The sequence below is a fragment of the Falco cherrug genome, chromosome 8, assembly GCF_023634085.1.
Source record: "Falco cherrug isolate bFalChe1 chromosome 8, bFalChe1.pri, whole genome shotgun sequence".
NCBI classification, from domain to species: domain Eukaryota; kingdom Metazoa; phylum Chordata; class Aves; order Falconiformes; family Falconidae; genus Falco; species Falco cherrug.
Window position 1 is genome coordinate 44,849,526 of NC_073704.1, and position 265,743 is coordinate 45,115,268.

General features: G+C 48.8%; 13 protein-coding genes across 28 annotated transcripts; 10 read left to right on the forward strand and 3 right to left on the reverse strand.

The window, feature by feature from the left end:
- Positions 1–496: 496 nt before the first annotated feature.
- On the reverse strand, positions 497–4,435 carry DND1 (DND microRNA-mediated repression inhibitor 1). 2 transcript variants are annotated; one of them, XM_055719433.1, is made up of 5 exons: positions 4,337–4,435; positions 3,187–3,304; positions 2,605–3,066; positions 1,454–1,849; positions 497–1,179 (listed from the first exon to the last, which is right to left on the reverse strand). In XM_055719433.1, the coding sequence occupies exons 1-5, from the start codon at positions 4,352–4,354 to the stop codon at positions 1,163–1,165; spliced, it is 1,011 nt and encodes a 336-aa protein (XP_055575408.1). In that variant the 5' UTR covers positions 4,355–4,435; the 3' UTR covers positions 497–1,162. The 2 variants fall into 2 exon arrangements, with proteins under 2 accessions (XP_055575408.1, XP_027654937.1); XM_027799136.2 differs by lacking the exon at positions 4,337–4,435 and having other exon boundaries at positions 3,187–4,261.
- Positions 4,436–4,747: 312 nt separating this feature from the next.
- HARS1 (histidyl-tRNA synthetase 1) lies at positions 4,748–19,622 on the reverse strand. The gene is made up of 13 exons (XM_055717966.1): positions 19,480–19,622; positions 18,559–18,648; positions 16,047–16,166; positions 15,761–15,856; positions 15,061–15,186; positions 12,851–12,958; positions 11,261–11,359; positions 9,199–9,292; positions 8,916–9,043; positions 8,571–8,813; positions 7,173–7,289; positions 6,247–6,393; positions 4,748–5,258 (listed from the first exon to the last, which is right to left on the reverse strand). The coding sequence occupies exons 1-13, from the start codon at positions 19,555–19,557 to the stop codon at positions 5,199–5,201; spliced, it is 1,506 nt and encodes a 501-aa protein (XP_055573941.1). The 5' UTR covers positions 19,558–19,622; the 3' UTR covers positions 4,748–5,198.
- Positions 19,623–19,745: 123 nt separating this feature from the next.
- Positions 19,746–25,345, reverse strand: LOC102054778 (histidine--tRNA ligase, cytoplasmic-like). 2 transcript variants are annotated; one of them, XM_055717965.1, is made up of 12 exons: positions 25,084–25,345; positions 24,870–24,989; positions 24,388–24,483; positions 23,514–23,639; positions 23,260–23,367; positions 22,984–23,082; positions 22,557–22,650; positions 22,274–22,401; positions 21,929–22,171; positions 21,006–21,122; positions 20,597–20,743; positions 19,746–20,356 (listed from the first exon to the last, which is right to left on the reverse strand). In XM_055717965.1, exons 1-12 carry the CDS (start codon positions 25,291–25,293, stop codon positions 20,300–20,302), a joined length of 1,545 nt encoding a protein of 514 aa, XP_055573940.1. In that variant the 5' UTR covers positions 25,294–25,345; the 3' UTR covers positions 19,746–20,299. The 2 variants fall into 2 exon arrangements, with proteins under 2 accessions (XP_055573940.1, XP_055573939.1); XM_055717964.1 differs by having other exon boundaries at positions 24,388–25,341.
- A 3-nt stretch (positions 25,346–25,348) lies between these two features.
- Positions 25,349–35,258, forward strand: ZMAT2 (zinc finger matrin-type 2). Its single transcript, XM_055717967.1, has 6 exons — positions 25,349–25,488; positions 28,475–28,568; positions 29,081–29,204; positions 30,360–30,433; positions 32,727–32,872; positions 34,405–35,258. Exons 1-6 carry the CDS (start codon positions 25,471–25,473, stop codon positions 34,546–34,548), a joined length of 600 nt encoding a protein of 199 aa, XP_055573942.1. The 5' UTR covers positions 25,349–25,470; the 3' UTR covers positions 34,549–35,258.
- A 9,864-nt stretch (positions 35,259–45,122) lies between these two features.
- LOC102051862 (protocadherin-10) lies at positions 45,123–51,289 on the forward strand. Its single transcript, XM_005434831.3, has 4 exons — positions 45,123–48,220; positions 49,329–49,387; positions 49,492–49,580; positions 49,829–51,289. Exons 1-4 carry the CDS (start codon positions 45,734–45,736, stop codon positions 50,086–50,088), a joined length of 2,895 nt encoding a protein of 964 aa, XP_005434888.1. The 5' UTR covers positions 45,123–45,733; the 3' UTR covers positions 50,089–51,289.
- Positions 51,290–68,885: 17,596 nt separating this feature from the next.
- LOC129736656 (protocadherin alpha-2-like) lies at positions 68,886–71,678 on the forward strand. The gene has a single exon (XM_055718822.1). The coding sequence runs from the start codon at positions 68,941–68,943 to the stop codon at positions 71,545–71,547; it is 2,607 nt and encodes an 868-aa protein (XP_055574797.1). The 5' UTR covers positions 68,886–68,940; the 3' UTR covers positions 71,548–71,678.
- A 3,254-nt stretch (positions 71,679–74,932) lies between these two features.
- On the forward strand, positions 74,933–80,162 carry LOC129736657 (protocadherin alpha-2-like). Its single transcript, XM_055718823.1, has one exon. It carries the CDS (start codon positions 77,510–77,512, stop codon positions 80,087–80,089), a length of 2,580 nt encoding a protein of 859 aa, XP_055574798.1. The 5' UTR covers positions 74,933–77,509; the 3' UTR covers positions 80,090–80,162.
- Positions 80,163–85,876: 5,714 nt separating this feature from the next.
- LOC129736655 (protocadherin alpha-3-like) lies at positions 85,877–92,428 on the forward strand. Its single transcript, XM_055718821.1, has one exon. The coding sequence runs from the start codon at positions 89,688–89,690 to the stop codon at positions 92,295–92,297; it is 2,610 nt and encodes an 869-aa protein (XP_055574796.1). The 5' UTR covers positions 85,877–89,687; the 3' UTR covers positions 92,298–92,428.
- Positions 92,429–97,529: 5,101 nt separating this feature from the next.
- Positions 97,530–101,001, forward strand: LOC129736654 (protocadherin alpha-3-like). Its single transcript, XM_055718819.1, has one exon. It carries the CDS (start codon positions 98,261–98,263, stop codon positions 100,868–100,870), a length of 2,610 nt encoding a protein of 869 aa, XP_055574794.1. The 5' UTR covers positions 97,530–98,260; the 3' UTR covers positions 100,871–101,001.
- A 9,383-nt stretch (positions 101,002–110,384) lies between these two features.
- LOC129736679 (protocadherin alpha-2-like) lies at positions 110,385–113,088 on the forward strand. Its single transcript, XM_055719221.1, has one exon. It carries the CDS (start codon positions 110,394–110,396, stop codon positions 112,980–112,982), a length of 2,589 nt encoding a protein of 862 aa, XP_055575196.1. The 5' UTR covers positions 110,385–110,393; the 3' UTR covers positions 112,983–113,088.
- A 5,426-nt stretch (positions 113,089–118,514) lies between these two features.
- Positions 118,515–121,188, forward strand: LOC129736632 (protocadherin alpha-13-like). Its single transcript, XM_055718441.1, has one exon. The coding sequence runs from the start codon at positions 118,603–118,605 to the stop codon at positions 121,186–121,188; it is 2,586 nt and encodes an 861-aa protein (XP_055574416.1). The 5' UTR covers positions 118,515–118,602.
- Positions 121,189–128,801: 7,613 nt separating this feature from the next.
- On the forward strand, positions 128,802–135,450 carry LOC129736696 (protocadherin alpha-2-like). The gene has a single exon (XM_055719432.1). The coding sequence runs from the start codon at positions 131,034–131,036 to the stop codon at positions 133,641–133,643; it is 2,610 nt and encodes an 869-aa protein (XP_055575407.1). The 5' UTR covers positions 128,802–131,033; the 3' UTR covers positions 133,644–135,450.
- Positions 135,451–138,003: 2,553 nt separating this feature from the next.
- On the forward strand, positions 138,004–234,998 carry LOC102052239 (protocadherin alpha-C2-like). 14 transcript variants are annotated; one of them, XM_055718106.1, is made up of 5 exons: positions 142,331–148,808; positions 195,953–196,011; positions 198,265–198,353; positions 233,073–233,174; positions 233,614–234,998. In XM_055718106.1, exons 1-5 carry the CDS (start codon positions 145,905–145,907, stop codon positions 233,682–233,684), a joined length of 3,225 nt encoding a protein of 1,074 aa, XP_055574081.1. In that variant the 5' UTR covers positions 142,331–145,904; the 3' UTR covers positions 233,685–234,998. The 14 variants fall into 14 exon arrangements, with proteins under 14 accessions (XP_055574090.1, XP_055574091.1, XP_055574085.1 ...); XM_055718111.1 differs by lacking the exon at positions 142,331–148,808 and adding an exon at positions 183,195–187,256; XM_027797268.2 differs by lacking the exon at positions 142,331–148,808 and adding exons at positions 183,199–187,256; positions 187,416–187,445 and having other exon boundaries at positions 233,073–234,998.
- The last annotated feature ends 30,745 nt before the right edge of the window (positions 234,999–265,743 follow it).

Below are 265,743 nucleotides of genomic sequence, written 5' to 3' on the forward strand. Positions count from 1 at the left end.
CTCTGCGCTCAGGAGGCACCCAGGTATGCCCTGAAACACACTTGGAAGCCCCGCAGAGCTCATCAGAAATCACTTTTACATCACTGAGCATGCTGAAAGGTGCTTGGAGGCCCCAGAGAAAAGCATGATGGTGTTATGATGTCCCAGAGGTGCACCCCCAAAGACCACTGGGGCATCATCAAGGGGGGCCTGGAGGAGCCTGGGGCACACCAAAAGTCAGGCAGAAAGACTCCCATGACCCCAGTGAGAAGCTGGGGACACAAAGCTCTGGGTGCCAGGGGCTGCTGCTTCCTACAGGAGTGACCGCTGTTTCCAGGGGCCCAGCAGGCTTTGGCTCCGGAGCCTGGAAGCTACAGGATGGATCCAAGTCCCACACTGTCCCTTCTCCTGCCACTGGAGAAGACAGGCTGCCTGGTGTGGGGGGAGAGCATCGAGCAGGTGCTGGAGAGGCAGGGAGCCAAGGATGTGGGAGCAGAAGACAACACAACACAGCCAGTCCCTTCCAGGCTACTTTAATACCAAGTGAACAGCATGCGGCCGGACCTCCTGGTCTCACGGAACCATTCATGTGCAGCCAGTAACCCCACAGCTACTTCCCCGCAGCCCAAAGAGCCCTGCGCCCCCCAGAGCCTGCAGGCACTCCCCTCATTAGAAACAGCTCCATCAGCCCACGGAATGTCCCCTGTCCACCAGGACAGTCCCCACGTGTGGCCTCGTCCTCACCTGAGGCTGTTCCTCAGGAACCAGGCATGCCAGCAGAGGTGAGATGGCCCCCAGAGGTGCCCAGGTGGCCCCCACTGTCCCCTCTCCCTAGCCACTGCTGGCAGTCTTTCCTAGCAGCTTCTCCTTCTCCCAAGACCTGCACCAGGCCTGTCTCCACCACAGCAGAACAACACAAACCAATGTAAAAGCCAAACTGGGCAGGTAAACCTTTGTCCCCAAAAAACAGAACGAACCCCAAAGGCTGGCAGGGGACAGGCAGCTGTCACAGACCAGAGTAGCAGGCCTATCCTCCACACCCAGCTCTCAAAACAAACTCAAACAAACTGAAAGCCTGGAACAGGACCGGGTCCCCAGCAGGGCTCACACACTGCTCCTGCAGCTGGCGACACTGAGGCTGGCAGCTCAGGTTCAGCTCCTGGTTTGGGCAGGACACAGCTGCCTATGTCAGCTGGCTCTCTGCAGCGGAGAAGAAAGCATCAGGCTCTGTGCAGTGCTGCAGGGAGCAGCACCCCAAAACCCCCTCCCCTTGTATCCCCTGCTGCCAGCCACAAATCCCACCCGGAGCTCAGAGCCACTGGGGTCACATCCAGCAAAGGAGTGACTCCTTCAGCCCTGCCCGCCAGGCTGGCTCCCCCCATGCACTAGAAGCACCATAGCTCCACACTCCCAGAGACACTCCAGGACTTTGGGAAAGGCAGGGGGTTGGCACTGGCACCGCTCAAAGACTCACCTAGCATCTGAAGAATGCGCAGCGCCGCTGCAGCCTTCGCCTCCTCGTGCCTGCTCCTGCCTGGCCCATTCTGCCAGACCCACGTGAACCCACTGAAGGGCACAGAACACCCTGGGATCACCACTTGGCACCAGAACCTCAGCCACCCACTGGGGTCTGCCTGGACACACTTGGTGAGGAACATGGGGGTCCCCCGGTACTGCCTCCAGCACAGCGTGTTCAGGCGGTCCACTGCGCTGCACAGCAGCGGAGACAGGGGTGCCTGCGTGGGGACTCCCAGGCACTTGTCCCCTTGGACCTGGCTGAATGATGGCTTCTCCCTGCATGACTGCAGTTTCTTCTTCAGGTCGGGGTTCAGCCAATCCACCCTCACATATGGGCCACTGAGCCTGTTCCCTAGGAGAGATGGGCAGCAGCTGGCAGATGTTCAGACACTAGCCATCCAGTACCACCCACCCCCCACCCTGTCCTGTCCCCCACCACTTGGCACAGCGACACCCTGCCCACGGGTGGTCTGGCACCGACCCACACTGTATGAACTGCACAGGACCCTTTCCCCTGCCTGCACAACCACTCACACAGCCACAGGATGGTTGCTTCTCCACCCCCGGCTGCTGCCAAGGTGGCCTTGGGGCTGCAAAGCTCAGGGAATTTTAGGGGCAGCCTGATTTTAGGGACAGGTGCAAAGACGTCAAAGCCAAGCACTTCTCTGCTGGGGCAGAACCAGGTACAAACCAGGACTCTGGAGGTTCTGGTTCTGTCTGGGAAACACATCCCATCACAGGGCTGTGCAACCGCCGGACGGGGCACTGAGGGGTAGGGCATATCCCCGAGGAGGGTTTAATAACTTGGTCAACACTCTGCATGCACTGGGCTGGTATTGGTGATGCTCCTGCTCTGAGCAGGCAGCTGCCTGATGACCTCCAGCAGCCCCTTTACCTCAGCACCACTTGGTCTGCAAAAGGGCTGCCGGGGATCTGGACCACTGAGGACAACGGGCCTCCCATGGGACACAGGGAGAGAACAGGGGATGTCTCAGGGCTGAAATCACCTCACAGCTGAGTCTGGAGGTGGGATCGGTCCTTCCTTAGAGATACCAGGAAGACCAGCATCCCAAGCAGCGTCCCACAGCACCCCAACCTCCCACTTACCTTCCATCAGGGTTTTCTTGGCCATGGCAGCAGCCTGGTGTGAGCTGTATTTCAGCACAGCAAGCTGTGCCCATTTCTGGCAGGGGCTGGTATGCAGGGTGACCTTGAGAACCCCCTCCGTGACCTGCCGCAGCATGGCCTCCACCTCCTTCCGGCTCACCGAGGTGGCCAGGCCATCCACGCTCAGCTCGCACTTATCCGTGCTCTTGCACACCATGATGGCACAGCCCTCCCGCACCTCAAAGTTGTTGAGGGCAGCGATGGCCTCTTTGGCGCTGCGCCGGCTACTGTACTTGGCGTAGGCAAAGCCCCGGTTCAGCCCACTGAAGGTCATCATGAGGCGGAACTCGTAGAGCTTCCCCGCGCTCTGGAAGAGTGGGATCAGTGTGTTCTCATATATGTCCTGCGGCAGCTTCCCAATGAACACTTCCGTGCCCGCTGGTGGTGCGTCGCCCACCCAGCCTGCAGGCACACAGCAACACAGTGCACGTGGGTGAGATCCACCTCACCTCCGTGCCCGCCAGGCACCCTACGTGCTGTGCTCCCAGGGCACCATGGTACTGAGATATTCTTCTCACATACCTGGAGGGGGGCCACCATACCGCCTCTGCCCGTTGGTCTGCACCAGGTTGATGCCGGTTTCTTTCGCCCAGGCAAGCAGGGCCATCTTGTTGGCCTTATTAACACTGGTAATCCATGCCTGAAGAGGGAGATGATACTGGGGCTTGCTGGGGCAAAGAGTTTCCAGCCTCCCAACTAGGGGCATCCCAAACCCACGAAGCAACTGCAAGGCCTAGCACCGACCGGCACGTGGAGAAGCAAACACTGAACCCCTCTGCCCTGAGGAAACCTGAGGGGCCTCTCAACACTGCACATCCAAGGAGTACCATGCCCACTGCCCAAGCCTGCTCCACGTGACTAAGTCCAGCAACTTCAGCAGAGCACAAGGACACCAGCAGCTCCCCTGTGGCTGCCTGCAAGGGCTCTGAGAGCCAAGGCCCAGATGGCTGCTCACTGGTGCTGCAAGAAGGGGCTGGAGCATAGAGTCAAGGTGACCATCAGGCCGTGAGATCCCACACAGGCTGGGACCCCAAGACAGCCAACTCTCTTCTACCAGCATCTCCTCAAGCTTCTGAGGCCATCACAGAGGGTTTGGAGACACCATCTGTGTGCCAATGCCATCAGGGTTTAGCTCACTAAGGTCTCATCAGGGCCTGTGAAACCGTGCCTTCACCTCGCCCATCACCCCCGCATCCCCAGGCACCTCTCCCCCTCCAAGGGGTTTCATCTTTCCTGAAGACAAAAACCCACCTTTGGATGACAGTGGGGGTCAAACCGAGGCAATCTTGCTGTGAGGAGCAGGAAGGCCAACAGCATCCCCCGCCACGGCCCTGGGCTCCCAGGGCCGGGTCCCAGCACAGGGCACCACCTGGCCCCCCCGGTACCGGGGGCTGCGGGGGGCGCCAGGGCTCTGGGGGAGGCATGACAGGGCCGAGCCCAGCTCAGGCCCCACCGATGCGGTGCCAACACCCCCCCGGTCTCCAAGCGGCACGGGCTGCCCCGGGCCACCGCGGCGGGCGAGGGGCCGGACCGGGCTGGGGGCCGCACCACCCGCCCGCGGGTCCCACAGCCGGGGCTCGGGGGCTCCGGCCCCCGCCCGACAGCACCGAGGGGAGCCGTGCCCCGCACCGCGGCTCCCCTCGCCTCCGGGCCGCCCCCCAAGGGCGCTCACCGTCTCCACCGTCTCCATCGCCGCTGCTCCTCCTCGCCGCCCGGCCCGCGGCTCTGGAAGGTTCCAGCGCCGCCGCTCCGCCCCCCACGCCACGGCTGCCCCGCCCCGGGCAGCGCGGGAGGGACCCGCCGGCAGCGCCCGCCCCGCTCCCGCCGCCCGGCCACGGGAGGGAGCCCCGGGCTTAAAGCTGCCGCCTACGGGGAGAGGGAGCCGGGGAGGGCGGCTCAAGTCGCCCCCGGGCGGCCTCGCTGGCTGGCGGGTCTCTGCTCTGCCCAGGGCGCAGGGGCCGGCAGCGAGGGGGGCGCATCGCAGCTGAAGAAACGTCCCCCCGCCCCCTCCAGGGCAGCTCTCGCCCCACAGCAGCCGAGCAAACCCCTGCCCTGGGTGGGAAGTAGGGACAGGAGCCACGGCCTGGGAGGGACAGATTTATTGTGTTTCTGGGAGCAGCGCCTTTACATTTTACCTTGGATAAGGTCACCTCCCCGCAGCCAGAGCAGCGAGATGGGGTGGGATGATTATTCAAAGCGACGGGAACAAGAAGCTGTAGCCAAGACCCCGGGGCCTGCTGACAGGACCGGGCTCCATGTGTCACCACAGTGACAGCGGATGGGAGGCCAGCATTTGCCAGAGCCACTTGCAAAACATCTTTGCAGCGAAGTACTAGAGAGTCAGGGCGTGTCCCAGGGCTTGGTGCTGCCTCTCTGCTCCCACCAGGAAAGGAGGGGCATGAGACAAGAATAAATACAACTTTCAAAAGCCCCCCCAACCCCGTGCCCACTGCTGCGTGGCCTGGTGAAGGCATTTACAGAAGGAAATCTGTCATCCAGAATCCAACAAACAAGCAGACATGTCCAGAAGGGATTTAAGGCTGGCTCGTTCGCATCCTGATCTCCTCAACCAGGCTCTCCCTGCGAACGTTGACCTGCACAGGGGGAGCACAAAGTTGCTTCAATACAACACAAGCAGCTTGACATAGCACAACCTTCTCTGATGCCCAAGGGATGGCCTGCACGTTTGTGGCCCTGTCTCTTGGGAGATCACAGCAGTGCTGGCAGCAGTCCCTCTGTGAGGACTGAGTGGGCTGCAGCACTTGTGGAGCTGAATCTGTGAGCGCAAGAACCTGCCTGCAACCCTGCCAAGCACTTTCCTGCCCAATCATCAGGAGTAATACTCTTCCCACTGTTTCCTACTGGTTCCAGAGCCAGGACCAGTATGTAGATCAGTGCTGGTCCTGCACCCTGGATGGAAAGCACAAGCAGCCATACAGCCCACTGAATTGCCCCTCCATGTTCCAGGCTCCTGAACTGAGGAATAGCTAGGGATTCAAGGAGGCCACACAACTGGAAACTCTCCAGAACTGGAGACAACCATGCTTCATGGCTCCAGGAAACCGCATGGCGTAAGGAACCGGAACATGAGCTGTTACAGAAGTTCCTGAGGAGACCACTGCTTGAAAAGATCAATGAGCAAGCCATACTGAGAACCTGTTATAAGGGGTCTCGGTGGCAGGCTGACATGAGGGCATGTGCTCCACAGCAAGTCAAGATGGGCTGAGGAAACTCGCCTCGCCCAGTCTCCAAAAGTGCACCCACAAGGCCACCACCATCAGTCTACAGGCTTCACCTCAAGTCTGTCAGCCCTGGTTTGTACCTCTCTGCCTACAGCGTGGAGAGCTTTCCCTATGCCACACCTTCTGTATGAGCAGCTTTGTTATGCCTTGGAGGCTTTTCACATCAGGTGGAAGTGCCTTACTCCTCTGATCTCCCCTTTGGGCACTACACTGAAAATGTGGGCCAGCAAAGCCACCTTGCTGTGCACACCCTGACGGCACTGCTTCAGAGCACAGCACAGATGGGTCTGGAGGGCTGGGATCAAGTAGCCAATTCCCCTCACGCCATGATGAGCCTCACCTCCTCCCTGGTTGCCACGACCCGCAGCTTGACAACTCCATCCTTGAGCTCCTGCTCACCCACAATGGCCACAAGAGGGATGCCCGTGTCCTCACAGTACTGCAGCTGATTCAGCAGCTTGGGATTCTTCTTGTACAGCACCTCTGCCTGGAAGAGAACCAGAGCATACCACCATGATCAGCAATGACCTGTCTCTCAGCAGACTGGCTCAGCAATGCCTGGTTGGGGGAGTGCAAACTGCCATCTGGTGAGTGTGGTGGTGCATGGTGGAGGAGAAGATGGGCTAATGGAGAAGGCTGGGCATTACAGCTAATAAGTAATGCAACTCAGCTCAAAGATACTCACAAGCCACTGCTTATCCTCAGGAAATAGCAGGTCATTAGTTCTAGTCCATGTCAGACCAGGGCCAAACATCTGTGGTGTCCCTACAGGGTCAGGAGCCCGGCAGAGCACCCAGGCACTCTCCTCCATTCAGCCATCACGGGAGTCTGCCCGCAGCAGGCAGGGAGCAGGGCCCTGCCACACAGCTTGCCTTCAGCCTGCAGAAAACAGCCCAGGCTCCTCCCTGGCCTCACTCTCCCCTCCTTGAAAGGCTCCATAGGGTTTTTTTGCTTTTTATTGGAAGTGGCATGGTATCCCTGGTGCCACGCAGCAGGGGCTGGAGTGTGGCCTGCTTTGGGAATCTGTCCTGAGATAACAGAGTAGCCACTGCAGTGTTACAGAGATAACCAAGCCATGCTGCCCAGCCCTTCCTGGAAAACACCTGACTCAGGACACTGAGAAAAGGCAGGCTCCATTCAGGAGGGCAGTCTGCTGCCCACCTTCTCCCCGTGACTCCTTCCTCCCAAAGCAAAGCCAGATCTCATCCATTCCTTGCACACAGTGCAGGCCAGGCAGCCCCTGACTTTGCTATCACCTGGTCATACCTTGATTCCAGCATCCCACAGCTCAGAGATGAGCTTCAGCCGCTCTTCAAGGAGCTTCTTCTGGGCAGAGGCCACCAGCACCTGTGTCTCTGTTGTCCTGATCTTTTCCTCAGAGGCCTAAAGAGGGGACAAGACTCAAAAGATGCCATGGACATAACAGAGATATCCGATACCCTACAAGCAGGATGGGTCACCACCCCAGGGCCATCAATTTAGCGGTGAAGACGACCAGGCTCAGTGGGATGAACAGCATAAACTCAGTAGATTCAGGGAGGCCCCCCCCCCCCCATTGAAGCAGAATCATCTTCTGCAGCTGTTCTATGACAGGGGATTAACAGAGCCTCCCTCCTGTGCTGCAGGTATGTGCAGATTAAGACACACTGAGAATGAGCAATTTCCCTGCCAGCTTCTTCCTGGAGGCTGTCCCTCCATACCAGGGGCCTCCCAGAAATCTGCTCCAAGCAGATCCAAGAAGCTGGATAGAGGCAGTTGCCTATTCTACAGCTGAGCTAGCAACTGTGGGTTAGATTAACAGCAGCAAGCTGAGATGCTGCAGCACTGTCAGGAGCTACCTGCTCCCATGGCAGATGCTGGATATTGAAAGCAGCATTTTCCTGCTGCCCCTTTCGCTGAAGGGAGAAGCCTTTAAAAGGTCACCTGCAGAGAAACAAACCTAGCCAGAACTGCAGGTGGTAGGGAAGAATACATTCTCCATTTAGCATCTAGACACAACTGGGATTTCTAAGAGAGGACTCCACACAACAGGTCTCTGGGGGACAGAAACATGCAGCAGTGTTTTGCAAGCCTACAGAGACCTATTTAACATCAATTGAATGGGACAGAGGACAACACATTGGTACAGCAACCCTAAGGAGGGAGGAACAGGAGAAAAAAACCAAAACAATCAAAAGGATCTGGGACACTTTGAACATTTGTTCCCCATCTGGTCTCTGTAGCACCTTGGGCAGGAAGACTAGGTGTGGGGGGCTGCCACCTCGCCAGCCTTGCAGAGCAGAGCTGCCTTGCCAAGGAGCATGTGGCGTCACGCGATGGCTAATGCAGTGGGGAACACTAAGGCACCTGACCTGGGTATCTGGCACTGCTGAGGATTAAAGTGCCCCCTCCAGCTGCAGCTGAACAAGCCGTGTCTGAGGGCTGCTGGAAGAAGGGTCTTGTCTCCAGTGCGAGTCACAGAGACCATCCTCCCAAGCCAGAGAAAATTGGAGCTTATATCCCAGTTCTGACTCCTGCTGCAGAGCACAGTAGAGGCCCAGCTGGCTTCTCCATCAAAGACTGCAGCAAGGAAAACTCACCAGCATCTGCTGGACTGGGGGTACATGGGGAAGATGTAAATTCTTGCTCTTTCTCCATGCTTAGTTGAGCACCAAAGGCACCTACCTGCACTCTCTGCTCTAGGATGGAGAAGATCCGCTCAATCCCAATGCTGACTCCCACGCAGGGCACCTTCCGTCCCTTGGGATCAAACATCCCCACCAGCCCATCATAGCGACCACCTCCAGCCACGCTCCCAACGCTGACTGGCTCCTCCACATGGTCATTCTCCTGCTGCAGCAGGACGGCCTCAAAGATCACCCCCGTGTAATAGTCCAGACCCCGCGCCAGGCTCAGGTCAAAAGAGATCTGTAGGACACAAGGGAAGCCCCGTCACTGCGTGCACTCGGGGGGCCCAGGCTGCCCAGCCACGAGGGCAGCCCCCCCCCTCCTGCCTCTGCACCCCCTCACCTGCCCTGTGATGCCAAACAGGGTCAGGTACTCAAACAGCAGCTTCATGTCCCCCAGCCCCTCCTTGGCCAGCTTGTTCTGTGACAACTTGGGGTCCTGGAGAAGCCGCTCGATCAGGTCCAGGCCACCTGTGGGAACGAGCTGTGCCTCACGTCTGCCAGTGCAGCAGCACCCGCAGCGATGGGCCTGGCCAGCCTCGTGCGCGCCTCGCACCGCTCCGCCGCTGGCCCTCCCTGCCTGGCCTAGAAGAACAAGGCCAAGGGCTCCAACCCACAGCGCTCACCGTGAAGCTGGACATACTCCCCGATGCGATCTGCAGCCTCGGGAGAGAGCCCCTTCTCTCCTACCATCTCGCTCCTCACTTCTTCCCACGGCATCTGTGAGGGGAGAGATGAACATCAGCCACTGCTCCAGGGATGTGGTCTCTCCTGGGGAAGGTCTCTGCTGGTTCTGCCCAATACAGGTGACCATCTGCCCTGAACAGATCTCTACACAGCAGAACCCCATCAGTGTCAGCATGGTTAAGAGGTGCACGAGAGAAGCAGCATATCAAATGCTCTCAGACCACGGCCATATATATAGTCACAGCTCCATTTCTTGTACCTCTGCACAGTCTGTTTGTATGCCAACGCTGCAGTCAGCAAAGCCGTCCCCCAGGCCAAATACTTTGGTTTTGATTTCTGGCCAGAACTGAACATCCATACTGTAAAAGCACCAAGTTTGAGAGATGTCTTGCTGCTGTGGTTTCCCTGGTTAGGTACTCTAGTCATAAATACTAGTCAAGAAAGTGTTGCTGGTCATGGCTACCACCTGGAAAGGTGTGAGGACATGCAAAAGCCCAATGTAAGCAGAACACACTGCAGTTTTCTCACCGACAGAAGGGTCAAAGAGAAGTAGAGTCTTGATCACATGCAGCTGCACCGAGATAAATCACAGTATTTCCATATGAAACCAAGGCAATTATCCCATTCTAAAAAAAATCAAATCCTCCCTTCCTATTGCTTTTCCATGCACACACAGCCCCAAAACCTACACTTTGGTCATGCCTTTGCAATAGCTGTCACTACTAACAGGACTGTAAGTGAGCCCTTCCTCTAGCTGATTTCATTCAATCATCACACGAGGCCTCCAAAGGAAAATGCTGTTCATCCTTGAACAAAGCAACACAAATACAAGACAACGTACAAGGGTGCTTTGTTAAGGGTTTTATAAGAAGGTTAGGAGCGCTCCTTTAAGGAGTCAGCCCACAGTGTCCCCCACATGACTGAACATACACAGAAATTCACCTCCAAATTCTACTGTGAATCCTGAGTGAAGAAAAGTGAATTTTTAAATTACACTTAATTTTAAGGTTCCTCTTCCCTAGCCATTTAGCGGAGGACTATATATACATGTATATACTGATCTCCAGCATCTTTATATCTGACTAGGGCCTACAGTCAAGACAATCAGCTGCAAAGAAAAAGCTGTACCTAACACAGGCACCTTTCCCTCTTCCCAAGGGGCCATATAAGGGCCTGAATCCCTTACAGATCTTCACAACAGCCAGTGCTCTTGAGACAGCTTGCTGAGCGCAGTCCTATGGGTACCTGCTGCCTTGTTGCCCTGATCATGCTGAAACAGCCTGGCCAGCAACATGCACATGCTGTAGAGTCTGTGGCATGATCATGAACAGCACCAGCTTGCAGGACAGTATTTAAGAATAGGGTCCTGGACAACACAACAACTCTAGCAGCCTACCCACCTGTGGATTTCCATTTAACTCCACTCTGTCACCTGCAAGCCAACCATCTTACAGACTATCATTTATGATTGCACTTCTCTACTCCTGCATTACCACAGAGATTTACTGTTTATGTCATGTTTGCCATGCAGCTGAACCAGATGATCTTTTGAAATCCCTTCCAAACTGGGCTGCTTTATGATTCCAGGACACAACTGCGATTCCTCACAGCACCCAACTGAACCTGATATATTTTAAAAGGCTTTTCAATGTGCTGGCCCAGACTGGGGGCAGGCTTTCATGATCCTGGTTCATAAGCAGCAGCACCTTAATAAGGCTAAGGTTTGGGATGTTGAACCTCCCACATGAAAAGCTTTTTTCCTTCCCTCCTTTCCATTTGTCAGGACCTCGTGGGATACTGGAGAAGAAAGCACAGAATCCAGTTTGCCTATGTGACTGTGCTCTATGTGCCTCACCTCCAGAGAAAGACAGAAATCAGAACTCAAAGTTGATCAGCATTTTCCAGCCAGTTCTCATGGACCATGGTAAGAGCAGCCCAGAGGGACAGAGACTCACTGAAACTCCAGCAGCAGCAGTTGCAGCCCAGGGCTCCAGCCCGTACCTTATCCAGTTTGTCAACACTGGAGCAGATCGTTCGGAACTTGCTGTCTGGGACACCGCAAACTGCAAACATCCCATCAAGGATGCGCCGATCGTTGACCTGAGGGAGAGGGACCAAGTCATTAACTATGAACTCAAATAGATGCTTCAGCTGTGTACAGTTTCTCTCATCTGTAGTTTTAAGCATGAAAGTGAAACTAGCAGATAACTGCCAAGATTTTTTGTTGTTTGCAGTTTCTGTCTCTTCCCATTCCTGTGGAGCTAAGCTGTCTCTCTGCCCACAGCAGACCAGCTACCACAACTGACTCCTACAAAGCCTAGGTAAAGCTATCACATTCTCCTTCTAGAGCTACAGACACCTCCACGCAACAGAAGAAAAAACATCAAGGTCTCTGAGTCCTCTCATGTGGACATGTAAATACAGCTCAGGAAAAGATCACGGACAAAGGAGATTAAATCAGTGCATTACCCTGCTCTCTCACTGTAAGAACAAAAGGACATCTGGTTATGTTAAAACATCAGTAAGGAATTATTTATTTTGTTATAGTATAGTGAATTCCATAGTTTAATTATGCTTTGTAATAGTAGGTAACTGAGGCCAAAGGCTCACCTGGATTCAACATTTCGAGAACATTTACAATTAAATTAGACAGAAACAAAATATGCTTGGGAGCTTGTAATCTTCCAGCATCAACATGAAACAGACAGTGGCTCACGGAAGACAAGAATAACTGCAAGCAGGTTATTCTGCTGTTCCCCACTGCAAGGGTGTGTTCTCATTCTCAAAGGCATCCGCTTTCACCACAGCCCAGACACATGGTAGCTGGGCAGGCTGTTCCTGTGCACAGCTCTTCAGCTCATCCCAGACAAGTTCAAGGTCTAACTGCCCCACTAACCAGTGGGGGCTGCACACAGGAATGCAACACTGAGCTTGCACTGCTCAGCTCCCCTGCAGAGCCCAGCAACAACTCGGCTCTGGGTCCCCCTCAAAGACCCCACCACCCTCCGGCACACTGGGCACTCCTACCCATCACTCTCCTACTGGTGTAGACCCTTCCCCATCCTGCCTAATCTGCACATCCAGCACCATTCACAGCCACACCAAGGTAACAGCCATTTTCAAGCAAATAGCAAGCTCAACCTATAGCAGGGCATGACCCTTCCTGAAAAGGCCTCAGCCCCAGAAAGGACCCGGGGGGAAGGCAGAAGTCTGTGAACACCACAGCGCACATACTGAGTGACTGTCCCTACTAAGGGGGAGCTGGGGCAAGGGCAGGGATCCTGGGCCAGCGCCTGTGTTTTACTGCAGGCAGGGAACATGACCCGGCTGCTGGACATTTTGCAGGGGACCGTAGTTAGTCCTAGAGAGAACTCTGCTAACTGCAGCCTCAGGAAACCTCCTTGCATTCCCAGCTAAAGGCAAATCTGAGCTGAGGTCCAGCCTTTTAGCATATACACCATGAGGAGCCAGGATGAACTTCTGGATCAGACCTTAGCGGGCACTGAGTAGCAACAGGTGCTGCTGCATAAAACTGCAGAAACAATGACCACTGCTTCCCACCATGGCACAGAGAAACCCACCCAGTCTCACCTTAATGAGAAAGTCCCCAAGCTGCAGGTCCCTCAGGATCTCGTGCACGATCTTCAGGCACTCAGCATCGGGAATCATGGGGTCAAACTGGCCGGCGATGTCAAAATCCTGGGGCACAGGAAAAAGCAATTAAGCACCACTGGCACGGCTGCAGCAATACAGCTTCAACTCCGCCAACAAGTTTCTCTACAAAAAGCATCAGAAACCTGACATAAGGGAGCACTAGCCCTTGCCAATAGGATGCAGAAAGGATGGAATGTGGGTTATGACCCTCTTTTAGCAAAGGTAGTAGTGTGCTCATGTCCACTGCATTGCAAAGAGTTTGTATACTGCATTGTGGCCAGCACAGACAGTTTGCAAGACACCGTTCTGCTCCTCCCTGCTTTCTGCTTCTGGAGTTGCATGACCTGCTCCCTGCCTCTGACACAGCAGTTTACTATGTGATACACTTTGAAACAGCGATCTTTGAAAACAATAAAGAGGAGACAGCAGAGCAATCAAACAGTAAATAAATAGAACAAAGGAACCAGGAAAGGAGGAGAAAACTGCTTATTATTTGGTACGACCTAAATGCCAAATGTTTCACCTTGATTCTTAGGAATTAGTGTTCCTTTTCTTAATACACATGCCAATCAAGTTAATGATCAGGGAAGAAGACAAGAGAAGTGATCTCAGTGGAGGCAAACCAAAGCTTCAACTGCCAAGACAGACAAAGAAATCGGAAAGCCTGAGTGGTCTCCACCAGAGACTACCAGATGAACTAGCACACAGAACTAAAGCCCAACAGCAAGATGTTTTAATAGGCTGGTACCTCATGACTGGAAAATAACAAAGATAATATCAATGTTCAGAGAAAAATAAAACACAGAAGTAACAAGAGACCTCTTATTTGACTCCCATTTATGAATCCCAAATGCAAGGCCTTTTAATGAGATTTTGAGCACAAAACAATTTTAATTAAGTGGATAGATTTCAACAAGGCTTCACCAAGCTTCCAAAATAAATTGGTGCAATGGATTAGGAAAAAGATCACATCAAATAATCCCATTAGCTGAGTGCAAGAAAGGCTGATGCAATCCTCACGGAAGTTGAGCAAGGTCTGGTACAATCAGGAAAGTGCTGCTACCACTCTATGTGGCACAGGTGAAATAGAGACCGGTGAATTATATTTGAGAAAAGATGCAGAAAAAGCTACTAGGCGGAGCAAAGAGGCAAAGCATCTCCCAGGAGAGAAGGTAACAGAGCTTTATTTATGTGGCCTGAGGGGAAGATTTCTTTTAAGTATTTCACAAATGTTTATCTGACAAAGGGGAAGAATCCAAATCAAGGGATGACGGCTACCATTTAAAAGAGCTGCACTGGCACAAGGTGAAGTAAATAATCAGACAGAAGTAAGTTTAGCCTGGATATTATAAGACTATTTCTAGCTATCCTAGGAGTAAGATCTTGAGTAAGTCTTTCAGGAGAGACAGCAGGCAAAGACCCCAAGCTGCCTGGAAATAGGAATTCACCAAGCTAGAGCTGGCAGGTATCCATAGGGGTTGTGTGATAAAACAGGAATGTTCTCAAACAGGAATTTGTTTGCAATATGAGGCCTGGGAACTGTGTTAGTACAGCGGAACATAAGCCATTCCTCCGGGCTACCACACTCATCTGAGAAAGCCACAAAGGAAATTGCTTTCTTACCTCTTCTATAATTTGACCTCTGGGTTTTCCCCTTCCTTTGAAATAAAGACTGACTATGCATGGGACAGAAGTACCATATGCTACAGCTGAGTCACATGCTCACCTGGTTCATGTGTCCTGCTGACACTTCCAGGAGTTCAACAGTTGCAATTTGGGATCAGAAGGAAATTCTTCCTCTCCACCAGGCTGGCAAGCACTGTGGGATGGAGCAAGGAGCTGCCCTCCTCCACAGTGCACAGCAGGCCACATACCTGGGCACCTGGGAGCTGTATCACAAAGTTCTCTTGACACACCAGCAGCCTGTGTCACAGCCACTGTCCTCACTCTCCCACTCTCAAAATGGTTTTCATATCCATAAGGGGATGCTAGGGAGATTAGAGGATCCTCCTGAGCTTTCCACAGCCCAGGGAAGGCTGCTGCAGGGTAACACAGCCTTGCTCCTGTTTTCATGGTGTTATGTCCCCACAGGTGCTACCCAGCCTACAACCTCATTCAGCAGCATCCCTGTCAATGGCCAAACTCACACACTGGTAGAACTCCCTGTAGCGGCCCCTGGTCATGGCTGGGTTGTCTCGCCTGTACACCTTAGCGATGTGGTAACGCTTAATATTGGTGATCTTGTTCATAGCCAAATAGCGAGCAAAGGGCACCTGAGACAGTAGAGTCAAGGATGGGAACGGATTTGGATCACCCCACCCCATTATCAGTCACCAGCAGCGCTGGGTCCCTACTATCTCCCCAACACCCAGCACAGTGTGGTGCACACCCCTGGGGCGAAGCAGCTGCCAAGAGACAGCTGGGCTCACCACAGCTCCCCAGGGTCTCCACAACTGTCCAAGACATGGCCCATACATGCTGCCATTAAGTGTCCCCACAGGCATCTTCCAGCACCACCTTTGGCTGAATCTCAAGTTTCACGTGGGCTGTGTAGCACAGCAGCCTAGCGTGGGTACCCTGCTGTAAGAGAAACCCCACTCAACACAGATCTTCCTTACCTCCACGTACAAGTGTTACTTCACTGAACAGAAGCATTGTACAGTAAATAACTGAGTGGGGGTTCTGCACCCACTGAACCACACTGCCTGCTCACGCCCTCCCTGTCAGTACAGGGTCAGAGCCAAGAGACTGTCCTCCCTCCTCTTCCCTCACCCTCTGGACAGCACCGCCCCAGAAGGAGGGCAGCAAAGGTGACAAGACCCCTCAGTGCTGGCTGTGGCAGGATACTGTCAGGTCGTAGCGCAGAGACAGCAGCTCCCCTCCTTGATCTTTCAGATCGTAAATGAGCTTCGAGTCTTCACCGTACTTCCCTGTCAGTGTCTCCTACAACAAAAGGACACACGAACAAACAGCATCTTCAGTGACAGGGGATCAGCCCTAGAGCACACAGAAAACAAGGAGAGAAAGGGAGGACACTAGGAGGTGTAAGATGAAAACTCAGCTCTCAACACATCACAGGCTTTCAACTGCAGTATCTTCCTCAGCTCAGCCAACTTGCTGTGTCCTCACTCACCTTCAACTCAAACACCGGCGTATCAATGACTTCTGCTCCATGGCGCTTGAAGCAAGTGATGATCGCATTGAAGACTCTCTCGCGAATGGCCATTTGCTTGGGACTGTAGTCCCGTGTGCCCTGGGAATAGGAAAAGATAAAAAGATTCCTGGGATAAGGAGAAGAGCAGCAAAGGATGTAGGGCAAGGCCTCAAGGACAAGAGTCCAAGCACCGTTAGCCTGATGAATGGAGCCTGTTAGAACTTGTAAGGCATAAGCCCTGGGAACAAAGGAACAAGTTAACCACAGGCTCTTGAGCCATAGCGGTTGAGATGACAACCAGACAGACAAAGAAGAACAAACAGCAAGATAAGGGAATGGGTAGTGCTGATGAGGAACTTTGTTATTCACAAAAGTCACTAGGAAAAAAAAAACCCTAATCTTAGAATAGAGAATGTTGCTAGGATAAGATAAACTTATCGGTACCTATTGTTTAAATGATGTGTCTTAGAAGATAACCAATCAGTGTAGTTCACGCTTAAGATTTAACCAATCAGTGTGTAACATGCAGAAGGTAGAAACATATATAAATATAAGAGAATCACTAATAATTCCACATCTTGCTTGCATCAAGCTACGTCCTGTCTCTTCATTCACCACAAAAGGACACATTGAGTTAGAGGCACACAGTAGGACAGACGTGAGAGGCAATGTGAAGCTATCGTATTGCTAGCAAAACCAGAGATCAAGTCCAGACTCCAGATATCGGGAGAGGCAGTAAAAAGCAGCACCAAAAACCACTAGAATACATCAGGACACAGCTCAATCTGCCACGGTCTGCAGAGGTAAATTTAAGTCAGGAGTTTTACAATACAGGAGACAAAGGAGCCGACACAGATCTAACAGTCAGCGAGTTCAGTGCTTCTGAGCATGACAGCACAGCCAGGATCTGTCCACAGCTCTGATTCAGACATATTAGCCAGACCTCTGCACAATGAGCCACCCTGAGAGGTGGAATCAGAGGAAAGGTACACTTTGAAGCTGTGGAACAGCCAGCTGCTCTACTATGTCTAAACATACATAAAGAGATATCATCTTCTCAAAGTGCAATACCTGTGAAGTGCCCATCTACTGTTCACTGGGATGTGCTCCCTTTTAATTTCTTTGCTGTTAAGAGTCACTGAATTATTTCGATGGCATAATTGAAATTTAGCTTTAGGCTCTCAACAACACATAAATCACTGTTAATTAACTAGACCTTCCACTTTCATTTTCTAGGGACTGGCAGTTAGGCAGGAGGAAGCAGGGAGCTGGCACTTCGTGACACCCCACCTGCAGGTCGCACAGCAAAGAGCAGCTTTCAACAGTACGCTGACATGGCTGAAACAGGCTGGACACCCAAGCCGTTTCCCTGGCACTCACAGAGCTCCAAAATCCTCTCTCCACATCTTTAAACAGTGAAAAACCCTTCCACTTTCCAGACCTCACACCACAATTACATTTACCAAAACATAAAATAAAGGAAATGGATAACGGAGAGTTTTGAGACATTTCCTAGTCAGTGGCATTAACATAACCTGTTTTATTTGTCAGCAACACTCACAGCTGTCTCCCCCACCCAGCATGGAAGCACAGCTGGTCTCCAGTCAGCTGCTAGTGATGAAACATTCAGGTTACAAAAAATTTCAGCATAAATTGCATTACGGACACTATTCTCAGATGCCTGGAGACTAAAAACCTACCCCTGAAGGAAGGGTCCTTCTTCAAGAGAACAGAAATGTCAGCTGCTGGCCAGACCTGCTCAGTAAATGGGATTACCCACCCCCACAGACTAAGGCAAGATCAAAAGCCACGAGACCTTTCTTGCTCCCCACATTTCAACATGTGCTGAACGTTCCTGGCAAACACTGCTGGGCCTCTGGGTTTCTCTGGCTGGCTTCTGCTTTGCAGCTTCTCCACAACGGGCCTTGCACCATCAGAGCTGCACTTCCCAGGACTCCGTGCTCACCCAGCCTACCAGGCAGCTTCAGCCACCCTGTCCGGGTCAACAGGGAACAGGACCAGTCAGAGGATCCTCAATCCATGAGAGACAATGTCTGCAGGTACTAGTGGGGTCAGCGCTATAAAAGCTGAAAAGCCCTAGCCCTAAACTCATTGGGGCAACGGAAGTCACGACCTTACTTCAAATACTGCAATCCAAGAATACAGGAGACCTCTCATGCTGGGCAGCTACAATAAAGCTTGACCAAAAGGGAATTTAATTTCCTGACCACAGCAGCTAATGGGTGGCTTGCCACAAAAGCACAAAAAAGCCTTTAAGTTAGCAGGGTATCTGGGTTAGATGCCGTCACAGACATCTTCACCCCTCTCCCCCCTGCTGCTAAAAGCAAAAAGGGAAACAGAAATGAGAACAGACAGGTGAGTCTGTGCTGAGCCTCTGCACACAGCGGTGCGTGGGGCAGGCTCTGTGCATGCACAAGAGTGGGCTGTGCGTACAGAGGGGCATGCAAGTGCGTGTGCTGGGGGAGCTTACCTTTGGGGTCTTGAGCACAAACTTCTGTTTCCCCTCATCTCCCCCTAGCTGCGCCTTCATCTCCAGCAGTTTTGCCACCTCCTTCGCGATCTAGGGAGGGACCGGGGAGGGAGCTGAGGGTAAGCTTACCTGCCAAGTCCAGCCCGTAAGCTTTCCCCAGTACCTTCAGCCTCAGCATTACTTCAGCCAGTACATCCAGACTTCTCGACCTCAATACATCCACTATCCCCAGTCTTGCACAGCAACAAGAGGAGCACTCCCTGCTCCTCTCCAGGACTCACCAGTTCGGCCAAGCACCCCAATCTCAGCACCCCCAACAGCCCCCCATTCTCTGGCTTCCACAACCTCCACTGCCCTCAGCACCTGCCTCCCCAGCCCCCACACCTCTCACCCTGTGCACCGCCTCAGGCCCAGCACCCCCAGCTCCTGCCACGCATGCCCCAGCATCAGGAGCCTCCAGCATCCTCCTCTCCAATCTACCACCAGTATCGCCAGTTCCCACTTCATCTCCCACAGCCTCTCCCCAAGCACCTCATCCTTCCGCCCAGCACTCCCATCCCCCGCCACACTCCTCCCAGTGCCACTGCCCCAGCCCAGCAACCCCTTTACCAGTACTCCCAGTTCCCCACAGCACCTTCCCCCTAAGCACAGCAACCCCAACCGCACCCCGATCACTTCTGCAACCGCTACACCTGTACCCCCAGTTCCCCCCAACCTCTGCTTCCCCATCCTAACGCCCCCCGCGCCCCACTCGCCTCTCCCCGGGCCGCCTCCCCCCGCCCCAGTCACACCAGCCCGCCGCTCCCGGCCCTACCCCAGCACCCCGCCCCCAGGCACCCCCGCGCCGCGCCGCCCCAGCCCCGCACCCGACGGCCCCCAACCCCTCCCCAGCCCCGCACCCGACGCCGGGGCCCCCCGCACCTCGTCGGGATCGGCCTTGTCCTGCTTGAGCCGCCGCACCGCCTCCGCCTGCGCCCGCACCGCCGCCTCCTCCGCCATTGCCGGCCCGCGCCTGCGCGCTGCGCCTCGCCCTACGGCGCCTGCGCTGCCACTGCGCCTGCGCGCTGCGCGCCACTGCGCCTGCGCGCCGCCCACCCATTGCCACAGCAACGCCCGCGCCCTGCCGCACCGCGAAGCCAAAATAAGGGCCCGACGGTGGGTTTTTGCGTTTTGTTTGTTTTTTTAATATATAAAAATATAGAGCCCCCCCCTCCCCGCGCTCGCCCAGCCGGAGCCTGGCCGCGCAGCTGCGCCAGCCCGCAGGCCGCACCCCAGCAGCAGCCCCGAGCCCGGCTGTGGGGCAGCCCCGTGCAGGCTGCAGAGGGGCGCGGGTGGCCTTCGGCTGCCACCCTCCCTGTTCTGAGCCTGCGGGCACCCGGCACACCACGGCTTCCCCCCCGGCCGCCACTGCTCAGCCTGATCCTGCTTGAGCTGCACCACATCCATCGTGCCCGTGCCGTCCCCTACGGTGGATGGAAGTGGCCGTACAGCTACAGGTACTGCAGTATTAGGAACCCACAAGGTTGACCCATCCTGCAGAGCAGTTAACCAGAAGGTTAACCTGGTGACTGCACTGTCCATATCCTTTCCAAGCAGATACTCTCTGTTAACACTGCCTCAGCCCAGGCAGATGAGCCTCTGGTTAAGATGGTCACCAGACCAGTGGAAAGTGAATAGCTAAGGGTGCTGGGGGGTCCCGGTTGTACAGCAGTTCAACCAAGCAGCACTGGCCAGAAAAGTCCTAGGGCTCCAGCCGCCTCCTGATCTCGTCAACAAGCTTTTCTCTTGGGATATCAACCTACAAAGCAAACAGAGAGGAGGAAATAACAGCACTGGAACCCTGAGCAGAGCATGGCTCAATCTGGCCCTAGGGGTTTGCTGTGGATACCAACACAGCTTGTGACTGACTTTCTAGAGCAGTCACCTGACAGATCTGTGCTACAGTTCCCCAAAGGAACAACATCACTGAGGGAAAACCTTTCGGTAATCTAGATTTTTGGAAGCACTTTTGAAACCTGGTGTAAAAATGCATTCTCACCTCCTCTCTTGTTGCGACATTTCGCAGCTTGATGACTCCATCTGTCAGCTCTTGCTCTCCTACAATAGCAGCAAGGGGGATCCCTGTGTCCTCACAATACTGCAGCTGCTTCAGCAGTTTAGGATCCTTCTTGTACAGCATCTCTGCCTAGGAGGGAGTAGAAAGGGTGAATCATTAATGCAAAATTTGCTCTGATGGATCTTGGAACAAAACAGCCAACACCAAAACCTGCAGCAAGCAGTTGCCTTTAGTATTCTCAGCTGTTCTCCCTCTCTGCCTGTGCAATCTCAGACAGGCCCAGATCTTGAGGAGACAAACAACTAATGGAGTTGGCCTTGCTGTGCTACAGCTCCCTTCAGGCTCTCCCTTCCTCACCCATAGCAGTGCCAAGCCCATGTCCTTACTTTACCTTGATCCCTGCATCCCACAGCTCGCAGATGAGCTTCAGTCTTGCAGCAAGTAAGTGTTTCTGAGGTGTAGCCACCAGCACTTGTGTCTCAGTTGTTCGAACTTTCTCCCCAGAAGCCTGCAGGGACAGACACACTCATGGGAGTGACTGGCTCTAAGGGAATCTGCAGCTCACAACAGAAGTTTGTCTTCAGATCTCAACTTAGCTCCCCAAAACAAGTATACTTAAAAGCTAACCATGACCATTCACTGAATGTTACTCAGCAAGGCTAACCTTCCAGAAGCTAAAAGTGTGCGCAGATAAGACAACCTGGGCACATTTAATGACTGCTCCAGAGAATATGCCTTGTGACATGCTACTTTGTTGTGTCCTGCTGTTCCCGTGGGACCTTGGCCTTCCTCCATCCCAGGTGGGACCTGGACAGCTTTCCAATGTCTCCTTTGATTCCTTAGGTACAAACACATCGCCTCAACCCCACTTGCTATGAATCACAAGCTCAGAACTATACACAGAGTGATTAATTTCCTCACAGGCTTTCCTAGGGTACTCAGTACAGAACAAGTGCAACAGCTGTTACCAATCCCAGGGACAGAAATCACAATCTCAGGGACAGAAAACTTCACAGGTGAGAGACAAGAACAAAGTGACTGGAGCACAAAGTTCAGAGCCAGTACCAGAGCTCTGGGGCTGTCTTTAATACTTCCTTGGTGTCTGCTATGAAATGCTGGCCTCACCTGCCCATACCTGCATCCTTATGGGCCGCAAGAAAGGGCTCTGTCTCCTGTGCATGGACATTCAGCCATGAGAGGAACCACATTCTACCCCCAAAATTCTTTTCCCTCAAACAATGGAGCTGTAGAGCTCTATAATAGGCAATAGCTGGCTCCTAGAGCCCTCTCCCATGCACTGCCTGCAGCACCTACCTGCACTCTCTGCTCTAGGATGGAGAAGATCCGCTCAATCCCAATGCTGACTCCCACGCAGGGCACCTTCCGTCCTTTGGGATCAAACATCCCCACCAGCCCGTCATAGCGACCACCTCCAGCCACGCTCCCAACGCTGACTGGCTCCTCCACATGGTCATTCTCCTGCTGCAGCAGGACGGCCTCAAAGATCACCCCCGTGTAATAGTCCAGACCCCGCGCCAGGCTCAGGTCAAAAGAGATCTGTAGGACACAAGGGAAGCCCCGTCACTGCGTGCACTCGGGGGGCCCAGGCTGCCCAGCCACGAGGGCAGCCCCCCCCCTCCTGCCTCTGCACCCCCTCACCTGCCCTGTGATGCCAAACAGGGTCAGGTACTCAAACAGCAGCTTCATGTCCCCCAGCCCCTCCTTGGCCAGCTTGTTCTGTGACAACTTGGGGTCCTGGAGAAGCCGCTCGATCAGGTCCAGGCCACCTGTGGGAACGAGCTGTGCCTCACGTCTGCCAGTGCAGCAGCACCCGCAGCGATGGGCCTGGCCAGCCTCGTGCGCGCCTCGCACCGCTCCGCCACTGGCCCTCCCTGCCTGGCCTAGAAGAACAAGGCCAAGGGCTCCAACCCACAGCGCTCACCGTGAAGCTGGACATACTCCCCGATGCGATCTGCAGCCTCGGGAGAGAGCCCCTTCTCTCCTACCATCTCGCTCCTCACTTCTTCCCACGGCATCTGTGAGGGGAAGAATATGTATTCCTGCAGGACATTCTCATCACCCACTGTCTCCACCAGCCCATGTATTCACAACAGGTGCAGGAAGACAGCAGTCAGCAATCTCATTAATGATCCACGTCTCTCTCACAGGAACTGTTAACAGAAACCACTGGAAACACCAGGCTTTACCCTTAACCACGCCCAAGAGCAAGAGCTCCCCAAATCCTTTACAAACACTAGTGGCTCAGCTGCTGTGAACCTTTTTATGGTAAGAATAGCCACAATACTGCCCAGCCCAAGATACCCACCTCTTAAGACTGGAAGTGATCTCCCCATGAGCACAATACTTACTCTGTCCAGCTTGTCCACAGTAGAGCACGTAGTTAAAAACTTGCTCTCTGGGATGCCACAGACAGCAAACACACCATTCAAAATCCGACGGTCATTGACCTGGGTTGGGAGAGGCACACTTAGCTCAGGGGACGCCCACTGCAACACCGTTTCTTCTTGTCCCAGAGGTGCGGGACGCTGCAGCTGTTGGCGTTCCCTGGTGCCTTTTCACCAGTGCCTCAATCCCATGGGAGGCGAAGGCACACAGGTATGAAACCCACTTGGCTCTGATCTCACCTTTATGAGAAAGTCCCCAAGTTGCAGGTCACTCAGGATCTCGTGCACAATCTTTAGGCACTCGGCATCGGGAATCATTGGGTCGAACTGCCCAGCGATGTCAAAATCCTGGGGAAAGAAGCAGCAGAGGCTCCTGGCACAGCTGAGGCGCTTCAGCTCCGCAAGGCACGCCACACAGCCCTGCAGCAGCTGAGAACAGTCGCAGCGCCCCACATGGTCTCGGCCCCTCGCGTGGCAGCAGCCACAACACTCACGCACTGGTAGAACTCCCTGTAGCGGCCCCTGGTCGTTGCTGGGTTGTCCCGCCTGTACACCTTAGCGATGTGGTAACGCTTCATGTTGGTGATCTTGTTCATAGCCAAATAGCGAGCGAAAGGCACCTGGAGGGCCAAGGAGTTAAGGACAAGAACGTGGAAAATCCCTGCGCTGCAGAAAGCTAAACCTCAAAGCTCCCAGTCTCCCTTTCTCTTTGCCAGCCACTCCACGATCTCCAGGGAGATCATCAGCCCAGGCTGACGATGAACCACGCTGTGCTCCTCCGACACTAGGACAACCCCATTTTCCTTCTTCTGAACCACAGTACATCAACACCTCGCAAACACCAACCTTTGCTAGGTCATTTTTCCCTCTTAAGGTGCAATCAGAGAGAATTCAACACACAGCACAGGCATATGGACATTAAAGAGAAGAGCTCTTTAGTGAGACATGGAGACGGATATGGCCTGCAATGGACACCTGCTGCATACCCACAGCAAACAGGACTGCTCTCAGAGCTACCAAGGTACTGGAAAGGTGGGATGGGCAGGACAGGAATGCAGAGGTGGGGACTGTAACTGGGAGGAGGCGAAACCAGTACAGTGGCGCATACTAGTGGATATCCACTACTCACGGAAGAACAGGCTGCTTTGTTGCAGATTCTGGACTGGCTGTGTGGTGGTTTGAGGTGAGGTCACACCAACAGCAGCCACAGTGGCTGGGTGCCCACTGCTCGGTGGGAAGGGGGTTTCCATTGCCCTGATGGGATTTGCAGGCAGGGCAGGGCAAGAGCAACCCAACAAGGCAGAGGTGGTAGGACCAGGGCATGGCACCTTCCCCTCCACCAGAGCTGCTGGGACAAGTGCAGGATACAGTCAGGTCATAGCGCAGAGCCAGCAGCTCCCCTCCCTGGTCTTGCAGCTCGTAGATGAGCTTGGCGTCCTCTCCGTACTTCCCCATCAGTGTCTCCTGGTGAGAGGGGAAGGGGCTGGTGGGGCAGCAAAGGAGCAGGGTGGCTCTGGGGCACAGGGTCCCTTGGGATGGGGGACAGAGCACGGAGTCTGGCCCCCCACCCCATCCCAGGAGTCGAGCAGAGATCGCCAGGGAGGGCATGACACATCCCCCCTCCAGCTCCCTCTGACATGGGGCAAAAGCAGGGTCCACATTCACGTCCCCCCACGCCGTGGGGACCCAAGAGGGACTGGTCACACTTGCCTGTGCCCCCCGCCATGACCCACACGGGGGGACCTCCCAGCCCTGCCCCAACCCTGCCCCTTCAGCCCCAGGGAAAAGGGACGCTCCCCAGTCTCGCAGAGGAGGGGGAGAGGGGGAGGTATGTCCCGGCGCCACCTCACCCGCAGCTCCAGCACGGGAGTGTCGATGGCGGCCGCCCCGTGCCGCTTGAAGCATGCCACCACGGCGGCGAGCAGCCGGTCGCGGAGCGCCGTGCGGGCGGGGGGGTGGTCGCGGGTGCCCTGGCCCGGGACGGAGAGCGGCCGTCAAAGGCGGGGCGGGTGAAAGGGGAGAGCGGCCGGTAACCGCCGACACAGCCCCCACTCCCGCCGTTACCTTGGGCGTTTTCAGAGCCAGGCCCCGCCCGCCGGTGGCCGAGCCCGCCGCCGGCCGCACCTGCCGATGCAGCAGGCCGCAGTCACCGACCGGACGAGGCGGCCAGGACCGGGAGAAGCTCACCGGGCCCGCAGCGAGACACGGCAGCCCGAGGCGAGGGCCCGCGGGCAGCCAGCGCCCAGCAGCGGCGAGCGGCCCCAGCCGCAGCATAGCCGGTCGCGGGGAGCGTGGCAGCGGGCGGGCCACGTGATCGCCCAGCGCCGCCGCCTCGCGGCACTCTAAGCCAGAGCGGCGGGCACTCGTTGGTACTTGGGCGGACTGCCTCGCTTTACGGCCCGGGCGCCATCGCGCGACAGTTTCTGTTCCCTTGTCGCCCTCACCCTCGACATGGCGTCGGGCAGCGGGGTAGGTGCTGGCGGCCGCTGAGCCGTCCCTGTCGCTTTCTTTTGCTCGGTAGGCCCTGGGCCGTGCCGAGGCTGGAGCCGCGACGGCTGGGGCCGCTCGGGAGGGGCAGGCGGCGGGAAGGGCAGCGCCGCTGGGGCTGGGCCGCGCTCGGGACCTGCTTGCTAGGCCGTGGGGTGAGGGACCCCTCGACTGGGGACGGAGTGGGGTTGGGTATGCCCGGGTGGGCAGGAGCATGTGGGGAGGCCACGTCCCTGATTTTTGCACTGCTGAGCTCTCCGTGTGTGGGCGGTGGGAGTTCTGGGACTCGCCGAGAGGCCCCGATTCCTTCAGGGCTAGGGGGGGGGGACCTCGCGCCGATCTTCCCTTGCTGAGGCCAGGCCTCCCCCGTGGGAGCCCCTGTTCCAGCCGGGTGGCGTGACTAGATCCGAACCTGCCCCAATCCCCAGAGGGGGGATGCCCACCTACCTTCAGTTTCCCGGGGGGGATCAGCCCATCACAGCGGTCCCCTGGGGCTGGGCAATAGCTCGTGCAGGCAGCCTCCTGCTCCTGTTCCCTCTCTTGACCTGCCCTGTTGCTTCTCGGCTCCTCTGGGAAAGGGTTGCCTGTTTCCTGCCTGGCTCTCACGCTGTCCTGCTGAAGTTGTTGCTGACTGCTCTGCATGGAGAAACTGCCCTTTCTGTGACGCTGATTCTGAAATCTCCAGTGGTTCCTCTGTAACTTGGTTATTTTATTGGCGTTGCTGGTTTGTGTAGTGTGGCAATGAGGTCTTTCTGCCTTTATGGATCCCACAGGATTTGCTGTTAGGAATGCTGAGATCAGATGCCATTGGTGTAGCCTGACTGGAGAGCCAGACTGGTTTAAACACCTCCAGTAATACCTCAGGCAGCTGTCAGCACTGGGGGAGGCTGTGTTTTCCTGCCTTTCTTGGCCAGTCTTTCCTTCACTTGAAGCCGCCGGCTGAGAAGTGAGCAGTGCTGAGAGGGGTCAAGAGCAGATTATCTGCCTGGGCGTGAGATGGGGCCTGTGGTTCATTCTCAGCTGCTGGTGGTTGTGTTCCTGTTAGATTGAGCCAGATTTGAGAGTCCTTTGGTGAGCTTTGATGCTCATATGGGGCAGATCACTTGTTGTCTGACTCTGGAGGGAACAGGAAGCTTTGGGGCACTTCTGGCTTTTAATTATTTTTACTTATTTCATCAATACTTTCTGTCACCCAAAGCAGTTTTTAGATAAAGATTTTAGGGCTTACTGCCACCCCTGCCTCCACCAGACCAATTAAGAAGAGTTCCTTCAGATAATTTCTAGCCAGGGTCTTGTTACACAGTTGGGTTTGATTTCTTTGCCTGTCCCTGGACAAGAGAGGTTGGTAAAAGAGCAGCAAAAGACATTTCCTTTTATTACAACAGAAGAGTGAAGCAGCAAGTAAATTGCTTCCTCTCCAGACTCTCACCAGCTATGATTTGTGATAATACACTGGTATGCAGGAATGTCTAGATTCTGGAAAATACCCCCAAATGTTAATTTACAGTCGGTGATATTTTCTTTTCTTTGGCTCAGGGTGGTTAATAAAACCTGTTATGACATGCTTAAAGTGCTTAAGAAGCTCTGGGAATAAATGAGAATTTTTCTATACCTCCCTAGGGCTTTTTCATTCCTATCAGTAGTTGTTTGTTCCATTTGAAGGATTGCCAGAGGAGAAAACATTAAATGATTGCTGCTGCTATAGCTTCAAATGGGATTTATTTCCTTTGGATTGTGATTGGATTCTTGATTTGGCTGAACGGAGAAGGCAGTGAGGTGTGAGGGGGTTCCTTCCTTCCCAGAGGTGTTTTAAAACACATCCATGCTTTTTCTGATATGAAACTGAGAGCCTCTCACTGCAGTGCCAAGTTAAATGCAGCTTCTAACCACAGGAGAGTTATCTTCTCAAGAAAGTAACAAGTGTCTGAGTTACAAGCTGTGACCGATACCAGGTGCAGGGGCCTTAACTGCAGATGGGGCAGACACTGGGAAGAGGCTGTGCTCATTTGGTGAGAGTAGACATGAAAGGAAGTGGGATTCTTGTCCTGTGACCTCTGCCCTCAGTGTTGGTGACTAGGTAAAAATCCCCCTGAAAAGAATAGTCTTTTGTGTCTATAGTGCCAGCTTCACCTGAATTCAGCTCCTCTTCATGCAATTTATCCTGTTGCTGCTAGTGTAGAGTGCTGTGGGGAGCTGCCGAAGGGCCGGTCTGCCTCAGAGGTGTTTCTTCCCTTCTCTGCATGTCAACAGCATGAAGCTGCAGGAGCAGGACAGCTTACCTTGCATTTGGTGCAGGTGCTTCCCTGATATCTCCACACCCTACCTTGACAGATGGAGTTTCAGAGGTTTTTTTCTGAATTGCTTGTACACGTGTCTCACTTGAAAAACCCATACTAGTTCCTATGATTTCATAGCAAACTTGGTGCTTTGATTCCTGCAATGTGTAGACATGCTGCTGAGAGTAGGCATACACAGCCTTCCGTGCTCCTGCGTTTTAATCAAACTCTTTATAGCTGGTGTTGTGTTTCACAGCTTCCTCATCTGATATTTGCAACTTGGGTTTAATTGACTTTTGGAAGAAGTATGTGTGATCTGCTAATGACTGTGCTGTGTTTGCCAGGTGGCACTTCTGAGGTCTTAGGTCAATCAATTTAAATGCCATTTGTATCTGATTTTTAAACCAAAAGCCTGGGTGATCATCTCAGGAACTATTAAGATAAACTCATTACTTTTCTCAGTACTTTGAAATCCTTCTAGAAGAAGTAGGTGTAGGCCTGCTGAGTGTTATTATCTTAAGCTGCATCTTTAATTCCTAGGTATGAAAACAGAGGATATAGGGATATAATGTAGTGCCCCTAATTTACTGCTGTGGATGCACAGGCCAAGTGATTCCACCTCTTTCCCCAGTCTCCCCTCAGAGGTAGTGAAACTATATTATAAATGTTAATACACTTTGTTTCCTTCTCAGACTAAGAACTTGGACTTCCGCCGAAAGTGGGACAAAGATGAATATGAGAAACTTGCAGAAAAGCGGCTCACAGAAGAGAGAGAAAAGAAAGATGGTGCGTAGTGTACTGACTCCAGGCAAACTTTGCTCATTTGGCAGCGAGTCACCCAAACCCTTTGAGTCTGAGAGGAAGAGAACAGCTAGAAGTGAAATCCTGAAGGGAAATAGCAGCAGTTCAAGGCTGCTTCCTCCGATCCTTTTTCCTCCACTTGCCACTGAATATATGTTTTTGTCAAAAGTAATTACTGAGAACCTTTTCCTCTATCTGCCTGTTCTTTGGGAAGGAAGAGGAGCAATCAGCCCTTGGAAACAAGGACCTCTCAGAATACGACCCAAGTCAGAGCTGGAGGTAGCTCACAGACCTACCTGGTTCTAATAGGAACCAGGAAATAGTGAGGAGGAAATTATATCCTTTACTGACTTACGAAAAAAAAAAAGGTGCACTTTCTGCATGAATCAAGTAATTCCCAGGTCATGGCAGGTCCCTCTTCAAGGGCAACATGAAATCCAACATGTCGAACTTGACCATCTTTTGGTAAATGCTTTGCTTTTTTGTTTATATTTTAGGCAAACCAGCTCAGCCTGTCAAAAGGGAACTTCTGCGGCACCGAGACTACAAAGTGGACCTGGAGTCGAAGCTGGGGAAAACCATTGTTATCACCAAAACTACCCCTCAGTCAGAGATGGGAGGGTAGGTTGTGGTCTTTTTGTTAGTCTCAGAATTTTGGTGGTGGGACTGGGGGTCTGTTACACAGCAGGGAGCCCTTACAGTGCACCAGGTGGATTTCCCCCTGTGTTTTGAGCCTGGTGCAGTGGTGCTGCACTGTATTACACCTAAACTGGGTCTTCTCAGGTAACATATAGAAGAGATGGCAGCTGGCTGAGCTCCTTCTGACATTATTTCTTGATATTGGTGTTGCCCAGCTGTAGAAACAACTGAGGCAGATCTCTGCTGTCCACTTGAGTTTCTTTAGCCAGAAGGCCTGTTTGCAGTGAGAGCCTATCTGCTGTTGATTTGAGTTTCTGATCTGGATATATGTGTGCTGGGAATGGGAGAAACATCCAGATACCTGTCCTTAGGAATGGTGTTTGGCCACTGTTTGTGTGGATTGTGTTTGACCAAAGGCTGAAAGGATTCTTAGCTCACCCTAAGCCGTCAAGAGCTTGAAAAGAATGCACTGAGTTTGTGTCATCTCAAGGGTAAGCCTGTTAGTGTCTCACTGTCGTAGCCTAATAGCCAGCAGTGCCAGGAAGATGCACAGCCCTGAACAGCATCCAGGGATGGAAGTGCAGACCCTGGCTGGATTTTTGCAACAGCTCTTAAGATGGGCAGAAAGCCCTGCTATATAAATCAGGGAGTTGTTCCTGTGAGGTGATAGGGCCAGGAGGACTCACCTTTCAACCAGGTGAGAGCCTTCAGTAGGCTGCAGTCCAGAAACCAGGGCTGCATGGCCAGCGCTGCCTTGGAGGAGGGCAGTCGAGCCCTGCAGTGTCACAGAGTCCATCCCACCCTGTCGGTTTTGGACTGGAAGGGGAAGATGCTGCGGCTCACATATTTATTACAGATCAGCTCATAATTTGGTTTCTGTCATTTGTCAGAGTGTTGTCAGCATAAGAGTTGGTACCTCCAGTGTTAACCCAGGCAGCTCTGTCAGTCAGGTGTGCTCTTGCACATTTCTTTTCACTGGAGCTCTCCATAATGGAAGTAGCTTCCCTCTTGATGTGGAGAAAGGACCCATATGTCAAGCAATATGCAGATTACACATTGTCGATTATCTCAAATAGTAGTTCTGTGAGATGAGGTTTGTCTCATGCTTTGGAGTTAATTTTTTCTCTCTCCTGCCAGATACTACTGTAACGTATGCGACTGCGTGGTGAAAGACTCCATTAACTTCTTGGATCACATCAATGGCAAAAAACGTAAGGAGAATTTTTCTGCCTTGTTGGAGGGCTGCTGCAGTGCTGTGGGCTGTTCCCTCCGTGCACCACCAGTGCCTGAGGGCTGGATGCTTATACATGTATGAAAGTGTGCTTTGGAGATCAGGATGTAGGCAGTGTTTGCTCGTGAGAGCTGTGGAGGTGCTGCCTTTATCTCCTGGCACCTTCCAGGTTGCTGGACCATTTTTATGGAATAAGCCCAGAAGAAACAGTGATCAGTGACTCTGGTTAGGTTGGTCATGTTTTTCCCTCTCAGAGTGCCTGTGCTGCAAGAAGCCCAGAGTCAGCAAATCCTGATGTCTCCTCTGCAAATCTGGAAGGAGGCTTTTTTCGCAGCACCAAGGCTTTAAAGAAGTTCTTAGATAAGTAAAAGGTATGGGACTAGCCCATTTTTGGATTGGAAGCTTCTCTTTGTAGAATTTGAGTATGAAGCTCAAAACTAGCTAGCCCCTGAGCTCCAGAGTACGGATAGAGTTGACAAGGATGGAGGCTGTGGTTTGATGAGGATGAGGATGAGTGGGAATAGGAGTGGGGCAGTTTGACCCTGGAGTTTAGCAGTGTGGTGATGTTACTGTCCTGTACCTATCTGTGGTTCTTCTCTCCATTGCTGTAATGATGCAGTCAACCTAGGCCAAGATAAAGGCAAGAGAAAATAATTCCTGGTTTATCAGTCTGTTCCATTACTGTGTTTAACTTGAAAAAGAGGACTGTACCCTCGTTGAGCTGACTCTCATTTCACAAATGTGGGTGCTGCTTCTCCTTGACATGTTCAGACAGTGGGGAAAGTGGAGAAAGTAAAGGAGCAGCAGGATGCACTGACACACTCCTGCGATGTTGTTCTGCTCCTGAAGGTGATTTGGCTCCCTGTGGAAGTCAAGGAATGGCCCTTTTACAAAAAGGCAAACCAGACCTGCACACTTGGCTGTTTGAACCGTTAAGACATGTGTGTGTGTGTGAGAAGAGGACCTGAGGGCCAGTTTTCTGTAGCTAGGAAAAGAAAAGCCAACGTGTTAAAGCCCTGTGCTTTTATGTGAATGGGAGGAGGATACTGAAATGCCTTGTTTGCCATGTTGGGAGATCAGTAGTAAGTCTGTATGAGAGCATCTGGAATCAAAAATCCTGGCATGACTTTGTGCATGGGCCTGAGATGAAGAGTTAAGCTGGGGTTGGAAAGTGGCTTCAGTGTAATATGATTTACAGAATAAGTTTGGGAGCTTTTGATCCAGTCTGTAAATCTGGCTGAAACCTGCTTGTTCTTGGTAGCTCTCTTACTCGTTCTTGGTGTGTAGGTTGAGCTTCCAAGGACTGATGCATCCCTGGGACAATGTGCATGGCTGCTGGAGACAACAGCCTGTTTGGATTCACCGGGCAGTGCGGGCTGGACACATTGCAGGGGGGGGCCCTTCAACCTAGGCTTACTCATGAGCAGTAACCTGGGAATCTGCTCTAAAGAGCCACTGAATCAGAGGCCTGGCTTAAGATTTCATGTCTCTGCTTTAGCTAGAAATGTCCTGTGTAATCAGGATCTCTGAGTGAGTGCCACTGATGACTTGTTTAGCTTCTCCCACAGCTGAGTGATGCCAGCCTGTCAGTTTTATTCCGGCTCCTCTTTCCACACTCCAACCCTTTTTTTTCCCCCCCGTCTAAGATTAAATTTCCTGAAGTGTCAGAACATCAACATGATGGGGAGCATCCTAACAAGGAACCTTAAAAGAATAGGCTGCATTCTCCTTCTTGTTACAAGTGATGCACGGGTTGTTGTAGTCAGTGGCTTGTTTAGGTTATGTTGTCTCTTTAAAGCCCATCCACTCTGACATAAGAAATCCCAGTCTGTGTAGGAATATGGGATCAGATGAGGACACAAAGTGTGTGCCTCTCTGTGAGAGGAGGCACTGCTGTGTCACACTCCCCGGGCTGGCTCTGGGTTACCTGGCACGTTCGTGGTGAGATATGGTGTGGAGTCCCTGAGGGCTGGGCTATACCAGGCTCTGCCACTCGGGAGTATGGGGGGACAGTGCTGCTCCCTGCACTTGGAGTGGTGGGCAGCCTGCGAGTCAGTGCAGTTAGGTCAGGTTGGAGCACTGAGCCTTGTGGGTGTATGGCCATGTGCGTGAGTGTAGTCTGGCCTGGAAGCTGCTTTGAGAGGATGGATCATGGGCAGGAAGATGCTGCTGTACTGAAATGCTTAAATTGGCATTGGGGACAGGGACTATGTGCAGACTGTCAAAGGCTCCAAGTATTGCTGCACATGGCTGATTCCACTCCTGTTCTCTAGACCAGAGAAATCTGGGCATGTCCATGCGGGTGGAGCGTTCCACACTGGATCAGGTGAAGAAACGCTTTGAGGTGAACAAAAAGAAGATGGAGGAGAAGCAGAAAGATTATGACTTTGAGGAGAGGATGAAGGAACTCCGCGAGGAGGTGAGTCTGGGCAATGACTGATGAAGCAAAGCTCCCTGGAAACATTTTTTGTGAGGAAATCAACCCTCGTTCCTAATCTTGTTCCACGGAAGCCTTGTTGTTGGTATCATGGGCTTATCTGCTGCTGTGAGTGGGTTTTGTTTCTTCATTGTTTGCTTTTTAAAAAGTTTGCTGCTGCTGTCCCTGGAAACCTTTTTCCCCTATTTCTGTGTGAGGATAACTTCTGATGCTTCAGGTTTCCACTGAGAGCAGCACAAACCTGACAGTGGACCCATTTTTTGTCTCCTATTGGCTGTGTTTGAACTTGTGTGCTCTGATAAACAGACCTGTGTCTTTGTCCCTTATCTTTCATGGTTCTTAGGATTGCTGTGATCCTCCACGTGGCACATTGCTTCTGTGTAGCCTCCCTGAATGTGGAAGGACTTCATGAGCATTGTGCTGTGGTGTGAGATGTGCATAGAGGCAGTGAAAGACAGCAGATTCCTCTCAAACCTGGGCTTAAGTGTCAACTCCCTGACATGAAGATCAAGTTTATTTGAAAACCTGACAAAGTTCTGACAGTTGAGGAGCTTCCATGGGTGCTTCTCCTCCATCAGCAGTCGCATAACAATGAAATGTTAAATATTGGGGCCTGTTTGGGTGTCTCTGCTCAAGCCCTAAGCTTTGCTTCACTGCAGAGGTGCTCTGTTGGGGTGCACACAGAGCAGCCCTGTGCTCTGCTCTCGAGCAGTCTTTGGTGCTGCTGAGCCTGATCTGTTTGGGGGAGGCAGAAGACGGGTGCCTTGGCAGGGCAGGGAGTGCTGTGGGTTGAAAAGTTACTGCTAGTCGATGTATGGCAACAAAGAAAGCAGCAGCAACTTTAGGTGTAGGTTTCTGCAGGGCATGGCTGTCTTCGGTAGCTGCAGTGCAGCGGGCGGTGATGGGAATGGCAGGAGCAGTTGCTAAGTTGGGAGCCGAAGCCATGCTTCTGTGTCACCCGGTACAAGCCTGGCGCTGTTCCAGGGCTTGTGATCCTTGCAGAGCAAAACACTTTGATTAGAGCAGCACAAACTCTTTGATGCCAAAACCCCCCAAAGCCGCTCAGAGCTTCAGCTTCTGTTCCAGTGAGCAGCTGTCACTCTGCCAAGCTGAAAGCCAACAGACAGCAACATTCAGCATCACGGTCACTGGAATGGGGCATTGTATGAGGGAAAGGCCTGCTGCTTTAAAAACAGCTCCTTCTTGCCTCAGTGTTGATTCCAGACGAAACTTCTGAAGTTTGTTTGGAAGAGAGCATTCCTTAACGCTTATTTTTGGCTACATTTTGTGTGTGTGACTCTGCTCTTGGGTTGGTAGGTAGAGTGGTCTGGAAACAGTGGGAAGCCTCCTCCTCAGAGACTGCAGACCAGGATTTCTGCTGGCTATTTTACTTCCTCAGACACGGCTTGGGTGCTGTTGGTAGGACTTGGGTTAACTGTGCTGTGCCAGGTGTCTCAAAAGCTTACTTGGCTCTGGAGGTTCAAATTGTTTTGCTGTTCTGTCCCTTGCTGCAGGAGGAGAAAGCCAAAGCCTACAAGAAGGAGAAGCAGAGAGAGAAGAAAAGGCGGGCAGAGGAAGATTTGACATTTGAAGAGGATGATGAAATGGCAGCTGTGATGGGTTTCTCTGGTTTTGGTTCAACCAAAAAGAATCACTGAGCAGCTCTGGACTCTCCTCTTTCTTGAAACAGATTGTTTTTACCAGGGGACTCTGGATAACTCTTAAAAAGACTTGATTGAGGACTTGTATGTAAATCTCCCAGTAGAAGTTGGCTGGAGGAGTCAAAAAGCGATTCCATGCTCTACCTGTGCTACAGAACGAGCTCCACCTGTCATTAGCTTCCTATCTCCTTCTGTGTCCTAGATCTGGCTGCTCATCACTGCTCTGTGGCCTTGTGCGTGCAGGGAAGTGTTCTGCTGGGTACGTTTGTGTGTCAATAAAGTGCAACAGTTCTTTACAGGTGGCCTGGTTCAGGATTAATCTAGTTGTCAACCAGGCATTGTTGTTCTGGGCCCTAGTTTTTCTAGTTGTCAGTTGGGCTGTGTGTTTGAGACATGGAGTGATTCAGTTTCTTTTTGGATCACATAACTGAAGGAAATGTGCCACAACAAGCGGTGTTGAGTGGTACAACTGCATCTTTATGGCTTGTGCTGATCAGAGCTGGTGGCTGCATGGAGCCTGGGTTGCCGAAACTTTTCTGTGTATTTTATCTGCAAGGGATACCTCCCCGCTTTTCTTTGTGTTTCATCCCATAACTTTGGTATCTTTAAGGCAGGGGAGAAATTCCTCCCCACAACTGATCTAGGATAAAGCGAATGAAAGAAAGGTGTGTGCAATTTTCCAGAAATAAATGGATCATTTTAATGGGTCCTTTGGTGAGAGTTTGATTCCTTCTTTGTTTCGAGAGCTTCTGCTTCCCACCTCCCAAGCTGTGCAGAGCTGGTGGTGGCAAAGGCAAGGTTTGTTGCCCCCTTCTGTCATGGCTCTGACAGTTGCCCTATGCAGACAGTTGACATCATTCTTGGCTTTTTTAAGTAATTATGGAGATGGCTGTAACAATGTGGAAAGGGGAAGGGAAAGGGAGGACAGCACTGGGGACCTGCATTTCCAGCAGGTGATCCAAAAGCAGGCTGGGCTGCATTCCAGATTTTACCAGCTTTAGTATATTAGGGGCCATTTTTTTCCTGTCTACTGGCTATCAGTGTCTTTTCACCTCTGCCCTTCCCTAAATCCACTTCATTTCTGCTTTTATTTGCCTCAGTCAAACCTTGTGTGACTCATTTCCGTCTACAGTTAGGATTTATATCTTGCGTGGCTGGGTTTTCATAGCTCTGTCTCACTCTCCTCTCTGTTTATGTATATTGATGAAATCCTTGCTCTTGCCCTTCTCTGTACTCGTATGAAATTTCCAACCCAAGGAAGGCTGCAGTGTGTTTAGCCTGCTCTTTCTAATACATCTAGAACAAATCCTGTAATGTTGTGCTGCTGTTTTAATTCCTTAATCTTAGACTGCTGACAGCTTCATTGCCTCAGGTCTTTCCGCTTCAATTCAGATTATAATCCCCGTTGAAGATGCTATTGAAATGATATATAGCCAGTCAGATACAACTGTCCTTGGAGGTTTGACCCTTTTAACTTGGCAATCCTTTGACTTCGGCAAACGCTCTCTGAGCACACGAGCTGCAAGGGCAACTTTCATTCCAGCCACGTACCTAGCGCTGTTCAGACTGCAGCACGTGGCTCTGGCTGAATGGGAGAGAGGAGACGCTTGTGCCTTTGTGCCCTCCGGGGTGCGAAAGGGATGCTGCCGTGGTTTCATATGCATTAAAAGTTTAGGACGTTTCAGAGAAGATTTAGCAGCAGCCATTTTATCCCAGCCACCAGCTCTGCAGACAACCAGAGCCTTGCTGCAGCCTGAATTTGGTTTGCGCTGCTGGGGAAGGGGCGGAGGCTGCCCTGCACCCTCCCTCTGTCCTGGATTGTGGCCTTGGAGCCAGTGGATGCTGCCTTGGTTTCCCTACAGAGCATCCTGCCGTTCTTGTCCATTCTGGTGCACCTGAGGGGTGAGGTTTGAAATGGGCAGCACCCGAAAAACCTTCCCGGGTAGGTGGCTCTGTTTGTGCAGCCTCTCGCTGCTGGCTGGAGCCTGCCCAGGCCTGTGCCCGCTTTTCCAGGGCCTGCTGCTCTTGGTCCCTGCAAGATGGGGAGGAAACCCCTCTGCCATACAGCAGCATGGGAGAGGGCTTTTATTACCGAGATTCCTCTTTGTTAAAAAGCCTGTCGTACCTGCACTCCGTCTGGAGGCCATCTGCATCCTCTGGGCTTAAGCCCCAGCCCCAGCATCTCCACGCTGCTGCTGCCTGGGCCCAGCACTGGGGAGTGCAACTCTTTGTCTCGGCGGCTTGCTGGGAGCAGTGGTGTGTGCGGCAGCAGATACAAGCTCTTGCTGGACTCCCAGCAGCGGGAGCTGCCTCTAGCCAAGGATGAAAAGCTGGTTTCATGGGAGGAAATAGTATTTAGAGAAGAGACAGATAACATTCCCTGCACCCACCGCATTAACCCTTTGCTTCCACTGCTGCTTAGTGCTGCTGTGGGGTGTTAACCCTTTGCTCATGGCCCCCAACGCTGGAGCAGTGGTTCTCCATGAGTCTTCGCTAGCACTCGCCATCTCCGTGCTGAGTTGTAAAGGCTGTTGGTGCTGAATGTGCCCGTGTGGGTCAGGGCTTGGGGATTTAATTGGAGAGAGGGAGCCCCAGCCCTGCAGCTCTCCTTGCTTTCCCCCACCAGCAAACAGGGCTGGGGTGCTCTGTGCCTCTTGCCTAAAGGGGATGCAGCCCTTCCACGAGTTAAAACTGGCATCTGGTCGGGTAAGGAGGGGTGTTTCTCATGGTTCCCACATCAAGGCTGGGGTATCCTGCCTGGTCTCACCATGAAAGTGTTTTGAGGTGCCTGGAGCTAGCTTGGTCATTGTTCTCAGTGCCTGGGCAGAGGGAGGACTCTGCCCCTGTCACAGTGCAGTTCCTCACTGTGTGCAGCTTGGAGGACCTGTAGGAGGCATCTCCCAGTTCAGCAGACCTGCCTGCACCCCGTCTGTCCCAGCTGGGCTGGGGACCATGCTCAGCCTGCTACAGCCCCTTCCCATTGAACATTGATGGCAATGCTTTGGAGAAGCACTTGGGTGGCACAGCAGACCCTAGAGCAAACAGAAATCTCTCTTGTTCCCACCACTTCTCTCCCCCACCACTTCACTCCCAGCTGCTGTCTTCCCTGGCCTCATCCTGGGAGGGAGGGCTGAAGCCTCATGGAGGGGGGGGCTGAGCGCAAACATCCAGCTGCTTTTCCCCTTTCCTTCCTTCAGAGGGACCCGGGAGGCTCTCGGGCAACCTGCAGCCTTGCCCTCTCCTGCTGGCCCACCTTCCTCACTCTCTTCCGGTCCTGCTGTGGACTAGAGCAGCAGCAGCTGGATCCAGCCCAGCATTCCTACTGTCCCGGTAAAATGGCTGAGATCAGGGACCTGGAGCAATTCTGGAGAAGGGGTCCCAGCCTGGCCCTGTGTGTTACTCTGCCTTGGCCAGCTGAATCATTACCTGCTTCAGTGACTTTATTAGCAAAAAGACCCAGCTTTTTAGCAATTTACACCAGCTTTACATCCCTCCCTCCCAAAAGAGAGGTTTAAGAGCTTGGCAGGAGCTCCAGTCCTCCCACTGCTGAGGCCATAAGCTACCGTTGCCCCACTTAGGCAGCCACTCTTGCCATTTGCCGTCATTAAGCTAAAAAACATCCATAGGCGATATCCCCAGAAGCCCCTGCTTCTGCTTCGCTCTGACCCAGTACAGCAGTGCCAGGGGATGTACCACCAAAGCCCCGCTCCGCTGGGGATGGGCTGTGAGGCTCCTGGGTCCCCCAAGCCTGTCAGATGACCTGCTGCTGCAGCACCATCCCACACAGCCCTGGAGCCAGCACTGCTGCTGCCCCCAGCTCTGCAGACACCCGGTTTACTAAGTGCCACCCCGGTCAGGCAACCCTTGGCCCAACCTGTAACCTGTGCTCATGCCGAGGGACAAGGTGACTGCAGGGGAGAGCCTGATCTGTGCAAGGGCTGGTTGGAGCTGGGAAGGGATGGAAGGCTGGGTTAGGGGAAGGTAAAGACTTGGGGGGGGGTGTGGGGTGTTGTCCCTGGGCTGGGAGGTGTTTGCATCCCATCTGGAGCTTGGATGGGAAACATGGACACCCATTTTTCAAGAAGGGCCAAGGAGGGAGTGGGGGCACCTACAGTGAAGTGGTGCCTGGCCTGGAGGACTCAGCAAGTGCATCTTTGTTCATTCATTCAGGGCTGAGCCAGGTCAGGCCACAGATGAGGCAGGAGGGAACAAACAGTGCTTTTGAGTGTTCCAAACTGGGAGGAAGGAGACAGCCCCAGTGGCTCCCCCCATCCCTGTTGGAACTGCTGCCACAGCCACATTGGGCTGGAGGGTTGCTGGAAGAATGGATGGTTTTCTGCTGGGCTCGGTGGTTGGGCTCCTGAGCAAAGGGGAGGTATTTCTTTGTCACAAGTAAAGTAAAAAAACATTATCAGCCACAGAATAAACAGCTCCAGGCTGCAGAAGGATCAGGGAGAGGGCGAGATGGGGAGGGTGATGGGGAGGAGCAGAGGGAGCACAGGGACAGGGCATCACAGGAGGTTTTTTGGGGACTTGTGATCTCTGAGCAAATTTCTACTGTTTGCTGCATACCAGCGGCACCATTTCACCAACTTGTGCCTGCCTCCCTGTCACCAGCTTCGCGATGCAGAGCGCCTGGGGAGGTCAGGGCCGCTCTGTGGAGGGCTGTGGGAATATGGTCCCTGCTCGAGAGCGGAGAGCTTGTGATCTGCCAGGCAGCCGGGGAGCCCCGGGGGCACTGCCATGGCTTTGTTCCTCCCTCTCTTTCTTTTCCACCTTCAGATTTTTTTTTCCCCCACTGTTTCCAGCCTGCTGTGTATGCAGCACTCCCTCCCCCTTTCCACCCACAGTTCCTGTCTTGATTTTCCTTCCCCTCTCCAAATATGTGTTCCTTAGGGCTTCTTCTCCTCCTCCCTGTCCAGCTCCCCCCATCAGCACTGCCTCCCCAAACATGGTCTTTTTTTCCTCCCTTGCCCCCTCTCCCTGTTTTCCCACAGGCCCTTCTCACCCCTTCCCCTGCCCGCTCCTCTCCCCTTCCCTCCAGCCACTCAGGCTCCCGTTCACTCACTCTCGTCTCCCCTTCTCTGACAGTTTGGGGGAAATCTGTCTGTGTCAACACACAAATTCCATTATTTATTGGCTGAGCAGAGCGAGGTCCTACACTCGTCTGTAATTGTCTGTAGATCAAAGCGCCTGCTGATGGCAGCTTTGCCTTCTCGCAGCAGAACACCACCCCCAGCTTCACGCTCCCCATCCTCCCGGGGGAGTCGGGTGTGTGCGTGTCGACACCCTCGATGACTGATCTCCCAGACGGAGAGGAAAGAAGTAGGGCTGGTGGGGGAGAAAAGGGAGACCTGGAGGATCTACAAAGCTCCTGGGAGCAGGTGGGGATGTTGGGGGGTGTCTCAGGGGGCCACACAATCCCCAGCAGGGTCTAGGGGAGGGTGGGAAGGTAAAGGTGGTCCCTTCTTGGGAATGGGGAAAGAGAAATAAAGTGATGTGGGGGACAGAGAAGCAGAAAACATCCCCATATCTTTCCAGGACTAGAAGAATTGGAATTTCTTCTCCAGAAATGCATCCCCAGAGATCCAGGATGGCTCCATACAAGCAGATGGCTAAACCCCAGAAACGGGGACAAAGGAGAATGTGCCTTTTTCTACCTTTTCCTTCTGAAACCACCAACCTAGCCCAGGGATGTGGGACTTCAAAATGAAATGTGGGCATCCATTTGCTGTTTGGGTGTTATTGCAAAGAGATGTGTGTGGGGAGAGGAAACATCCACCCCAGCTCCTGCCGCTTGGCCTCTTGGCTGGGGTCTCAACTCCAACATTTCCCCCTGCTGTTTAGCACGTTGCTAGAGGAGAGGAGAGGAGAGGCCAAGGGAAGCTGTTAGCCTTGTGTTTGGGTTGTGTTAGGGTTATAGCCCCTTCCCTGGAGCTCTGTGGAAGCTGACAAGGTACTCCCTTGTGGCTACAGGACCTTCTTATAGGAAGGAGCAGGTCACATTGGTCACATTTCTTGTAGGACCACCCACATGGAGGGGACAGCTGCAGTAATTTCTCTGCTGGAGGAGGTGAGGTGAACTGGAATCCCTCTCGCCAGAGCCAGTCTTCCCACTTCATCAAGATACACTGGGGAACTTGGGCTTGGCAAACACATCAGCTGTTCCACATGGATCTGCAAACACCAAAAGACATAGACACCATCAACAGTTCTGACACCTTGATTCGCTCTCACTGCCCAGTGTGTGAAGCTGGCTCAAGCCGTGGGTCTGCAAGCCTTTAACTGTCCTGTCATCCTTGTGACACCTCCCTGGCTCTACCATCAAACCTCCTCCAGCTTCTTTTTGCACAGAGTTCAGACAGTTTCACTTACACTTCTCCCTGTAACATATTTTTCCAAGCCTTAAATCAGTTTTTTAATCTTCTTTCAAAACTTCAGGCGCAGGCGCTGTGCACAATATTCCAAGATCAGTCACACAGCCTGACAGAGGCGAGGTGTTACCTCCTCTCTTCCAAGGCCTCTGCTTTTCCCCCCATGCAAGCAACACACCATTGCCCACCTTTACTTTCCTGCTTAGTGACCCCCCTTTCTTCTCAGTCCTTCCCGGAGGAAAGGAGGCATTCCCACAGGACATCTTAGGGGAGAGTCTCTAAAAGGATGCCCACGGCAGCATGAGGCCCAGCTCTTAGGATAATAGGGAGACAGCTCTTCTTCTTCTTTGAGTCCAAGGTTTACTTTCCTGCTTAGTGACCCCCCTTTCTTCTCAGTCCTTCCCGGAGGAAAGGAGGCATTCCCACAGGACATCTTAGGGGAGAGTCTCTAAAAGGATGCCCACGGCAGCATGAGGCCCAGCTCTTAGGATAATAGGGAGACAGCTCTTCTTCTTCTTTGAGTCCAAGGTCTCTTTCTTCAAGAAGGAAAAGCCACCAGCTGTGAAAGCAGCTCCCTTTGCAGGCTTGAGTTTGCAAAAAAAAAAAACCCTGACTGAAACAGGAGCAGAGACCTTGGCTGCTGGAGCTGCTAGTGAAGTTTGTGTCCTACAGGGAGCCAGAACTGGCTCACCTAGAAGCTGAGCAGGACTGGCCCTCCCATGTCCTGAAAATGCTCAGACATAGACGATGGCTACAGAGGGTCTGCTCAGAGCTGAGCCTGTGTCTCAGCCTCCATCTGCCCCAGGCAGAGGGGTTGTGCACTTGTTCCCATGTGTTGCTGGCCAGAGGAATCCAGTGTACTGTACCAGTATTGGCCCTTGCATTGGTCACCACATCTTCTTCTCACCTACAAACCACATGGGACTTCAGGAAAACTTTACTGACATCCTCTGAGTCTAAACCTGCCTGGTGCAAAAGGTCTACCTGCACTGCTGCCAAGGAATACAAGGGTGCTGAGCAACTCAAGCACCTTGCAGGACAGAGCTCATGGACCAAGACTTCCAGTGCAAATGGAGCTCCAGCATCCTTCATTGCTCCATACCCCACCTCTGGACAAGGCGTCTGTGAAAAGAAATGGCTCCTTGACAAGCGCGGGACCCACAATCTCTTGAAACCAAGGCTCTCCGGGCAGTGAACTCCCTCATCTTGGTGACCACTTCCCCTCTGCTTAGTTTGGGTTGCTACAGATTGGGGCTTTCCAAATCACACAAAGTTTTTAATCCGTCAGGACCTCTGGAGGTCCCTGGTGCATCCCTGCTCAGAGCAAGGCCAGTAGATCGGGGTGCTCAGGAGGATCTCCAAGGATGACAATTCCTGCCACAGTCTGGTCCCTGCACCAGTGTTTTACCAGCCTTGCAGTGAAGATTTTTTCCCTAATGCCTAATAAGAATTTCCCTTCTCCAACTCATGTTCGTAGCTTCTCATCGTGTCCCTGTGCTCCTCTGAAAGGAGATGGGGCATGTTTCATGTTTTGCATCCCAGCACCCAAGGGTAGGCAGAGTGCCCCACCAGCCCTGATAAAACACACCAAGACGGCCACTATCCCTTTCAGGGCACCACTTTGTCCTCCCAAGGGAAGACAGCCAGAGCTTCAGAAGGGAAGGAGCACTGATCAGGGCATCCTGCTGCACAGAGCTTTGCAGCTTCAAAGAGAGAGCCCCTAGCACCTGACCCCGCACAAGCAACCAGGGACTGACTTACCAGCCGCGGGGCCAGGGCTGCTCTCATCTTCACTCAGGAGACCCCCGCCTCCCACTGTGGTTGCCCTCTTGGGCACTGCAAACTATAACTGCTCTTGCTTTAAGCAAGAAAGGAGCAGCCACATGCACGGCTGGGCAGACGGGCGCCTTGGGGAGGTGGGGGAAGGGACGTGTGTTCTGGCAGGGACAGCTTTTCTTACGGACCCTTCTGCTGCCCCAGAATGCAGTGGACAGGAAAATGGAGTGATGGTGGTGGCTGGGCAAGGTTTGTTGCCTGCAGGCAGCTGGGTGAGTCCCCCAACCCTTTGCTCTCTGCGTGGCTTTTCCAAGGCGGCTCAACCTGCAGCATCTCCTGCTACATCGCACCCTGATCTCTCTGGCTGGCCTTGCCAAGGCACATCAGTGCTGACCTGCGGCAACCGGCCACCCGCCTGCCTATGCCAAGACATCTCAGAGACACACACACCCCCCTCCTTCTTCTAGCTTCCAGCGTCTTCCAAAAACAAGCTTCTAGCTGCGTCCTGATTCCTTATCCCAAGAGAACAGGGCTGGCAGCTGAACACTCCCCTGCATCACAAGAGGGGACTTAAGATCTGCAGGACATAAAGTGGGGTGCTAGCTGGAGTGCTAGACTGTCCCCATGTCATCTCCCCCATCCTGCTGTTCACCCTCCTCTGCTATGTTGCTCCAAACAAGGCTCTTTTTTGCATCCCACATCCCTCTGCAGCACCCCCAACCACCCTCAGCCTGTGCTATTTCCTTCAGGGAAGGGATCCTCGAAACAAGCCTGTACCCACTCTCAAGCCCCCCACTTTTGACCTTGGTCCCCTGGAATCGTGGGGGCTGGGGGGAGGCAGGAATGGACCCCAGGGTTGGGGGAGGCAGGAAAAGGAACAGGATGGGACTATCCTGTGACGTCCCTCGGGGTGGGGGGAAGCAGGTGAGGGGGGACACGAGGATGGATCTCCCCCCAAGGAAGCAAGCAGCCATGGAGAGCTGGGCAGGGGGAGTAGGGCAGGGGCCGCCAAGCAGGAAAAGGGCAGGCAGGACCGGGCAGGGGGCGGGGGGCACGGATCCTGCCGGAATAGGTTGCACCTGTTGGGGGGCGGGGGGCATGAATATTTTTATCTGAATCAAACAAAAGGGCGAGAGTCTCTCTGAGGATTTCCCACAACGCTCTTCATCAGGGACGGGGGAGGACTGAAGGGAAACGAAACCCTCGAAAATCTCTGTGTCCAGTGTGGTTAGTTCGTTCGTTCCTCCACCCCCACGCCCCCCCACCACCCCCCCGATCCTCCCTCTGGCCTGGCCAGCCCTCGGGGGACTCCCGGAGCAGCCCTGCCCCAGCCTTCCCACCTCCGGGGTCCCAGCCCCGGGTAGGGCTGGGCGGTGAGGCAGGGCGCGGGGGGGGTCAGATCGGGGATGGGGGGGGGTGGTGGGATGAGAAAGAAACGAGGGGGAGATGACTACGACGCCGCCAGGGGTGGCCCTGGCGTGGGAGACGGTGCGGGGGCCGGGCCGGCCGTGATCGGCGCTTCCCACGCACCCCGGGCGTCACTTACCGGGAGCCGTCCCGATTCCACCTGCGAGCGGCCGGGCCCACGCGTGACCCGTCCGCACCGCTCCCTCCCGCGGCGCCCCCCGCCCCTACCCGCGCCCCCCCCGCTAAGCGGCCGCCCCACGAGCGCGGCACGTCCCGCGTGGGTCGTGCTGCCCTCCCAGGGACCAAACCCCCTTTCCGCAGCCCGACGAGCCCCTCCAGCCTCGCCGCCTCTCGCGCCCTCTGGTCGCCCCTGCAGCCTGCCTCCCCCGCGGGTCCCCGGGAGGGGGGAGCGTTGAAGCCGGCGGTTCCCTTCTCACCGGGGACCGTGAGGCAGAGACAAAGGCGGTGAAATATCACTGCACAGCTAAAGCCGCTCCGAGCCCCGCCGAGCCCTTAACTAGATCGTTAGAGGATTATCCGCGCCCTAAGCAGCCGCGGGGCGGGGGGGGAGGCGGCCGCCCCGTCCCGTTACCGAGCGCCCCCGGGGACGGCGCCGGTGGGAGGCGCCGCGCGGAGCTGCCCGGGCACGACGGCGGCTGGAGACGGGTCTGCGGGGAGAACGGATCGGCCAGCGGAGGGACCGCGATCGGTACCGGGCCGGGGCGGAGGGGGGGCGCAGGGGGCTCCGTCTGCCGCCCTGCGGGGGCCGGTGGGGAACCGGAGGCTCGGTCCGAGCCCGCCCCCACCTCGTCTTCCGCGGGGGTCGGAAAGTTTGTGCCCGTGGGGGGAGCTGGGGGGTGGGGGGAAAAGGTCCTCGGGTCTCTGGCGGGATCGTACCCCCAGAGCACGAGGGGGCTGACAGCGGGCTGTCCGGTGGGGGAGCGGGATTAGCGGCGCGGTGCTGTGGGCAGGCGGGGTGTCGGGGGTGGGAGCAGGCGGGGAAGGAGGGGAAGGGAGGGGGTCTTTCTGTGCCTCCGCACTGATGGGCTCAGCTTTATCCAGGGCTGTAATCCCCCCTGCTCCGGTAATTAAAAACTCCGCATTACAAGGAAAACGGTGTGCAGGGAAATGTAATCAAGTCTGGAGGGGCTTAACCATCTGGTAAAGGTTAGGACCAGCGCGGCGGGGGACGTGGCCGGGGGATTTGGCAGCCGCCGCGATCCGGGCTCCTCTTAATCTACCGCGGGGACGAGCGCAGCATCTGCGGGGTTATACCGGTGCCCTCGGCAGCGATCGGTCTCACGGGAGCTTCCACCGCCGTTAACGGGACCTCCCCGGAGCGAGCCCCCTCCCCAGGTGCGTCCGTCTCCGGTAGACCTATTCTGGCTATTCTGGTGTGGCACCGCGGCCCGGATTGCATCCCGTCCCCGCGCCCAGCAGGCCAGCAGGGAAAGGGTTAAGTGGCCGCCGGTGGCCGCGGCTCGGCCCCCCTGCTCCAGGCAGGGCCCCCACTCCGCCGCCCCCGGGGGCCCGAAACTCCTTGGAAGTGCGAGGGGCGAGCGAAGGCGAGGGGGGGACGCGGGGGCGCGGGTGGGACCCCGCGCCCCCGACAGCGCTGTGGGGCCATGGGTGCCTGGGCAGGCTCCGGGCGGGGGCAGCTTTTCCTCCGCTGCCTCCTGTTCCTCCTGCTGGCCGGGCCCCCGGCACCGCGCCCGGCGGGTGGGCAGCTGCGCTACACCGTGCCGGAGGAGCTGGAGCACGGAGCCTTCGTGGCCAACCTGGGTGAGGACCTGGGGCTGGACGTGTCCACGCTGTCAGCGCGGCGGTTCCGCATCGTGTCACGGGCCGGGGCCAGGCAGCACCTGGAGGTGAACCTGGAGAACGGGATCCTCTTTGTGAACGAGAGGATTGACCGGGAGGAGGTGTGCGAGGCCGGGGGGACCTGCCTGCTCCACCTGCAGCTCCTCGTCGAAAGCCCTCTGGAGCTGTACCGCATCGAGGTGGAGGTGCTGGACATCAATGACCATGCGCCCACCTTCCCCTGGCAAGAGTATGTGCTGGAGGTGGCTGAATCCGCTGTGCTTGGTGCCCGCTTCCCACTGGAGAGTGCCCAGGATCCTGATGTGGGTACCAATTCGGTGCACACCTATCGGCTCAGCCCCAACAGTTTCTTTTCGCTTGAGGTGCAGACACGCAGTGATGCCAGCAAGTTTGCAGAGCTGGTGCTGGAGCGTGCCCTTGACCGCGAGCAGCAACCCGCGCACCGGGTGCTGCTCACTGCTCTCGATGGCGGTGTCCCCGAGCGCTCAGGCACAGCTCATATCCTCGTCATGGTGCTGGATGCAAATGACAATGTGCCTGCCTTTGACCAGCCCTCCTATAGTGTGAGTCTTCCTGAAGATGCCCCTGCTGGAACCCTGGTCATCCAGCTCAATGCCACTGACCTGGATGAGGGCCCCAACGGGGAGATTGAGTACTCCTTCAGTGGGCATGCACCCCCGCGCGTCCGGGAGCTCTTCCACATAGAGCCCCAGAGTGGGCAGGTGCTGCTGAAGGGCCCTCTGGACTATGAGCGGGCAAGCCTCCACGAGCTCTACGTGCAAGCCAAGGACCGTGGACCCTCAGCTGTGGCCGTGCACTGCCGGGTACTTGTGCACCTCCTTGATGTGAATGACAATGCACCAGAGGTGACCCTCACCTCTGTGTCCACACCCGTGCTAGAGGATGCCCCACCAGGCACTGTCATTGCTGTCATCAGCGTTCTGGACCGGGACTCTGGGGACAATGGGCGTGTGAGCTGTGAGGTCAGCCCTGATGTACCATTTGAGCTCCGTTCTTCCTTCCGCAACTACTACACGCTGGTCACCACACAGGCACTGGATAGGGAGGTTGTGCCTGAGTATAATGTAAGCATCACAGCACGGGACATGGGCTCTCCAGCGCTGCTGACACGCAGCACCCTCACCGTCCCAGTGTCCGATGTGAACGACAATGCCCCACGCTTCCTCCAGCCTTCCTACAGCGTCTACGTGATGGAGAACAATGCACCAGGTGCCTCCATCTGCTCTGTCAGTGCACTGGACCCTGACTGCCAACAAAACGCCTATCTGTCCTACTCCATTGCTGATGAGCACATCCATGGCATGCCTGTGGGCACCTATGTGTCCATCAACTCAGACAGTGGGCACATGTATGCCCTGCGCTCCCTCGATTACGAGCAGATCCGCAGCTTCCAGATCCAGGTGCAAGCACAGGATGCGGGTTTCCCCCCACTCAGTGCCAATGTCACCGTCCACATCTTTGTGCTGGACCAGAATGACAATGCTCCAGTCATCATTTCCCCTATGCCACGCAATGGTTCCGTGGCCACCGAGCTGGTGCCGCGATCAGCCAGGCCTGGCTACCTTGTGGGCACGGTGTCCGCAGTGGATGCAGATGCGGGGCTGAACTCCCGCCTCTCCTACCAGCTCCTTCAGGCCACTGACTTCACCCTCTTCAGTGTGGCACCAGACACTGGCGAGCTGCGCACCCTCCGCTCTTTTCTGGAACAGGATGCAACCCAGCAGCGGCTGGTGGTGCAGGTGCGGGATGGTGGGCAGCCAGCTCTCTCTGCCACCGTGTCCCTCCTGCTTTCTGTGGTGGAGACCATGCCTCAGACTCTCTCCGACTTCAGCGAGTTCAGCCTCCCCCCTGAGGCCTCCTCATCCTCCCCAGTCACTCTCTACCTCCTTGTCTCCCTGGGCTCCATCTCTTTCACCTTCCTCCTTGCCATCCTCATCCTCACAGCCATTCGGTGCCGCAGAGAGCAGCACTCCTGCCAAGGTGACAGCTGCTCACTGTCCCGCTGCCACTGCTGCCCCAGGTCCAGATCCTCCTCTGATGGCCTGAAGACATCCAACCTGATGGTGCAGCCCCCTGCAGGGACCACAGCTGCCACCTGCCTTGATGTGCCTGGGACTGGCCCCCCAGGCTACTGCTACAAGGTCTGCCTTGGTCCTGAGTCTGCCCAGAGTGACTTCATGTTCCTCAAACCCTGCAGCCCCCCACGGAACAACGAGAAGGACCCCAGTAAGCGGTCCCAGCTGGGCCACCAGCTTCAGGTCTCCAAGCAGGTAACACTGTGCCTGGCAGTGTTTATCGGCACTCTGCGGGTCCCCCCAGACCCTTCCCTCAGCCTCTGCCATGAGAGAAACCAGGCACGGATTTTCCCAGAGAATAACTCGTGCCTTTGACCAATGCGGGAATTAGGAGCTGTCAGGCAGTGGGAAACTCCACCACTTCCTGACAGGGCTAGCTGAGGTGAGAGGAAATCCCTTCCCGCCACCTTTTGCACCCATCATAGGCAATGGAGGTGCTGCAGTGCTCTGGGGAGCAGGTGGGGTGGTGGGGGTGGCATCTCCTTTGTGTGGGTGAGCAGTTCACACTGCAAAAGCCTGATTGCAGTGTCCCACTGCTTCAGCCGGGGCTGCTCCTGGTCTTGCCAGCACTGCTCATGTCCCCAGTTCTGGCACCTAGGCCTGGCCTGTGCTGCAGCAGGCTGTGCTGCCAGGGAGGGGGGTGGGGTCTTTGGGGTGGGATTTTGATGTCAACATTTGTTAGGTATTGAAATGAGGAATGCCTAATTTTCCCGATGAAAGACTCTTTCATCGAAACACGATTACAAGGATGGAGAGTGATGAGGCGTCTAATCCACTTACGTTTGACTTTAATAAAACAGCCCTTCCAAGGAGAGCCCAAGATTCGCTGCCAAGAGGCTCTCCCCACATGTCTCCTCGAACTGCTGGACTCACTTCTCTAATATGTTAATGGGATTTCCCCCTAGTTGTTTGCAATCCCCCTGGGACATCGCGTATGCAGCCAAATTCCGTACCTCTCACCCTTTGGTGCCTGAGACCTGGGCTCACACCTGCAAAAAAGGCTTTTTAAAATTAACAGAAATAGGAGAAGCCCCTCTCCCTCCCCGGAAGGACAGACTTTGACATTTAAACTCCCAGACGCCCCAATATCTCAGGAGGGTGGGGAAGGTCCAGAACTGAGGCTGGTTCAACACTGCCTCAGTTTCCTTAAAATCGGAACATGTTGCTTGCTTCTCCACAAAGGGCATGGAGAAAGAGGCAATGGGGTCCTGCATCCCTGGCTACTGAAGCCTTGTGCTGGCAGGTCTGGGCTGCTTAACAGAGGGTCCCAATAACCACCCTTGCCCTTCCCTGTGTTTTCCAGATCAAGCAGCCCAACACGGACTGGCTGCCTCCAAGCACACAGCAACCTGCCCTGAAGAGGTACCAAATCCAGCACTGCAGGAACAGAGGGAGCAGGTGGAAGGGGGCTGTGGGGACAGGGATGTTATCTCTGATGCAGCTTTGAGTTGGTCTCTTCTCTTTAGCTCCCAGAGCCTGGAGGACATGGGGGAAATCCGCAGAGCCCTCCAGAAGGAGCATGAGAGGCTGTGCACACTGGTGACCCCTGTCTCTGGTTAGTATTGGGGCACCGGGGCTGGGAAAACCAGACCTTCTTGTCACTTGGTGGAGGTGCTGTGGGGGGAACACATCCCTGTTACTAGCAGCGGTAGAGGTTTGTGGGGTGGAAAGGGTGTCCAGGCTCAGAGGGGAGGTCAGTGACATATGGGCACAGGCTTGCATGCTGGGACATGGATGTTACTGTCTCACTGAGCTATGGGTGTGACCTCCCCTGAGCCAGTCTTATGCTCATCTTTCCTCCAGAGTTTCAGAAGGCTTCAACAGGCACGAACAGCATCTGGACACCCCAGTACAGCCCCTTGTACCCAGGGCACATCGAAGCCCTGGATTATCAGCACAATGTCTATATCCCTGGCACGCCCACCCTACTCTCCAGTAAAGACGGGCCCCTCTTCCTGAGCCGGGAGAACAAGAACAGCTTCTCCACCTTTGGCAAGAGGAAAAAGATGACAACTTACAGTGACATGCATGACAGTGTGGTTATCAACAATGACCTGAAATAGTGACCAGCACTGGGCCTGGGTGGCTCTGCCCAAAGCCCTGGGAATCATTCGCATTATTTCAGCTGCTAGGTCCACCCACAGCACACTCCATGTATGGACCACTCTGGACTTTGTGGGGCTGCTGGGATAGTGGCTCACCAGAGTGTGGGGAAAGGATTTAAGGACAAAAGACTGAAAAGTGATGGGGGGGGGGCAGGAGGGCATTACTCCCATCTCATTCTGCAGAGCTATGTTGGCAGTAAGTGCTATGGGGAGTCATATAACCAGATTTAAGCAAATATGCCTTGAGTTTACCTATTCCCATGTCCCCTTAGGGGTTGTCCATCTCTGTAAACATTGTCACTTCTTTGTCTTGTTTGGCTGTGTGAATGTATTGAGCTGCATGTCTGTATTTCTGTCCCAATAGGCATGGAAAATGTATGCAGACCAAGCCTGGTTCAGTCAAGCCTGACCTTATGTACTGGGACAGAGACCGTTTCTCTGTCCCTGAGATCCAGTGGGATGTGTTGCATGACCAGAGCAGCCATTGGTGTCTGTCTTCTCCAGGAAATGAGTGCAAACCCCAGCCATTTTGGGTGCTGCCCTTCAAACCATGACCCAACACTTGCAGGGCTGGAGACCCAAAGCCTAGAATACAGGACCAGTCTTTGCTTCAGGAACAGCATGGGCTGGAGGACACACAGGTTGGATGGCCAGAAGAGCTGAAAGCTTAAGCAGCTGAGAGATGAACAAGGTGAGGCCCTGCTGGATAACTCTCTTAGTTCAAGGCAACATCATCTGAACAAAAGACAGTTTCAAGCCATTGGAGAGGGCCCCAGTGCAGGTGACAGTCCTCCTCCTTCCTCCCCCTGCCCTCACCTGGATCTCTGTTTTCCCCAAGTCCTGAACACCTGGGGAACCCCTGCACTGAGGGACACACCTGCACAGGACAGATACCTCCTGCTGTGCCCTGCTTCTCTTTGAGGACTTTTAGCTGGCTGTCAAGAGCCCTCCAGGGCAGAACTCCAGCCCCAGAACAGTCTCTCCCCTACCCTGCCCAGCCTACACCTGTCCACCCAGTCTGTTTGCCACCATTGCCAATTGCTCCTGTCATGGGACAGTTCATTTCCAATCCATCTGTGCAGAACATGACAGCTTTTTCTAAACCAGGTTTGTTTCATGATGTCTGATTTGTACCAATAAATTGTATTTTAATAGCTCACCCTGGCTGCTGGCTGTCCCTGAGCTGCATATGACAGCAGGAATTGCTGTCAGCTCTTGGAGCAGAGCTCTTGGCTCCAGGAGATGTGTCCCCCTCTGGCCTCCTTAGTTGTTGGAGCATCCCAGAAGAGCTCACTTTATTCACTTCACCTGGATACTGGGGGCTCAAGGTCCCCTTCCCTCTTTCCCTGGATGCGGGAGAACTTTAGGGTCCTGTCCAGGAGAAGCTGTGTGCTGGAGATGTCATGCAGCATCTTGCTCTATGCTCCAGCTTGGGCAGAGACTCTGCAGGGATTGGCAGCAAGGTATGGGCATAAGGAGCTTTGAACTGCTGGGGAGAGGGGCTGGATCTGGCAGTAATGGTTTGCTGTTGGTATTGTGCATTGCTTTCTATGGTTCACTTAAGCTTTCCCCTGGATGCTCTCCACCCACCAGCTTGTCTCGGGAGTCACAGAGATAATCTGGATGTGTGCCAGGTGTAGGGACCAACTGCCTGGGAACAGGCCAGTCAGTATCAGCTGGTGGGATGGCTCTCAACTTGATGTGGGAAGTGGTTCAGCTTTGGGTGAAGCCCTGAGATGGCCACACCATGGCTGTCCTTCTCTTACCCCCTGCTTACTCAGCGACTGGCTTGGGGAGGCTGCAATGCGGCTTTTGGGATTAACCCAGAAAAGCCCTTGTCTACAAGTGGGCAACGTGCTTGTGCTCTTTAGTGGAAGCAGGAGGCAGGGAGCACTCAAAGCAGCCCCCTGGGAGCCAGCGACTCAGGAGGACAGTGTCTTTGGACATGAAAGGGACCTGGCTGCTTCTGGTGACTTCAGTCCCAGCTCACATGTGCCTGGCTGTGAGTAGATGAAATATTCCCTGTCCCAATTAGTTGGTAGGATGAGGGATCTTATGCTGAGTGCATTCTTCAATAGCCTCTGCAGAGGGTAAAAAAAAAACCAAAACCAGACAGCCACTGCCTGAGACCTCTGTAGAGCGTTAGCCTGTTTTACTCCTTCAAAAGAACAAGAGAGTTATGCAAAGTGATATAATAAAATTAATAATTGCCTTCAAGAAGTAACAAAAGCGTCAAATAGATCAGATTCCCTGTGGGGCAGCAAGCAGCTCCCTCTCCTGGATTATCTCTGGCGATATCTTCCCTGCCATTTTCAGGTGAAGCTGGTCAGGCATTAGGAGAGGGCTGCAGCACCTCTCCTGTGAGCCCTCAGCCGTTCAGCCACAGCCCCTTTGCAGCAGAGCCAAGCCATTAGCTATATTTTAGCTTACAGAGCAAAAGCACCTGGTACATGTACTTCATGGTATCCAGGAACTAAATGAACACATGGATCTGGCATTTTTTATCAGATTCCCAAGTGTGGCTTCCCATAGGGAAATTGGTCTCAAAATTGATCCCCAAAGCCACAGGTATTTGAAAGTGATGCTTTACATTTTTGTCTTCGGAAATTCTTGGGGTGGAGCAGCCAAGCAGCCAGCTTTTGCCACCTCCCCACAAGTGTGTCACTCTCCAGTGTATTTTCTTGGCATTTTTTTAACCCCTACTACCACGGCTCAACTGATGTCCAGTAAATTGCCTCCCTCTCCATTACTCCTGGCCATCCCCAGCACAAGAGATGAGATAGATACGCACACGTCTGTGCCTCTTGCTGATCCCCAGGTTTGCATGTTCAGGTCAGGCCTTTTCCAAAAGAGATTTGAGGGTCAATACAAAGCCCACCTAGCGTCCTGACACCCCACGTTCCCTGATGATCTCCTTTTACTTAGTTGAAGGAAATCCTGGGCTGACAAGAGCTCAGTTTCAATCTTTTCTCTCAATCAACACATTGATAAAAAGGAAAATAAAAAGGAGCTTGCTTTAGCAGAGAGAGGATTTGCTTAAACCTAATTCAGCCACACTACTACCCCTTCTTCAAAGGGCATGCCTGGTCAGAATCGTCCATCTAATAGATGAGATCTCTTCTGAAGAGCTCCCATAGGTACAGGGTGTCATTAAAAATGCAAGGTCTTTGCCCTATAACCAGTTATTTTTACAACTCTTCCTGTGCTTACAGTCCTGCACAGTTCATGAGCATTAGCAAGGTTCTGTAGTGTGGTAATGCACTGGGCATGAGAGCTGCTTTGGAGACATACTAAACAGAACACTCTCTGTATGCCCCTCTCATATATTCCAGCTCTCTCAGAGATCCAGAGGCATATCTGGCTTTCAGGGACCTGCCAGCCAGTGTGAGATTTGCTTCTACAACAACGGGAAAGCTGCCATGTGGTGCACTTGGCTGAAAAACGCTGCAGGCCATGCTAGGCAGGCCCATAGTGCTTCTGGGCAACAGCACAAATAGGGTTTTTTCATGCTCTTGCTATTGTTGAAGAGACTCTTTGGATAGACTTATCTCTCTGTAATGACTTGAAAACATGTACCAGAGAGACAAAATTAATCCAGAGGTAGAGAGAAAAGAGGACAAAGAGGAAGACCTAGAGGGGCTGGTGCTCAGCTCTACTTTGGTCTGCCATGCATGAAGTCAAGTAGCAGCTGGTGAAGCTCCCAGAAACCTTAGCAGGGACACAGCACTGGCATACAGTCAGGTTAGGCTGGGTAGAGCCAGGGATACAGGCAGTTTCAGCTCCCCAGAGTGGTCAGTATCAGCAGGACAGCGCTAAAATCCATGGGGACCACTGGAGTCTGCTCATTGACCTTGGAGAGTCCTGATTCCAGCCTGAAGTCTGTGGCACTTAGTGGCTAATTACAGTCTCCAAAGATGGCAGGGCTTTGTTTTCTTCTCTTCTCACTTGCAGATGATGCCAGAACAAACACACCTTAATTTAGCCAAGACGGGGTCAAGGTCCATCCTGATTTCTTTTCAAATTGCCTCAGTGTCTTAAATACCTCCCTGCACTCACTGTACAGAACTGCCTGCTGTTCTTGGCTGGATCGCCTCCTCCTGCTTCCTTTTTGAGCTCAGTAGATATTTTGTAGAAATAAATATCCTTTAGTTTTTGTCATAATAATTTAGCCTCTGCCACACTGAAAAATGGTCTGCATGGTTGTCACGTGCTGATTTTGCCTGCTCCTTTGCACCTCTTTTTTTCTTACTGCTCTGAAAAAATCAGTTGCCAACTCCTCCACAGAGATCAGATGAAGAAACAGGCTGGGGCTAAGTGAAGCTTTTGCCTCCCTGGTTTGCCTATAATGTGTTTTCAATCTAAGTGGTGGAAATGTCACTGACTCTGTTTGCAGTGTTCACTCAAGTGAAATTAATGCTTCCTGTTAGTGATAATATGACTTAATCAGCTTAATTATTGTGAGACATAAGTAGACACCTTTGTGCATTGAATAACTTACAACATACTGGACCAAAAAGCACGAATGAAGGCTTTGAAAATAAATTAAATATGACCTCTAGTGCAGTCTGCACTTTGACTAATGATTTGCCTCCTATGAAATTTAATGATTTACAAATCTTACATTTGAATAAATGATACATTTTTGCATGTTTTAAACAATAGCAGTGATTTTTATTTCAGCATTCGGAATTCAAAGTGTTTCTCCAATGCCAGGAAGCAGGGCAAACAAGTTCATGTTAAACGGATTGAAAAATAAAACATTTGTGCAGTCAACCATCAGAAATACATCCAGAGGAACTGCAGGCATTTGTGATAAGATATTTATTTTAATTCATTGCTAGGAATATCTGCAACAACAGGTGAAAAAATGCATCAGAAGAAATGAAGAGAGCGCAAAGATTCCCAGAAGGTTCACTAAGGTCTTCATATTAAATCCGCTCATTTCAATAATGTCTACAACAGAAAATATCATTAAATAGCTCCAGAAATGTCTTATCATACATTTTGCCTGCACAGAAAACAGATCATACTTATACTTTTTGCTTACCTAAAAAGAAGTGGGAAAAGCAACCATCAATCAAGAAAATTATTACGAGCATTAGTAGGATTTATGATAGGCTGGGATGCAGAGACTCTGTGATAGCAGACTGCACGTGAAATAGAAAAATTGGGGTTAAATTGCTATGTGAACCCAGAGAAAAGAGGAGCTGTCTGAATTTGTTCTGTTCCATTGCAATGAGTCACTGAATTTCTCTATCCAAATCTTCCCCTAAAAAGCACTGGAAATCATTGTGGCGCAAAGACAGATCTCTACAGGGTTTTTTTCAGCCCAAGTCTATCTGAAATTCAGAGGTTAGAGTCTAGCATCACAGGGAAGCCTGACTAGTCTGATGAGTCTCCTCTTAAGTCCATGTTCATATTTGCTGGTGTTTTAACTAAAAGCAAATATTTTTCATACTGACAAGGGTGAGAGCTGAGGGCTCTAGGCTTTATTTTTCTGTTAAAGAGCTGCTGTTCTTTTGCACCCGGTTTATCACTGCTCTTGTGCTGCAGTTTTTCAGTCTGTATTGACTAAATCTCCAAAGTTCCCCTAAGTACAGATACTCCATCCAGGTATCTAAATGTAAGGAGTTTGACCTGAGGCCGAATCCCACCTGTAGGATCCCTGTTGTCCCCAATCTCCTTCTTGATCTTTCTTTAATATCATTTACCAGAAGTGGAGATAAAGCCCTATGTGCCCAGCACCTGTCTGTCAGTGGCATTTTATCAGAGACCAGAGGAACATATTTGGTATTTGCTTTGAGTCTCCTCTAGAAGACCAAACTCAGGAATGTAATCCTGAAATCAGACCCTGAAACTAAAGCTTAATTTTTCTATTGCCAGGAAATGCAATGTTATATTCATTTTGCTTACCTAAACCATCTTTTCTTCCCCTTAGTTTCCCTGTGCAAAATAATCTGGTAGTTGTCCCAGTATGTAAGGAGATCTACAGCTGGGGTTCAACTTTTTCCCATGTTCCCCAAGAGTCCTCTGGTCTGGTTGTGCCACATGACATGAGCCACTTGACTTCCCCAGTGCCTGTCAGATGACACTTACCATGATGGTTGTATTCCTTTGATATCTGAACAGACTTCAGCATGCTCCTACTGTAGTTGCAGGGTCCACCCTCATGCCCTCTTTTCTGCCACTCTTTTGGCTCAAGTTTTATATCTGTTATAGTTTACTGGTGAGGATGGATCAAATCTGACCCTGCTGTGAACAGAAAGCAGACCCAGTCACTTCCAGGCATCCCTTTCAGCCTCAGTCATCTTGTGAAACAATGAAGATCCCATGCTGCAAACTGCCAAAGCCCCAGTAAAAACTGTGCTCTGTCCATGTTACCCACATGCTGCACAGCACCACCAGCACTCAGCTGGGATGAAACCATCCTATCTGCTGCTGCTTGTGTCTACTGAGCCATTTTGTGTGCAGTGTTGTGGTGTCTGAAAACCAGGGTGAATTTACACCTGATATCCCAGCTGACCAGCAAGACACTTCCAGTCTTGCAAGGGAGGAACTAGAAGATCATGTCTGCTCCTTCTGTCTTGGAGACCATCAGGGATGAGTTACAGACTTTGGTTTAATGTTATATCGTCTTTTAAAAGATGAAAAAAAATATTAAAACTTGGATCTGAGCTGCAGGGACAAATCACAGCACAGAGCCTGGGAACAAAATGGGGACAGTCCTGTCTTCCCTCAACCCTTCCTTATCTAGTAAAGCACTGTCTGTCTGCTAAAGGAATTAAGAAGGAAGACCACTCTGGCAGCCACTTGTGAAAAGCTTGATTCTGTTGGCATTGAAAATTGTCCTCACAAAGAACATCTATATGCATACAGTAAATGGAGGTGTAGTGGGAAATGAGTCCAGCAAAAAAATCATGGAAGTTTTTGTTGTCTGAAGGTGGAATTCAAGTGAAAAGGAGTGGGGGGGAAGAAGAAAGAAAAATGAAACAGCCTTCTCTCTGTATAGATTGCATTTCTGGAGAAGTTCTGAATCTTGCAAGGCATAACAGTTGTCTGCTCAGAGGTTCGTTCCCCAGGGACTTTGCCTGGGATAGTTTCATCCATTTATCCCTGACTCCTGGCATCTGCATAACATGCTCACAGAAGAGAGTTATTAGTTTAATTTTCTTGTGAATTACAGCAGAGGCAGAGAGAATTAGGAAAGACTTTTTTTATTGTTATTATTATCATTACTTTTTGTTTTCCAGTTGAGAGATTGTAAATGAGGCTATTCATCCTGCTAACATCAGTAGGGACCCAAACCCAAGCCTTTCTGGGGTAATTGGTTTCTGATGAGCAATCACTTGTAAAACCAATAACAAAAGAAAGAAGTGAAATATAAATTCTCCCTTTACATGCCGAGCTTTTCATTAGGATTGTGTCTGGTTTCTTTCTGGAATTCAGTGGAAAAGCCAAGAAATGGTAAACAAGGCAGTGGACTAGGAGACTATGTTAGCAAAAAATTGGGAGAACAGCATTTGCCTGACATCCTTGGGAACAAATAAAGCAGCTGCAGAATCCCTCAATCTACAGCTTTCTAGTAAGACCTTTGGCCAAACTAAGGCCTTGGGCAGCAACCAGAGACAGCAGATCTCATAAGCATGTGTTTTCATGTGGAGCGGGCCTGAGTGTGCACCGGCCCAAAAGAGACCAAAACGTTGAGGAAAGGAAAAAAATTAGAGACCAGGGAAAGGTGTGCATGCTGCCACCAGGGTGGCTGATGGAAATTTGCAGTTCCTGGTATCTTGCAGTTGGCAAAACACAGTGGACTGTGTGTTATCTGGATTTGTTACAAGGGCTGAGACTGAGAGTCAGGCTTCTGGGGTTTTTTTTGTTTGTTTGTTTGTTTTTAACACCAGTTCCAAGTGAAAAGGCTGCTAATCTGCACTAGCTTTTGTTTTCCTCATGAACGTCATTGGTGCTTAAGGCCTGATTTATTTATTTATTTGTTTGTTTGTTTGTTTATTTAATTTTGGTGGCAAATTATGTCCCAATCTAGATGCAGCTTTTAGTGTTTTCTAGGTTGGGGTTGTGGGGCTGTCATTCATTGGCTTAACTGGATTGCTTGCTGCTTTACAGTGGATTTTTTTCAGTAAAATCTTTTGGTATGCATACTGCTGGTTATTGCCTTAAAGATGAGTAGAGAACAGCAGGCTTGACAAAGACAGAGAATGTTTTTAAGCTCATGTACATAAAAAGGCTTCCAAAACAAGAATGATGCAGACACATCTCTAAGAAAACAAACCAAGCAAAACTCTTCAAACAAATCCACTTTTTCAGCTTGCAAATGCTGAAAGCTGATCCCAAAGAATCAAACACGGGGAGTAAAATCAGTTATAGGACACAGTCCTGGGCAACCTGCTTTGAGCTGAGGGGAGTGGACTAGATGTTGTCCAGAGACGTCTTCCAAATGCAACTATTCTGTGATTCTGTGATTACATGTTTTTCCTTTCTTTAACCTAAAAGAGATGGACATGTTGCTGTGGCCACAGAGAGAAAAGAGACAATTTGGACATTTCCCTTTTTGCATTACATTTGCTTACAACATATAGCCCAATGCAATATTCTGCACAGCTATCAAGAAAACCAGTTTGTTTCACTCATTTGGAACCGAGATTCCAGGAGCCTAGCAAGGCCTGGATGTACCCTGTACTAACCATGCCTTGCTACTGGTTGCACACCAGCCAGGCTCTGCTGACTGCCCCAGCTTTTTGAACTCCCACCTCAAACATAGGCAACCTCGTAATTTTGGTACTGCTTGAGCAGAAGTGTCTTTCCCTGACAATGCCCAGGATCATTCATCTAACCTTAAACATCAGAAGTCTGGGGAATATAAGGCATTGAGAAGAGCTTTTGCTAAGTTTTTGCTAAGACTGTGGTATGACCTAGGAGAGGTGGAAGAGGACCAGCTGGTCCTATCAGTTTTCCAAACTGCCCAGGCCTTTGGGAATCACTGATGACAATTCACCTCTTTCTGCTGGCAATGTGGGCAGAGGTTTGTACTGGATTTGCAGCTTAGAGAAAGCTTGTGCAAAGGGAAGCTTGTGCCTTCCTGTCAAATTGTACAAGGACAACCCCCAGTGCCTAACCCTGCACCCTCATCACTACCAGTACCTGCTTAAAAATCTGTACCAGCAGAAGCAGAGTCTGCATGCGGGTAATGAACATTTTTTTCCTGCTTTGAATAGTGGCTCCCTCCACCCTGATTCCCCACCTCTTTCTCTCTTCCCCAAACACTTCTACATGCCTTTGCTCTGGGGAGGGCTGAGTTCTCGTCTGCATGTATATCTGGCTGATCTTTCAGAGCATGCTTCCATTTTGTCTTTATGGATGTGTCCTCCAAGTGATGAACAGTACAGCTGAGCTTTTCACTCTAAAGGCAATTATGGTGGAATAAGGGAAAAAAATGAGGAAGTTAATCCTTCTGGCTTTGCTTATTTTGTTAGAAGGTTCTACTTTGCAAGTTTGTTATTTTGGATATGCCTTATATTTCCCTTTTTTGAGTTTGTTAATGAGGAAGTCATCACTGAAAATTAGCAAAACAGCAACAGATCATTTCATTACACATTCCTTTAAAATGTGTGTGTTATTTTAAAAGATTTGCTCACTGTGGTGACAATTTGTCAGGGGGACAAACTGATAAGTAATTGAAGAACACTTATCAGCGCAGAAAACAATTTTGTTGCTGTTGTGGGTTTTCCTCATTCTCTGCTTTATTCTGTGACCTGGCCTAGGAAACTCATTGAGGACATATGTGTTTGGGAGGTCTGTGAAAGAAAAAAGAAGATGGCCTTCAGGACCTGCACAGCAGATGTGCAGGAAAGGAAAGTGAAAGAAAAACCTACGGTGTATGGTGAGAGATTTGTCCGATTTAACGGTCTGTAAGAATTTCTGCTGTGCGATATTTGTAGTTGTTGTTACAGAAAGAAGGAAGAAAGATGGGCAGAACACTGAAAACTGGATAAACCAGCCACTATCTGACCAGGAACCCTGTACCAGTGTTGGAATTTCCCTTCATTCCCTTTCTGGTGGGCATTTCAGGAAATCTGTGTTATTAGGGGAACCTATGGGTAGGAAAGAAAATTGCTGGGGGAGCAGGGTGTGAGGTTTTACATGGTTTCTGCCTGAAATTACGAAGACCTCCATCTCTGATAGCCCACACACACCCCCCTCACATTATGCTCACTGGCCATCTTAACACAAGATCCCCCACTTTTACAACCTGATTCTCCTTTCTGTGGCAAGCCATCATTTCACACAATTCTCCCTACTGCAGAGCAAGGAAGAAAGAATTCTTTTTCCTGCAAGTGCATAATTGTCTTACTTTATTTACAGAGGCTGAAATGAAGAAAACTCACCCCTGCACTAAATCTGTTGGGCATGGGAAGCATGGTGAATGCAAGGAAGTGGAATTATATTGTAAATGTCAGGAGCTATGAAAAATGTAACAGACTTTAATATTCTTCTGCTGTTATTGCTGAGAGCGTCTCTCACCTGCATTCACAGAAGTGCCTTTTACTGAGCCCAGCTGCCACTGAGCAGAAAAGATTGCCATGCTTCCTATTTCTTTTTTAAAACCACACTATGGCATGCATCCTAATAATAAATGCACTTTCCCTTCAGACTCTAACAATTAACCTTCAGCTTCAAGACTTAATTTAAGCCCTTAGCCTTTAGGGTTAACCTTTATATCATGCTCCACTAAACTGCAGCCCCAAATGTCCAGCTGCTTATACCTTACAAGTTATTTCTACATTCCAGATTATAACCACAGCCCCTACCTTTCGTGATACCTAATGCTAGCTGGTGCTGAGCCAGCCACTTGGATGCTGCTCTGAAGATGTAAAACATTAACCATGCATCCCTTCATAGTTCACCTTCCCGTGGGGTTGTGTTTCAAGGTAAGTGGTTTGTGTAAGATCCCTCAGAGACCTGCATTTAGTTTATTCAGTAGTATAAACAACCTGTTGCTTTTGTGCTTCTCCCTACAGAGCAAAGAAAAGCCCATTTTATACATTAAAATTGAACGCAGTGTTGCTGAAAGGTCTGTGATGGCTTTTTCTGGAGCTTAAAGCATCGTCATTAGTTCCAGGACAGGTCTCACAGGGCGTAAGCAGTTTCTCCCTGTACATCCCCTTCCTCTCTTAAGACCCTGTGTCAGGGAGGAAGGTGTGGGGTCACTGGCCCTCAGTTCTGCCTGTCTCGCTGCCCGTACTGCCCAAGGCTGGGGGAGGTTCGTGTCAAAGGCAGTATTGCTTTTCTTCATGGGGTTCTTTTAATTTCGCCTCCATACAGCGATTCCCACAATTCAGAAAGCATCTCCGGGAGGGATAACCTGGATCTCCGCCACCCAGTTAGCATAACCCTTGGAAATAAAGGGTTTAAGTTCCAACTCCTGCTGTTTTACTAGGAGTCACAACATGTCGCTCCCTGCCAGGCACCCACGCGGCGGACTGCCAACGGGCGAGGTGGCTTCCAGCCCCGCCGTGGGGAGCAGCATCGGAGGGCCCCGACGGCTCGTCTGTGCTGTGCCCGCGGGGAGCGGGGCGGCCCCGGCAGCACGCAGCGCCGGTTCCCTCCGGGACACGGGGCTGGGAGGACCGAACCCGGGCTAGCACCAGACCTGGTTCGGTTCCTGTACGCTTATAGGCAGGATTGGAGTGGGGGGCGGTGCGGGGCGAAGGACGGGCTTCAGCCTTTCCCTCCTTGTCAGGTCGGTGCTAGTAAGGCACAAAAAGGGGCCGTGGAAGATAAGAGAGCAGCTCCCCCACATCGGGATTTGAGCAATCAGGAAATATAATCTGAGCTGGAAAGTGCCCGAGCATCTGTTGCGTTATTAATAAATTGTATGCAATCTGTCCGGGATGAACCTCGGGACAGAGGCGAACCATCTGCTCCCAAGCGGGAGCTCTAATGGTGTCTGGGGAAAGAACTTAGCAAATGAAAGGCGATGGGATCGGGCAGCCGAGCTCCCCGGGATGCCTGGTCTCCGCACAATTCTTCCAGGGGGGTACAACATGGGGGCTCCACCCCCCGGGACAGGATCCCGCACGAATGTGCGGAGAACTGGGATTCAGGCCGGGCATGGGCACCATCTCTCTAGCCTCGCAGGCTCGGCCAGCTCCCGGGGAACTTGCGCCTGCCTTCGAGATCCCGCACCCCCGGGGGGGAGGAAGCTGATCTCGTCCGCCTTTCCCCTGGGTCGGTGCTAACTGCCGCCCATAAATATTACTCTCCACGTTTTATCCTGCACCTCTAACGGTACCTGGTGTGTTTTCCCGGAGCAGCTGGCGAGCTTTCCCAGCTCAGCCCCTCCCAGGGCCGGGCAGCCGAGGGGGCGGGCTGGCTGTAACAGCGCAGCTGCCTGTGGGGCTCCGCAGCGGTGCGGGCAGGGCCGCTACCCTTCAGCCCGCCGGCGGGCCTCGGTGCCCGCTATCACCCGGGAAAACGGGTTTGTGAGGTGCTGCGGACACCTCGCTGTCAGCTGCGTTAATTGAGGGCGGTGGGGGGCGCAGAGGGGTTGTCAACGAGCCTCATCACGGGGTGAATAGCAAAAACGGGTATTGCAGGAGGGCGTCTCCCCTTGCCCGCCCTCGGGGGGGGTGGGGGGTGTTGGTGTCTGTGTGTGAGCAGACGCGCCTTGCCGTAGCGGAGGAACCCGGGGTCGGGCAGCCCGGGGGCACCGTACCCCTGAAACACTGAAGACGTGAGAAAGCCCAGACGGCCCATAAACCCCGCTGGGAGTAACCCCGGCCGACAACCTGGGCAGCTGGGGGTGAAGCACGGAGCGGCGGCGGGGAGGGCGAGGGCCTGGCTCCTCACAGCCCCACCCGGCCGCGGCTGGGAACGGGCAAGCCCGGCGCTTCCCCCATCTACGGGGATGAGTGAGGGGCCAGGCCCGCGCGGCGCGACGGCTGCTGCGGGGCAGCCCTGCCCCGGACCGACCGCCCCGCTGCGGCTCCGGCCCGCACCGCCGCGGCGGCAGCAGCAGCAAAGGCCGCCGGTACTTCCGGCGGCGGGGCGGAAGCGGAGTGCCCCGCGGTCGGCCGGTGGCTCCGTTCCCTGCCGGGGACGGGCGCGCTGCCTTGGGAGCGGTTTGGAAGTGGCTGGGGGTTTTACTGTTTATTATATTTTTTTAATGCGCTTTCCGAGTGGGACGGCTATTCGCTTCCCGCGGAGGGCGGCGGGAGGGCTGCGCCGAGCCGAGCCGTTCCCCGGGCGAGCAGCGCCTGGCTCAGGGTGCTGGGCCCGCAGGAGGCGCTGGGCTTGGCGGGGAGAGCCGGGCAGCAGGAGGCCTGCGGGGGGCTCCCCCGGACCCCGCCGCGGCTCCCGTCACCGCCTGGACGGTGGTGGTGGGGGAACGGCACACGGCAGCGGGCACCGCCGGCAGCTTTCTGAGAGGGGCCAGGGGACGGAGGCTCCCACTCTGCCAGTGTCCTGAAGGACAGAGGTGGAAACGGGCGGATTTGCTGTCCGTTCCCTGCTCTCCGAGCCTGCCCCCCTTATATTCGGCGGCTGCCGAAGGGAATGTGCAGAAGCGGGGACTGAACCCCGCGGCGGTGCGTGCTCCGGCCGCTGAGCGACCAGGTGACCCCCCCTTCCCGGCCTCTCCGCCGGCATCGCCCAGGGCGGAGCGCCCCGCTGAAGGACCGGTGGGACTCCGTACGGGCGGTCCCTCTCCCGGTGATTAGGGCACTACTGAATGGTGGGGGAGACTGGTCTAAAAGCTTTCGGTCTCAGGAAGGCTTTGAAACCAGACCTCGGCTTTTCTGTGCCCTGCTCTAACTGCTGAACTGCATTAGAGACGTGAAGGACCCGCTTCGTAGGAAACCAAACTCGACAGCGTGAGCTCGGAGCTCGCTTGCCTCTCAGGAGGGGACGGGCTCTTCTTTCCGCATCCCTGTCGATGGGGACAGTCGCCCTGAGCGGGATGATCTGGAGCTGCAGTGCGGCACTTTCCATCTCGAGGATGGTTAAAGCTGGAAGCGCCCTGTGTCATGGGAGCGATTCTGCCGGAGCTGCTGCTTTTCTGTTTCTTGACGATTCTCCTCTACTTGTCTCAAAGTGTAACTGAAGTCATGCTTTGAGTTCAGTGGACGTCGAACTAGAGCTTTCCAAATATGCCAGGAAAAGTCTTGCCCGTCTCTACTGTCTAAAGAACGGCAGAAAAAGCGAACCTTTCGGCTGGTGTTTGCCATTCGGCTGTACGTGTTTATCTAGGAATCCAGTGTTGACTTCATGAGCTCTGATGGATAAACTGAACTTGGGATGTCGAAACTCGTGGGATTTTTTTGCAGCAGTTTAACTAGGCTTCCACTCCTTCCTGTCTAATGAAAGAGGCTCAGGGTAATGCTCAGACAGTTGATGAGCTTTCAAGGTGTAAAGGTGAGTAGTTCTTACTGATTTTTCTGTACAGATTCTTTCTTGATGTGGATCACCACTCCTCATGTCTTACTGCTTAGTGAGAGGCACAGGGAATACTCTGAGACTGACCAAAATTGGAGTAGCTAAACTAAGCCTTCCACAAACCTGGAGCTTTTTTCAGGATCATCTCAGCTTTTTCTTATGACCTTTGTAGCTTCTTGCTATAAATGCAGGTGTTATAAAAGACATCTTAGTTGTACATCTGTGATAGCATTAAAGTGCTTAAGGATTTGCCAATGCCACCCACTATCCTACTGTTACTCGGGTAGTAGCTGGATTTCATCAGAATGCGAGAATCTCGCATGCACTGGATTTGAGTAAGCAAGAAACAACTCTTCCAACATGTAGGTTATATCGGATTCTTTAACTATTTTTTTACATGTAGAAACACTTTGATTCTTCACTAAAGCTCAGATCACGGACCATTTATTCAAGCTTCTGCTTGGTGGAGATAGAAACGATGCTGACAAGTGTTCAGACCACAGGAAAAAGGACACCGTGTCCTGTATGCTTGACATCAGTGCTTGTCATCTCGTTAACAGCTTTTTTACTGATTTAAAACATTCTAATACATTTTACAGCAAACTTAACTTAGATCCTAGCACAGCCCTAAGATACTTGAAAATAAAATGGTGCTCTTTTTACTGACATCAACATTATACTTTCATCCCTATTAATATGGCATGAAATATTTCTCCAGTGAAGATGTACTTATTCTAGGTAAGTGGATTAACTTAGCAAGCTGATAAGTGGAGAGTGGGTGTGTGTGTGGAACAAAACCAAAACCTATTCTGATTAAACACTTCTCATCCTGGATGCACATGGAGCGAGCATGATGAACTGATTGATGGAAGATGTTCCAGCATCTCTTCCTATGCAAAAGTCAAGACAGTGATCTCTACCCAAACCTTTATTTTCTTCAGCTACACGAATTAAAACAAACTGATGGAAAACTCGAGGAAACTCAGAAGCCAGAAACTTGTCTCCAGATTAACTTGGCAAAAATTGTGCTTTGTAGAATCTTACTTTTCCATCCTCTGTTATCAAAAATATCAATTCTGTTGTGTGCACCTGGAAAAAGTTAACAAATGGTGTTCTGCTTGGTAGGATAGATTTGTTTCTGTCCATTTACATGTGGTCTATAGTAATAATTCTGTGAGACTGCAGAAAATCCCTGTGGAGACCTAAACAACAGGACAAAACCTGTGTGGGTGTTACAAATGCAATAGAGATGTGCTAATGGCCTTAATAAGTCAGTCCCCAGCAGCAGCAGTGTCTGCCAAAGGTCCTTTCTGCTGTTTACTGTGGGTTGCTCTGCTCAAGAGCAGCGGTGGAGGGAAAGGCAACTCTTCAAAGGCTAAACTTCCACAAGGATTTGGGATATGAAATATGATCAGTCTGTCTTCCTTGGGGAGAAAACACTGTCACTGGTTGAGATGAGGAAATGCAGGTAAGTTACAAAGACGCAGTAGGAAGAGTTAATCTTTGTGTTTTGATGGCATAGGCCATATAAAAATGGCATCAAGGATGGATCTGGAATCAAGACGTCATTGCTGTCAACAGAAAGCCTGACTACCTTCAGCAACAGATTTCCATATAAACCAGCAGCACTGTGGAGATCAGGCAGCAGGAATACAAAAAGGTCAGTAGGCACAATCATGTTCAATAATCTTCTGAATCGTGGTCTGTGTACATGAGCTGCAGAGGTAATGGCAGAAGTTACTCTCATCCTTAACCCAGCTGTGGGAAATGTGGTGGCTGCAAGACTTGGTGTGCTGCACCTGGCTGCCTGCGGGAGTTCAGGGCAGGTGATGGTGAATGTGAATGAGGGTGGACGAGAGCTCTGTGGGCAGGTGGTGGATTTTGCCCTGAAGGTTCAAATAGTTTTTGAAATCCTCCCACAGCCATGCACCTGGCTTTGCTAAGGTGGGAGATGGTAACTTTGTCTTCTTTAAAAAAAAAAATGTATTACTGTTGTGGTGGAGACCTGTCTGGGTACTGTGGCAGCGAACTTCTGAGTGGCATGGAGTAGAGCTTGGGGCACCTACCATGGGAAGGGTGACTGAGTAGGGAAGAGTCTTCCCTGAGGAAGTGAAGATGCTGTGTAGAACATGGACTGTGTCATTAGTGAACTGGAGAATGTCTGTTTAGCTGGAGACCTCATTTTCCAGTGCTTGGGATAGAGAATTAAAGTAGAAAAACTTGGGATGGTGCCTGGCGCACAAGATTGTTTACCTGGGATCCTCTCAGGACTTCCAGAAGTCCTGCATATCCTCGCACTTTGGCAAAACTTGTGTTTCAGTATGGCAGAATGGGATCCTTTGGTTATTCTCTCTCCTGTTATGAAGAACTGGCTTCCAGTGTGGGTGATGGCTTTTCCAGTCTTCTGTGCTGAGGTTGACACTGAAAGAATGTCCGTAGTTTTCAGGTGTCACTCCTGCTTCCCTTGTGATAAAGTGCATAAGGGACCACTGTGCACTGTCCAGTGATACCAAGGCTTTAGCAGAACGTGGGTCATTTTTTCCCATCCATCTTCCCCAGAAAGCACTGATAACACAAAGGGGAATTGTCCTTTTTAGAATCAGAACCACTTCCCTTCTCCTGAAAACCTTTTCTGAAGAAGCAACCAGTGATGCTACAGGTAAGTCGCTCATGAATTTGAGAGACGGCTGTACTTTTGTTCCTGTTTCGTTATGGTATCTTTATCTTGGACGGACTGAATGTTGCCTGGATTGGGAGTTGGACTCGATAATCCTTATTGGGACCCTTACAACTTAAGATACTCTATGATTGGAGCACGAAAGCAGCACTGCCTGCTGTCATTCCTTTCTTGCCGCTCCCAGGCACAGTGTGAACAAGTGACAGAGAGTATGGATAGAGGAAGGACCCTAATGCGTTTCTTGGAGTGGTTGTATTGAGAGTCAAGGGGATGTTCTCAGTGGTAGTGCCATGGTTTTAACTCCGTTGTGAATTTTGCATGCTGAGGGGTAAGAGGTATTATGTGGGGACTAATGCGCCCATGTACTGAGGTTCTTGCTGTGTTGTGCTGAAAGAGCATGCCTGACTGAAAGAAGCAAATACCTTACATGGATCATGCAGATGGAAATAGACTGTAGGGAATCAGGAAGGGTGTTCCTTGTCTGAAGAGATGGAAGTGGAACAAGACTAGGGAATAGGAATGAGAGCTCATGCCAAAGGGCACGTCCGTGCTTCATGGTGAGAGTGACGTAGTCATACAGAAAACTTGTTGGTTAAGCAGACAAAGCAGAGTCGAAGAGAGGAGCAGAACAGAAGGGGAAGCAGAACAGGGAAGAGGAGACACAGAGAGAGGAAAGAAGAGAAGGAATGAAGGAACAGTGCAGAGAAAAAAGCAAATGAAACCAAAGTAAAGCAATAGAAAGAAGAGAGAGAAAAGAAACAAATAAATTCGTTTACTAGCATGTCACCAACGCTATTGCTGCACACAGAAATGTGGTGGGGGAGAGAAAGGAGGAAAGGAAGGAGACAAGATGACAAGAGGAAAAAAGGAAGAAACCATGAAGGAGATGAACAGGATGCACCAGATCATCTTATTGAAGGATCCGGGAGATCCAGAAAAGAAAAAGGCAAAGAAGGACTGTATGCAATGAGAAACCAGGGAAAGAAGAGGCGATAGACCGGATTTACATAACGCAAATATGTCGCCTCTAGACACAAAACGGAGCTGGTACCTAACAGCCTACCTGTTGGTTAGAGTACCGCACTCTGGAGCTCCTGTCCTCTAATTACCCTGATGGCTCCGACTTAAACAATCGCCGCCGCGACGCCGGAGGCAACTTGCGATGTGCGAAGAAAAGAGAAGAAAAAGGGGCATAAAGAATAGGGCACGGCAGGACGACAAGAAAAAAAAAGAAGGGAGAGAAGGCAAAGAAGGAAGAGGAGAGAAGAAAGCATAAGTTGGAAAGAAAAAATAGAGAAGAATGGAAGATAATAAAAAAATAAAGTAGGAAAGAAACGAAGAACGAGACAAAAAGAAATAACGGAAGGTAAAAGAAAGAGAAAAGAAGGGGAAAAAACGAGAAAAAGGAAGAAGGAGCAAATAATGAAAAAGAAAGGGGGCGGGGAAAGAGAGAGGAGTAGACGAGCGGGTCCGCGGTCGCTGTCGGGGAGCGTGCGAGGCGGCGGAGCAGCACACGGTGTCGCTGCAGGCTCAGGAACGGCGGCGGAGCGGCGCGGCGGCTCCGCCCCGGTGCGGCGGAGAGCCCGGCTGTGAGCGCGGGGGGGGCGGTGCGGTCAGCAGAGCGGGCGCGTCCGGGCGGCGGCGGGGAGCCGTGCGGGGCCCGTGCGGGAAGGGCGGCGGGTGCGATGGGCGTGTGGTGGGCGCCCGCGGTGCGGGTGCTGGTGCTGCAGGCGGCCTGGGCGCTGGGCGGCGGGCAGGTGCGCTACTCGGTGCCGGAGGAAGCCAAGGCCGGGACGGTGGTGGGCCGCCTGGCGCAGGACCTGGGCCTGGAGGCGGGCGAGGCGGAGGCGCGGCGGCTGCGGCTGGTGGCGCAGGGCCGGCGGGCGAGCGTGGAGGTGAGCGGGGCGAGCGGGGCGCTGGTGGTGAGCTCGCGGCTGGACCGGGAGGAGCTGTGCGGGAAGAGCGCGCCGTGCGCCCTGCGCCTGGAGGTGCTGGTGGAGCGGCCGCTGCGCGTCTTCCACGTGGAGCTGGAGGTCACCGACATCAACGACAACGCCCCGCTCTTCCCCGCCGCCCGCAAAAACCTCAGTTTATCGGAGAACTCCCCCGCCGGGTCCCGGTTCCCGCTGGAGGGCGCGTCGGATGCAGATATCGGAGCCAACGCGCAGCTCTCCTATGCGCTCAGCCCCAACGAGCATTTCGCTCTGGATTTGCATCGCAGTGAAGAGTACCGAGAATCTCTGTTCCTGGTTCTTGCGAAACCGCTGGACCGCGAGTCGGTGGCTGTGCACCGTCTGGTGCTGACGGCGAGTGACGGGGGCCGGCCGCCGCTGACGGGCACGGTGGAGCTGGTTATCTCGGTACTGGACGCCAACGACAACGCGCCCCAGTTCAACCAGTCGGTATATAAAGCGCAGCTGCCGGAGAGCGCTACCGAGGGGACGCTGGTGGCGCGGGTGAACGCCACGGATCCGGACGAGGGAAGCAACAGGGAAATGACTTTTACATCAAACAATGTTTTTCCCCTAAAGGGGTTAAATTTTTTTATTTTAAATCCGAAGTCGGGTGAGATCCGTCTGACGGGCGCCCTGGACTTTGAAGACGTCCGTTCATACGAGATCCAGGTTGAAGCAACAGACAAAGGGACGCCGCCGCTGTCGGGTCACTGCAAGGTGGTGGTGGAGGTGCTGGACGTGAACGACAACGCGCCGGAGGTGTGGGTGACGTCGCTGTCGGTGCCGGTGCCGGAGGACGCGGCGGTGGGGACGGTGGTGGCGCTGCTGAGCGTGTCGGACCGGGACTCGGGGGCGAACGGTCGCGTGCGGTGCGCGGTGTGGCCGGCGTCGCCGTTCGGGCTGGTGGCGACGTTCGCGGGCTCGTACTCGCTGGTGCTGCGGGAGGCGCTGGACCGCGAGCGGGTGGCGGAGTACGAGGTGGAGGTGCGGGCGGAGGACGGCGGGGCGCCGCCGCTGCGCGCCAGCCGCGGGGTGCGCGTGCCGGTGTCGGACGTGAACGACAACGCGCCGGCGTTCGCGCAGGCCGTGTACACGGTGCTGGCGCGGGAGAACAACGCGGCGGGCGCGGAGCTGGCGCGGCTGTGGGCGCGGGACCCGGACGAGGCGGGCAACGGGCGCGTGAGCTACTCGGTGGCGGAGGGCGGCGGCGGCGCGGTGTCGGGCGGGGTGTGGCGGGCGGCGTCGAGCTACGTGTCGGTGGACGCGGAGAGCGGTCGGCTGTGGGCGCTGCAGCCGCTGGACTACGAGGAGCTGCAGGTGCTGCAGTTCGAGGTGCGGGCGGTGGACGCGGGGGAGCCGCCGCTGTGCGGCAACGCGACGGTGCAGCTCTTCGTGGTGGACGAGAACGACAACGCGCCGGCGCTGCTGCCTCCTGCCGGCGGCGGGCCGGGCCCCGGGGCCGCGGGCGAGGCGGCGTCGGGGCCGGGCTCGGGGGCGCTGTGGGCGTGGGCGGCGTGGGGGGCGCCGGCGGGGCAGGTGGTGGCGAAGATCCGCGCGGTGGACGCGGACTCGGGCTACAACGCGTGGCTGCGCTACGAGCTGTGGGAGCCGCGGGGGAAGGGCCCGTTCCGCGTGGGGCTGTACAGCGGCGAGGTGAGCACGGCGCGGGCGCTGGAGGAGGCGGACGGCCCGCGGCAGCGGCTGGTCATCGTGGTGCGGGACCACGGGGAGCCGGCGCGCTCGGTCACGGCCACGCTGAGCGTGTCGCTGGTGGAGGGCGCCGAGGCGGCGCTGGCGGCCGCGGGCTCGTCGGGGCCGGGGCCGGGGCTGCGTGCGGCGGCGGGCGCGGAGGGCGACGCGGCGGCGGCGGCGGCGGCGTCGACGAACGTGTGGCTGGTGGTGGCCATCTGCGCGGTGTCGAGCCTGTTCCTGCTGGCCGTGGTGCTGTACGGGGCGTCGCGGTGGGCGCCGCGGGCGGCCGTGCTGTCGGGGCCCGGGCCGGCGACGCTGGTGTGCGCCAGCGAGGTGGGGAGCTGGTCGTACTCGCAGCGCCAGAGCCGGAGCCTGTGCGTGACGGACGGCGCGGGCAAGAGCGACCTGATGGTTTTCAGCCCCAACTTCCCGCCGCCGCCCGGCCCCGCGGCGAAGGAGACGCAGCCGGAGCCGCCCGCTCTGCTGGACACGGTCAGTGCCCCCCCCTTCCCCGCCCCTTCCCGCGACGCCCCTGCCCCTCTGTCGCCCTTGTCGCCCGCCCCCCTGGCCGGCGGTGGCGGTGGCCGTGCTCAGCCCCCGGTGCCCGAGGGTGGTGGTCGCTGGGCAGGTGCTGGAGGCTCCTGACGGGACCGTTGCACCTGCCTTTGTGTCCTTGCCGGAGCCCCTTGACTCTTGGGGTACGGGAGGAATGAAGATCTGGCCGCACCCTGCAGCAGTTCTTGTCCACAGCTGAGGTTTGCTCATCAGCGTTTGGGTTTTTCTGTCAGAGGCTGGAATGAACGCCATTGCTGTTTAGAGCTGTTGCGACATGACCTTTAGGAAGAGTATTGCTCCCAGGGCTGCCCCATTTCCATCTGAGCTGGCTGAGGCATTCCCGAGCATGAAGAGTCCGCAGTAGAGCATCTGCCCCATATTGTGTGTGTGATGCCTTTCTGTGTTCTTTATGCATTTCCCAGAGTGGGGAATGTAGGATGCCTAGAGGAAAGCACGGGGCAGGATGGCCATAAAGGATTTTTTTAAAGATGATTGTTTCCCAGGCTCCAAGGGCCTGGAGATGGAGGCCATCTGGATCTTGAGACAGTGTGTGTTACTGAGATGCCCACAATGTCCTTGTGGTGTGTTGTCCTTGGCTGGATGCCAGGTGCCTCCTCGAACTACTGTGTCATTCCTATCTACAGTCAAACACAGGGAGAAAACGAGCTGAATAAACCCCACTTGTGGTCCAAGATAAGGAGTCAGCAGTAAAGTATCTGCCTGACACTGTGTGTGTGTGATGCCTTCATATGTTCTTAATGTTGCTGTCATTGATGGGAAGGGTAAGCAAAAGTAGGTTTGAGCCTTGAGGTGACAAAGGAAACTATTTCATGTCCCAGAAGTGAATGTGGCAGTGGCACTGAGTAGGGCCTGTCCTTGTCAATATCAAAAGTCGCACATGTGGAATCCAAGGAAAGCAAAAGGTGTTATTTTCTACCTCCAGTCAGCAGGGGATGTTCAGCCACTTCCCAGGAAGCAGGCCCTCATTCGGAGTAGTGGTTGCTCGGTGAGAGAAATATCATAACTAATGCCCCACCATCGTCCTCCTTTCTGTTAGCTTTTATATCTGAGCAAGCATCATATGATATGGAATATGCCATTGGTCACTTTGGGTCATGTGCCCTGGATATGTCCCCTCACAAGATCTTGCCCACCTGTAGCCTTCTGGTGAGAGTGTGGGGAAAGGTTGGAGAGACAGCTTTGGTGCTGTGCAAACACTGCTCAGCAGTAGTCAAAACAGTGGTGTTTTACCACTGCCTTTCTATCTACCAACAGAAGCACAGCATTATAAGGGCTGCTATGAGGCTCAGCCAGACCCAATAGAGTTGTCTGAAGTTCTGAAGATGCCACACCATAGTGTCCCTGGTGCTGCTGCCTGCCTGACATAGGCAAAGTGTTGGTAAGAGGCGATGAAATGCAGACTGCTGAATGTTGTCTGATGAACATTTTCACTGCTGTCTTGGGAAGGGTGCTGTGGGAGGTTAGTGCTTCAACCTCTGTCCTTGTGTGCTGTTTGGCATCTATAGTAGCTTCCGCACTGCTGATGCTGCCATGATGGTTCCGTGGTCATCCTCAGTCAGGATTTGTAAGGGCACGTGATGAGGTGGATGTAACCTTTGTGGTCTTGACTTCCCCTGCTTGTGCAGTTGCACATTGGCTTTGGTAGGAACGTGTGTGTGTGGTGTGCCATTGCATGCACGGCTCATTCTGATGTGTGCATGTTCAGAGAAAAGCCTGCAGAGCAGCCCAGCTCTGGTTTTAGGTGGCACAAATTCCCCCACCCGGTTGACATGGTGAGATTGCTTGCGCTTCAGCCTCTGGTGTGGTTCTGTCCAAGAATAAGATCTGTGTGGAGTGGGATCAGAGGTGTCAGAGCTCTGATCGCAGAATCCTTAAGAACTCCATTTCTATATGAAATTGCTGAAAAAGCACAAAGCATCCAGGCAGATTGCATCTGCTGTCCTTGTGTAATAGTGGTCATCTACAGGAGTTTCCACAGCCATTGATGTTGCCGTGTTGGTTCCTCGATCCTCCTCAGGCAGGATTTTAACAGGGAGGTAAAGGAGGTGTGTGTGACCTTTGGGTGCTCAACTTTCCCTGCTCGTCTGGTCTCAGCAGAGATGGTGTGTCCTCTTGCCAGTGTTGACTCATTCTGATACGTGCACATAGACACGAAACCCTGCACAGCAGCACAGCAGCACAGCTCTGGTGTTGTGTCGTGGAAATTCTCCCACCCAACTGGTATTTTGGGTGTGCTTGCGTTTCAGCCTTTGGTGTGGTTCTCTCAAGGAATAAAATCCCTGCAGAGTGGGATCTGAGGTGTCCCAGCTGTAATCACAGACACTCTAAAAACGTGCAGCTCTGTGGTGTTCCCATTGGAGATTGCTGAGAAGGGGCAAAAGGCTTCCAGGTGCAGTTCATGTGTCTGGGAAGAGTCTGCCAGGCACTGTGTGGCTTTGCATTCCTCCATAGTTTCTTTCTGCCAGTTGTGAGGGAAGGTGAGGATGTGCAAAGGCCTGGGTTGTGCTCATAGTGGGGTTTAGAGCTGGGGCGTGTTGTTGGGTTAGAGCAGTATCTGGGTCTTGTAGTTGTGATCCTGCTAGTGGCACCGAGCAGGGCCTGGTCATGTGTTAAGGGTGAGGGTGACTTTGAGCGGGGAAGAGGGTTGCCTGGGGGGAATGGAGATGCTGGGTTGAACACGGCCTGTGTCATTGTGGGAGGACTGGAGAATGTCTGCTCAGCCCTGGAGATGACATTTGCCATGGCACGGGACAGAGTATATTCCAGAAGAAATCCTTGAGAAGACTCCCAGCACACACTGCTACTTTCCCACAACCTTCTTGGGACCTCCAGAAGTTCCACATATGGTAAGGCACTGGTGATCTTTGTGGTATTACTGATTGTTAAGTCATGTGATAGACATGCCTTTAGTTCCTTTCTTTTGACATGGAATGTTACTGCTCAAGTGGAAAATTTTGCACATTTTGGTCACGGAGCCACCCTTCACCGAATATCTCTGTGTTATCTTTCTGCTCTGAGTCTTGCTAAGCAGGGGAAGAAGTTCTCTCTCTATTCAAGATGTTGGCAGTCCTTTGGTTTCAGTACAGTGGAATGGGTCTGGTTTCCTTCTCTGCTCTTACCAAAACCTCCCACCCTTTTGTGTTTTTCTTCTCTCTCATTGGCAGTGTGTTGGTAATGGTTGGTGAGATGCAGCCTGCTGAGTTCTGCAGCTGTCAGTCAGGTTGCAGATATTTCAGTGGTTGGCCATCAGTGTAAGATGTTGCTTTTCCCACTCTCTGGAGCCGAGGTTGACATTCACAAAATGTTCTTGGCTTTCACGTCTCCCTCTTGCTTCCGCTGTGATAGCAGTACATAATGGAGCACTGCGGACTGTTGAGTGGTTTCAAAGCTTTTGGAGAACCACAGTAGTTTCTTTCTTGACAGAAATCACTGTTAATTGTAAGGTAAAATGTCTCTCAGAGCCAGCTGGCCTGTCCTGAAAATGTTTCTTTTCCAGAAGAAGCAACCACGAATTCTACAGGTGAGTTTCTTGTACCTAAAGAGGCTGTATTTGAGATACTGTACTTCTGTTCCCGTTCAGTCGTGGTACCTTCATGTTGGGTCAACCAAATGTGTCCTGGATCGTAATGCCTATAGGTTTGGACAGCAAAGCACCGCCACCTGCTTTTGTTCCTGCTTCTGCTGCTTGCAGGAACAGCATGAGCTGATGGCAGAAGGACAGATGGGGAGGACCCCAGTGCATTTCTGGGAGTGGATGTGTTTAGCATAGATGGGATTTCATATCCAAACCTCTGTGGTCTTCCCTTCGTGGCGTTTGTTTGGCTGAGTGACGCATGGCTCACATTAATGATGGAGTTCATGGGTACCAAGGTTCTTGGAGTGTTGTTCTGGCAGTGCGTGCCTGCCTGCAAGAAGAGGCAAGGGCTTGACATGTGGTGAGAAGCTGGAAAAAGTAGCTCTTCATCGGGGTGCAGGGAGAGTGCTTGGGAGCTGTGGTTGCGCCATGCCTTTTCAGCTTTCTTGGAGGATTGGTTGCTGGGCTGGATTTCCCGAAGGGAAGACTGCCCTGGATTTCCTGAACTCTTTGGAGCCTGTTTCATGAAGGTCTGAGTACCTTGGCCTTGGGCTTTTGTCTCTGATGGCGGTGGATTGTGTTCTGATGTGGCAGAGCTGTTCTTTGCCATGTGATGGCCTTGCTGTGTTGTTTGCTGGTTCCTTGAGAGGACTGGGGGCTGCAAAGTATGTCCTCCTTCCTGAAGGTGAGAGGTGGTGAAGGGGAAGCCCCCCTGTCTTGCGTAGACTGGAGGAAAGCAGGAATGACGTTCCCCACCCGGATGGCTGGCAGGCAGAAGGGAAGAGTCATGAGAGCTCTTGCGAAAAGGCATGTTCATCCTTGATATCGAGCGCGGTGTAGGCATGTAGAAAACATTTTGTTAAAGGCAAAAATGAAAAGAAGAAACAAATATGGAAGCAGCAATGTGGAAGCAAGGGTAGGGCAGGTCAGGTAAAAAAAAAGAAACAGGAGGAGATGGAAAAGCAGACGAAAAAGAAAAAAGATGAAGAGAGAAGTGAGAAAGGAGGGAGAGGAAAGACTGTATGCAAGGAAGAAGCAAGCATGTAAAGAGAGAAGGAAGAAAAGAATGGAAAGGAGGAAGAGATGGTATGGGAGATGACCAGCATCACCGCCGTTATCTCTGCATGCCGAATGGAGGTGAGGAGCTCGGCATCCTGGGTGCTCCAAGGCGCTGTGCAAGGCTTGATGAAAGGTGGAGGAAGAGGAGTGGGAGCTCATGCCTTAGGGCATGTCCGTGCTGCATGGGGTGAGGGTGGTGTAGTCATCTAGAAAAGATGTTGGTGAAGGAGCCAAGGAAGAGACAAAGAGAGGACAGGGACGAGAAGGTGGAAGAAGAGCAGGAAGGAAGGAAAAATGTAGAGAAAGTGAAGGAAACGAGAACAAAGCAAGCAACAGAGAGAAAGAAGATAAAGGATGATAAGATGGATGAGTTTATTAGCATGCCCGATCGCTCTGGATTGCCGGACACAGAAAGGCGGGGAGGGACATAAAGGGAGAGATAACGAAAGGAGGAAAGAGCGGAAGAGAGGAAGTGAGTAAGGAAGGAAGAAAGATGACAAAGACGAGAGTGATGAAGAAACCTTAAAGCAGATGACCAGGGCGCGCCGATGTTACCTTGCAGGAGTATCGCAGAAGGAAGGTGAAAGAGGAGGAAGGAAACTATGGGAGTAAAAAGCAAGGAAGAAAGGAAGGGCTGATGAGAAGATGTCCAGGACGGGACGACAACACCTGTAGACGCTGAACGGCTTCGGTCCCTAACAGCCTCCGCCTTGGTTAGTGTCCCTCTCTCCGGCACCGGTGGCCGGTAATTAGCGCTGATGGTCCGCAATTAGCGCGGACGGCCCCGGCATTGAGGGCCACCGCCGCGGCGGTGAGGCGACTGGCGGTGTGCCAGCGTGGGGTAAAGGAGGGAGCATGGTGGAAAAAGAAGGGAAAGGGGCGTAAAGGAAAGGGCACGGAAGGCAAGAACGAAAAGGATAAGGGAGAGAAGGAGGAGGCGGAAGAGGCGGAAGGAGAAAAGAGCAGAAAGAGAAGAAAGGAACGAGGCAAGAGAAGGGAAGAAAAGGAATTGTGGGAAGAAAGAAGGGGACCGTACGAAATGAAACGTCAGAAAGAGGAGGAAGAGGAGGAAGGCAGGCATGCAAGCCAAAGGCAGGCAGTGAGGAGACGGACAGCAAGAGGAAGAGGCGGGGGGAGCAGCCGAGCGAGCGGTGGGAGGTGGCCGGCGCGGGTCCGCGGTCGCTGTCGGGGAGCGTGCGAGGCGGCGGAGCAGCACACGGTGTCGCTGCAGGCTCAGGAACGGCGGCGGAGCGGCGCGGCGGCTCCGCCCCGGTGCGGCGGAGAGCCCGGCTGTGAGCGCGGGGGGGGCGGCGCGGCGCGGTGCGGTCAGCAGAGCCGGCGCGTCCGGGCGGCGGCGGGGAGCCGTGCGGGGCCCGTGCGGGAAGGGCGGCGGGTGCGATGGGCGTGTGGTGGGCGCCCGCGGTGCGGGTGCTGGTGCTGCAGGCGGCCTGGGCGCTGGGCGGCGGGCAGGTGCGCTACTCGGTGCCGGAGGAAGCCAAGGCCGGGACGGTGGTGGGCCGCCTGGCGCAGGACCTGGGCCTGGAGGCGGGCGAGGCGGAGGCGCGGCGGCTGCGGCTGGTGGCGCAGGGCCGGCGGGCGAGCGTGGAGGTGAGCGGGGCGAGCGGGGCGCTGGTGGTGAGCTCGCGGCTGGACCGGGAGGAGCTGTGCGGGAAGAGCGCGCCGTGCGCCCTGCGCCTGGAGGTGCTGGTGGAGCGGCCGCTGCGCGTCTTCCACGTGGAGCTGGAGGTCACCGACATCAACGACAACGCCCCGCTCTTCCCCGCCGCCCGCAAAAACCTCAGTTTACCGGAGAACTCCCCCGCCGGGTCCCGGTTCCCGCTGGAGGGCGCGTCGGATGCAGATATCGGAGCCAACGCGCAGCTCTCCTATGCGCTCAGCCCCAACGAGCATTTCGTCGTGGAAGTGAAATCCAAAGACGAAAAGAAGATCTCCGTTATCCTAGTATTAACGAAACCGCTGGACCGCGAGTCGGTGGCTGTGCACCGTCTGGTGCTGACGGCGAGTGACGGGGGCCGGCCGCCGCTGACGGGCACGGTGGAGCTGGTGATTTCGGTGCTGGACGCCAACGACAACGCGCCCCAGTTCAACCAGTCGGTATATAAAGCGCAGCTGCCGGAGAGCGCTGCTCCGGGAACTGTGTTTTTCAAGCTAACGGCGACAGACAAAGATGAGGGGATAAATGGAGAGATATATTATTCGTTTATCGATGCGATTTCGTCCAGAATTCAGGACATTTTTATAATTGATGGAAAAGAGGGGGTTATACGGACTGCCCGTGCCCTGGATTTCGAGGACGTTCAGTCGTATGACCTGGAGATCGAAGCGAGAGACAAAGGGACGCCGCCGCTGTCGGGTCACTGCAGCGTGGAGCTGGAGGTGCTGGACGTGAACGACAACGCGCCGGAGGTGTGGGTGACGTCGCTGTCGGTGCCGGTGCCGGAGGACGCGGCGGTGGGGACGGTGGTGGCGCTGCTGAGCGTGTCGGACCGGGACTCGGGGGCGAACGGTCGCGTGCGGTGCGCGGTGTGGCCGGCGTCGCCGTTCGGGCTGGTGGCGACGTTCGCGGGCTCGTACTCGCTGGTGCTGCGGGAGGCGCTGGACCGCGAGCGGGTGGCGGAGTACGAGGTGGAGGTGCGGGCGGAGGACGGCGGGGCGCCGCCGCTGCGCGCCAGCCGCGGGGTGCGCGTGCCGGTGTCGGACGTGAACGACAACGCGCCGGCGTTCGCGCAGGCCGTGTACACGGTGCTGGCGCGGGAGAACAACGCGGCGGGCGCGGAGCTGGCGCGGCTGTGGGCGCGGGACCCGGACGAGGCGGGCAACGGGCGCGTGAGCTACTCGGTGGCGGAGGGCGGCGGCGGCGCGGTGTCGGGCGGGGTGTGGCGGGCGGCGTCGAGCTACGTGTCGGTGGACGCGGAGAGCGGTCGGCTGTGGGCGCTGCAGCCGCTGGACTACGAGGAGCTGCAGGTGCTGCAGTTCGAGGTGCGGGCGGTGGACGCGGGGGAGCCGCCGCTGTGCGGCAACGCGACGGTGCAGCTCTTCGTGGTGGACGAGAACGACAACGCGCCGGCGCTGCTGCCTCCTGCCGGCGGCGGGCCGGGCCCCGGGGCCGCGGGCGAGGCGGCGTCGGGGCCGGGCTCGGGGGCGCTGTGGGCGTGGGCGGCGTGGGGGGCGCCGGCGGGGCAGGTGGTGGCGAAGATCCGCGCGGTGGACGCGGACTCGGGCTACAACGCGTGGCTGCGCTACGAGCTGTGGGAGCCGCGGGGGAAGGGCCCGTTCCGCGTGGGGCTGTACAGCGGCGAGGTGAGCACGGCGCGGGCGCTGGAGGAGGCGGACGGCCCGCGGCAGCGGCTGGTCATCGTGGTGCGGGACCACGGGGAGCCGGCGCGCTCGGTCACGGCCACGCTGAGCGTGTCGCTGGTGGAGGGCGCCGAGGCGGCGCTGGCGGCCGCGGGCTCGTCGGGGCCGGGGCTGCGTGCGGCGGCGGGCGCGGAGGGCGGCGCGGCGGCGGCGGCGGCGGCGTCGACGAACGTGTGGCTGGTGGTGGCCATCTGCGCGGTGTCGAGCCTGTTCCTGCTGGCCGTGGTGCTGTACGGGGCGTCGCGGTGGGCGCCGCGGGCGGCCGTGCTGTCGGGGCCCGGGCCGGCGACGCTGGTGTGCGCCAGCGAGGTGGGGAGCTGGTCGTACTCGCAGCGCCAGAGCCGGAGCCTGTGCGTGACGGACGGCGCGGGCAAGAGCGACCTGATGGTTTTCAGCCCCAACTTCCCGCCGCCGCCCGGCCCCGCGGCGAAGGAGATGCAGCCGGAGCCGCCCGCTCTGCTGGACACGGTCAGTGCCCCCCCCTTCCCCGCCCCTTCCCGCGACGCCCCTGCCCCTCTGTCGCCCTTGTTGCCCGCCCCCCTGGCCGGCGGTGGCGGTGGCCATGCTCAGCCCCCGATGCCCGAGGGTGGTGGTCGCTGAGCAGGTGCTGGAGGCTCCTGACGGGACCGTTGCACCTGCCTTTGTGTCCTTGCCGGAGCCCCTTGACTCTTGGGGTACGGGAGGAGTGAAGATCTGGCCGCACCCTGCAGCAGTTCTTGTCCACAGCTGAGGTTTGCTCATCAGCGTTTGGGTTTTTCTGTCAGAGGCTGGAATGAACGCCATTGCTGTTTAGAGCTGTTGCGACATGACCTTTAGGAAGAGTATTGCTCCCAGGGCTGCCCCATTTCTATCTGAGCTGGCTGAGGCATTGCCGAGCATGAAGAGTCCGCAGTAGAGCATCTGCCCCATATTGTGTGTGTGATGCCTTTCTGTGTTCTTTATGCATTTCCCAGAGTGGGGAATGTAGGATGCCTAGAGGAAAGCACGGGGCAGGATGGCCATAAAGGATTTTTTTAAAGATGATTGTTTCCCAGGCTCCAAGGGCCTGGAGATGGAGGCCATCTGGATCTTGAGACAGTGTGTGTTACTGAGATGCCCACAATGTCCTTGTGGTGTGTTGTCCTTGGCTGGATGCCAGGTGCCTCCTCGAACTACTGTGTCATTCCTATCTACAGTCAAACACAGGGAGAAAATGAGCTGAAAAAACCCCACTTGTGGTCCAAGATAAGGAGTCAGCAGTAAAGTATCTGCCTGACACTGTGTGTGTGTGATGCCTTCATATGTTCTTAATGTTGCTGTCATTGATGGGAAGGGTAAGCAAAAGTAGGTTTGAGCCTTGAGGTGAGAAAGGAAACTATTTCATGTCCCAGAAGTGAGTGTGGCAGTGGCACTGAGTAGGGCCTGTCTCTGTCCGTGTCAGAAGTTGCACTTGTGGAATCCAAGGAAAGCAAAAGGAGTTATTCTCTATCTCCAGTCAGCAGGTGATGTTCAGCCATTCCCAGGAAGCAGGCCCTCCAGTAGGGGTAGTGGTTGCTCTGTAAGACAATTGTTGTAAGGAACGAATGCCCCACCATCGTCCTCCTTTCTGTTAGCTTTTATATCTGAGCAAACATCATATGGTATGGAATATGCCTTTGGTCACTTCTGGTCAGCTGCCCTGGCTTTGTCCCCTCCTGAGATCTTGCTGACCTCTGGTGGTGATTGTTCCCCAGGCACTATTTAGTCCTTATTTCTATTGTTGGCTACTGATCATGCTGGTAACAGCTGTGGTTTCTTGTGGAAAACTCTGTCCTCCTCCTCTTTGTTTCGCCTTTGCAAGAGAGGTGATGCCAGGTGTCATCTCCCAGGTATGTGAAGTTTCCATCTGTGAGGCTGAAGTATTACAAAACATGAAAGCTCAGTGGCCGAGTGTGTCTTCCACTGTGTGTATGATATCATTGCTATGGTTTTTATGGTGCTTCCATTGGTGGGAACGGTTGTGGATATGTGTTCCTGGCTGGAGAAGTGGCGTGGCATACACATCAACCTCCTCAACCAAATTCTCCTATGCAGTAGATACGATTTGCTTTATTGGTGAGCTCCTCAACAATGTGCGTTGGTCTCTCTCAGCATGAAATCAATGTCCTTTGCTATTAGAGCTGTCCCAACATGACCTCAACAAAGACTGTTGCTCTCAGGTGTGTAACACTTCCATCTGAAATTGCCAAAGCATTGCCAGTCCTGAAGGGCCTGCTGCAGAGAGTTTGCTGGACACAGTGTATGTGATACCATTTGTATGCCTTTTATGGTGCTGTCATTGATGGGAAGGGGAAGCAAAAGTTGGACTGAACCTTGGGGTGGGAAAGAAACAGTGGCATGTCACAGAGGTGCATGTGGCAGTGACACTGAGAAGGGCCTGGCTTTCTTATGAAACCCTCTGTCCTCCTCCTCTTTCATTCTGCGTTGCAAGAGACATGATGCAGGGTGACAGCTGGGCCTTCCAGGTTTTCTCTCCCGGTGGTGTAATTTCTTGATTTTGTTTGGCTCTCCAGGGTAATTTTAAAAGTCAGAAAGGAAATAGGGACTTTTGCTATGGTTTTCTTCCAAGTATGTTGTTACTGTAGTTTGTGGTGCAAAGTGTTCAGGCAGAGGCGTGTGACCCAAGACAGGTGTTAGAAACGGGCATTTTCTCTTCCTGCTGCCCCTTTCTGCCAGGTTGTGGACTGCATTGCTGGCCGGTGAAATGTCATGTCATACTGTGGCCCGTTTTGATGTTCTTTCAACGTTTGATCAGCAGTGGCAACCTTAAAGAACCCATGTAAAACCTTGTTTTCAACCAAAAAAACAAACATCCCCAGACTGTCCTACCCCCTTCGAGAACATCCATCACAGTGCTGTGCTTGTTCAGCATTTTGGTTGCTCTCTTACTGCATGAAGTCAATACCCACTGCCATTAGAGCTGTCCCGATATCATGGGTTTATGAAAGGCAGGTCCCGCTTGACTGACCTGATCTCCTTCTCTGACAACATGTCCTGCCTAGTGGGTGAGGCAAAGGCTGTGGGTGTTGTCTACCTGGGCTTTAGTAAAGCCTTTGATCTTGTTTCCCACAGCATTCTCCTGGAGAAACTGGCTGCTCGTGGCTTGGGTGGGTGTACTCTTTGCTGGGTAAAAGGCTGGCTGTCTGGCCAAGCCCAAAGAGGGGTGTTGAATGGATTTAAAACGAGTTGGGGGCTGGTCACAAGTGGTGTTCCCCAGGGTTCAGTACTGGGAGGGGGGCAGTTCTGTTTAACCTCTTTATCAGTGGTCTGTGTGACGGGATCAGGTTAAGTTTGCAGATGACAGCAAGCTGGGCAAAAGTGTGTATCTGGTTGAGGGTAGGAAGGCTCTGCAGAGGGATCCAGACAGGTTGGGCCAGTGGGCTGAGGCCCATTGTATGGGGTTCAACAAGGCTCAGTGCCAAGTCCTGCACTTGGGTCACAACAACCCTCGCAACACTGCAGGCTGTGGGAAGAGTGGCTGCAAAGCATCCCAGAGGAAAAGAACCTGGGAGCGTTGTTTGACGGCCGGCTGTATATGAACTGGCAGTGTGCCCAGGTGGCCCAGAAGGGCCCTAGCATCCTGGCTTGTATCAGAAATAGTGTGGCCATCAGGACAAGGGAAATGATTGCGCCCCTGTACTCGGCACTGATGAGGCTGCAGCTTGAATAACAGTGTTCAGTTTTGGGCCCCTCACTGTGAGAATGACATTGAGGTGCCAGAGTGAGTCCGAAGAAGAGCAATGAAGCTGGGGAAGGGTCAAGCCCAAGTCTTATGAGGAGCGGCTGAGGGAACTGGCATTGTTTGGTTTGGAGAAAAGGTGGCTTGGGAGACCTCTACAACTACCTGAGAGGAGGTTGTAGCAAGCTGAGTGTGGGTCTCTTTTTCTCAAGCAGCAAGTGATAGGATGAGAGTAAATGGCCTTAAGTAGTGCCAGAGGAGGTTTAGATTGCATATTAGGAAACAATTCTTCTCCTAAGAGTTGGTCAAGCATTGGAACAGGCTGCCCAGGGGAGTGGTTGTGTCACTGTCCCTGGAAGTATCTAAAAGATGTGGTGCTTAGAGACATGGTTTAGTGCTGGACTTGGCAGTGTTAGGTTAATGATTTGACTCGGTGGTGTCTAGGGTCTTTTGCAACACAAATGATTCTATGATCATCTTTGGAAATAGTATTGCTTGGCGGTGTGTAAGATTTCCATCTGAGACTGCTAAAGCATTGTGAAACACGAAGGGCAAGCTGCAGAGAGTCTGCTGGACACGGTGTATATGACACCGTCTGTATGCTTTTCCATGGTACTCTCACTTACAAAAAGGGTCTGCAAAGCTGGGCTGAAAGGAAACTGGCATGTTTGTGGCCATGACTGTGGCAGTGGTGCTGAGTGGGGCCTGGGCGTCTCCTGATGCGAAGGGTGATCTTGAGCAGTGGGAAGACTTGCCTGAGGGAACTGGAAGTTTGATGTTCTCCATGCTGTTCCTGACAGGTGAGAAGTCATCTGCCATATGCAGCTTTGGTCACTTGCTTTTAATGGGGAACGGTGTTGGTCAAGCAGAAGCTTTTTCAAATTTGATCAGATTTGGCCAGCCTTCTCTGAATCTCTCTTTGGTTACCTCTTGTGGGAGAAGAGAATGGAGAATGTCTGATCATTCCTGACGGGAGATGAGAGAGACGTATGAGAGGAGGATAGAGAATGTCTGAAGAGAGCTGTATGTGAGGAGGATGGAGAATGTCTGATCTGACAGGAGGTAAGAGAGCAACTGGGTCTTACAAAGGAAAGTAAGAAAGATAAACACGGCTATCTAGTCAAAAGGTGTTTAATGATTATGGCTTTTGTTGACTGCTGGTGATGCTGGTAGCAACTGTGGTTTGTTTTGGAAAACTTTGCCCTTTTCCTCTTTGTCTCTCCTTTGCAGGAGAGGTGATGCCAGTTGGTATCTCCCAGGTGTGTGATGCATCTGAGATGGGTGAAGCATTGCCAGACATGAAGGGTCACTTATAGAGAGTCGCCTGAACCCTGGGTATATGATACCATGTGTATGGGTTTTATGGTGCTTTCATTGATACGAATGGTTGTGGATGTGCATTCCTGGCTGATGAAGTGGAATGACATACACTGGCTTGTTAATGATGTTCTTTACATTTTTACATCAGCAGCCACATGTATACAGAAGCCCTGGAAACCTTCTTTTCAACAAGACCCCACAGCCAGCAGAGAAAGAAACAGAACCTCTAATAACAAACACCCAAACCGGAATTCTCCTATGGAAGCAATATGATCCGTTACAGGGGAGTGCTTGTCAGCGTGTGGTTGGTTGTATCAGTGTTATGAAATCTTACCGTTGCCATTTAGAGTGGTTCCAACATCACCTTTGGTAGGGCAGAGACTGCTGGACTTGGTGTCTCTGATAATATCTGTATGGGGTTTTTATGGTGCTCCCATTGCTGGGAAGGGTCTACAATATTAGGTATGAGCCCTGGAGTGGTAAAAAGAAACAGTGGCATGTTGCAGAGGGGAATGTGGCAGTGGTCCAGTGTAGGGCCTGGTCATCCCTTGCTGTGAAGGCTGACCTTGAGAAATGGGAAGACATGTCTGAGGGAATTGGAAATCCTTGGGAATACCATGGGCCATGTCTTGCAGTGGTCCCCTAGTCACTATTTACTGCCCTATTAGCATTGCTGACTGCTGATCATGCTGGTGTCATGTGTGGTTTCTTATCAAAAACTCTGTCCTCTTCTTTGATTCTCTTCTGCAAGAGCTGTGATGCAAGATGACAACTGGGACGTCAGTGTTGTCTCTTTTGGTTGGCCCACCCACATCACTGTGAAAATAGGGAAGGTATTGGGGACTTTTACGATGTTCTTTATCCAAGTATGTTGTTACTCTGCCTGGTAGGATGAGGTGTTTAGGAAGAGGAATGTGATGAAGGAAGGTGTTTCCTTTTTCTTTTCCTGCCCTTCTGAACTGGATTGTGGGCTTGTGTTCTTGGCCAGGCAGGTAGTGTGACCATACACAGGCCTGCTTTGATCTTACTTTAATGTTTCCACCAGCAGCCATATCCTTACAAAACCCCTGGAAATCCTCTTTTTTAGAGAAAAACAAAAAACAAGCCAATCCATACTCAACACAAATTTTTCCAGTGCAGTAGATCTCATTGGTGACACTGATGTGTTCATCAGCATTTGGGTTGCTCTTTCACAGCACAAAATCAATGCCCTTGGCCTTTAGAGTTCTTCTTAGATCACCTCTATAACTAGTATTGCTCCCAGGTACGTAATACCTCTGCCTGTGTTTGGTGAAGCCACAGGAGCGTGTGGCATGTGGTGGAGGTGAATGTGGCAGTGGCGCTGAGTAGGGCCTGGCCATGTCCTGATGTGTAGGGTAATCTTGAGCAGTGGGAAGACTTGCCTGAATTGGAAATCCTTGGGAAGACCATGGGCTATGTTGTAAGAGAGAGTGGGATGTGAAGTGCTTGTCTTGAGAACACGTGCCCCAGAGTGGGGAATGGAGGATGCCTAGAGGGTTAGAAAGTGAGCAGAGTGTTCTGGCCTGGGATCCTTTCCCAGGCTGTAAAGGTCTGAAGTGGGAGGCCTTCCTGATCATGAGGTAGTGTGTGGTATTGAAGTGTCCACAGGATCCTTTGAGTTGATGAGTATCTCCCAGCAGACAGTCCCTTGTGCTGCTGCCCGCCTGAGGTAGGCAATGTGTTGTTAAAGAGGGGGTGACATGCAGGCTGCTGAACACTTTCTGCTGAGCTTCTTGATTGCAGTTTTGGGGAATGAATTTTGAGAGGGTAACTCTTCAATCTGCTGTCATTGTGTAATGGTGGGCATCTACAGGACCTTCCACAGGCTTTGATGTTGCTGTAATGGTTCCTTTGTCCTCCTCGTGCAGGATTTGTAAAGGGCATGTGAGGATGTGGGTGTAATCTTTGTGCTCTCGACTTTGCCTACGTGTGCACTCACACACCTGACCTCGGTAGAGATCGTGTGTCCTGTTGTCACGCACGGCTCATTCTGATGTCTGGGACATGCACGCTAAACCCTGCAGAGCAGCCCAGCTCTGGTTTTCTATAGTACAAACTCTCCCCCAAGTTCACATTGTGAGTGCACTTGCACTACAGCGTTGTGTGTTGTTCTTTCAAAGAATGAAGTCCATGCAGACTGGGATGAGAGCTGTCACAACTCTAATGACAGAATCCGTAAGACTCAGTTATGTCCTGCTCTGTGCTGCCTCCATGTGAGATTGCTGAAAAGGCACTGAGCATTCAGGACGAAGCTTACGCAGCTGGGAAGAGTCTGCCAGCAGTGAGGGGCTTTGCATCACTTGGTTCTTTGTGGCAGTCGTGAGGGAAGGTGAGGATGTGCTAAGGCCTGCGTCATGCATATAGGAGGGTGTGTTGTATTGTGGCAGTGATTCTGTGAGTGGCACCAGGTAGGGGCTGGGCATGCATCAGTATGAGGGTGACCTTAGACAGGGAAGAGTTTTGCTTGAGGGAAATGGAGTCGCTGGGAGGACCATAAACTGTGCCATTGGGGAAAGTATTGAGAATGTTTGCTTAGGTGAAGAACCCATTTCCCAGGGCATGAGACAGAAGATGACAGTAGAAAACATCAATAAGATGCTTTGCAGTCAGTGCTAATTGCCTGGGATCCTCTCAGGGCCTCCAGATGTTCTGCATATCCTTGTGCCCTGTTGTTCTCCTCTTGTGTTTCAATACAACATAGAATGGGATTCTTTGGTTCTCTTCTCTGCTGTTATCAGGAACTTTCACCCTTTTGTTTTTCTGTCTCTCACATTGGCAGCGTATTGGTAACAGTGGAGATGAAATGCTGAATTCTAGCAGCTGTCAGATGGTGGCAGATACTTGGGTAATTTTCCATCAGTGCCGAGAATGGCTTTTTCAATCCCCTGAGCTGAGCTTGACGCTAGGAGAATGTCTGTAGCTTTCTGGTGTCCCTCCTACTTCCCCTGTGATCACAGTGCATAAGGGAGCACTGTGCACTGCCCAGTGATATCAAGGCTTTTGCAGAATGTGGCTCGTTATGTCCCATCCACCTTCCAGAGAAATCTCTCATGATGTTAAGCCAAAGTGCCCCTTAGAACCAGTTCCTCTCCCCTAAACATGTTTCTTTTCTGAAGAAGCAACCAGTGATGCTACAGGTAAGTCACTCGTGAGTTTGAGAGACAGCTGTACTTCTGTTCCTGTATAGGCATGGTATCTTCATGTTGGATGGACTGAATGTTGGATGGATTGGGAGCTGGACTCGGTGATTGCTTTGATTGGAGCAGCAAAGCAGCACTGCCTACTGTCATTCCTTTCTTGCTGGTTCTGGGCACAGAGTGAGCAAGTGACAGAGAGTACAGATGGAGGAGCGACCTTAAAGCGTTTCTCGGAGTGGATGTGTTGGGCATCGAGGGGATGTTCTAATGAAAATGCCATGGTTTTAACTTTGTGGCTTTTGACAGGTGGGTCGTGCTAATGAGCGAGAGGTATTCCATGGGGACTAATGCCCCTGGGTGCCGAGGTTCTTGCTGTGTTGTGCTGGCAGAGCATGCCAGCCTGAAAGGAGAAGCAAGAGCTTGACTTTCAGCGTGGATGTGGAAAATGAGGCCAGAAGAACAGCTCTTCATCAAGGTGTATGAAGAATGCTTGGGAGCCGTGTTTGCCCCATGCTTTTTCAGCTTTCTTGGAGAATTAGTATACTGGGCTCTGATGGGTTTGAGTTGCCGAGAGAGAGAGTCCCCCGGGTTGTTTGGGCTCACTGGAGCCTTTCTGCAGAGATGTCGAAGTACCTGAGCGTTGAGCTTGTGCTTCAGATGGTGGTGGATTTTCTTCCATGAGAGGACAGGGGCTGTGGAGTGTGGCCTTCTTCCAGAACGGGAGGTGCAGGGGCAGTCTGTCTTCAGGAGACTGGAAGAAAGCAGGAAGGTTGTTCTGGTCTGGAGAGGTGGAAGTCGTCAGGGAAGAGGAGTGAGAGCTCATGCCAAAGGTCAAGTCCGTGCTCGATGTGGAGGGTGGTGTAATCATACAGGAAACTTGTTGGTTAAGGAGGCAAAGCAGAGTCAAAGAGAGAAGGAGAAGAGAAGGGAGGGAGGGTCAGGACAACAAAAAGAAGACAAACAGAAAAGAGTGGAAGGAAGGAAGGAAGGAACAGTGCCAAGCAAGAAGAGCAAGCAATAGCCAAGCATGCAAAGGAAAGAAGAGCGGGAGTAAGGAGGAAAGGATTAGCGAGTTTATTAACATGTCACCAAGGCTATTGCTGTGCCCAGAAATGCGTTGAGCAGAGAACGGAGGAAAGGAAGAAGGAGTGAGAAGTGGAAACCAGAAAGAAATAAAGGAAGATGCTAGGAAGAAATGGAGCAAGGCAGTAATTGAGGAAGGAAGATGACAAGGAGGAGAAAGAAATAAAGAACCGATAAAGTAGATGACTAGCACACACCGACCTTCCCTGTAGACTCCGACGGAGTTAGTCCCTAACAGCCTCCGCCTTGGTTAGTGTCCCTCTCTCCGGCACCGGTGGCCGGTAATTAGCGCTGATGATCCGCAATTAGCGCGGACGGCCCCGGCATTGAGGGCCACCGCTGCGGCGGTGAGGGGACTGGTGATGAGCCAGCGTGGGGTAAAGGAGGGGGCATGGTGGAAAAAGAAGGGAAAGGGGCGTAAAGGAAAGGGCACGGAAGGCAAGAACGAAAAAGGATAAGGGAGAGAAGGAGGAGGCGGAACGGGGGAAGGAGAAAAGAGCAGAAAGAGAAGAAAGGAACGAGGCAAGAGAAGGGAAGAAAAGGAATTGTGGGAAGAAAGAAGGGGACCGTACGAAATGAAGCGGCAGAAAGAGGAGGAAGAGGAGGAAGGCAGGCATGCAAGCCAAAGGCAGGCAGTGAGGAGACGGACAGCAAGAGGAAGAGGCGGGGGGAGCAGCCGAGCGAGCGGTGGGAGGTGGCCGGCGCGGGTCCGCGGTCGCTGTCGGGGAGCGTGCGAGGCGGCGGAGCAGCACACGGTGTCGCTGCAGGCTCAGGAACGGCGGCGGAGCGGCGCGGCGGCTCCGCCCCGGTGCGGCGGAGAGCCCGGCTGTGAGCGCGGGGGGGGGCGGCGCGGCGCGGCGCGGTGCGGTCAGCAGAGCTGGCGCGTCCGGGCGGCGGCGGGGAGCCGTGCGGGGCCCGTGCGGGAAGGGCGGCGGGTGCGATGGGCGTGTGGTGGGCGCCCGCGGTGCGGGTGCTGGTGCTGCAGGCGGCCTGGGCGCTGGGCGGCGGGCAGGTGCGCTACTCGGTGCCGGAGGAAGCCAAGGCCGGGACGGTGGTGGGCCGCCTGGCGCAGGACCTGGGCCTGGAGGCGGGCGAGGCGGAGGCGCGGCGGCTGCGGCTGGTGGCGCAGGGCCGGCGGGCGAGCGTGGAGGTGAGCGGGGCGAGCGGGGCGCTGGTGGTGAGCTCGCGGCTGGACCGGGAGGAGCTGTGCGGGAAGAGCGCGCCGTGCGCCCTGCGCCTGGAGGTGCTGGTGGAGCGGCCGCTGCGCGTCTTCCACGTGGAGCTGGAGGTCACCGACATCAACGACAACGCCCCGCTCTTCCCCGCCGCCCGCAAAAACCTCAGCATCGCAGAATTCACCACGCTGCCGGGGTCCCGGTTCCCGCTGGAGGGCGCGTCGGATGCAGATATCGGAGCCAACGCGCAGCTCTCCTATGCGCTCAGCCCCAACGAGCACTTTACGCTCGATGTTAAGTCCTCTGATGAAAATAGGAAATCCCTGTTCCTGGTTCTGGTGAAACCGCTGGACCGCGAGTCGGTGGCTGTGCACCGTCTGGTGCTGACGGCGAGTGACGGGGGCCGGCCGCCGCTGACGGGCACGGTGGAGCTGGTGATTTCGGTGCTGGACGCCAACGACAACGCGCCCCAGTTCAACCAGTCGGTGTATAAAGCGCAGCTGCCGGAAAGCGCTACCGAGGGGACGCTGGTGGCGCGGGTGAACGCCACGGATCCGGACGACGGAATCAATAAGGACTTTTCTTACAGCATCGCCAGTTTGGATCCTGCCGGTAACAGAGACCTTTTCACCATTGATCCGAAGACGGGCGAGATCCGTCTGACGGGCGCCCTGGACTTTGAAGACGTGCATTTACACGAGATACAAATCGAAGCGAGAGACAAAGGGACGCCGCCGCTGTCGGGTCACTGCAGCGTGGAGCTGGAGGTGCTGGACGTGAACGACAACGAGCCGGAGGTGTGGGTGACGTCGCTGTCGGTGCCGGTGCCGGAGGACGCGGCGGTGGGGACGGTGGTGGCGCTGCTGAGCGTGTCGGACCGGGACTCGGGGGCGAACGGTCGCGTGCGGTGCGCGGTGTGGCCGGCGTCGCCGTTCGGGCTGGTGGCGACGTTCGCGGGCTCGTACTCGCTGGTGCTGCGGGAGGCGCTGGACCGCGAGCGGGTGGCGGAGTACGAGGTGGAGGTGCGGGCGGAGGACGGCGGGGCGCCGCCGCTGCGCGCCAGCCGCGGGGTGCGCGTGCCGGTGTCGGACGTGAACGACAACGCGCCGGCGTTCGCGCAGGCCGTGTACACGGTGCTGGCGCGGGAGAACAACGCGGCGGGCGCGGAGCTGGCGCGGCTGTGGGCGCGGGACCCGGACGAGGCGGGCAACGGGCGCGTGAGCTACTCGGTGGCGGAGGGCGGCGGCGGCGCGGTGTCGGGCGGGGTGTGGCGGGCGGCGTCGAGCTACGTGTCGGTGGACGCGGAGAGCGGTCGGCTGTGGGCGCTGCAGCCGCTGGACTACGAGGAGCTGCAGGTGCTGCAGTTCGAGGTGCGGGCGGTGGACGCGGGGGAGCCGCCGCTGTGCGGCAACGCGACGGTGCAGCTCTTCGTGGTGGACGAGAACGACAACGCGCCGGCGCTGCTGCCTCCTGCCGGCGGCGGGCCGGGCCCCGGGGCCGCGGGCGAGGCGGCGTCGGGGCCGGGCTCGGGGGCGCTGTGGGCGTGGGCGGCGTGGGGGGCGCCGGCGGGGCAGGTGGTGGCGAAGATCCGCGCGGTGGACGCGGACTCGGGCTACAACGCGTGGCTGCGCTACGAGCTGTGGGAGCCGCGGGGGAAGGGCCCGTTCCGCGTGGGGCTGTACAGCGGCGAGGTGAGCACGGCGCGGGCGCTGGAGGAGGCGGACGGCCCGCGGCAGCGGCTGGTCATCGTGGTGCGGGACCACGGGGAGCCGGCGCGCTCGGTCACGGCCACGCTGAGCGTGTCGCTGGTGGAGGGCGCCGAGGCGGCGCTGGCGGCCGCGGGCTCGTCGGGGCCGGGGCCGGGGCTGCGTGCGGCGGCGGGCGCGGAGGGCGACGCGGCGGCGGCGGCGGCGGCGTCGACGAACGTGTGGCTGGTGGTGGCCATCTGCGCGGTGTCGAGCCTGTTCCTGCTGGCCGTGGTGCTGTACGGGGCGTCGCGGTGGGCGCCGCGGGCGGCCGTGCTGTCGGGGCCCGGGCCGGCGACGCTGGTGTGCGCCAGCGAGGTGGGGAGCTGGTCGTACTCGCAGCGCCAGAGCCGGAGCCTGTGCGTGACGGACGGCGCGGGCAAGAGCGACCTGATGGTTTTCAGCCCCAACTTCCCGCCGCCGCCCGGCCCCGCGGCGAAGGAGACGCAGCCGGAGCCGCCCGCTCTGCTGGACACGGTCAGTGCCCCCCCCTTCCCCGCCCCTTCCCGCGACGCCCCTGCCCCTCTGTCGCCCTTGTCGCCCGCCCCCCTGGCCGGCGGTGGCGGTGGCCGTGCTCAGCCCCCGGTGCCCGAGGGTGGTGGTCGCTGGGCAGGTGCTGGAGGCTCCTGACGGGACCGTTGCACCTGCCTTTGTGTCCTTGCCGGAGCCCCTTGACTCTTGGGGTACGGGAGGAATGAAGATCTGGCCGCACCCTGCAGCAGTTCTTGTCCACAGCTGAGGTTTGCTCATCAGCGTTTGGGTTTTTCTGTCAGAGGCTGGAATGAACGCCATTGCTGTTTAGAGCTGTTGCGACATGACCTTTAGGAAGAGTATTGCTCCCAGGGCTGCCCCATTTCCATCTGAGCTGGCTGAGGCATTCCCGAGCATGAAGAGTCCGCAGTAGAGCATCTGCCCCATATTGTGTGTGTGATGCCTTTCTGTGTTCTTTATGCATTTCCCAGAGTGGGGAATGTAGGATGCCTAGAGGAAAGCACGGGGCAGGATGGCCATAAAGGATTTTTTTAAAGATGATTGTTTCCCAGGCTCCAAGGGCCTGGAGATGGAGGCCATCTGGATCTTGAGACAGTGTGTGTTACTGAGATGCCCACAATGTCCTTGTGGTGTGTTGTCCTTGGCTGGATGCCAGGTGCCTCCTCGAACTACTGTGTCATTCCTATCTACAGTCAAACACAGGGAGAAAACGAGCTGAATAAACCCCACTTGTGGTCCAAGATAAGGAGTCAGCAGTAAAGTATCTGCCTGACACTGTGTGTGTGTGATGCCTTCATATGTTCTTAATGTTGCTGTCATTGATGGGAAGGGTAAGCAAAAGTAGGTTTGAGCCTTGAGGTGACAAAGGAAACTATTTCATGTCCCAGAAGTGAATGTGGCAGTGGCACTGAGTAGGGCCTGTCCTTGTCAATATCAAAAGTCGCACATGTGGAATCCAAGGAAAGCAAAAGGTGTTATTTTCTACCTCCAGTCAGCAGGGGATGTTCAGCCACTTCCCAGGAAGCAGGCCCTCATTCGGAGTAGTGGTTGCTCGGTGAGAGAAATATCATAACTAATGCCCCACCATCGTCCTCCTTTCTGTTAGCTTTTATATCTGAGCAAGCATCATATGATATGGAATATGCCATTGGTCACTTTGGGTCATGTGCCCTGGATATGTCCCCTCACAAGATCTTGCCCACCTGTAGCCTTCTGGTGAGAGTGTGGGGAAAGGTTGGAGAGACAGCTTTGGTGCTGTGCAAACACTGCTCAGCAGTAGTCAAAACAGTGGTGTTTTACCACTGCCTTTCTATCTACCAACAGAAGCACAGCATTATAAGGGCTGCTATGAGGCTCAGCCAGACCCAATAGAGTTGTCTGAAGTTCTGAAGATGCCACACCATAGTGTCCCTGGTGCTGCTGCCTGCCTGACATAGGCAAAGTGTTGGTAAGAGGCGATGAAATGCAGACTGCTGAATGTTGTCTGATGAACATTTTCACTGCTGTCTTGGGAAGGGTGTTGTGGGAGGTTAGTGCTTCAACCTGCTGTCCTTGTGTGCTGTTTTTCATCTATAAGTAGATTCCGCACCGCTGATGCTGCCATGATGGTTCCGTGGTCATCCTCAGTCAGGATTTGTAAGGGCACATGATGAGGTGGATGTAACCTTTGTGGTCTTGACTTCCCCTGCTTGTGCAGTTGCACATTGGCTTTGGTAGGAACGTGTGTGTGTGGTATGCCATTGCACGCACAGCTCATTCTGATGTGTGCATGTTCAGAGAAAAGCCTGCAGAGCAGCCCAGCTCTGGGTTTAGGTGGCACAAATTCCCCCACCCGGTTGACATGGTGAGATTGCTTGCGCTTCAGCCTCTGGTGTGGTTCTGTCCAAGAATAAGATCTGTGTGGAGTGGGATCAGAGGTGTCAGAGCTCTGATCGCAGAATCCTTAAGAACTCCATTTCTATATGAAATTGCTGAAAAAGCACAAAGCATCCAGGCAGATTCCATCTGCTGTCCTTGTGTAATAGCGGTCATCTACAGGAGTTTCCACAGCCATTGATGTTGCCGTGTTGGTTCCTCGATCCTCCTCAGGCAGGATTTTAACAGGGAGGTAAGGAGGTGTGTGTGACCTTTGGGTGCTCAACTTTCCCTGCTCGTCTGGTCTCAGCAGAGATGGTGTGTCCTCTTGCCAGTGTTGACTCATTCTGATACGTGCACATAGACACGAAACCCTGCACAGCAGCACAGCAGCACAGCTCTGGTGTTGTGTCGTGGAAATTCTCCCACCCAACTGGTATTTTGGGTGTGCTTGCGTTTCAGCCTTTGGTGTGGTTCTCTCGAGGAATAAAATCCCTGCAGAGTGGGATCTGAGGTGTCCCAGCTGTAATCACAGACACTCTAAAAATGTGCAGCTCTGTGGTGTTCCCATTGGAGATTGCTGAGAAGGGGCAAAAGGCTTCCGGGTGCAGTTCATGTGTCTGGGAAGAGTCTGCCAGGCACTGTGTGGCTTTGCATTCCTCCATAGTTTCTTTCTGCCAGTTGTGAGGGAAGGTGAGGATGTGCAAACGCCTGGGTTGTGCTCAGAGTGGGGTTTAGAGCTGGGGCATGTTGTTGGGTTAGAGCAGTATCTGGGTCTTGTAGTTGTGATCCTGCTAGTGGCACCGAGCAGGGCCTGGTCATGTGTTAAGGGTGAGGGTGACTTTGAGCGGGGAAGAGGGTTGCCTGGGGGGAATGGAGATGCTGGGTTGAACACGGCCTGTGTCATTGTGGGAGGACTGGAGAATGTCTGCTCAGCCCTGGAGATGACATTTGCCATGGCACGGGACAGAGTATATTCCAGAAGAAATCCTTGAGAAGACTCCCAGCACACACTGCTACTTTCCCACAACCTTCTTGGGACCTCCAGAAGTTCCACATATGGTAAGGCACTGGTGATCTTTGTGGTATTACTGATTGTTAAGTCATGTGATAGACATGCCTTTAGTTCCTTTCTTTTGACATGGAATGTTACTGCTCAAGTGGAAAATTTTGCACATTTTGGTCACGGAGCCACCCTTCACCGAATATCTCTGTGTTATCTTTCTGCTCTGAGTCTTGCTAAGCAGGGGAAGAAGTTCTCTCTCTATTCAAGATGTTGGCAGTCCTTTGGTTTCAGTACAGTGGAATGGGTCTGGTTTCCTTCTCTGCTCTTACCAAAACCTCCCACCCTTTTGTGTTTTTCTTCTCTCTCATTGGCAGTGTGTTGGTAATGGTTGGTGAGATGCAGCCTGCTGAGTTCTGCAGCTGTCAGTCAGGTTGCAGATATTTCAGTGGTTGGCCATCAGTGTAAGATGTTGCTTTTCCCACTCTCTGGAGCCGAGGTTGACATTCACAAAATGTTCTTGGCTTTCACGTCTCCCTCTTGCTTCCGCTGTGATAGCAGTACATAATGGAGCACTGCGGACTGTTGAGTGGTTTCAAAGCTTTTGGAGAACCACAGTAGTTTCTTTCTTGACAGAAATCACTGTTAATTGTAAGGTAAAATGTCTCTCAGAGCCAGCTGGCCTGTCCTGAAAATGTTTCTTTTCCAGAAGAAGCAACCACGAATTCTACAGGTGAGTTTCTTGTACCTAAAGAGGCTGTATTTGAGATACTGTACTTCTGTTCCCGTTCAGTCGTGGTACCTTCATGTTGGGTCAACCAAATGTGTCCTGGATCGTAATGCCTATAGGTTTGGACAGCAAAGCACCGCCACCTGCTTTTGTTCCTGCTTCTGCTGCTTGCAGGAACAGCATGAGCTGATGGCAGAAGGACAGATGGGGAGGACCCCAGTGCATTTCTGGGAGTGGATGTGTTTAGCATAGATGGGATTTCATATCCAAACCTCTGTGGTCTTCCCTTCGTGGCGTTTGTTTGGCTGAGTGACGCATGGCTCACATTAATGATGGAGTTCATGGGTACCAAGGTTCTTGGAGTGTTGTTCTGGCAGTGCGTGCCTGCCTGCAAGAAGAGGCAAGGGCTTGACATGTGGTGAGAAGCTGGAAAAAGTAGCTCTTCATCGGGGTGCAGGGAGAGTGCTTGGGAGCTGTGGTTGCGCCATGCCTTTTCAGCTTTCTTGGAGGATTGGTTGCTGGGCTGGATTTCCCGAAGGGAAGACTGCCCTGGATTTCCTGAACTCTTTGGAGCCTGTTTCATGAAGGTCTGAGTACCTTGGCCTTGGGCTTTTGTCTCTGATGGCGGTGGATTGTGTTCTGATGTGGCAGAGCTGTTCTTTGCCATGTGATGGCCTTGCTGTGTTGTTTGCTGGTTCCTTGAGAGGACTGGGGGCTGCAAAGTATGTCCTCCTTCCTGAAGGTGAGAGGTGGTGAAGGGGAAGCCCCCCTGTCTTGCGTAGACTGGAGGAAAGCAGGAATGACGTTCCCCACCCGGATGGCTGGCAGGCAGAAGGGAAGAGTCATGAGAGCTCTTGCGAAAAGGCATGTTCATCCTTGATATCGAGCGCGGTGTAGGCATGTAGAAAACATTTTGTTAAAGGCAAAAATGAAAAGAAGAAACAAATATGGAAGCAGCAATGTGGAAGCAAGGGTAGGGCAGGTCAGGTAAAAAAAAAGAAACAGGAGGAGATGGAAAAGCAGACGAAAAAGAAAAAAGATGAAGAGAGAAGTGAGAAAGGAGGGAGAGGAAAGACTGTATGCAAGGAAGAAGCAAGCATGTAAAGAGAGAAGGAAGAAAAGAATGGAAAGGAGGAAGAGATGGTATGGGAGATGACCAGCATCACCGCCGTTATCTCTGCATGCCGAATGGAGGTGAGGAGCTCGGCATCCTGGGTGCTCCAAGGCGCTGTGCAAGGCTTGATGAAAGGTGGAGGAAGAGGAGTGGGAGCTCATGCCTTAGGGCATGTCCGTGCTGCATGGGGTGAGGGTGGTGTAGTCATCTAGAAAAGATGTTGGTGAAGGAGCCAAGGAAGAGACAAAGAGAGGACAGGGACGAGAAGGTGGAAGAAGAGCAGGAAGGAAGGAAAAATGTAGAGAAAGTGAAGGAAACGAGAACAAAGCAAGCAACAGAGAGAAAGAAGATAAAGGATGATAAGATGGATGAGTTTATTAGCATGCCCGATCGCTCTGGATTGCCGGACACAGAAAGGCGGGGAGGGACATAAAGGGAGAGATAACGAAAGGAGGAAAGAGCGGAAGAGAGGAAGTGAGTAAGGAAGGAAGAAAGATGACAAAGACGAGAGTGATGAAGAAACCTTAAAGCAGATGACCAGGGCGCGCCGATGTTACCTTGCAGGAGTATCGCAGAAGGAAGGTGAAAGAGGAGGAAGGAAACTATGGGAGTAAAAAGCAAGGAAGAAAGGAAGGGCTGATGAGAAGATGTCCAGGACGGGACGACAACACCTGTAGACGCTGAACGGCTTCGGTCCCTAACAGCCTCCGCCTTGGTTAGTGTCCCTCTCTCCGGCACCGGTGGCCGGTAATTAGCGCTGATGGTCCGCAATTAGCGCGGACGGCCCCGGCATTGAGGGCCACCGCCGCGGCGGTGAGGCGACTGGCGGTGTGCCAGCGTGGGGTAAAGGAGGGAGCATGGTGGAAAAAGAAGGGAAAGGGGCGTAAAGGAAAGGGCACGGAAGGCAAGAACGAAAAGGATAAGGGAGAGAAGGAGGAGGCGGAAGAGGCGGAAGGAGAAAAGAGCAGAAAGAGAAGAAAGGAACGAGGCAAGAGAAGGGAAGAAAAGGAATTGTGGGAAGAAAGAAGGGGACCGTACGAAATGAAACGTCAGAAAGAGGAGGAAGAGGAGGAAGGCAGGCATGCAAGCCAAAGGCAGGCAGTGAGGAGACGGACAGCAAGAGGAAGAGGCGGGGGGAGCAGCCGAGCGAGCGGTGGGAGGTGGCCGGCGCGGGTCCGCGGTCGCTGTCGGGGAGCGTGCGAGGCGGCGGAGCAGCACACGGTGTCGCTGCAGGCTCAGGAACGGCGGCGGAGCGGCGCGGCGGCTCCGCCCCGGTGCGGCGGAGAGCCCGGCTGTGAGCGCGGGGGGGGCGGCGCGGCGCGGTGCAGTCAGCAGAGCCGGCGCGTCCGGGCGGCGGCGGGGAGCCGTGCGGGGCCCGTGCGGGAAGGGCGGCGGGTGCGATGGGCGTGTGGTGGGCGCCCGCGGTGCGGGTGCTGGTGCTGCAGGCGGCCTGGGCGCTGGGCGGCGGGCAGGTGCGCTACTCGGTGCCGGAGGAAGCCAAGGCCGGGACGGTGGTGGGCCGCCTGGCGCAGGACCTGGGCCTGGAGGCGGGCGAGGCGGAGGCGCGGCGGCTGCGGCTGGTGGCGCAGGGCCGGCGGGCGAGCGTGGAGGTGAGCGGGGCGAGCGGGGCGCTGGTGGTGAGCTCGCGGCTGGACCGGGAGGAGCTGTGCGGGAAGAGCGCGCCGTGCGCCCTGCGCCTGGAGGTGCTGGTGGAGCGGCCGCTGCGCGTCTTCCACGTGGAGCTGGAGGTCACCGACATCAACGACAACGCCCCGCTCTTCCCCGCCGCCCGCAAAAACCTCAGCATCGCAGAATTCACCACGCTGCCGGGGTCCCGGTTCCCGCTGGAGGGCGCGTCGGATGCAGATATCGGAGCCAACGCGCAGCTCTCCTATGCGCTCAGCCCCAACGAGCACTTTACGCTCGATGTTAAGTCCTCTGATGAAAATAGGAAATCCCTGTTCCTGGTTCTGGTGAAACCGCTGGACCGCGAGTCGGTGGCTGTGCACCGTCTGGTGCTGACGGCGAGTGACGGGGGCCGGCCGCCGCTGACGGGCACGGTGGAGCTGGTGATCTCGGTGCTGGACGCCAACGACAATGCGCCCCAGTTCAACCAGTCGGTGTATAAAGCGCAGCTGCCGGAGAGCGCTACCGAGGGGACGCTGGTGGCGCGGGTGAACGCCACGGATCCGGACGACGGAATCAATAAGGACTTTTCTTACAGCATCGTCAGTTTGGATCCTGCCGGTAACAGAGACCTTTTCACCATTGATCCGAAGACGGGCGAGATCCGTCTGACGGGCGCCCTGGACTTTGAAGACGTGCATTTACACGAGATACAAATCGAAGCGAGAGACAAAGGTTCCCTCCCATTGTCGGGTCACTGCAGCGTGGAGCTGGAGGTGCTGGACGTGAACGACAACGCGCCGGAGGTGTGGGTGACGTCGCTGTCGGTGCCGGTGCCGGAGGACGCGGCGGTGGGGACGGTGGTGGCGCTGCTGAGCGTGTCGGACCGGGACTCGGGGGCGAACGGTCGCGTGCGGTGCGCGGTGTGGCCGGCGTCGCCGTTCGGGCTGGTGGCGACGTTCGCGGGCTCGTACTCGCTGGTGCTGCGGGAGGCGCTGGACCGCGAGCGGGTGGCGGAGTACGAGGTGGAGGTGCGGGCGGAGGACGGCGGGGCGCCGCCGCTGCGCGCCAGCCGCGGGGTGCGCGTGCCGGTGTCGGACGTGAACGACAACGCGCCGGCGTTCGCGCAGGCCGTGTACACGGTGCTGGCGCGGGAGAACAACGCGGCGGGCGCGGAGCTGGCGCGGCTGTGGGCGCGGGACCCGGACGAGGCGGGCAACGGGCGCGTGAGCTACTCGGTGGCGGAGGGCGGCGGCGGCGCGGTGTCGGGCGGGGTGTGGCGGTCGGCGTCGAGCTACGTGTCGGTGGACGCGGAGAGCGGTCGGCTGTGGGCGCTGCAGCCGCTGGACTACGAGGAGCTGCAGGTGCTGCAGTTCGAGGTGCGGGCGGTGGACGCGGGGGAGCCGCCGCTGTGCGGCAACGCGACGGTGCAGCTCTTCGTGGTGGACGAGAACGACAACGCGCCGGCGCTGCTGCCTCCTGCCGGCGGCGGGCCGGGCCCCGGGGCCGCGGGCGAGGCGGCGTCGGGGCCGGGCTCGGGGGCGCTGTGGGCGTGGGCGGCGTGGGGGGCGCCGGCGGGGCAGGTGGTGGCGAAGATCCGCGCGGTGGACGCGGACTCGGGCTACAACGCGTGGCTGCGCTACGAGCTGTGGGAGCCGCGGGGGAAGGGCCCGTTCCGCGTGGGGCTGTACAGCGGCGAGGTGAGCACGGCGCGGGCGCTGGAGGAGGCGGACGGCCCGCGGCAGCGGCTGGTCATCGTGGTGCGGGACCACGGGGAGCCGGCGCGCTCGGTCACGGCCACGCTGAGCGTGTCGCTGGTGGAGGGCGCCGAGGCGGCGCTGGCGGCCGCGGGCTCGTCGGGGCCGGGGCCGGGGCTGCGTGCGGCGGCGGGCGCGGAGGGCGACGCGGCGGCGGCGGCGGCGGCGTCGACGAACGTGTGGCTGGTGGTGGCCATCTGCGCGGTGTCGAGCCTGTTCCTGCTGGCCGTGGTGCTGTACGGGGCGTCGCGGTGGGCGCCGCGGGCGGCCGTGCTGTCGGGGCCCGGGCCGGCGACGCTGGTGTGCGCCAGCGAGGTGGGGAGCTGGTCGTACTCGCAGCGCCAGAGCCGGAGCCTGTGCGTGACGGACGGCGCGGGCAAGAGCGACCTGATGGTTTTCAGCCCCAACTTCCCGCCGCCGCCCGGCCCCGCGGCGAAGGAGACGCAGCCGGAGCCGCCCGCTCTGCTGGACACGGTCAGTGCCCCCCCCTTTCCCGCCCCTTCCCGCGACGCCCCTGCCCCTCTGTCGCCCTTGTCGCCCGCCCCCCTGGCCGGCGGTGGCGGTGGCCGTGCTCAGCCCCCGGTGCCCGAGGGTGGTGGTCGCTGGGCAGGTGCTGGAGGCTCCTGACGGGACCGTTGCACCTGCCTTTGTGTCCTTGCCGGAGCCCCTTGACTCTTGGGGTACGGGAGGAATGAAGATCTGGCCGCACCCTGCAGCAGTTCTTGTCCACAGCTGAGGTTTGCTCATCAGCGTTTGGGTTTTTCTGTCAGAGGCTGGAATGAACGCCATTGCTGTTTAGAGCTGTTGCGACATGACCTTTAGGAAGAGTATTGCTCCCAGGGCTGCCCCATTTCCATCTGAGCTGGCTGAGGCATTGCCGAGCATGAAGAGTCCGCAGTAGAGCATCTGCCCAATATTGTGTGTGTGATGCTTTTCTGTGTTCTTTATGTTGCTGTCATTGATGGGAAGGGTAAGCCAAAGTAGGTTTGAGCCCTGAGGTGGGAAAGGAAGCTGTGTCATGTTCCAGAGATGAACGTGGTAGTGACATGAGTAGGGCCTGGACCGTGTCCTGACGTGAAGGAGGACCTTGTGTAGTGGGAAGACTTGCCTGCAGGAAATAGTAATCCTTGGGAAGACTGTAGGCTATGTTATAAGATGATAAGTATGGGAGATGATGTGTTTGTCTTGATAATGCATTTCCCAGAGTGGGGAATGTAGGATGCTTAGAGGAAAGCACGGGGTAGGATGGCCATAAAGGATTCTTTTAAAGATGATTGTTTCCCAGGCTCCAAGGGCCTGGAGATGGAGGCCATCTGGATCTTGAGACAGTGTGTGTTACTGAGATGCCCTCAATGTCCTTGTGGTGTGTTGTCCTTGGCTGGATGCCAGGTGCCTCCCCCCAACCTGAGCTGCTGTATCATTTGTATCATTCCACTCTTTAGACAAACACGGGGAAAAAATAAGCTGAAAAAAACCCGCTTGTGATCCAAGATAAGGAGTCAGCGGTAAAGTATCTGCCTGACACTGGGAGTGTGATGACGTCATATGATCTTAATGTTACTGTCATTGATGGGAAGGGTAAGTAAAAGTAGGTTTGAGCCTTGAGGTGGGAAAGGAAACGGTGTCATGTCCCAGAGGTTAATGTGGCAGTGGCACTGAGTAGGGCCTGTCTCTGTCCGTGTCAGAAGTTGCACTTGTGGAATCTAAGGAAAGCAAAAGGAGTTATTCTCTATCTCCAGTCAGCAGGTGATGTTCAGCCATTCCCAGGAAGCAGGCCCTCCAGCAGGGGTAGTGTTTGCTCTGTAAGACAATTGTTGTAAGGAACGAATGCCCCACCATCGTCCTCCTTTCTGTTAGCTTTTATATCTGAGCAAACATCATATGGTATGGAATATGCCTTTGGTCACTTCTGGTCAGCTGCCCTGGCTTTGTCCCCTCCTGAGATCTTGCTGACCTCTGGTGGTGATGGTTCCCCAGGCACTATTTAGTCCTTATTTCTATTGTTGGCTACTGATCATGCTGGTAACAGCTGTGGTTTCTTGTGGAAAACTCTGTCCTCCTCCTCTTTGTTTCGCCTTTGCAAGAGAGGTGATGCCAGGTGTCATCTCCCAGGTATGTGAAGTTTCCATCTGTGAGGCTGAAGTATTACAAAACATGAAAGCTCAGTGGCCGAGTGTGTCTTCCACTGTGTGTATGATATCATTGCTATGGTTTTTATGGTGCTTCCATTGGTGGGAACGGTTGTGGATATGTGTTCCTGGCTGGAGAAGTGGCGTGGCATACACATCAACCTCCTCAACCAAATTCTCCTATGCAGTAGATACGATTTGCTTTATTGGTGAGCTCCTCAACAATGTGCGTTGGTCTCTCTCAGCATGAAATCAATGTCCTTTGCTATTAGAGCTGTCCCAACATGACCTCAACAAAGACTGTTGCTCTCAGGTGTGTAACACTTCCATCTGAAATTGCCAAAGCATTGCCAGTCCTGAAGGGCCTGCTGCAGAGAGTTTGCTGGACACAGTGTATGTGATACCATTTGTATGCCTTTTATGGTGCTGTCATTGATGGGAAGGGGAAGCAAAAGTTGGACTGAACCTTGGGGTGGGAAAGAAACAGTGGCATGTCACAGAGGTGCATGTGGCAGTGACACTGAGAAGGGCCTGGCTTTCTTATGAAACCCTCTGTCCTCCTCCTCTTTCATTCTGCGTTGCAAGAGACATGATGCAGGGTGACAGCTGGGCCTTCCAGGTTTTCTCTCCCGGTGGTGTAATTTCTTGATTTTGTTTGGCTCTCCAGGGTAATTTTAAAAGTCAGAAAGGAAATAGGGACTTTTGCTATGGTTTTCTTCCAAGTATGTTGTTACTGTAGTTTGTGGTGCAAAGTGTTCAGGCAGAGGCGTGTGACCCAAGACAGGTGTTAGAAACGGGCATTTTCTCTTCCTGCTGCCCCTTTCTGCCAGGTTGTGGACTGCATTGCTGGCCGGTGAAATGTCATGTCATACTGTGGCCCGTTTTGATGTTCTTTCAACGTTTGATCAGCAGTGGCAACCTTAAAGAACCCATGTAAAACCTTGTTTTCAACCAAAAAAACAAACATCCCCAGACTGTCCTACCCCCTTCGAGAACATCCATCACAGTGCTGTGCTTGTTCAGCATTTTGGTTGCTCTCTTACTGCATGAAGTCAATACCCACTGCCATTAGAGCTGTCCCGATATCATGGGTTTATGAAAGGCAGGTCCCGCTTGACTGACCTGATCTCCTTCTCTGACAACATGTCCTGCCTAGTGGGTGAGGCAAAGGCTGTGGGTGTTGTCTACCTGGGCTTTAGTAAAGCCTTTGATCTTGTTTCCCACAGCATTCTCCTGGAGAAACTGGCTGCTCGTGGCTTGGGTGGGTGTACTCTTTGCTGGGTAAAAGGCTGGCTGTCTGGCCAAGCCCAAAGAGGGGTGTTGAATGGATTTAAAACGAGTTGGGGGCTGGTCACAAGTGGTGTTCCCCAGGGTTCAGTACTGGGAGGGGGGCAGTTCTGTTTAACCTCTTTATCAGTGGTCTGTGTGACGGGATCAGGTTAAGTTTGCAGATGACAGCAAGCTGGGCAAAAGTGTGTATCTGGTTGAGGGTAGGAAGGCTCTGCAGAGGGATCCAGACAGGTTGGGCCAGTGGGCTGAGGCCCATTGTATGGGGTTCAACAAGGCTCAGTGCCAAGTCCTGCACTTGGGTCACAACAACCCTCGCAACACTGCAGGCTGTGGGAAGAGTGGCTGCAAAGCATCCCAGAGGAAAAGAACCTGGGAGCGTTGTTTGACGGCCGGCTGTATATGAACTGGCAGTGTGCCCAGGTGGCCCAGAAGGGCCCTAGCATCCTGGCTTGTATCAGAAATAGTGTGGCCATCAGGACAAGGGAAATGATTGCGCCCCTGTACTCGGCACTGATGAGGCTGCAGCTTGAATAACAGTGTTCAGTTTTGGGCCCCTCACTGTGAGAATGACATTGAGGTGCCAGAGTGAGTCCGAAGAAGAGCAATGAAGCTGGGGAAGGGTCAAGCCCAAGTCTTATGAGGAGCGGCTGAGGGAACTGGCATTGTTTGGTTTGGAGAAAAGGTGGCTTGGGAGACCTCTACAACTACCTGAGAGGAGGTTGTAGCAAGCTGAGTGTGGGTCTCTTTTTCTCAAGCAGCAAGTGATAGGATGAGAGTAAATGGCCTTAAGTAGTGCCAGAGGAGGTTTAGATTGCATATTAGGAAACAATTCTTCTCCTAAGAGTTGGTCAAGCATTGGAACAGGCTGCCCAGGGGAGTGGTTGTGTCACTGTCCCTGGAAGTATCTAAAAGATGTGGTGCTTAGAGACATGGTTTAGTGCTGGACTTGGCAGTGTTAGGTTAATGATTTGACTCGGTGGTGTCTAGGGTCTTTTGCAACACAAATGATTCTATGATCATCTTTGGAAATAGTATTGCTTGGCGGTGTGTAAGATTTCCATCTGAGACTGCTAAAGCATTGTGAAACACGAAGGGCAAGCTGCAGAGAGTCTGCTGGACACGGTGTATATGACACCGTCTGTATGCTTTTCCATGGTACTCTCACTTACAAAAAAGGTCTGCAAAGCTGGGCTGAAAGGAAACTGGCATGTTTGTGGCCATGACTGTGGCAGTGGTGCTGAGTGGGGCCTGGGCGTCTCCTGATGCGAAGGGTGATCTTGAGCAGTGGGAAGACTTGCCTGAGGGAACTGGAAGTTTGATGTTCTCCATGCTGTTCCTGACAGGTGAGAAGTCATCTGCCATATGCAGCTTTGGTCACTTGCTTTTAATGGGGAATGGTGTTGGTCAAGCAGAAGCTTTTTCAAATTTGATCAGATTTGGCCAGCCTTCTCTGAATCTCTCTTTGGTTACCTCTTGTGGGAGAAGAGGATGGAGAATGTCTGATCATTCCTGACAGGAGATAAGAATATGAGAGGAGGATAGAGAATGTCTGAAGAGAGCTGTATGTGAGGAGGATGGAGAATGTCTGATCTGACAGGAGGTAAGAGAGCAACTGGGTCTTACAAAGGAAAGTAAGAAAGATAAACATGGATATCTAGCTAAAAGGTTTTTACATGCTTGTAATGATGTATAGCTATGCAAATGCATTAATGGTTTCCACCCTGAGCCTGGTGGTACATAGAGCTGGAATTTGTAGTTGGGCTCAAAGATATAAATATGACCTTCTCTGCACAATTAAGTGTCTCTGGTTGCACCACAACCTGAGTCTGTGCATTCACATGCCAAAATATTTGCCCCCAAAATGGGGTTTGAGTAGGCGACTCATGGAGCCGGAACCAGTGGCGTGGCCCGACTGAACCAGCATCCATGGAAATTTTAACTTTATGCACCCGTGACCTGCAATGAAGGTGAGCTGTCAGGAACCATGGGAGGGAAGTTATTCCGAGATCAGCAGCACAGCCTGGACCTATTGCAACAGCCGCTCAGAAATGAGCTGTGATGGGTCCGCAGATAGTGACTTTGTTAGGATGGATCCATCACAAAGTGCCAGACTTTCTGCCTGATGGCACTTTGCAAATTACTGCCTGACAAGCAGTTGGCAGACGATTGTATGCTGCTGCTGCAGAGGGGGACTCTGTGACGGGAAAGCATTTATCAACTTGGTGGCAAATCCTGACTACTCTTCACCAAGTGTTGACTAATTCTACTAACAGTGCTAAACCAGGGGAAGCTGTAAACTCCACTGATAGCGTGACTCTTCTCAACACACTGTCAATGATGGCGACTCTGTCCTCACCTCCCCTGCCCCCAAAGCTACCATCGCCAGTTGCAGTGACCCTCACAGCACAGGACCAAGTGCAGGAACAGGACAACTCAGACAACGATTCCATTGACACTATGAAACCTTTTGATCCAGGTCCTGTAGATGCAGAAAAGGAACCAGACCTTTTTCGTCCACCCACCCCCGCCACAAGTGGACTGTGTTTTTGGGGAGGGTGAAAGGGTGTCCAGGGTATCAGTGGCCTAAATGCAAGCGGGAAGCGATTAAGCGAGGGGATTTGAGAGTCATAATGGCATGTCCCAAATTTTATCGGCCAAATCAGTCTCCAGATTGGCAGCCTGTGCAATATGAGGCTTTAAAGAGTTAAGAAAAGCAGTGCAGGAAGGGGGGCTTCATAGTACATTCACTATCTCCCTTCTTGAAGCGATGGCAGAGTCTTATACACTCACGCCGCATGATTGGAGGTCATTGCTTCATATGGTACTAACTCTGACGCAGTATATGATGTGGTTATCTGATTTTTGTGAGCTGTGTGTAGTGGCCTTGATTGAAAACCTAAATCAGGGAATTGCTGTTAGCTATGAGCAGTTGGCTGGAGAAAATAATTATGCCGCTTTTGTGACTTAGGCAGGGTATCCCAGGGACACCTATTTGCAAATTAAGGAGGTGGCTATTAAGGCAGTCCGGAAAATACCAGAAACTGGGTATACCTCTAGCGAGTCATTTGCCACAGTCTTGCAGGGTCCTAGAGAGTCATACACTACCTTTATTGATCGGCTTCAAAATATTTTGCAACAACAAGTCGAGAATGAGGAAGCTCGAGGCTTACTTTGAAAGCAACTAGCATATGATAATGCCAATGAAGACTGCAAATGGGCATTGCAGCCCCTTCGCATCACAACCCTATGCTGTCAGACATGATAAGATCATGTCAAAATATAGGGACCGCAGGACATGTTAAACAACCCCACCATGTGTCAAGTGTTCCTAACACAGACTTCACAGCAGACTGTAATTCTCAGGTTGAGTTCTGGAATGCAGCATATTTTTGCTTCTCTAATCTCTTCTGTAGGTACAGCACACACTCTTAATAAGTTAGGCTGCTGGCTTGCTAAAGAAAGTAATATTACAAGCACTGCTCTTTCTGGCTTATTAGCAGATGTTGATTCTGTCCATCATGTGTCGCTATAGAACCAAGCTGCTATTGATTTTTGTATTGTTAGCACAGGGACATGGGTGTGAAGACTTCGATGGGATGTGTTGCATGAATCTGAGTGACCACTCTGAATCAACTCACCAAAGCATACAAAACTTAGAAGTCTAAACAAAAATCTGCAGCAGAGCAAGGGGTGGGATGCCTTTGGTCTCTTCTCATGACTGGGAAACTTCAGGCAGTGGATCAAAAGTATTGCAGAATTTATTATAATTGCCTTAACTGTCTTATTGATGTTTGGCTTCTGTCTCCCATGCCTTTTTTCCTGGGTTCAGCGTTTAGTTAACTGTAACACAAATCAGGTCATGCTTACCCAGCTACACACAACCTTTGCCTTGTTGCAGTTAACAATAAAAAAAGGTGGAGACATGGGAGAGGAGGGTGGAGAATGTCTGAAAAGAGATGTTTGTGAGGAGGATGGAGAATGTCTGATCTGACAGGAGATGAGAACAACTGGGTCTTACAAAGGAAATTAAGAAAGATAAACATGGATATCTAGCCAAAAGGTGTTTACATGCTTGTAATGATATATAGCTATATAACTGCATGAACGACCTGAGCCTGGTGGTATATAGAGCTGGAATTTTTATCTGGGCTCAAAGATATAAGTATGACCTTCTCTGCACAATAAAGTGTCTCTGGTTGCAACACAGTCTAAGACCATGCCTTCATACGTCACAACCTCTCTGCTCTCATTCTTGCCAGGGAGCAGAAGTGCCCTACATACTCAAGAAATCAGCAACATTTGCGTTTCAATACATTGGAATGGGATCCTATGGTTCTCTTCTCCTCTCATAGAAAATTATATGTCCCTTATTTTCTTCTTTCACATCGACAATATGTTGGTAACAGTGGAGGAGATGAAATGCTGAATTTTGGCAGCTGTCAGGTGGCAGAGTTTCAGGCACTTGGGTGTCAGTGTGGAGGGTGGTTTCCCAGTCTTTGAACTGAAACTAACTTTAAGAAAATAGCCTTAGCTTTCTGGTGTCCCTCCTACTTCCCCTGTGATCACAGTGCATAAGGGAGCACTGTGCACTGCCCAGTGATATCAAGGCTTTTGCAGAATGTGGCTCGTTATGTCCCATCCACCTTCCAGAGAAATCTCTCATGATGTTAAGCCAAAGTGCCCCTTAGAACCAGTTCCTCTCCCCTAAACATGTTTCTTTTATGAAGAAGCAACCAGTGATGCTACAGGTAAGTCACTCGTGAGTTTGAGAGACAGCTGTACTTCTGTTCCTGTATAGGCATAGTATCTTCATGGTGGATGGATTGGGAGCTGGACTCGGTGATTGCTTTGATTGGAGCAGCAAAGCAGCACTGCCTACTGTCATTCCTTTCTTGCTGGTTCTGGGCACAGTGTGAGCAAGTGACAGAGAGTACAGATGGAGGAGCGACCTTAAAGCGTTTCTCGGAGTGGATGTGTTGGGCATCGAGGGGATGTTCTAATGAAAATGCCATGGTTTTAACTTTGTGGCTTTTGACAGGTGGGTCGTGCTAATGAGTGAGAGGTATTCCATGGGGACTAATGCCCCTGGGTGCCGAGGTTCTTGCTGTGTTGTGCTGGCAGAGCATGCCAGCCTGAAAGGAGAAGCAAGAGCTTGACTTTCAGCGTGGATGTGGAAAATGAGGCCAGAAGAACAGCTCTTCATCAAGGTGTATGAAGAATGCTTGGGAGCCGTGTTTGCCCCATGCTTTTTCAGCTTTCTTGGAGAATTAGTATACTGGGCTCTGATGGGTTTGAGTTGCCGAGAGAGAGAGTCCCCCGGGTTGTTTGGGCTCACTGGAGCCTTTCTGCAGAGATGTCGAAGTACCTGAGCGTTGAGCTTGTGCTTCAGATGGTGGTGGATTTTCTTCCATGAGAGGACAGGGGCTGTGGAGTGTGGCCTTCTTCCAGAACGGGAGGTGCAGGAGCAGTCTGTCTTCAGGAGACTGGAAGAAAGCGGGAAGGTTGTTCTGGTCTGGAGAGGTGGAAGTCGTCAGGGAAGAGGAGTGAGAGCTCATGCCAAAGGTCAAGTCCGTGCTCGATGTGGAGGGTGGTGTAATCATACAGGAAACTTGTTGGTTAAGGAGGCAAAGCAGAGTCAAAGAGAGAAGGAGAAGAGAAGGGAGGGAGGGTCAGGACAACAAAAAGAAGACAAACAGAAAAGAGTGGAAGGAAGGAAGGAAGGAACAGTGCCAAGCAAGAAGAGCAAGCAATAGCCAAGCATGCAAAAGAAAGAAGAGCGGGAGTAAGGAGGAAAGGATTAGCGAGTTTATTAACATGTCACCAAGGCTATTGCTGTGCCCAGAAATGCGTTGAGCAGAGAACGGAGGAAAGGAAGAAGGAGTGAGAAGTGGAAACCAGAAAGAAATAAAGGAAGATGCTAGGAAGAAATGGAGCAAGGCAGTAATTGAGGAAGGAAGATGACGAGGAGAAAGAAAGAACCGATAAAGTAGATGACTAGCACACACCGACCTTCCCTGTAGACTCCGACGGAGTTAGTCCCTAACAGCCTCCGCCTTGGTTAGTGTCCCTCTCTCCGGCACCGGTGGCCGGTAATTAGCGCTGATGATCCGCAATTAGCGCGGACGGCCCCGGCATTGAGGGCCACCGCCGCGGCGGTGAGGGGACTGGCGATGTGCCAGCGTGGGGTAAAGGAGGGGGCATGGTGGAAAAAGAAGGGAAAGGGGCGTAAAGAAAAGGGCACGGAAGGCAAGAACGAAACGGATAAGGGAGAGAAGGAGGAGGCGGAAGAGGCGGAAGGAGAAAAGAGCAGAAAGAGAAGAAAGGAACGAGGCAAGAGAAGGGAAGAAAAGGAATTGTGGGAAGAAAGAAGGGGACCGTACGAAATGAAACGTCAGAAAGAGGAGGAAGAGGAGGAAGGCAGGCATGCAAGCCAAAGGCAGGCAGTGAGGAGACGGACAGCAAGAGGAAGAGGCGGGGGGAGCAGCCGAGCGAGCGGTGGGAGGTGGCCGGCGCGGGTCCGCGGTCGCTGTCGGGGAGCGTGCGAGGCGGCGGAGCAGCACACGGTGTCGCTGCAGGCTCAGGAACGGCGGCGGAGCGGCGCGGCGGCTCCGCCCCGGTGCGGCGGAGAGCCCGGCTGTGAGCGCGGGGGGGGCGGCGCGGCGCGGTGCAGTCAGCAGAGCCGGCGCGTCCGGGCGGCGGCGGGGAGCCGTGCGGGGCGGGCGGCGGGTGCGATGGGCGTGTGGTGGGCGCCCGCGGTGCGGGTGCTGGTGCTGCAGGCGGCCTGGGCGCTGGGCGGCGGGCAGGTGCGCTACTCGGTGCCGGAGGAAGCCAAGGCCGGGACGGTGGTGGGCCGCCTGGCGCAGGACCTGGGCCTGGAGGCGGGCGAGGCGGAGGCGCGGCGGCTGCGGCTGGTGGCGCAGGGCCGGCGGGCGAGCGTGGAGGTGAGCGGGGCGAGCGGGGCGCTGGTGGTGAGCTCGCGGCTGGACCGGGAGGAGCTGTGCGGGAAGAGCGCGCCGTGCGCCCTGCGCCTGGAGGTGCTGGTGGAGCGGCCGCTGCGCGTCTTCCACGTGGAGCTGGAGGTCACCGACATCAACGACAACGCCCCGCTCTTCCCCGCCGCCCGCAAAAACCTCAGCATCGCAGAATTCACCACGCTGCCGGGGTCCCGGTTCCCGCTGGAGGGCGCGTCGGATGCAGATATCGGAGCCAACGCGCAGCTCTCCTATGCGCTCAGCCCCAACGAGCATTTCGCTCTGGATTTGCATCGCAGTGAAGAGTACCGAGAATCTCTGTTCCTGGTTCTTGCGAAACCGCTGGACCGCGAGTCGGTGGCTGTGCACCGTCTGGTGCTGACGGCGAGTGACGGGGGCCGGCCGCCGCTGACGGGCACGGTGGAGCTGGTTATCTCGGTACTGGACGCCAACGACAACGCGCCCCAGTTCAACCAGTCGGTATATAAAGCGCAGCTGCCGGAGAGCGCTACCGAGGGGACGCTGGTGGCGCGGGTGAACGCCACGGATCCGGACGAGGGAAGCAACAGGGAAATGACTTTTACATCAAACAATGTTTTTCCCCTAAAGGGGTTAAATTTTTTTATTTTAAATCCGAAGTCGGGTGAGATCCGTCTGACGGGCGCCCTGGACTTTGAAGACGTCCGTTCATACGAGATCCAGGTTGAAGCAACAGACAAAGGGACGCCGCCGCTGTCGGGTCACTGCAAGGTGGTGGTGGAGGTGCTGGACGTGAACGACAACGCGCCGGAGGTGTGGGTGACGTCGCTGTCGGTGCCGGTGCCGGAGGACGCGGCGGTGGGGACGGTGGTGGCGCTGCTGAGCGTGTCGGACCGGGACTCGGGGGCGAACGGTCGCGTGCGGTGCGCGGTGTGGCCGGCGTCGCCGTTCGGGCTGGTGGCGACGTTCGCGGGCTCGTACTCGCTGGTGCTGCGGGAGGCGCTGGACCGCGAGCGGGTGGCGGAGTACGAGGTGGAGGTGCGGGCGGAGGACGGCGGGGCGCCGCCGCTGCGCGCCAGCCGCGGGGTGCGCGTGCCGGTGTCGGACGTGAACGACAACGCGCCGGCGTTCGCGCAGGCCGTGTACACGGTGCTGGCGCGGGAGAACAACGCGGCGGGCGCGGAGCTGGCGCGGCTGTGGGCGCGGGACCCGGACGAGGCGGGCAACGGGCGCGTGAGCTACTCGGTGGCGGAGGGCGGCGGCGGCGCGGTGTCGGGCGGGGTGTGGCGGTCGGCGTCGAGCTACGTGTCGGTGGACGCGGAGAGCGGTCGGCTGTGGGCGCTGCAGCCGCTGGACTACGAGGAGCTGCAGGTGCTGCAGTTCGAGGTGCGGGCGGTGGACGCGGGGGAGCCGCCGCTGTGCGGCAACGCGACGGTGCAGCTCTTCGTGGTGGACGAGAACGACAACGCGCCGGCGCTGCTGCCTCCTGCCGGCGGCGGGCCGGGCCCCGGGGCCGCGGGCGAGGCGGCGTCGGGGCCGGGCTCGGGGGCGCTGTGGGCGTGGGCGGCGTGGGGGGCGCCGGCGGGGCAGGTGGTGGCGAAGATCCGCGCGGTGGACGCGGACTCGGGCTACAACGCGTGGCTGCGCTACGAGCTGTGGGAGCCGCGGGGGAAGGGCCCGTTCCGCGTGGGGCTGTACAGCGGCGAGGTGAGCACGGCGCGGGCGCTGGAGGAGGCGGACGGCCCGCGGCAGCGGCTGGTCATCGTGGTGCGGGACCACGGGGAGCCGGCGCGCTCGGTCACGGCCACGCTGAGCGTGTCGCTGGTGGAGGGCGCCGAGGCGGCGCTGGCGGCCGCGGGCTCGTCGGGGCCGGGGCCGGGGCTGCGTGCGGCGGCGGGCGCGGAGGGCGGCGCGGCGGCGGCGGCGGCGGCGTCGACGAACGTGTGGCTGGTGGTGGCCATCTGCGCGGTGTCGAGCCTGTTCCTGCTGGCCGTGGTGCTGTACGGGGCGTCGCGGTGGGCGCCGCGGGCGGCCGTGCTGTCGGGGCCCGGGCCGGCGACGCTGGTGTGCGCCAGCGAGGTGGGGAGCTGGTCGTACTCGCAGCGCCAGAGCCGGAGCCTGTGCGTGACGGACGGCGCGGGCAAGAGCGACCTGATGGTTTTCAGCCCCAACTTCCCGCCGCCGCCCGGCCCCGCGGCGAAGGAGACGCAGCCGGAGCCGCCCGCTCTGCTGGACACGGTCAGTGCCCCCCCCTTCCCCGCCCCTTCCCGCGACGCCCCTGCCCCTCTGTCGCCCTTGTTGCCCGCCCCCCTGGCCGGCGGTGGCGGTGGCCATGCTCAGCCCCCGATGCCCGAGGGTGGTGGTCGCTGAGCAGGTGCTGGAGGCTCCTGACGGGACCGTTGCACCTGCCTTTGTGTCCTTGCCGGAGCCCCTTGACTCTTGGGGTACGGGAGGAATGAAGATCTGGCCGCACCCTGCAGCAGTTCTTGTCCACAGCTGAGGTTTGCTCATCAGCGTTTGGGTTTTTCTGTCAGAGGCTGGAATGAACGCCATTGCTGTTTAGAGCTGTTGCGACATGGCCTTTGGGAAGAGTATTGCTCCCAGGGCTGCCCCATTTCCATCTGAGCTGGCTGAGGCATTCCCGAGCATGAAGAGTCCGCAGTAGAGCATCTGCCCCATATTGTGTGTGTGATGCCTTTCTGTGTTCTTTATGCATTTCCCAGAGTGGGGAATGTAGGATGCCTAGAGGAAAGCACGGGGCAGGATGGCCATAAAGGATTTTTTTAAAGATGATTGTTTCCCAGGCTCCAAGGGCCTGGAGATGGAGGCCATCTGGATCTTGAGACAGTGTGTTTTACTGAGATGCCCACAATGTCCTTGTGGTGTGTTGTCCTTGGCTGGATGCCAGGTGCCTCCTCGAACTACTGTGTCATTCCTATCTACAGTCAAACACAGGGAGAAAACGAGCTGAAAAAACCCCACTTGTGGTCCAAGATAAGGAGTCAGCAGTAAAGTATCTGCCTGACACTGTGTGTGTCTGATGCCTTCATATGTTCTTAATGTTGCTGTCATTGATGGGAAGGGTAAGCAAAAGTAAATTTGAGCCTTGAGGTGACAAAGGAAACTATTTCATGTCCCAGAAGTGAATGTGGCAGTGGCACTGAGTAGGGCCTGTCCTTTTCAATATCAAAAGTCGCACATGTGGAATCCAAGGAAAGCAAAAGGTGTTATTTTCTACCTCCAGTCAGCAGGGGATGTTCAGCCACTTCCCAGGAAGCAGGCCCTCATTCGGAGTAGTGGTTGCTCTGTAAGAGGAATATCATAACTAACTAATGCCCCACCATCGTCCTCCTTTCTGTTAGCTTTTATATCTGAGCAAGCATCATATGGTATGGAATATGCCTTTGGTCACTTTGGGTCACGTGCCCTGGATATGTCCCCTCACAAGATCTTTCCCACCTGTAGCCTTCTGGTGAGAGTGTGGGGAAAGGTTGGAGAGACAGCTTTGGTGCTGTGCAAGCACTGCTCAGCAGTAGTCAAAACAGTGGTGTTTTACCACTGCCTTTCTATCTACCAACAGAAGCACAGCATTATAAGGGCTGCTGTGAGGCTCAGCCAGACCCAATAGAGTTGTCTGAGGTTCTGAAGATGCCACACCATAGTGTCCCTGGTGCTGCTGCCTGCCTGACATAGGCAAAGTGTTGGTAAGAGGCGATGAAATGCAGACTGCTGAATGTTGTCTGATGAACGTTTTCACTGCTGTCTTGGGAAGGGTGTTGTGGGAGGTTAGTGCTTCAACCTGCTGTCCTTGTGTGCTGTTTGGCATCTATAGTAGCTTCCACAGCCGTTGATGCTGCCAGGATGGTTCCGCGGTCATCCTCAGTCAGGATTTGTAAGGGCACATGATGAGGTGGATGTAACCTTTGTGGTCTTGACTTCCCCTGCTTGTGCAGTTGCACATTGGCTTTGGTAGGAACGTGTGTGTGTGGTATGCCATTGCACGCACAGCTCATTCTGATGTGTGCATGTTCAGAGAAAAGCCTGCAGAGCAGCCCAGCTCTGGGTTTAGGTGGCACAAATTCCCCCACCCGGTTGACATGGTGAGATTGCTTGCGCTTCAGCATCTGGTGTTGTTCTGTCCAAGAATAAGATCTGTGTGGAGTGGGATCAGAGGTGTCAGAGCTCTGATCGCAGAATCCTTAAGAACTCCATTTCTATATGAAATTGCTGAAAAGGCACAAAGCATCCAGGCAGATTCCGTCTGCTGTCCTTGTGTAATAGTGGTCATCTACAGGAGTTTCCACAGCCATTGATGTTGCCGTGTTGGTTCCTCGATCCTCCTCAGGCAGGATTTTAACAGGGAGGTAAGGAGGTGTGTGTGACCTTTGGGTGCTCAACTTTCCCTACTCGTCTGGTCTCAGGAGAGATGGTGTGTCCTCTTGCCAGTGTTGACTCATTCTGATACGTGCACATAGACACGAAACCCTGCACAGCAGCACAGCTCTGGTGTTGTGTCGTGGAAATTCTCCCACCCAACTGATATTTTGGGTGTGCTTGCGTTTCAGCCTTTGGTGTGGTTCTCTCAAGGAATAAAATCCCTGCAGAGTGGGATCTGAGGTGTCCCAGCTGTAATCACAGACACTCTAAAAACGTGCAGCTCTGTGGTGTTTCCATTGGAGATTGCTGAGAAGGCAGAAGGCTTCCGGGTGCAGTTCATGTGTCTGGGAAGAGTCTGCCAGGCACTGTGTGGCTTTGCATTCCTCCGTAGTTTCTTTCTGCCAGTTGTGAGGGAAGGTGAGGATGTGCAAACGCCTGGGTTGTGCTCAGAGTGGGGTTTAGAGCTGGGGCATGTTGTTGGGTTAGAGCAGTATCTGGGTCTTGCCGTTGTGATCCTGCTAGTGGCACCGAGTAGGGCCTGGTCATGTGTTAAGGGTGAGGGTGACTTTGAGCGGGGAAGAGGGTTGCCTGGGGGGAATGGAGATGCTGGGTTGAACACGGCCTGTGTCATTGTGGGAGGACTGGAGAATGTCTGCTCAGCCCTGGAGATGACATTTGCCATGGCACGGGACAGAGTATATTCCAGTAGAAATCCTTGAGAAGACTCCCAGCACACTCTGCTACTTTCCCACAACCTTCTTGGGACCTCCAGAAGTTCCACATATGGTAAGGCACTGGTGATCTTTGTGGTATTACTGATTTTTAAGTCTCATGATAGACATGCCTTTAGTTCCTTTCTTTTGACATGGAATGTTACTGCTCAAAAGGAAAATTTTGCACATTTTGGTCACAGAGCCACCCTTCACCGAATATCTCTGTGTTATCTTTCTGCTCTGAGTCTTGCTAAGCAGGGGAAGAAGTTCTCTCTCTATTCAAGATGTTGGCAGTCCTTGGGTTTCAGTACGGTGAAATGGGTCCCTTTGGTTTCCTTCTCTGCTCTTACCAAAACCTCCCACCCTTTTGTGTTTTTCTTCTCTCTCATTGGCAGTGTGTTGGTAATGGTTGGTGAGATGCAGCCTGCTGAGTTCTGCAGCTGTCAGTCAGGTTGCAGATATTTCAGTGGCTGGCCATCAGTGTAAGATGTTGCTTTTCCCACTCTCTGGAGCCGAGGTTGACATTCACAAAATGTCCTTGGCTTTCACGTCTCCCTCTTGCTTCCGCTGTGATAGCAGTACATAATGGAGCACTGCGCACTGTTGAGTGGTTTCAAAGCTTTTAGAGAACTATAGTAGTTTCTTTCTTGACAGAAATCACTGTTAATTTTAAGGTAAAATGTCTCTCAGAGCCAACTGGCCTGTCCTGAAAATGTTTCTTTTCCAGAAGAAGCAACCACGAATTCTACAGGTGAGTTTCTTGTACCTAAAGAGGCTGTATTTGAGATACTGTACTTCTGTTCCCGTTCAGTCGTGGTACCTTCATGTTGGGTCAACCAAATGTGTCCTGGATCGTAATGCCTATAGGTTTGGACAGCAAAGCACCGCCACCTGCTTTTGTTCCTGCTTCTGCTGCTTGCAGGAACAGCATGAGCTGATGGCAGAAGGACAGATGGGGAGGACCCCAGTGCGTTTCCGGGAGTGGATGTGTTTAGCATAGATGGGATTTCATATCCAAACCTCTGTGGTCTTCCCTTCGTGGCGTTTGTTTGGCTGAGTGACGCATGGCTCACATTAATGATGGAGTTCATGGGTACCAAGGTTCTTGGAGTGTTGTTCTGGCAGTGCGTGCCTGCCTGCAAGAAGAGGCAAGGGCTTGACACGTGGTGAGCAGCTGGAAAAAAAAAAAGCTCTTCATCGGGGTGCAGGGAGAGTGCTTGGGAGCTGTGGTTGTGCCATGCTTTTTCAGCCTTCTTGGAGGATTGTTTGCTGGGCTGGATTTCCCGAAGGGAAGACTGCCCTGGATTTCCTGAACTCTTTGGAGCCTGTTTCATGGAGGTCTGAGGACCTGGGCCTTGGGCTTTTGTCTCTGATGGCGGTGGATTGTGTTCTGATGTGGCAGAGCTGTTCTTTGCCATGTGATGGCCTTGCTGTGTTGTTCGCTGGATCCTTGAGAGGACTGTATGAAAGGAAGAAGCAAGCATGTAAGAGGGAAAGAAGAGAAAGAATGGAAAGAAGGAAGAGATGGTATGGGAGATGACCAGCATCACCGCCGTTATCTCTGCATGCCGAATGGAGGTGAGGAGCTCGGCATCCTGGGTGCTCCAAGGCGCTGTGCAAGGCTTGATGAAAGGTGGTGAGGAAGAGGAATGGGAGCTCATGCCTGAGAGGGCATGTCCGTGCTGCATGGGGTGAGGGTGATGTAGTCATCTAGAAAAGATGTTTGTGAAGGAGCCAAGGAAGAGACAAAGAGAGGACAGGGACGAGAAGGTGGAAGAAGAGCAGGGCGGAAGGAAAAATGTAGAGAAAGTGAAGGAAACGAGAACGAAGCAAGCAACAGAGAGAAAGAAGATAAAGGATGATAAGATGAATGAGTTTATTAGCATGCCGATCGCTCTGGATTCCTATACACAGAAAGGCGGGGAGGGAGATAAAGGGAGAGATAACGAAAGGAGGAAAGAGTGGAAGAGAGAAAGAGAGGAATTAATGAAGGAAGACGACAAAGACGAGAATGATGAGGTAACCATAAAGCAGATGACCAGGGCGCGCCGATGTTATATTGTATGAGTATAGTAGAAGGAAGGTGAAAGAGAAGGAAGGAAACTATGGGAGTAAAAGGCAAGGAAGAAGGGAAGGGCTGATGAGAAGATGTCCAGGACGGGACGACATCACCTGTAGACGCTGAACGGCTTCGGTCCCTAACAGCCTCCGCCTTGGTTAGTGTCCCTCTCTCCGGCACCGGTGGCCGGTAATTAGCGCTGATGGTCCGCAATTAGCGCTGATGGCCCCGGCATTGAGGGTCTCCAGCGGCGGTGAGGGGACTGGCGATGTGCCACGTGGGGTAAAGGAGGGGGCATGGTGGAAAAAGAAGGGAAAGGGGCGTAAAGGAAAGGGCACGGAAGGCAAGAACGAAAAGGATAAGGGAGAGAAGGAGGAGGCGGAACAGGCGGAAGGAGAAAAGAGCAGAAAGAGAAGAAAGGAACGAGGCAAGAGAAGGGAAGAAAAGGAATTGTGGGAAGAAAGAAGGGGACCGTACGAAATGAAACGTCAGAAAGAGGAGGAAGAGGAGGAAGGCAGGCATGCAAGCCAAAGGCAGGCAGTGAGGAGACGGACAGCAAGAGGAAGAGGCGGGAGGAGCAGCCGAGCGAGCGAGCGGGGAGGTGGCCGGCGCGGGTCCGCGGTCGCTGTCGGGGAGCGTGCGAGGCGGCGGAGCAGCACACGGTGTCGCTGCAGGCTCAGGAACGGCGGCGGAGCGGCGCGGCGGCTCCGCCCCGGTGCGGCGGAGAGCCCGGCTGTGAGCGCGGGGGGGGCGGCGCGGCGCGGTGCGGTCAGCAGAGCCGGCGCGTCCGGGCGGCGGCGGGGAGCCGTGCGGGGCCCGTGCGGGAAGGGCGGCGGGCGCGATGGGCGTGTGGTGGGCGCCCGCGGTGCGGGTGCTGGTGCTGCAGGCGGCCTGGGCGCTGGGCGGCGGGCAGGTGCGCTACTCGGTGCCGGAGGAAGCCAAGGCCGGGACGGTGGTGGGCCGCCTGGCGCAGGACCTGGGCCTGGAGGCGGGCGAGGCGGAGGCGCGGCGGCTGCGGCTGGTGGCGCAGGGCCGGCGGGCGAGCGTGGAGGTGAGCGGGGCGAGCGGGGCGCTGGTGGTGAGCTCGCGGCTGGACCGGGAGGAGCTGTGCGGGAAGAGCGCGCCGTGCGCCCTGCGCCTGGAGGTGCTGGTGGAGCGGCCGCTGCGCGTCTTCCACGTGGAGCTGGAGGTCACCGACATCAACGACAACGCCCCGCTCTTCCCCGCCGCCCGCAAAAACCTCAGTTTATCGGAGAACTCCCCTCCTGGGTCCCGGTTCCCGCTGGAGGGCGCGTCGGATGCAGATACCGGAGCCAACGCGCAGCTCTCCTATGCGCTCAGCCCCAACGAGCACTTCGCCTTGGATTTGCAAAAATCGAATGATCGAAATGTAGTACCCGATCTTCTTTTAACGAAACCGCTGGACCGCGAGTCGGTGGCTGTGCACCGTCTGGTGCTGACGGCGAGTGACGGGGGCCGGCCGCCGCTGACGGGCACGGTGGAGCTGGTGATTTCGGTGCTGGACGCCAACGACAACGCGCCCCAGTTCAACCAGTCGGTGTATAAAGCGCAGCTGCCGGAGAGCGCTACCGAGGGGACGCTGGTGGCGCGGGTGAACGCCACGGATCCGGACGAGGGAGTTAACAGTGAGGTGACATATACTGTTACCAGTTTCATTCCCCCGAGTGGAAGAGATGTGATTACCGTGAATCCGATTACAGGGGAGATCCGTCTAACGGGCGCCTTGGATTTTGAAGACGTCAGTGTATTTGATTTTCGTATTGAAGCCAGAGACAAAGGCTGGCCGCCGCTGTCGGGTCACTGCAGCGTGGAGCTGGAGGTGCTGGACGTGAACGACAACGCGCCGGAGGTGTGGGTGACGTCGCTGTCGGTGCCGGTGCCGGAGGACGCGGCGGTGGGGACGGTGGTGGCGCTGCTGAGCGTGTCGGACCGGGACTCGGGGGCGAACGGTCGCGTGCGGTGCGCGGTGTGGCCGGCGTCGCCGTTCGGGCTGGTGGCGACGTTCGCGGGCTCGTACTCGCTGGTGCTGCGGGAGGCGCTGGACCGCGAGCGGGTGGCGGAGTACGAGGTGGAGGTGCGGGCGGAGGACGGCGGGGCGCCGCCGCTGCGCGCCAGCCGCGGGGTGCGCGTGCCGGTGTCGGACGTGAACGACAACGCGCCGGCGTTCGCGCAGGCCGTGTACACGGTGCTGGCGCGGGAGAACAACGCGGCGGGCGCGGAGCTGGCGCGGCTGTGGGCGCGGGACCCGGACGAGGCGGGCAACGGGCGCGTGAGCTACTCGGTGGCGGAGGGCGGCGGCGGCGCGGTGTCGGGCGGGGTGTGGCGGTCGGCGTCGAGCTACGTGTCGGTGGACGCGGAGAGCGGTCGGCTGTGGGCGCTGCAGCCGCTGGACTACGAGGAGCTGCAGGTGCTGCAGTTCGAGGTGCGGGCGGTGGACGCGGGGGAGCCGCCGCTGTGCGGCAACGCGACGGTGCAGCTCTTCGTGGTGGACGAGAACGACAACGCGCCGGCGCTGCTGCCTCCTGCCGGCGGCGGGCCGGGCCCCGGGGCCGCGGGCGAGGCGGCGTCGGGGCCGGGCTCGGGGGCGCTGTGGGCGTGGGCGGCGTGGGGGGCGCCGGCGGGGCAGGTGGTGGCGAAGATCCGCGCGGTGGACGCGGACTCGGGCTACAACGCGTGGCTGCGCTACGAGCTGTGGGAGCCGCGGGGGAAGGGCCCGTTCCGCGTGGGGCTGTACAGCGGCGAGGTGAGCACGGCGCGGGCGCTGGAGGAGGCGGACGGCCCGCGGCAGCGGCTGGTCATCGTGGTGCGGGACCACGGGGAGCCGGCGCGCTCGGTCACGGCCACGCTGAGCGTGTCGCTGGTGGAGGGCGCCGAGGCGGCGCTGGCGGCCGCGGGCTCGTCGGGGCCGGGGCCGGGGCTGCGTGCGGCGGCGGGCGCGGAGGGCGGCGCGGCGGCGGCGGCGGCGGCGTCGACGAACGTGTGGCTGGTGGTGGCCATCTGCGCGGTGTCGAGCCTGTTCCTGCTGGCCGTGGTGCTGTACGGGGCGTCGCGGTGGGCGCCGCGGGCGGCCGTGCTGTCGGGGCCCGGGCCGGCGACGCTGGTGTGCGCCAGCGAGGTGGGGAGCTGGTCGTACTCGCAGCGCCAGAGCCGGAGCCTGTGCGTGACGGACGGCGCGGGCAAGAGCGACCTGATGGTTTTCAGCCCCAACTTCCCGCCGCCGCCCGGCCCGGCGGCGAAGGAGACGCAGCCGGAGCCGCCCGCTCTGCTGGACACGGTCAGTGCCCCCCCCTTCCCCGCCCCTTCCCGCGACGCCCCTGCCCCTCTGTCGCCCTTGTTGCCCGCCCCCCTGGCCGGCGGTGGCGGTGGCCATGCTCAGCCCCCGATGCCCGAGGGTGGTGGTCGCTGAGCAGGTGCTGGAGGCTCCTGACGGGACCGTTGCACCTGCCTTTGTGTCCTTGCCGGAGCCCCTTGACTCTTGGGGTACGGGAGGAATGAAGATCTGGCCGCACCCTGCAGCAATTCTTGTCCACAGCTGAGGTTTGCTCATCAGCGTTTGGGTTTTTCTGTCAGAGGCTGGAATGAACGCCATTGCTGTTTAGAGCTGTTGCGACATGGCCTTTGGGAAGAGTATTGCTCCCAGGGCTGCCCCATTTCCATCTGAGCTGGCTGAGGCATTCCCGAGCATGAAGAGTCCGCAGTAGAGCATCTGCCCCATATTGTGTGTGTGATGCCTTTCTGTGTTCTTTATGTTGCTGTCATTGATGGGAAGGGTAAGCCAAAGTAGGTTTGAGACCTGAGGTGGGAAAGGAAATCATGTCACGTCCCAGAAGTGAATGTGGGACTGGCCTCAGTAGGGCCTGGACCATGTCGTGATGTGAAAGGTGACTTTAAGCTGTGGGAAGACTTGCCTGCAGGAACTAGAAATCCTTGGGAAGATCATAGGCCATGTCCTAAGATGGTAAGTATGGGAGATGATGCGTTTGTCTTGAGCATCTATGTGCCAGAGGAGAGGAATGTGGGGTGCCTAGAGGAAAGCATTAAGCGGGATGGCCATAAAGGATTCTTTTAAAGATGACTGTTTCCCAAGCTCCAAGGGCCTGGAGTTGGAGGCCATCTGGATCTTGAGACAGTGTGTGTTACTGAGATGCCCACAATGTCCTTGTGGTGTGTTGTCCTTGGCTGGATGCCAGGTGCCTCCCCCCAGCCTGAGCTGCTGTATCATTTGTATCATTCCACTCTTTAGCCAAACACGGGGAAAAAGTAAGCTGAAAAAACCCCGCTTGTGATCCAAGATAAGGAGTCAGCGGTAAAGTATCTGCCTGACACTGGGAGTGTGATGATGTCATATGATCTTAATGTTACTGTCATTGATGGGAAGGGTAAGTAAAAGTAGGTTTGAGCCTTGAGGTGGGAAAGGAAACGGTGTCATGTCCCAGAAGTGAATGTGGCAGTGGCACTGAGTAGGGCCTGTCTCTGTCCGTGTCAGAAGTTGCACTCGTGGAATCTAAGGAAAGCAAAAGGAGTTATTCTCCTATCTCCAGTCAGCAGGTGATGTTCAGCCATTCCCAGGAAGCAGGCCCTCCAGTAGGGGTAGTGTTTGCTCTGTAAGACAATTGTTGTAAGGAACGAATGCCCCACCATCGTCCTCCTTTCTGTTAGCTTTTATATCTGAGCAAACATCATATGGTATGGAATATGCCTTTGGTCACTTCTGGTCAGCTGCCCTGGCTTTGTCCCCTCCTGAGATCTTGCTGACCTCTGGTGGTGATTGTTCCCCAGGCACTATTTAGTCCTTATTTCTATTGTTGGCTACTGATCATGCTGGTAACAGCTGTGGTTTCTTGTGGAAAACTCTGTCCTCCTCCTCTTTGTTTCGCCTTTGCAAGAGAGGTGATGCCAGGTGTCATCTCCCAGGTATGTGGTTTCCATCTGTGAGGCTGAAGTATTACAAAACATGAAAGCTCAGTGGCCGAGTGTGCCTTGCACTGTGTGTATGATATCATTGCTATGGTTTTTATGGTGCTTCCATTGGTGGGAACGGTTGTGGATATGTGTTCCTGGCTGGAGAAGTGGCGTGGCATACACATCAACCTCCTCAACCAAATTCTCCTATGCAGTAGATATGATTTGCTTTATTGGTGAGCTCCTCAACAATGTGCGTTGGTCTCTCTCAGCATGAAATCAATGTCCTTTGCTATTAGAGCTGTCCCAACATGACCTCAACAAAGACTGTTGCTCTCAGGTGTGTAACATTTCCATCTGAAATTGCCAAAGCATTGCCAGTCCTGAAGGGCCTGCTGCAGAGAGTTTGCTGGACACAGTGTATGTGATACCATTTGTATGCCTTTTATGGTGCTGTCATTGATGGGAAGGGGAAGCAAAAGTTGGACTGAACCTTGGGGTGGGAAAGAAACAGTGGCATGTCACAGAGGTGCATGTGGCAGTGACACTGAGAAGGGCCTGGCTTTCTTATGAAACCCTCTGTCCTCCTCCTCTTTCATTCTGCGTTGCAAGAGACATGATGCAGGGTGACAGCTGGGCCTTCCAGGTTTTCTCTCCCGGTGGTGTAATTTCTTGATTTTGTTTGGCTCTCCAGGGTAATTTTAAAAGTCAGAAAGGAAATAGGGACTTTTGCTATGGTTTTCTTCCAAGTATGTTGTTACTGTAGTTTGTGGTGCAAAGTGTTCAGGCAGAGGCGTGTGACCCAAGACAGGTGTTAGAAACGGGCATTTTCTCTTCCTGCTGCCCCTTTCTGCCAGGTTGTGGACTGCATTGCTGGCCGGTGAAATGTCGTGTCATACTGTGGCCCGTTTTGATGTTCTTTCAACGTTTGATCAGCAGTGGCAACCTTAAAGAACCCATGTAAAACCTTGTTTTCAACCAAAAAAACAAACATCCCCAGACTGTCCTACCCCCTTCGAGAACATCCATCACAGTGCTGTGCTTGTTCAGCATTTTGGTTGCTCTCTTACTGCATGAAGTCAATACCCACTGCCATTAGAGCTGTCCCGATATCATGGGTTTATGAAAGGCAGGTCCCGCTTGACTGACCTGATCTCCTTCTCTGACAACATGTCCTGCCTAGTGGGTGAGGCAAAGGCTGTGGGTGTTGTCTACCTGGGCTTTAGTAAAGCCTTTGATCTTGTTTCCCACAGCATTCTCCTGGAGAAACTGGCCGCTCGTGGCTTGGGTGGGTGTACTCTTTGCTGGGTAAAAGGCTGGCTGTCTGGCCAAGCCCAAAGAGGGGTGTTGAATGGATTTAAAGCGAGTTGGGGGCTGGTCACAAGTGGTGTTCCCCAGGGTTCAGTACTGGGAGGGGGGCAGTTCTGTTTAACCTCTTTATCAGTGGTCTGTGTGACGGGATCAGGTTAAGTTTGCAGATGACAGCAAGCTGGGCAAAAGTGTGTATCTGGTTGAGGGTAGGAAGGCTCTGCAGAGGGATCCAGACAGGTTGGGCCAGTGGGCTGAGGCCCATTGTATGGGGTTCAACAAGGCTCAGTGCCAAGTCCTGCACTTGGGTCACAACAACCCTCGCAACACTGCAGGCTGTGGGAAGAGTGGCTGCAAAGCATCCCAGAGGAAAAGAACCTGGGAGCGTTGTTTGATGGCTGGCTGTATATGAACTGGCAGTGTGCCCAGGTGGCCCTGAAGGGCCCTAGCATCCTGGCTTGTATCAGAAATAGTGTGGCCATCAGGACAAGGGAAATGATTGCGCCCCTGTACTCGGCACTGATGAGGCTGCAGCTTGAATAACAGTGTTCAGTTTTGGGCCCCTCACTGTGAGAATGACATTGAGGTGCCAGAGTGAGTCGGAAGAAGAGCAATGAAGCTGGGGAAGGGTCAAGCCCAAGTCTTATGAGGAGCGGCTGAGGGAACTGGCATTGTTTGGTTTGGAGAAAAGGTGGCTTGGGAGACCTCTACAACTACCTGAGAGGAGGTTGTAGCAAGCTGAGTGTGGGTCTCTTTTTCTCAAGCAGCAAGTGATAGGATGAGAGTAAATGGCCTTAAGTAGTGCCAGAGGAGGTTTAGATTGCATATTAGGAAACAATTCTTCTCCTAAGAGTTGGTCAAGCATTGGAACAGGTGGCCCAGGGGAGTGGTTGTGTCACTGTCCCTGGAAGTATCTGAAAGATGTGGTGCTTAGAGACATGGTTTAGTGCTGGACTTGGCAGTGTTAGGTTAATGATTTGACTCGGTGGTGTCTAGGGTCTTGTGCAACACAAATGATTCTATGATCATCTTTGGAAATAGTATTGCTTGGCGGTGTGTAAGATTTCCATCTGAGACTGCTAAAGCATTGCGAAACACGAAGGGCAAGCTGCAGAGAGTCTGCTGGACACGGTGTATATGACACCGTCTGTATGCTTTTCCATAGTGCTCTCACTTACAAAAAGGGTCTGCAAAGCTGGGCTGAAAGGAAACTGGCATGTTTGTGGCCATGACTGTGGCAGTGGTGCTGAGTGGGGCCTGGGCGTCTCCTGATGCGAAGGGTGATCTTGAGCAGTGGGAAGACTTGCCTGAGGGAACTGGAAATTTGATGTTCTCCATGCTGTTCCTGACAGGTGAGAAGTCATCTGCCATATGCAGCTTTGGTCACTTGCTTTTAATGGGGAACGGTGTTGGTCAAGCAGAAGCTTTTTCAAATTTGATCAGATTTGGCCAGCCTTCTCTGAATCTCTCTTTGGTTACCTCTTGTGGGAGAAGAGAATGGAGAATGTCTGATCATTCCTGACGGGAGATGAGAGAGACGTATGAGAGGAGGATAGAGAATGTCTGAAGAGAGCTGTATGTGAGGAGGATGGAGAATGTCTGATCTGACAGGAGGTAAGAGAGCAACTGGGTCTTACAAAGGAAAGTAAGAAAGATAAACATGGCTATCTAGTCAAAAGGTGTTTAATGATTATGGCTTTTGTTGACTGCTGGTGATGCTGGTAGTAACTGTGGTTTGTTTTGGAAAACTTTGCCCTTTTCCTCTTTGTCTCTCCTTTGCAGGAGAGGTGATGCCAGTTGGTATCTCCCAGGTGTGTGATGCATCTGAGATGGGTGAAGCATTGCCAGACATGAAGGGTCACTTATAGAGAGTCGCCTGAACCCTGGGTATATGATACCATGTGTATGGGTTTTATGGTGCTTTCATTGATACGAATGGTTGTGGATGTGCATTCCTGGCTGATGAAGTGGAATGACATACACTGGCTTGTTAATGATGTTCTTTACATTTTTACATCAGCAGCCACATGTATACAGAAGCCCTGGAAACCTTCTTTTCAACAAGACCCCACAGCCAGCAGAGAAAGAAACAGAACCTCTAATAACAAACACCCAAACCGGAATTCTCCTATGGAAGCAATATGATCCGTTACAGGGGAGTGCTTGTCAGCGTGTGGTTGGTTGTATCAGTGTTATGAAATCTTACCGTTGCCATTTAGAGTGGTTCCAACATCACCTTTGGTAGGGCAGAGACTGCTGGACTTGGTGTCTCTGATAATATCTGTATGGGGTTTTTATGGTGCTCCCATTGCTGGGAAGGGTCTACAATATTAGGTATGAGCCCTGGAGTGGTAAAAAGAAACAGTGGCATGTTGCAGAGCGGAGTGTGGCAGTGGTCCAGTGTAGGGCCTGGTCATCCCTTGCTGTGAAGGCTGACCTTGAGAAATGGGAAGACATGTCTGAGGGAATTGGAAATCCTTGGGAATACCATGGGCCATGTCTTGCAGTGGTCCCCTAGTCACTATTTACTGCCCTATTAGCATTGCTGACTGCTGATCATGCTGGTGTCATGTGTGGTTTCTTATCAAAAACTCTGTCCTCTTCTTTGATTCTCTTCTGCAAGAGCTGTGATGCAAGATGACAACTGGGACGTCAGTGTTGTCTCTTTTGGTTGGCCCACCCACATCACTGTGAAAATAGGGAAGGTATTGGGGACTTTTACGATGTTCTTTATCCAAGTATGTTGTTACTCTGCCTGGTAGGATGAGGTGTTTAGGAAGAGGAATGTGATGAAGGAAGGTGTTTCCTTTTTCTTTTCCTGCCCTTCTGAACTGGATTGTGGGCTTGTGTTCTTGGCCAGGCAGGTAGTGTGACCATACACAGGCCTGCTTTGATCTTACTTTAATGTTTCCACCAGCAGCCATATCCTTACAAAACCCCTGGAAATCCTCTTTTTTTTAGAGAAAAACAAAAAACAAGCCAATCCATACTCAACACAAATTTTTCCAGTGCAGTAGATCTCATTGGTGACACTGATGTGTTCATCAGCATTTGGGTTGCTCTTTCACAGCACAAAATCAATGCCCTTGGCCTTTAGAGTTCTTCATAGATCACCTCTATAACTAGTATTGCTCCCAGGTACGTAATGCCTCTGCCTGTGATTGGTGAAGCCACAGGAGCGTGTGGCATGTGGTGGAGGTGAATGTGGCAGTGGCGCTGAGTAGGGCCTGGCCATGTCCTGATGTGTAGGGTAATCTTGAGCAGTGGGAAGACTTGCCTGAATTGGAAATCCTTGGGAAGACCATGGGCTATGTTGTAAGAGAGAGTGGGATGTGAAGTGCTTGTCTTGAGAACACGTGCCCCAGAGTGGGGAATGGAGGATGCCTAGAGGGTTAGAAAGTGAGCAGAGTGTTCTGGCCTGGGATCCTTTCCCAGGCTGTAAAGGTCTGAAGCGGGAGGCCTTCCTGATCATGAGGTAGTGTGTGGTATTGAAGTGTCCACAGGATCCTTTGAGTTGATAAGTATCTCCCAGCAGACAGTCCCTTGTGCTGCTGCCCGCCTGAGGTAGGCAATGTGTTGTTAAAGAGGGGGTGACATGCAGGCAGCTGAACACTTTCTGCTGAGCTTCTTGATTGCAGTTTTGGGGAATGAATTTTGAGAGGGTAACTCTTCAATCTGCTGTCATTGTGTAATGGTGGGCATCTACAGGACCTTCCACAGGCTTTGATGTTGCTGTAATGGTTCCTTTGTCCTCCTCGTGCAGGATTTGTAAAGGGCATGTGAGGATGTGGGTGTAATCTTTGTGCTCTCGACTTTGCCTACGTGTGCACTCACACACCTGACCTCGGTAGAGATCGTGTGTCCTGTTGTCACGCACGGCTCATTCTGATGTCTGGGACATGCACGCTAAACCCTGCAGAGCAGCCCAGCTCTGGTTTTCTATAGTACAAACTCTCCCCCAAGTTCACATTGTGAGTGCACTTGCACTACAGCGTTGTGTGTTGTTCTTTCAAAGAATGAAGTCCATGCAGACTGGGATGAGAGCTGTCACAACTCTAATGACAGAATCCGTAAGACTCAGTTATGTCCTGCTCTGTGCTGCCTCCATGTGAGATTGCTGAAAAGGCACTGAGCATTCAGGACGAAGCTTACGCAGCTGGGAAGAGTCTGCCAGCAGTGAGGGGCTTTGCATCACTTGGTTCTTTGTGGCAGTCGTGAGGGAAGGTGAGGATGTGCTAAGGCCTGCGTCATGCATATAGGAGGGTGTGTTGTATTGTGGCAGTGATTCTGTGAGTGGCACCAGGTAGGGGCTGGGCATGCATCAGTATGAGGGTGACCTTAGACAGGGAAGAGTTTTGCTTGAGGGAAATGGAGTCGCTGGGAGGACCATAAACTGTGCCATTGGGGAAAGTATTGAGAATGTTTGCTTAGGTGAAGAACCCATTTCCCAGGGCATGAGACAGAAGATGACAGTAGAAAACATCAATAAGATGCTTTGCAGTCAGTGCTAATTGCCTGGGATCCTCTCAGGGCCTCCAGATGTTCTGCATATCCTTGTGCCCTGTTGTTCTCCTCTTGTGTTTCAATACAACATAGAATGGGATTCTTTGGTTCTCTTCTCTGCTGTTATCAGGAACTTTCACCCTTTTGTTTTTCTGTCTCTCACATTGGCAGCGTATTGGTAACAGTGGAGATGAAATGCTGAATTCTAGCAGCTGTCAGATGGTGGCAGATACTTGGGTAATTTTCCATCAGTGCCGAGAATGGCTTTTTCAATCCCCTGAGCTGAGCTTGACGCTGGGAGAATGTCTGTAGCTTTCTGGTGTCCCTCCTACTTCCCCTGTGATCACAGTGCATAAGGGAGCACTGTGCACTGCCCAGTGATTTCAAGGCTTTTGCAGAATGTGGCTCGTTATGTCCCATCCACCTTCCAGAGAAATCTCTCATGATGTTAAGCCAAAGTGCCCCTTAGAACCAGTTCCTCTCCCCTAAACATGTTTCTTTTATGAAGAAGCAACCAGTGATGCTACAGGTAAGTCACTCGTGAGTTTGAGAGACAGCTGTACTTCTGTTCCTGTATAGGCATGGTATCTTCATGTTGGATGGACTGAATGTTGGATGGATTGGGAGCTGGACTCGGTGATTGCTTTGATTGGAGCAGCAAAGCAGCACTGCCTGCTGTCATTCCTTTCTTGCTGGTTCTGGGCACAGTGTGAGCAAGTGACAGAGAGTACAGATGGAGGAGCGACCTTAAAGCGTTTCTCGGAGTGGATGTGTTTGGCATCGAGGGGATGTTCTAATGAAAATGCCATGGTTCTAACTTTGTGGCTTTTGACAGGTGGGTCGTGCTAATGAGCGAGAGGTATTCCATGGGGACTAATGCCCCTGGGTGCCGAGGTTCTTGCTGTGTTGTGCTGGCAGAGCATGCCAGCCTGAAAGGAGAAGCAAGAGCTTGACTTTCAGCGTGGATGTGGAAAATGAGGCCAGAAGAACAGCTCTTCATCAAGGTGTATGAAGAATGCTTGGGAGCCGTGTTTGCCCCATGCTTTTTCAGCTTTCTTGGAGAATTAGTATACTGGGCTCTGATGGGTTTGAGTTGCCGAGAGAGAGTGTCCCCCGGGTTGTTTGGGCTCACTGGAGCCTTTCTGCAGAGATGTCGAAGTACCTGAGCGTTGAGCTTGTGCTTCAGATGGTGGTGGATTTTCTTCCATGAGAGGACAGGGGCTGTGGAGTGCGGCCTTCTTCCAGAACGGGAGGTGCAGGGGCAGTCTGTCTTCAGGAGACTGGAGGAAAGCAGGAAGGTTGTTCTGGTCTGGAGAGGTGGAAGTCGTCAGGGAAGAGGAGTGAGAGCTCATGCCAAAGGTCAAGTCCGTGCTCGATGTGGAGGGTGGTGTAATCATACAGGAAACTTGTTGGTTAAGGAGGCAAAGCAGAGTCAAAGAGAGAAGGAGAAGAGAAGGGAGGGAGGGTCAGGACAACAAAAAGAAGACAAACAGAAAAGAGTGGAAGGAAGGAAGGAACGGTGACAAGCAAGAAGAGCAAGCAATAGCCAAGCATGCAAAGGAAAGAAGAGGGGGAGTAAGGAGGAAAGGGTTAGTGAGTTTATTAACATGTCACCAAGGCTATTGCTGTGCCCAGAAATGCGTTGAGCAGAGAACGGAGGAAAGGAAGAAGGAGTGAGAAGTGGAAACCAGAAAGAAATAAAGGAAGATGCTAGGAAGAAATGGAGCAAGGCAGTAATTGAGGAAGGAAGATGACAAGGAGGAGAAAGAAAGAGAACCGATAAAGTAGATGACTAGCACACACCGACCTTCCCTGTAGACTCCGACGGAGTTAGTCCCTAACAGCCTCCGCCTTGGTTAGTGTCCCTCTCTCCGGCACCGGTGGCCGGTAATTAGCGCTGATGGTCCGCAATTACCGCGGACGGCCCCGGCATTGAGGGCCACCGCCGCGGCGGTGAGGGGACTGGCGATGTGCCAGCGTGGGGTAAAGGAGGGGGCATGGTGGAAAAAGAAGGGAAAGGGGCGTAAAGGAAAGGGCACGGAAGGCAAGAACGAAACGGATAAGGGAGAGAAGGAGGAAGCGGAAGAGGCGGAAGGAGAAAAGAGCAGAAAGAGAAGAAAGGAACGAGGCAAGAGAAGGGAAGAAAAGGAATTGTGGGAAGAAAGAAGGGGACCGTACGAAATGAAACGTCAGAAAGAGGAGGAAGAGGAGGAAGGCAGGCATGCAAGCCAAAGGCAGGCAGTGAGGAGACGGACAGCAAGAGGAAGAGGCGGGGGGAGCAGCCGAGCGAGCGGGGAGGTGGCCGGCGCGGGTCCGCGGTCGCTGTCGGGGAGCGTGCGAGGCGGCGGAGCAGCACACGGTGTCGCTGCAGGCTCAGGAACGGCGGCGGAGCGGCGCGTCGGCTCCGCCCCGGTGCGGCGGAGAGCCCGGCTGTGAGCGCGGGGGGGGCGGCGCGGCGCGGTGCGGTCAGCAGAGCGGGCGCGTCCGGGCGGCGGCGGGGAGCCGTGCGGGGCCCGTGCGGGAAGGGCGGCGGGTGCGATGGGCGTGTGGTGGGCGCCCGCGGTGCGGGTGCTGGTGCTGCAGGCGGCCTGGGCGCTGGGCGGCGGGCAGGTGCGCTACTCGGTGCCGGAGGAAGCCAAGGCCGGGACGGTGGTGGGCCGCCTGGCGCAGGACCTGGGCCTGGAGGCGGGCGAGGCGGAGGCGCGGCGGCTGCGGCTGGTGGCGCAGGGCCGGCGGGCGAGCGTGGAGGTGAGCGGGGCGAGCGGGGCGCTGGTGGTGAGCTCGCGGCTGGACCGGGAGGAGCTGTGCGGGAAGAGCGCGCCGTGCGCCCTGCGCCTGGAGGTGCTGGTGGAGCGGCCGCTGCGCGTCTTCCACGTGGAGCTGGAGGTCACCGACATCAACGACAACGCCCCGCTCTTCCCCGCCGCCCGCAAAAACCTCAGCATCGCGGAATTCACCACGCTGCCGGGGTCCCGGTTCCCGCTGGAGGGCGCGTCGGATGCAGATATCGGAGCCAACGCGCAGCTCTCCTATGCGCTCAGCCCCAACGAGCATTTCGCCCTGGATTTGCAAAAACCGAATGATCGAAATGTAGTACCCGATCTTCTTTTAACGAAACCGCTGGACCGCGAGTCGGTGGCTGTGCACCGTCTGGTGCTGACGGCGAGTGACGGGGGCCGGCCGCCCCTGACGGGCACGGTGGAGCTGGTGATTTCGGTGCTGGACGCCAACGACAACGCGCCCCAGTTCAACCAGTCGGTGTATAAAGCGCAGCTGCCGGAGAGCGCTGCCAAGGGGACGCTGGTGGCGTGGGTGAACGCCACGGATCCGGACGAGGGAGTTAACAGTGAAGTGACATATACTGCGACCAATTTCATTCCCCCGAGTGGAAGAGATGTGATTACCGTGAATCCGATAACAGGGGAGATCCGTCTAACGGGCGCCCTGGACTTTGAAGACGTCAGTGTATTTAATTTTCGTATTGAAGCCAGAGACAAAGGCTCCCCCCCGCTGTCGGGTCACTGCAAGGTGGTGGTGGAGGTGCTGGACATAAACGACAACGCGCCGGAGGTGTGGGTGACGTCGCTGTCGGTGCCGGTGCCGGAGGACGCGGCGGTGGGGACGGTGGTGGCGCTGCTGAGCGTGTCGGACCGGGACTCGGGGGCGAACGGTCGCGTGCGGTGCGCGGTGTGGCCGGCGTCGCCGTTCGGGCTGGTGGCGACGTTCGCGGGCTCGTACTCGCTGGTGCTGCGGGAGGCGCTGGACCGCGAGCGGGTGGCGGAGTACGAGGTGGAGGTGCGGGCGGAGGACGGCGGGGCGCCGCCGCTGCGCGCCAGCCGCGGGGTGCGCGTGCCGGTGTCGGACGTGAACGACAACGCGCCGGCGTTCGCGCAGGCCGTGTACACGGTGCTGGCGCGGGAGAACAACGCGGCGGGCGCGGAGCTGGCGCGGCTGTGGGCGCGGGACCCGGACGAGGCGGGCAACGGGCGCGTGAGCTACTCGGTGGCGGAGGGCGGCGGCGGCGCGGTGTCGGGCGGGGTGTGGCGGTCGGCGTCGAGCTACGTGTCGGTGGACGCGGAGAGCGGTCGGCTGTGGGCGCTGCAGCCGCTGGACTACGAGGAGCTGCAGGTGCTGCAGTTCGAGGTGCGGGCGGTGGACGCGGGGGAGCCGCCGCTGTGCGGCAACGCGACGGTGCAGCTCTTCGTGGTGGACGAGAACGACAACGCGCCGGCGCTGCTGCCTCCTGCCGGCGGCGGGCCGGGCCCCGGGGCCGCGGGCGAGGCGGCGTCGGGGCCGGGCTCGGGGGCGCTGTGGGCGTGGGCGGCGTGGGGGGCGCCGGCGGGGCAGGTGGTGGCGAAGATCCGCGCGGTGGACGCGGACTCGGGCTACAACGCGTGGCTGCGCTACGAGCTGTGGGAGCCGCGGGGGAAGGGCCCGTTCCGCGTGGGGCTGTACAGCGGCGAGGTGAGCACGGCGCGGGCGCTGGAGGAGGCGGACGGCCCGCGGCAGCGGCTGGTCATCGTGGTGCGGGACCACGGGGAGCCGGCGCGCTCGGTCACGGCCACGCTGAGCGTGTCGCTGGTGGAGGGCGCCGAGGCGGCGCTGGCGGCCGCGGGCTCGTCGGGGCCGGGGCCGGGGCTGCGTGCGGCGGCGGGCGCGGAGGGCGGCGCGGCGGCGGCGGCGGCGGCGTCGACGAACGTGTGGCTGGTGGTGGCCATCTGCGCGGTGTCGAGCCTGTTCCTGCTGGCCGTGGTGCTGTACGGGGCGTCGCGGTGGGCGCCGCGGGCGGCCGTGCTGTCGGGGCCCGGGCCGGCGACGCTGGTGTGCGCCAGCGAGGTGGGGAGCTGGTCGTACTCGCAGCGCCAGAGCCGGAGCCTGTGCGTGACGGACGGCGCGGGCAAGAGCGACCTGATGGTTTTCAGCCCCAACTTCCCGCCGCCGCCCGGCCCCGCGGCGAAGGAGACGCAGCCGGAGCCGCCCGCTCTGCTGGACACGGTCAGTGCCCCCCCCTTCCCCGCCCCTTCCCGCGACGCCCCTGCCCCTCTGTCGCCCTTGTCGCCCGCCCCCCTAGCCGGCGGTGGCGGTGGCCGTGCTCAGCCCCCGATGCCCGAGGGTGGTGGTCGCTGGGCAGGTGCTGGAGGCTCCTGACGGGACCGTTGCACCTGCCTTTGTGTCCTTGCCGGAGCCCCTTGACTCTTGGGGTACGGGAGGAATGAAGATCTGGCCGCACCCTGCAGCAGTTCTTGTCCACAGCTGAGGTTTGCCCATCAGCGTTTGGGTTTTTCTGTCAGAGGCTGGAATGAACGCCATTGCTGTTTAGAGCTGTTGCGACATGACCTTTAGGAAGAGTATTGCTCCCAGGGCTGCCCCATTTCCATCTGAGCTGGCTGAGGCATTGCCGAGCATGAAGAGTCCGCAGTAGAGCATCTGCCCCTTATTGTGTGTGTGATGCCTTTCTGTGTCCTTCATGGTGCTGTCATTGATGGGAAGGGTAAGCCAAAGTAGGTTTGAGCCCTGAGGTTGGAAATGAAACTGTGTCATGTCCCAGAGATGAATGTGGTAGTGGCATGAGTAGGGCCTGGACCATGTCCTGCCATGAAAGATGACCTTGTGCAGTGGGAAGACTTGCCTGCAGGAACTAGTAATCCTTGGGAAGACTGTAGGCTATGTTATAAGATGATAAGTATGGGAGATGATGTGTTTGTCTTGATAATGCATTTCCCAGAGTGGGGAATGTAGGATGCCTAGAGGAAAGCACGGGGCAGGATGGCCATAAAGGATTCTTTTAAAGATGATTGTTTCCCAGGCTCCAAGGGCCTGGAGATGGAGGCCATCTGGATCTTGAGACAGTGTGTGTTACTGAGATGCCCACAATATCCTTGTGGTGTGTTGTCCTTGGCTGGATGCCAGGTGCCTCCTCGAACTACTGTGTCATTCCTATCTACAGTCAAACACAGGGAGAAAACGAGCTGAAAAAACCCCACTTGTGGTCCAAGATAAGGAGTCATCAGTAAAGTATCTGCCTGACCCTGTGTGTGTGTGATGCCTTCATATGTTCTTAATGTTGCTGTCATTGATGGGAAGGGTAAGCAAAAGTAGGTTTGAGCCTTGAAGTGAAAAAGGAAACTCTTTCATGTCCCAGAAGTGAATGTGGCAGTGGCACTGAGTAGGGCCTGTCCTTTTCAATATCAAAAGTCGCACATGTGGAATCCAAGGAAAGCAAAAGGTGTTATTTTCTACCTCCAGTCAGCAGGGGATGTTCAGCCACTTCCCAGGAAGCAGGCCCTCATTCGGAGTAGTGGTTGCTCTGTAAGAGAAATATCATAAATAAGTAATGCCCCACCATCATCCTCCTTTCTGTTAGCTTTTATATCTGAGCAAGCATCATATGGTATGGAATATGCCATTGGTCACTTTGGGTCATGTGCCCTGGATATGTCCCCTCACAAGATCTTGCCCACCTGTAGCCTTCTGGTGAGAGTGTGGGGAAAGGTTGGAGAGACAGCTTTGGTGCTGTGCAAGCACTGCTCAGCAGTAGTCAAAACAGTGGTGTTTTACCACTGCCTTTCTATCTACCAACAGAAGCACAGCATTATAAGGGCTGCTGTGAGGCTCAGCCAGACCCAATAGAGTTGTCTGAGGTTCTGAAGATGCCACACCATAGTGTCCCTGGTGCTGCTGCCTGCCTGACATAGGCAAAGTGTTGGTAAGAGGCGATGAAATGCAGACTGCTGAATGTTGTCTGATGAACATTTTCACTGCTGTCTTGGGAAGGGTGTTGTGGGAGGTTAGTGCTTCAACCTGCTGTCCTTGTGTGCTGTTTTTCATCTATAAGTAGATTCCGCACCGCTGATGCTGCCATGGTGGTTCCGTGGTCATCCTCAGTTAGGATTTGTAAGGGCACGTGATGAGGTGGATGTAACCTTTGTGGTCTTGACTTCCCCTGCTTGTGCAGTTGCACATTGGCTTTGGTAGGAACGTGTGTGAGTGGAGTGCCATTGCACGCACGGCTCATTCTGGTGTGTGCATGTTCAGAGAAAAGCCTGCAGAGCAGCCCAGCTCTGGGTTTAGGTGGCACAAATTCCCCCACCCGGTTGACATGGTGAGATTGCTTGCGCTTCAGCATCTGGTGTTGTTCTGTCCAAGAATAAGATCTGTGCGGAGTGGGATCAGAGGTGTCAGAGTTCTAATCACAGAATCCTTAAGAACTCCATTTCTATATGAAATTGCTGAAAAAGCACAAAGCATCCAGGCAGATTCCGTCTGCTGTCCTTATGTAATAGTGGTCATCTACAGGAGTTTCCACAGCCATTGATGTTGCCGTGTTGGTTCCTCGATCCTCCTCAGGCAGGATTTTAACAGGGAGGTAAGGAGGTGTGTGTGGCTTTGGGTGCTCAACTTTCCCTGCTCGTCTGGTCTCAGCAGAGATGGTGTGTCCTCTTGCCAGTGTTGACTCATTCTGATACGTGCACGTAGACATGAAACCCTGTACAGCAGCACAGCAGCACAGCTCTGGTGTTGTGTCGTGGAAATTCTCCCACCCAACTGATATTTTGGGTGTGCTTGCGTTTCAGCCTTTGGTGTGGTTCTCTCAAGGAATAGAATCCCTGCAGAGTGGGATCTGAGGTGTCCCAGCTGTAATCACAGACACTCTAAAAACGTGCAGCTCTGTGGTGTTTCCATTGGAGATTGCTGAGAAGGCAGAAGGCTTCTGGGTGCAGTTCATGTGTCTGGGAAGAGTCTGCCAGGCACTGTGTGGCTTTGCATTCCTCCATAGTTTCTTTCTGCCAGTTGTGAGGGAAGGTGAGGATGTGCAAACGCCTGGGTTGTGCTCAGAGTGGGGTTTAGAGCTGGGGCGTGGTGTTGGGTTAGAGCAGTATCTGGGTCTTGTAGTTGTGATCCTGCTAGTGGCACCGAGCAGGGCCTGGTCATGTGTTAAGGGTGAGGGTGACTTTGAGCGGGGAGGAGGTTTGCCTGGGGGGAATGGAGATGCTGGGTTGAACACGGCCTGTGTCATTGTGGAAGGACTGGAGAATGTCTGCTCAGCCCTGGAGATGACATTTGCCATGGCACAGGACAGAGTATATTCCAGTAGAAATCCTTGAGAAGACTCCCAGCACACACTGCTACTTTCCCACAACCTTCTCAGGACCTCCAGAAGTTCCACATATGGTAAGGCACTGGTGATCTTTGTGGTATTACTGATTGTTAAGTCACATGATAGACATGCCTTTAGTTCCTTTCTTTTGACATGGAATGTTACTGCTCAAATGGAAAATTTTGCACATTTTGGTCACGGAGCCACCCTTCACCGAATGTGTCTGTGTTATCTTTCTGCTCTGAGTCTTGCTAGGCAGGAGAAGAAGTTCTCTCTCTATTCAAGATGTGTGCAGTCCTTGGGTTTCAGTACAGTGAAATGGGTCCCTTTGGTTTCCTTCTCTGCTCTTACCAAAACCTCCCACCCTTTTGTGTTTTTCTTCTCTCTCATTGGCAGTGTGTTGGTAATGGTTGGTGAGATGCAGCCTGCTGAGTTCTGCAGCTGTCAGGTTGCAGATATTTGGGTGGTTGGCCATCAGTGTAAGATGTTTCTTTTCCCACTCTCTGGAGCGAGGGTTGACATTCACAGAATGTCCTTGGCTTTCACGTCTCCCTCTTGCTTCCGCTGTGATAGCAGTACATAATGGAGCACTGCGCACTGTTGAGCGGTTTCAAAGCTTTTAGAGAACCATAGTAGTTTCTTTCTTGACAGAAATCACTGTTAATTGTAAGGTAAAATGTCTCTCGGAGCCAAATGGCCTGTCCTGAAAATGTTTCTTTTCCAGAAGAAGCAACCACGAATTCTACAGGTGAGTTTCTTGTACCTAAAGAGGCTGTGTTTGAGATACTTTTGTTCCCGTTCAGCTGTGGTACCTTCATGTTGGGTCAACCAAATGTGTCCTGGATCGTAATGCCTATAAGTTTGGACAGCAAAGCACCGCCACCTGCTTTTGTTCCTGCTACTGCTGCTTGCAGGAACAGCATGAGCCGATGGCAGAAGGACAGATGGGGAGGACCCCAGTGCGTTTCTGGGAGTGGATGTGTTTAGCATAGATGGGATTTCATATCCAAACCTCTGTGGTCTTCCCTTCGTGGCGTTTGTTTGGCTGAGTGACGCATGGCTCACATTAATGATGGAGTTCATGGGTACCAAGGTTCTTGGAGTGTTGTTCTGGCAGTGCGTGCCTGCCTGCAAGAAGAGGCAAGGGCTTGACACATGGTGAGCAGCTGGAAAAAAAAAAACCAGCTCTTCATCGAGGTGCAGGGAGAGTGCTTGGGAGCTGGGGTTGCGCCATGCTTTTTCAGCCGTCTTGGAGGATTGTTTGCTGGGCTGGATTTCCCGAAGGGAAGACTGCCCTGGATTTCCTGAACTCTTTGGAGCCAGTTTCGTGGAGGTCTGAGTACCTGGGCCTTGGGCCTTTGTCTCTGATGGCGGTGGATTGTGTTCTGATGTGGCAGAGCTGTTTTTGCCATGTGATGGCCTTGCTGTGTTGTTTGCTGGTTCCTTGAGAGGACTTGGGGCTGCAGAGTGTGTCCTCCTTCCTGAAGGTGAGAGATGGTGAAGGGGAAGCCCCCCTGTCTTGCGTAGACTGGAGGAAAGCAGGAATGACGTTCCCCACCCGGATGGCTGGCGAGCAGAAGGGAAGAGTCATGAGAGCTCTTGTGAAAAAGTATGTTCGTCCTTGATATCGAGCGTGGTGTAGGCATGTAGAAAACATTTTATTAAAGGCAAAAATGAAAAGAAGAAACAAATATGGAAGCAGCAATGTGGAAGCAAGGGTAGGGCAGGTCAGGTAAAAAAAAAGAAACAGGAGGGGATGGAAAAGCAGACGAAAAAGAAAAAAGATGAAGAGAGAGGAAGTGAGAAAGGAGGGAGAGAAAGGACTGTATGCAAGGAAGAAGCAAGCATGTAAAGAGAGAAAGAATGGAAAGAAGGAAGAGATGGTATGGGAGATGACCAGCATCACCGCCGTTATCTCTGCATGCCGAATGGAGGTGAGGAGCTCGGCATCCTGGGTGCTCCAAGGCGCTGTGCAAGGCTTGATGAAAGGTGGAGGAAGAGGAATGGGAGCTCATGCCTTAGGGCATGTCCGTGCTGCATGGGGTGAAGGTGATGTAGTCATCTAGAAAAGATACTGGTAAAGGAGCCAAGGAAGAGACAAAGAGAGGACAGGGACGAGAAGGAGGAAGAGCAGGAAGGAAGGAAAAATGTAGAGAAAGTGAAGGAAACCAGAACGAAGCAAGCAACAGAGAGAAAGAAGATAAAGGATGATAAGATGGATGAGTTTATTAGCGTGCCCGATCGCTCTGGATTGCTGGACACAGAAAGGCGGGGAGGGACATAAAGGGAGAGCTAACGAAAGGAGGAAAGAGAGGAAGAGAAGAAGTAAGGAAGGAAGGAAGAAAGATGACAAAGACGAGAATGACGAAGAAACCATTTAAGCAGATGACCAGGGCGCGCCGATGTTACCTTGCAGGAGTATCGCAGAAGGAAGGTGAAAGAGGAGGAAGGAGACTATGGGAGTAAAAAGCAAGGAAGAAGGGAAGGGCTGATGAGAAGATGTCCAGCACGGGACGACATCACCTGTAGACGCTGAACGGCTTCGGTCCCTAACAGCCTCCGCCTTGGTTAGTGTCCCTCTCTCCGGCACCGGTGGCCGGTAATTAGCGCTGATGGTCCGCAATTAGCGCTGATGGCCCCGGCATTGAGGGCCACCGCCGCGGCGGTGAGGGGACTGGCGATGTGCCAGCGTGGGGTAAAGGAGGGGGCATGGTGGAAAAAGAAGGGAAAGGGGCGTAAAGGAAAGGGCACGGAAGGCAAGAACGAAACGGATAAGGGAGAGAAGGAGGAGGCGGAACAGGCGGAAAGAGAAAAGAGCAGAAAGAGAAGAAAGGAACGAGGCAAGAGAAGGGAAGAAAAGGAATTGTGGGAAGAAAGAAGGGGACCGTACGAAATGAAACGTCAGAAAGAGGAGGAAGAGGAGGAAGGCAGGCATGCAAGCCAAAGGCAGGCAGTGAGGAGACGGACAGCAAGAGGAAGAGGCGGGAGGAGCAGCCGAGCGAGCGAGCGGGGAGGTGGCCGGCGCGGGTCCGCGGTCGCTGTCGGGGAGCGTGCGAGGCGGCGGAGCAGCACACGGTGTCGCTGCAGGCTCAGGAACGGCGGCGGAGCGGCGCGGCGGCTCCGCCCCGGTGCGGCGGAGAGCCCGGCTGTGAGCGCGGGGGGGGCGGCGCGGCGCGGTGCGGTCAGCAGAGCCGGCGCGTCCGGGCGGCGGCGGGGAGCCGTGCGGGGCCCGTGCGGGAAGGGCGGCGGGCGCGATGGGCGTGTGGTGGGCGCCCGCGGTGCGGGTGCTGGTGCTGCAGGCGGCCTGGGCGCTGGGCGGCGGGCAGGTGCGCTACTCGGTGCCGGAGGAAGCCAAGGCCGGGACGGTGGTGGGCCGCCTGGCGCAGGACCTGGGCCTGGAGGCGGGCGAGGCGGAGGCGCGGCGGCTGCGGCTGGTGGCGCAGGGCCGGCGGGCGAGCGTGGAGGTGAGCGGGGCGAGCGGGGCGCTGGTGGTGAGCTCGCGGCTGGACCGGGAGGAGCTGTGCGGGAAGAGCGCGCCGTGCGCCCTGCGCCTGGAGGTGCTGGTGGAGCGGCCGCTGCGCGTCTTCCACGTGGAGCTGGAGGTCACCGACATCAACGACAACGCCCCGCTCTTCCCCGCCGCCCGCAAAAACCTCAGCATCGCGGAATTCACCACGCTGCCGGGGTCCCGGTTCCCGCTGGAGGGCGCGTCGGATGCAGATATCGGAGCCAACGCGCAGCTCTCCTATGCGCTCAGCCCCAACGAGCATTTCGCCCTGGATTTGCAAAAAGCCGATGGGGACGGTGAGTCCCTGTTCCTGGTTCTTGCGAAACCGCTGGACCGCGAGTCGGTGGCTGTGCACCGTCTGGTGCTGACCGCGAGTGACGGGGGCCGGCCGCCCCTGACGGGCACGGTGGAGCTGGTGATCTCGGTGCTGGACGCCAACGACAACGCGCCCCAGTTCAACCAGTCGGTGTATAAAGTGCAGCTGCCGGAAAACACTGAAAGCGGAACTTCAGTGATCAAGCTGTACGCCGTCGATTTGGACGAGGGTACGAACAGGAACGTCTGGTATTATCTCCAGAATCTGTTCCCTCAAGATGGAAGAGAGGTTTTCGGGATCGACAGAAACAGCGGAGAGATCCATGTTAGAGGTGACTTAGACTTTGAGGATGTTGGTCTGTATCGCCTGCAAGTGGATGCGACAGATCAGGGCAACCCTCCGCTGTCGGGTCACTGCAAGGTGGTGGTGGAGGTGCTGGACGTGAACGACAACGCGCCGGAGGTGTGGGTGACGTCGCTGTCGGTGCCGGTGCCGGAGGACGCGGCGGTGGGGACGGTGGTGGCGCTGCTGAGCGTGTCGGACCGGGACTCGGGGGCGAACGGTCGCGTGCGGTGCGCGGTGTGGCCGGCGTCGCCGTTCGGGCTGGTGGCGACGTTCGCGGGCTCGTACTCGCTGGTGCTGCGGGAGGCGCTGGACCGCGAGCGGGTGGCGGAGTACGAGGTGGAGGTGCGGGCGGAGGACGGCGGGGCGCCGCCGCTGCGCGCCAGCCGCGGGGTGCGCGTGCCGGTGTCGGACGTGAACGACAACGCGCCGGCGTTCGCGCAGGCCGTGTACACGGTGCTGGCGCGGGAGAACAACGCGGCGGGCGCGGAGCTGGCGCGGCTGTGGGCGCGGGACCCGGACGAGGCGGGCAACGGGCGCGTGAGCTACTCGGTGGCGGAGGGCGGCGGCGGCGCGGTGTCGGGCGGGGTGTGGCGGTCGGCGTCGAGCTACGTGTCGGTGGACGCGGAGAGCGGTCGGCTGTGGGCGCTGCAGCCGCTGGACTACGAGGAGCTGCAGGTGCTGCAGTTCGAGGTGCGGGCGGTGGACGCGGGGGAGCCGCCGCTGTGCGGCAACGCGACGGTGCAGCTCTTCGTGGTGGACGAGAACGACAACGCGCCGGCGCTGCTGCCTCCTGCCGGCGGCGGGCCGGGCCCCGGGGCCGCGGGCGAGGCGGCGTCGGGGCCGGGCTCGGGGGCGCTGTGGGCGTGGGCGGCGTGGGGGGCGCCGGCGGGGCAGGTGGTGGCGAAGATCCGCGCGGTGGACGCGGACTCGGGCTACAACGCGTGGCTGCGCTACGAGCTGTGGGAGCCGCGGGGGAAGGGCCCGTTCCGCGTGGGGCTGTACAGCGGCGAGGTGAGCACGGCGCGGGCGCTGGAGGAGGCGGACGGCCCGCGGCAGCGGCTGGTCATCGTGGTGCGGGACCACGGGGAGCCGGCGCGCTCGGTCACGGCCACGCTGAGCGTGTCGCTGGTGGAGGGCGCCGAGGCGGCGCTGGCGGCCGCGGGCTCGTCGGGGCCGGGGCCGGGGCTGCGTGCGGCGGCGGGCGCGGAGGGCGACGCGGCGGCGGCGGCGGCGGCGTCGACGAACGTGTGGCTGGTGGTGGCCATCTGCGCGGTGTCGAGCCTGTTCCTGCTGGCCGTGGTGCTGTACGGGGCGTCGCGGTGGGCGCCGCGGGCGGCCGTGCTGTCGGGGCCCGGGCCGGCGACGCTGGTGTGCGCCAGCGAGGTGGGGAGCTGGTCGTACTCGCAGCGCCAGAGCCGGAGCCTGTGCGTGACGGACGGCGCGGGCAAGAGCGACCTGATGGTTTTCAGCCCCAACTTCCCGCCGCCGCCCGGCCCCGCGGCGAAGGAGACGCAGCCGGAGCCGCCCGCTCTGCTGGACACGGTCAGTGCCCCCCCCTTCCCCGCCCCTTCCGCGACGCCCCTGCCCCTCTGTCGCCCTTGTCGCCCGCCCCCCTGGCCGGCGGTGGCGGTGGCCGGGCTGAGCCCCCGGTGCCTTAGCGCAATCGGTACTAGGCGGTCTTTACTCTGTAACTTCGGACTGCAGTTTCACTGCTGTTTTCTTAGTTCTGTAATTTTTACACTACTACAGGTTTTTTTATGCCTCTTTTTGCTTTTCCTGAGGATCAGAACTGCTTGGATTCGTTCTGCACCCCTTTTCTATAGTGTCACGTCCTCAGTGCTAGTAGCTTCACATGAACATTTACTCTTTTATATGTGTCTGTGGTGTGACAGGGTAGGTTGCTCTTTTCGTTAGCACCTCGTATCTTTTTGTAGAGAAGCCTTACTTGAATAAGGAGATGAGAACAAAAGTTGTGGTTTAAAGGATGTGTGGAACTCTCCAGTCCAAACTCATCCTCACAAGTGGACATCTTGCTATTGGGTGGGTTTTCTTGCTGTGTTATCCCATCTAGTTTTTCATGTCTTTATTCCCTGTCATACTTCATAGTACTTCATAATACATTCTTCTGCTTTGAAGCTCTCTGTTGAATTCCCTTATAGTTTTATATTTTTTAACATGAAAAAATGCTCATCAAACAGAAGCTGTCCTAAATCTTTGTTTATCCTGCTGGCCACCTCTGAAACTCTTCCTTGTGTCCTGTCTTCTCACTGTCTTGAGAAGGGGAGGACCTACAATAAATATTCAACGTGTTGGTGAACCTTCTGTTTCCACTAAGCTCGATGAAATGAAGTTTTTTTCTGTGGTTTCACAGTCTTACCCTTTTGATTGGCACAAGAATGGAGCTGATACATTGATGTCACTGTCTTCCCTCTGCCAAATGCATCATTTCAGAGTCAGTCATTGTCTCTGTTGAAGCTGCATTTTTTCCTTCACTTGCTCAGTTTTGCAGTGTGCTGTATGGAAAGTCTTTTGCCATTTTCCCACCTAGTTCTTCGAGGTCATCAACTCTTTCTGCATTTAGTCCCACAGACCTCTATTTGAACTCTGCTAGGTAGGGTAATGTCTCCTGTAGCCTTTGTTACATCACTCTCCATTACTTTTTTTGTGATGTTTTAATGAGTTATTAAATGGTGTGGCTCCTGGCAAAGATCTCTGACCGACTGCAGTGTTGACCTTATGATGTTGCTGATATTATCAGGTTTAGTTTTCGTGCCATCTGTGTAGTTAATCACAACTCTAAGTGCCTCTTTCACCCTTTTTTCATTTTGTATCGACTGTCTTCAGTTTTGTGCGTTTTCCTATCTTGCACGAAGGACAGTTGTAGTGAATTCTTTGCTTTTGCCTGCTGTGAAGTGCTGGTTTCCATTCTTTCCTTAATCAGAAGTCTGTCCTTCTTTTTTATATTCCTTTGAAAGGGAGATCCTGCAAGGTCTCACAGTTGGTACTCCATGTTCTTCTCTCTTCACCTGGTGTGGTATATATTTTTTTTTTGTTTGTGAAGTTGTACAGAATTACTATGGACATGGAAAAGATAGTAGAAGCATTTCATGTTGCCTCGTTCTGAGTATGATGTAAATGTAGTTTCTAACACAAAGTACTTAACAGCAGAAGAGCATGAACCAAGGTAGGTGTGAAAATCGTGCAGCCATAGTGCTATATTAGGCAAGATGTGTTGCTAGAGGACTTCTTTTTAGTGGGCGAATATATTTGTAGAGGCACCTCACCTACAATTCCTGACTCTGCTACTTCTATGTACCTTGCAGTGGTAGGCTTTGCATTTCTTTCTTTTTCTCCACACCCCTCCCCCGCCCCTTCCTGAGAGTGCTTTTTAAAATAAACTGTTACTTTGTGTCTCATGTTGTATATGCTTTATGATGCTCATGTGACTATGAACTGGGATGACACCTGAAACTCCTGAGTCCCCTGTGGATAGCGTGGCTTAGCTTGCCTTTCTCAGGAGATATATCAGTAACTGTGAGCAAGTGTCATGCAACCAAATAGTGTTGACTATTTGATTTCAGACTTTTTTGGACCTTGCGATCACTGTGGTTCACCATCTTACAGTCACTTAAGATGAGGTTTACCTCGAGAGAATGCTGTGAGGTTTCAGGTGCAATTTCTGTTTCCATCTTCATAGAATTTGAAAGAGAAATGCTGGCAATACAGGAGGGAACTGAGAGGCTGGACAAAAACTATTTGTTTTTCCAGCCCTGCTTCCCTGACATGGTGAATAGTGATCCTTGAGCTTGGCCCTGACAACGGAGACCTGGAAATAAATCAAGACAACTGTTAAAATAGCATCATGTGTGATTAAAGATGACCTGTCAACAGACCTACCTAGATTTTTTTAGCATTTGGTATCTTAATTTTGTTTTGACATCCTGTTGCCTCATTGATGCTTCTGTGGTAGAACCAGCAACTCACTACTGTGTGAAATCATCTGGTTTGTGTTGCTGCCTGGCCTGCATGACAGGGTAACAGCAAGTGCCTGTAGTTGTGTAGAGAAGGGTCCCTGATCTGTTTATGTCAGTGGATGGAGGTGGAGCCTGGGAACATGTAAGACTGTACCTTGCCAGAGCAGTGGCGCAACACTTTTGTTTTGGCTTCAGTTATATCATGGGTGGATGACTGTACTGTACCCTGCAGTGACTCATCTCCATCAGTAGTGGGAACATTGTTTTGCTGTCCTGTGAGTGCCTACCTGCCCCAAAAGGTAAGAAAGAACATGTCATTCATTGTGCAGGTATGAATGAGGAATAAAACATACTAGAAATACTTTACCAAGACACAAAAAGACTACTAGAGTGTGCAGGTTCCCTGAGCTATTTCACCCTTCAGAGAGGATTTGTGCCATGTGAATTATGTTTAGACTGACACGTAGAGTTAGGGAGTCACTGATGAATTGAAAATCTTTGGAATTTGTATGCATTGATGGTTTCTCAGGTTGGACCTGTACTTCAAAAGGCAAAACCATTCTGGCCTCGCTCTATTATTTACTTTATCAAACCCAAGGAGAATGTGTGTGATTGCTCAGCAACATCACTGTGACAAAGTAATGAAAAAGTAGGAAATTTAGCAAATTGCTGCACTAGACACAAGAAATTCCGTGTGAATCTATGTCTTCTGGAGACCCGAGTACTTTCCATGGATGGAAGATCAAATGATCTCTAGCGAATCTCAAGATCATCTCTAGTGAAAGCATCTGAACTCTCTTTGCAAAGAAAGAAATAAATTAAGAAACTGAGTTATTGCCTTCTCATCAACGTGTAAGGAAGAGGAAGTCAGAAGATCGGAAGTGGGGCAGGCTTTTTTTGGTGAAGACCTTGCCCAGGTGTGATTCCTGGATTAATGTAGGTATTTGGAAACGTTTTGGGAAATACATATTTACTAAAGTGCCTTTATGAGAGAGAAGGAAGAAGAGAAAAGTGAAGCGAAAGGAGAGAGAAGAGAGAGAAAAGCAAAGCAGAAGGGAGAGGAAAGAAAAGAAGGAGAGAGAGATAAGAGATATAAAAGCGAAATGAGAAGGGAAAGGAGAGAAGAGAGAAAAGGAAGAGGACACAGAAGACAGATAAGCAAAGCGAGATGGGAGAAAAGGGTGAAAAACGAAGCGAGGCACAGACAGGAGAGAAAAGAGAGAAGAGAGAGGAAAAAAACGGCGAGAGAAGAGAAGGGCCTACCACCGTTTCCGACGAAGGGGACTATTTTGAAGGGGAATGGCGGAGCCTGTCATTCGAGCGGGCGGAGCCACGGCCCGGCTTTCCAGCCGCGGAGCGCCGCTGCGGGCCGCGCTCGGACACCAGATGTCGCTGTTGGCTGCGAGTCGGCGGGAGGGCGGCAGCTCCGCCCCGAGCTGCTGTGACAGCTGCCGTTAGCGGGAGGCACGGTGCGGCAGGCTGCCCGGCCCGGTGCGGCGGCGGAGCGGCTGCAGCGCCCCGCGCCTGCCGGGGAGGCCTTAAGGCGTGCAGCCGGGCGGCGGCGGGCAGCAGCGGGGCTCGTGCGGGAAGGGCGGCGGGCGCGATGGGCGTGTGGTGGGCGCCCGCGGTGCGGGTGCTGGTGCTGCAGGCGGCCTGGGCGCTGGGCGGCGGGCAGGTGCGCTACTCGGTGCCGGAGGAAGCCAAGGCCGGGACGGTGGTGGGCCGCCTGGCGCAGGACCTGGGCCTGGAGGCGGGCGAGGCGGAGGCGCGGCGGCTGCGGCTGGTGGCGCAGGGCCGGCGGGCGAGCGTGGAGGTGAGCGGGGCGAGCGGGGCGCTGGTGGTGAGCTCGCGGCTGGACCGGGAGGAGCTGTGCGGGAAGAGCGCGCCGTGCGCCCTGCGCCTGGAGGTGCTGGTGGAGCGGCCGCTGCGCGTCTTCCACGTGGAGCTGGAGGTCACCGACATCAACGACAACGCCCCGCTCTTCCCTGTCAACGAAGAAGCCCTTAACATCGCGGAATCTTCGGTGCCGGGGTCCCGGTTCCCGCTGGAGGGCGCGTCGGATGCAGATATCGGAGCCAACGCGCAGCTCTCCTATGCGCTCAGCCCCACCGAGCACTTCTCTCTTGAACATCAGGGGAATAAGGACCAGAGCGCGTCTCTGGCTCTTGTTTTAACGAAACCGCTGGACCGCGAGTCGGTGGCTGTGCACCGTCTGGTGCTGACGGCGAGTGATGGGGGCCGGCCGCCGCTGACGGGCACGGTGGAGCTGGTGATTTCGGTGCTGGACGTGAACGACAACGCGCCCCAGTTCAACCAGTCGGTATATAAAGTGGAAGTCTTAGAGGGTTCAGAACCTGGTTCTGTGTTACTCACACTCAGTGCCACGGATTTGGACGAAGGGTTCAATAGTAATATTATGTATTTATTTGGTAGGCACGTCACGACAAAAGTTAAAGAAATGCTCACTATCGACGAAAACAGAGGAGAAATCAGACTTCGAGGAAAATTAGACTACGAAGAAATGGATAGTTACGAGATAACGGTAGAAGCGAGAGACAAAGGCTCCCCCCCGCTGTCGGGTCACTGCAAGGTGGTGGTGGAGGTGCTGGACGTGAACGACAACGCGCCGGAGGTGTGGGTGACGTCGCTGTCGGTGCCGGTGCCGGAGGACGCGGCGGTGGGGACGGTGGTGGCGCTGCTGAGCGTGTCGGACCGGGACTCGGGGGCGAACGGTCGCGTGCGGTGCGCGGTGTGGCCGGCGTCGCCGTTCGGGCTGGTGGCGACGTTCGCGGGCTCGTACTCGCTGGTGCTGCGGGAGGCGCTGGACCGCGAGCGGGTGGCGGAGTACGAGGTGGAGGTGCGGGCGGAGGACGGCGGGGCGCCGCCGCTGCGCGCCAGCCGCGGGGTGCGCGTGCCGGTGTCGGACGTGAACGACAACGCGCCGGCGTTCGCGCAGGCCGTGTACACGGTGCTGGCGCGGGAGAACAACGCGGCGGGCGCGGAGCTGGCGCGGCTGTGGGCGCGGGACCCGGACGAGGCGGGCAACGGGCGCGTGAGCTACTCGGTGGCGGAGGGCGGCGGCGGCGCGGTGTCGGGCGGGGTGTGGCGGTCGGCGTCGAGCTACGTGTCGGTGGACGCGGAGAGCGGTCGGCTGTGGGCGCTGCAGCCGCTGGACTACGAGGAGCTGCAGGTGCTGCAGTTCGAGGTGCGGGCGGTGGACGCGGGGGAGCCGCCGCTGTGCGGCAACGCGACGGTGCAGCTCTTCGTGGTGGACGAGAACGACAACGCGCCGGCGCTGCTGCCTCCTGCCGGCGGCGGGCCAGGCCCCGGGGCCGCGGGCGAGGCGGCGTCGGGGCCGGGCTCGGGGGCGCTGTGGGCGTGGGCGGCGTGGGGGGCGCCGGCGGGGCAGGTGGTGGCGAAGATCCGCGCGGTGGACGCGGACTCGGGCTACAACGCGTGGCTGCGCTACGAGCTGTGGGAGCCGCGGGGGAAGGGCCCGTTCCGCGTGGGGCTGTACAGCGGCGAGGTGAGCACGGCGCGGGCGCTGGAGGAGGCGGACGGCCCGCGGCAGCGGCTGGTCATCGTGGTGCGGGACCACGGGGAGCCGGCGCGCTCGGTCACGGCCACGCTGAGCGTGTCGCTGGTGGAGGGCGCCGAGGCGGCGCTGGCGGCCGCGGGCTCGTCGGGGCCGGGGCCGGGGCTGCGTGCGGCGGCGGGCGCGGAGGGCGACGCGGCGGCGGCGGCGGCGGCGTCGACGAACGTGTGGCTGGTGGTGGCCATCTGCGCGGTGTCGAGCCTGTTCCTGCTGGCCGTGGTGCTGTACGGGGCGTCGCGGTGGGCGCCGCGGGCGGCCGTGCTGTCGGGGCCTGGGCCGGCGACGCTGGTGTGCGCCAGCGAGGTGGGGAGCTGGTCGTACTCGCAGCGCCAGAGCCGGAGCCTGTGCGTGACGGACGGCGCGGGCAAGAGCGACCTGATGGTTTTCAGCCCCAACTTCCCGCCGCCGCCCGGCCCCGCATCAGAAAGCGGTTGTGCCGGGAAGGAGCCGTCTGTCTCCCTATTTGCTTCTGGCATGGTAAGTGCATTCGGAAGTGTTTCCCCCCTCTCTCTTTGGTAGTTGTGTTTTCCTGATTCTTGTCACGGATCATCTATTTATTAATGCGCCTTTTTTTAATAATGTGGTTATGATTGTACAAGGAAGCCTTAGTCTTTTACCTCTGTTTGATCTAGCCATGTTAGACTCGTGTGTGCGCCCTAGGAATTTAATTGTTTGAATACCTGGATGCCTCACAAAATTTTCATATCTCCTTTTCTTTGTTCTTGCGTAGGACGTTATGGTTAAACTTATTCTTAGCGTTGTAAGATACTACCCTTGCACACACTTAGCCTCAAGTGGCATTAGTAGGTGTTGACGGATCTTTTATTTCCCTTTTTTTAGTGTCACAAAACTCGTGAAAACAGCCGGGGTGTATCCAGGAGTTTTGTAGCTCCCTCAGGATGACTGTAATTAGGGTACTACGTATCTCTGAAACGAGGTGTGGTTAAGTTTGTTTTGTTGACTACCGTGTTCATGTGCGCAAAATCTTGCTCGGGTTTTATTGATTGAGTAGCTCGCCTATTGGTGGGTGTCGCCAGTTATCAGAAACTGAAAGACGTGATGTGACAGTATGGGGTGTGGTGAGGAGAAACGTTAGCGGAGGTCAGGAATACTGTTCTGCCTCTGGAAGTCCGGTGAAAGTGTGGGGGAAAGTGGAGTGAGATACAGGATGCTTCATGGAAAAGTTTATAACTGTTTGAGGGAGGATCCCTCCTCGATGTCATTGTGCTTCTCTGTGACCCGGTCCCTCTCTCTTCGTAGTGTTGTCGCGTCCGTTCTACCCCATCCACCCCAGAAACGTGTTGTGGAAAGTCGGTGAGAGTCGAGAGAGGGAGGAAGAGGGTTTAAGGGAAAAATAGAAGGCAGAGCTTCTATATGAAGTATTGAATAGTCTAAATATGGTACGTTTAAAACTTTTGGTTCTCCCAACAGTAGAGTAGAAGGAGCAGGGAAACAGAAGTTCAGCTGGAAAGAGGATTTCGATACTGGTTTCCACACTGATTTCCCTATGTGGGGAGTGGTTGCTTACTTGCCCCGCTGTTTTAACAGCGTTATCGAAGGAACTGATCCTGTCCATGCACTGATGGCTTTGAGTCGACTTTCTTTTCACCGAGATCAGCTCCAGAGCACTCTTTGAGATGAGCTGTTAGGGTCACGTTTAGAGTTCCTTGTTTGATGTTAGAAACTGGATACAACTTTACAGGGAAAAGCGAAGATCTCTTATATCTGGTTTAATTTTCATTATAGCCTAAACCCGAAAACTGTAGGGATGCAGGAGTAGTAAGAACAAGCAGTACTTCTGTATTTTTTCTTTCTCATGCTATGTGTTCAATTCACCAAGGGCACCCTTTTGGATAACTACCATAGCTTTATGGCAAAGTGATATCTATAATGCAGTATATTTATTTTGATAACGTACGTTTTATTGGGTTTTGTACTAATAGAAGCGTTTTAAACGAAGGAAGAGGATTAAAAAAATAAAATCGCAGATCGTTGGCTCCGATTGACAAGAACGGTTCTTACAGGTGTACTGAAAACCATTAAAGAAAGTTGAAAACTCCGTGTGTGTTTTGAAACAATCCTAGTTGTGGTTTATCTCCCGCTGATCCACAGAACTAGGTGAGTCAGGGCTTGCAGCCGGGCGCGCTGCGGGGCGGCTCCGGGAGCGGCAGGGGCGGTGGAGCAGCGCCCGCAGCGCCGCGGTGGCCGGGAGCTGTTTTGCAGCCTCAGAACCGGGGATTTTACAGGCAGGGAAATGCCCGGCGTGGCAGCAGGAGCTGCGGGAGACGCCGTGTTCAGCTCGGAGCTGCTCTGCCGCACGAGCGGGACTGGTCCTCTGTACCTGCTGGTGTCCTGCCTCCGCATCTTGTCATGCCCGATGATCTCTGACCGGGGCTAAATAGACCAATCAATGCCCCCGCGTTCAAACGATGCGTTCGTGCCTGCGATATACTGAATAGCACGTTGTGAATCCGTATGTCTGTGGCTTGATGTGGGCAATGACGATTTTCTCGGGATTGGCTGAAATCTAGAAATCCTCTGTGGATGATATCGTTCTTCCGGGCTCCTTTTAGTCACCTCCGCTCTCGCTGTCCCCACATAGCAGCTGCGAGCTCTCGTGGCTTATTGAAGGGCATCTTGACAACACTGCCTGCTCTGTCAGCAGGCACAGCCTGCCTCTGCGGGGAGCGGCGGGGAGAGTGCGGGAACAGCGGATCAGCCTGGCCCCGCGGGCGACAGCAGAGCTGCTCTGCCCGCTCCTCTCGCTGGGGGAGACGTGGGGCTGAGGGTGAGCCCGCGGAGGGGGATCTCCCGGGGGGGCTCCACATGGGATAGCGCGGGCTGGCTGCCACGCCGGGTCCCCAGCGGGAAGAGCCCGGTGTTTCGGGTCACTGGGGGTGCCACCGTCCTTGCGCTCATTCCTGCCCGGAGGAGTCCATGTGCGAAAGGCGATCGCAAGGTCCCTGCACCTCCGTCGGCTGCTCCGTGCTGGCGATTTGGGCTCGTTCCGAGGAGGAGCTCTGGTCTTCCTCATTCCACTGTCCGGCTCCCGTCAGTGTACGAGCTTTCCACGGGCTCCCTGCAGCCGGAGATGAGGGCTGAGGCTGCCCATCGCTCCGGGGACAGCTGCCGCCGTGGAGAGCTCATCGGCTCCCCTCGGAGGAGAAACCGCAGGGCTGTCGCTCAGTCTGCTCCCCCGCAGGGATTCAGTCCCTTCTGCCGTCCCCCGCTGAAGCGCCGTGTCCTAACCGAGCACCAGTGGGCGTCCCCTCATGGTTGGTGGGCGCCCGTGGGGCTTTCCCAGCCTTCGTACGGGGCGGGACGTGTCCGCCGACCTCCGCGGCAGGCACCGCTCCGCGTCTGCGCTTGGCCTCGCCCGCGGGAGCGGCGCCTTAGAGTCATCGCTGACGTAGATGATGCTGTTCAAACACGAGCGGTCCTTCGTGTGGTGCAGCTGTGTGCTTCACAGCTCCGAAATAACGCCGTTTACTATTCACCTTTATTTTTTTGCCTTTGCTGGCTTAACAGTTTCTTCTGGCCACTACCAATGCTGCGACCACGACTGCATGGCTGGACTAATGCCGTCTTATTGCCAGATGATTGACTGAAAATATAAGACGGGGTGGCAGAAAGAGTACCTAAGGGATGCTCGGGGTTCTGAGGAGGTATAAATGCAGCACCGCAACGGCCTGTAGGGCAGAGGGATGTGGAGGAAGCTCTTTGTGAGCACATTGTGGAGAGAGGCATGCTGGAGAGGGGTTGTGTAACGGTGAGTGAGACCACAGAGGTCTTGGACCATGCCCTCTGGATTGCGAAAAGATGAATTCCTCAGCAACTCGGATCAAAACGGCTTTAAGAATGGGTGAAGCCAAGGGAAGGAACAGTCTGGTAAAGTGAAAGCAAATATGAGATCAAAGAGGTGGGGTTTTAAACAGCGGTTACCTTGTCTGCTGTGATACCAAGGGACGTGTCTGCATTAAAGGCATTTAATGTGACTGATGTGCAAATAACATAATTAGAGTAAGTGACTTCAGGTGGAGAGGAGACCTTTGAGATTGGAGACCCTGAAAAGAGGAGTTGGGTGGAGCACCAACCAAGCAAGACTGAAAGTGGAGAAACTGCATTGCAAGGTACCCTTGAGACTCCCAGGGGAGATGGATGTGGGAGGCAGAGCATGAACAGGTAGAGAGGAACAGGCCTGGGACTCTGCTGAGCAGAGCAGTGGCTTCACACAAAGGGCAAGACTGGATTCTTCCCCCGTGGCACAATGGTGTTACTGCCTTCACAGCAGGAGTGGCTGTGGTGTGACTGACCCTGGATATTTAATATTACTAAGCACTGGATTTTGGCTGTGCCCAGAGCTGTCTACCTGAGCAGTGTGTGGATCAGGCACTCATGCAGTGCAGTAGGAGGTGGGTGTTGAGATGATGCCAGCAACACACATGTTCTTGTGGGTGAAGCTGACTGCAGAGTGTGGAAAAGGACAATAGGACAAGGAATGCTAAAATACTGAAGCAGTGTTGTGGAAGGTTTAAAAGTGTTGATAAAAAGGAAGAGAATTGAAGGTAAGTTCCTTTAGAGCCATGTAAATAAACATTAGGCAATAGTAGAGAATTAAAGAGATGTAGCAGAAAGCTGAAGAAGTTATTTTGATGGTAAATGGGTAGTAAATGAGAGAATTAAAGACAACATCAGTGTAGGCTGCCAGATATTTCTGAAAATTGTTCACTAACGATTTTCTGCTAGCAGTGCTGGTATTTCAGGCACCTGTAGGCATATCCACAGATTGTTATTCTAATACTAAGATTTAAAGAAAATCTGCCTTTGGGTTGGTTTACCTGTTCAGAAGGAGGATCTTAGGCCCAAAATTCTTGAGTTTCTTCAATGCAAACCCAGTCCCAGATGGGTGAGTAGAATCTGTGTGTGCACCTGGGACACAACACCTAGCTGGCTGAACTTTCCCAGACAGATGGATTTATGTTTGCTGTAGGCCAACACTCGGGGAAATTTATCAGTCTTTGCTGTGACTTTAATAGGTGTCACTGCATTGTTCAGTGTGTTTAAAATGACTGTGCATCACTACAGAACAGTGTAAAACTAGGAACTTAATCATGTATTGTAGATGACATCATATCTTGGCAGGAGTCCAGGGCAAATTTGGAGTAGGGGGAGTCTGGATGACAATTTTATGCTGACTCAGGGGGAACTGGGGATTTCTGCAGTTAACAAGAAAGAAAAACAGCATACTATAAATACTTATATTGCATACTGTGTGCAACGGTACAAATTTACGTAGTGTGTGAATTAAGGTAGGTGCACACCCCCTCTACAGTTCCTGCATTCAGCCCCCTGCCCCCTGCCCCCTGCCCCGCCCCCCCCCCCCCCCCCCATGGGTGTGGTAACGTCAATGCAGTAGAAATGAAATGCAACATTCAGGTACTGCCAGGGGCGCTTGGAGTTTAAAAAAATCATAATATCCATTGATATTGGTGCTAGGGCTGACCAAGGCTTGCTCTGGTGTGGGCAGGATACAAACCTCACTGGGAGCTTTTGCTGAGTTGTGAGGATAAAGACTGATGTATCAATTTTACAGGTAGGGAAATGTAAAACTTTTGGATGTGCTCCTGATTTTCTCCAATTTTAAAAGCCCTGATACTATGTATAATTGAAATGTTCTTTTTCACTTGCCTGGAAACTCTCAGCAGCATAAAGAAACACAATGAGCTCAAGAAGGGTTAAGATCTGTCCTTGTCACACATTTGTAGCCTATTGCTTTTGACTGATCAGGATCTCATGATAATAAACTCTCACAGAAGGAAACTGGAAACAGAGGAGACCGGAGGGGTTGTCAGGGCTTGAGGCCCATCTGTGTAAATTGCTGCCGAAGGTCATTTCAGGAAGGTTTTCCAGCAGGACATTTTGAAATGCTTTCTGCTCTCTCCCACCTGCTTAGAGGGTAGTTGCTAACTGTACCCTCAGTGCAGAAAGTCGGGGAAGCTGAGAGCTTTGATTTTGAATTTTGTTTTCTTTTTTTCACTTGTAATCTGCTGTCTCTGTGGTATCAGCTCGTCTCTCCCCACAGTTCCTGGACATGTCCTAAATGCAAGACCTCTCTGGCACCTATATTTACTTCTCTATAAGGTAATTTGGCTAATGCAGCCTCTCACTTTCTCCCGCCCACCCGAGCCATCCCCATCCTGCTTTGGTGGGCTGGATGGGAGCTCATCTGTGGCTGCGGGTGAACTGATTGGGAGCTGTCAGAGGAGAGATCCTGCTCTCCAATAATTCGTGTTAATTTACCTTGTCCAGAAGGGGAAGCAGGAAAGAGACTGTTTCTTTTCCTTCCCTGCCCCCCCCCCCCCCCCAACTTCTCGCTTCCTTTTTTTTTTTTCTTTCTGCCTCCTTTAATTGTGCTCTTAAAACCCCTCTGGGGAAACGTTATGCCCAGCCGGAGCATGCCTGGACTGTGCTGACCCATGTTTAGCCGATGCCTGTCACTTCTCATACGTGTTTCTCTTCCGCCGCGGTACACTGACAGCGTGCGGCAGCGCATCCTCTCCTGCAAGGAGTGGAGGGAGGGAGGGGGCTCAGCTCTGCATCTCCCCTTCGCGGGAGCGCATCCATGCTGCCAATTCGGCCACCCGGGGTCCCACCTCATCTCCGTCGGCGCGTTAAAAAAAAAAAAAAAAAAAAAAAAGCTGGCGGGAGCAGCCGCTGGCCGGCGGGGCGGCAGCGGCAGGGGGAGCGCAGCCCCTCCCCGGCGGCGTAGATGGCGGCCTCTGGGTGGCGCCGGGCAGCGCCAGGGCCAGCGCCGGGCAGCGCCAGCGCCGGGCACAGACCGGCCGCCTCTCCCCGCACTGCGCCGGCGGAACCGCCGGGCCGCCTCCCGCGCCGGCAGCGAACTTGTCACCTTGCCGCCGGCGCGCACCGGTGCTGCCCGTTCGCGTCGCGCTGGGAACTTCGGGTGTTTGCTGAAATTCTGGATTATGTTCCTGCTGAGCCGGTCTGCAGGGAGTTGAGCCAGGGGAGGAAGAATGCGGGTCTATTTAATGGTCTTCTGCCTTATCTGCTGCACCGCGAACGGGAAAGTAGTGTATTCCATCGCCGAAGAAACAGAGCGTGGAGCGTCTGTTGGGAACATAGAGAAGGATTTAGGAATAAACGCAGCTACACTTTCAGCTCGGAAATTTCGCATGATCACCGGTTCAAGTAAGCAATATTTTAATATAAATGCAAGCACGGGGGCTTTGTCTGTTAGTGAGCGCATAGACAGAGAGCAGCTTTGTGAATTAAAGTCTGTCTGTCTTCTGAATTATGAACTCGTGTTAGAAAACCCTCTAGAGCTTTATAGGATGGAATTTAAAGTCTTGGACATAAATGACAACTCCCCCACCTTTCCCTTAAGTGAATATCATATAAATGTGCCTGAGTTCCTGTCACCGGGGGCACGGTTTACACTCCCCAGCGCCCAAGATCTCGACGAAGGGACGAACAGTGTCCAGAACTATACTCTGAGCCCTGATGAATATTTCCATTTGGAAATGCAGACACGTGGGGACGGGAGTAAATATCCTGAATTGGTGCTGAAGAAAGCCTTAGACAGGGAGCAGCAAGCTACTCACAGACTTGTCCTTACAGCCAAGGATGGTGGGGATCCTCTAAAGTCCAGTGATGTCCCAGTCATTGTGACTGTGCTGGATACCAATGACAATGCACCAAAATTTGAGCACTCTGTCTACAGGGCGAGTATTTTGGAAAACTCCCCCAGTGGCACTTTGGTAGTGCAAGTGCATGCCACGGACTTGGATGAAGGTCCAAATGGAGAGATCAGGTATTCACTTAGCAATGCTACTTCTGCTGATCTCCGGCAAATGTTCTTAATTCACCCGCACACTGGGGAGGTGACAGTCAATGGTGTTTTAGCTGTTCAGAGATCATTCCTTGAGATGCTTATTGAGGCAAGGGATAACGGGGCATTTGGCTTGTCCAGCACAGCTAAGTTGCTGGTGGAAATCACTGATGTGAACAATCATGGCCCAGAGATAACAATTACATCCCTTTCCAGTCCTGTTCCTGAGGATGCTGTGCCTGGCACAGTGATAGCTCTGCTGAGTATTTTGGATAAGGACCCTGGGGAGAATGGGAAAGTAACCTGCCAGATCCCTGATAACCTTCCCTTCCAGTTAAAGCCTTCCCTTGAAAATTACTACAGCCTGATCACCAGCGGGCTTCTGGACCGAGAGCTGATCAGTGGGTACAACATCACCATTACAGCCACAGACTTGGGCTCTCCACCCATCACCACTCAGAAGACCATTTGGGTACAGATTTCTGACGTGAATGATAACCCCCCTGTCTTCAGCGCTGACACATTTGATGTGTTCATGGAGGAGAACAATCCACTTGGTGCTTTCCTCTACCAGGTCTCAGCATCTGACCGTGATATGGGGGAGAATGGCCGCGTCTCCTACATGCTCAGGAATGCCACAGTTGCAGGCAGTGCCCTGGCCAGCTTTTTGTCTGTGAGCTTGGCCAATGGGAGCATCTATGCAAAACATGCCTTTGACTTTGAGCAGCTTAGGAGCTTCTGCTTTCAAGTGGAAGCCAAAGACAATGGGTCACCAGCTCTGAGTGCTGCCATAACTGTAAATGTTTACATCTTGGACCAGAATGACAATGCCCCAGCTATCCTGTACCCCATCAGCCAGAACGGCTCAGTAGCTGTGGAAGTTGTGCCCCGCCTGGCTGATGAGGACTACCTGGTGACCAAAGTGGTGGCAGATGATGAGGACAATGCGCAGAATGCCTGGCTTTCCTATCACCTTGCCCACTCCTCTGACTCCACTCTGTTCCACTTGGCACCGCACTCTGGTGAGCTACGCACCATGCGCTCCATGCGCTCCACTGACTTCCTCAAACACAAGGTGGTTGTGGTGGTGCGGGACCATGGGGATCCACCACTTTCCTCTACTGTGACAGTGGGCATCCTGCTGGCTGACACCCTGCCCCAGGCACTGCCAGACTTTGATGACAGCGGGGAGCCACCACCACTGCTCAACACTACAAACATCTACTTGATTGTTTCCCTTGGTTGTGTCTCTTGCATCTTTGCAGCGTTCCTCCTCTTTCTTGCCATTGTGCGGCTGTGCCATTGCCGGACTTGCTGCTGCAGCAGCTGCTGCTGCCCAGCTGATGAGTATGAAAAGTATTGCTATAGCGTGCACATGCTTCCTAGCTCCCACCTCCCACCGGACATGCTGGAGGTCACTGGCATGGGTAAACTGACTCATACCTACTTGTACAGGGCATCTGTAGGTCTTGGGCCTAGTAACAGCAGCATCCCAAATGGTGATGCTGGGAACGTTCCCAGTGGCTCAAGGTTACAAGTGCCAGGACCCTGCATCCAAGTGCAGCGGGTCCAAAGTGATCGGTTGAGTGCTGTCCTTGTGGTAAGTACATCTTCCTTTCACTTTTTTCCTCCCAGGCACATAGCCTTGTGTCTACACTGGGTTGCTGTCAGTGCAGAAGAGGGTACTTGCAGGAGAGCAGGCATCATTTCATGGCACCTGAAGGAAATTGCAGGTTCTTTTATATCTTTTTGAGTGAAATATAGTCATGGGATGACAAAATACTTTTTTCTCCATGAATATTTATGACCTTCAGACATAACTGAAGGTAAAGAAGATGTAAGTGAAAACTATCTTGCAAGCCATGCCATTGTCTTCAGATGGTGAAGTAGGGGCATGATGAGAGTCCATTTAAGTGTCTAATCCATGGGTGATTCTAATGTACACTGAATGGAGACTGTGATTTATTTTTTAAAATATCTTTTTATCCCCACCACCGCCTCATTACTGAGATCATTTCACTGAGTGGTGAGTAGTTTGCTGAGCTGAGATACAGGTTTACAGTGCCCAGGGTAAGCCTGTAGTGGAATAGCAGGAATTCAATATCCAGCACCTCTTTCAGAAATGTGATTTGTAGTGCTCATCTCTCTTTCCAGGCAATCCACAGGTCTTGTGAATATAAAATATTTCTCTTCTGAGCCTCCAACCAAGCTGGTTTCTTATCAGTAGTGAGATGGGTGACTTTGCAGGAGAGAATACCTTTTTTTGATCACAGTGCAGGGCTACAAGTGGGATACGTCTGCAGGTCTGATTTACCGGGTGTTGCTGTGTCACTTGTCCAAGATTCAGTTTTCTTATATGCAGAATAACACTGGTTGTATTTTAATATGTGCTGTGAGTCATCTTTATATTTTTATGAAGTTTTGAGATGCTTTGCCTGCAAACTGTCAAATTTCCTTAGTGTACATAACAGTAACTAACGACTGTTGGCTCTGTCCAGGCCAGTAGTCTGTAGGAAGAGCTACTTCGAATGCTTCTAAAGAAAATATGAGAGCCCATCTTAGACAGACATGGTGTAATCTGCTTCCTGCAGTTGTTTTTATCCTAATTTAAAATTGTTAGAGGTTGTCCTAAGTCTGTAACCATTATATTTATTTTCATTTTTGAAATCATTATTGTACCTTTAAATACATGTAAATGGCCAGCCTCTTTTTGAACCTTGATGTAAGGGTAGCTTCAGCAACTTCTTTGGATAATAAAATACATATTCAGCTATATAGCACTTCCTTTTATAACTGGAATTTCCAAGTAGTGATTTTTAGTAAGTTTTCCCTTGTTCTAGAAAAGATCCCTAATTTGCTCTTGACTATGCATTTAGTTTATCATGCCTTCTCTGATTTATCTGTTGGCAATGTGAAATGGGTTTGTGGGTTGTTCCCAGCCCCACCCCCACCCAGCCCCCACCCCCCGCTTTGGTAAACACAAAGCTTCCATAACAACGGTGATTTAAAAAACAACTAATTTCTGTGTTCCTATTGAGCAATATCTTGAAACTCAGATTACCAACATATTAATGGACTGAATAATAATGAAAATGCACAAGTATCCCTAATCTCTGTAGTGAGAGCAACTAAAATGTATCTTGTTACATCTCACTGTATATCAGTCATTCAGGTGATTTTTTAAACTTGAAATATGAGACACCTTCTTAGGAGCTTTTGATAGCGGGCAAAATAAATCCAAGATGTCATCTTTGGCAATTTTATTTCTTTAGCTCCCAACATGCAGAGATGGGTAACCATAGATGTGACCTATGTGGAAAGTCCAAAGGCTATGCGTTAATTAGGCTGAGTAGGGGAGCAGAGGCAGAGACTGTGAAAACTTGTCTACCCTTATAAAATGATGCCAGTTGTTATTAATCTAGTGCTGATGATTCCAGTGGCTAGTGTACTGGAGAATCAGCTACATATGTATCACACATACATGCATATATATACAATTTACATATTTCTTGCAAAATTTGTAAGTTATTAAAGTGGCATTCTTATTCAAATAATCAGGAGTGGGCAGAAGCTGCAGTTTCTGTACTTTCATGTATACATGCTTTAGATTCACCAAGATTTAAAATAAAGTATAATTATGTTAAAGAGATGCTTGGAAGATAGTTTCTAGTCATCTGAGCTGGGAAAGAGATCTGTCACTCATTCTTGAAAACTACTGCTTAAATCCAAATCCCTATGAACTTAGTGATTGTTACGCAGAAAGATCACAGTCACTATTAGTGAAGAATATTTTCATTCATTTTATATTAAAATGAGCGCATTATATTTTTTCAGTGTTTGCCAATAGAATTTTCAGTGAAACATAAAATTCAGGTTTGGGTGTTGACTAAATTTTGTCTTTGAGTGCTTTTTGACTGACACATTTGGAGTTAAAAATATAAACATGAGTGACCCTTTGAACTTTAGAGGAGGGATCATTGTATTGCTCCCTAAGAATATAAATGTAATGAAAAGAAAGCATCAAATATTTAAAAGGCACTGTGAGCAACTCCATAGTTATAATTCAAGGGACTGGATATTACTCCAAAATTACAATTTTAGCAGAACTTAAATATCCCTGATTTTTATTTACCTTTTTTAATTGAGGGGGAGATTGCAGGTTTTGGTACGTGAAAGATAGAAAAAGTCTACACGTATCAGAAGTTAATTGATATTCCAGAAATCAAATGTATTTTCAAAAAGGACATTCATTTCTTTGTTCTTGATTGTTTTTTGCTACTGAATTAAATGATAGGCTTGAATGATTTTTACATATGCAGATTAATGAGACTGTTTTGTGCTTTTACATCTTCTATTTAGGTTAGAGCTAAAAATAGAACTATGTATGGCCATAATAGGGATACAGTAAACTGTAATTGTATCTCTTTCAGTATTTTTCTGTCTTTCTGCAATGTAGCATAAGTGACAAGCATGTTACACAGCTATGCTACTGTGCTGATTAGAGACAAAGGTACTACCGGGGTTATTAAAGTAAGCAGCAGTACATTGAGTATTTCTGGGATTTGGATGTGGCCATGCATTGCTGCAGTTCTTTCATTTGCTTGTGTTGTCCATTGTGCTATGCAAAAGATCTGTAAGTTATTTCTACATTCAGAGTATAATGACCTCTCTGTGACTTGACATTCAATATTTAGGTTATATCCAAAAATAGACATGAACCTAGATATGGAGAACGTTTTTGCTGAACTGTAGTAAGAGTGGAATAATTTTACACAACATGGCATGCTTTTCCACTGACAAAAATGGATGCACTTACACTGAGACAGTGGCATGCAATTTAGGCTGAACTGCCTCAGGCTAAGCATCAGTAGCTTACTCGCAGAAGTAAAGACCAGCCATGTGAGTAAGCCCTCCCTGCATCTTGTTCTGATGGGGTCATGCCCCACCACATAGTCAAATATAAGGGTGAAACACCTTCCCGATTTCTTCTGTGTGTGCTGATAACAATGTGCCCAGAACCAGCAGTCTTATGCCCACATTGTAAGAATTCAGTTGTGTAGGCAGATTTCTTGGCTACAGAAGTTACTCCTGAGGTCAGGCCAAGAAACTCCTAGAAAGAGAGATGATAAAAAAAATAAAATTGCAAGGGAGACTGCTGTAGCTTTGCCTCTTTCTGGCCACTCCAAATAGAAAGATACAGCTCCAATGCATCCCAACAAATCTTAAAAAAAACCACCCAACCCAACCTCAACAAAAGAACACTGTCCAGGAAAGGCTAAAAATGCCTGACTGAAACTTTGCTTGTCTGATCTGCCCTGGGGTATTATTTTTAGAGGTAGTGGAAGGGACAGTGACAGAAGGAGTAGCTTGAGACAAAGGGTTTGAGGGTATGTGGAAAGTAATGTGACTGGTTTTGGAGATGCATAAGGCAAAGGCAATGATGGCCAGAGAAGGATGAGACGGGGTGGTGACCTGGGCTGAGGGAAAGTAGATGTGCATAGTAATTCTTGTATGAAAACATATGAATCAAGTCCAGTCCTTTCCTCTATCAGCCACCATTTAATCTTAAATCTTCAAATTCAAAGATTTAAATTTAAATTGTAAAAATACTAATTTAAATTGTAAAATTCATAAGATTATGCTGATTATTTCTATTGGAAATTTATTCCTCTAAGTCTTTGAAACCCCCTTCTGACATTCTGTCAACAGTTATTTGCTATGAATTTGTAGACATTTGTTCTTGTGCCAGCAATGTCCTTTTAGTCAAGTAGTTCTTTTCCCTCTTTGGGGCTTACTTTCTTCATAGTTTAGAGGGCAATCACATATTTTCTTAGCCTTTGTTTGATTCAGCTAAACAAGTCAGTCTCTTTCAGTCTTTTTTTTCTACGGTCACCTCTGCACTTGTCTGATCACGCTACTGTCCCTTCTTTACATCTGTTCTTCCTTTGTGGATATATATTTCTTGCAAATATGTGACCAAAATTATGTATAGTATTTCAAAGGGCCTTCTATACAGTGATAGGAATACTTTGTGATCCAGGAGATAGGGAATACATCACCTGATAATTCTTGGCATGGCAGTTGCCTTCTCCATCGTTGTAATATCTTGAATGATCAGTCACAGAAGTATTATTGCAGCACTTCTTTGGGGTAGAGGTGGATTTGGAAGGGTTGGTTCCCAGGATGGTGGTTTTTCTGCCTAACTTCATTCATCTAAATGCTTGATGTTTGAACCTCATATGTTAAAAAATCATAGCCACCTGCTGAGAGCAAGTCATCTTGTTCATCTTAGACATAAGAGTTTAGACATAGTCTACAAACAGTGCTGAGACTAGGTGCACAACTTTTAAATAACTGAAACTAGTTATTAGTAGTACCTTATGGGAGTCTGCACTTTGGGTTATTAGATGTTGGCCATTTCTGTGACAGGCATCAAGTTGTTCCTGCAGTGAATGATGCCATGTGCTTGTTTTCTGCGACTGTTATTAAATAGCCCAACTTATTGTGCCATTGTTAAACTTTTTGATGTAGAGCTGTACTGAATGTTTTACTGAAATCGGAATAGATTAGATGAATTTCAGTTTATGTTTTCATTGAAGAGAATTGAAAACCAGTCTAGCAAATAGTTGTCTTTGATGAATCTGAGAATTTTCTTCCTTTTCAGTGTACCTTCATTTCTCATCTATTCCTTCCACCAAATTTTTATCCAAACAGGCGGAGTAGTGGGTTTGTGGTCACATTGGCTGCATTTTACCATTCTAAATTACTGGCACTGCAGTTGCTTTTCTCCAATCTGATTATTCTACTCCAAGCTTGACAGGTTTATCTTAAAACAACACCACCAACCAACCAACAAAAAAAACAACAAAAAAACCAACCCAAACCAAACCCTCCTCAATCTGCTTTTATTTGTTGGTTCTTTTAAAAATCTGTGATGGAAATCAGGTAGTGGGGATTTGAGGATGTGAACTCCCAACATTTTAATATCTGCCTTGGTGATAGCAGTTTCTGTTCCCTCAGAGTTATTTGTCACATAGTCAACATCACACTCAAGATACAGAAAATAGAGGAAAATAACGGATTCGCTGTCATGAGATGGGATGGTGTCTCAAGAGGCTGATTGCTCCACATGTGCCATATTTTCATACTATTGGCTTGTGAAACCTCGGTAACCTGTTGGAGAGAGGCTGCTGGATGTTTAATGTAGCCCAATGTAACTGTACTCATGCTATGTATTTTTTGGATTACAGTTACCTTGTTTTAATGTAAGGAAAGGAATTCTGTGAAGAGTGCAGCTTGCTGAGGACTGTTTAAAATCACGATTCATCAAAAGAGTAGCAACAAAATCCAACACCAGAACTGAAAAGGGAGGCAAGTAGATACATGGGGAATTAAGATAACTCAATTGAGATTTGTAAGGCATAGAAAAGGGCAGTGCAACAGCTCAAAGATTTGGTTCTACTGGAGACATTTGAAGAATAAAAGCAAATTTGACAAATATAGCAAGTAGAAATTAATTATCAGAGAAAGAAGGTGCATTAAGAAATAAAGAAGAGGTCTGTAGTCTCTAGTCTTTGAGTACTCTCTCTAAGGAAAATGAGCACATTTTGATCTTTGGATTCTTTCTTCTCCAAAGGAATGATTTTTATATTTTGATCTATTAGTTCTTCCATCTCCCCCTGGGCTTGTCCCAGCCTGATTGGTCTTGACACCTCATTTAGTGGCTCTTAATTTCTTTCCTATGCTGCAAAAGCTGTCTTCCCAAAGTCAACCATCTTTGTACAATTGGTCTGCAAAATTTATGATGTTCTTTCATGAAACCTGAGGCTGTTGGTTCCAAAATTTCTGTGCTGTTTTTCCTTAACCTTTCCCAATTCCTTTGTAGTGGGCAGAAGCCAAGCAATGAAGTTTTATGTCTGAATGGGCTCTTCATCTTTTGAACTACATAGCTCTTTCCTATGTGTCTTGGGAATCTATTTTAGACAGCTTTTAGGTTTTTCTTTCTAGCCAGTAGTTATGAGGAGATTGGTGCAATATCTTTATGGTTACAGCACTTCTTATTGCATGCTATTAAATTCACAGGGTTGTGATCAGACATTTCAATGTAAGTCTGATTTCAGTCTAACTTTGTGACACTCTGTGAATCCCCGTACAAGAGAGATACAGAGCTACTGGAGACAGTCCAGCACAGGGCTGGTAAGATAACGAAGGGACTGGAGCTTGTCTCATATGAGGAGAGACTGAGAGAGCTGGGACTGTTTTGCCCAGAGAAAAGAAGGCTCAGTGTGGCGGGAAGGAAATCTCATTAATGTATGTAAATAACTGAAAGGAAGGTATAAAGAAGACAAAGCCAGGCTTTTTTCAGTGGTGCCCAGTGAGAGGAAAAAAGGAGATTCTAAGTAAGTGTAAGGAAACTGCTGGGGTTTTTTCTTACTGAAAGTATGCTGAACACTGGCACAGATTACCTAAGGGGTTGTGGAGTCTCCATCTTTGGAGGTATTCAAAAGCTGTCTGGACATGGTCTTGGACAACCTGCTTTAGTTGGGCCTGCTTAAATGGTGGGATTGGACAAAATGATCTCCAGAGGTCCCTTCCAGCCTTGACCAGTCTGTAATTCTGTGTTGTCCTTAATGGAGGAGTGTGCTGAGTGTGCCCTACCTTACTGAGCTCTGTGATGATGATGGAGTGCAGCTTGCAAATTATATCCTCTAGTAGATTTCCACGGGATAAATTAGTCACAGGCAGTTCCTGGGGGAGAGGGTGGTGCTGGGTTAAAAATGTGAGATAGATGTTGCTAAAGTAAATGCTTGAGGATTTCAGAGAGACATTGCAGAGATTTATATTTTTTTAAAAATATATTTAACAAGTTTAAGCTGTTGGTTTATCGTAATTGAGATGGTAATAACTAAATTAAGCCATTTAAAAGTTGCAGGATTTAGAAAACTATTCGATTTAACGTGTGTGCTTACAACATGGACCAGGTGTGCTGGTCTATAAAAAGCAATGTTCCTGGACATTTATTGCCCAGTCAAAATTAGTGCAGTGGAGATTGGGAGAAGTGGGGAGAACAGGTTAATGTAGTAAAGGTTTAGGCACCTAGGTATTCTGTGAGAGGATGACGTATCCATAGGATCTGTGGTGCCATGGAATTTCTGTGTGAAACATCACACTCCATAGATTTCAATGAGTCAATTTTTGTTTGTATTTACTTTGGAGAATCTTTTTTTTTTTTTTTTTTTGACAGAAAAGGGAAAAAGCCCCAACAAAACAACCCCAAACCTTCAATTACATATTTGCTTAGGAAGCCCTTTTCTGTGGATTTCATTTTCACTTGTCTTAAGATACCAAGGGCTCAAAACACCTGTTTAGTTGTAAAAGAACTGCAGAATTTGAGTTTTGTTAGTTGAAAATGCAGAATTTAGGAATATTGATAAATGCCAGTGGAAGCGCTACTCAGAGTAACTGCTGAGTTGAATGTTCAGTGACTAAATCTTGTGAAAGGGCATGGGTGCAAAGAGCACAAGAATGCTAAAGGTGCTGAAACAGGACTATGATCCCTGCAACAATGCAAGCTGAGGCATTTGGGATTTTTGTCTTGTGGTTTGGTGGTTGGTTGGTTTTTTTTAGGTTTTCAGGTTTGTAGGCAGAAGCTCATTTGCTTGCATTACCCATTCTCCCTTACCTGTCACACCTCCAGTCCCCAAAAAAGGAAGAAGAAAGTCTAGCCAAATTTATTCGAGTCATCTTAATTCCACTCTGTCAGCCTGCTATTTATCTCCAATAGGTTTACCTCATGAGAAAAATTTGGAATACTTCAGGAATCATTAAAATGTGATGCTGTAAATGTATTTCCTTCTGTTGTCTTGGTTTTCTTCTTTGTAGAATCCTAGTCTCATGGAGCATGGCCTGTATAAATTCTATTGTCTATATATGTTTCTTCAAGTGAATTCTTATTTGGAGTTGTGGGTATTTTTAGGGGTTTTTTTGTGGGGAAGGGTTGTTGAATGTGTGTTTTTATTAGGGAGGGGAGGTGTGCTGGTTTTTGGTTGGGCAATTATGAATACCCTAAAGATAATCAAACTCTAAAGCTGTTTTCAATATAATATCGGTGATTTCTTTCTTCCAGGCAGGTGAGTTATAACTGCCACCTTGTCTCACCTTTTTTTAGCCATTGAAGTAAAAACACCCTGGCAAATGAATTGTCTAATCTGAGTTGCCAGCTGGAATACCTTCAAAGGATTTTGGTTTGTTGGTTTAGGAATGATATTTGCACTTTCATCTTTGTTTTAATCTTATTATATATTTGTCTAGGGATTAGAATTAGAGAGTTCCTGTCTTCTCTATTACAACATCGTGCTCCTCTTACAATGCATTCAATCTATTTCATGCATCTCACCTTATTCAAAAAAATACAAGAAAAATTAACCCAAGCTAACACAGAACATGGAAAGATGCCATTTTGATCCTGGTCAGAACATAGGTGTAAAATAGAAATCTGTACTGAAGAATATTATCATTTCGTAGCTCTTAATGTGGCCCTTTACTATTGCAATGTTATGTTTCATGAAAAAGCTTTTCTTCGCTCAAGCTGCTCAAACATGACCCAGATGTTTTTGGATAAAATCTGAATTGAACCATTGAGGCCTGGAGCTATAGGTCATCATTGTATAAATTAGTAGTTCATCACCAGGTGGTTCTCTTTTTGTTTGCATTTTTTTGCATTAATTGTTTGCGTTATCACCTAGGATATGGGGCCAGTGTTCTTTAATGCAGGTAATTTAGCTTCTTAGAAAACATAATTTAGCTTCTAAGAAAACAGCCAATATTTAAGTTAACTTGGTTGGAAAAAACAAACAAAAAGCAACTGCCCCCCCCCCCCCCCCCCCCTTCCCTGCAAAAATCCACCACGAAAAAATCAAAAACCACCCCCCCAAAAAAATTGTGTGTGGAATTAACAGTAGTTTTCCACTACCTTAACGGGCATTGCACTGCTGGAAAGAGAGGAAATGGTTACAAGAGAAATTCTTGCTGGACATGAGGAGTGTCCTGAGAGTGTTGCAACCCAGGGACAGCACCCAGAGAGGTGTTGGGATCTCCATTCTTGGAAATATTCAAAGCTTGACTGGACAAAGGGCCTGAGGAACCCAGTTCTTATCTGAGATTATGCTATTGTAAGACTCACGGAGAAGTTTAACTTTTAACATTGGATCTAGTATTCAAGATTAGACAGATTGAAGATTTTCAGGACTACCATTGATGCCGTTCTGTCATTAGAGAAGGGAGATGATAATTTGTTTAATGAGACAGCACTTACTTCTGGCATCGGAGGACTCTGGGGAGTCCTGGATTCATCTCATGGTAGTCCAAAACATTGAAAAAGTCATAGATATCTCTAACTGTCCCTTTTCCCTCCTGATTCTGTAGAACAGAAGTAGCTGAAGAATGGAGTGACAATAGCTATGGCTTTGTTGTGGATTGTTTGTTTGTTTGTTTCCTGAAAACATTGCCATGGTTTTTTTTCTCATTTGTAACAACAACAAAAAAATGGCTCTAAAGAAATCATAGTCTTGGCGTGTTTTTCATGTGTGCTCTGGAAAATCTCCATCACTTGTGGCCACTTAAAACACATTAAAAATCCTAAATGAATGTATAATACATTATCTCAAAATATATTTCATCTCCCTATACCAAGGGCTTCCAGCCATCTCGACGAATGTAGCAATATTATCCTTCTGGTGCCATGATGCTGTACAATTAGACTGTTCCAAGCATATATTTGGCTGCTGTTAATGCTCAAGCCTGGTTTGCTTCCAGTAAAGACTTTTATATATAAAAGTGTTCTGCCTGAAAGACACTTTTTAGTTACTATTATAAGTAGTGTTGAGTCACTTAATATCGTGCATTTTAAATTTAATATTAATTCTTCCAAAAAGAATATTTTCCAAAATATTTTCACAGAGAGAAACTGGACAGTTGTAACTACTGTATATAGCAGCATCTTGTGTTCAAACTGAATTTGCTTCTAGTAGCAAACCTATATTGTTTACATGGGGGATATTTTGCTTAAACGAAAGGATAGGTTGATGTGCCATCTGAAGAGAAGTGTGTCCCCTCAGTGACAGCTAGAAGGAAATTCAGCAGCATGAGCAATTTTCAAATTATTTTTTGCTAAATGAATGCAATCACGAATGATTGTCTTGGAGCTATGGGCTTCTATATTTCCAGGTCTGTCCATTATTGAATGAATGAAAACCTTTCAATGTTTCAGGCTGTGTTCATACCACTGTTTACTAGGTCTGATGCTATTCATTATAAAACCCCCTCTAGTCTCTCAGGGTGATGATAGGTGTGAACTGGGGATTGCCTGTTAGACAACTTCAACTGAACAGTTTTGTCATTCCTCAGATGGAGGGTAGTAAAAAATATTCTTTTTGCCTATAATGAAAATGTGTCTGATCTTTCCTTTAAAAGTCTTGCTGAAGTATATTTTGGAAAAAGGGCTTGATATTTTTATGAAGTAGTTTTTGTGCCATGTTTGTTAGCCATTAAGATCTGCTAAGGCTGGCTGAATTACAAGCTTCTGAGAAATTCTTGCTTGCTGTACTTGATGGACACTTGTAAGAGCTGGAAAGCTCAGTTCCCTTTGAGTCCTGTCAGCATAGAGCCCTAGACCTGGCAGGACCTTCCTATGATTGCAGTTGTATGATTGTGGCCCAGACCAAAGCTGGGGCTGGGTTGGAGCTGAGAACAGGAAGACTGGGAGCAAAAAAACCCCATGACCCAACAATGCCCAGTTCAGGACTAGGGTGCAAGGAAGTGGAAGGTCCATATTTTCAGTTCAGAAGGTGTAGAATTGGATTGCGCAGGAGGAGACAGAGTGATCCCATGAACAGAGCACTGAACTGGGTTGTGGGAGACAGACAGGATCTGGTCTTGGTTCTGCTGCACAGTCTTGACATGTCCTTCTACCACTGTCAGTCATTTTCCCTGTTGTAAACTTATGTCAGTCGTGCTGACTCCTTCCTTTGTGAAGTACTTTGAGATGTTCCAAAGTGAAGTACCAAACAGAAGCTAAGTGTTGGTGGATATTACATGTTTCAGGGAAGTCTGCTAAGAACTGGCAGGAGGAAGAGAGAAAGCTGGGAGATGACTTGGAGATGCTAACAAAGAAACTGCTGAAGGGAGGAAAGAACAATGTGGAACAGGAGGCAGAAAAAAAAAGAAAGAAAGAAAGAAGACACATGAGAATCCAAATCCAATAGCTAGTTATGTTAAAAGTTTCATTAAATCCAGAGTAGTATGTATACGTGGAGAGCTGTTATATTGTCTTCTTATGGAGTGGAAGGAAGAGGCTTTATGAAGATTTCATTGCCTGACTGCAGTAGTCAGTAGTAGTGGTGTGTAGAACTTTACAAAAAGAGCCATTTATGTGGACACTAGTGAACAACTTTATCAAGTGCTACATGGGAAACTATTAGAGAAGCTAGAGATGATGATGATGAACAGAGAAATAAACTGACTTTAAATTCCAGAGACTTATACTAGAGAGGAAATTGTCCAGAGGGATTTTTTTTCTAAAGTAGATCCTTATGAAAGTTCACAAGAGAAAAAGTAAAAAGTATGGCTTATCCAATACAGAAGTATAGAAGATGCTGTTTCTAGAGAGGAATGCTGGCACACAGGAAAGGAGTACACAGTCTGGAGGATTCAAGTGAAATGTGGAAGGAGAGCGCCTCGAAGGTATCTGGCCCAAGGACCCATAAACAAGAACCTACAGAGACAAACCTGACAGACAAATGATAAGGGAGGTACTGATAAGAACAAATCTGGTCAATCACTCTAATCGATAAGAATATGTGGAGTGTTTCCAGCAGGATTATGTGACTAAGGACCTTGCTATATTGGGATGATAAGGAAAGGGTGGGAGGCAAACACACGGAGATATAAAGCATGACCATTAAGCATAACAAAACCAGTAACAGAATCAAACCTCGTCAGTCCCATTAACTGATGTGCTATAAAGAAACTGCAGGCAAACTGGGACTTTGCAGCTGATAAGGGTGTAAACCTGAGGTAGGAAAAGCATCATACAAAGTGGTACCTGGTGTCTCAGGAGAAAGTGTCAAAAGGCCCAACCTCTCCCTCTAGTTACATTCCTATTGCATGTAGAAGAGAGTTGAGCTCATATGGAAAAAAAGAGTCCTCGATCTTAGGACTGTCCTGTTCTCCACCTTTGCAGAGTTTGGCATTAATTTCTAAGATTTGTTTCCTGTATTTTTTTCTAATGGGTTACTTTTATAAGGTATAAAAATATATTAAAAATATGTATTTGGGTCATGCCGTGCTTGAGGTTTAGATCAATTGCTAACCAAAAACCTAATCCTTAGGAATATACAAATGGAGGACAGTAGTGTAACTAATACTTAATTAGATTAACTGAATACTTACTACACTGTTGTCCTCTGTGTCTTCCAATGACTGGATATGTGTTTTGGCTTGACAAGGACAATTATTTTTTAAATCTATCTTAGGAGGAAAAATTGGTTCAAAGAGGCTTGTAAGTATTGAGGGTCAGTTACCACACGGTGGGTATTCATCAGTAGAAAATGTGACCTTACTTCTTTAACAAGTAGGCCATATGAAGCTTCATGTGGGGGACTAGTTTCACAATATCACTAAAAACACAGTAAAGGAGTGTAAGAAACTAAGAGTAGAGAATTGAACACGTCAGAAGTATCAAAGATGAGAAGAAATAAACAGAGCCTGAATAAGTCATTGCGTGATGCAACAGTATTGTAATTAAACAGAAGTATCACAATGGGAGATAATAGATAAAATGTTTGATACCTCAGGAATCTAATAGCTTCTTTGTTTTAGTACCTGGATTGCAGATGCTTTGTTTCAGAGAGATTCTAGCAAGACTGCAAAGTGTAAAGGCTTTTGTATTACAGCAGTATAAACCCCAGAAAATAACTCAGCAGTATTAACATTTGGCAGAGTTCCTATTGTGGGTGATTTTATGTGCCAGAATTCTTGAACGAAGGACTAAAAAAGAACTAAAAGTTTTTGGTGAAAATACAATATCAAGATTGCTCCTGGTGTACATACAGCAGGAAGATAACTATGGTGTTCATGGTTGCAGGACCAAGTATCCAAAAGATAGGAAGACTGACTGGGTTGTGCCTTTCTGTCCTTCCAAACCTCTTTTTGACTCTGTGCTTTCATTTTGTCCTCCCCAGTGCTTGTCCTTCTTTCTTCACCTTCTTCTGAAATCTAGTTCCTACTTGCAGAAATGTTTTCAGACTGTTCTCTGATTTAAAATATATAACCCCCTGAGAGAGGGACCTGACCCAGTCTCCTGTTCCTACTGCATTCTTTCCAGGACATAGAAACAGGCTACATTTTCTGATTTCATGAACCTTGACTTTGTTGGCTAAAGACTTTCCCTGTTTCTACAGGAATGCCTCCCCTGACCACTGTGGTAATGGTTTGGGAGGATATGCCTGCCTTCACAGTGGACTGGACTTGAAGGCCTCTAAACTTTGTGCCCTCAGCCACTGTTCAGCATGGTAAAGAAACAGAGGAGGAACACTGGTGCTGCTGCTGGATATTATTTAAGTTTTTTCCTAACCATGTGGCCAGCAGTAGTTTTTATTCCAAATGCTTAATCCTGAAATCTGTCTCCAAACAGGACAGTTGAAAAAGAATATTAAATGAGAAGAATCACACTGAGATTTTGCTGGTCTATCTGGTTGTGGAGGACAATGTTTTGATTAGTACAAGGAGAGGGATTTATTTCAGTGGGTACATTTGATATCATCATCACTGCTTATCAGTCAGTCTCACATGTCCTGCTGTGGTTTCTCTGTTCAAGGATGGAAGAAATACACTGAGCTCAGCTGAGTTGTTAAAAGCTCCAAGTCCGGTGTCATTTGAAGTATATCAGGCCTGACAGGTGTACCCCTGTAAGGTTGGCAGATATGACCTGTGGGAGATCTGTGCCCTTCTGAAAGAGCAGCTGAGGACCAGCAGTATACCCTGCCCTCTGCATTACGGAGCCATTGCCAGCTACTGCAGCAGCAGGCACACACAATGTGGGTTTCCCTCAGTACTGAAGAATGAGTTTGCCATGTGTACGATCCATACAAAATACATAAAGTAAATCTGCATTAATACTATAGTACTAATGCTAAACACTGGATATAGTCTAGCTTTTAAAAGAATATTGTATTAGGTCAGTGACTCTGACCTATTTAATAAGAACTTTTTGCTCAAGGAAAGAAATATTAAACTCTTACTAAATTCAAACCATAGATATTTTGTGTTGCTGAGGTTTTAAGAATTCTGAAGAGAAGTTTGAAAGCAGATTTGCTTAATGTATACTTTAAAAAAGCCAAACTGATCTCTCCCTTCAGCATTCAAAACAAAATAAATTATGCATATGTATATGTTCCTTTTTCCTTGAAAATATCCAAGTATCATTTACAGTAGTGCTTTAAACCTTGCAGTGGCCGTTTGAGCCCAGATAATGCTGACATCTTAGCAACCAATGAAGATACTTGCCAAAAATCATGAAGCCCTTGATGTAACGTGAACAGAACCCAGTTCTGACTTCCTGATTTTATGACATGATCAACTGCTTCTGTCACCATCTTGCTTTTGTCTTGTCCCGTTTTTGAAAGCCCCAACTTAGCTCCAGGGAATTCTCGTCCCCTTCTTGTTACTGCATGAGAGCCATTTCTCCTTGGTCCTTTCTCTGGGCGTCTGGTCATAATCTGCCTCACCACATACATTGCATCTCCCATTTTCTTTGCTTCCCCTTTCAAGTACTGTCAGATGCTCTTATGTGCTGTAATTCAGAGATGAACTTGTTGCACTGGTGAATCTGAATAGAGCTATGTCAGATGGGCATACAGGCGCTGAACCAGACAGCTGTCATCAGTGGCTTTCTGTCATCTTCTTAATAACTTACCACTGTTTCCCCCAGATGTGTGCCTGTCAGCCTGCACGACACAGGGCTTTTTTCATGCTGTGCTGCCTAATCCTTTTTTAATACTGTGGGCATCGTTACAGTTCATATATTTATGAAGGTCTGTTCACTACTGCCTCATTCTCTGCTGTTGTCCCCATCCAGGTAGTGAGCTGAGAGATGCTGCTGACTTCTCTCCTCCTCACAGCCCCTTCAGCTGCCTGGAGTCAGTCCTGTTCTCCAGCAGCAATAGCAGCAGTGAGTGCTAGAGGCTGTGAGGAACTGTGAAGAAGAATGGAGGAGCTGGTGCTGATGTCTGTATGTAGGTGGGGAAGTGAACCTGGAACAGAAAGTTAATACAGCTCTGCCCTCAACTCTTTCTTAGTGTGTCTCTGAGTTGTAAAAGTTATTGTTGCTTTTTCTTCTCTGGGCTGGGCCCTTCACATAGTGTTGTCTGGTTTTGTTTTCTTTTGGTTCCTCACAGCATCTTCTGGCTATTGCTACGTCTCATCATTTCTGACTGAACCCTTACCCTGTCAGGATCTGAACTTGTGTACAAATACGAGTCTTGCACAGAAGAATCTGGGATCGTTGTGTAGGGAATTAGTATAGCAGAACGGAATGCAAGATCTTGTGGAAAAAAGTTATTCTGCCAAATCTCTAGTTTCCATTCCTGTTCTCACAGATTTTGCTCACTCACCCATGTACTCACATGCAGCACCTCATGTGCCTGATGGTCACTGGTGACCAGGATCACTTGTGTGCAGTGCAGAAGACAAGGGTCACTGGCTCACAGATTCTCATTCATTGGTGATAATAGACTGATCTAAGACTTGCCATGGTTTCCTTTTAGAATTGGTTGCTGTTAGGGGCCTTTTTTGTCATTATTTTGTCTCATTCCTCTTAGTCTTAGGTAAAATTCTTTAATTTCACAGTTCTCTTGTATTCCTTGGCTGAGCATTTTAAGGCTCCAGTTCACTTCTCCATCTTCTTGACACCTTATTTTAAGCCATTTTGTTGCTCTTCATTAAGTTTGATTAAATCCCCATATAGGGTGCTCTGTAGCAATTAATGCATACTTTTTCTGTTAATCCTTATTTTGTATTTCTTTGTGTGTTTCACATGTGCACACACTCTTATTTATACTTCCTTCATACTAGTTTTAAAGATATACTTCTTTGCAAATCTCTACATGTGAAAGGAAAGGTAACAAATGGGCACAGGTGAAATACCATGGATTACAGAAAGGAAGAATTCTAATTAGTTACGGGTAATGAACTCCAACTATTGATAAAGTATTTAACAAGCAGTGAGAGAACAAAATCATTGCTAGTTGTTTTGTTTCATGGAATTACTGGCAGACAATCTTTTGGCATGCTATCAGGTACTACTTGTAAGTGCACAGTTAGAATCCAAGTCTCTGTGCTGTTCTGATAACCTTTTTAAAGGGAAAATATGACTGAGATTGTGTAAGTACAGTAAAGGGCATTAAATGGCTGAAACGTAGATTACAAGTCAACAGAGAAAAAAGAGCAAGTTTTACATGTCTCTTTAGGAGAGAGTTGGGGGTCAAGGAGGATGCAGGATCCCACTGTGTGCCAGGACCCTGAAGAGAAACACAAATGTAAAACAAAATCATTGCCAGAGAGTCTTAAGTCAGGGTCAAATGCTGTTTCTGGTTCTGCTGAGTAAGAAAATCAATGGGACTTGCCCTGAGGTCAGATAATGTCAGCAGAATCTGCAGAATCAACATTTTGCCCGTCATATATGTGGTTATAGGTTAAAAATAGTCCAAGCACAGCACAGTGTGGGCAGATGGAATTTATTTTTTTTTGTAGTAGGGTTTGAGGTAAAAATCTTCTAAGAGCAGAAATGCTTTCTGAGAATTAGCAGACAAACTGAAATATTTTCCTGCCCTATTTTCCCTGCTCAGCCATTCCTGTGCAGATATATGAAATACAGAAAGCTGTGGAGCAGCATACTGGTCTCATAAAAAATCCTCACAGACTCATTATGGGTTTTGGGGCCTGTGCTCTAATACATTCCTGCCCCCTTTGTAGCTCTCAGCTGCTATTTAAAACAGTTGAAGGGTTTTCATTTTCTGCCCGTATACTTGAGATCATGGCACCTGTATCAGAACTGTAGGCAAAGACCTGCAGCTGAAAGTGCAACGCATGGGCGGTGGGACTAGAGGTTGTTTGGTGTTTGGCTGTGTTGCTGCATAAAGTCTTTCCCATTTGTGCTAAAAGCTGGGTAGGTTCTGGGATGGAGACTTTCCTCAATCATTTGTTCTTGGTGTGAAGTTTCTTCCCACCATATAGAGAACTGCAAGTCTAAATAGTGACTAATCCTGAGAATGCTGTGAAAGGCTGGAACCAGATGTGCAGAGATTCACTCCACACCATATCTGGCTCTTCTGTCACGGCAGGTATGCTGAATATAACTTGTACCCAACCTGGCTTTGTTGTGGTGAACAAAGGAATATTGGAATGCATTCCTGTACAGGAAATAAACACAAAACACTTAAGGTGCATTTAAGATGTCACACAGGACTGAAGTTGCATGTAGGTTTTCTTTGCTGAGAAAATGCGCTTGGTATTAGCCACTCAGTGTGATAGGTTAATGCATGCTTCACCTGGTGGTGTGTATTTTTTGAAAATACCAGGAAGCAGAGTGACAGCAGGTGTGAGACAGGTGAGTCTGGGGTTTTTTTTCTTTCTTTTCTTTTATTTTTTTTCTTTAGTCAGCAGAAGGTCTGCAACATTTTAGTTAACTTGAAGATGTGTCAAGGATGGATTAGGCAGACTTGTAAAAGAAAGTTGCAGTGAAAGAATCTTTCAATAACAAAAGCACGAGTTAACCATTTAGTACAAGTGGTAATCCTGTTAGTATTGTAGCAGGGCAACTCTGCTGAGAAAAGATCTTCACAATGTCTTTTTGTGCAGTTTAGTGGCTCTGAATTGGACATGATCGCCCAGGTACAGGGCTCAATAAATTAAACATTGAAATTAAAGCTTAAGATAGGCTTTTGTGTCTTTAATTCATAATTTTCTAACTTGATGTGCTTTCATGAATTAAAAGAGTTCATGGAGATGCTATTAGGAAATGCAACAAACCTGGGATAGTCTTTAGGTGAACAGCAGAGCAAGAAAGAACAGTGCCAATGAAGGAGGAGAAAGCACAACCTTCCAAAAAGCAAAATCTGATATAGCACAAGATGTACAGGTTATAGTTAGGGCATTGACAGTCAATACTTCTAACACTCTCAAAGGCAAACATAGGTCATCATTAAAACAGTGTGATAACGAAGCTATGTGATCGCCAGCTCCTTTTCAGATCCAGACTAGGTGGTTTCAGGTTTAGGTGGTTAACTTCTAAGAGACACTTGGCAGGAAACAGGGAGCAGAAATTAAGTTAATAGATATAACTCAGTATATGCTTTCAAGAGAGTGAATGCACAGTACTTGGGTACTTGTATAGCTTTTATAATGCAGACATGACCTCTTTTGCCTATTAAAGAGAGGCACTGACAGGCTCTAAGGAAAATGCTGTCAGTCTTTCTCAGCAGTGAAGAAGGTGACTGGTCCTCATATTAGTCCTTGCATGTACTTTGATTCTTGTTGTCTATTTTTATACCTAGGTATCTATTTCCATTGGTTCTGTGCCACTGTTTGGTGCTTAGCTTCCTACTTTATCTGAGTTGTGTAGACAAAAACGAAGGGAAAAGGAGACACCAGCATCCCTTATCAGCACCGTTTTGGGACACAGTAAATTTCTTGTATTCCAGAAGGACAAATGCAAAAGTCCTAGGACATTGAGGGGAAAGAAATATGGAAGATCAACATAAAGAGAGAAAGTGAGTGGATGACCCCAGGCAAGAGTGAAAAAGGTAGGAGGACTGACTGAAAATGGAGTAGAAAATAACTGAATGGACTAGAGGTGGAAGATGGAAAGGAAAGAAGAGAATATTCAGTAGAAGGAGGCAAGATAGAGAAATGTATAGAGAGCAAAATGAAAAAAGGGGAGGATAGTATAAATAAAAGATGGAAAGTTGAAGTTAAGCTGTGGCTAGTAATAGGAAAGAAAACCCCAACACGTATGGAATGAATATTTAAAAAAGAGAATATAAAAAGGAAAAGAAGAAAGGATGGATTTAAGAATCAGACTGTGAGCAAGTTGACAACACTGTCAGATTTAGAGCTGCCAGTCCAACTTGGATATCCATGTAGGAGAGCTCAGGAGCCATTAGTAGAGACTTGAACAGACAGGACCACGCAAGTTAGTAGAAGATGTTGTTTAACAGGATAAGCAAAGCAGTCTTTGCAGTAACCTTGTGCCAGAATGTACCTATTCCTCAGAAATATGACTTAATGGCAGATACCTGCATGACATTGGACAAGTTAGAAAATCTTCCAGAAGAAATGGTTTCAAGAGAAACAGGTGGAAAATAGACCCTTCAGATTTGAGATCTTCACATAGGAAGTGTAAAGTTAACAGAATACTAATATGCCTGAGATACATAAATACTAATATGAGACTAATATGTATGAAAAGCTTCATCTGCAGGTATGAATGAGGGTCCCCAAAAAACAGATCAAGGACCGTCTGACTAATAATTAAATTTTGTGGATAGGGTAGGAAAAAAGATGACATAAGTAAAACTAAATTACAACCATAGAACTCGACATTTATGTATGAAACAAAAGATTAAAAACATAGCAAAGAATAAAGGGTGCTATTGCACATGTAATGATACTGGTTATGCATTATCTATGACACTGTCATCGGGTTCTGATACAATGAGCCTGAAGTGGGAGGACTCAATGCTGCAAAGATAGTTTATCATCACTAACAAACCCAGATATGTGTGTATAAGAAGCAACAAAAGTTATAAAAGGCTGGAATTAGTTCTACTGTGAATTATATCATCCCAAGGTGTTTTAGTATAAAGTTAATAAAACTTCTTGAAGCACAAACAGGTTTCTACCATCTGTTCTTCCTTTCCAGTGAGTACCTCAGTATAGAATGCAGGATCGTGCTTCTTGTCTTGCTGTTCTCTTTGACCTAGCATGGCATAAGTTTTTGCCATGTTTCCATATGGAGGTGGAGGCCATCCTGTGGCATCTGATGAAGGCCCTTTCTAGGGAGGTGAGGAAAGAAGTTTGAACTTCTTAAAGCAGAAAATGAAACTGAGTCTTCAGTTTCTGTGCAACTGCTCTGACACATTCACAGTTTCAAGAGGGGGGCAGCTACCTTGTAACTTCATCCCAGTCCTCAAACTCGGGTGTGCAACACATGAATATAAGCATGGGGTAAGGCAGTAGGCCAGAGGTAGGGAAACAAATTCAGTTATAATTGTCTGGAAGAGATTTGTGTGACTAGAATGTGTCTCTCAACTAGTTCATTGAGCTGAAATTTAGTGGTAATTGCTTGAGCTGAAGAATCACAGCCCACATAGAAGGATGGCAAAGACTGCAGCTCTGAAGAGAGGCAATGGTGGTAAAGGAAAGCACAGCAACCAAAACCTTCAAGAAAGCTTTTGGCACTAGAAATAGCACTTACAGGCTTTGTGGTGAGTTTAGAAAGATGAAAGTTATTTTCTCAATATCCAAGTTGTTAATGTCCTTCCATTTAGAAAGGCACAGTATGTGACATTATGGTCAATAAATTACTGAAAGGATTTTTAAGTCATCATAAAAATATAGCCAAAGACAAACAGAATGAGTCAGAGACATATCCATCCCTAACTTGTAGGCTGGTAGTGAGAAGTAATTGAATGTACACTGGTGACCAGAAGAATAAGAAATGTATTTTCTATGTATCTTTGTTATATGTGGTTTATTTGAATTCAGATTTATAACACAGACCCTTCTCCATACCCCAACTCACCACCATTTTTTTCTTAACATACTATTTTCTAGAATAAGTAGTAGTATACTGCAAAGAAATTGTGACCTAAATACAAACAGGATTTTTTCTGGATGTTTAGCAGCTTTGGTTCCCATAACAGCAATGTTTTAAAGAGTCTGCCTTCAGAAGTTTGTGGTACAAAAAAAAAAAAAAATTAAAAAATTCTTACCAGTTTAATTCATACCAATGTGAAAAACTGATTTAGGGAAAGATATGAAAGAATAGAGCCAATCAAACTGAGCAATTTGGTACCAGGCCTGTTTCAAACACTGGAGGAGGCAAGTTGCATATGAAAAGATGACTTGTCAACAAATAATTCAAATGTGGAAGGTGACTCGAACATAGGAGCAAAGCAGCTGTGTATAGAAACAGTAGGTTTTACATTATGCAGTTGGGCATTTTGCAGTATTTTTAGGAAGGAGGAGAATCCCATGTCCCCAGAAAATCCCACACAGAGAATGCAAACCATATACTGGAAGAGATCTGGTTCAGTTGCAGGGCCTTATTTAAGAGGTTGCTTGTTGGCTCTGTTCTGACTGCGAAACCTACTCCCATATTTTGGGATCTCTGAGCTCACATTGCTAAACTGAGACTGATGGAGGCTTGTCAGGCAGGGAGCTGCTGTAGAGTACGGATCCCTTTAACTTGTGCCTTTACATTGCCTTATCATCTCTAGGTAGCATCTTCTTGAGATAGTACTTGAGACATGGGAAATCACCAGAAACAACCTTGTACATATTCTCCTTCAGAGAAGAGCAGAGAGGGGGCATGACTGAAGTAAGCAGAGTTTGGAAGAATGCAGGAATCCCAAGAGACTGAAGTGAAAGATGGGTTGGACTGTAGCAGTGGTGTGAGCATCCCCTGAAATTATCATGATGGTTTTTCTGTAGATCTCATGAGTACCTGTGGGCTAGAAGATGGTGCTACAGTCCACCATCTCACTGGCAAAAACTGTATATAAGAAACTTCACAAATCTGAATCATTCCCTTACAGTTTGCGGGTATTGTTTTCCAATGTGGTTGATGTAACCTGGCCTGTGACTGATGGATGCTCCTTTCCTCTGGACTTGATTTCATTCTAAGTAAGGCAGACAAATTGTAGGCACACATGTAAGCAGGCACCACATCTAAGCAGGCACATAGAGGACTCTAGGTTTTTCTAGAGAATGACACTGCTTACCTGCTTGGGTTCTCTAGATTTGTCTCCATATTCTTTTGCACACTTTTATCAGTAGGCAGAAATTGTGTGTGCATTTATATAGTATGCCAGCAATCTTATTGTTGCTAAAAAACAACATGCTGACAAGACTACCTGCAAAATCTAGGACCTGGTCCTTGGAGCTGGTGACTTCTCACCAGTTCAGGAAGGAGCTACATCATGACACTGCGTCGTTGGATATTATGTTTAAGGGATGGGAGTTACTGTGGGTGAAATTATTTACAAAGAAGTGAAATGTCTTCTCAGATATTGAAATAGCTTAGAGTTCTTCAGTTAACATGTTGTATTTTCACATTCCTGTTTTCTAATATGTCTTTCTCTCTCCTTTTGTTTTGTGACACTCAAAAATAGCCAGAGGAAGGACTCTGCATAGTGTTATGCAATGAAGCAAATTGAACACAGATTTATTGCTGCTCAGGCAAACTTAGTGATTTTAGTTACAATGTTATATAAAAGCATTCCTTGTACAGGTGGTATTTGAAATGGATGAGCTTTTCAAGGCCCTAAATACCTACACAACTCTATCTGTGTATAATTGTATCGCTACCAAGAGAAATATCAGTACAGGAATATTTCTGTGACACTGTGTTACACTGCTACTAATTCAGGCATACCTATAGGTCAGACTGTTTCAAGGAGGGCTTACATAGGAATGTGAGGACTTTTCATACTAAAATAGTTGTATTACTACAACCTCTGGTATAGGTATGTATCGGTGTATTACTATTTTGATATATACTCAATTTTCTTCTGCAGGACTTGATAAAATCAGTGTATTCTTTGCTACACCCATACATTTATGCTCATGTTAAAGGACTCATACCATTTAATTTAACCAAGCTAATTAAAGTGGTGACAAATAAAATTTTTGTATGTCAGCAAAGCCCAATAGGCCTGTATATGTATAGATACTGCACACAGAGAGTATCCAGTCACGTCAGGGGTTACCAGATTTATCAGCAAATGGATATTTGGACCTGGTATGTTTTATCAACTGTTTTTGCTGCAGGGACAGATTCTTATTCTCTTGCTCACATGCACTAATCTGAACCCACTGGGTACATATTTATTTGGTGAGCCTTGAAGGTGTTTCAAAATCTGATGCTTACATGAAATTTCAAGAAACTACTGGAAAACAAACTCTGGGGAAAAGAGAACTAGAGTGCCCCTAAGCCTCAATTCAATTGAAACTAAAATTATGTTTTTCTATGTTTCAATTTTTTCCTTTCACTTAGAAAAATCAATATTACTACAGACCAGATCCTGAAATGTTTTCTCAATGGAAGTTTTTCCTGAATTGAAAATTGAGGCCTGCAGAACTGACTCAGCATTACCATTAAAGCTGATGGAAATAACTAAAATTATTGTGGCCATCAATGAATGTTTGTACAGTTTTAAAGGGACTTGGGGAACATTTAATCAGTTTCAGTATATCACTTATAAACTGCATAGCCAGAAAAACTGTATAAAGCTAACATTTTGAGAAAGGCTATTACATTTGTACAGTGGTACTGTAAATAAGCCAAGTTACAGTATTAGTCTGTAAAATGAAAATCAGAGTACCTATTTTATTGGTGCTATAAAACTTACAAAAATGCAAGGAGCCAGGAGTTATGATTCTGAAATTAGGAAAATTTTCTAAGAACCTGAGGCTTAGAAACATGTTTGATGGGAATGTAAATATTATGGAGTATGTTCTAGAATGGCTTGGTTAAGTGTGTGTATGATATCTCTGTTCAGTTTTACATTCTGTGGTGTTTTGCAAAACTTCTGATATACACAGTCTTAGCTGTCCACAGAGAGACAGGACGTGAGGAAAGATGGACCTAGGTAGCATGTAAATGCTGAAGTGGGCCAGGATTTGAGTGTTCATCAGCCCTTCCTTGCTGGGGGACCTGCTGGAATGCACTGGAGCAGAGCCTGAATGTCTATAACATATAACATGTAACACTCTTAACAGTAACTCACTGGGGTCTAGGAACAGTGTGAAAGATCCCTCGCTGGTATTAAAAGCCCCTGTATGTGGTTGGTGTGTTTCATTCACACACTGTGAATAAAATTAACTTGTGGCTAGAAAGGCATTGCCTACCGAGAGGATTCTTGTTCTTAGCACCCACCACCTCTTAGAATGGGCATTTTCTGTTCCCAGGAGAGTTTCTACAAACGTGTTCCTTAAGGCAGGGCCTTAGATGTTGCCAGTGTTGCTGTGGCTTTTGGTCTTTTATTGGTGTGCTGTATGTTTGTTAGAGGACTTTCTGGCTGTACACATGGGAGGTGTGAGGCAGAAATGATCCATGGACTGTGGATGAAACCACTGTTTGGTTGTCTGGAACACTGAGGGTGTGACCCTTCAGGCTTTTGCTTTACCTGATGACTGCAAGTTGTTTTGGCACACGGTCACATAATCCATGTATATTACTGCTGCTGTAGCTTTTTTATAGCTTTTAGCAGGGTGTAGGTTGGGGGTTTTTTTTGTTTTGGTTTGTTTTGGCTTTTATTTTTGTGAGACTGTCAAGGCATTTTGTTCTAAATCTGTGAATATTGTGATCTTAAAGGTGGGTGGCTAGCCAAAAATTTGAAGCTGATTTTTTTTTTTTTTAAAGTGTTTGGCTCCTGTTTAGACAACTGGATGAAATGGGCAATTTTCCAGATGTTCTAGGCACTTGGCATCTCTATCTGCCCTTCTTGGTCTGCACACAGACCTACATTTATCATACTTGGAAAGATAAACAGGGTTGGGTTTTTTTTATTCAAATACACAGCAGTATTTGCAGACACTGGGGTACTGGTCACATTAGAATAGATGTGAGGGCAAATATTTGGGCCACAAAAGTGAGCTGAGAAGTAAATGAACTCATCAGCCAAAACACGTGTCAGGTAATCCTGCTCTTAATATTGTCTCTTCTGATAATGGTGGCCACTGATAAAAGCTGGTAGATGGGCAATTGTTCTTAGCAGTGCTAAGGGTCAGAGTTAGGGCAATTGCTCTCTGGGGTTTGTGCATCAGGTATTATAGTAAAAACTTTCAGGATTTAGAGCGTATGGTTGTGCTCTCAAAAGTCATCCCACATGGTGAGGGGTGCCCAGGTCCACAAAAGGCAACAAAAGAGGTTTTAGCTGAATGTTGAGGTCGCCCTCTCCCTTGATAGACCAGCCCGATCCAGAGAGGATCCACTGGACATTCCAGAAGACTTTGTGGCATAAGCAAGGAAAAAAACAACAGGGAGAGAAATACTAGCAGGGAAGCAGTTTCTGCACTGGGTAGTAGATGTAACAGTTGCCTGCCTGGAGGACTATGTCCTGTGGTTTGTCTCATTGAATATGTCAGCTTAGTAATTTAGATGTTGTATGAATGAATGCTTAAGTCTGTCTTTGCTGAAGTTTGTGGCATTGGGGTACAACTCATAGCAGCTGCAACACTCTCACCCCCACTGCTGAGCTAGTTTAATTTCACAGCCCTGTCTTTTGTCAGTCCTCCATCACAAGGGTAGAGGAGGGAAAAACTGTAACTGGAGAACTGATTGCGTTCCATCTTCTCTCCAGCTCACTTGATCCTCTTGAGCCTGTGTATTGCATTGGATGAGAAACTGGAGCCCACCTTAAATGCTCATAACTCGTGGGTGTGACTTGCAGAATTCTGCCAGCCCAGCGGGAGGAGGGTGGAAGCGGGGCTGGGGGGCTCCGCGGAGGCTGGGCAAGGGACGGTGCTGCAGCAAGGATGAATCTCCGAGGGAGCAGGGGGGCAGGTCTCCAAGAAAGAGGTCGTCAAACACACTGCAGCAACACACAGACGGCACCAGACCTGGCTGGAGGCCCGTTTTTTTCCGGAGCCCTGCGCTGATTTAACCCTCCCAAGCGGATGTACTTCAGCACTGCAGCAGCAGGTCCGGGAGTGCGGGCTGTTTGCGGCCCTCCCCTCCCCGCGCCCACCCCCACCCCACCCCCTTTCCTCCCCGCGCCCCGAAGCTTCAGCAGTGAAGCTGGGGCGGCGGCGAGGGGCGGCGGCAGGGAGCTCACCCCGGCCGGCTCGGCGCACGGAGCCCGCGGCCGGCGGCAGCGGGGGTCCGGCCCGCGCAGGGGCCGCAGCACGTGGGTGAGGCCGGGGCGGGGGGCGGCTCCGCGGCCGCCGGGGCGCCGTTCCCGGCCCAGGTGCTGAGCCGGAGCCGGCCGCGGCTTAACGTCCTCCCCCGCCTCCTCCCGCGCGGCAGCTGGAGCAGCAGAAAGCCGATCCGGCGAGCCCCGGTCCCTCCTCCCTCCTTCTCCGCCTCCTCCTCGGAGCAGCCGGCGAGCATGGACCGGGCGGCGGCGGCGCTGGAGGCGGCGGGCAGCTGCTGCTCGCCGCTTGCATGAGGCGGCCGGGCGGCGGGGAGTGAGGCCGGGCCAGGGCCGGGCGAGGCGGCTCCGGGCTCCGGCAGCTCCCCCCCTGCCCCGGTCATGGCGGCGGCCGCCCGGCGGAGCCGCGGCGGGGCGGCGGTGCTGGGCCTGCCGCTGGGGCTGCTGCCGCTGGGGCTGCTGCCGCTGCTGGGGCTGTGCGCCGGGCGGGCGGCGGGCGGGCCGCTCCGCTACTCCGTGCCGGAGGAGCTGCCGCTCGGTGCGTTCGTGGGCAGCGTGGCGAGCGACCTGGGCGTGGATCCGCGGCGACTGGCGGCGCGGGGAGCGCGGCTGACCTCGGGCAGCGGCCGGCAGTACCTGGAGCTGGAGCTGGGCCGCGGCGCGCTGCTGGTGCGGGAGCGCATGGACCGCGAAGCGCTCTGCGAGCTGAGCCCCGCCTGCTTCCTCAGCCTGGAGCTGGTCATCGAGCAGCCCATTGAGGTGCACAACGTGGAGGTGGAGGTGCTGGACATCAATGACAACGCGCCGTGCTTCCCCCGCCAGGATTACCGGCTGGAGATCAGTGAGTCTGCCGTGCCCGGGGCCCGCTTCCACATCGAGAGCGCCCAGGACCCTGATGTGGGCACCAACTCTGTGCAGAGCTACCAGCTCAGCCCCAGCCGCCACTTTGCCCTGGACCTTAAAGGCTTCCAGAGTGGCAGCAAGCTCCTGGAGCTGGTGCTGCAGCAGCCGCTGGACCGGGAGCAGAGTGCCCTGCAGCAGCTGGTGCTCACTGCTGTGGATGGTGGGGACCCCCCCAAGTCCGGTACGGCCCAGATCTCTGTGCGAGTTGTGGATACCAATGACAACCCACCTGCCTTTGACCGTTCCACCTACACCGTGAGCCTTCTGGAGAACGCCCCACCTGGCACCCTAGTGGTCAAGCTCAATGCCTCAGACCCTGATGAGGGCTCCAACGGGGATGTGATCTACTCCTTTGGCAGCTACACCCCACAGAAGGTGAGGCAGCTCTTTAGTGTGGACCCACACTCAGGGGAGGTGCGTGTTAATGGTACCTTGGACTATGAAGAGGCATCCTCCTATGAGATCTATGTGCAAGCCACTGATCAGGGCCCTGTCTCTATGGCTGGGCACTGCAAGGTGCTGGTCAACATTGTGGATGCTAATGATAATGTTCCTGAGGTGGTCCTGACCTCCCTGTACAGCCCAGTGCCAGAGGATGCAAAAGCAGGAACTGTGGTGGCCCTGATGAGCGTCACTGACCAGGACTCAGGGCTGAACAAGCAAGTGAGTCTGCGTATTCCCCCTGGCCTCCCCTTCACGCTCAACTCTTTCAAGAACTCCTACACCTTGATCACCCAGGGCAAACTGGACCATGAGAAAGCAGCAGCGTACAACATCACAGTTACAGCTACCGACTCTGGAAGCCCCCCTCTCTCCTCCCAGAAGGTGATCCATGTCGAGATCTCTGACATCAATGATAATCCTCCACACTTTGAGGAACCTGTGTACTCGGTTTACATCCCTGAGAATAACCCCCTTGGAGCCTTGCTGTGCACTATCAAAGCTACCGACCCAGATGTCGCCGAAAATGCCCATGTGTCTTACTCTTTAATAGATGGGAAGATTGAAGGGCTACCTGTCGCCTCCTATGTCTCTATTAAATCCGATAGCGGCAACATGTATGCTGTCAGGTCCTTTGACTATGAGACATTAAGGGAGTTCCAGGTGATTGTCCAGGCACAGGATGCCGGGATCCCACCACTGAGCAGCACTGTCACTGTCCACATCTATGTGATGGACGAGAATGACCATGCTCCACAGATACTGTATCCTACCTCAACCAACACTTCAACAGCCCTGGAGATGATCCCACGCTCGGCATATGCTGGATATTTGGTCACCAAAATTATAGCCATTGATGGGGACTCAGGACAAAATGCCTGGTTGTTCTTCTACTTGGTGCAAACCTCAGATCCAGGTTTGTTCAGGGTGGAGCTACATACTGGGGAGATTAGGACTACTCGCAGACTGGGGGAGGACACCATGCCTACTTTCAACCTGACGGTGGAGGTGAGAGACAATGGAGAGCCACCGATGTCCTCATCAGTAGCCATCACTGTTGCTGTGGTGGACAGAGTTTCAAAAATCATCCCTGATACAAGAAGGCACTTTAGAAGTCCGAGCAATTACTCAGAGATCACTCTTTATCTCATTATCGCGTTGAGCGCTATCTCCTTCGTTTTCCTTTTCACGATCATTGGGCTTACTGTTATCAAGTGCTACAGATACAGTCTGTATGGGGACTCCTGCTGTGCAGGGTTCTGTGGGGTCAGAGAACGGTGCCCTGCTGAATTATACAAGCAGGCCAACAACAACATCGATGCTAGGTTGCCCCACGGTTTAAAAGTACAACCACATTTCATTGAAGTGAGGGGCAATGGGTCTCTCACTAAGACCTACTGCTATAAGGCATGCCTAACTGCAGGATCAGGAAGTGACACTTTTATGTTTTACAATACCTGTGGCCCAACAGGAACTACTGGCCCCTCTGCAGTGGTGACTGAGAGGCATCTGACAGGACAGAGTGGGCAGAGTGCACAAAACCTGATCATACTAAAAAATGACTCCATTACTCCTAACGAGGTGAGGCTACGTTGATAAATGGTCAGCACAGTGCTCTGAGTGAATCTGTACTTAAGCAGAGGTTCAAAGATTAAGCATATTCCCTTTTGGGCTCACTGACATACAGCTATGAAACATGGTTCTAATGAATCTAATCTGTGCGATGCGTTTTGTTTCTAGGTAAATATTTGGACTTTCAGGGTCTGCTTGGTAAGTTCAGTACATGCATTTGTTGTTTGGATTCACATCATTTTTGCAGTGTATGCTGTATAGAGTATTGTTTTTTCCCCTTTTCTCTTACAGATCTAAAATTGCCTCCTGCCACAGAGTGCTAGGGAATGACACATGTGGTCTTAAATTTTTAATGCTAAAACTAGTATTGCAGGAAAAAGTAATTTAAAAAAAAGTGATTATCCTGGAAATCGATAGCTAACTTTATGGCAGTTATAGATGTTTGCTACTTCATTGACTTTATACCTAGGCAAAGCTGTTGAATGTAGATCATTGCAATAATATGCTTTGCTTACTAATGTGGGCATGTTTTAGTTGTCTGAAAACTGCATTACCTCCTTTGATAATGTTTGTTCAACCCAATTCTGCATTTCATGCTTCCTGGACAGTGAAAATCCAGTGACGTCTTTGTAGAGAATTACAGCAAGTTACCATCATTATGTTACAATGTGATAACTTCTAACCTGCTGGGTTGCTACTGCAAATTGTTTAATACCTATGGTTTGATCAGCAGTGTATTAACCTTTTCAATATTTCCCACAGTGAAGAATTAATGGTTGCTTTATGGTAGCACACAGGCACTCTGCAGTTAGTGTGTGGTTTACACGCTCTGTAATTTCCTTTCTGCATATGTTGAAGCTAAACCCAGAAGCACACACAGGAGAGACTAATTCTCATTTACAAAAGGAAAATTTTGCCATTACTGTGTGTTGCTTGTATCCTATAGTTGTGACAGGCATAAGATCAGTTCATGCATTAATGTGTGCTATGCCTCAAGACATGGGAAAGCTGGAGGAGTAACTGTGGTGGGATAGAAAGGAGCCTGACTTGTGTGTTCTTGCCACAGAAATATAATTTATTTCCTTACACTTATTCACATATAAAGATGTTGGCATCTTTTGCAACTGTTGTTTTGTTGCACAAAGATGCACAAATCTTAAGGGCTAGCAAATCTTCCATTAAAATGCTTCTAGAGAGTAATTATCATCCGTTCAAAATTAAGCCATTTAAAATTAATGCAGTGAGGTTTTTGTAAGTCACAGTGGCAGGGTATGGGGGAAGTATTTTTTCTCTTTCTGCACAGTTTTTGTACGTTAAAATCTTTCTGAGTATAATAAAATGCCTGGAGTCTCTGATACAGGAGGGAACATGAGACATACTCTATAAGCATGTATGCTGAAGAATCAGAGTGAAATAAACACTTCACATCTGATTTTTGGGGGAGGGGGAAGAGAAGCAATAGCTGAAAATGGCTTTGCTTTGGAAGCAAGGACAGTAGTAAATTAGTGTAACAGACAGATTCCCATCACGTTTTGGGAATCAATCCATTGAATGCAATGAATTAGCAATTTTTGAACACCAGTGTATATTGGGCAGTGGCAGCAAAGCCAGCCCGAACTTGGGATATAAAAGTAAAGAGATGTATAGAACAGACTAATGAATGCCTGTCTGTGAGCAGCTATGATCCAAAAGAGGAATCAATTATTCAAATAGCTCTGTATGATTTAAACAGAAGTGAAATTCTGACAAGTTCTACTCATCACAAGTTCTTTTCTTGGGTCTCTGCTTCTTAAACTGTCCGTGGTAGTACATACTATGAAGATGTATCGATGCCAGGTATACATGAGAAAGTGGGTGAATGTAATGGCATTCACTAATTACTAGTTCCTAGCTAATTACATACTATAAAACCATGTCTTTCCCTTGTTTCAAGCTCAGCATATGCACTGGAGACGCCATCCATTGCTTAGCAACACTGAATTCTACTTTATAAGGGTAATGATCTTTGTATTCTTAGATCTTCAGAGAGCTCTTCCTCTTTTTAGTTAAAGGGAACTTCTAATCAGTCTTTAAAAGCCCATGCCTTCACCTGTGAAGCATAACAACAGGCATCGTTGTCCTTGCATTGGTTTACATAATCAATCTCTGATGTATATGTTACTTTTGGATCATATGAACTTTTTTTTTCAGTTTTTGGAAATTGATCTTCTAATAGCTGTTAAGTGGTAAGGACGGGGCCAGATGAATGGGCTTTCTATGCGTGCATATCGTACATAGGGTTTCACAAATGCTAATATTTTGCAAATACTTTTACAGTGAGAGGAAAAATATTTCAAAATTATTTGGGATAAATATCCCTAATTCTTGATGCAATAAGGTCCTTTTCATATTTCCGTGTAAGGTCAAAGATGTTAATTACTTTACACTAAGTGGTGACTGATTTCCTTGGGCAATTAGAACGATGCAATGGAAGGGAAAGCTCTGTGTATTAAGGTTAGGTAGGGAATTCTTTGTCTCTGTTGAAGTGCTGATACCTGTGTGACTGTTCTGACTTGTACTGCTAGTGTTCTGAGGGTGTCTCCAAGACAGCCTGTGCTTCTGCATTCACCTTGTTTGCCTATATGGTCCTTTATAGCAGGGGTCCTCAAACTACGACCCACGGTATTTACAGACACGCACACGCACACGCACACACACAGACAGACACGCACACGCACAGATGCACAGACAGACAGACGCACAGACAGACACACAGACACACAGACAGACACACACACCCACACCCACACACCCACACCCACCCACACCCACCCACACACCCACACACACCCCCACACCCACACACCCACACCCACACCCACACACGCTCGCGCCCCACCGGGGGTTGGGGGGGAAACCAAGCAGCCGCAGATGACTGCCTGCCACTTCATCCGCACGCCAGCCCCCTGGTTGAAAAGTTTGAGGACCCCTGCTTTATAGGTTCTTAAGAATATTTCAAACCAAGTGTGTTTTGTAAAAGAAGAAAGGTACCAATGCTTACAGCTGCACTGAAAACCTCAGAAACAGTTATTGCTGGCAGGAGCCTGGTAATAAGGATCCAAATGCGGGGTTAATGGGTATTGTTGTCTCATCGGCCAGGTGAGTGCTGCAGGGTGACCAGGCAGGCAGCACAGGCAGAATATAGGGACACCAAAATACTGTGGCTTCATTGCTGGTGCTGTGTGAGGTTACGGGCAGCCTGGATTCCTGCCTTCCGAAAAGAGGGTGCCCACAGCTGTGAAGGGGGTGTGTGGAGATGTGATTTAGTTACTGAGCACTGCTGTAGCGATGATCCATCATTTTCAGGAAAGGTTTCAGTGCTTTAGTCTGGAGTCCCCTTCCTTATAGGCCTGTGAAGATGCTGAGTAATGTCTGGGTTGTGTTTGGTCCTTTTCATCTCTGCCGTCTTGTTCTTACATTCTGTGTGGATAAGTTCATTCATTATGTCTTGCATCTCATGACAACTTTTTCCCTTCAATGCAGGGAATAACAATCAAACCAACATATGTTTTAACAGCAGATTTCTGCTCTAGAAGGCAGCCTGGCACATTCCTAATGATGAGTGGACAGTCTGGATACTTGAGAGAACTAGCTGAAAACTGTTCTTGTTGTGCATTGCCTTGTACCCCTTTTTGTGTGGTGACACATGGCTGACAAAATATGATGTTTCATGTGATGTTCAGAAAAAAATCTGAATGGTACTCTATGGACACTTTTCAGAAAGTGAAACAAAAGCTGCATATTAGTGATGGTAAAATGCAGGGTTTCACTGCAGTTTTATGGCTGTTTGCTTTGCTTCTGGCTCTTTCTCTGCATTTTGCACTTCAAAACCAGCTTGCTAACACACAGAAAAAAACCCAAACACTTGAGTTGAACACATCTTGATACTGCTTTAAAATGAAAGCATGTTTTGAAGTGTCTAAATCTAGTAAACCCGCAGCATTGTCTGGAGCGGTCTTTCCAAGAGATTTCTCAGGGCTTTAAAGGTATTAATATCTTACAATCTCATTTCAAGAACTTAAGCCTTTAAGAATTTCTCCATCCCACTGACATTTTAAAGGTTAACTATAAATGTTTGTTCTTTTGTTTAGTGGCAGTATCTGAACCTGTTCTGTTAAGCAGGGTCAGTGCTCTGTGCTTCCGTGCAGTCAGACTCTTGGTTCGATGCTTACTGCTGTGCCAGCAGAAATTTGCATTCAATATTAAGCAGAAGTGTTTTCCTTCTCTTGGAATTAATTAAATATACTTTACAGAAGCACTTGCCCGTTCCCTTCACCTTAGTTTTCTTAGAGTGAGGAATGCAAATGAACACTCCAGGAAGAAAATCTTTGGGCTTCTGAATTACACTCTTTTCCAGTTTCCATTCTGATTTCTTGTATGATAAACACATGTTCAGTCTATAAATAGTTTGTTCTCCACATAGAATTAATTCTAAACATTTACAGAAGAAAACCAGGAATAGAACCCTCTGTTTCACCACATCTGTCAGCATTGTCTCACTGGAAAATAAGCAGAGCTGTATGCGGTCAGGGGTTCTAAAATGCCTTTTATTATTGCTTCAAAGCGGATGTATTTGATAGTATACCTTGTCATTCTGTTGTGCGTTTGTATGGAAATAGGAATGGAGTGGGAAGTTTTTAGCAGTCTCATCACCTGGTAACTCTTTGTAAATGTTTGATTCGCACTTCTCTGCCTCAGGCAGGCCCTGTTCTAACAGTCACTGAAGTGAATGGTAGCCTTTGCACTGATTTTCATGAATACAGGATTAGGACAACATTAAAAATATTTGGAAATTCCTTCTATCCCAGGGAAACTTCCTGTGTTGAAGTATTAGCTAAAACAAAGGTAACTTAGCAAAATGTTCATAACAATGTATTTTCAACTGAATTTATTTTCCATGAACAGTGAAATTATTCTTAAATTAACCCATGCTGTGCAATTTAAAAACAACTGTGTGGAATTTTGCATGAGCTTTTTTGCTGCTAAGATGATTCCATTGTATATTATACATTCACTTTGCTTATCAGACTTTCCAATAGGGTTGGATGTTTTATGACTGGGAACATTAATGCTTGTGGTTATGTGATTGGTAGAATGCAACTCTGGTGCCTGGAAGAACCGGCAGGAGCAAACTGTTGCCATGAGGTGTTTACCTGATGCAATGACAACCACTTCTGTAGGCACCTGGATAGGTTTTGACTCATCGCACAACTATGATGATGTGCACTGTTACTAAATAAGAAAAAGCAGGTGATGGGAGAAACAGGGAATAGTTGGTTACTTCTGTGCCGTATTGTGTGACTTTTCTCACCTCCACTGATTGAGTGGTAAGGAGATACATGGCCTCCAAAAATCTCTGAGGGAAATGTGAGGCTAAGATTATGTTAAAGTTAGTAGAATGAGCTGGCCTGTGAGAAACGGGGTCTTGTAATATTGGGAGCTGGGGAGATAAAAGGAACAATATTATCTTTGTCAGCATTGTGTGATGTAGTGAGAGTAGGGGGATGTACAACCAGGAAGCAAATGGACCTCTTCAGAGTCTGTATTCCTCTTTGTGATTCCTCTCTGTACTCGTGCTTCCTGGCAGCTGTACCTTGTCCTGGTGGTGGTGATTTATGACACAGCTACACTTCTCACAGCAAAGTCTGTGATGGGGCTTTGCAGAGGAGCCCACTGAGAGCTGCTGTGCAGAATTCTGTCCCCTGGGACTGTGCTGAAGACACATCTCTCTTTGACGTGGGCCGTATTGTGTCATGGCACAGTGACTGCATGCTGTGTGACAGCACCTGTCAATGTGGCAGGTTTCAGTGGGTGGTCTGGTAAAGGTGGACTGTTGGTAACCAGAGATGTAAGCCAACCCAAGCATGCAGACACTGAGTGCCTGGTGGCTCTATAAGCAATGCTGCTGCATCTGATCTGGGGAAAGATGTTACTGAACAGGTTTCCTTCTGTTATGCGGTCACTTCTATTATTGGTCAAGCTTTTTTGCTTTTCTTGCTCCTCATTTCCCAATCTCATTTAAAGATATATTGAAACAACTTTTCTCTGGTGACCAGAGGATCTTAAGAATTTCAGTCTCTAGCAGGACAAAAGGAGAAGCCAGCCATGCTTACAGAATTGGAATTTCACCAATTTTGCCAGTTACAGGACATTGTCCTGTGATAACACAAGTGTGGGGCAAATGTGCTTCTCAGCTTTGCTGAGGTCTAAAAATTCCCAGTCAAGCAGTGTCCACATGGTAGAACTGGGTGAGAATAGGTCTGGACAAAGTCAAGCTGCTGCCCAACTGCCTGTTCTTCCTGTGAAGACATCAGAAAGTAGAGAAGTCCCAGACGCTGACTTTTTCACAGTTAAAAACTGAGCCCCTGAAAAAACCAGTCCCTGAAAGGTCTGAAGATCAACTGTGGCAGTAGATCTTTCCACCTCCAGAGTATATTTTCCCAATCTTGTCATCTTCCTTTTTCTGCTTCTGCAGGAGCAGCACTACAGCACTGCCTAAAGAGCAGTAGCAAACAGAGAACTGTTTGGGAGTAGCCATAAGATGCCACAGCTTCTGAGTAGTAACCTTTGAAAATACCACAATCTCCTAGTTGCAGCTGTTTGTTATATTGATGTGGTGAATGTTGGTCTGTGCATGTGAAGTGAATAAATGATGAATTTCTAACTGATAAGTTTCTGCTGCCATCATCACCCAGTTATGATCTGGTGCCTGAAAGTTCCCACTGCAACAGAACATAGATTTTTGTTTCTCAGCTGAGAGCTTTCCAGCTCTCGTCTAGAAAACAAAAATCTATATACTGCGAGTGGCTGTTTTCCCCTTTTCTCACTCCTACCCAACTTGTGTCAGACTTTTCCAGCTCTTTGATATAATTTCACTTCCTCTGTATTTTCCTGGGACTGCAGTAAGATTCCTCCTCCTCACACTGCCTATAAGCCTGTACAAATTGGGAACATGCACTTCTCCCATTGCAAAAAAGAGCAAAGAGGCTTTTCCCCCACCTTCAGTCCAGTAGTTCCCCTGCTATAAGAAAATCTCCAGCAGAGTAAAAGCCAAAACTTGGGGTGTTGGCACCCTTCATACATCAAGAAAGGCAAACTCGGAAGTGGGTCTCATCAGTGTGTATTACTTTCTACCTGCTTTCACTGACTGTTACTACATGGTTGACCTTAGAGTTGCTTTGACATCCCTGGGACTGGGGCCAAAATGGAATGAATCAGAAAATACTGGAACCATGTATAATGGGCCCCTTTTCACGCTGCATTCTGCTAAACTCAGCAGAACCTGAGCATGCCAGAGAACTAGGGGCTAAATGGGGAGGAAATTGCTAGCATAGATGTTTAATATGTGGTTGCAAATAGCAGCTTCTCCGCCCTTTTGTGTAACTCAGACCATAAAGACTACTAGGATGCACATCATCCAAGAGCATCTCACTCTTGAGTGATGCTGGACCCAGAATGGTGATAGAGAGCTAGTGTAAGTTGTAATTGTTCCTTTTTTTTTTTTTAATATAACGTATTGATCCAGGGAAAAGCATACCCCAACCTCAAGAGGAAAGACAGTTGGATTTAAATAATTCAGAGCATTCAACACTTTCTTTTTCTCTTCAAAACAATGGGGCCAAATTAATTTCTGATCTGCCTCCAATAGCTTGAAAAGAATTAAACCATTACTGTCATGTATTATTTGTATGCTTGGCACTGTACAAGACACACTAGGAATTAGTATAGTCCATTATGCTTCTGGACGCAAGTTATGTCTTTGAATTCCAGTGCTTGCAGTTAAGCACTGGCTGTGATACCACCTACAGAATGTCGTGAGAATAGTGAGAAGTAACCTTGATATGTGCTTAGGGCCTAATTTTAAAGAACCTGAACTTGCATTCGTTGGCTGTAGGTGAAAATCACTGTGATTGTCCCCTGACAATGCAAAATAGATTTTCTGGAGCAATTTTTGAGCAACAGAGAATTTCTTAATTATCTCCTTATTTAGCATGCCATTCTGCAGCACATCAGCATATATTGAGGTTTGTTGGTCAAAGGGTATTGCTAGCTGTTTTCCTATTCCACCTCTGATGCCCTCTCAGGAATATAGAGAACATAGCAGTTTGTATGAAAGAACATGTCTGCCTTTGGTAAAAGACTTGCTGCAGCCTGCAAATCTGCTTCAGTCTAGCTCAGTCCTCTACAGTTTGCTGAATGCCAGCAGAAACCTCACAGCAGACAGGCTACCCCACATGCCCCTTCCCCTTCGCAGGGGTCTGTATTTGACACGTCCTCAGGCAGATCCTCTTCCATGCAGGAGCTCGAGTCTCTCCTGGCCTTAACAGGTAAACAAACAGTATGTTTTATGGATTTATGATGCGGGTTTTTTCCTGTGCCCATAATGCTGGTGGATGTATGAAATAACTGTCCTTAGGTTTCCAGCATCAAATGTCGTTCCACAGAGGTCACCTCTAGCCAAAGGCCATACAAACGACTTTATTACAGACACTCTCTGTGTGTCCATTTGAAAATTTCTTTAGATTTGCAGAAAGATTTGGCGGTTCTGAATGCTCACAAAAATTGAGTAGCTCCATATAGACCCTTCTGACAAAATTAGCCAGATGTATATGCTTTTCAGCACGTTTAACATACATTAACATTACCCTGGGCTTTTGTTTCTACAGCCAAAACACCCCAATCCTGACTGGCGCTACTCTGCATCCCTAAGGGCAGGAATGCAAAGGTATGTATGTTGTTTCCCCACATGAAGGGGAATTCTGTCTTTGTCCTCTGTGAAAAGGACAAAGTTGTCTGGCTCCTCTGAAGACTGATGATATCTGTACCCTGAGATGGAAAGCACCTGAGTTCTGTTGCTGTCACTGCCTATCTCCTAGTGTTACAGATTCAGTCCAACTGCATCTTAATGCTATTACCGTACTACTGTACATCTGTGGGGGTTTTGTGTTTACCTACTGCCTTTGTATACATTGATTGTCAAGGCATAATTCCTACAATTGTTGAATTATTTAACTGTGATTACACACTTTTTGTTTGCTTTAAAGCTCCCTGTAATCATCAATGCTGATAGGTTTCAATAGACTGTCTGCAGCATTGATGTGTTTTCCATCTTGTTGTCTCTCATTACCATAAAAATATGCTGCTCCTGTAGTAGGTCTATTAACTACATGGTGCAATCAAGATGATTAATACAGTTTAAAGGATATTTTGAAGATATGAGATGGATTTTCAAAGAAGGAAAAATGAGGCTCTGTCCAAATCTCTATATACATCTTTGAAAGTCCTCTGCCTAAAATCGCAAGCAGTCTCTGCTATAATTTGCTATCAGTACACATGGAAAAAGAGATTTGTACTAAATTTGTTTTTGTAGAGCCTAAACAAAACTACTTTTTTTTCTCTTCCTTCCTGAGCAGGTTAGAAATCTGGTTTTATTTTCAGGTATAATCTGATGTAAGTCATAAGGCTACCTTACAGGTTTAGATGGAATTACAAGGCTGCAGTAGTTCCTAGTGGCACTACAAAAGTGCAGGATGGTATGGTTTTCCCACAGTTGTTGGTGCAAGGGAACTGTAGTCATTGTCATCGTCTTATCCATTATCCATAAGGCTAAGGAGTCTTCATTAGATTGAAGACCAAAACTCAGATTCACACTGTCTGTCCCTGAGACTGTGCTCCATGTGTGTGAAGGCAGTGTGCTGCTCCAGCTGGCTTTGGGCTGCTGTATAAAAACGAACTTAAACTTCAAGGCACCAGAAGGACAGAAAGAAAGAGCATGCTTGTTTCTGTGGCCTGTTAGGCAAACTGGTTTCTTTCTTTTATTTTCCTGCTGTTTTGTTGGTTATTTTGTAATCCCTGACTGCTTACTGCAAAATGGATAAACAGTCTGGGAGCAAAATCCTGAAGCAGGAATTCTCCTGCCTACCTGAGCTTCTTAAGTACTGGTCTACAGAGTCAGGCACACTCTTGTGTATTCCCAACTGGATCCTGTGGATCCACATTCCTTTTTATGCAGAGTTCAAGATGTTGCCTTAAGTTACTTGAACAATGAATGAGAAGTCAGAGCTCATTTAAAGCAATTAATCTCACAAGCAGGGGAGCTACTGAAGCCTTTGTGGGAAGTTGCATGTGTTCCTCTATTCTCTCGCATCAGGAGCCCCTATCCTTACTTGAAATCTTAGATTCTGAGCCTGTGTGACTTGCCCAGCTGATGATTTTCATCATAAAACTTGTAGAAATTTGGTATCCATAGGACCCTTGACATCTGCTACATTTGGTTGAACCTGCCCATTAAGTTTAACTGGGAGTGTAGAAGGGAGCTGAGTAGCAGGTGAACAGAGACAGGGACACAGCCACAGAATCCTGTTTCTGTAAGGAACTGCACACAAATATGTGCCTAGCTTTGCATTAAAAGTGGCAGATTTTTTTCTTTTCCTTCCACGTAAGGTGCTGGCTAATATCCAAATTGATGCTTTCAAGGCCAAGTGTGATGTGACACTGTAAAATCTGCTGTGTTAGTTTCTGCAGTTGAGAAAATGTATTTCTCTTTCTGAATTGTTCACGAGAAGTGTACTGTAACCCGGGAAGGTGGGAACTGTTAAAGTAGCATGACAGAAGCTCAGAACGAACTCCACCAACTTTTTCTCATTTGCTTTAATGCTAATACATTGTAACAGCAAAGGTGTGTAACTTCCTTGTTAGTGCCTTCCAATTAGTGAAAGGAAAATGTCCTGCACATGTGTTTGGTTTATCCATTATGCCACAACTGTGTTTTAGTAAATAAAGCTATTATTTTTTGCAAGTTAAGACAGCTAGTTATCCAATGCTCCAGCAGAAATTTGTGAGTATCATGCAATACTATAGTAATAGTTGCACAGCGACAAACAGGTGTGACCTTTGACGAGTAGCAAGAAAGGGAAATGTTATAAAGCCCAGGGCAGAGGGGAACTGTATAATCTAACTATGATATATACTTACTCAGTGCTGTGCATATGGAAGAGGCAGGAGTCCTACGTGGAGGACCAGGAGGGCCTGATCAGCAGTGGCCAACAGTCTCCAGTGCTACTCCAGGTAAGAGTGTGAAAATCCAGAATATATGTGAGGACCTAATGTTACCTGAAGTAGATCTCCTAATGCTTCCATCTTAGTTTTTCTTCTGTTTTGGGTCTCTGAGTGAAGTTCTTGTAAATTAATCTGTGGTATCTAAACAGAGTGGAATAATAAAGTATAAAATACATCTTTTTCTTTACTCAATTTCAGATGAGCACTGGAGATAAGGGTCCTTGGTCCCAGCTTTCACCATGCTTTTGGAGTTTATTGCTTTGCGTAATGAAATAATGGAATGGCTTCAGTTCTGATGCGTGTATTCAGATTCAAAATGCTTGAGTCCAGAGCTGATTTGCCCTGCATTTCAAAAGAACAGTATAACTAGGGTAGGAGCTTATCAGTTCTCCCTTTGTTATTTTTACAAACCCAGTAAGTCTCCTTGAATGTCTCTGCTCATTTGCTGTGGTGAAATCAGACCTATTTCTTTTTGCTAGTTATTTTTGTTCACTAGTACGAGATGATGGAAACTGAACATTTTGGAATGTAGCTTCATTTAGTCAGTCACTGACTGATGACTTCACATCAGTCAATAAGAATTGGCCAAAGGTTCTCAATGAGTTAATTAAAAAAAATAAAAATCACCTGTACCTTTTGCAGTGCAGGCAATAAAATGTTCTCACTTTTTATGTTGGAGCAGGAATAATTTAGAGATGCAGTGCAGCAGCCTTCAGTCACATCCAAACTAAACTGTCAACTTAGTGGATGCCCTGTGTAGGGTTGTGAGCCCTGCATGACAGCTCTGTGAACATTCTGAGTCCTCCAGAAATTCAAATGAGGAGTGATGCTCATATCACAGAGGCAGGGCAAAGGCTAAGAAGTGGGGTCTTCGAGGAGCAAAGATGTGAGAGCTGCTTTATTTAATACTTTTTTGGTGAAAAACTTTCCCTTGTCTTAAATGGGAATTTTACCTGAACATAGGGGCTGAGGAGCAACTTTAGGATTTGCAGTCACAGTTACAACATATCCATGAATTAGTGATGTTTAGCAAAACCTGCACTGGTGTTCCAGAAGGGGGGTTTTTTTGTTTGTTTGCAGAAACAGATTTGGAAATTAATATAATATATAATAGGTCCCTAGGCTATAATTACCTGGGGTTTGTGTGCTCTTTTCTGTTGAAAGCTTTGCAGGAAATCTTTACAGCCTGTGCATGTAATGAAGGGTGTGTAACTGTTGAGCTTACATTTGAAAATATCACCACAAGTACACTCTAACCTTTGCAAGGGATCCCCTCAGGCTTTCAGCTGCACTAATCATCCTTGACTGAACATTTAGTATATCACCTTATAGCAAGTTCAGTGTGGATGCAAATCTGCACCCAGATGTTTACTTACTGGTTGGTAATGTAGATTTCTAAGTACCTGAATGTAAATGTAAAGTTGGGATGGTCCTGTCTTCTGAGGATGTCCATTAGCATTTGTGTCCCAGAGCCCTGTTCTGCTAGCTGGACTCCTCCCTGCTATTCTTGTTGGGTCTTATCATTTTAATACTCGCTTTGGGAACATGAACATCCCTTTGTTTGAGAAGCAGCAGTAACCCTTGACTGTTACTGCTCTTTCCCTCTATGACCATGCAACGAGGTACTTGTACAATGAATGCATCCCTGTCACGCATGTCACTCTGTGTGTTGATGGCTATGTAGGGTAGAGAAAACGGTAGGGCATAGTGAGAGGAGCTGGCAGGGGGCCCTGTGGAGCTGGGCAGCTGGAGAGTCCAAGTACCAAGGCTGTATACTCTGGCCCTTGGACTGAGCATTGTAGATCACTTGTTTCTCTGTGGTTTTTGCTTCTAGGTAATGTATTCAAACAGGTTGTAAGAAATACCTTCAGCAACAGGAAATTTTTCTGCCATACAGAAAAATGTGACTAATTAAAATTGTATTATGGAATATCCACACTAGTTATAGCTACCTTTAAATTCAATCTTTGTGAATCAGGTTCCATGTAAATGAATATTTTTTCCTGCATAACAAAGACTAATTTGTTTTGTCTTTGTCCACTCCCAAGGGATTAGTGACTCTGATGTAACATTAATTAGACCTTTTTTTAGTGAGTTTCAGGTATTCTTCGCTCTTTGTAAGCAAAAGCTACAGATATCCCTGGTCCTTAATAGCAAACAAGCAATTCATAGAGAAATATCAAGGATTAATGATTGTGTTAATTTTCATAGCTTAAGAACATCACCATGCATCACATTTTCAGCAATTTACTACCATTATTTTAGAATCCTGTCTGCAGTTTCCCACAAATATCTATTTCAATGCTTATTTCTTTTTCTGGCTAAAGTTCAATACCTGTAATTTTTCATCAGGTTAACATGCACAACTGATGCTTTTCAGAAGAGATTCAACTCATTATGGTCAATTGCAGTCGATTGAATCAACAAATGCATTTGCCTCTAACATAACATTTGCATATGAATGGTATGCACGTGGGTCCGGATAAACTTCTAGATAAGCTATTTGTTCTCTCTGTTATCATCAGCAGACTGTGGCGGCTGCAGGTCTATGCTTCTGATTACTGGAAAACACTTCCAAGCCTGCTCTGTGCATACATTCCCCATACAGTTGTTTTAGTCAATTGATTAATCTCAATCAGTTTGTCACTAAACCATTCATTTAATTTAACAATCCACAAAAGCCACCGGTAAGATGCCTCACAAAGACAGATTCAGAGTGTTAATCAATGAGAGCATTCAAAGATGATGTCATAGGGACACTTTAGGAAGGATGAACAAGTCAAGTGTTAAATCAGTAAATCCTTAATTCCTAATGCATAGCTGTACTTGAACACCAAATGATGCTTCAGCAAATACGTATTGCCCAAGCAAAACCTGGTCCTCATTTGTCTGACAGCACTCCTATTGACTGTACTGCATATTTCACCTATGCAGGGGACAGTGAATCTCGGCTCTGGCATTTTTTAATTGTCTTTGCATTTTCTTATGCACCAGTCCAATAATTTGTAGGTTTGTAGTCAGGATACTTCCAGCTGAGGTGGGATGAGAAGGCTCAAACTCCCTCTGGGTGGAGGACAGCATTGTGTTTAGCTCTTGGGGGCATCTCATTTGTCCTCCATATGCTATATAGTGAGTCCAGTAAATGCAGACAAATTTCTGGTTTCTGCTCTATGTCCAATTATATCAGGCTTTCTATAGGTGATCACTAATCTGAGTGAACTTTTTTGGATGCCTAGCTTTGAATAAATGGAGCTTGATTTGCAGAAATGGTGGGAGCTCGTAATAGAAACTAAGATAAAGAGAAGCTTTGCTCTAAACATACAACACCTAAGATTTCTGAATAAATTAGATCTATGCATAATTCAGAGCTTAGAATTAGTGGGCATTAGACAAATCTATGTGTATTTCTCTGTGCTCCTGGTTCCATTCTACAAAATGGAATGAATAATGCAAGTGCTTCACAAAAACAGTCTAAAGATGCTTTCATAGCTTGTGTAAGACTCGGGAGAATGATGAGGTTTTGTGATGAATTACAGAATTTAAAATCCTGTATTAAATGTAGGCTTTGTATGTGTACAGTAAATAAGGCACTGGGCCACACAACAAATATACAGAGGGGGGAAAAAAATACTTCCATTCAGACAGCTCTGTAAACAAAAGAGAAAAGGACCTGATGAAAAAATCTGCATCTGAAATTTGTAAGCCCATAGGTGAAGACTGTGGGTGAAATACTGGCATCTCTGAAGCCCATGGCCTTCTGCCTTCAAGAAGCTAGGATTTCAGTGTCTAGCCTTACAAATATGCACAAGGGACTGAATTAAGGTTGCACAGGCAAATGCCATCCTAAAATACGCTAATTTTACACTTCTGATTTTGCGGTGGTAAAATTCTTCTAAGTATATCTGTCTTTTGGGTTTGGGTTTTTTTTGCATTTTCACGGGTAATTATCTGGGGAAGAGAGGTGGTAGCTGTGTTTTTTTAAAGCACTCATGAAAAAGGCAATTATATTGTGTGAGAATGTACTGACCTCAACATGGGCAGTCGTCCATGCTTGACATTATTGGTGCATGTCTTTATCTCTTGAACTAGCCAAATAAACAGCAGTAGTAATATTGGCTGCTGTTCCTTTAGGGCTATAAGCAGGAGAGACAGGTTAGCTGTGGGTTTCATAGCTACTTAAAAAATCAGGGGAATATTTTAACCAAGAAACCCCAGAGATCAACTCTAGGTCTGAAGAGAACTGTATGTGCTATATATATATGTATGTATGTACGTATTATTTTTCATATATAGATAGGTTTGTATATACATAAAACCTTTATACAAAGATGCATAGCTCCTTGTGTCCTGTCACCCCAGTTCTGACCCTTACAATTTTTGTCCTCTGAAGATCATTTCTCACAGCTTTCCTCTCTTTATTCAGTTATTCGTGCTGTTTATTGCCTCCCACCTAACTCTGCGACCTTTTTACATATGCCCTGTGGGCTAGGAGTATGCCATGCCCATATACTCTCAGATTGTCCTGGATTTATGCTGGGAGCTGCAGTTGTTCTGGAATAGATTTACATTGCTCTCAGAGGATGGTTCCTGCTGTGGTCAGCTGGAATGCCAAAGGGGTCCATTGATGGGGCATGGGCTGTAGAATAAGTGATGAATACTGAAAATTAAATGAGAAGCAACTATAAATGTGGCAAATAAACCAAGTTATCTGAAAGGTAAAGTCAGTCTTCCCAGTAGGTTTTGTGCTGCTGGTTTGGGATATAGTGTTGTGAGTGGAATGACTGTGGGAAACCTGTGAAGAAAGGAAAGGGGATGCTTGTGTGGATTTTAATAAAAATGTCTAAGAATCCTTGATAGGAGAAGAAATTATTATTATTATTATTGTTGTTATTACTGTTATTGTTATCGTCATTATCTAGTGTAAGTCCTGGTGTATACTTTGTTTCACAAACTTGTATGTCAAACAAGTAAATCCTACTTGAATAAGAACAGTCTGTCAGAAAGAGATACTTTCTTCCAGTGGAGCAGTGTGAGAAGGGCCCAGATGAGAGATAGGACATTAGTGTAAGCAGGAGAGAGCTGAGCAGAGAAATCTAAGAAGATGAGGGGGGACACCAGTAAAAATCTTGAAACAGGAGGGTGAGCACAGAGGATTTGGTAGAGGGAAACAATTGGAAAAGGGTGCTAGAAGGTCTACAGGAGGCAGATAGCATTGGGAATGGCACAGTGTAGGCTCTTAAATGACTACTGAGCATAGGTCACTGGAAAGAAGATTGGCACACTGAGACTGGGCAATAGACTGTGATGAAGGGGGACAGAAAGCCACACTGCAGTTAGTTGTTCTTTTCATGGAATAATCATTTGATCTATATGTGTCTTTGAGTCCATTTAACATCAGCACAGAAGGAATGAATGATTTTTTTTCCCCCAGGTTGGCTCTTTCACTGTTGCAACAGACACTGTTCTTGAAATTCAGCAGGCATAACACTCCAGTAAAATCTCAGAGAGGGTCACAGTACTGTCACAAGGCTCTTGGCCTCTGAAGTATTTTTCTACAAGTTCAGTTTAAAGAGAAAGAACCTAAGAAAATAACTCTGAGGGTTATGAGACCTGAGGTATAATGTATTTCATACAATGTAGCTTTACATTGTGGCTGTAAAGGGAGAACATTTTCTTCCTAAATGTCAGTGAGTTTCTACTCGCTTTCTTCAAATGACCTTTCTCATCTACAGAAAATCAGTCTAATTAAGACTCCTAAAGCAGTCATTGCAAAGAATGTGCAGGCGCTGGAAGGGCTGCTTCTTTGAGACTCTTAAAGGTTAATTTACAAATAACAGCAGAGAACACTGGTCTGGCTTAGCTTTAGCTGTTCATTGATTAAAGCTATAAAAGATAATTAATTAGCAACCCAGAATACAAAACTGGGATCTTGGTTTGTTGTAGAATGCTGCAGCTGTCTAAAATAGAAGGAGCTAGAAAATGCAGCTGTGCACATGTATATCCTCTCTTTATATTTTAATTAATAACCCATTTTCTATGGAATTTCATAACTCCAACTTTCAAAAACAGAATACTCTAAGTGGTCTAAGAAGCACAGTGATAATATGTGTAATATTTTAAAGGAGAAAATAGGGAAAATACAGAACAGTCAAGTTATTCATGCTTCTCACAAAAGCTAGTCTTTAAATCAGTGATTTAATAAATCCCCAACATGAAGGTCATAAGCAGGTTAACTAGTTCCTACACCTATGTGGTAAAGTATCATAGAGATTTGGTTCACAGCCTCTTGTAATCATGGAAAAAATCATCCCCATAAAGCACACTAAAATAATGATTTAAAGCTGCAGTGTCTCTACCAGCTCGTAGAGTCTGGAGCAGGAAATTCTGCCTGCTTTCTCATGCAGATGCAGAGCAATGTCACCATACAGAAATAGAAATAATCTGCAAGCAGCATGTAAGGCTAAATCCCTTTCTTTTATCTCACGTTTTGACCTTGGTCATTGAATTTTCAATTCCATCTGGTTGTCAAAACTTTCAATGTGACGCATAGTCCTCAGTTTTGCCCCTATTCCCAGTGTTCTGTATTCCTAGGATACTCCTTATATACTTCCTGCTGTTTGCCTTTCCACTTCTGTTTCCTCCATTTTCACCCCTTTCCTGTTACCAATCCGATTTGCCAAGTATGCACCTCGCTTCCCTATTTCTTTTCGAAGCTTGTTTATTGCTTTCATCTAATGACTCAGGTCTCTTCCTGCTCATCTGTCCACTATGTCTCCCCTCCGCATAATTGTTCCAGGAATGCTCAAAGGTAGATCACCGGCTTGGCCACACATCACCGTTTCAATATTTCACACGGGACTAAGAATTTTCTGTGATAAATGCTTTTCATTTCTGACAGCCTGGTGGAAACTGGAGAGAACTGAGAATTTCAGATGCTGCTTGGGCAGGAGAAAAGCATTTTGAAATCAGAAAGATTTTTCAAAAAACATGTCAAAACAAGAAATAAATTTTAGGCAGATGCAGTTTGACATACTGATTACTATTTTTTGGAAGCTGTTGACTGTCCTGACCAGGATCTTGTCAGCCTTACCGCATGCAAACTATAGCTGAGCCAGCAGTTTGGGCTTTCAGTATTTGCAGCCAGGACTAGGTAAATGAATAGGTTAGTTTTAGATTTCTGTTCAGCTGAGCAGGCAAAGAGAGGAGAGGAAGATACATTATATTATACAGGAATTGCAGTCATGACTTGGCTAATGTTAAATTTACTTTCTGTTATTTTATTATTTTCCTCTTAGCTGCAAAAAACCCCATGACTGACCTGAAAGAGCATTTGTGATCTTTATCACGGGGTCCATTATTTTTCAGTGGAGTGTACCAAGTAAATTAGATGATGTGGATGAGAGATTTAATAGTGTGTGATACCTTTGTCCTTGAAGACTTAGTGTAAGGGGGAAAAAAAAGACTCATCAGAATTTGAAAAAGGCTAGTGCTGGAAACTTCAAAGTTGTGTGGTCTGTTTGTCTTGATATATTTGAATGAGGCAGTTTCCCCCCCCCGCCCCATTCCCCCCCATTTTGATTATGCAAGAGAATGGTCTTGGAAGAGTTTATGTCTTCTTATACTGTGGAGAATAATTCTTGATTCCACCAGCTGCAAAGATTTGTGAGGAGGATCAACCTTTCTCATTAGCTCCAGGCAACACATTTGTGCATCTTGTCATTTAGTCACACCCCTGTGCATGTGCAGGCCTTCCATTTAGATTAGGGCCACATTTGTCCCTGACTGGAGCCAGTTGTTGAATTTGCTGAAGTGGAGGTGACCATGTCCAGCTTCTGACCTCTGCATGGAGTGACTGTTCCAATGCAGATTTCTTGAAGGTTCTTTTAAGACTGATAGCTCCAGCTGAGATACTAATAACAAAATTTCTAAAACCAGGAAAAAGTAAAGTAATGGGGGTGAAAGGCTAGTGGTTTTCTGTAACTGAATAATAAGAAGCAGGTCTTCCCAAACTGTGGACAAAAGCTGCTGCAGCTCAAGCCTTTGTCATTTTAAGGAATGATAAAGTAAGAGATATTACACAAGCAGCTTAGTTGGCTAGCTGGCTATGATTTCTATATTTAGGTGCTAGGAGAAAGTTTAATGACAATAACTCCTTATCTGCTTAACTCATCCTTTCCTATAATAATCTCTTTGTTCCTCAAAATGGAAGTTACAGCTGCACCTAAAAAAAGTTTCTCATTTGATAGCTGTTACTAAATCTACTTTTTGTTTTAAGAACAAAGTAACTTCTCTTGACAAGTACTTGATTCTGATTGTGGTTAATTTTGTTACATCTGTAACAGCCAATCATTTAACTCTTTTGAATCAAAGTCCAAAAACTCCAGCTAGTTTATCAGGTTTCCCACCCTGATTAACCTACCATCTCCGTAAGAGCAAAAAGTGGGGGAACATGACACAATGCTTCTTACAAAAAAATAGATCTGCCCAGTGATGTGATTAGTTCCTAGACATATGGTAGGAAATATTTTGTAAAAAAAAAAATCAGATTATCAAGCCTAAGCAACTTTTTGCTTGCCCATTGCTCTAGGCATGTTCTTCTTTGTGATCTTGGTAGTCCAGTGAGTTTGTCTTGCATGCCTGCTGGTGGTATTCTGTAGCTCTGCAGAAGACATGGATTTTGATTCCCATCGTTATTAATTTTCTCAGAGGTTTTAATAAATATATAGGAAAATCACTCATTTGCAGCTATACTACCTTGGGTTGTGGTCTTGTCAGAACTTGGCAGAATTTATAAGCTAAACAAGTGTTTATCTGGTCAGTACTTCAGGGAACTGGTGGTAATCAAACTAATTCCACATGAGGTTACAGCTGCTTGATTTTCTCCCTGTTGTGCCTCCCTTTTGTGTGTGTGGTTTGGGTTTGGTTTTTTCTCTTTCTCTACTGCTGTGGTCTTAATTTTATTAGTTTTAGACTTTTTAAAAAGAAAATACACTCATGTTAATATTGAAACAGCCTATGATATTCATGATTCTAAAGGATTTTCAACCCTGTTATCTCTTGCAATATACAATTCACTATCTGATAGAAAACAGCTGGATAAAATAAGGAAGGTTCTAAGCAATTCTAAGAAATCTTGATTTGAAATGTATTTATATTGCAAGCAGTAGAAGGAGACAAAGAGGTTGAGGGAGTGCAGACCACTCTGTGATATTACATCTTCCCCTAATGGATGTCTGCCTGTATGCAGCACTTTGCTGTGCACAGGGTCATGAATGTATTTTTCATGTGTTTATTTTTGTAACCAGGCATTGCTTCAGCATCTGTCACCAGTGTTGCAGTGTGGCAGTGCCTCTCAGCTCAGACGGTGCTACACAAAACCTGTACAAATAGCAAAAGACAAGTCTTGCCTTAAGGAACTTAATGACTTATATGAGCAGGGCAGACGAAGTCTGGGAGCGCAAGGCAAAGATCATTAGCTTGTTTTAAAAAGGGAGAAAAAAGGTGCAGAAAAATTAAAATTATTCTTATCACTGAGTGCTCTGTGGTGGTGGTGAGGGTCAACTCTCCCTGCAGCTGGAGTGAGCAGAGAACAGGAGCTGGGAACCTGCTTTGGGCCACCCTTCTCTGCTCTTCTGCAGCCGGCTGGGTCAGGGCTTCCTGAGCACTCCGTGATCATTGTTTCAGCCTTCATGTCTCACTGCGGTGCTTACAGACCCTTTACCTGCTATGCCAGACCTTTAGCAGCTCACAAGCCCTGCTTTTAAAGAGGCAGGTAGGGGCTGCTTTACATTCCTTTTGGCCATTATGTTTCTCTCTCTCACACCTCTCTGATCTATTTGCTGTATTCTTGCTTCGGTGGGACTGCCAGGGAACTGGGCTGCACAAAGCAGAGACAACAGTACTCCAATACTGTGTATATTTTTCCAGCACACATTCTGAGTATTTATGTAACATTGACCTAGAGATACTGAATTTACTTTGAGAGCTAAACTCTGAACGCATTCGGTCATTACTTGTGTGCACTCACAGGGTGTAATGAGAGATGTAAAACAGTAATAGCAGCATGCAAAGGCATCCCCTTCATCATGGGGATTTAATTCACAGAAAATCAAGGCTCTGGCTGTAGAGGGAATGAATCTGGATGCAGCTTCTCTGCTCTTGTCATGTATAATTAGTGTCACCCATACTTAAAAGCATCCTCTCTTAGCATGCACACACAGCTAGCAAAATAAATGAGTTGATTAGGAAGAAAAAAAATACCACAAACCCTTTGTGGTCTTGTGGAAATTGTTGCTATGTGTTTATGCTGAGAAAAATAGTGTGCTGCTTCTGCTTGCACAGGTAGGCAGGTTTAGAGAAGGCAGGGGAGACTTGGTGCAGCCTGCAGGACCTTGTGCAGAGCCTGCATGCCCCAGCTCTCAGCATGCAGTGCTGGCATCAGACACCAACAGGCAAACAGAGCAAAACAGTTAACATCAGCAGTTCATCCCATCCCACAAGAAACACCATCAAGGAGACTGGAGCTAGAACAGAATTCATTGGTATTGGTTTGAATGTGATGAAATTAAATTGCTTATATTTTGATTGAGTTGGTTACTAGGAGCAGAGCAAGTGCTTCATTTGCTGTCGTTAGTGGCCCAGTTCTGTTTTGTGCTGACATCCCATGGCTTGTTTTTTGACTGTTAGGAAAAAGAACTGTTGAAAAAACAAGTAATTTTTTGGCTGGCAAGTAAATCCTGTGCTGATGGATTCACAGGCTCTATAGGGGCTTGTGTGCTATCCTGTTGCATACGTGGGGTGGGATTTGAGGGGCTGCAAAGGGAGTTCAATCTCCACATAAAGGTCAGACCTCAGGCATATAATACTGAAGCACACACAAGACAGCCTGCTGCCCCAGCTGGGAGTGGCACTGATTAAATACCTAATTGTGCAGCTAATCTCCTTAGGCTCACTTAGACAATCAGTGGCAAGAGAGGTCCTCTGCCCTTCCTGCTCTGGATTTGTCCCTGTGGTTACTAGAGCTGGCTGAGGTATTTTGCCTACCTACTTGGGTCACACCTCCTTGGCCTAGTGCCTCATCCTATGGATAGTTTATTCTAGCTAGGTTATTAAAACCTTGGAAAAGAAATACCTAGTTATTTCCAAGAGGCAAGCTCTGATCTTTGAGTAATTTCAGCAGATTTTCAAATTCAGATTTTTAATACACTGGAAAGCACTTGGAAACCAAGAAACCATCAACTGAACTTAAAAACAAACAGGGAAGTCCTGAACTGTCTTTAGTTCTCTTGATTCAATTTTCTGATATTTTTGTTGGACATAATCACTTGAATATAGCAGCTGGGCTTAAAGGGAGAACAGAATGTTGTAAGAGAATAAAATCTGAGGGGTTTTGAAACAAAAGCAATGAGTGAAAAATGGCAAAACCCAGTATTAAAAATATAATAATAATAATGAAAAATGCAGAATGAACAATTCCTTCCCCCATGTTTCCATCAAACTCTGCCTGCAGGCCTTACAACATTGCTTTTAAGACACAAAATCCAAACTGGATTTTTAGTACCAAGGAACATTACAAGTTAAACACATCTCAGGATCTGCAGTTGCAAGTTACATTCTCCTCCCTCCTGCTCTCAGTTTTTCACTATCATGTGCTATATTAGTTTTCCATGATCCTGCACGCTCCCAGGAGCAAGAGGCTGTCATTTTGGGGGTAAATCAACTTGCTTGCCTATAGTGGTGTTTAAGTGGTCATAATTAATAGCTACAGTAACTGAATACTTTGTCTTCCTTGTTCACTGTAACATTTTGAACTGCTCCTGTTGTCATCTCAGTATAAGCAGACAGACTGTAATGGTAAGCAGTGTCTTTTCCAAACGCCCGGAGTCAAATGTGTTCAGTCATATATAGAGGATAAGCTGACCCACAGACATAACCTGCAATTGCGGCATGCATAGACTATCAGCAGGAGTGTGCTAGCACCACATTACTCATTAGCTTTCCAAGGTATTTGTTCCCTCTAGTTACCATGTATAATGTCATCTCTTTGTGGCAAAAACTACCTGTTCTGGGTAGATTATTATTGTGCTGCAAATTTATGCTAAGTGGGTAGCAGAGTATCCCACATGTGTAGCTGGAAACAGAAGAATTAAAATAAATGAATAACATTAGTGTCAGATTATCTACTGCAGTTATTCCCAGGCTTTACTCCAGTTGGAGAAATAAAGCATCATGATGAACATCACCTTTTGCTTTTCATTGAGCTTATTTCCTGTGGGGCAAGAAAGGTTACAGAGTTTCACAAAGACCACACATGCTATGGCCCACTCTGGATCCCTGTCTTTACCACTCTGAGGAGTGCAGGTGCAGTTATATAGTGAACTATTTTCAACAGTGAAGTTTGGAGACAGAACAAAGTACAATTCTGGTGTTCCACACTGTAAAGCAGTATATTCATCTCAGTGTACAGGCTTTCAAACTGCAGCTAAACCTATCTAGAAGACCCGTTATTAGGAAAGAGAACTACTTACTTCTGGGCTGACAGGCAAAATAGTTTGGTGATCCTAACCCAGTTCCCCACTGGCAATTTCCCACATCGGAGCAAACACTACCACAACTGAAACTAATTGGCAGCTCCAGCAGGGAGGCCAGTGGGTTGTGCAGACTAAATCCATGCAGGTCAGCTTCTCATCTTTTCTGAGGCATGTTGGCTAGACAGCATGATGGGAAGCTCAGAGCATTTCTGCCAGCTTTGTAGCTGTTCTCAGTGGAAAGTATAACCCCAGACATGACTACTGATGCTATAAGTGTTTATTTCTTGATGGATTTTTATGAATCTTTGAGTTGTATGACAAATATAATTTTTAAAGTGTAATCCTCATCAGGGTTTGCAATTAACCTCATTCTTGCCTGGTATTTATCTTTTTACCATTCCCAGATGGCAAGTGTTTGTAATAGACATTGTAGAAGCTGCATCTGGGTCCTTCATATCTTTGCTGTGAGGTCAGCCCTGGTTGGAGATCTTTGGTGGTAACTTTAATCTGCAGATTCTCCTTTCCATTTGTTCATTCCCCCTGATTAATTTGAAATAAATACTAGTTTAAGAGCTTTTCCCATTTCCTTCATGTGGAGTAAAAAATCATCAGAAGATGAAATGTAGGTCAAAGTAAAATGTAGGTGTTTCTTCCTGCTTTGTACTTGTCTTCCAGGCAGCCTTTGAGAGCACTCCACTTGTGCATTAAAGGACAGAAAGAGGCAGTTAAAAACTCTAAAGTGTCTCTTTGAGAAGGTCTGCAAGAACCCTATATTAACTAGCGGTCAGTACAAAACCACAGAGTTGCTGGGAAACCTAACTAAAAATCCAAACCCCAGATCCATACTTTGTAAAGCACAGTAATATCATGAACTTGACAGACTTTTGCTGCTATGCCTCTTTTTTTGGTGGTGGTGGTTTTTTTGTTTTGGTGATGGTTAAGCAAGGTTGTGGAGGATGAAAGAAGAGAGGCTGCACAAAGCAGTCTGGAGGAAGCACTAGGAAGCTGATCTCTTCCTGATGTCTGGAGTACTACCTGTGTTACAGGCTTACTGCAAGTAATTTTGATTTTAAAAAAGAGTTACTTTTCAGCTTTAAGGCAATGGGACATTTCCCTGCTGTTCCCTAGGTTGTATTCCAAGAAACATGGGGGCAGCTGGCAGGGGAGATAGTGAGGCTTGTAGCAGGGAAGAGCTTGCCTGCATTTCAGGGAGCCTGTGTGGACTAAATAGATGGATGGGCTTTGTGTTGTTCCATGTCAACTCATACCAGTCTAAATCTGGCATTTTGGGGTTTGCTTTTTCTTCTAGTTCTTGCCATACTTTCCAGTCCTCTCTCAAATCAGCATTGTTTCATCTCTGACTATGGAACTAGCTGGTTCAGGGAGCTGATCTGCCTAAAAAGGCTTTCATAGACTTAATTTTCAACTCAGTTAGCTGCTAATGAAAACTAATGCTGGCACAAAAAGGGGCAGGGATACAACAGACTAAATGCTGGAACTGCATCTTCAGAACAAGGGCTGTTGTGCTTGTAGAGAATCAACCTTGTGAGAACATAGTGGCAGAAAGAGGCAACAAATGATCTTGTTGTAGAGTTGATTGTAACAGATAATGAAAAGGAAGATAAGGACTTTCATTAACTGAGCAAGAACACAAACAATGAGAGATACTATGTCCAAGAATAATGAAGCATTTGATAAGAGGGTTGAGAACTATAGTAATCCCCTGACAGAATTAATTCTTCTAAATATGTTATTATTGAAGTAGAATATTGAATAGATATCTGCATGAAGAACATAGAACTCCAACACTGGAGATAGTGATTTCTGAAATTAGAGATGAGGGTTACAGCTACACTATAGCAACAGTTTAGGCTACACTCAGCATGAGTGACTCCTCCATATTGCAGTGAACTTGCAAAAATACTGAACAGTTCTCCCATTTGTGCTGCCTTGTTTGCTTATGCAGAGCCTCAGGTGTAGGTAACTATCGCATCAGTCAGTGAATCTGGCTTTGGGGCCACTCAAAAAAAACCCCAACCCAACCAACCAGATACAACATCAGAGAAATGCTGAGGTCTTTAGGAGACAAATCACCATTTGATTGCTCTGAACACAAGACAAATGTACCAGGTCAACATGTAAGAAACAGAATCAGGAAGAAAACCAGGATGGGGTTTTGTTTTAACTTTAGTGACCTGTGGTGTAAATGATCGCATCCCAATTGGTCATACAAACTTTTAGGCTCAAGCAAATTCTGGTGGAGAGAAATGACATGTTACATTTAGTTTGTCACTTTCTAGAGCAGGTAACTGAAACAGGTCAGCTGAATTATGTTCATCAAGTTCCTTTTTCACTATTATTTGAGTAGCCTATCATGACTACTGGAAATGCTGGCATCTGTTCTGTAGATACAGGCCAAAATACATGACTTCTGTGTTCTTAGATAAGACTATAACCTTTGCCCTGTGCTGGGAAAGACAGGCAATGACACTGTGTATGGAAAAAAATTGTTCTAAGTCTGGATACTGTATCCATCCAGCCTAAGAAAAACTAGGTACAAGAATCCACCTGGTAATGTGGAAATTTACGATGAAGAGGAGACCTATGGTATTATTGTAGCAGACCGACATTCTCCGTAGATAGCTAGTCAGAAAGACCTGCCAGGCATTCAGCTGCCATATGTGCAGCCAGTCTATTTGATCAATGACCAATTCCATTTCAGGTGGACTGTGCTGCCAGCTGCAATATAATCAGCAATACTGATAAGCAGCAGTATTGTATTAGAGAAGGTGACCAAATGCTTGTGTTGCATTAACAGAACTATTTGATGGCTAGTGGGCAATTGCAGGCTGTTGAGAAGAAACCCACTAACCATGAGACACTGTTGCTTGGAGTTCATCATAGCAGGCTGAGTAAGACTTGCATGTGGTTGCAGTGTTGCATAAGCATATGTATTCATAAGGGAGAACTGAAAACTCATTGTAAGTTCTTCCTGTCCTTCCCACACCCTCTAAGGATGTTTCTAAGAGCAAGCTGAAGTCAAAACAGAATCCACTGTGACATTCATGAAACTACTTGAAATGTAGATGTAGTATCTTCTATCAGATGTGGATGTACTGCAGCTATCAGATGTAGTAATACCTCTGTAGCAAGAACAGTCTGTGAAAAAAAGAAATTATTATAGCCACTAAAATTAGAAAAGCAGATCCACAGCCAAATAATTATTTACAAACTTGCAGGTAAAGTGAGAATCAGCATTAACAACTTATTGGAAAAAAATCAGCTATTTCTACCATTTGAGGACAAACTGATCTGCCCAAGGTGTTCTTTTCTGATTGTGGTGCAAGGACTGCGTTCTACCAGACAAAATGAGAGGACTGGTCAGAGTGGCTGACTGCCTTTGTCTCAGCTTCTGGTACACATTTCTGAGACTAAATGCTTAAGGGCATTAGGGGTTGAAAGATCTTTAGAATTGATATATGCAGACAATAAAGGAACTCCAAGACAAAGGAATGGCACCCATTTAAAGAAATTGCACTGAATTACCATTTTCACAAAAAAGAAATAAAGCCTAGAGAAAAATCCCCAAATCATACCCTAGATATGCCTCTAGAAATGAATGTAGGAAGGATATAGCCAACTATCTCCCTTTCATTGCAGACTCAGCTTTACAGTGTATCTAGGTGCTCCAAGACAGGAAGATTTGGCCAGGCAGACAAGCTGAAGATGAAAAAGGCAGAAGAAATCCTATACTGAATAATGCTAACATCTGAAAACTCCAGTAGTCCTCAGGAAACTGAGCCTCTGAGTAGACAAGCCCAGACCACAGGATAGAAGGATGTAACCCTTTATAGTGTCACCAACTGCCTTTCCAAATTCTGTACTTCCCTATCAGTATCCAGGAAGCCCTTCAGATTGTTGACTTGCAATAATGCAACATGACCAGATACTTGAAAGAGTAAAAACCCCATTGATGATTCAGAGTTCCTGCATGTAACCACTCTACTTCCTATGCTATTAACCCTTTTAGCTGTAGGTTTTCTGATCATTTGTCAGTATAGAGGAAATCCTTGTGTATTGATCCTTCACTTCTAGTGAATTCTTCATCTACATAGCCATGATTTTTTTTCTGTAATCCACATGTGTAGTATCTTACTCTAGTTTCCTCTTTCTTTGCTCTGTCCTGTTGAAGTGCCAGTGCTATTTACATGCACTTGTATCTCACTTTTAGGTAATCAACATTATTTTAATGATCTGAGCTATTCTTTTACCATCTATACCACTTCCTTGAAAGAGGGGGCAGAAGATCTGACAGGGGAACAGAAATCATGGTATTTAGATTTTGTTCTCTTTGAACCACAGCTTGTGCTGCTTGTCCTCCCCAAGCAAGAGCTGCCTTGTTGCCACTGGGGATTCCTTTCCAAGGACAGGAGCTTTCATTCCCCCTGAAGAGATGAATAGCTATGCTCATGGCTAGGAGTCTCAGCCCTGCATTGGCGCACTCTTCCTCATGGCGTCTTTGAACCATTGTGGTTCATGCACTGCATAGACTTACCACTGCATCTCATGCTCTAGGAGCAGTCCTAGACCAAAATGAGCGAGCTGGACTTGTGAAATTCTGTGAAATTTCATTGGTTTCTGTTTGCACTGAAATTAACAGGTTATCTGGTTGTGGGAGAGCCCCAGGTTTTCCTCTGAATCCTGGAAATGAGTGAAAATCTTACATGCATATTTAGCCTGTGCCTTCTATGGGAAGTGAGGCTCTGTACTGCTCAAGCAAGTGGCTGTTCTCTTGCGTGGGCTGATCAGTTGTCTCCGTACCTCTACCTGCTCCCGTTGAAGAGCTAAAATGTGGTGAGGAGATTCCTAACTAGAGACTTCTAATTATCTGTATATTTTTAATTTTTTTTTTAGCTCATTTATGATCTAAATTTTATTTCATATGAGCTCAGTTTTAATTGATACTTTCCGTTAAAGATTCACAGTGCCTGGAAGGCCAAACTATTTTAACCCAAACATTTCAACAGTCTTTAATACTGCTGCCTGGCATTTGGATAATATACTGATGGATTCTGGAAAAAGTGGACAAGATTGCATGTACTCATTGCACATCTACTTTTCAGGTACAGGCTGGGAATTGGAGAAAATAGTAATTAAATATTTACTGTTTCAGCTTCACAGCAATAACCTTTCCTTTGAGCAGTACAGAATGTTATACTGTAGAAGTTACTTGAAAGCTAATTATTACCAGTCCCACGTACAGAGCACAGCAATCAAACATCCAAAGATCACTGATTTTAAAAAATTTAACTTCTTGGGTTTTCTACATCATCAGTTATCATTCTTTTTTCTTTTCTTTTCACACACACACAGATCAGCTTTTCCTAAAGCCACAGGGATTATAGATTTGATTTTGTGTAATTCTGAGATTATACAGTGCTGGAGCAGCAGCATTTGAGCCTTCAAAAAGTCTAGCAGCCATCATGTAGCATGCATAAAATGAGAGGATTGTCCATTTTGCACTTTAAAATAATTACTGGTAAAAAGTGGAGCTGCATTAATGCCATGGTATTAATTTTTATGAATATACAAATACACTTTTCCACAAAGTTTTGGCACACTAGTCAAGACAATGTTCAACGTATAGTGTTGATGAGCTATAATTTTTAAATATCCTTGTTTCTGACTTTTGGATGCACAATTGCTCCCTTCCTATGTTGGGTTAGCAGTTAAGATAAGTGCAGATGCTGAAAGCATTACTCTTGGAACTGGTGAATAGAAATAGATATAGATATAGATAGATACAGCATAGAAAGGTAGAGCAGAGCTTGCTTTCTGCTCTGCCAGATACTGAGGTTTTGGCCTTTTGGGCTGTATACAAAGTCTTCTGCTTTCACAAGGTAACTGAAGAGACAAGAGAGGACTGTTTGTGTTTTGAATGGCCTTTATTCACTCTGAAGAGTGGCAAGTGTTACAGGGTCTTTTCATACAGAGCATGTGGTCTGAGACGGTGCAATGCTGATGGTAAATATGAAAAATATACAACATGGATTAAGGTAAGGGAAATATTTGGTTGTTGAGATAATTTTGTTATTGGTGAAAAAGGGCAAATTGTTGCACCTGGCAGTGAGGTCTCCCATTTACTGCAGAGGAGAGGTGCTGAGCAAAGATTTCTACCTCCTTTGCAGACCTGCTTGTGTTTCATTTTTGACCTGGAAGAATAAAAGCTAGTAGCTGCTGGCTGTTTCTTATTTATCATTCTTTTATTTCTTTGCTGAGGTTGGCAGTTAGGGAAAAAGGTGTTGTAACTGTTATTTGTGGTGTGGAGACTTGTCCCTCCCACCACTTGACAGAGACCCATCGCTTCATACACATAGGCTGGGAGGTGCAAGTTGCAGCACATACTGGAATCTGGGGGTGAAAGCTTCCAAATCATAGTATTCACTCAAGGTTCTGAGTACATCCTAGCAAACATTCAGCTGGGTTTTCAGAATACCTTGGGTACGCCTTTATGCTGAGACAACAGTTTGAATGTATAAACAGAATTTCCGGATGAGAATGTCACTGCCTAATCGGGAGAAACATATTCAGGTCAAGTGCCAGATACAGTTATGCAGGATAACAGTGTTTGGTCCACACAGCCTTTAGGGAAGCAGTGTAATATTGGAGCACTGAAAAAGAATCCAGAAACCAATGCACAGCTTTGAAGGAAGCCATCAGAAGATATTTTTCTGCCTTGCAGACCATCATTATTGATTACTCAGCTCTGTGATTCTCAGACACGAGCTCTTCATTGGCTGGAATTAGATTTATGAAGGCAGTTGCTTTCTCTGCGGCATGCAGGGCATGTTCTGTTTGTTGCAGATGCCTGGGTAAGGCAAAGCACCTGTTATTAAATGCATGCTGCTGTAGAGAACAGGATGGGTAAGCAGACCATGGCATTGCATTGGGTCAGTCCTATACTGCCAAACCCAAAACCTCAAAACTTAAGCCTCAAGTGGAGGTTGTTTTAAAAATTATGATTATTATTTTTAACAAAGAATGGGTTCCTTTCATTTGCTTTCTAGTGCATTAGCAGCCAAAGCAACTTCTTTTTTTCCCCGTGTGCAACCTGAGATTCTCACAAAATCACAGAACTACTGATACTAAAGTAAAGTGACAAATATTCTGGCAATTGCCAGGATGAATGGGCACGATATGATCCCACAGTGCAAAGATGAGAGACACAAAAATCCCACATGGGTAGAAAAAGCTACATGAGAAAATTCAGACTGTAGTTTATGCTCTTTCATTATTTAGTTGTGATTAAAATACAATAGCCCCAGGGGAACAAACTTGATTCCATTCGGTGTGTGTTAGACTGTGGCAGTGCCACCTGCTCAGCATTTTTCTTTCCTAATGCAGCTTTTGTACTGAGCCCAAAGCAGAATTACCTGAAGAAACAGCAGAAAAACTGAAGAAAGGCTTGTGATAGTTGAAGATTAGGAGGAAGGAAATGAGTGATTCACTCTGGTTTCTGAAGACAAGCACTAAATAAAAGCTGCAGGGAGAAGGAGGAAAGATATTTGGGAGGAGTATGAACTGATCCCTAAGTTATTTACAGAAGGGAAAAATAGTGGGTTTTGCCTTAAGAAAGCTCTGCAGGTTTGAGTGCAGTTGCAGACATAGTTGTCCAAACAGATGACTTTGGGTCCTAGTGTAGCCTTGGGTCAATGAGTTTATCTCAGCTTCTTCCGTAGGGGGAAAGTTATCCCACCTGGCTCTCTATAACTATCCAAAAGGAGGTTGTAGGGAGGTGCCTGTCAGTATTTTCTCCCAAGAAATGAGAGATAGGACAAGAGGAAATGGCCTCAAATTGCCCCAGGGGAGGTTTAGGTTGGATATTAGGAAAAAATTCTTCACCAAAAGGATGGTTAAGCATTGCAATGGGCTGTCCAGGGAAGTGGTTGTGTCTCCATCCCTGGTGGTATTTAAAAGATGTGTAGATGTGACACTTAGGAATGTAGTTTAGTGGTGGACTGGGCAGTTAACAGTTAGACTTGATGATCTTAAAGGTCTTTTCCAAGCTAAACAATTCTATGAATCTATGATTCTATGGTTTGGTATACTTTGGTGAATGACTGAGCCCTGAAGAGAGCAGCAGCTGAGCAATTAACAGTAATTTTCAGTATTTATACTGAAATTTATACTATTTATATAAAACAGTTGTTTTGTTGGTGTATTGCTGACTCCTCAATCACTTTTTTTTTATTCAAATTGTGTCTGTATCTCTAAATAATATTTATGTGCCAAAGGGAAAGCTCTGGCCCCTGCAAAAAAAGAGTAAATTCATCATAATTCATTTCTTCTATTTTTTTCTCTCAGATACTATAGGCAAGGCTCTACGGCTCACATCAGCATTTGCTATTGAGCCTAAATATTCGTCCTCTTTCCAGGTATTGTCCCCTCCTGAAGAATGACACATCAGCTCTAAGCAACTGGCAGATTTGCTCATCCACAGAGATACAAATCTGTTTGTTCACTGAGTTGTTTCACTAGTGACGCAAATTGGATAATTGCTGATGCAAAATTTGTCAATAGCTGCTTGTCGAAGATCTACATGTATTACTATACTGTTTTTACAGGAAGAGGTATTAAATGTTAGTGCTAGTTTCAGTAAATATGCACACACATTTTTGAATATAAAATACAGAATTGTGTGCGCCTCTGGTGAGTTGAATGAGCTAGATCAAGCACAGCATTTTGAAGCATCCTTTTGCTGCCTTTTCTCCGCAATACACAGTATATGTGCCTTGACTGCACTTCCTCCAGTCTCTAAGCCAGCACAGAAATTCCAGCTGCTAAGCAGCTGTATGTATGCTTGAATGAAGTGTGTGTTATTCCATGTGTCAGCAGGAAGAGATATAAATAGAGCTTTTTTTTCTCCTTGTCATGAACTGTGCTTCTACTGGCTACCCCAAGCTATTTCTTCAAGTCTGGTGCAAAGAGAATACATCCAAGTTCAGTTCAGTACATGGATGATAGAGAGAATATGAAGCAATTTAAGGACTGGAGCCATTTACACCTAGTGCTTACTGGGAGAAAGCATATAAAGATTAATGAATGGCTGCTCTTGCTGCTGTTCAGCTGTCCAGGCAACTGGCATGTTGCTGCAGAAGTTGCCTTCCCCCCCCACACACACACACTTTCCAGTGAGGGAATACATTGCAATAGCTACAGAAATCCCACTTTATGGAACTGTCAGGTTTTCCAGTCTGAAGATGAAGCTCTTTTGGCTCCCCTGCTGACACATGCTGCTCTCACACCTTTGCAATGAAGAATTGCTACTGTTTGCCAACTCATACGCCAAATGCAGTCAGCAGAGAGATCTGGAGAGCTGGTGGGTCAGTGGGTTTGCCTGGCACCTGGCATCCCAACTGGGAGAACAGTGTTCCCTGGTATGGCAGCAATATGCATTTATGATTATATGATCTGACATATGTGAGCTGCTACACCACACATCAGCACTCGGTGAACTTCAGTGGTCTGCATGGATTAAAATGGACCAGGACATAATACCCATTAAGATACTATTCCAGAGACGGAGTGAGTAATGTAACAAGCTCTTTCCTCCATGACCTGAATTGGTAGCACTGGGACTGAGGAAAGATTCTGGGAAAGCAGAATCTGAAATGGGGTGTTCTTTGAGGTGAGAGAGGGCTTGGCTTATCCTGGGAAGCACAAAGACTGGTTCAGGAGACCCTGGTTGCATATGGCGTTGATGGAATTGCAGATAATATGGTCTTACCTCATGTTTCCAACTCGATCTTTAAAGTGTTCCTGAGGTGTAAGCATCTGATTTGGCCTACAGTTTCTGAAAGAAACTTTGTCTTTACAGTATGCGTGTCCACCTCTGTGCAAGGGCTACTGCAGTTATTAGCAGGCTACAATTTATGCAAAGAACATAGCAATGCATGCACCTCTGTCACTGTTTTCCTTTCTGCTAAAAAAGTGCCTTGCACAGCCCCCGGCTGCTGCAGTTCAGAGAAGTGTCCGTGTTCGGGTTGGTGTCCATGCCACTTCCTGCTGCTGTCAGGAGTTGCCCTCAGCATCATTCTGAGTGCACTTACCCGTAAAGCATATCTGTAACAATTAAGAAGCCAGTCACCTCCTCAACAATCACAGAAATTAAAAACAAATGAGCCAATTGTATATTAACATATAGGTATATACACACACTTACAACAAGAAAACAAAAGTTTAAAGTTTAATTCAGTGTTAAAGTATTTTTTAAATATTCTACCTGTAAAACCCACCAGATAGTAACTCAAAATTCCTTTTGAAGTGAAGAATTCAAGAAGCAATAACATCACTTTTTAGCTTTCATAAACACTACGATCTTTTAAACGTCTGTATTCTTTGACAGCTTGTCCTAGTTACCTGGGCATATGACACATTTCCTGGAAGAAAAATGACTATGCTATCAATCCAGATACAGTCTGTCCTTGATTTTCTCCCTGCCTTTTCATTTAAAGGGATCACAGCTACAAGAAATGTGAATTTTCTAATACTTAAAGGATAGGATTTTTTTCCTAAGTCAGCCTCTATTAAGCAGTGATGTAGAAATGAAGTTAATTTTCATTACTTTGCTCTCAGACATCCATTTTATGTCCATTACACTTTATGTGTAATAATTCATTTCCTAGATTTGATCTTTCTGTTCATTTCAAGCCAGTTCTTCCATTTTTAACATTTCCTTCAGAGAAGTGAAGTGGCAGGCATATTATATAACTCACTTTCTGATATGTTACAACAACTGTTTGAGCAATGCCTTTCTTGAAAGAGAGTTCATTAGCAAATGAGCAGTTCCTGGGTATAATGTACAGCATTTTACGTGGAAGGACAAGTCTGAGCTGTTTCTCCAATTGTTCCATTGAGAGGACAGTTCTTGTCTGAAAGCATGACTGGGGCTATAAAATTAAAATAATTGAAATATAGAATAGGTCATCTACCAACTCTTAAACTGGGATTATGAGGACTCTATTGTGAAAAGGTTACAGTGATCAAAAATTAAGAGAGATGGCTCTACCCACTTTTTGCAGAAGTATTAAGCCTCCAAGACTTACTTTCTGATGAATATTTAAGAAAGTGTATTCCTACAGACAAAGCACAAAAGGCATCTGCAGCTTTGTTAAAATGGCTGTTGCAATGTGGTGCCATCCATTTCAAGCAACTGCCAACTTTGAGTTCATCTTTAGATAACCATACTTAATACTCCATAATTGTGTATTATCCCCCTCAAGGAATCTCTTTATTAAACTTATTTTGATTTAGTGTTTTATGGCCTTTACAGTACATCACCTAGCAGTTTGTGATTTCAGTTTACACAAATAAATAGAATAAAGCACTGAGCAAGTTAGGAGGTTCATCAGCACATTTAAATTGGCTTTTAACAGCCAGCCAGAGCAGAACTGCATGCAGATCTATTAAATTCAGCAGAACTACACAGATACACATCTGTTGAAAACCTAATGTGAACTTTTCATCATACGGTTCAAGCAGGTACTGTCCTCTCAGTTTAGAGAGAACACCCTTAGCCACAGGGAAGGACAAACAGGTAGAAGGCTTGGTGCCATGGTGCAGTAGGTCCAGACTTCCAGGTCAGTCAGTCTGGTTCATCTCATTAGTACCAAAATAATCTGCTTTAAAAGGTTAAAGATCAAGATGACGCTAAATGATCATAATATCTGGATTTACCTACAACCTAAGAAAAGGTCCCCCAAGTGTGGACCTCACAACCACCCAAAAGAGCAAAGCAATTTCTGTAGCAGGAGAATGGATGTGGAGAGTCATTGCAAGGTCATCTCCATTTTCTCCTCAGAGGATGTTTGAAGGATTCTAAAAAATAGAGAAATTGTGTAGCGTGCTTATCCAGGGGGCTTATCATATTGTATTAGCAGTTACTCATCACATTTAATTAAAATTCCTTTTTAGCTGGTATGAAATATTATTGGGTCTATTCATCCCATATCAGTAAAAAGGAATAATAATGGCATGTGATCGTAACAGGAGATGTGAGGAAGCTGCTAATGTGACGTACATATTGTGGAAGGGAAAGAGTGCTGTGACTGACAGAGTCCAAATAGTTTGAGGCCTGCGTTGTCTTCAGTTTTACAGCCCCTTCCCAAGGAAGGTATTAAAGTAACATGCCTCTTTCAGGGCACGTTGCTGGCTAACAGCCATGTCAGTGAGGATCAAAATAGACATTGGTTAGTATTTAGTTAATTGGCTTTTGGAGGAGGGAGAAGTTTGCAGAGGTTCAGTCATAAACTAGTCAGAGTAGGTCAGCTAAAGGATTTTGTAGGTCTAAATTAATTTTATATAACTGTATGGTATAGTTTGCTTTTAAAATTAAGAAATCCCTTGAGAATAATAAAACCAAACTAAACTAAGGCAGTAATAGAACCCTTTCTTTCCCTTTGTGGGTCCAGATAGAGAAAAGGCCAGTTTCAGCTTTCATCCATAAAATACCAGTAAAATTATCCCTTTATTTGTGATCTGAGCCGGAGGGAGCCAGGGAACTGGTTCAAGCTCTGAGGTTCAGGGCATGGAGCCACCTTCAAACTCTGAGAGACAAGGCACTACATTTTCCACGCTGCAAAGCTTTGTGTGTTCATTGAAAGGAAGATCCAAGCAGGATGCCTCACACTGTGGTCCTCTGGCCTGGTGATTGCGATGGTTTGGGCTTCTAGGGTGGGAGCCATATACAAGAGGGATGGTTGAAGCCTGTAAGCTAAACGTAGATGAAGAAAGCAAAAAACATATTTTAAGACCATTCTTTAGTTGTCTGTGATCCATTACTATGCAATCATTTCTAAGTGGTGAAGCTCACACATCCATTCATGCTTAAAATAGATGCCTCTAAAAGCATGGAAATAAATGTGGCCCTTTTTCTTTCACTACCTCTTCAAGCATCCAATTAGTTGGTTAAAATTAGGTTCTGCTTCGAAAGATTAAAATTGATGCTCCAAGTTTCCATAGTTACTGTGTTTCTGTTGATTGTGCTCAGTTAAAATGAGGGGATTCTCTTTTGCCTACCAGTACTGGGTTTTGGCATTCAAGCTGGGCTCTTTCCTCTTTATGCACCAGCTGTAATATGGACTGTAGAGGCTGGTACTTGGTAACCAGTTTTGTTGAGGGTAAGCAGAAGGGACTGAATTTAACTGAATTTTCTTAGGAGTGTTCACTGTCCAAGGTGGACCCAAACGAAAACAAGCTAGTCCTGTCCAGGATATCCAGTGCTAGAAGAACATCAAATCCTGCTTCTGTCATCCCTTCAGGTGACCTGAAATCCCCGACCTAAATTTTTCCTGATTTGGGGAATCAGTCACAGCCAGCCATTGAGATGGGGGCTGAGGCAGAAGGTGGCTGCAGTGGCTGTGCATAGGAGTCCAAGCTGCTGGTCCTGTGATCACCCCACGGAAGCAGACTGTCCTCCAGTGGCAGGAGGGGACCAGACAGATAGTGCGTCTGCGCTCTTGGCCTCAGTTCAGTAGCTCATCTAGCAGAGAGCAAGGGGTGGGAGGGTTGGCTGTCTGCAGAGTGCTGTTATAGGCTGCAACAGCTGCCATGAAATGCTTCCTCCTTTTCATCTTCACAGCAGGATTTATGATGGTCTGTGAGCCTGTTGTCTTTCACATAGAAGTGCTTATATCTAAGAATTAAATATTTTTTTAACTTAGATTTAACAGAACACAGCAACCAGAATTGGCTTCCCATAATATAGACTAAGCAATGCACAGATCTGTTCCCATCCTCCTGACATTCAGAGCTTTGTCTTCTGCAATGGGTTTTGCTCTCTTTGCAATATTTCATGTCTTTATATAATAGAGGCAGCACCCACACACAGCACCGGTCAGCTGAAAGCAGTTAGAATGCCACCTCACTCTTGGTCACATCCAGAGGAAGATTTGAGCCACAAACCAGACATCCCAGTTTTTATATATTTGTCTCAAAGTCCACATTTTTGGGATGTGTCACCTGGCAACCCTAAAACCAGCCCTCAGCAGAGGCCTGGGTGGCTGTGTGCCACCTCCAGCCTGCTCAGTTTAGAGCACTAAAGGAGGCTGCATAGCACCTGGTTGGACATGAAGGCAAAGAAAAGCCTTTTCTTTGGTGGAGGTGGGGTGGGGGGCAGTGGGGCCAAACCACCGCGGGGGGGGGCCTCAGGGGAACATTGTCCCCAGCTGCTGCCACACCACCTCTCCTCTCTCCATTCCCAGGTACTGAGGGACACTGCAGTCCCCAAGCAAGGGCAGAACAACTGCTGCTCTAGCTGCCCACACTATATTAACAATGCATTTATACGGTGAAAATCATCTGGGGTTTGGGGTTTTTTTTTGGCTGTTTTCAAATATGAACTCTTGAGAATGGTCTCTGTGGGCCTGCAGACATGGTGAAATACCCAAATAAAAATCCATCTACCTTATATCGCAGGAGTAGTCTCTCCCTAACAAGCTCTGTGCAATGCAAACATTCATATGCTGCACCCCCCAGGTCCAGCATCTGATTAGAGCTGGAAAGATGATACAAAGCATCCTGGATGTGTGTGCTTGCTGTCTCAGTGATGCAGCAGATTAATCCTCAGTTCAGTGAAGAAAAGGTTAAAGCTTGTGCTGACCGAGTACTAGCAGGTGCTTTCCAAGACAAATTTTACTGGTGGGAGCAGGACTGGGCACAAGTACAGCACTGGAAGGATGTTACCTGAGAAAGTTCATGTTCTTGTGGGACGAAAAGCCTCTTTTAGTGAAAAGAGTGAGAGGAGCTGCCGCCACCATGCTCTGTTTGCTTCTTTAGCAACTGCGAGAAGCCATTTACCCTGTGTTGTGCTCTAGCCACAGCAGGTTGTGGTAGCAAGCAAATCAATTTTTGCTTTCGTGTTTCTCAGAGTATGCTGACAGAGCTGAGACAATTGCTTTACTACAGAGCCATGTAAGATTGTTTTTCTTATAATGAGATAAATAATCTCTGTTTAAATTAAATTTTGATGTCAGCATGGACAGTAACCTGAGACTGAGCTGGAAGTGACCTCCATGCCTTTACCCTGCTTTGTGTCTGGATGTTGGAGCAGTGGGGGGTTACGGATCTCCCACAACATATGTGCTATAATTACCCCATTCAACATTACTGACTTTAAACCCCAGCAATGGATTAAAGCTACAGGCTTGCTGGTGGGGAGAAGTTTTCATTTTGGTCATTCTTCCTATCTCTGAATCATTACTGCGGAACAGGTTAAACAGATGGAAGGGCAAAGAGTGAGAATTATTTCTTTTCTCTTTAAGACTCCACATTAATATAGTCCTTAGAGATGGTTGGGATTGTTTGGCAAACTGGTAGTTAAAATGGTTCAGCTTTGTTCTAATGAATCATTTCTCTCTTTCAATTCAGTATCTGTCATTTTATCATGCTGATGATGGATTTTTATTTGCTTGCTTTGTTGTGTTATTGGCTGTGGTTTTGTTCTGGGGTGGGTTTTGGGTTTTTTTTGTTCTGATTTGTTTTTTAAAAAACGATTAAATGGGTGTTTTAATCTCAAAAAGGCTTAGGGATGATCAGTAAAGCCAGAATGTCTGCAGAGATCTTCCAGATGACACAGAGAGGTTTTTTCAGTGCATGCTCTTTGCATTTGATGTGCTGTTTCAGAATCAGTGCAGAATGTCAGGCTCTTTGTAACAGTGAATATTCATTAAGCCTGCCAGAGGCAGAAGCTGCAGTCAGTACAGCATCAGTGGAGGAGGAAGGGAAGAGAGAAATCAGGTTAATGACTAGCTTTCTCTGTGATTTGCCTCCTGCTTTTTGCATGATCTCAGTTTTAAATAAATTCATTTAATTAATGTGTTTTGCTACTCTGACCTGCAGACAGAAGGATCTGTGACTAATGATGGGGTATTTCTAGTCTCACAGTGACTTCAGTCAGCATGTTCTGGTGTCTAGAAAAAAAAAACACTGAAAAATATTTCCTTTAAACTTAATAATAATAGTTTATTTAGTTGAAAGCTTTTAACTGAATGATATCCTGGGTCCTTGAGCCACCAAATTTTTAAAGACAGGGACAAAGCATTGAGTAGGGAGGGGTGAAGGGGAGGGAGAGAGTGAAAGCAAGCTGCTGTCTTGGCTGAGCATGTCACACAGTCAAAAATGTCTCTGCAGGGAAACAAAGCTGCACAGAAATGGTTTCCTCTTCTCCCCCTTGAGCAGGGACATATCTGTTCTAACACAAGTTAGCCTTCTTCTGACAAAGGATCTTTAAGAAAGCAGCAGAAGCATAGGAGGTAGAGACGATGTACATGACACATGAATATATGGCCAGCTCGCATTATGGGAAGTGATCACCACCTGTTCCTAGTAAACACCAGATTGGAGCTGTGGGGCTATACAGGGACAGGAAAGAAACACGTGGCCTCCCCAAAAGAGAGGAAAATATCAGTGAGGTAGAAACTGCAGTCTTAACCCAGAACTGATGGGCTATCAGTTTGTAGGCTGAGTGATGACATGTTCTGTGAGCAGGCATTTTGCCCCAAATTTAGAAGACATCTCAGTTTCAAACTTTTTGTACCCATCACTCAGTATTACATACCAGCTCTGATGGTTTTACAAGCTGATGAAAGCCAACCCATCGAGTGAATTCACAAATGCTGCATCTGAAAAGACAACTCTGTAAATCTCAGTGAGAGACCTGTGCTTTGGAGTTTTGCAGCAGAAGATCTCTCAAGACCTAAACTGTACTGGTGTCATTGCTGTCATAACTAAAATGTGGCCTTTTAAGGGGTGAAAATGGTGCAACTGTAACAACCTGACTGAACTTTCTCAGGTGTTTCTTAACAGAAGATGCCCCCCATGAAGGGATTAAGGCTGAGAAAGTGTCCTCATCTTGCAAATAGTTGTACAGGATTTTTGTGGCTGTCACTGTTAAACATATTAATTTCAAACTTTTTATATTTTTTTAATACTCTGGCATGGTTATTGGTACAACATCCCCCAAGCCGTGATGCTGCTTAGCTTGCTCCTGAAGGCAGAATTCAACTCTTTTTGTACTAGTCCCCCAAAAGTTAGCTGTCTAGTTTAAACTGGCTGTCTGGGCTTTATCTGTAGTTAAAGAAGCAAAGGTAATACAGCTCCAGCAGAGAAAGGAGAGGAACAAAGAAAATTCAATGCATATAAAACTAGACATTTAAGCTATGTGGGCTGAATTGCCTTCTGAGAGTCTCTATAGACTGTAGCAAGGACTAAATTAGACAGTTTAGATTGAATGCATACTTGTTTGGTGGCTGAATTCAGAAAAAGTGATATCTTACTCTGTGGATGACATCTAAGAAAGAAAAATTTAGGTGCCTACACCTACTATATTTTAAATTTAGTCACCTGTTCTTTGTAGTAGGTGCCTGGGCTCCCTGCACAGAACACAGCAGGAGTCAGGTACCTCTGCAAAGCCCCAGCGCTGAGATCAGGAGTGCCCGGAGCACGCAAGCGAGAAGCTTGGTGCATAGTGAGGTGACACAGCTCCCCTGCAATCTGCTTCCTTTCTGGGATCTTGGAGCCTATGATATCCACATGGCACTTTCTATCTGACAGTGTGTAGGAAATCGGGTGCTTTCAAAGCAATTATGACTTGCTGAACAAGTGCCTATTGACAGAGCTTTATATGGTTTTCAAGTCCTGTGGGAAGTAGAGGGCTACAGCATATGACATGTAAATGCCTCTGGAAGATAAAAAAGTAGCTGGGCACCATACCCTACTGCTTCCAGTTTCAGATAGGTGATTTTAGGATGTGGAGGGTTTTGTATGTAATTTTTATTGTATGTATGTATTTTCAGACAACAGTCACTGGATAGAAAAATAATTATTTTGAAAGACAACCTAGAGGTCCTTTCCTCCCAACCAAATATATGATGTACTTGAATGCAGAGTCTCTGTTGCTCTAGGTTCCATTTAAAGTCTACTGAGACACTTGTGTTTTGGTGAGAGTATGAGGAAATGGAAGGGGTGAAAAGTTCATTTCCCATTTTAGCACACAGACACACAAGCGAAGCAGCATCAGGAGCTGCAGGTGCAGCCTCGATTTTGGATGCATGCATGCATTTTAAAAAGAAATCATTTGGTCATTGAACATGAAGATCGCCATATTTATTGAGCGTAAAGCAAAGGGACAGTCTCCAAAGTAATCCTCTGAGTTACACCAGGAAATGGCCAGACTGCGCTTTTATGTAAGAACCCTGGCAAAAACCTCCTGTGTAGCTGTAGAAAGATGAGAAGTGTAATGCTTTAAATTGTTATGAATATAGCTTGTAGACTTGTTTTATTTAGATTTTCCTCTAAGTTTAATAAACAACTGTAAAGCATTCGATAAGACCCAGAAAATATGCAAGAGAAGTACAACTAATCCTGTTAAATGTAAAACAGCATCTAAGTGGAAAGTTTTTGTTGTTAAGTTCCTGCTGGTAAGAAACAGAAGAGTTGTTTAAGGAAGCTTTGGAAACTAGGCGATGACATTTATCCTTGATCTGAAATGCCTAAACATACAATATTGTTAGTACAGCTGAACTGTGACCTTCCAGCCTGCCAATACACATAAACACACATGATACCAGGTAAACCGCACAGAAGGGAAATTTTCTGAGGAGATTGTTGAAACCCCAGTCATAGGAAATGCTGGCTATTAACTCATTAAGTTCTGTCCATCTCTGTCTTTTTGTATGTGAGCTCTCCACACAGCTGTAAGGATAATTAGTGTCCTTTGGCTTAGTGAGTATTAACAAGTATTAAAATGCTTAGTTTGTGTGGACAACAAACATCATCAGGGGCTGGAAGAACATGCAGAAATGCAAGTAAACCCCCTAAGTCTTTAAGTTGGCAGAATCCTGATCCCAGGGTAGATTAGGATGGGTTTGTTGTGTTTGGATACATTGTGTCAGGTGGATTTGGGACAAATGTTACTGACATCATTGAGTGAGTAGATTTGTTTAGGCAGAACTAGATTAAAGGGTCAAAATCCTGTTCTGAATTAGATTTCAATGATGTAGACATATATGTATACCCTGTTAGACTGGCAAGGAGTTTCCATGCAAGAGATCCTGTACCTCAAGGACACCCTCTATTCTTGCATGTTACCGTATTTGTGTGCTAAAATGGAAAATACAAAGTCACTGTCGTTGTGCTTGTATCAAAATGGCATGAACACACTGTGATGTTTCAGCTGTGCTGCGGTGGCACTGCACTCCAGACAGTGTTGTAACCCTGTACACTTCAGAGCAGGTTTTGGACTATTCACTGCTACAGAGCTCTCCCCAGTCAGAGCAAGGAATGTTCAAACATGGTTTGGGGTCACCTTCAGCTGTTTTTTTCCTGCCAAGAACAGGAAAAGAGCATTGCTTGTGGGCCAGTGGTGTTGGGAATGAATGTTGCATGGGCTTGTTGGGAAGGGGAAATAATTTATTTGTCAAATGGGGCTTAATTTATTATGTACAATATGAAAGCTCACATTTTTGTATTCCTGGAGGGAGACAATTCATTAATAATTTGGGAAAAGGCCAAGACACACAACATTCACCTTTGTAATTTGTCATCTCAAAGAAAGAAAAGCAATATAAAAGGTACCTGACCAAAATACTTTATTAAGCCGAACTTAAAGCTGGTTCATATTAATGAATTTAGTATGAAAGAGCTTGCTAGGACATTACTATTACCAGTGGCAGATGTGTGAAAAATCTGAAGCTGATGTTTAAGATGTTTAAGTAGAAAATTTACAGAAAAGCTACAACTGATAAAACAGAGGAAATTCCACTTTAATAACAACTTCAAAAAAGATATTTGATGCAAGGGAAGTTAAGGTCACTAAAACAACTTCAGCAGATCCCTGCAAAGATCATAAACTCAAAGTCAAATCTTCATCATCATTAAATACAGTCTTGGGGGAAAAGAAGCATACAGGCTCTTCTTATTCTTGATTAAACATCACATTATAAAAGCAGTCATATCACCTCCTTTACAAAGTTTCCTGTGCAAAACCTATTACACAGATGGTCTCAGAGACAGTTCTGATGTGTCATATATACACATTTCTTTGGTTCTGTAACATGGACATACTGCGTAAGTATGGAAAAGCTTAAAAAGGAATCATGCTTTCCAGTGCTGTTTATTTTGCTGCCAGGCAAGAGAAGGATTGTCAAGCAGCAGAATGTGTTCTTCAGCTTTTGAACCAGGAGAGCATTATGTCGATATGTGTGACATACATTTTATTAGAAAATTTTAAGAACAACATCACAGCAGATGAAGAGTCATAAAACAATAAGAAGTACAGGAGATGCTGTTAATTTCCTGAAATGGCTGCTAAAGTAAATGCAGTACTCTTCATTATCGCTACAGGGGTATGGAGCAGTCGTTAGCTGAGGTTTACTGAATAGCACCTTCTGGGCTGTCAAATTGTTGGCAGTCTCCTTCTAGGCTGTCTACTTTGTTTTCCTGCCCTCTTTCACCTGCAGGAGACCTAGGACTTCTCTGTTTCTTCTCCTTTCTGTGCCCTTGCCTCCTCTTCCAAGGGATATGGAGCTTGTTTTCCAACCCTTCCTTGTAGCAATGCAGGTCTCACCTCCTTCTTTACCCTGAACATCTTTACCTATTCAACTGGACAGCTCTGATGCAGAATACACAATGCTGAGACTTAATCACATCAGTGGTATTGGCATTGTTTTTGCAGTATTGCAAGAATTTGTGTGCGGCTAGGAGCATCACAAGTGTGACAGGTCCTATGTTTGTGATACAGCAGTTTTAGAATGTACATAAGAATGTTTCCATCAGATTTGAGGGCTTTAGCATCAATACATAAGCAGTGAGCTTTCCCTTGATCACAATCCTTTAAGTGCTTAAAATGATACACAAAATGGATATGCTATTACTATTCAGAATTGGGAGTTACATAAATTACAAAGAATTTTCAAAGTTTAAGAAAAAAGAAAACAGCCAGGTTTTAGGATTTTTTCTCATAGAAGAACCTAATCTGTGTTGCATCTGATTATGCTCAAAAATTGTCCTTGTCAAGGCAACATACATAAACATGTCAATCTGATTAGCTCAATCATGTCAAAATCATGGAAATAAAATCAAAACTTGCTTCATACTGCAAGCCTAAAGCTGGGACAGAACTTCACTTCATATGTGCCTGTTTAAAATATTATATTCTACCATTCTACCATATCAATTCACAGAACCAAGAGTTAGTCACCAGTCTGGTGTTTTCCAGCCTTTGTGTTGTGATACTACAATAAGAAAAAAGAAACATAATAGTGAGGACTTTCCCAGTGTGAGAACTCACTGCAATATTATTCACTTCTGAACAATTCTTGACAGCTTACCACAAATTTGGCACCAACTCTTTCTGATTTCCCATTGTGCTCATAAGTTCATAGTTTAGAAAAACTTTACAACTTTCTTACAAGAGTCATCCCATTTCCTGGAAAAAGGGAGCAGGTTGTTAGAGCCTCACCGTGAAGAAGACTATGAATATTGCTGAGACCAGATTCTGCACCCTGACTGATGGAGTCATGCAGTATCTCTACCCAGGCAATTCAGTTTGCCTCTGTTTTTATACTAGGTCTGTGTCTGCCACATTGCATACATGTGTACATACAAACCTACGTGCTGGTTGGCTCTCAGGTTCATCTCTGAGATGCACCACCTCATTGCCTGCACAAGGAATCCTGGACACAGCTGACAGAATGGATGTGCATGCTGCCAAGGCTGACTGCCCCTGCCCTGGACACTCCTCTAACCCTATCCCAAAAGACTTGACATGCTCAAACATGCCCTTGTGCCACACAATACACATGCTTGTGTTTCATGCTGTAAAACACTACAGTGGGCTGCATTACAGCAATCTCTTATTCCGTGCACTTCAAAAGAGAAATAGAGAACAACTGTATTTCAAGGCACAGCATGGGATCCAGAGCATATTGAGGCCACCAGTATGTGGAGTGAGTAAGTGCATACTGTTGTATGTGTTGAGCAGCCTAGACCATAACCAGTCCATAACTCCCAGATGAACAGCCAGGCAACTGAAAGTCAGTGCAGAGCCAGGCTAAAACCATAGTTTTCAAGTAAGAAGTTGTTACTGAGTGCTTGTAATTAATGGTGCTTTAAGCTTTTCTTGCTGTTTTGACTTTTTCAGAACCTGAGGCGGGAGAGGTGTCCCCCCCAGTGGGAGCTGGTGTGAACAGCAACAGCTGGACCTTTAAATTTGGACCGGGCAATCCCAAACAAGGTGGTCCTGGTGAGTTGCCAGACAAATTCATTATCCCAGGATCTCCTGCAATCATCTCCATCCGGCAGGAGCCACCAAACAGCCAAATTGACAAAAGTGACTTCATAACCTTTGGCAAGAAGGAAGAGACCAAGAAAAAGAAGAAAAAGAAGAAGGGAAACAAGACTCAGGAGAAAAAAGAAAAGGGCAACAGCACCACTGAGAACAGTGACCAGTGAGGGGTTTATACTGAAAGAAGCCACTTAGCCAGTTTTTGTAATAATGGCAGATTTCTCCTATGTAGCAACTCCCAACTTCTTCCTACTGTTAACAAATTTCCTGTATGTACAGACTTGACAAAATCTGCAGGAAATTCACAGTGTCTGTCTAAATTGCTTAACAGGTTTTGTCTTAAAAGCTTTATTAAGTCTGGTGTTAACTCTTTTTCTCCACTCTGGCTTGTTTTCAGAATCTAAAAAGCAGACACAAGTTTCCTTTCTCCTACGCCGAAAAGGAGAATCTTCACAGTACAGCCAGTGAGAGGTTGGACTCTGCACTGTGGTTCCTGTGCTCCTGTCTTGATGACACTTACAGGACAGGTTTAAAAGTTTTAATGTTGTGCACCCTCTATCTGATTGGAAATATTTGTGTGCAGGTGTCAGCTAGGTGATACAAGATCAGATTATAAACTGCAAGAAGAGCTGGTAAATATGCAACAGGAGAAACACCTAATGAATATAAATGTTCAGAGATGTTCAGGCTGGGGAGGAAATGTCTGAAAGGAGATGACCAGACTTTTCAAATCTTGAGAAGTCACTGCGTGGAAACATATGCCCTATATATGATGTGTTGTACACACTCCTGCAAATAAAACCTCACATTTACAGCTCTTTAAGATACCATAAATTTTATCTCTTACCAAGCAAGCCATTGGGAAAATTGTCCCTTAAAGCCCTGCATTACCCTGGCAAGGCTAGCCCTCAGAGTGTAAGAAGGGCTGGGCTGACATTCCAGGAATGTAACTGACTGTGATGCTCTGTGTCACTATTTCCACTCTAACATTATTTTGCACATTATATCTCTGAAAAGGTCAGAGTTTTTCCACGACACTTATGCAAAAGAGAGAAAAAAGAAACATTAACTATGCTATTTGTTATTTGAGATATTTATTTATAAAGAAATATAGCTGTAAATGTTAAAGAAATATGATGCCCTTTAACCCAAACAGAAGTCAATCTAGAGCCATTATAAATTACAATTGCTGCTATTAAAGTGCTTTAGAAAAATTGCCTGAAACATCTGTATTATATCGGCCACTTGCCAATAACAGCTTTATTCTGTCGGGTGACTTGGGGGCTGCCTCTTGCATGTATTAATAAGTACAAGAATATCTTCTCTTTTTTTTGCATTACTCTGCACTTTGGATACACCTTTGCAAACAAACTGTCCTAATATGAAGAAGCAGAAGCAAACTCCTCACAGAAATGGATTTACTAACCTGCTAGCTCTGTGCAGTACCTTGGTGTTACCTCCCACACCTTTTCTGATTTTAGTTTTACTTTTCTATGAGATTATGAATTTCTGACCCTACTAACACTAATTATGTAAAATTCAAGTACTGTATGTATGCTGTATGCTCTTATAAGAATCCTGAAATATTTATTCTGTGCTTGTGTATGTGAATGTCAATGCAGCTATTATTAGAGTGGACATTAAGCTTTACTGTTGAATGTAAATTCATTATTTCTTTTTTGTACACTTGTGAAAAAGTGGAGTAGTGTTAATTTTTTAAGCCACCGTTGATTATCAGTTTTTTGTGTATGAAACACAAGTAAAATATCTTTCTTAAACCAAGCCATGCATGCATTTTGGGATTTATTGGTAAGAATCTGTGAAGCTAAAGCTCTGTGAATTACTAAACCTAAGGGTATAAATGGAGTGCTGAATGTGGTTGAGGATGTTGATATGAAACCAATACATGTATTTTTAAATAGAGTATAGCTGATGAGGGAATTCCAAGGAGTTTTCTACATAATTGTACATTCACAGAATAAAGCTCAAGTGTTGGATTAATTGGAACTTTGTAAGAAACTACATAGCTCTAAAATTTCTAACAGTCCCTTTAATCTAGGATCAAAGAGAACAACTGGATTTCTTGAGACATGTCCTGGATGTTTTAAATTTCCAAACTGCTGACAGTTCAGAACAGGACAATTCCTATTCATTTTTAAGAACCTGCAGCAAGGCTTTAAACATCACAGAAGGTAGAACTCTAATAAAAGAATTCATATCTCAAAGCATGAACAACCAATGGCCTCATGTGGTCTATTCAGAGTTTTCTTTTTCTACCAGTCTTGTTTTACTGGCGGTTAAAAAGATGCTACTTGAGAAAGAGAATCCTTGATTCAGGTTTAAAGACTAGTCAAGAAGAAAAACTGTAAGATTTGGGGAGGGAGCTGTTCTTCTGCGCAGGTGTGCTATGCAAGTACATTTAGACTTACTTTTTTATTTGGTGAGTAATCCAGGTGTTCCTTAAATGTTCATAAACTGGTAACTTAAACAGGCTGATAATGTTCTTTTGTACTCATCATAAAGTAGTTCTCCTGAATGCTGCTGGCAAAAATTCATCACAAAGATTTAATTCTTACAGAAATCTTTAACATTTGGTTATTTTTAGATTTTAATTTAATTCTTTTTTCTTTTGAGTGCCTGCATTTCCTCTATACAGGCAAATCATATTAATTCATTTCTCATTAGTGGTCATACACAGCTGGTCTTCCAAGACAGCATGAACCAGGAGTTGCAGCATGTCTCTGACTGGCCTGTTTAAACACAAAGTTTTAAAGTGTTGCTGCAGGAGGACTGTATGCTTACATGACTTGGTAGACAGAAGCAGAATATCTGAGGATAAGCATTCCAGTATGGAGATCTGATAAAACAGAAAAAACTCTCAGAGCAGAAGAGATGCTCTTGCCGGAATTATTTAAATAGAGACTGGATTGCACTTATAGAATAGACATTATACAGACTCACTGTGTTTTCACTGCATCAGGCACCTCACCAGATTTTTGGAAGACTTTTCCTTATTTGAACCCTCTAGTACAGCTGGAATGCTGAGATGTCTTTAGTGAAATTTGGCTATTTCAAAGCTGGGGTACAACTTATACCATTGACATCTTTGATTTTGGATGTGGAGGAGGAGGAGAACCTCTTGGCATGAAGTATTTGTGGAGGACTGGGGGAGGGGGGTGCAGGGCAGGGGGCAGAGTTTGCACATTCTGCTACAGCTTTGGAGGTTACTGTTTAAATACCACACAAAAATGGAAATCAGAGGTGGCCAAAGCCAACAAGACTCAAAAAACCAGAAGTTTCTTTTATCATCTTGCTGACAGTGAAATGAGCAAGACAAAATACTCTGCAGAATTTGTTAACAAGGATTTACAATTTTGGGGCTTTTTACCAGTTGAACAATTTGTTTCTCTCATAATCCATATATTTTCTGTGAGCATGTTGTCTTTGGAAGTCTGGTTTTTATACGTACAAGATCAGTGGCCAAAACTATTTGGCTTTTATAACAACTAAGCCAGAGTTATGTTGTATATTAATTGCATCCTGTCATTAAAAAGATATCTCATTTTACATTAGGCTTCTAAGACTTAGTCTTGTGCAGTTTCTTTCTGTTCAGTATTTGGGTCATTGCACATCACAGGAGGGGATTGAATTAAAGTTCTGCAATGATCTTACATAAGGAGAAGAACACAGAACCCAAAATGCATTTCCCAAATTTCATATATGAAAATCCATTCTGAAATTAATTGCAGCCAGCTTTGATATCTTTTAGGGTCATCTTTCATTTCCCCTTCTTCACTCATTTGATGTGCTTCCATTTTTTGAAAAAGCCATTACATGGTTAATTGACTTTCTCCCCAGGAGAAATGTGCATAAGCTACCTTTATAGAACAGTGCTTATTAGTACAATTTCTATAGCATATATTACTCATGTTGGCTGGTCAAGAACTTAGGTCTGCCCATTCTGGGGCATAACAGTCTCAAGGGTCTAATAAACAGATTTCCTCCAGGAAATCTCATTTTATTAGCTCCCTAATCTATATGTAAAATATTTAGGTACAAAATGAGTCCATGATTCTTCCTGGATCATTCCACCACACACTTCAGTCAGAGTTTTCTGTGTTTCTAAAATGAGCTGTTGTCAGACTCTAATTATATTCTTAAAATGTAAAGCCAAATACAGCTTTCTTTTACACAATTGGCCTCACATTTTAATTCAAATTGTAGCCAAGCTTGTGTGTGAACAACTGAGTAAAATAAACCATGTGCAGTCTTCCTTCCTTATCCTAGTTGACCCTAGAAACAAGTTTTGTGGATCCCATTTAGGATCCATTCAGGAAGGAGCTGAGTCATTATCTTCATTTGAGTCCTAAAGAACAAGTAGGTTCCTCAATCTTGCTGTTATTTAATTGCTGGAAACTACTGGCTGTTCCTTGACACAGAAACTTTTTAAACACAGTGCCAAGGGTCCCACGTTCTGTTAAGGCTCCTGTAAATGTGCAGAAGTTTCACTTTGATCAGAAGTTTGGTTTTGATGAGTAAGTGAACACTGAAGTCCTTTGGTTTCTTCCTTCCTGTGTCTCTGAAGAGGAAATTAGTAGACAGCTGAACAACCTTTTGATATCATCACCTATAGTTTAACCTGCATGAAGCAAATATGTGCTCTGGGAAGTATAGGACATGCTAGGCTTGCTAGATTTTAAAATCAGGACCCTGACAAAGAGTTGGAGGTATTAAACTGACCTTCATACCAAGTAGAGCAATCATAAGTCTTATCACTCCCACCACTCAACTCACTTGTTCCTCAACATAATGAGCTCTTTTATGGGGGGTGGGGAGTGGGACATGTCATGAAGAGATAATGCCATGTACACTGTCAGGTGGGAAATGTTATCCTATAGGCTTACCATTGCAATAAGGCACATAAATGGGGTGTTGGGCACACCTATGTGAAAGCCCATGTCATGAATGCAGCATTCCAGGAGTAATATCTGAATCTTCTACCAAATGTGAGGCCCCAAAGGGCTGCCCTATGGGATCAGCAGTGGGTGTTGCATCAGTGCTGGGGCATTACACATGATTACAGGCTTTAGCACTGACATGGGATAATATTAGAGATGCCCCTGGCAGCCCTGTTTCAGCTGCTTTGGTGGTACTTTATGGACACTTCAAGTGTCTTGGCACCATTTGAGCAGTACCAAGGAAAATTAGAAAGTCCTTGCCCATTAATTATGGGAATGGCACCATACAAGAAGCCTGACAAGACATAGTAATTGGTAAAACACATTAATCACAGCTACCCTAGACTTTTAATCCTGCAATAGTTTTCCTGTTAGATAAATCCTTCAACTTTTCTGAGACTTAAATTCCACTCAGTGCAGCCTCAGTAGAAAAATGCATGTAATTCTGAGGAAAACTGGACTGAAAACTAATCCCATGTCCTAAATAAGCCCCCACTATATCATAGCCCTCCTTTAGGAAGACATGAATCATCCTCTGCCTAGAAGAACTTACTTCCACCAGTCTTTAAAGAATCTTACCTGCAGTTTCTCTACCTGTGAAACGTTGTGCTAAGCAATTATGAACCAAATAAATTCTGTACCCCAGGGCCTGTGGCTTTTCAAACATCTCCACTGCCCACCCTCAGATATATACACTGTCAAAGCTATTACTGACTGCTGTCTCCCTTCCTCTTCATCACCTGTGGTGCAAACAGCCTTAGGCTCAGTGAGGACCCAAGATGTCACTCCTGGGGGCTGGCACAGGAGGCTCAGGCCCTGCCTAGATCCACTGTGCCAACCTGGCCCTTCCCAGATGCTGAACCCCAGCTGTGGGCAGCTTCAGCTGGCACCAGGGCTGCATGGGGACAGGATGAAGGGCCTTAACCTTGTTGAACTGGCTCTCAACTCCCTACCTTGCAGTGTGGAAATTACCAGGATGCATGTTAGATAAGGGACAAGCCTAAACCCATGACATTCTGTTTGTCTTAGATGCCTAAAGGGGGATTATGCAACATTTAGGTACTGACATTCAAGAAAGTGAACCACAAATCTGCTTATGGGTGTTTACCTGATAAAAAGGAGCTGCCTAACCCCAAGGGTATGTAAATTCCATTAGACCAGCTACCTATACACTCAGAAAGTTCTTTGTAGGACTGAATTTAAGCTGCCACTAAGCATCACAAAGTGCAGCTGCAGTGTAATTGCAATCGTGAAGATGAGCTGCATCTTACCTGAAGGGTGACTGCACTGGGAACTGGAAGGCACAAGTACCTCCCTCTGCTCTCAGGGAGTAAATGGCACAAAAACGTGAAACTAGTTTTATCCTTAATCTCCTTTTGCACAGGAAGGTCTCAGCTGACCACCTAGGGTCAGATGCTGGCCAGCAGCACAAACAAGGAGACATTTATTAGCCAGAATTGGTAGGAGAAATCTTCCACATTAGAAGGTATCAGAGATTCAAAGTGTGACAAGTCAACCCAGGGCACTAAATGCACTCACTTGCAGTCAGAGGGAGGGACTATTCTGCCTACAGTTCTTGCTAATGGCTCGCTAGGTCAAGCAAGCTTTCACAAATGGACAGCCCGTATCATCTGCAAAGCTGCCAAATACGCTGTTTGGCTGACAGCAGGAACTGCTGACCTGTGAGTTATATTGCTCCCGTTGTTTGTACCTAAGAAAAAATAAAAAATCCTATCAATTATCTTTGCTTAAGCCCTTATTGTGTAGTGCTGGGCACCCCCTGTTAACCCATCAAGCTGCGTAGGTGCTGGCACACAGTATGCACACAGCTAATGGAAAGCAGCAGGATATTGCAGTGCTATAATGCCAAAGCCTTCACAGCCTGATCAATATTGATGGTGCAGTTAGTTCTTCATTGATTAACTTAAAAGTGAAACCCCTACAGCAAGTGAGTTTTGCGGTGAAGCGCTCACTGTCACAGTGTCGACCAGAATCATGTAGCTGTATAAGATAATAAATAGGTCACAGGCAAACTGCAGGTGTAAGCATGGGCTGCACACTCCACAGGTTAGACTCTGGAAAAGTTTTATGTTATACTAAGTCTTGTCCCTCCTCAACACAGAGGTATGTACTAAAAACTTATAACCCCAGAGGCTCTTGTCCATGCTCCCTGACCTCAGTCTGCAAGGTCATGTATATGCTCCACCATAAATATCTATATTGTTGACTGTAGCTGACAATGGGCTTTGGGCCGCTGGTACATGCTCTGTCAAAGGTATAGGGCTGACTACCAAATCCATACAAGTCAATCAATGGTGGGATTATGGCAGCAAATGGGACAGATGCCCTGCTGCTCAATCACTCACATGGCAAAGAGTGCTTTTTTTTTTAACTGATTTTGAAAGCTCCCAAGGTCTCTTCATGTCTGTGCAGCTGGGTGAGGTCATTTCTCTCTGATAAATTAGCTCAACCACAAGTCCTATGTCCTTTTTTAAATGCAGGGTGGGGGAGGCTATTACACCTTCCTGTATTTTCTATGCACTGTCAAAACATGGTGAAAACCATGTACTACCTTTTCCTGCCCTAGTCCAGCTCCCCTAGCCTCCTCCCAAAACTTGTCTTAAAATGCAAAACTGGGCAAGTTTGGCAAGACTGGATTTGTGCCCATGTCCAGACACATGTTCAAAATGAAGAGACTGTCCAAATGCTTCCTATCTAAGGCTATCATGTCTGCTTCTCTTCTGCTCGCCTACCCATCCACCTACCCCAAGCTTTGTTTCAGAAAACTGTTTAAAATGTTTTGAAAAGCCATCTACCTTCCTTTCTGGTAACTGATGGCTCACAGCTTTTAGCCATTTGTAAATTTGAGCTGCCAAGGGCTGACAGAGATCAAGGCAGCTAACATCCCCAACCTCCATCAACCAGTGTCCCAACCCTTCCCTGGCACACATGAGCAACTTTACATATCCAAGGACAATCCCAGCTGACACATTGAGCATAAGCTCTCAATGGAACTGGTTTGCTGACTAGTCCAAAGCCCTTTTTGATACACGGCTCTTATGTATACAATTCCTTTAGTCAGACGTGACCTACATTCTTGATCATATAAAATAATGCCTTCTGATGTGATAAAGTATACATGTCTCATCTGCTCTCCACCTCCCAACCAGTTCAGGTTAGTCTGTATAACTGACCTGTCTCATTTTCTATTCCAATAGCACATGCCATCTGCATGTTTTTCCTTAAATAATTCTATGTCCTCTTCTACATTATTAATTTAGCAACATTTGGTGGAGAAGAAATCCCCTTGAGATGCACAGAAGATCCCAGAGAAAGAAACACTTGCTGCATTCTATCTGCTGTAACACATTTAGTAGCCAGTTTACAGATTTAATATATATGATCACTGTAAAACTAAGGCACATAAATTGATCTCTTTTTTTGTTAGCAGTTTTCTCTATAAATCAGGCCAATGATCTATTAAAAAATGATGTTGCATTTGTTTGACAAGACCCATTTTGCATAAAACCATAGTTTCAGCCTTTACTGTTTGCATACTGTACCAGTCTTTCCTTAAATTTTGCTGGCATAAATCTCAGGCCCTTTGCCCTATAATTTTCTAACTCTTGCCATTTGGCCTCATTCACTGGTCTCTCTCCAGAGCTCCAAGAGGTGTTAAAATAATCAGTCACTGAAGTCAGTTCTTGTAGTGTTCTTGAATGAAGAAGGCATCTATCTCATCTGCCATCAGCTCCAGGTTCACTTACACATGCAAAAATGTAATACATGTAAAGAGATGCTCACTTGTTGCACTTCATAGTTTTTTATTTGTTTTGGCTGTCATCTTATCATAGCAGAGGTTTATTTTATACTTAACATAGTAGAACAACAATCTCAGGTGAAGCTTCTGAGCCAATACTTCAATAAAATAGCAATTGCTAGTGAAAATCCATGCACATAAGAAACCTGTCCAGAAATGTTCTCATATCTTACAGTCATTTTTGGCAGATCCTTATCTAGCAATTTCTCATTGCCTTCAAGGCCCTGTAGAATGAAGCTCTCACAGCTTCTCAGGGCTTTTTTCTTATCTCATAAATAGTTACCCTTATATTGACGGTGGGGTGGACTGAAGCTAGGATTCTAATGAATTTTTTTACTTGGGTCACAGCGTGATATTCAATATAATGCCTCTGCCAAACGCAGTTTAGTGGAGGACAGGGAAATGTCACAAATCTGATTGTCAAGGCCAGCTATGTGCTGCTGCAAATTGAGTCCCAATTCCTACTTTCAAGTATCTCATTTCCCAGTCCCTGGTGCAAAAGACCAGAAATTTTGCAGTGTTTTCATTTACAATTGTTCACATAATCAGTACAGTTGTTCTGAGCTGTTTGCTTTAATATGAAATTACATACAAGACACAGTTTTCCTTTTTTCTCAAGAGCCCTGACTGTGCTATTCTCAGTAAACAGTCTCATAGAAAGCATCAAAAATTATTAGAGAAGAATCGAAGCTTTTGACACATGAAAAAATGTGAGAGGGAGTAGTAGATAAAGGAGCTTTTCTCTAAATATGAAGAGAAATGAAAGAGTTAAAGATGCTGATTTTTTAACTATGAATGTTTCATTTCACCATTTTCAGCTCTTTGAGATGTGGCAGTTCACATTTCTCTGACTGGTGACTGAGGACAATCCCTTCAACATTTAGATGTGCTGTCAAGATCATCTTCTGTATGACAAGGACAAGCATGAAATAACAGAAATAAAACAGGAATTTGATCATGCAGTGGGCAAACAACACACGGTCTCTCATCAGCCTCTAGCTTTTAATGTAACGAAATGTAACACAGCAGGATAAAAGCTGGGAGCAGGTTTACCTTTGCTGGCATGTTTTGAAAACAGTGCATTATTACATACACTGCTTTCCTCAGTCAGTACAAGACATTTTCTGTTACAGTTGCATATATGGGCTTCTTTCTCAAATACATCCAGCAAGGTCACTGTGATCACATCAGTGCTTTTTTTCCCCTAGTAACATAAGAGCGTCGTGACTCATTATGAATATGGCTAAGAAAAGGTACGTGTAGACCCGAGGCACCTTCCACCCGAACAACGTTAATAACAAAGCGTCTGTTCTTCCTATGTTCCTGCTGTGGGCAATGACCACACAGATCCTACAAAGAAATGAGCGCATAAGCTGCTGCACGGGCATACTACTGTTAAAGAAATGGTCCAGAACTGGCAATTTTAGGTAGTTGCCTGCTTAAGAAGTTCAGTACTGTTGGAAAATACCTGGTAGTCCCACTGAGCGTACACTCTCAAAGGTGGGAGATCCCACCCTGAACAATGAAACACATTTTTATACACATTTAATGATTTTTTTTGTTTTTGTCACACACACCCCCCAAAAAAAACCCCAAAACCAAAAAAAACCCACAACTGATCTGGAAATCAAATACCACTGAGAGCAAAAGAATTGCTCAGCTGAGCTTATTCTTTTGATTTTGATTCAGGTTAGAAATCTTACGTATTTTACTAACCTAGTTTCTTCTTTTTATGACTTTAAAATTCGATCCTTTAATGCTTTATCTAATGCACTTCTTGGCATGTAAATTTTTTAACAGATTACATTTTTTAACAGATAACATATTATTTTAAAAGTTATTTTTGCCATTTATCAGACAGCTGATCTTCTTGTACAGCTTAATATATTTCAGACTAGGAAAGAAGGTTATTCCATGTCAAAACCCTAAGGACAGATAAAGTGTAAAAAATGCTTTTAACAAAAATGTAAAAGAATAATTCGGACAAAAAAAAAAAATAGAGAAAGAAGAAAACACCTACCAGATAGTGTTTGGAGGTTCCACATCTTAAGAACGTAGTAGCTCAAACTTTAGTATTTATGTGTAGGATAGCAATATTTATGGCTATGAACTTGAAATTAGTTTGTTAGATTTTTGAATCCTGGGAGAACGATTTTTCAAACACATGAAGATCTACTTCTAACACTCAAAACCCGAAAGGTGAGTGAACAAATAAGATGTCCTCTAATGAGAGAGACTGTCCTGAGTCACAAGATACCTATTTGTAGTTCTCCTAATGGGAGGCTGAACTTCAGACACTGCTAGTCTCCAAACCAAACAAAGATAGCAGATTTGCTCACAGTGCTTTTACCTGTGCAATAGGAACTTCCTAATATTTGCAATCTGAAGCCTTTCCTGCATGGCCTTGCAGCCTCCGGGACAGTGCTTTGGCCTCTGCGCCTAAAGTCCTCTAACCCTCCAGATCTTGCACTAGGCACCATAAATACCTGTCAGGTCTGATAGCTTGGATTTGTGGTGGGATACTGAAGGGTTAATTTCTTTTCCCCCTCCTGCTTTGTAGCTTTTATCTGAAACTACTTAGGGACCACATTGCTCAGCAGATAAGGATAGGAGTCATCCGTCATAACAAAAAACAAATAAACATTACTCAGTGATTGACAGCACAAAGCCTAATGGGCAATTAGGACTGCAACATCTGCACCTCATCAAAGCCTGCTTCAATCAACACCATTAGCCAAACAATGACAATGGAGAGACTGAGAGTGGCCTGCTGAAACCATGCTGTTACAGCTGGGAAAGTACTTGGGGTTTCCTTGTTGCATGGGAGATGCTCTTTCTGTGTCTAGGAGAGCTTTCCTTTTCTGTTCTTTCTGCCTTTTTTTTTTTCCATTTCTTTTAATTCACTTTCACCCAGTGATGACTTTTTCTATTAGAGCTGACGTGTGCTGTCAGCTGTGGGTCTTTTGAGTAAATCTGTGTGCGTGTAAGCCTGCCTCCCCGTTTGCTGTGCTACAAGGATAAATTCCTAATTTTTTGTTAAGTGTTGGGATGGGTGGGTTGCTCTAATATTAAATATTAGGAAGATGCTTAAATATCTTCCTTCCTATTCCCCTCTTTTCCTGGTAAAGAAAGGAATCACATTAATTTGTTTGCTCCTTTTTTAGAAGACACAAGTGCTTGTAATCATTTAGGTTCTGCAGTCGCTGTTTGGAAGAGAGAGAAGGAAGAAAATAAAATTTATCCCGTGATAGCCATCTCCCTAGTTACCATTCCAGACTAGCAGTGCCAGAGAAAAAACATGATTTCAGGACGGGTGAATCGGTGAGCACCAGCCACTTACAGATCTTGCCTTGCGATCTCAGTCCTGAACAGGCTGTGCATTTCATGCTGCGAGGCAAGGAGAGCTGGAGCTGCACCTCTGCCTTTGCTCTTGCTTTTTGGCAAGAAGCAGCTCTTGACTGCAACAGGGGAGAACTGGTTTTGCATTTGAAGTCTGTATTTTGTCTAGGGGGAAAAAGAATTTAAAAGAAGAAGAAAGTACTTTCACCTAAACTTATAGAATCTTAGATTTGAAGAAAACGAGTCATTTATTTTTGCTTATTCTCCTTAAGTCTGGTAGCAATATTGCAGAGAAAACACATCACATCAAGGAGCAGGTGGCCTGGGAGGGCAGCTGCAAAGACGGTGGGATTAACAGCTGAGCAACATGTGCTCGGAACTGACACCAAGTAGTCACTATGTTTCTGTCAGGCTTGGAAACAGCATGTTGGATCCGGCCTGAGAAAGGTAAGAGTTGCTTGTTCCCGTCCCTGAATGACTTAATGGAATCTGAGGAAAGGAGAGAAACTTCCGTTTTAAGAATAATAAAGCCACCAAGCTGTCTGTAGTTTTCACGGGTAATGGCTCCTTCAAAAAAGAGGGTACAACTTTTTTTCTGTGTAATCTCAAAGTGTTGTTTCAAAATCTGCCGGTACTCCTGCCTCAAAAAGAAACCAGGCATTAGGTGGGCATGGTAAGCAATAAAAAAAGCCTGGTGGTTCCTATAATTAAAAATAATTATAGAAGTATGACTCTGTGAAAGCGTGGATTTCTTCTTTCTAATTGTAGGCATCTTAAAGTGGCATAGTTATTCAAAGCTGCTTTTATTGTTTATTTGAAGCCACTTGGCCGGGCTGCCTCTGCAGCGGTGGGGAAGAGCAGCGCTGCCGGTGGGCGGGTCCTGGCCTGGAGATGGTCTTTCTTCTCTTCTGAAAGTTCAAAGTCCTTTTTCTTTCCCTTTTCAGAAGGGAGGGTGCGTGTGGAGGGTTACTTCAGATCAAGTAACCAACTGTCTCAGGGGGAAGCTTAATCCCCCTGACAGGAGGCTGCAAGAAGAGGGGGGTGGTGGTGTCCGTCCCTTCTCCCAGGTAACAAGAGACAGGGCAAAGGGAAATGGCCTCAAGCTGCACCAGGGGAGGCTTAGATTGGATATTAGGAAAAATTTCTTCACTGAAAAGGTGATCAGGCACTGGAACAGGGTGCCCAGGGAGGTGGGGGAATTGCCATCCCTGGAGGTGTTTAAAAATCGTGTAGATGTGGTGCTTGGGGACGTGTTTAGTGGTGGGCTTGGCAGTGCTGGGTTAATGGTTGGACTTGGTAATCGTAAAGGTCTTTTCCAACCAAAATGATTCTTGAAAAAGGGAAGAGACACAGGACAAAGCTTTTCCAGATAGCTTTTGATGTTTTAAAAAATTATACCCAGCTCCACGATGGTGATAATAGTTCTGAATTTAAGAAAATACATTTTAAAAGACCACATCAAAGAAGTGTGAGGAATTATGTGAAGTCACAAGACTAAGTAGATAATTCAGTGCATTAGAATCAGGAAATTGTTACCAACAATTGTTGTAACAAAAATTGTTACAACCAGCTCTGTACTACAGAAAAAAAGTTTCAAGTAGTATTTGGTGTTGATTATGGTCCTCATTATGCAGAAGTTATTTCATTCAAGAAATTAGTTGTTTTCTCTTGCTGTGAAAAATTTCAGAAGGGCATTTCTAAGCTGGGACCTTACATAGCTAGACATTAATTTAGAGTCTGAACGCTGCTTTTTGAGTTCTTTTTTATGACCAGCACCAGGTAAGAAGTCTTCATTATTTTTGAATACTCATTCTAAAAGAAAGTACCTCCTTTCCAAATAAGTGAAATGTTATGCTTGCTTACTTAGTCCCCAGTGTTGCAAATTGCTCTAAACAATTTCACTTTAGATAATAAGTATGAAACTATGCTGTTGAAGACTGCTATATTCAGTTAGCTGTTTTCAGACTTCCCAGATTACTCTTTCTTCTTTTCTGTAACATTTTTTAAACCGCTGCTTAAGTTTTTTATGCCCTTAAAAAAAAAAAAGCAAACATAGACCTCTCACTGAAAAACCAATAGTGTCAACCATGAATTCAAACAGAGCAGCTTGAAGGATGAAGTCTTGTAAACTGGCAATAAAGCTACTGTTTCTTCATTGGTGTGATGAGTACTTGTATGTTTGGGTGAGGCACTTGAGACTGATAGCTCTTTCTAGAGAAGATGAGGCTTTCCAAAATTCTGGGTCTTGAAGGTGGCTGTAACCAAATCAGGGGCCTTTTACACTCTTGGAAGTAGGAGCTCCATAAGCAGGATATAATTAATATCAGCTTGCTTTGAATTCAGACACAAGCCCACTCATACTCTGTAACTACTGAACAGCCTATAAGCATTTTTGTACCTGGTGCCCTAGTAAAAGTAGTGTTGTCATTGCTAGAAACAGGTCTCGGGCTTCATACTGACTGTGTCAGACTCCAGTCCCTGTCTGTTAGGTTTGTTAGCAGCTACTTGCAAGAACTTTATGTGTGAACTTGAGCTTGAAGTATTCTCTTCAGCTATACAAACAATTTCAACATAGGATAGAAGGCCTCGAGAATATGGGCACCTGTTGAAACAGAGACCCCAGAACTATGAGTCAGCAATGAGTTGATCATTGGAGATCAGCCAGTGGTGATTACAAAGGCACACCCTGGAAAGCTGGAGAAAGACTGCTTTGGCTGTAAAGCAGGGGTGGGGGGGAGGAGGGTAGCAACAACAGCAGCTTGTCAAAAGGTTAAGAAAGAAAAACACACACACAAAATCCCAGCACAAAATGAAAACCAAGCAGCAGGCCAAGACACATGTAGCAGCCTGGGAAAGCAACACCACCAGCACACTGCAGTGCACAAATGAATAGCTAAGAACTGTCTAGAAACTGAAACAGTTATGAAAGGCAAAAAAAGAAAATCAGAAAAATTGAATTTAGGAGTTGTAAAGAAAGAATTTTCCTTTTGATTCCAGCTTCCCCTTTCTCAAAACTGGTCACCTTCATCTCATGGACTGAGATCATAGAGAACAGGAGCCCTTGGCCCTGACTACAGCAGCCTTTTGATGGTACTGTACACTCACAGCTAAACTAGAATAAGATTGTTACAACTTATTGAATACATGGTAATAGTTATTAATAAGTACCAACAAACATTAGCTATGTGTATTGTTAATATCACGGAGTCCAGTGGGGTTGACTTTAGAGTTTAAAGCTGCCCTTGTCTATCTGTCTTCTAAACGTGCCAATCTCTCTTTCCCTAATTAGTGCAGCTGTATTCAGTTACAGCATGGTAAGGGGTCTACTAAGTAGTTTTTTTCTCAGTAGTGAAGGAATAGAATATCTAATAGTAATATATATATATTGTATTTATATATTTCACATTGCATAGGACAAATAGGACATGTGGGAAAGATTTAGAAAACCTAGTGGGACTCATCTCACCTGATCTGAGAAGTCTGCAGCATAGATATCTGCATCTGATCTAATCTTTGTGTTTCCTTTCATATTCAATGGAGCAAAATAAAGTCTCCTGAAATTGTAGTCATTTGTCCTATCTTCGAGTGAGATGAGGTGACCCTTGAAAGGCCTATCTCTGTCTCTTTGTAAAGAAAGCCAGACAATGGGCTCCAAGGCGACAGTGTGCACCGAACGTCTCCATTTTGACAGGGGAATCTCGCCCTTTGGCTATTAGAGATGTCTGCTCCTGGAAGCTCCTCTAGCCGGAGTTCCTCTTCTGTCTCTTCACAGGGGAAGCTAATATAACCTCTTTTTAGACAGAGTGAGAAAGTCCAGCTGGATTACTCTTGTTTGCTATTCTTAACTTTCTCCAAGCAATCAATTTTTTGGGGTCAAGTACATTTCGATTAGTTATTAATAAGTCCAGAGTAGGTGTGTTATGCAATATTTTTTCCTTTATTTTCTTCTTTTTTTTCTGCTTAAATCGGTGCTCCCAGTTTCTGCTTCTCCTTAGGTCTCTCCCCTCCTCCCTGGTTTCACTCCCATCAGAGTATTGCTGGGAGTGTAGGAGGAATGCATGTTTCTATGTTGATGAAAAGGTTAATAGGTTATTATTCTGGGGAGCAAGGCATGATGGCAATGCATTTAACAATACTGGGTAAAAAGAGAGGATGACTAATGGAACGAAATTCAGGCTCTTCTAGAGGTCACTAGCTCATAATATAGGACAAATAGGCAAAGAAAGAGATAGTGCTTGAGAAGTGGCTGTGGGGGTAATTGGCTGCACTATAAGGGGAGGCAAGAAACTACAACGCATTTGGGGAGCAGTGAGAAGGCCAGAAATGAGGCAGTGTGACTCCCGAACCTAAGAGATTTCATTTTCTTGTGATTGAAAAGCGATTGCTGACTGAGAAGGTTGGAGCTCAAGAGATGCAGACATGCAAGACTGCAGTAGAGGAGACCTGTAATAGGTCCTTGTGCACAAGATTCCTAGCACAGGTCCTTGTGCTGCAAATTCCCCAGGGTCTGTAAGCCCAGTACCACCTTAACCTCTACCAAGCTGCTGTGACCAACACTTTATGCCACAGGGGGATGGTTCCAGAAGTAGTGGGGAAAAGGAACACTGCAACAGGCTATTGATTAACAAAAAATATATTAAAAAGCAAATCATCTGCCACTAGTTTCTAGCCTGTTGAAAGAAGACAATACACATATGTAGGATCATACCTGTCATGCTGGTTGCTCTTAGGAGACTTGCTCAGAGAACTTGTGCTTGCATTTGCACTAAAATAGCTTTCAGACAAAGGAAGAAATAAATTTAAAGTGACAGCTGGTAGAATTCAAGGACTAGGAAAGACTCTAGGGAAGTGTTCTTGAACAGAATGCAGAGTGGTTAAAGGCATGGAGTAAACACAGGTGGTTGCTGATTCAATGAAAAAAAGTTACACTCTTTTGCATATATTTCAGTTCCATCACTCTTTCCCTGACCTGTTGTACAACTTGGGAATGTGATGCAATATGCCTTCTTTGGCTTAAAATCTAAATTATGGTAAATATTACATTAAGATATAGCTAATGAGAGACTACAAATATTGTCAGAACATTTTCTGCCCCCTTTTCTTTCCCTCTCTGCCACCAGGCTAGTAGTGTGCCTTTGGATTCTCTGAACAATTCCAGCTTCTGAAGCCTAGAATCCCAGTGTGTCCTTTCCAGGGCTCATGAGGTAGATCCGTTGTGGCCTGTGCAGACCTTAGTGTGTGCTTCTGGTCCTACCATACAAATACAGTGGAACTCAGTCCTATTGTCATGCAAGAGAATCAAGAGCATGTCTCCCAACCTGTCCCATCGTTATTCCTGAGCTGCTGCTGGTTCTTCTCTGAATACCTTCAAATACTAGAGAATGCTGAAAACTTTTCGATTGGAACAGAGTGGTTGTTTTTTGATGTTATAAAGTGACTGGCAATTCAGCATTTAAAAGGAATCCTTTCCTATCTAGTCTCAGAGCAAAGCACAGATGCTCCTAAAACTGTTTAAAAACAGCTTATATTTGCTGGTGCTCTTTGCACTATCAGGTTTGGGGTTTTTTGCTACAGTTGATAGGGAGAAAGCACTTTGACTTACTTTCTGCTGCCAGGTACCTGAGGTCTTTGGGAGCACATGATGGGATAGACTTTTCACAAACTTAAAACAATGGAGTTCAATATATAAACTTCTAAGCTCCTCAGTCATTAATTACTGCAGGAATTGAGCTGGCTTCTGTTTAGGCCAGCCTGTTCTAGGATGTCTTGTGCACCTTCTGTTCAGACTGCTTTGCTTTGTAATTCTTGGGCTTTTTGGGGTGGCTTTTTGACAGATCTGTCTTAGGATAAGTAGTTATCTAATTAAATCTGGATGGACAATCTTTTATTGAATTTCTATCCTGTTGTAATATTTGGCAGACATTCTTTCTTGTCCATCATGTCCCAGCGTTTGTCTTGTGGTTGCAGGATCACATGTCAGTTGAAAGTACAGTTCTCTCACTTAGCTAACTGTGTGCATCACTGGTTGCTTTTTAAAATAAGGGAACTGCAAGGCACAAAAGTGAGAACTGGGGTTTTGAAGGGAGCTGTTGAAGCAATTATTAATCCTTGGGAAAGAAAGCATGTAATCATTTTTTAAAATTCTAACAACTCTGCTTGCTACTGGCATAACAATAAAAATCCCACAAATAGGCAAGTGAAAGATTAGGAAAATTATAGATGACAAAGTCATTATCACAGCTCAGTATAAGCATTATTTATCTGTTTATTTACATTTAATTTACTCAATGCACTTGGCTTGGATCACTAGACACTGTTATAATTCTTTTTGAAACATAAAAATCCAGCAAACTTAGTGTCCTTAAAAAACTACCAAATTAATTATTCCTCTGCAAAGTTTAAAGCTCCTAAGTCCAGTGTACTAAAATCCACTAACCACATTACATGCTGAGAGACTAACATTGTGTCTTGTCATATCTAGGAAGGAGGCGAATTCAATGTGCAGGTCACAGAAAAACCCCAAACAACAAAACAATATCCAAAACAGTTTTCTCCCATTTGAAAAGGTTGTTACGTACAAAACCAGTTCATTTACAGTCACATGCAGAGAAAGAAGACTGCTAAGGTAGGCAAGGCAGAAATAATCGAGCTTTATAGATAAAAATCAATAGGTTGAAATTCACAATTGTAAAAACATTGCACTTCAAAATAGAAGTATGATGTACTCTCTGTGGGTATTATTTGACATATAAGAATTTTGGAATTTAGAGAAAGTCCAGTGTCAAAAATACTGTAGTAACCTGTAGACGAAGTCAGACAGCTCTAGTAGTGTCTGCCCTGTAATATATCATTTTCATGCTTTTTTCTGGTTTGTAATGGAACCCATAATCAATTAGTACTGCTAATGACCCTTGTCAGCATGTGATAGCCAATTATATCAAAGATGGCTGGAATATACTCAGTGATATCATTTACCAAAGCTTTAGCAAGCTTCTCACAAAATTCCTGCTAACTCTGCAGTCAAGATGCTCATCACTGTGAGGTCAATTGCACAGCCTGGTCCAGTATCATTATGTATAGAATATGTGTAAATGCAGCGGTAACATTACATCACAGATGCAAGAGATGACCAAATGGTCTTCTACCTCATTTGAAACACTAAATTCATGCAGCTCCTGTCCCTGGTACATCAGCCAAAATTGTTCTTAAAATTTGTTGTTGAAGGGACCCTACTACCTCTCCATTCAGCCTGTCCCAGAGCTTAACTACTCTTATAGTAGCAATTTTTTTCTAGTGTGTAACCTAAATCCTCTTAGCTGCAAATTAAACAGATTACTTGCTACCCTCCTCGGGAGGACACGGAGAACAATTGATGACTGTCTTAATTGTTATAACCTTTGACAAATTCGAAGACTTCTCACCCTGCCTCAACCTCCTTATTTCCCATATAAACAATTCTTCTTTAAAGACCATGGTTTTGGAAAAACCTTATTTTTCTCACTCTGTTGGATATTCCCTATGTCCATGCTTCTTTAAATGCATTGCCCAAAGCAGGAACCAAGCTCTCACTAGTAACAAGTAGAGCAGAATAATTACCTCCCTTGTCTTACATACAGCACTTCTGATAATATACCCCAGAATGAGATTTTCTGGTTTTTGAAAGTGTCATCTCATAATCTGTGAACCACTATAACCCTAGTTATTTTCTGCAGTACTGCTCACTCATTTAATTCCCCATTTTGCTCTATTTGTTCTGACCTTCCTGACTGTACCTTTTTGAATGTGTTATTATGAAATTTTATCTTATTTCAGATTGTGCTTCCCAAACTGACAAGGTTCTTTTGAATTCAAAAAAGCTTCCCTTTTCTCCATCCCCATTTGGCAGCAGCTAAGATTTTGTGTGCATTACAGTAACATGTAAGGTGCTAGTAAAACAGTTTTTGTAGAGTTGGATGCATGACAGACTCCTTTAGGAGTATACATGAAATGTCATTACAGACTGACAGTAAACTGTAGTTTAAACACTTAAATTTTTTCAGAGTCAATTACTTATAAACCTTACAGTGATTTAATCTAAACCATTTCTAGGGTGTAGCCAGGTTTCTTTTTGAAGTTTACCTGCAAACTCAAGCACGTAAAAGTTAAGTGTTAGGTTGAAGGTTAAAGAGGGGAGAAGGAAGAAGCCAGAGTAACAGGTCATTAAAACATGACTGTTGGTCTACATGGCATTGGGAACAGAAAACTTACTAGAGAGAAAGGTCATGAGACCAGGCATAAAGATTCACAAAAGTTTTCTGAAGGAAGAGGAACAGAGGAATATTAGCAGTTAACAAAGACATACTGTAGGCAAAAGACTTCTTGCAGAATTGCTAAACACCATGAGAAAAAGCGGCAGAAGTGTGTTTGGGAAATAGACCCCAACTCCTGCTTATGGAAAAACTCCCTTTGGGACAAAAGAGGAACAGAGAAAACAGGCCAGAAACCTCAGTACTATGACAAAGGAATTTGTAGTAGGAGATTGAAAATGTGGATGACAGAGGAACAACCAGATGATGGGAAAGAGCAGTAGGATACCTGTTTGCCTTCTCCAAAAAAGATGTCACTCGCCATAGCAAGCATGGCAGTTGAGATGGATTATGCACAGTGCAAGCTTTAAGTTGCATAGACATTTTCAAAGCTGATTTGCTAAACCAGAGAGAGATTTTAAGGACTTTAACCCTTGATGAAACTGTATTAGATTTCCCATTTTTGTCTACTAACTGTCAGTGTCAAAAGCCCAATCAGGATCACTGCCAATGGAAGGTATACTGGGAATTGTACTTCTGTGCAAAGGACAGAAAGCTTATTAGGTAGCCACTTTTCACATTTTAGGTCCCTCCTTTATGCACCATCTTTCTCTGTCAGAGCAGTCTGGGATTTACTGTCACTTAAGTTCCTTGTAATTAAGGGTGACAGCACAGTGGGGTAAGCCAAGCCCACTGGTGCCCAAGCAACTGGATGCTCCTGTGCACAATAAGCAGCTTTTACTTCACAGTTCACAATGTCTCTCGTGAATCATTCTGTTCTGCTCATGCTTCCTTCACTCTGCATTGTTTTGTTGCTCAAGGGCATTTTGTTCTTACTTAAAGCAGCCTACATCTTCCTTCTTTTTAATGCTTCACAGTAGTTGATTTACGTTTAAGGGTTGAATCTCAATTTCAAATCACTGAAGCCTACCTTTAGGTTGTCTTTATCTGCTTTCGGGGGCACCAGTCAGCATAAACTCAGTCTCCATGTATGATAAGTGACCAGGTGTAAGAAACGTCAATGCTCATCAGCCATATATGCAAAGGCACACAGACTTCTTTAAGTAAAGGAAAATAAGGAGGTGGCTTTATAAATGTTCTAGGTGTCCGCTGAGACATCAAGATATTTTGGACAAGTGGAAAGCTTTTCCTGCTATTACTCTGGGCATAGGCTGCAGTAGAGATCAGTATGAGGGGTATCAGGTAGATGAGATTTGAGGAAAAAGAGGGACTATTCCAGGGGAGATGGTCAGGCACCAAAATATGTTTTTCCACATTTGCATTTTGACTCCATGGCATACATCACAACACAGATGTCGTGAAGAGCAGTAAGGGGGGGAGCGCAGGAACAGTGAGGTTCTGAAAAGCTGTATATTTCTGAGTAGACAACCAATGGTACAACTTTGGGATGAGGTAATGCTAATGCTAACTCATTTGACACTCCTGAAGATAGCGTGAAGTAGGTCCCCAGGAGAGTCCTAGCCTGGCTTGGCAAAACTATTCCAGTGCTAACTGGGCTAAGTCCATGCTCCAGGAAGTTCTGAGAACAACATATGCTACAGTGAGACACTGAGTGGGGCAGCTTTTATAGTGCTTGGAGATACTGGGATAGCAGCAGTACTGAGAGGCAGTGCACTATCTAGATACGAGATGAAGTTTTCTTATAGGGATTAGGGCGGCAGGGGAATCCAGTTTGCTTTATGCTCACAGCCTATGTCCAATCTAGCCCCTTCCTGATCCTCAGTTCCTTTCAGAGCTCAGGACTCAGGTTTGATGAGCCAGTGCAACTAGAAAGCTTTGAATCACTGGTGCCCCAGATGGGTTGGGTGGTATGGTCCATGGTAGCCATAAAGGAAAACGTGTCTGGTTTGGCATCTTTGGCACCAGTCAGTTCTGGGATTTAGGTTTTGATCTTCACTCAGTTCTGCACAATCCCCTTTTCAGGTCTGTTCAGCAATAGCCATGCTTCCATACACATAGTCAAGCACTAATCATCTGGAGGCATTTGCAGTATAGAAGTGCACCACAACTCTGTGGCATGGAAGCATTCCTCCTCTGGCTTCCTCCCTCTATTCACACGTCACCCCAGAAAGGGGATTTATTTCTCTTCTTCCTTGAGGAAAAATACTGGCACAGGCTTGTACGATATAGCCATGTCATGCAATGCAGCTTTCACCCATGTATCCTACAAAGTATATAGTTAAATGCCATGCTAGCATGTGGGTTTTAAAATGTATTACAAAGTATTTGAAACTACAGAGCTAAACTTTTCAAGCATTACTTAATGTATGTACATTGTTACTACATTTTCCTAGTAAGGAACACACTATCTTCCTTTTCATCTATGAAATGACCACAGTGTCAGTCAGGCAGAGATTAATGTGTTGCTTCTTGCTGCCAGACTGAGAGCTCTGAAAGTCTGCAAACTGAACTCAAAATGTTATTACAGAGAATCAATATGTGTGGTCCCAGCTCTGATCTTCAGAACAGATAACGGTCAAAGCTTGCATTTAATTTCCTTCCAAATATTAGGCTATTTTGAAATGGTCTTTCTAACAGATTACATTGTTATAAACATTACTGTTGGTAAAAGAAATGAGTAATTCTTTAACATTCTTTGTTATTTGCTTGATATTATCTAGAGTGACTGCTTTCAACCTTAACAAACCTTTATCTGGAAACATTTTGGACTTGTGCAAATAAGTTCAGTGGTAACTAAAGTACAGTTTGGGGGCCAAAGTCACCAAACTTTGTTTCTTTTAAGTCAAGTAGGGACATGAGTTTTAGAGCTAAGGAGCATTCATTAAAGAAGTTTTTCAACAAGCAGTGACCTGGAGTTCCGCTAGAACTGCTTTCTGGGTAGTAGTTCTAGGACTAGTGATACAGTCCACCAGAGAGTTTTAAAGAGAAAATTACTGGTCTTTTAGGTTATAATTAAGTCCTTGCATTCAGCTGAACATAGGGTGTGCTCCCTCCTGTTAAGCCCTAGCATATTAACTACTCTAAAAAATAAAGAGAAGCTGCTGAGTAATTTCCTTTCTGTGCCATAGAAAGCACTGTGAAGATAAAGCAATAGAAAGGCTCTTTGTTGGCTGGGGGTTTCCTGAAGAATTAGTGCCTACTTAATTATCTGCTAGTTTATTCTCAGTATAGTTATGCACCATTGCATGTCCTTTCACTCCAGCTGGGACAGTTATCACACAACTACAGCATAAGGAACAATGGCCAGAAAAAGCTCACAGATTTTTCAGAGTCTTTATCCATCCTGATATTTGCTGAAAGGGCTATGGAGTGGGACACAAGCAAGCCAGGAAGTTTCTGGAGTGATAAATCCCTGATACAAGTGACTGAGGAATCAAGGAGAGGAAGTTTCTTGCTAGACCTGATACTTACAACCAAGCAAGGACTGGTCTGGGGTGTGAAGGTTGGGGCAGCCTTGGTTTTAGGGTCTACACAGTGGTGGAGTTAAGGATTCTGGGAGGAGGGAACTGGGCAGATAGCAGCCTCCACACCCTAGGTTTCAACAGAATAGGCTTTGGCCTGTTCAGGGACATGCTAGTAAGAATCCCATAGGAGATGGTCCTGGGCAGGCCTTCGGGACATTTCAAAGTGTTACCTTCTCCAAGATCCAGAATGGTCCACCTCAATGTGTAGTAAGTAAAACCAAGGTGGCAGAAAGCCTGCATGGATGATCGAGGGACTTGATGCCACCTTTGCCTTGGTCTTTACAAGTAAAGTCTGCATTCAGGATTCCCAGGTCTCTGAAAGCAGTTGGGAAGTTTGGAGCAATAAAGACTTACCCTTAGTGGCAGAGGGTGAGACTGGAGAACATTTAAACAAACTGAATATATGTAAGTCTATGGCAACTGATGGGATACAGCCACAAGTGCTAAGTGACCTGGCTGATGCTGCTGCAAGGCCACTCAGTCTTTGAAAAGTGTTTGAGGGAGGTTCCTGAAAACTGGAAGAAGGCAAATATCACTACTATCTTCAAGACTGGCAAGAAGGAGGATCTGCAGAACTACAGCCCATCAGATTCACCTCAGTCCCTGGGAAGATGGTGAGCAAAGAATCCTGGAAACCATTTTGAGACATGAAGGAAAAGAAGGTGATTGGGAGTAGTAAGCATAGATTTATGAAGGGGGAAGCGTGTTTGATCAACCTGATATCTTTCTACAATGAGATGACTAGACGACTGGATGAGAGAAGAGCAGTGGTTGTTGTTTATCTTGACTTTAACAAGGCTTTCAGTACTGTCTCCTGTAACATTCCCACAGACAAACTGATAAAGTATGGCCTAGATAAGTGGGCGTTGAAGTGAAAAACTGGCTAAACTGTCAGGCTCAAAGAACTGTAACTAGAGGTAGGACGTCCAGCTGGAGATCAGTCAGTATTATGAGGAAATGCTCGGAATGTTGGTAGGGCTCACCCTGCAAGAAAGAAGGATGGGGGGGGCGGGGGATGTTATCAATCAAATACCTGATGGGAGGGAGTAAAGCAGACCGAAGCAGACCATCTGAATGGAAATACATGAAACTCAGTTCTAAACAGAAGGAAAAATCTTTCATACTCTTAATGGTGGTTGACCACTGGAACAGGTCACCCAGAGGGTTTGTTGCATCTCCATTCCTGGAGGTATTAACCCCCCAGCTGGCCGAGATCCTGAGCAACCTGCTTTAGCTTACCCAGCTTTGGGGCAGGGGTTGCACTAGATGATCTCCACAGGGTAAATTCTAACTTCAGCTGTTCTGTGGCTCTGTGAATGATAGGAAAACTGATTCCTGATAAAGCAGCATGACAGTGAGCTCCCAGGAAGAGAAGACAAGTCCAGAATCAAAGAAAGAATTGGTCACACTTAGAAAATATACAATATATGCATGTTTAGGTAGAAGATGGGAAACCATGCTTTGCTGAAAATGGTGTATTATGCCTCTATAGTTAGTTGATCAAAAGATAGTAGAGGTAGGCAGATAGATTTAGTGTGATGAAGCTGAGTAAACTAAAATTGTCTACACTTTAGTTTTATTTCATATATCTCAATTCAAAGCCAGCTTTTTCCTTTTGCAAGCTTTCATGCTATATATACCCTAATCATTAACTTTCTGATGTAACAATATGCAGTACATCAAATCATTTTATGTCCACACTTTCCCTCTGTAATATTTGTTACCACTGTGAAATAGAATGTCAGATTTTATAGGAATAATCTCCCATGTGTGAATCCCAGTGAGTCAAACTCTCCTTAATTAAATTATAACAGTTCAGCTGGCCTGCTCCATCTTGGCTTAATGGTGTCCTCTGTTACCCTTCCTGCATTCTTTAATTCTTGAATTTTCCTTGGTATAAAAGACAGGTGTTACACTTGAATCTTTCTAAACTTCTCACTTCCAGAAGTGTATTGGATACATATGCTAATATTGGCCCAGTTCTTCTGGTACTTGCCTCAGGATTCAGTGAAGGAGGCTTTCTCATTTTGCACAGTTGCATAATCTTCAAATGCTCTATTTTTTTTCTTTTTCTTTTATCCTTTTTTTTTTCTCCTTTCTTTCTTGCTTTCTTTTTATGTACCAGATCTGGCAAAAATCCAGTTTTCTTCAGCAGGTTTTGTTTTTTAGAATAATAACATCTGTTCCTGGGGAAAGTGGCTTACTTTAATGGTTATATATTTTTCAGTAGTTTCCATGGGTGTTCTTGTTTCTCATGTGGCTGAAATGCTGTTGTCAGTTATGCTGATATCATGGTTCCTGAACAGTCAGGGCATGGGCTCTTTGTCAAAAATATATGCGGTGTGGTCAAAAATATTATATTTTTGCTGGTAATAAAAATAAGGTGGCAACACAAACTTCCCTTGCATCATGATGACCATTTAACAAGTGATACGTATAATACAAGGTGTAACTATAAGGCAGAGATAAAACATAACTTTTACTCATACCTTTCCTTATCTTTGTACAGCTGGTTAAATTTAAAGCTGAGGTTATACATGGAATTTTGATAATAGGAATGCTAATCTGTTTCAGTAACTACTTCCTCTTAAGTTTTAGATACTTCCCTATAAACCGAGTATTTTTCTCATACAATTTGCAGTTGGAGCAAAGGTATTAGAAGGCATATGATCAAGTAGGTCAGGGAAAGGGATTGTTCTTTTTCAGGCTCTCTCTTTCTCAGCTTTACTCCAGAATATTCACAAAAGATCTGCTATAATCAGTTTTAGGTTGTGCTTTTATATGGAGATTATGTTTGGACTTGCAGGGATCTATATGTAAATAAACTCAGTAGTTCCTTAGCATTCAGTTTACATCTTCCCCTAAGCCATTTTGTGCACATGCTTAGTTTTGTATCCCTGTGCCTCCATTATTTCTTGCTTCATTTTGACACACTTTTGATTTTTGTAGCCTTATATCTCACCTCCTCATCTATTTCTCCCTAAGCTATACGTTTTAAACTCTCTTTCCTCACATTTAATTTCCTTGAAACCTTTTATCAGTTGATAATATTTCTTTGGATTGGCTAAGTTTATGAACATGTTGCATTTGAGCTATCCTGTGCAATGTGGCCATCTGTTTATTATAAAACGGATATTATAGAAACAGAGAGAATATAAATCTGTCAGAATTACACATGGACCTAGGAACTGTAGTTAATTAAAAATATTGCAAAAGCTTCATGTCTGCTGTTTAGAAAATAGGAAGTTTAGTGGAAATCCATTGTACTAAACAAAGTACAGAGATGCAGAGGTATATTTGAACTGTCTATCTTTTTATAGTGGATAGTAGAAAGAAATATATGAAAAAAGTAGCAAGTGATGATGTAAGAATACACAGTTGACTTGCAGGGTACATTGCCTTTTACCTTAGATTACACCGGCTAAACCCAAGGTAACAGCCCAGATGACACACTAGTTTTCAGGATATTTCAGAAACGTTTTACACAATCAGCATTTGCAGAACGAGCATGATAAATAAAGATGTTGCCCAAACTAGAAATAACAATTATATGGATTCTATATTACAATGAAAAATGGTTTATAGATTTGCATTTCCTTTGGACTGGACAAACCAGTAAATATTAGCATAAATAACTATGTTATGGTAGAAGAATTTACCCAGAAAGCTTATTCTGGGGCTAAGGTCATACAGACCTAGGTTGGTACAAACAAAATATGACCAGCTGACCAATCAGCTGAAATTCCAAGTAGTAACTAACAACACTTGAAGTTTGTCTATCCTCACTGATATGTTTCCCTTAATTTGTGAGTTATCAAATCTCAAAGTGCCTTTCAGCATAATAAATGTGACTTCCAAAACTTTAGGCAAGGAAACATCTCCTGAGCATCAGCTGGTTTTGTCTCACATCCTCCTTGTGAACCACTCTATGGATTTCTCAAACAGGATTTCTGCCCAAGACATTCTTTTTTCCAGGTACGTGTCCAAAGGTCTGCTACCTTCATTGTGTGCTCTTTCACATCTTCTGGAACTTTTCATCTACAAATGCAATGAATTTACCTTATTAAATTCTGTCAGGCCACACTGGAACAATCACACTGTCACTGTGTCGAACTCCTGACTTTTTAGAAACAGAGGGACTTGCACAGCCTAGGGTTTGGAGGAGGCTGCTTTGGAGAGGTTTTCTTCTAGGCTGCCAAGTGTCACTCACAACACCTGGGACTGGTAGATGATACCTCCTGGTGTAAGCGAGCTATGCATGATATCTTGGAGCATGAAAGGTCCCTGAATATTAGAATGAAGCTCACTAGGAAATCAAATTTGAGCAAAAGAGCTGTCTTCCTAGAGATCCTTTCTACTTGTTTTATCAGTTCCTGGTGATTTTCATGATCTTTCCAGAAACCCTCTTTGGGGAGGTTAGAAGTAAATTAAATGTAGATTAAGTGTATGAAGTTCATAGCTCACTCTACTCCCCAGTGTCATCCAGCACAGTACATGACAGCTACATACTGTTCAGGCTTGGAGGAGAATATAATAAGCAAGGGACTCTGAGGAGCCTTTGGAGCACAGAGAGGTGACCGGGTTTGGTACGGACACACTTGATCAGTGGCTAGTATTTGGAGACAGTAGATTCTTCCTGAGGGAATAGACCAATATTGTTAGAAGGGGAGAAAATGACATTGTAATAAAGGTAGAAAGCATCTGTGGAAATTGTTTGAATAGAGTCATCAAAACTAACAAGTGTTCATGGATTGTTGTTGCTCAGTTCCTCCTCAAGTAAAAAATGGACCTCCACCTCTCCTGCCCAGGTGTCCAAATGGTTCAATATTGTCTTGTGGTCAGTGGTATTAGTATAAAAAAAACAAACTAAGAACTCTCTTTGTCAATGGTCAGAAGATCATCAACAAGTGAAGATCATTTGACAAGTGAAAGATTCTAGTATGAAGTTACCTACAAGCAAAACTGACTCAGAGTTTGAAGGAGGGATTGGGAAAGGTCCTGCTTTACTGATCTGTGTTGAACTAAGAGGAACCACTGCTGTGGGGAAATTGCTGCAAAATATAAGGCTGATGTAAGCTTCCAGTTACTGCTAGTAGGGAATACTAAAAGTAGACCACTGCTGCACTCTGCCAGTCCCAAATTTATACTCGGGTCCCTTAAGAACTTCTACTAGCTGGCAGAAAACAAAAGATCTTTGAAACATTTCTGATTTGTTCTATAAAGTGAAATTGGTCTTCTCTTTATTTGACTAAGCTCAAATGCAAAAAGGAGTTACTCTGTGAAAGTGGGGAGATACTGCTCGAAAGGAATATAGGAACCTGACTTGGCTGTGCTGAGGTCAAATCAATGTGGCTGAAGCTGAGCTGGAGCGGGAACCACGGAGTGATATCATGGCAACAGGAAAGCTCCTAGTACTACTCTGACAGGAAAAAAGTGGCTAAGGAAAACAGGGGCCCACTGCTCAGTGGGGCAGGTGCTGTAGTGACAAAGGAGATGTCAAAGGCTTTCCTAGCCCAGCTAAGGCAAATTAAACTCATATTTTACTTTAAAAATCAATGATGTAAATGCAGGACTCAAGAATCCCATTTTTGCTGTCTGACTGAACACAGATCAAACATGTTCCTAATATGAGGAAGTACATTTTTTATTGCCAGGAAACACCATTTCTGGTTAGAGACAAACTGCACTGTCTGGTGGATAGGTGCAATAGGAAATAAAATATATAACACACATATTGATTTTTATCTTCTGAAGGATTTCAGAATATACAATGACAGACAGCAAAGTAACTGGGTACAGCCATTACTAAGGCCAGCATCTGGCTCTGCAGATGCATCTTCATTAACACTTCAGTTCATATTTACACTACTGAACAGGCAGAGCAGAACTAGCTCAACAGATCTCAAAGGGAAAAAAATTAAAAATAGCAGAACCAAATATAGCTAGGGAATCAGCAGGGTATCTACTCTTCAGAAGACAATTAGAATTCAAAATGAGCATTTCCAAAATGACAAAATAGTAAAAAACAAAGAAAACACACCAACTTATTCTACCTAATACACGTGTGCAGTCCCTGAGGAATAGCACAGAGATCAGTCTGTCTTTTGCAAGAATCCTATGGGAAACGGACTCACAGGAAGCAACATCTGATGCTCACATATGTCTTGACCAGAAGCAAAGGGACACAAGTCCCTTTGTGTGTGTTTCCAAAGGTATGAAGTTTGAAGTTTGTTTTACCTTTTTTTCAGTAACTTTTGTGAAGATCTCTAGTTCCCTTTATCTCTATTAGGGGCACAAAGCAAAGTAAAAGCTGGATTTTGTTCATTCTATTGTTTGAAAATGTAGTCCTGGGGAATTCCTTACTTACATTCCTGAGTGTTAATTAAAATATTAGATGATTTTGAAAGCTAAGTTACATGGTATTTGGGAATCAAATGTGGAGACACTAAACACAGAAGACTGATATATGACCTGGAGCATGTTAGATACCAATTAATATATTTCACAGATGCAAGATTATGTTTGTGATCATCTAATCTGCTCTGTGCAGGGCATACACCATTTATTCATATCCCCTGCTCCCTGCAACAAGATCACTGACTTGTGACAGAATTAAAAGCTCTCTTTAGAACCTGCCTATTGGCTTGAAGGTATCAAATGAGAGGTAATATACTGTATGCCTCGGACATGTCCTCTTGGTGTGATAGATTGTGCTTTATTCCATTTTCATTTCTTTTAACTTCCAGATCATAGCAGGGACATGTCAGATGTCCTTGCTAGGTTAGAGTCATCTAATAGGTATCTGTTCATCAGGGTCTGATCAAATCAGCTATAACTTCACAATGATAAGTTGGAGACTGGAGCTCTTTCAGTCTCCGTGTCCTAGACCAGTTATCACTCTCACTGTGCATGCAAGGAGGCTGTGTTACAATGGTTTCTATCAAAGAAACACTGTAATTCTAGTCAGTGTTCTTTTGTAATAATCAAAGTGTTACCCTTTCCAGTGGTGTTCAAGAGATTGCCTATAGAAATTTTCAGTCTGTCCAGAGCCAATGGTTTCTGGAGCACTGTCCAGAGGCAGGTCACTGCATATGATTCTTTGTTCCTGATGGAGTGACATTGTGGTTTATTGTTCTATAAAGCGTATTGGTGTACCATACCAAGCATTCCACAGCTCTGGGTACTGCTCATTGGCTTTCTAGTTTATCACCATCCCAATATTCAATTAACCTGAAAACTTTCCAAGAATAAATGTATGTTTACACTATCGTTATATCTCTGTATCACTGCAGAAGATTATAAGAGCACAAGAGAGTCTTTATAGGACACTACTAGTCTAATTGCAATTATTTGATGCATCCACATTCATTTCAGCATGACTATTAACTTGACAAATTTAATTTGATTCAGTATGTGCCATTCTGATTTTCCATGATGTTCTTGCTTTTACTTTATACCTGAATATTAGAGGCATAGAGACAGAAGTCTTAAAAAAAAGTCTAATTATATTATATCAGCAGTACAGTCTCCATTATCATTCATATTTGTAATCTTGTCAGAGAAAGGTATCAAATCTCTCTGACATAATCTGCTTTCCATTAAGCTGCACTCTCCTCATTAGATTTGTGATGAAAGCTTAAGCTGTTGCCGCACGATGAGAGAAGTATATAGAAGAAATAATAAATAAGGTATAATACAGTAGCAATTGGGCATTGACTTGTTCACTTCTTCTGCTTCCTGGTGGCTGAAAGCACTTCTTGCCCCTTGTTTCTGACTTTTGCTACGTGTTTACCCTTTTGTCCAAGTCCTGTAATTGTGTTTTAGAAAGAACAGGTCAGATTACCTGCTGCTTGGCAGCCAGTACCACATGCAATAGTAACTGGTATATCCACAGAGAACGGATCTTCCACTGGAAGATGAAATACTGCCTCTATAGGAGACGCATGTCCTTCTGGCACTGAAGAAAAAGTCAGGCATCCTATATACTATGTACATATATACTAGGTACAGTGATGTATTTTGTCTTGAATAGCACTAGGGGCCTCTATTTAAGCACTGAATGTCACTCAGCAAGCTCACTCTGTCCTGTAATTGTGCCCCAGCAGTATCTTCAAGATCTGAATCACTGTCTTAGTATGACTAAGCTGGCATGTTGAAGGTGCCATTTCAGAGGTGACTGGACCTCAGAGCTTCCACCAAGGGGTCCCATTCTGCGCTTTGGATGACCTGGTAGCATCCACATGGAATGGATGCTGACCCTCTGGAAAGGGTGGTAAGGGCCACACCATCTGAACCTCCTGACATGCTTTCTATTCAGGATCTCCTTTAGAAATCTGATTCTGATCATGCAATCCCATAATACCTGTAGTGGGAGGCCTCAGAGCCCTGCAAGAAAGGCTGGAGCAACGCAATGGTAAATTTGTTGCTGGATCTCTGCATAGGGATTACAGGGATCCATGACAAGAGCCAGGAAATCTCTAAGGCACTGGCAGGACAGGAGCAGTAGAGGCAAGGTCAGGGTGGTCCTCAGCATTGACACAGCCACCACCTAAGTATTTTAAGATTATTAGATAAGTACTTCATGAAGCTGCAAGTGAAGCCCACAATATGGCATGCTTTTGCTGTGAAATATGTCGTCTTTGCCAGCATGGCTATCTTTCTACTTTCATGCATATTTTT

Coding starts and splice junctions, on each gene's coding strand:
- DND1 (XM_027799136.2), bottom strand. CDS start 3,370: ATGCCCCTAGTTGGGAGGCTGGAAACTCTTTGCCCCAGCAAGCCCCAG. Junction 3,067..3,186: donor GTATGGTGGCCCCCCTCCAG/GTATGTGAGAAG, acceptor GTGTGCCTGCAG/GCTGGGTGGGCGACGCACCA. Junction 1,850..2,604: donor CAAGAAAACCCTGATGGAAG/GTAAGTGGGAGG, acceptor CATCTCTCCTAG/GGAACAGGCTCAGTGGCCCA.
- HARS1 (XM_055717966.1), bottom strand. CDS start 19,557: ATGGCGGAGGAGGCGGCGGTGCGGGCGCAGGCGGAGGCGGTGCGGCGG. Junction 12,959..15,060: donor ACAGGGAGTTCTACCAGTGT/GTGAGTTTGGCC, acceptor CCTGTGCCCCAG/GATTTTGACATCGCCGGCCA. Junction 5,259..6,246: donor TCGTGGCAACCAGGGAGGAG/GTGAGGCTCATC, acceptor CCCCCTGTGCAG/GTCAACGTTCGCAGGGAGAG.
- LOC102054778 (XM_055717964.1), bottom strand. CDS start 25,293: ATGCTGCGGCTGGGGCCGCTCGCCGCTGCTGGGCGCTGGCTGCCCGCG. Junction 22,172..22,273: donor TGTTTGGCATCACAGGGCAG/GTGAGGGGGTGC, acceptor TGTGTCCTACAG/ATCTCTTTTGACCTGAGCCT. Junction 21,123..21,928: donor TCCTAGAGCAGAGAGTGCAG/GTAGGTGCTGCA, acceptor CTGTCCCTGCAG/GCTTCTGGGGAGAAAGTTCG.
- ZMAT2 (XM_055717967.1), top strand. Junction 28,569..29,080: donor AGAGAGAGAAAAGAAAGATG/GTGCGTAGTGTA, acceptor TTTATATTTTAG/GCAAACCAGCTCAGCCTGTC. Junction 30,434..32,726: donor TCACATCAATGGCAAAAAAC/GTAAGGAGAATT, acceptor CCTGTTCTCTAG/ACCAGAGAAATCTGGGCATG.
- LOC102051862 (XM_005434831.3), top strand. CDS start 45,734: ATGGGTGCCTGGGCAGGCTCCGGGCGGGGGCAGCTTTTCCTCCGCTGC. Junction 49,388..49,491: donor CAGCAACCTGCCCTGAAGAG/GTACCAAATCCA, acceptor TCTTCTCTTTAG/CTCCCAGAGCCTGGAGGACA. Junction 49,581..49,828: donor ACTGGTGACCCCTGTCTCTG/GTTAGTATTGGG, acceptor TCTTTCCTCCAG/AGTTTCAGAAGGCTTCAACA.
- LOC129736656 (XM_055718822.1), top strand. CDS start 68,941: ATGGGCGTGTGGTGGGCGCCCGCGGTGCGGGTGCTGGTGCTGCAGGCG.
- LOC129736657 (XM_055718823.1), top strand. CDS start 77,510: ATGGGCGTGTGGTGGGCGCCCGCGGTGCGGGTGCTGGTGCTGCAGGCG.
- LOC129736655 (XM_055718821.1), top strand. CDS start 89,688: ATGGGCGTGTGGTGGGCGCCCGCGGTGCGGGTGCTGGTGCTGCAGGCG.
- LOC129736654 (XM_055718819.1), top strand. CDS start 98,261: ATGGGCGTGTGGTGGGCGCCCGCGGTGCGGGTGCTGGTGCTGCAGGCG.
- LOC129736679 (XM_055719221.1), top strand. CDS start 110,394: ATGGGCGTGTGGTGGGCGCCCGCGGTGCGGGTGCTGGTGCTGCAGGCG.
- LOC129736632 (XM_055718441.1), top strand. CDS start 118,603: ATGGGCGTGTGGTGGGCGCCCGCGGTGCGGGTGCTGGTGCTGCAGGCG.
- LOC129736696 (XM_055719432.1), top strand. CDS start 131,034: ATGGGCGTGTGGTGGGCGCCCGCGGTGCGGGTGCTGGTGCTGCAGGCG.
- LOC102052239 (XM_055718105.1), top strand. CDS start 145,905: ATGGGAGAAAAGGGTGAAAAACGAAGCGAGGCACAGACAGGAGAGAAA. Junction 148,809..195,952: donor CCCTATTTGCTTCTGGCATG/GTAAGTGCATTC, acceptor TTGTTTCTACAG/CCAAAACACCCCAATCCTGA. Junction 196,012..198,264: donor CTAAGGGCAGGAATGCAAAG/GTATGTATGTTG, acceptor ATACTTACTCAG/TGCTGTGCATATGGAAGAGG.